Source organism: Pelodiscus sinensis, chromosome 4 (assembly GCF_049634645.1).
Source record: "Pelodiscus sinensis isolate JC-2024 chromosome 4, ASM4963464v1, whole genome shotgun sequence".
NCBI lineage: Eukaryota > Metazoa > Chordata > Testudines > Trionychidae > Pelodiscus > Pelodiscus sinensis.
Window position 1 is genome coordinate 29,166,285 of NC_134714.1, and position 210,420 is coordinate 29,376,704.

Genomic DNA, 210,420 nt, shown 5'->3' on the forward strand with positions numbered 1-210,420 from the left:
TGGAGGGCTTTTTATGTATATTATATGTATACCCACACACACAGTAGGTTTTGAAAAGCCTGTGCGGGGGAGGGGAGGAAGCAGTAAACTAATTTATTTTGGATTACAATTCTGCATTAGAGCTGCTTATTTAGACAGCTCCATAGGTGCTCACAGGCTTGTGAAAGATGATTGTACCTTGTCAGAAAAAGGTGTCTTTTTCTTGCCTCTAGTTTAGCTTTATTATTAAAAATAAGCCAGTCTGAATTGCAAGATGATTCATTTGTTTAAATGGCATATTTCCTTTCTGATCTCATTTAAGTTGATACTGAACAGAAGCTATTACTTGCCAACGTGAAGTAATTTGGTGGACTCAATTCAGTGAGCAGGTGCCCCATCACAAAATCCATCATCACAACTAAAATTAACCAGCAAGCTAGTTATTAATCTCAGGGGAAAAGCTAAAGGATTGAATAGGCATAGAGTCTGAAGTGTTCTTTTGTACTAAATTATGTGAGAAAATCCATACTGTTGTTTCACTGGCCAATTCTATCAGACCGATAACTTCAGTAAAGACAATGGCTTGTATCCTTCAGGTTATTTTAGGCAGTTACATTGCACCTACAACTGCAGCATCGAAGCCTTTGATTCAGGAAAACATTTAAGAACATGCTTAAAGTTAAGCACATGCCTACATGCTTTCCTGAATTGGGACCTATGATGTGTGCCTATATTACCACATTTCTTCTAATTTCCCATCATTTGCCCTAAATTTGAGGGAGAAAATTAAAACACTGGGGTATCAACTAAAAAAACAACCTACCCTTCTTACAAGTGCCTTACCTTTACATGTGGGCTGTATTTAGACTGGCAAGTTTTTCCACAAAAGCAGCTGCTTTTGTGGAAAAACTTGCCAGCTGTCTACACTGGCCGCTTGAATTTCCGCAACACTGACGATCTTATGTAAGATTGTCAGTTTTCTTGCGGAAATGCTATGCTGCTCCCGTTCAGGCAAAAGCCCTCTTGCGCAAATGCTTTTGCGCAAGAGGGCCAGTGTAAACAACGCGGTATTGTTTTGCGCAAAAAAGCCCCAATCGCGAAAATGGCATCTAGACTGACATCTAGACGCTCTTTTCCACAAATGCTTTTAACAGAAAAACTTTTCCGTTAAAAGCATTTGCGGAAAATCATGCCAGTCTAGACGTAGCTGTGGTGTTATATAAAGAGGTCACTTACAGGTATGCCATACTTAAACGATAACCTGGGTAAAATGTTTCTTTGTTTCTTCCTATGCTCTTTGCCATTTGTCCTGTTGTTACAAAACTGCACAATACTCTCTCCCCTACACCATCTTATTTAGAAATATTTTCAAAAAAGTCAAGTTTAAAAAATTCAAATGCTTTCATATTTTTCTTTTCACACTTGTAGCTAAAAATATATTTAAACTGAAGATTTATTGATTCAATACTTCAGATCTGAAACTTTCCCTTGCACCACCTTGTTTGTTTGTCTTTTTAACGTATGTCCAAAGTTTACAACTGATTTTTTTCTACAAAATATCAGCGGTTTCTGAGTTTTGATGGGGAGTGGGGAAACTTAACCAGCCCCACTAAGTTACTGCCACTTTCCCACCCCTACAAAACCAATAATTCATAAACTTTTAAAGATTGTGTGTAAATAATCCTCATCTACATTTATATCCCATCAAATTAACTAAATTCTAAATGAATGGAAACCTCTTTCCAAGAAGGCAGGCAATATGAGAGCAGTCACATAAGTACCAAGAGATAGGCACACATGTTCTATAATTGTTTATAAATCATATGTTTATTCACTATAAATGGATAGGACTTGTAGACAGTACCTCTGAACCTAAGAAGTTACTGAATCAGAAAGACTTAAGTAGGAAACAGACTTTGCTATCAATATACATTGCCTGTAAACTGACTTGCCCTATAGTCACCTAGGGATGTAAGCAACGAGTCAACTACTGATAAGCCAAAGCTTATTGGATAGTAAACTAGTCCCTTAACTAGTCACCTCTCCCAGCAAGGAGGAAATCAGTGCTGAGAGGAACCAGCTTTTAAGCTGGCTCCTGTCCCCCCGTGCTATCTCCATGGAAGGCAGGGGGGCGAGCCAGACGGGCCTGAGCTAGGAATCAGCTGGCCCCACAGCTGCACTTCGGCCTGGTGCACAGGGGGAGGAAGGGCGGAGGGAGCTGGGAATCAGCTGGCGCGGCTCACGCAAGGTGCCCAAGCGCACTTCAACCTTGTACGTGTATTAAGAGCCCCCAGGGTCTCCTTTCAAGCCCGTGTTCCAGGACGCAACCGAGCCCCCCCCCCCCCCCAAACCTCTTTGGCCCAACCCACCCTTCCCGCCTGCTCCATTCAAGCCGCCTCCAGCCACCCCGTTACGCCCGGAGCTTCTCAGCCGGCAGCACCCCCGGGCCGCTGGCTCCGTCCCCAGCCCGGCCCACGCCGCGGCTCCAATGCCTGCGCCTGCCCGCAATGAAAGCTGACCCCGTAAGAACCCTCCAGGCCGCGCAGCGCAGCGCTGGCAGGCGGCCAGCAAACCCCCCGCCTAGCCCCCCCCTTTGAAGCGGCACGGGCGCGGGACAGTGACGTCACCCTGCCATGGCCGCGCCCGGCCGTGTCCCCACGTGGTAGAGCGCGGCAGGAAGCGGCGGCAGCAGCAGCAGCGGGCGGCGCTGGGGTGAGGTTCAGGCTCGGTCCGGTGGCAGCCGCGCCTGCTCCGACCTGCCTGCCGCGTTCCGGGCGCTGGGGGAAGGGAGACTCAGCCCTGCGGGTGTCCGGCCTAGCGGGGACGGGGGCGCGCGGGGAAGTGCAGCTGGAAAGGGCTGTTCTCCCTGCCCGGCTGGCCCGTGCCAGACCCGCGCCTGCGGGCGCTGTCCGTTCACACGGCTCCCGGTGCGACGTTCGGGGGAGTCGCTCCTCTTCCTTCTGGCCCTGTTCGCCTGGTGCCGGGGTCCCATGGCGTAGGCGCTGACAGGCGGCGCCCCTCAGTGCAGGGTTGCTAACCAACCCTCCCAGTTTCGGCAGGAGTCGGCCTCAGGCTTTATCTTCCGGAGGCTACTCAAGCCAAACCTGGGATGTTAGGATTTTAAAGCCGCAGGCACAGAGAGGCTAAGGTGGGCTCCCTGCCTGCTCTGGCCCTGCACAGTTCCCGGAAGCAGTAAGCGTGTCCCTGCGGCTTGGGAGGAGGGACGGTGGAGGAAGGGTACTTAGTGGCTGCTCATGCCTCTGAGCACCCACTCTGCAACTCTCATTGGCTGGGAATTATGGCAGCAGGGTCATGTCATCAGATTCCCAGAGGCACAGGGCTGAAGGGGCACTGCCCTAGGTAAACATTGCCTCGACAGAGCCCACACCCCAGTCCTGACCCGTCTTGCAGGGCCAATGCCCCACACTCCTTCCTGCGCTGTGGACCACCAGCCCTGAGCCCCCTTCTGCATCCACGCTCCCTCTGAAAGCTTACATCCTGTATCCCTCTTTTTTTAAGAAGGGACTTCTACAGCCAGTTCTTCTACCTGTATATCAGGTTGGCAATGGATTTGGGGCATCAACGTGTCAATTATACAATTAACCAATAAGCTTAATCTTATCTTGTCAACTACTCAAATTCCCCCTCCTTGCTGTCTCTGTAGCAGAGGTAGCGCAAATGGGGGGAGAAGCAGGAGCCAGTACTGGGGGAGCTGGCTTAAAAGTCAGTTCCCACCAGCTCCACAGGGCTGCATAGCTACCTAGCCACACCTCCACCAGCAACAGAAGGGATCGGGGTCTGGAGGGCCATTGAAAGTCAGTACACACCCCCATCAAGTGCCCCTGTCCCAACCCTCCTCTTGGACCCAGACTCTCTCCCGGAATGTGCCCTGCAGCCCCTCCCATGCCCCATCCACTAGTTGCTCCCATACCAACCTCCCTATTAACCAGATTTCCTATGAAGATGAGAAATGCCAATTTATTGAGCTTGCTGGTTGATACAGTGCCAGACTAAAAGGGCTTTTACATACTTACTAAAAATATAATCGTACTCAGAATGCCCCTCACCCAGTCTTAAAGAAAAGGCAGCTCTTCAGGAGGAACCAGTTCAATCACCTGTAGGTGGCACACAGTCCCAGGAGTTCTTTGTACTGTGCCCCTTTTCCACCCAGCTGCCTGCAACCTGCCCATCATCATTCATGCACAATTTTACTTTATTATCTCCTGGAACTGCAGAAGGGAGAAATACAGGATTATCTCTTTAATATAGAGCATAGTGTCCTGTACGTTATGCTGTTTTAGTGAGATAAATCACAAGTGGACATATATTCAAATAGTTAATGAGGTCATATATGAGCCTACCACAAATGAACAGCATTCTGGTAGAAAGGGATGTTATCTATGAAACAGCAGAAGAACCCCAATAGCAGGCTTCTGCTTGTTTTCCCTTTTTTGTGACTCTCAGGAGAGTTTCCAAAACTAAATTCTAAAAAGTCAGATTAATCAAAAGAAGTAAAGTAGAAGCTGGTTTGATTGTCAGGCATCGATACTCTTTAGGGGTCTCACCCATTTTTCAGCAGGAGGCGGACTGTTTTAAACAGACTTGTTGTTTCAAATGCAATTTAAGGTAATTAAAATTCACTTGTCAAATAGCTGCATGAGGTTAGAGTTACAAGTGTTTTTAACGGGGTTCTGTCTAGCTCCATGTAAATCAGTCAAAGCTAATAGGCTAGAATCCAGAGACAACCCACATTTAGATGCAACAACTGTAGCCTATCCAATTTCCCAGAACCATTGGAGTGTATTTGTGTATGTTAACTTGATTGTCACTGTTTTGTCCTGGTGGTTTACAATGGTTTATTTTCCAATCTTTTTAGATAATCATGAAGAGGAAAAAAGGAAATAAGTTTAAGACTTCCTTTAAATTGAAACAAAAGGGTATCAAAGTAGTCGGAAAATGGAAACCCATAGAAATTGACCCAGATCTGTTTGCTGATGAGAAGCTTGGCGATTTAGTGTGTTTTGAGGAGCTTACAGATTATAAATTGGTGAATTCTTCTAAAGTTGGAAAAGAAAAAGTAAAGAGAAAATCTGATAGTGTCTCTGTAGAGGAGGAAGAAGATTCTCCCATCCAGAAAAAAAAGAGAAAGAAGGACAAAGATCAGGGAGTCAGAGCAAGTAAGAATCATAACCTTAAAGTGGAGGAAGATGAAACAGTAATTGATCAAGAGGACAAACCTAAAGACACTATCATATTGTTTGGTTCTGAGGAAGATGAATGTGAATCTGGAAGTACCACAATTACAGAAAAAATACCGAAGAAAAAGAAAAAAAAGAAACTGAAAAAGAAAGTACTTTCACCTGAAAGAGTTCCTCTACCAGCAAAATCCTCTAAAAAGATTAAAAATTGGACTATGGAAGTTCTGTCTGCCTCATCTGCTCAAAAAGCAGATGTGTCTGCGTGGAAAGACCTCTTTGTTCCGAAACCAGTTCTGCAGGCCTTGAGCTGTCTCGGATTTAGTGCTCCTACTCCTATTCAAGCGTTAGCCCTGCCTTCTGCAATCAGAGATAATATGGATGTTCTTGGTGCTGCAGAAACAGGTATAAATCCATGCTGTCAGCACACTGAATCTCCTATTCTCACTTTTAAAAAAATGTAGTGTTATAAATGCTTATAAGCTTCAATACATCCAATGAGTTAGCTTGGGTGTGGGTACTCTGAATAGTTATGATGTGGAAAAGATTAAATGTAGTGGATTTGTGTCACATACTATGTCTGCAAGCACTGCCTGCAAAGTTTTAAATCCTCCACTTCCTTCTTCCCCATTCAGCCTTATCAACAAATCTTACTTTGAATTATTCTTAAAGAGTAAGCCCTAATTACACAGCCATACAATTCATTTGAAAACAATGGGGCTATGTCTACACAGCTTCCCTCTTATGCAAAAGCCTATGCAAATGAAGTGTGGATTAGCATATTGCTGTGCTTCATTTTCATAATTAATTATCTGATTTTGCACAAAAAACCCTTCTTGCGCAAGAGCTGTTCTTCCTGAAAAATGAGTTGCTTACATCCCTAAGTCTGTGCCAGTGATGTCCTTGCTTTTCTGATTCTGGGTTTCTCTGGGGGGAAAAGAAGAGGCTGAAAGTTGTGCTGAAGTGTTCCAAACTGGTGTGTGTTTGTGATATGGGCCAGTGTTGCCCTACAACAATGATTCTCAATTTGTTGGTCATGACTCCAAAATGGGTTGTGAGATCGTTTTAATGGAATAGAAGACTGAGGGCTTCAGCCCTGAGCAGAGATGCTGAAACCAAAGCCTGAACAACTTAGCTTTGGGGGCTCCAAGCGATTGCCTTACTTTTCTAAAGCTGGTCCTGATTCTAGATTTAAAAAACTAGTGTAACAAAGGGAACTGGTGTTCTTTCATAATTTGTTGTTATAAGGGGGTTGCAGTTTTTAAACTACCACTCATCTCCAGTAACCTACTACAGGAAGATAATAGTAATTCACTAGTCCTCAGGATGATACCTTAGGAGAAAAGGGAAATTGACAAGGATCTAACTAAATTTTACTTTGCTGCTAGCAGACAGTATAGAGAGGACCACGTAGGAGAGATGAATCACACAAAAAATGATAGAGACTGTCCACATAAAGCTGGAAAGGGAAGGGGTTAAGTCAGACAGTGACTAGATAAAATACATGAATTGAGTCTAGATGAACAGTTTTGTTTAACCTCTTTTGACCCCTAAAGAGATTGTTTGGCCAAAGCGACCCCTAGATGACCTTTGCATATCAGATACTGTTAAAGTTTGCTGCCCAAGACCTTAAATGAATCTACGGTAGATCCCTGAAATTATGTTTAGTGGAGTACTTTTCCATCCTCCCCCCTTTAGTTCATGCTCTGTGTTAAGTCTAGGGATTGGTCTTTTTCATTACAAAAAGTGAAATAATGGTTACTCTTAGTTTCTCAGTTAATAAGCAAATTCATGTAATGAAAAAAAGAAATGAATCCTTTAAATAGCTTTCAGTTTGTCCTTGGCCTCATTTGCTATTCCTTTATTTGGAGAACATCGATCAGCACTGTCAATTAGGGCATGGGTTTGTCCTTTAGGGTATGCAGTTCTTTAAAAAGACTTTGGCTATTGCAATTTTTAAAAACTACTTTCCTATCAAATATATATTCTACTTGCCCATCTGGGGCTTGGAAAAATACCTGCTTCATCCAGAAAGTATCTGTGAGGTTGCTATTATAGGCATTTAAAGCAAGATGATGTGGGTTGGCTTCTAGTTTCATAGAATCAAGAATGTGTGAAATAAATAAGAGCAATTTTGTGTTTGCTTTAGTAACTGATATTGGCTGCTGCGGCTTCTTTGCAAACAGTTGTAATGCTTGTGTTTGTGTTGTTTGGTGTATCTAGGAAGTGGAAAAACACTCGCATTTGCAATTCCAATGATCCATTCTGTGCTGCGGTGGCAAGAATCAAAAAGCAGAAGTGACCAGGCTACTAAAGAGGCTCACTATGATGACGAAGACAAACCAGGATGGGAAAGTGATAAAGAAACAACCCCTAAGCATTTCAGTAATAATGTAGATGAATCTAGCATAACAGACTGCATGAAGGTGCTGGAAAACGTAGAATTTGATTTTGGTGCCAACAAATGTGCTGCTGACTGGAATGAAAGCAGGCCTCTTTTGGGGCTGGTTCTGACTCCCACAAGGGAACTAGCTGTACAAGTAAAACATCATATTGATGCCGTGGCCAAATTTACAGGTAGGAAAGACAGAGAGAGGCAAGAGAGCTGAGGTCTGTTCCTGCCTTTGCCACTGACCGTGTGCCTCCATTTCCACTTCATAAAAGGAAATACTTCCTTTATCTTGGAAGGGATGTTAGGAAGCTTAATGCATGAATGTTTGACATGTGCTTTGAGATTCTTTGATGGGAAACACTGTGGAAGTACAGAGTAGGAATGTAAAGGATTAACCAGTTACCCGGTAAGTATTTGCCTTACCAGGATAACTGGTTCATTGGCAACTGGGCTGGGCTGGAGAAGCCTGCTGTGCAATGTAGCAGCCCCCTGCCCGCAGTGTTGTGGGCTCAGTCTAGCCCAGCCAGAACAGCCTGCACGGCGGAGGGCCCAAACAGGCTGGAGCAGCCTCCTGCTTGCATCACAGGCAGAGAGCCCTGCCCAGCACGAGCAGCCTGCAGTGCAATGTGTTGGGCTTGGCTTGGCCTGGTCTGGCCAGAGCAGCATGCGGCACAGCACGCCCAGTTGGGCTGGAGCAGCCCCCATCGCGGGATTCCGGTTAACCAGTGAAGTACAGGCAGTCCCCGGGTTACATGGATCCGACTTACATCGGATCCCTACTTACAAATGGGGTGAGGCAACCCCACACTAGCTGCTTCCCCCCAGCAGACCAGGGAGACGTGAAGCTAGCGCCCCCCCCGCCAGCAGACCAGGGAGACATGGAGCGGCTTTTCTCAGCAGACACCTCAGCTTGAGAATAAAGGACTGAGGGAAGTGAGGTGTGGGAGAATAAAACTGAGCTCTGGAGAAATGTTTGACTAGAGTTTCCCCTACAATATGTACCAGTTCCGACTTACATACAAATTCAACTTGAGAACAAACTTACAGTCCCTATCTTGTACGTAACCCGGGGACTGCCTGTATACCGTTTAACTGGTTAACTTTTAAAATGGGATTTTGTATCCTTAATGCAAAGTTACTATTAAAAATGTTGCCTAAAGCTATGCATTGTAACTTCTATCTACAAATGTTTATCACTGTTGACTTACAAATGCAAAATCTGCACTAAAAATCAGAGGTCGTCTGGCTACAGATACTCAAGTACTACTTTCTGACCCGGGTACTACTTTGTGGAAATTACATAGATTTTTAAGGCCCGAAAGAAACATTAGATGATCTAGTTTGACTCCTGTATAACAAATGCCATAGGTTTTTAGCCAGTTACCCCTGGCCAGTTACTCTGATGGTCCGGCATCTGATGGTCCGGCACTCCTGATGGTTCGGCACCATCAGGAACCCGGAAGTGCTCCGGGCAGCTGGACCATTGGAGCTGCTCTGCCCCCAGCTTCCCCGATTCAGCCGCTGCTAAAACTGACCAGCGGCTGAATCGGGGACGCCTAGGGCAGAACAGCTGGAGTGCTGCCGGGTTGGTCCCGTAGCGCTGCCCCTCGGGGCTGCAGGACCCTACCCGGCAGCACCCCAACTGTCCCTGATTCAGCCGCTGCTGAAACTGACCAGCGGCTGACTCCAGGAAGCCCGAGGCAGGGTCAGCGCTACCAGACCAACCCGGCAGTACTCCAGTTGCTCTCCTGCACTCCAGTTGCTCTGCTGCAGGCGTCCCAGATTCAGCTGCTGTTGAAACTGACCAGCAGCAGCTGAATCAGGGACGCCTGGGGCAGAGCCGGACTATCGGAAGTGGGGACTATGAGGGGTCTGGGGTGGCATCCCCCCCACCCCAGACCCCTCATAGCTCCCCCCTTCCGATAGTCCGGCAAATCTGATAATCCAGCACCCCTTGGGTCCTAAAGGTGCTGGATTATCGGAAGTTTACTGTATGTGGTGTGTGGTTTTTTTTGTTGTTAACAAAACCTATTTCTTTGACCTCTATACTACTTGCTGTGTAGCTGATAGTAAGGTTAATTTTAACTCTTACCCTTAACATACCACATTGATTGGCAGAACTACAGTTCTGTTAACTACAGAAGCTTTGCACCCAAGTGAGGGACATATACTAGATATGCAGAGTAGATTGTGGAGAGTTTTCAACAACCCTTGTGCTGCTGCAGCAGTAACATTTGGAGGCAGGCAGGAACATCCCTTCCAGTGGTGACCTACTCTGTCACCCTAAACTGACTTTTAGCATATCTTTGTATGTTAACTTATTCTGGCCATTTTTAATTGTCAGCAACTTCCACTGACTGATTGCTCCTTTAAAATTGGCAGTCCATAATCCCAAGGCAAGGCTTCCTCAGATTCATTTATGTGCAGACCTACTGACTATTTAAGGGACTGCTTACCCTCTGGACATATTAACATTTAATTCTGAGTGAAAGAACATCAAAGCTTAGGTACTGAGGAAGTGTAGTGGATTGCCTTCCTATGTGGGCATTTGGAACCTGAAGGAAACATTCATTAACTATCTTGGATATAAATAATCATTCCTGCTGTTTGAGTGCAATTGCAATGCAAGAGGTATCATTTTATTTTGGCCTCTTTCTATAAGTAGCATTTCACTATAATACTGACCATATGCTTAATGTTGTACAAGGAAGAGGAGGAGACAGTACTTGGTCAAAGAAAATTACAGTCTAGATGAAGACTTATTAAATGATGTCCCAAAGCTGCAGCGTTGTATGGAATAAGTCCATTTTCCTTCCTGTCTTGTGGAGGATATTTTCCAGTAAGAAATAACTAAAGTAAACTAACCCTCCATGGGCCACATCATGCTACCTTTTGTGTTCTAGGAATTAAAACTGCAATTCTAGTCGGTGGTATGGCTGCTCAGAAACAGGAACGAGTATTGAATCAGAAGCCAGAAATTGTAATTGCAACCCCAGGTCGTCTGTGGGAGTTAATTAAGGAGAAGCACCCTCATCTCTCAAATCTCCGCCAGCTCAGGTAAATGTGGCTTTTAGTCTAACTACTCAGAATTAATATCTCCAGGAAAGACTATCTAGTATCTCTGAACATGCTTAATTACTTACTGATTAACTAATGTTGAATGTGCAAGAGCACTTGCGTCTTTGCTAGAAGGTCCTACTAAAGTTCATACTCATTACATTGAGAATGGGGGATGTCAACTCTATTACCAAAAAACCTAAATGTTGCCTGTGAACTTTGATCTTTCAAAGAAGAACAGAGACAGCTGCTGTAATTACCCTGCATGCCTAGACTTCTTTATATTTTCTATGGGGAAAGGCAAGAAAGGTTCTTTTGAAGTGTCATTTCTGTGTCTCTAAAGTAACCACTATGCTTCTATACTGGGCCTGTCTTTTGTCCAACAGGTGCCTCGTGATTGATGAAGCAGACCGAATGGTTGAAAGGGGACATTTCTTAGAACTCTCTCAGTTGCTGGAAATGTTAAATGATTCACAATATAATCCTCAACGTCAGACTTTTGTGTTTTCTGCCACGCTGACTTTGGTCCATCAGGCTCCCACAAGAGTTTTACAAAAGAAATATGCTAAAAAAATAGACCAGAAGACCAAACTGGAAATGCTAATGGACAAAGTGGGGATAAGAGGCAAACCTAAAGTGATAGACTTAACAAGAAAAGAGGCCACTGTAGAGACTCTGACTGAAACCAGGATCCACTGTGACACAGATGATAAAGACTATTACCTCTATTATTTTTTGCTTCAGTACCCAGGAAGAACCATGGTCTTTGCAAACAGCATAGACTGCATAAAGCGCCTTAGCGCACTCCTCACAATCCTGGATTGTAACCCCCTGCCTCTGCATGCAAACATGCACCAGAAGCAAAGGCTAAAAAACTTGGAAAGGTTTGCTGAGCGAGAGAAGTAAGTTGATTTTTCTGTCATGGAAAAATGGTGTGTGTGAAAAGAAAAAAAAAAAAATCCTGACTATGGGGGGAGGAAGGAGATGACAGATGGTTCAGGGCATTGGCTGTAAGACGCAGTTCTAGAAATTGTCACAGTCACCAGTTCAAATCTAATGTAAACTGGTAAAAACTGAAAATTGTTGTAATCTGTTAGCTGTTCAGTGGCCTTTGTGATATGAACTGAGACCACCATCTCAACTCATGACATATAAGGGTCCACAACAACAATGCCTACACAGCTGGAAATGATTTGCACCCTGGTGGAAAGCCGGCTCCCAGTGAGTACTGGCTCTCACCTATCCCCCTGTGTGCAAACATGGAACTGCTGAAAAATTCAGCAGTTCCACGTTTACAAAAATAAATATTTTAACGTCACTACTTCCCATGTTATGGAAAACAATTAAATTCCAGGCACATCCTGTTTTCCTGTCACAACCAAACCCTGACCTTGCTTTAAGTTAGTACAAGAGGAAGCTGCATACCAAGTGTAGTGGCCCTAGTGCTTACCGTTTAGGACAGGCCTGGGCAAAATACTCTCTGTGGGCTGGATGCAGCCTGCCAAGCTACCGGATCTGGCCCGCGAACGCAGTGGGGAATCCCCCGCTTTCCCTGATCTCCCACACCTCTGCTCAAAAAAGTGGCTACTGGGCTGTTTGTTCTGCAAACTGAGAGTCTGGAGGGGAGGAGTGACTGCTGCTGTCCCCAGCACAATCCCATTGGCCGGTTTCTGGCCAGTGGAAGCTGCTTGTTTAAAAAACAGGCAACATGCCAAGTACTATGCACCCCCTTCCCTCAGGCTGTTATTCACAGAGCACGTGGTCCCGGCCAGAGGCTGCCTCTAGCACCCCAGCCCCTCCCAACCCCTCTATCCCACATAAGCCAAACCCTCTGCCCCCTTCCAGACCCTGCACCCCAATCCTCTGCCACAGATCACAATCCCCTCCTGCACTAGGCCACAACCGAAACCTCTGTACCTTTTCCTGCACCCCAGTCCCCTGCCCTAGGTTACAGCCCCAACCCTTGCACCCCAATCCTGTGCATAGGTCACAACCCAAACCCCTGCATCCCCTCCTGCACCAGGTCACAATCCAAACCCCTGCACCCTAATCCTGTGCCCCAGGTCACAAATGCCTCATTCACCCAAACACCCTCCCAAGTCCTCTTGCACCCAAATCCCTTACCCCAAGGGTGGGCAAGGCAGCCTCCGGGGGTCAAATCTGGCCCACCAAGCTGCTTGATCCAGCCCTCAGCCGCCCTACCACTTCCCTGCTCACAGGCCAATCGACACCTGGGGATAGGGGAGCTGGCAGTTCTCTCTTGGTGCTGGGGGCAGGGGCAAGGACTTCACATGCTCGTCACATCACAGGCCAATCAGGGTCTGTGAGCAGGCAAACACGGGAAGCCTCCTGGCCCCACCCCTTCTGCCCAAAGCCCACAACCACTTCAGAAATTTGTGAAGTGGCCCCCCTGGTTTAGGAGGAGTTCTTGAACAAATGGATTTGCAGACAGACTCACAGAAAGGCACCTCTAAAACACAAGAAATGGCTGGCATGAAAATGCATTGGTTCGACTTATTTGCATGAACAAAATCTAGTGGTCAGAATACACTCCCCCCCCCCCCCACCCCCCAAGTTCAGAACTGGCTAAATGCCGTTTCCTCAAGGGCAAGTCAATATAAATATTTTTAGTCCAAAAGGAATTATGTTCAGAAAATTCTAAGTGTTTGAACACAGAGGTCTATAGTGGACAGAGTTTTGCATTGCAGTGTTTATACAAGCGAAAGACGTCATGTGTATATAGTCTACATTTTCAAAAGCATCAGCACTATTGGTACTAAAACAATAGTAAATTCATGAGATATTTAAATCTAAACTGGACAAAGAGCTGCAAAATGTTTTGTAGGGGGAAACAGACTTGCACTGCCAGTAAGTTGAATTAGATGATCAAATAGTTCTTTTCACACTGACTTCTGTGAAATAGAAAGAGGATAAAAGAATAGCCAGGCATGATCTTGCTAGGATTGCAGTTAATGACAGCTTTGCCATTGACCTCATTAGGAATAGTATCTGGTCCACAATCAGCAACAGTTGTATTATTTCTTCTCCAGGATTTCACATTTCAAGATTTCTGTAGATCAATGTTTAAATCTCTGTTCCTTGACTTTCAAACAGATGGCCTATTCCTAATAGGGGTTATTAAATGAGCATGCTCTTTAAATTCTTTTGGCAAAAGTCTGGGTCATTCACACTGTGTGTTCATTGGCATCTCGTTTACATTACAGGTTTACGTTTAATGAATAGCATGTATCCCCACTTTCTGTATTTCAGCTGTGTCCTTTTGACAACAGATGTTGCAGCTCGTGGTCTGGATATTCCGAATGTGCAGCATGTCATCCATTACCAGGTTTTAAAAATCTTCTTAAGCTTCTATTGTCTGCTTTTGAACTAAGGTATCTTTGATCCAAAACCTAGCTACAATGTAACACAGTGGTTCTCAGTCCCTAGTAAAGAAGTATAGAAATTAAAACTCACATATTTAATGCTTCTATAGCCTTTTGCATCTAAAGATCTGAGTGCTTTACAGAGATAAATTATACCCATTTGAAGAGTGACTATCTCTAGTGTCAGGGTACACTCTCCAGACTGCGTACAAGAAGTCACCGTCATGGCTATAGTTCTTCTCACTTTCCCATTTACATTCTGAACTTAGGTATCAGGGTCCCACTACAGAGGAGTCAGATGACCCCACCTCATAATGAGCCTGAGGTTGGGTATAATTTTTCCTTGCTTTATGCATAGGGTAACAGGCTCAGGGAATAGGAGTTATTCACCAATAGTTGAGCAAGCAGTCACTGGCAGAGCTGAGCAAAATGTGGCCTGCCAAGCTTCCAGATCCAGCCCATGGATACAGCAGGGAGCCTCAGGCATGCCACTCAGAAAAGTGAGTGTGAAGTCCTGTTTGTCTTTGAACAGCTGTGAGCCTGGGAGAGGGGTGGGTGGAGAGGCTTTGCACACTGCCGCTGCCCCCCACCCTCCCAGCACAGACCCATTAGCTGCTTTCCAGCCAGCGGGAGCTGCCTCTTTGTTCGTTCCCTCCTCTCAGCTATTCAGACCCACATGGTCACTGCAGTGATGCAGTAGAGGGGCAGGCAGGATGCTGGGCTACTGGCTGGGAGTCACTCAGATAAGTTTCCAGCCAGAGCCTGCCTCTGGCACCCCAGCCCTTCCCTTCCCCCAACCCTCTGCCCTCCTACCCCACGTAACCCAAAACCTCTGCTCCCCCTCCTACATCATACCCCCTCCCAGACTCTCTACCCCAGGTCACAACTGCCTTCTGCCCAAGGTCACAGCCCAAACCTCTGCACCACAACCACCCAGGTCACAACTGCCTCCTTCACCCTCCCATTCTCCCTCCTGCACCCCAATACTGCAAGCTCCCTTCTGCACCCACCCTCCATCCTAGATCCCTCACATCCTCCATTAATATGAAAGAATGTGTCCCTTGACCACTTTCCAAATTCTCGGAGTGATCCCCATAAAAAATTGCCCACCTCTTGTCTAGAACATGTTCCCAGAATCCCACCCTGTACCTTAATCACTTCCTGTCATTGTTATTAACAAAGAAGTTCTTGTTATGGGTACTATTTATCAGATAATTGCTTGCCATCTCTGGGTCTGTGTGTTGCAAGCATTTTCTTATCTGTCATGTACACTGTTTTGATGAATGGGAGCCCTTTAACTGTAGATGTTTTGCAGGTTCCACGCACTTCAGAGATTTATGTGCATAGAAGTGGCAGAACAGCTCGAGCAGCCAACGAAGGCCTTAGCTTACTGTTGATTGGCCCTGATGACGTGTTAAATTTTAAAAAGATTTATAAGACATTAGAGAAGAATGAAGAGCTTCCATTTTTTCCAGTTGAAACAAAATTCATGTTTGCTATCAAGGTAAAAAAACATTTCCAATGCCAGTGATTGCTCGATATATCATTTTTAATGAAATACTCTTCATGTTTTATTAAGGTTTCAGAGTAAGTCTGAGCTTCACAAGGTGACTTGGAAACAAAATTAATCAACTTTCATCTTCAATAGCAATGTGCTGAATGGATGTATTTAACTAAGGCATTCAACACACAAACTGTTTTTTTTTTTAAATGTCCATTGTTTAATAATTCTGCATAATTGTATAAATTTGTGGTATATAGATTCTGAAATGCTTTACAGAGGTGATCATGTTTCACGGGCCATTCTGGTCAATGTCAGTCATAGGAGTTTAAAAATGATAAATTTACCTTTTAAAAAAATCCTAATCGTCATCCCTTTTGTAGGTAAACAGACAACAGTACATTAAGTAGTTTATTCAAAATCCCTCAGTGAGTTAGTAGCAGAATAGGAAATAGGACTTGAGTTTGGTCAGTCTGCTAGACCACCACTACCTCTTTTAGGTCCCCCAACATCCAGGACTTCCACAATTATATCCTCTGCTTTGATATCCCAGTACAGACTGTGCTGGCTAATGTCACATCTACTACTCAACCTTTGCTAAAGCTACATAAATGCCATTTTGAGCTGTTGTTTGGGTTACACAAAATGTCAGTTCAGCATCACAAAGGGTGAAATAATAAATAATGGCAAAGTTTTGCAAAACATACCTTCTGTCCTGAAGCAATGATGGCTTCATAGTCTAGGAGGATTGTCTAATAGTTGTGATGGCACAAAAATAATGCTTGTCTGTCACCTTGGAGTGATAGTTGGCTAGTAGTAGAGGGACTGAACTTCGTACAACCCAAAAGATTAGGGAGGGGGAGAAGAATTTTTTCAATTGCTGTAGGGAATGCTCCTCATATCTGGCCTAGCATATTCACCACTAAGGCTAGGCACATGGCCAGCCCAACAGCCACAGTAGTACTCTGCTCTCATGGGAGACCCAGGAATTTCCACGTGTTACAAGCTACCTGAAAGATGGGTTGCTAGACCGGAACTGACATGAGACGAGGTACATCCTTTTAAAGAGAGAAAACAGAATTGTTTCTGCAAGCTTTCCTTTCAAAGTCTCCAGGAGCCATCAGTTCTCTCAAACTTTACTAGTGAGGCAAAATCATTCCTGTCTTGAGAGTTTTTCTTTCAAGTGTGGCTTCTGAAATGAAATTTGCTTTTACTTTATTTTGTGCTTATATAGCATTTCACAGTCTAACTTACAAACCTCCTAGGTGGTAGATATATTCACCGTCTCTGTCTCCTCCACTTTTCATCTCTCATTATGTGCAATGTTTTTACTCAAATGATGCACACGTGAGTTGGAGCGTGTGCTATATTTGAAGCAATTATGGCCTCATCTATTGTGCCTAACCTACACCACTACTTAGCATGATTGTTCTCATGACCATGTTACAAGGTGAAAACCACTGATGTTAATTACAAAAATGACGGTTTAAAATCTTGGAAGCTGAAGCCTACAGGAAGTCTGTGTAGTTTGGGGGAATTGCTCATCCTATATTAAATGTTACTTTGGCTCTGGTAACAGAGCTGGGACTGCTAGAGTTAGTTTTCCTAATCTCTATCGATATCTTCCATCTCTCACTCGAAATGGCTTCCCTTTAATTTCTTATCTGCAAGGTAGGTACTATGTCATAGAATACTAGGACTGGAAGGGAGGTCATCGAGTCCAGTCCCCTGCCCTCATGGCAGGACCAAATACTGTCCAGACCATCCCTAATATACATTTATCTAACCTACTCTTAAATATCTCCACAGATGGGGATTCCACAACCTCCCTGGGCAATTTATTCCAGTGTTTGACCATCCTGACAGTTAGGAACTTTTTCCTGATGTCCAACCTAAATCTTCCTTGCTGCAGTTTAAGCCCATTGCTTCTTGTTCTATCCTCAGAGGCCAGGAAAGAACAAGGTTTCTCCCTCCTCCTTGTGACACCCTTTTAGATACCTGAACATTGTTATCATGTCCCCTCTGTCTTCTCTTTTCCAGACGAAACAAACCCAGTTCTTTCAGCCTTCCTTCATAGGTCATGTTCTCTAGACTCTTAATCATTCTTGTTGCTCTTCTCTGGACCCTCTCCAATTTCTCCAAATCTTTCTTGAAATGCAGTGCCCAGAACTGGACACAATTCTCCAACTGAGGCCTAACCAGCGCAGAGTAGAGTGGAAGAATGATTTCTCGTGTCTTGCTCACAACACACCTGTTAATGCAATCCAGAATCATGTTTGCTTTTTTTGCAACAGCATCACACTGACTCATTCAGCTAGAGGTCCACTATAACCCCTAGATTCCTTGTCTACCGTACTCCTTTGTTATGGATAAGGTAAAAGCGACAAGGAGTCCTGTGTCACCTTATAGACTAACAGATGCATTGGACTTTGGAGCATAAGTTTCGTGGGCAAAGACCCACTTCGTCAGATGCATCTGACGGAGTGGATCTTTGCCCACAAAAGCTTATGTTCCAAAGCCCAATGCATCTGTTAGTCTATATGGTGCCACAGGACTCCTTGTCGCTTTTGCAGATCCAGACTAACACAGCTACCCCTCTGATACTTGATGGATAAGGCACTGGCTGGGACTCCAGATACAAGGGTTCCATTCTCAGATCTGTTATGGACATGCCCAAGATCACCCAGCATGCCACTTACCTCTCTCTACCTCAGTTTCCTCATCTGTAAAATTGGTATATTGATACTGACCTTTGTTGAAAACAACACTGGGATCTAAAGATTGAAAAAAAAGTGATGAGCTGTCTGAATTTCGTAAGTAATGCTACACCTCTTGGTACAACAGAGACTTGATAGGACCTTAGCAAACCACTAATGGCAGAGGGCCAAGTAGAGGACTCAAGTTATATGGAAATGATAAAAAGCTATTTAAAGGTTCCTGTAATGAGCTGAGAGTCAATGGCTGATTGCCATTAATTATTTCAAGGTTAATTTTACTTCTCTGATTTAATAAGTGTCCTAGCTATGCTGTTTGTTGTGTGTTGCTATTCAGTATAGTTGGAGTAGTTCAGTCAGCATGTCCAGCATACAGTCTTTTTTGCAATCTGGGGAGCTGCAAGCTAGGGAGAGAATCTTATTGTTCAGTTTTATTCAATAATGGTGCCAATTTCCCCTCTATTCCAAGTTAGTTATCTAAATTAGTTGTACTACATTATACCTCGGTTGAGAAGTAATGGCAAGTGGGCTTTTGATTTATTCCTAACTTCTATAGAATGTCCCTATATTTGTGTCCCCACAACTCCTTAAGGTAGACTGCTTACGAGTAAGTGTTCATTTGTGCATTACCTGAGAACTAGAATTATTTCTGTTACCGTAGTGCCTACGAGTCTTAGTCATGTACCAGGGCCCCATTGTTCTAGACGTCATACAAACACCATGCCTATGCGAGACAGTAAATCACGTGTTAGATACAAAGCCTGTTTCATGCATTTCTCTGCTTGTTTTTGTTCCTGCCTTTGCAAGACTTTTACATCACTGTGTTCCAACACATGCTGTCAAGTGCTGATTCTACAGCCATCCCACTCTCCGCGCTTACATACTGCTGTGCTTTTGTTGCAGGAGCGGGTGAATTTAGCAAGGCAGATTGAGAAGGTGGAATATTACAACAGCCGGGCAAAACAGCACAACTCTTGGTTCCAGCAAGCTGCAGAGGCTCTTGAAATTGACCTTGATGACGACGATCTTATAGGCAAGTAGAACTGTGTGCAAGTATGCTCTCCCCTGAGGATTCAACTCTGTCTACTATATAGCTGATCATACTAGGGAAAAAAAAATCTCAACGCTTAGGTAGGAGAAGGAGAGCGCGTTGAGTGAAACAACATAGAACTATAACAACACTAATCCTCCCAATCCCCCTGTAAAGTAGGTAGATTGAGCTAATGACTTTTTCACAGAAGGGAAGCTGCAGTAGAGAGATGCGACACTTCACACATCACTGACAGGATCTGGGCTAAGAAGCCAGGAGCGTTTGCCAGCCAGCTTAGCCTAATTGAACATGCTGTCCCAGCAGGTCCTGCAAGAGTTTAATCTGTTCTAGGACAGTGGGATGGCTTCTGTGATCCTCCCCCCACATAGCTACATAGAATCTGTTTCCTGCTCTTTCCTGTAATCAAGCAGCAGGACCTAACTCTCCCTGTATATTGCATACAAGAGCACATGAGGAGGTGCCTATAGGTGGTGTGAATGGAGTGATGTGGGCCAAAGGCAGAATACCGAGTCAAACAGCGACAAGGGGTAGTTATTCTTCTATAATTAGCCTTAGTAAACATTGTCATTTTTTTCATTTGAAAATTGAGTTTCCACAGAGAGAAATCATGAAAGGTGCCTGCTTTCTGTGGAAAACTTCCACTTCTTTAGACATCCCATATTTTCAGGTTTTTGATGGAATTTCCCACTAAAAAGCCCACTTTCCTACCAGCTGTATTTGCAGAAAACTCTATGCTGCTTTAGTCTCTTTTGGGTGGGGGGGGAGGGGAGTTAAACACCTTAAAATTAAAGCCTTACATGCATGAGTCTTTTTCTAGATTTAAATTTAAAGTCTCCATGTGGTGTTGACTGATTTTGATTGATTGACTTCTCCCTATTTAATATGAGGAATTATCAGAGGATTGCTGGCAAAATATCTAGGGCTTAATCTGACAGTAGTGTGGTTTGTCCCCCAAGGAGGACGATCAAATGAGCAAGAAGAGAGTCAGAAGCAAAAGATGCTGAAGGGAATGAAAAAGCAGCTGAAACATTTGCTATCACAACCAACATTTAAAGTCCTTATGAAGACCAAATATCCAACACAGTCTGGAAAGCTACTCCTCCCTCCTTCACCAGTGAGCAACTCAGAATCTGCTCTGAGCACTGTCTCTAAACAACAAGCAAAGAGGAAGAAGAAGAAAAAGAAATTAATTACAGATGACTTAGATAACTGATTGGTAATACCTTGTGGTGTGGGAGAGGAGCCATTTTTTCCTTAGAAGTGGATTACGTTCCCCAGTGATGCAGAACAAAAACACCTAGTATCATGTGGGAGGACATTCTAGACAAACAGCTCCTACCTATTGTTGGCTGCATTGGCATGCTCTGGAAAGTTAAGCTAAATGGCATTGGTAACATGAGAACTATCGCTAGTTAATTTGTCTTGACTGTCAGGAATTGTTTGCTGTATTCAACCTTTTCCTTCTAGTTTGCTAATGAAAGATCAGCTTTGTAAAAAGTTTGTCAGTGTTTACCTACCTTCATAAACAAAGCTACTGGGCTAAACACATCCCAGGTGTAATAGCATTGACTTCAATGATTTTAAAAGAGCAGGGGGAGACTGGAAGGAGGTTTCTTGCTGTGGATCTCTGCCGTTGCTAAAATAGACCTGCTGTGAAGTTCACCTTTTGCAAGTGCCAGTGCAGTAAGATAGGAAGAAAAATAATATTGCTATGCTGCCCATTACCCAACAGCTCTGGTTAACAGAATGAGTCCCATATTATTGTCTCCTTAGTGTTTCTCTATGGAGATTTAATTTCTCACTTCTCTCTTCTCAGTGTAATTTCACTAGTCTCTGTTGACATGTTATATATAATGTGCTACTGAGTTGGAATGGCAATGTGCTGGAACCTATTTTGTAGGAGTTCTAATCTAGACTTTGGTGTTCAATCGCTTTAAAGGCATGTCAGCACCATGGCCCTTATTTTTGTGAAAATGAGAATGTCATGGAAGAAACTGGCACTGAAGTGCACATATCAATAAAACAATACTGTGCTTTTAACAACATTCAAATCTGACTATTGGAAATAATCTACTATGTATTTTAGAGAGTTTGTGCATCTATCTGTCGGAGTCTGTTTGTTCAAGAACTCCTCCTAAATGGTAAGTGCTAGGACCACCAAATTTGGTTTGCAGCTTCCTCTTATCATAACTGAAAGCAAGTCAGGGTTTGGTTGTGCTAAGATAATAGAATGTGCATAGAATGCAATTGTTTCACATCAAATGGCAATGGAGGGGTGTGATAGTGGGGACAGTGTATTGGGAAATCTGTCCCTTTTACCTCCCTATCAAAACATTTTGAAATTCATTTTTAATCTGCTCATAATTATAGCCCATATACTGTATATTATACTTGCTCTTGAAAGCAAGTATCACTGAAATCCTTTTATAGCTGGGCAAACTGTAGCACAGAATGACCTGCCAAAGTTCACTTACCATATCAATGGCAAAGCCAGAATTAGCCCCCAGGTCTCCTGAGGTCTGGTCTGGTGCCCCATCCATTAGGCGACACTGTCTCGGGTATTTTTTTTTTTTTAAAGTGTGAGCAAACCCTGACAATCTGAACTGGCAGAAGAGTTAATCAAATGCTATTCTCAATGCTGGACATGTTCCTGCCTCAAAATCCTTGACACTATTGAAAGCAGTAAGTAAACCTATGCAGAGCAGTTTGCTTCTGCAACATTAGAAAAAAATGTGGGAAATAAATACTGGTAGGAAGTTCTTTCATGCTTTTTAAGGCAAACAAGGAATCTCTCAGCATTTCAAGTAAATACCTGCATACAGAATCTCAAAATAGCAGGAATATAAAGACTTGTCCCTATTTTTGCCAGAGACTTAGAAACTTTCAACCTTTAATTGAAAATAGGTAAGGATGCTGAATCTTTAACATACTTTTCTCCTGCTTGTCAAGAGTTAGTTAAATGGGTGTGAACAAAAGATCTTTTCCTCACAGTTACTCAGCTTTCAGTCTCTTGGAGTGGGGGAGGGGGTGAATTTTATAACCAGAGCAGGGCAAATTTTCAGACTACTAAACATTTCATATATTTGTGTTGGGTTGGTTAAATTGATAGTATAAAGAATTCTAAAGTACATTTGTAGTTGACATTTTTTAAATGGAAGTTTCCATTTGTTTGAAACAATTTCAAAGTTTCCTTGCATTTTTTATGCTTTCTAATGTTTGTTAAAACATTCTATGTTGGTCAAACAAAGTTAAAGCAGTACAGAGTTTTTCTTCTGTTTCTTTTACAAATGTTCTTGTCATTAACAAGTTTTGGAAAAATTTCACCGTGATTTGATAAAAAAAAAAATTGTTGCTACTTTTGAAGTATTATTTAAAAAAAGGTTATTGGTCAACTCAAACAAAAAAGCCCCAAACAGTCCCATCAGTTCCCCAGCAAAAAGTGGGAATTCAAAACCTGATATTTGTAATGTGAAAACCCATGGGTTTTTTAACAAAGCAGTTTTCATTCTGTACTCTAAAAACATGGTTTATGCAGTACAAGGAACAAACATTTAATAATAGTGGCTATGTTAGTAAAATGGCCTTTCAATTTTCCCAGCAGGCCTGTTGATATTCAGAAGTATGGGTGCTATCCAGTAGCCAGCTGCAGCTCTGCACTCACAATCAAGGAAATGGTTGCATTTTTTATTCTTCTAAAATGATGTGTACGAAGTGACTTGAAAGGGCACATGTGCTCCCAGAATCTTAATTCTTTGCAAGCCCTAAAAACACTGAGCGCTGACTGAGAATGTTATGCACGCTGCTGGTCGGCAAAAGTACTCTTTATTATGCTTGCACTTTTATGGAGCAGTTTTTTATATTAATGTGATCAGTCCAAACCTGAGGTTGTGTCAAGTTAAAACCTCACGTGGCTAGGTCAAGAGGCATAAGAATAAACAGCAATGAGGTACTTGTTCCCTACTGAGAACAACACTGCCATAAATACAGGTTTCTGCTCTCCTTTCATTGATATTTACAACCGTTTTGTAAGCTTTGAAAAGTAAATTGGTCACTTCAATTTATGGCACAGTTTCTCCCCTCAGAAGTCTAGTGCCCAGCCCATAAAGCATTGTGTACATGCTCTTCTGTGCCAAATGACCTCCTAAGAGGAGGAGGTGGCAATTCAGAAAACATTTACTGCATTGTGATATCAGAATAACAGTATTCTTATGCTTTGGTTTTCAGTTAGTAGCAAAATTTTTCAATGTTGTCATAAAACTAAGGGCCTAAATTTTCCAAAGGTGATCAGTCAGGTTAAGATTTTGTCCTGGATATTTTAAGTTTGTCAGGGCTGTTCCCCACTCTGGCATTCCAAGTGCAGAAGGTAGGGGGCCACAAGAGTGCTTCAAAACCTTGCCTCTACATGCACTGGTTACAAAAACACCCCACCCCATCATAACACATTTTAAGGAACTGCTGCCACTATCAAGTGCTTTTTCCCTAAAACGGGGTGAACACTTGAAATCACCTCTAGGGGTACCCTAAGCTCTTTTGCCCCAAAAGAGCTTGACTGACTTAAACAAAACACCAGGGCTGTGTCTAGACTGGCCAATTTTTCCAGAAAATCAGCTGCTTTTCTGGAAAAACTTGCCAGCTGTCTACACTGGCCACTTGAGATCGTCAGTGCTTTTGTAGAAATTCATGTAAGATTGTCAGTGTTCTTGCAGAAATACTATGCTGCTTCCATTCGGGCAAAAGTCCTTTTGCGCAAAACTTTTGTGCAAAAGGGCCAGTGTAGACAGCTCAGCTTTGTTTTCTGCAAAAAAAGCCCCGATCACGAAAATGGCGATCGGGGCTTTTTTGCGGAAAAGCACGTCTAGATTGGCACGGACGCTTTTCTGCAAAAAAGTGCTTTTGTGGAAAAGCGTCCGTGCCAATCTAGACGCTCTGTTCCAAAAATGCTTTTAACATAAAACTTTTCCATTAAAAGCATTTCCGGAAAATCATGCCAGTCTAGACGTAGTCCTGCAGCCTCTGGTACCTGACCCCTCAGTCAGAGGCATGCAGATACACAGACTGACTTTCCAGGACACAAGAATCAAATAATCACCTTAAAAGAAGTGATTACAAAACAAAAGATAACCTTGATAAAACATACTTGGTTGCTAGATGTCTCGATCATCTGAGGAAACCAAATTAAAACAGAAAAAAACTCTGGCACAATGCTTAGATGGTAAAGGGGGAGGAGAGGCATAGACTCTCACAGAGCAGTTCAAACCAAACCACAAAATAAAGAATTATTACTCAATGTGACTGGATTCACATGTCAATATTGGAGTATTGTGTCCAGTTCTGGTCACCACATTTCAAGAAAGATGTTGAGAAATTGGAGAAGGTCCAGAGAAGAGCAACAAAAACGATTTAAAGGTCTAGAAAACATGAGCTATGAGGCAAGGCTTGTTTAGTTTGAAAAAGAGAAGACAGAGGGGACATTATAGCGGTTTTCAGGTATCTAAAAGGGTCTCACAGGGAAGAGGGGGAAAGTTGTTCTCCTTGGCTTCTGATTATAAGACAAGAAACAATGGGCTTAAACTGCAGCAAGGGAGGCTTAGTTTAGACATTAGGAAATCCTTTATCACTGGAGATATTTAAGAGCAGGTTAGACAGACATCTAGCAGGGACGATATAGACCATGCTTGGTCCTGCCATGAGGGCAGGGAACCTGATAGATATCTGTCTAACCTGCTCTTAAATATCTCCAGTGATGGAGATTCCACAGTCTCCCTAGGCAATTTATTCCAGTGTTTTACCACCCTGACAGGAAGTTTTTCCTAATATCCAACCTAAGCTTCCCTTGCTGCAATTTAAGCCCACTGCTTCTTGATGTCTGATGATAGGACAAGGAGAACAATTTTTCTCCCTCTTACTTCTCCCTCCTTTTGGGTACTTGAAAACTGCTATTATAGAATCATAGAGCTGAAAGACCTCAGGAGGTCATCAAGTCCAGCCCCCTGCCCAAAGCAGGACCAACTCCAACTAAATCATCCCTGCCAGGGCTTTGTCAAGCCAAGACTTAAAAACCTCTAGGGATGGAGATTCCACCACCTCCCTAGGTAACCCATTCCAGTACTTCACCACCCTTCTAGTGAAATAGTTTTTCCTAATATCCAACCTAGACCTCCCCCACCGTAACTTGAGGAAGAAAAAGGCTGATATCAAATCCCTCTCACTCTTCTCTTCTGCAAACTAAATGAGCCCAAATCCCTCAGGCTACGTCTACATTGCATCCCTCTTGTGCAAAAGCCTATGCAAATGAAGTGACAATATGCTAATCTTCACTTCATTTGCATAATTAATTAGGGGCCATTTTTGCACAAGAAGCTTTTGTGCAAAAAGGAGCCATCTATGCAGCTCCTTTTTGCGCAAAAACCTCCTCTTGTGCAAGAGCCGTTCTTCCTCATTTTTTAAAAATTGGGAATTATTACATTTGTCTTTTTCCAATCATCTGGGATCTCTCCTGATCTCCATGAGTTTTCAAAGATAATAGCCAAAGGCTCTGCAATGACATTTTCCAACTCCCTCAGTACCCTCGCATGCATTAAATCTGGACCCATGGCTCTGTGTATATCTAGCCTTTCTAAATCATTCTTAACCTGTTCTTTCTCCACCGAGGGCTGCCTACCTCCTTCCCATTCTGTGTTGCCTAGTGCAATAGTCTGGGAGCTGACCTTGTCTGTGAAGACAGAGGCAAAAAAAGCATTGAGTACTTCAGCTTTTCCCACATCATCGGTCACTAGGTTACCTCCTTCATCCAGTAAGGTTCCCACACCCTCTCTTATCACCCTCTTATTGCTAACATGCCTGTAGAAACCTGTTTTGTTACTCTTCACAGCCTTGCTAGCTGCAGTTCCAATTTCGCTTTCACCTTCCTGATTACTTGCCTGCCATCTCGAGCAATATATTTATAGTAAGTTGAAGGTTGGTAACATGGAGTCAGCAGGCCTGAATAAAGGCCTGTAACATAAAAATAGCAACAGGCCTGCAGTCTAGTGAGCAAGACTTTGGTTCATTAACACAGGAGCCAAGAAAGAGGCCCTATTGATAATTGTGTAAGTTAAGTCGACCATGGAAGGACATAGGAAGGCACCAAGTACAGACTGTAAGCCAAAGGGGAGTAGCGGCACATCTTAATAAGAAATGTCTTGGTACATAGACGCCCCCCCCAAAGTTAATGTAATGTACATACCGACTTTGGTTCAGGACCAGGCCGAAATTGACAGCTTGAAGGATAGTAAGTAAGCCCCCCTTCCATAAGGTAAGGGGTGGCAACCTGGTACATAAAGAAGTGATGTAAGTTGTTTGTACCTGTCTATCTGACATCGCAAAGGGTGCGCTCTAAGCACCTGAAACGGCAGGTGTCATTGCCGAGACTTACAGAATGCACAGTGGCGTAACACTGGCTAACCATTGTTAATATCCATCATTTGGCAATAAGCCTGCTATGTGTTGGTACATTGTCAATGCATGCAAAATGCACAGTGGCTTGGAGTTGAGAATTTACGCTGACAACTGTTAATGCATAGCATTTGACAATAAACCTGCAAGATTGATTTTTATCCTTACTTGAATCCGTCATTTCTGGGGGTTCTCAGAGCTCTCCTGTGTTCACCCAAGTGCAAGGGGTCTAAAACTTTAGATAAAGGGAGCACACGCACGCGTGCACGCAGCCGAAAGTTTATCACCAACGGAGTAGAGATCTTGACAGGAGCACACCAGGACAATCCCCAAGAACCCTGACTAATGACACAGACAACACTTTTAGTTTTGACAACAATATACTCCTCCCTAGTTATCTGTCCAAGTTTCCATTTCTTATAAACTTCCTTTTTGTGTTTAAGCTCACCAAGGATTTCCCTAGTAAGCCCATCAGTTGCCTACCATATTTGCTTTTCTTACTGCGCATTGGGATGATTTCTTCCTATGCCTTTAATAAGGCTTCTTTAAAGTACTGCCAGCTCTCCCGGACTCCTTACCCTTTTATGTCCCCTCTTAGTCTTCTCTTTTCTAAACTAAATAAACCCAATTATTTCAGTAGTTCTTAGAAGCCCCAGTCATAAACCGAGATCCCATTGTGCTAGGCCTGGTACGAACAAAAGAAAAAACTGGCCCCTATCCCCAAAGAGCTGTGAAACTGAGGCCCCTTTAAAGGTGTCTCAGCTTGGGCACTTAAATAAATGTGAGCCAAAAATCTAGGGAAAACAAGGCAGATTTAATAGATGTATTCAAATGATGCTATATCATGTGACAGGAGATCATTTCTTCTTGGTTAAAACATAAAAGCGGTGTCTACATTGGCATGATTTTGTGCAAAAACATGCTGCCTGTCTACGCTGGTGGGGAGTTCGTGCGCAAGAACACTGACGTTCTAATGAATGAAATCAGTGCTTCTTGCGCAAGAACTGTGAATAAGCACTCTTGCGTAACTGTTCTTGCGCAAGGGGCCAGTGTAGACAGGCAACATGAATTTCTTGCGCAATAAAGCCCAATGGCTAAAATGGCCATCAGAGCTTTCTTGCGCAAGAGAGTATCTACACTGGCACGGATGCTCTTGCGCAAAAGCACATGCCAGTGTCGATGCTCTCTTGCGCAAATACTTCAACGCAAGAACTCTTGCGTTACAGAGTATTTGTGCAAGATCATGCCAACGTAGACGTAGCCAAATAGATCCCAAGTTGATACTGTGATGGACATGATTTTCAAAGACTTGTGGACTATCAAGAGAGCACACAGGCTCCCTTGATAGTCCACACTTTCCCACGTATGCAGGTAATCCTGTGTTTTAAACAATATGAAAAAAGTCCTCTGGTAACTATGGGTACATCTAGACTACATGCCTCTGTCGCCAGAGGCATGTAGATTAGGCTACCGGACATAGGAAAATGAAGCGGCGATTTAAACAATCGCCGCTTCATTTAAATTTACATGGCTGCCGCGCTGAGCCGACAAACAGCTGATCAGCTGTTTGTCGGCTCAGCGTGATAGTCTGGACGCGCGGATGTCGACATCAAAGGTATTTGTCGACCACCCAGGTAAACCTCATCCCAGGAGGCATACCTACGTGGTCGACAAATACTTTTGATGTCGACACCCGCGCATCCAGACTATCACGCTGAGCCGACAAACAGCTGATCAGCTCAGCGCGGCAGCCATGTAAATTTAAATGAAGCGGCAATTATTTAAATCGCCGCTTCATTTTCCTATGTCTGGTAGCCTAATCTACATGCCTCTGGTGACAGAGGCATGTAGTCTAGACGTACCCTATGTTTCCCTAAACCCTGAGAACAGACTGTGCATATTCTGTTGTCAAATACTGTATTGTAAGTAGTTGCTACAGCTCTGCCAGACCTCTAAAGCACAATAACTGAAGATTAAATGTTGTCTCCATCTCACACGTAATCCTCTGTAAAGAGATATTTAGAACAAGAGAGTGCACAACCTGAATATGATCACATTGCATAATCATTGGTTACTCTCAATACTTCCTTTATTTAAATTTACAGGAAAAGTTAGCATGCATTAGCATAATTAGCACAGAATCAAAACTTTGGGCCCAATTCTTTTCTGGAATATACTTTGTTCCTAGATTCCAAAGCCAGAAGTGACCATTGTTATACAGACAGTCAGAATAGATAGTCACAAAAGCTATAGAACTTCCCCAAAGTACCTAGACCATGTTATGTTTTAAATCAATTTTTTTCTAAATTATCTGTTATGTAGAATCCACCACAACCCTTCCTATATTGTTCTCATGGTTAATTACTCTCAACATTAAACATTTACTTCTCATTCCCACTCTAAATTTGTCCTCACTTCAACTTAACAGTGGATTGTGTTATACCTTTCTTTGCTAGAATGAAGAGGGCATTATTAAATATTTGTTCCCCCATGGAGGTAATTACAGACTATGATCCTGAACCTTCTCTTCATTAAGCTAAATATCAAGGGCACTCCTATAAGGCATGTTTTCTAATTCTTTAATCATACTGGTGCCCAACAAAGACAACAGCTTTGCCTGGTCTCTGGACAAGGTAGGTGGTGGGGGAGGCCCAATTCTGCACCCCTGGAAAGGGTGGAGCTTTAGGCAGAAGGGGCAGGATAGTTTCCTCCTGGCAGCCTCAGCACTGCCCGGAGCATGGCGTGCTTACCCCAGGCACCCCTCAGTGCTGCCCAGAGTGCACCACAAAGCGATCATTTAAAGAGCGCATTCCTGCAGCCACTGACTGCTGCCAAATTGCCAGGCCCTGGGGCTGTTGTCTCTCCCTCCGCTCCTACCTCCCCAGGTAGCTAGGTTGACAGAAGAATACTTCCATAAGAAACTTATTTAGAAAGGAGGCCAACCTGTTAGTTGATTTTAGTCTCTAGAAAACATGTTATGATTTTATTGTCTCTGTAACCATTTCCCCTTATCGTATGAACCTTTGATGTATTTATAACTGAAAACAAGAGCAAGTGATGTGAATTACACAAAATGCTGGACCAGAGTTGACTCATACAAGCTGGTGTGAATACTGTGTCTTTGGGGATGGAAGACCTGGTACTGTAGTTCTGTAAGTAGGCAATGACAGGAGCTGGATGGCACCAGAGGAATGCCCCAAAGGGACTTGGGGACTGGGATGCACTTACTGTTAACCTGCAAGGGAAAGAGGAAGCCAGAGGAGAGGACTTGTGTGGCTGGAAGCTCACACAGCTAAGCACAGGAAAATGACTCTTCTGCTAGGGGGCAGGGGTTACCTACTCAGTGCCCAGGTACCCCAAGAACTGTCACAAGATCACCTAATTCCTAAATTCCCTCTTTTGTTATCTGATAACATTTTCTTCATTTTGTCTCTTCAGTTGTACTTCTATGAGTCACTACCAACTTTCACCCCAGAAATGGTGGCACTTCAGTGACATACACACATCGTTCCCTGCCTCTAGGAAAAGAAGGGATTCTGTAAATGTCATTGATGATAAGCCACAGCACACAACAGCCATCTCAAAGAAACACTGATAGCATGGAAATGTGATGTGAAGACCCATTTTTAAAATTATAAATAATTTGGTCTGTATGTAATGCTTTCCCTAAAGAATTTTGCTTTTGGTTAAGATGGAGTATATACATTTTGAGTTGGCTTGCCATCCCTTATAAATTCCTCTCTTCTTCCCATCTTCTGACCTATGGAAAGAAATTCTTTATTTGGCCCATTTCTAGAGGGAATGGCAGCATATTAAGGAAAGCTGACAGAGGTTTTGCTTCCTAATCAAGTTAACTTTCAGACTACATCCCAACAACTCTCTGCATCAATGCTACTGCTACATCCCATGATTCATCTAAACAACAAAGTCTAACACACCTCTACGATTAGTAGGGAAAGTTGCATTAGGGTCCCTTTAACTCTACACGTGTCTCTATCTACATCTATATTGAGTTTGTGGTACGTGTGTGTATGATTGTCTTCCTTCAATATTTTGTAGCTATAGTCCTCTGCTGGCTAGAATGTCAGACCTGCTCAAGTGTATGGTAGGATTAGAATTGGTTCAAATTTGACTTACCAGGTTGGGGAAAATTTTGCATATATTTTTCCTGAAAATGTTTTTTGACCATTTCCAATAATAATGGTATCCTAAAGAGAGAGGCTGCAGTTGACACAGGATATAAGCTGTAACACAGCTATGCAAACATACAGGTGTCATGGGTTACCGCTAGTTCCCATTCAACATTAGCTTAGCTACTCACAGTCCCTGTCTCTTTCTACAATTAGCTCCTGTGCTTGGATTTGTTTTCTTGTACACACAAATCTGAAGAATGCCAATATTTTTGATTGAGAATTAAGAGCCATCTGAAATAGAACTGCAGCTACCATACCTACCCACAGCAACTTAGCCTGCATAGCCTCACTGAGGCCATATTGGCTAACTTGAACTGCCATACTCCAAGTTACTTGACTAAATATGTTTCCAGCTGAGTTCTCAAACCCAGCAGCCTTGGGATCTTCTCTGAACTCCAAAAACAGTTCTTTAAATCCAAATCAAGTTGTATCTTGTTTGAACTAGTAGATGGCCATCTTCTGTATGTTATCCCAGAGGACAAAGAGTAGGCAATGCCCACGCAGGAAGAGCACCGCCCACACATAAGTGGCTGTGTTCCACAGCAGAACAATCTCCCTCTTCATAATACCCATAAGAATCCTTTTGTTTCAAGAATGGCTCAATGTGTTTGATACACATTAAAGATGGCCACTGAATGAGGTCAGTATTGTTCCCATTGTCAAGCTAGGGAGATCAATTCCACATTTTCTCTGGTGTAACACTAATGAATGTGGCCCTCGGTCTTTAAAACAATATGGGCCTGATCCAAAGCTGGCTGACATCAATGAAAATGCTCCTACTGGTGTCAGTGGTTTTCAGGATTAGGTTCTGAGTAAGTTTTAAGGTATGTATTTCTTCTCAGGCTTTCGACTTCTGAAGGATCCTGGAGCTTGTGAGAAGGGAATGGATAGCTAAGGAAATCCCACTAAGCTAAGAAGCCTTCATTTTCTAGCTCACTAGTCCAATTATAATAATTACTAATTATTATGCTTACTAAAATAAATAGTGCTGTGTTGCCCAGAAGCAGTTGTGCTAGGAGTTGCATAAACACACATATTTGGACCCTGCACCAAAGAGTTTACAGTCAATAATTTTAGGTTACTAATCTGATAGGGCTAATAGGAGGCCTATATGAAAGGAGCTAATGGACTCAGTCCAATTACTGGCAGAAAAGTTTCCACATCAGAAAAGCAACCAGCAAACTTGTTTATCATCTAAGTGGGAGAGCAGGAGAGATTAGTTTCACAGACTCATTAGCTTCACTCAGAGTGTCAAGATACAATGGAGACAGGTGATTTAGAAGAGGGTGTAATCAAGTGGTTAGTGGTTTACTACTTTGTTTGTGTCAACTCACACAAACACACATTCTCCCAGTTTCTCTCCCCATTGTAGAGAGTATATGGGCCTTTTCCCTAGGGACCTCAGAGCACTTCAGAAATTAAACCAAAGCATATTGTAAAACAGTAACATAAAGGAGATTAAAGAGGGTGGCAGGAGGGATCTAGTAATCCAGTTTCTTTGCTTTATGCAAATGATAGCTCTTACTGTAGTCATTCAGTTTGCCTCTTCTTTTGAGAGTTCCTACAGTGCAGTGGAAGAGAGCAAACGTTGAAAACAAAACGGGTCGGGAAGGAATTTTCCTCCAGGGTAGATTGGCAGAGGCCCTGGAGGTTTTTCGCCTTCCTCTGTAGCATGGGGTACAGATCACAGCTGGAGGATTCTCTGCATCTTGGGGTCTTCAAAGTATTTGAAGGCTTCCATATCTGAGATAGAGGTGAGAGGATTATTCTAGGAGGGGTGGGTGAGATTTTGTGGCCTGCACTGTGCAGGGAGTCAGACTAGATGATCATAATGGTCCCTTCTGACCTTAAAGTCTATGAGTCTGAAGAATACTAACAATGGCAGGAGAACTCAAGGACGTGATCCTTACACCTACTCTTTAATGTTTTTCTTTTATAAATAACCTCTGTTTCAAGGTGATGGTGTCCCTTTAAGTGACTGAATCTATGGCTGAGCACAGAATTTACATCCCCAGATGCCCAGTTGGTGATTTAGCCAGCTACCACCTGCTCTCTCAAGTCTCTCTTCTCAGTTATGACCAAGGACAGTTATGACTGGGAAGAGACATTCTGACAGCCACTAGATGGCACAAATGCATCAGCAAATCAATTACTAACACAAGAAATGCTGCTTTCAGTACTACCTGGAGTGGACAGGCTGGTGAAGAAGGAAAGCACACTAGTAGCTATTCTCCCCACTCTGAGCTTGCAAGACACTGGATTAGATCACAGCCTGACAAACTGCCCTACCTACTGCTGGGGGAGAGGAAGGGGGGCAGTGGTAATTAATTCACAGTGTAGTAAATCCTAGCCCTTCTTCCTCCTCAGCGTTAGGGAGCTGCCAAAGGCATGGAACACTTAATCTAGATTTGTTCCTAGTTATTGAAATAAAGGTCACCCTCAAATTCACAGTCCCCCACAGATCTGCTGCTGCTGCCGCCTCACTTTCATTTCCAGTCTGTTATTGGCCTCACAAATGTAAAGTTATGAAATGCAGGAGAAAGCTAGCATTTAAATTGAATGGGAGAACCATTTCTTTAATGGCACTGGAACAGTTTTTGGAGTGGGGGTGCTAAGCTGCACACTCCTTACTCTGGCCCCTCCCTCACCCTTCCATGGAGCTGGGACTGGGAGCAGGGCTGTGGCTCCAGGAGGGGGGCATATGGATAGGAGTAAGACTGCAGAGGTTGAGGCCACAGCTAGGAGCAGGTACAGAAGCCCCAGGCATAGACCCCAGCTCTGGCAACAGAGCCCCCAGGCAGCAGCAGGGCTGGCAGCCAAATGCAATACCTTGGGGTGCTGCAGTATCCCCTGAACCCTATTTCACACACTTATACTCATAGGCTATGTCTACATTGGTGCGATCTTGCACCAAAGCAGCCGCTTTTGCGCAAAAACATGCTGCCTGTCTACACTGGTGGGGAGTTCTTGCGTAAGAACCCTGACGTTCTAATGTATGAAATCAGTGCTTCTTGTGCAAGAACTATGATGCTCCTGCTCAGGAATAAGCCCTCTTGCACAACTGTTCTTGCACAGGAGGCCAGTGTAGACAGGCAACATGAATTTCCTGTGCAAGAAAGCCCAATGGCTAAAATGGCCATCAGAGCTTTCTTGCACAAGAGGGTGTCTACACTGGCACAGATGCTCTTGCGCAAAGGCACATACCAGTGTAGATGCTCTCTTGCGCAAATACTTTAACGCAAGAATTCTTGCGTTACAGAGTATTTGCGCAAGATCATGCCAATGTAGACACAGCCATATTGTTCATAAGCTTTTTGCAGTAACAGTGTCCCTCACTTTGGATCTTCACCTCACCCTGTGTCCCATCTTTTGGAACCATGTAACCTGTTAATGTGGGTACAACTGTGTCTGTACAGCACTGGTTCTGCATCTTCCAAAGCACTGTATGTGTGTGTACAGACACACATTCTGGGCAATTATGCAAAAGCAGAGGGAATATCCCAAGAACTAGCGTATTTTAGCAGCTCACTCCCTTCTTGCTTTCTGTGACTTGACTGCTTCATCCGTCTTGTCTTCTTCCACCAACTCTTCTCCCACTGTGCACAAGATTAGCCTGATCCATCTGATCCTGAGGACTGGGTGCAGCTCCTCAAATTATCTTGCCCATTGCAGGAGCCTTTGTTCAAATCCTCCATCTATTTGTGCTGCCGCTCCATGCAGCATTTCTCTTGCTCAGCTCTTTGTATTGATACAGCTCACCCCTAAGTCACACTTGACAGTGACTTAGAGAAGGCAGTTCAGGAAAACTTTTTTAGAGCCTACAGGTGGAATCAGTGAAGTTCAGTTTGGTTGATTAGCTGTGGAGCCAACCACAAGCTATTAGAGACATGTATTGTTATAAATACATCTGGTAACAGTCCCAAGCAAACAGCAGCATTCCAGGACATTATGTGGACAAGGAATCTACCAGCTGCTGCAATTTAGACCTTAGTCCATGATATAGCAAAGCAAGCTTTTCTATATAGCTAATACCCTGTTTTGTGAATCTCTGCTGATGAATTTAATTAGTACTAGATATCTTTAAAGGTGTCTCATTTATCCTTCGTTTCCATTATTTCCCCAGGCCTCCTTAAATCATAGGTTCTTCCTTTAAGTACCTAAATAGGCAGCTGAAAATTAGAAATCTAGGTAAGATGGATTTAAACAAAATTTAATTTTAATACCAAGACCAGACTAAGAAAGGTAATTAAAGCAGGTGACACTTATTGGACATAATGCAGACAAAGATACTAAGGTTGCATCTACAAGATACCTGCTTAGCTTATTTTGAGTGTATTTTTAAATAGCTTATTTTGAAATAGAGCGCTATTCTGAAACATCCCTTAATCCTCATGAAATAAGATTTACAGAGAATAATGAGCCTGTTATTTCAAAAGCTATTTTGAAACAGCTATTCCACCTCTTTTAAACAAGCCTATTTCAGGATACTGGAAGTATCCCAAAATAGCACCCCTGTTTAGATGTGTCCTTAGGAGACCTTACTGAGGAAGACATATTTAGCTTATTCAGCCATGTAATGGTGTGAAAGTTGTCATGGCTTCATGGAGTAAACATCTTCAGAGGGGGTTGAGGGCATTTAGTGTTTTGCAGGATCCCATGATAGAATTCTAATTCACTCCCTGAGACTGAGTGGATCAGCCAGTGGCCCATCTTGTTCTGCATACTGTCTGACAGCAGTCAGTGTCCAGAGGAACAGGAAAGACATCCCACATCTGTCTGCTGTGGGATAATCTGTCCCTTAAATCATCATCCTAATCACCAATAGTTGGAAATCTCTGAAACCAACAGTTTTAGCTCCCTTCCTATTGAGTGAACATAATTCTGGACAATCTGGTTAGCTATATAAACTCCCAATTCCTCTTTGATTACTACTACTTTCTTGGCCTCAACATCCTGTGGCAGTGCATTTCACATTTTTATTGCATGAAAGAGGCTTTCTTTTTAGCTCTGGACTGGAGCCTGCAGTACTGATGAGACTACCATTCTTCCGTGGGTTGAGCTACAGGGGAGGTTAGCAAATGCTTGAAGAGACTGACCACATTAAGTTCTTAACATTCAGGAAAGCTGTTGGTAAGATGATAATTTAGTTAAGTGTTTAAGAAATGCCAATGTGCTGCATTGTTGGAACCCTATATTCCCCATCCAAGTCAAGCCATGAAAAACATTAGCTTGAAAGGCAGATAGTACTACAACTAGGCTATGTCTACACTGGCGCAATCTTGCGCCAGAGCTATGCAAATGAGGCTAAGCATGGAATATTGCCGAGCCTCATTTGCATATCTAATGAGCCACCATTTTTGTGGAAGAGGCTCTTGCGCAAGAAGGAGCTGTCTACGCTGTCCCTTCTTGCGCAAGAAAAACCCTCTTGTGCAATGCTGTTATGCCTGAAAATAATTCCCCTACGCACAAAACGTGAGCAATTGCAGCAAAAGTCCTCCACCCAAACTCCTGAGTGGGTTCACAGTCATCCTTTGCCTTAGGTGGGGAGGCTTATGAGGATCAAATATAAATACTTGTTAGATTAAATTAAAGGGTGAGTTCACATCCTTCAGCCTGAATGAATTTTTAAGATAATCCCTAACAAGGTTTCCTCCACGCCACTCATTACAATCTTGATAAAACAAACTGAACTCTGAATTAGCCCAAGGACTAAGCAGCTAGTCTTCTTGCTGCCTCTAACATCAATTGTGACATTAATGACTATATTTTAAACCTTTGAGCAAGAGTCTTAATCCCAATGTTTATAGCAAGGAACAGTCATTTCTTGCTACAATTAAATCTTTTCATTGACTCATCCTTGCTCGAATATTGAACGGTAAACCCTGGAGTGAGATGTGGCAATCTCTGGGTAGGCTGCCCTCCTCTCCCTCCCCCCTTGTCCCTTCTCAGGTGCTGAGTGAACCCACACTGACAGGTGTCAAGTCTTTACATCTTCTGGGGTGGAATTCTGCAGTTTGTCCCCTCAAACCAGGGGTGGAGTTACAGCCCTTGGTACCAACCATTACTAATACAGCAGGTCTAACTAGGATCAGGCCTAGCCAGAGTTTCTCTTTCGGAGCTTGGAACAGCATACATTAGCAGAAACAATTGCTTAGAAAAGTGTATTTAAGCACAAAGATCTACATGCAGCTTGTGTCGCTAAGTGTAACTTCTCCCTATTGTCAGGTCTGGTTTATTCTCTGCTGAATTGAGAGAACCAGTTTGCACTGCTTTCAGCCTGGACCTTGGTCATCTTTTCCACATTCAGGCCACTGTCTTAACTCACCCAACATCCGTCTCCCCTTTTTCAAAGGGTTATGCCTTCTTTTGATCCCAAACTTAGTCTGGATGGAGTCAGGTTCATTTTCCTGCCAACTGATGGTCCAGCAATGGTTGTTTTAATCCAACTTAATGTACACAGCTTCAGGGAATTGTCTGCCATTGTTTTACCTTTCTTGCTAGGTTCTGCTACTGCTTTCCAAAATTCTTTTGGATTAGCTGTACACTTCCTGAGTGGACAGAAAAATCCAAATATTACACAAGTGTTCGCCATTCATCAAAGTCTTCTTGACTAGCAGCTTGTGATACTTGGGTTAGTTGGCTTGAAACAGCTCTAAGTCTCAGGCATAGAGTTGAGATTTCTTATTTCAAATCTGTATTAGTTACACAGAGGCCCCACAACCAAGATCAGACTCCCATAGAAAGAAGGGGGGGGCAAGAACTGTCCCTGTCCTGAAGATCTTCCATAGACATGATAGCCCTATCCCTGATCTCCCTGATAGGTCCCTTATTTTTCCAAATAATAGAATACTAGGACTGGAAGGGACCTCGAGAGGTCATCGAGTCCAGTCCCCTGCCCTCATGGCAGGACCCAGTACTGTCTAGACCATCCCTGATAGATATTTATCTAACCTACTCTTAAATATCTCCAGAGAGAGAGAGATTCTACAACCTCCCTGAGCAATTTATTCCAGTGTCTGACTATCCTGACAGGTAAGAACTTTTTCCTAATGTCCAACCTAAACCTCCCTTGCTGCAGTTTAAGCCCATTGCTTCTTGTTCTATCCTCAGAGGCCAAGATGAACAAGTTTTCTCCCTCCTCCTTATGACACCCTTTTAGATATCTGAAAACTGCTATCATTTCCCTCCTCAATCTTCTCTTTTCTAAACTAAACAAACCCAATTCCTTCAGTCTTCCCTCATAGGTCATGTTCGAGACCTTTAATCATTCTCGTTGTTCTCTGGACCCTCTCCAATTTCTCCACATCTTTCTTGAAATGCAGTGCCCAGAACTGGACACAATACTCCAACTGAGGCCTAACCAGCACAGAGTAGAGCAGACTAATATAAATCACTTTGTGTTAGTGCCTTGTCCCAGGTCGCACAAGAAGCCTATTGCAAAGCTCTCTACTGAGACTGAGTTCAGTTCTGTGTCCCTAACAATCCTTCCTCTCCAAGGTCATATAATGCCCTCTCCCTGAGCTCACATACCCAGCCCCCATTCAGTTTGCTGCTAAATTGCCTGTGGCAGCTCACAGATTGCTTCCAGGATGGTCAGAATTTATATTTGTAGAAAGTTATACAGTGATCTTTTATAGGCAATACTCAGCTGATTTGGGGAAAACAAGGCCCTAATAGGTGAGGAAGAGACCTATTTATGAATGTTAGATCAGTATTGCATTGCTGTAGGAACCCTTGGGAGCTCAGTTCTTTACAAGTAAATCCCTCTAGTTTAGATTGGCTAGATTTTAGCCTTCACATGGCACAGATCAGGTGACTATATGACTCAAGCTATGGTTGTGTCATGGAAGTTGTGACAGACTTCAGGTTCCCACTGCCTCCAGTGAGCTATGGTGTCCCCAGCTCCTGCCTGGAGACAACAGACCCCTGAGCTCCCACAGGGACCCTGCAACTCCCCATTGCCCCTGAGCTATCACGGGCAGCAGAGCGACCCCATAGCTGTGGGTGGATGGGTACAATGAAGCTCTGAGCTCACCCTGCAACTGCCCACTTCCATCATGGATATTTTTAATCAAAGCTAGAGACAGATTTTCATGAATTTTGATTGCTTGCCCTTGACGTTTATTAAAAGTTTCCAAGACAGAATCTTATCCTTAAACATGACCAGCACCTACTTCCTCTAGCATTCTAGGGTATAGAGGCAAAAACCCTTCCCTCCAATAAGAGCATAGCTGACCAAGGTAAATTATGGCCAACAAATAGGCAAAGCACTTAACTAGCCAAGTCTGCCATTTAATCCACCTGTCTAGTCCATCCATACAACTCAGGTATTTTTAATACACAACATTCCAGAGCTATGGGGAGGCACTTGCTACAGCAGAACAGGCATTTACAGATCATGTCTTTGAACTGATCCTAGTATAGGGTGACCAAATCAAAATCCAAAAGGCACTTCTACAATGAAAGTTATCCTCTTCAGGGCAAAGTTATAAGTCATGGATCATCACAGCTTAGATTGACCCCAAAATTCCTCCCCTCCGTTTTAGAGTATGGAGTATTTGTTTTAGTCCCATTAGCCATTCCTTCAGAAGTTTCTTGTATAGGTCAATAAAACCTTTCAATGTAGTTAGACTAAGCCTTAACTGTATGTTTAGCATCAGTGATATAAGTACCATCAAAATACCGTAGCCAGATCCAACTCATTCAAGCCCAGGTAAATGACACCTCTCTGCTTAAATGGAAAGGATAAATAACAAGCCTGAACATCATCAGGAGCAGTACAGCACCTTCCTCGGTCTCAAACTATGTTGCCACATGCCTGCATTTAGCTTCATGATGTCGCTGAAGTGGGCATATTCCCATTTAATTAGCTGTGCAGGCTAATTGGGGCCCCAGGTCAATCAAGCATCCCTGTTCAGGACAGCACTTGAGCAGGTGCATGTGTCCCACTGGAGTCCACGGGATTTAAGTGCATTCTTAGAGTAGTGCTTTGATCCTATTCTGAACAGCACGTGAACACATCCTTCCCTAAACGCAGGAAGGAGTGTCTTGTCTAAGCCTCAAAGACCTCTGATGACTAGAGGAGGTAGTTTGGTACCAGTGCTGTGCTTTAGCTACTAAACAGTGCTCCCTCCCATTTAGTAATGGTATTTTCAGAGCTTGTCAGGTTAGCTAGCTATAGCAAATCCTCTCTGGCTTACAGATAATTGGTTTGTTCCAATTAATTTCTGTTCCTGTCATGATATTTCATAGCAAGCAAAGGAGTTGGTATTACCCATCTATAATACCAACAGTTTTTAATCTGTGACATTGAATACCTCACAGATCTGAAGAAAAGTTCTGGGATGCTTGGATCCTGACTCAACAGGTGTGACTGCTACACCAGTGGAAAAGCATTAACTAACATGTGACAAGTTGCTCTGTTCTATGAATGCAGGTGTTACTAGCCCACTTAATCTGGAATGATCTCTTGCAACATACATTAACTCCTCGTGTGTAGCAATCTGTCCACCTTGTATGTATCTGTGACACTGAATATCTTCCCATACCTCAAGAAGAGCTCCAAGTAGCTCAAAAGCTTGTACCTTCCACCAACAGGAGTCATTCCAACAGAAGACAATACTACTCAGAAAGAGAAGGTGGGCGAGATAAGTCAGGTGATGCAAGTGCACCTGGGTAGATTTAGCAACATCCCATTCCTTTACAATGCACAAGCCTTTTAATAGTTGGTTCCCTCTCTCACTTTGGCACAAGACAGTAAATGCAGTAGCAGGGAATAAAAACAGGTTTGCAGCTACTGTGCTTCTGGCAGAGGGAAGCAAAGCCATGCATAAGAAAATGCAAGTGGCAGACCTGTTTCCCCTAGCCCACAAAAGATTAAATACCACACCTAGCATCTGTGCAGGCCACCATTTAGTGGTGACAATAATAACAAACTCTAAAATAAAATAACTTGACATAAAGCCAAGAGTTATCTTTCACCCGACTCAGCAGCTTCATTGACAGCACCTCTCTGCTCCTGATAGGACTTCCCCTTTCCTTCAGCAGAGGACTGGAGAGTCCACCAAGACACCCTCTAATCCAAGTATTAACCTGCTTCTTTTAACTCAGTTACTCACTTTCAAATGCACTGCTTTCTGCCTTTATAGGAATCAGATACTCATCAAGCAGTCACTTGGTCCCTTACCAGGTGGGTCTGATAATCACTACCAGGTCCAAAAACCTGCCCTGAAAGGAGCTCTGCTTTAGAACAGGGCTTTTTGGCTCCAGGCTCTGTAGCCATTAAAGGAGTAGAACACCCTGTAAGGGTACGTCTACACTACCACCCTAGTTTGAACTAGGGTGGCTAATGTAGGCATTCAAACTTGCAAATGAAGCCCGGGATTTAAATATCCTGGGCTTTATTTGCATGTTCCTGGGCACCGTCATTTTGAAATGCCCCATAGTTCGAACTACCTGCCCGCGGCTACACCTCCGTGCTGGAGGAATAACGGTAGTTTGAATTAGGAGCTTTAATTCGAACTACCTAGTCCGTGCCGTGTGTAGCCGCGGGCAGGTAGTTCAAACTACGGGGCATTTAAAAATGGCGGCGCCCGGGAACATACAAATAAAGCCTGGGATATTTAAATCCCGGGCTTCATTTGCAAGTTTGAATGCCTACATTAGCCACCCTAGTTTGAACTAGGGTGGCAGTGTAGACATACCCTTACTGAGTCCTGGCAGAACAGCCTCTGCTTTTTACCTTAGGAATAGCAGGAGTGTCATATTTTTTTCTTCTCCTTAAAGAAATCTGCAGCAAAAACAGGGATTTTGCAGAAGTTTACTGAAGGGGAAAGAGTGTTAAATCTTTACCAAAGAGGCTACATCTACACTGCAGGCTTCTTGCGCAAGAACTGTTTTGCACAAGAGTTTTTGTGCAGAGTTCTTGCACAAGTGAGCGTACACACTGCCATGTGCTTTTGCACAAGAGATGTGCTTTTGCGCAAGAGCGTCCATGGCAATGTGGATGCTCTCTTGCACAAGAAAGCTCTGATGGCCATTTTAGCTATTGGGGTTTCTTTCACAAGAAATCCATGTTGCCTGTCCACACTGCCTTCTTGCACAAGAGCTCTTGTGCAAAAAGGCTTATTCCTCATGGGGAGAGGAATAACTCTTCCGCAAGAAGCCCGCTTTTCCAATGCTGTGCTGTAAATTTACTTGTGCAAGAACGCACATGAAGTGTAGACACTCTGCAAGTTTTTGCGCAAGAACAACTGTTCTTGCGCAAAAAGCCTGTAGTGTAGATGTAGCCAGAGTGTTTTTCTTCCATGTGTCTCAGGAGTGTGAGTTCACTGATTCTTCTCAGCTGTACTGAAGCCCTTTTAAGTTGCTCCATTGGCAAAAAGGAGCTAGAAATTACCTCTGATCGATGTCATCTCCATAAAGGGGTTTTCAGCTGGTGGAGAGCTGCTGAAATAACACCATCAGTCTCCTCTTTCTGCTCCCAACATAAGGATGAGAGGATAGGGTCAGGAAAGAAGTAGGGGCAAAACACACTGCACTGCACTGCAACACCTAAAGAGGCCCTTGCAGCCAGAAGATAAGGCAGGTCCATTCTGATTTCTCCAGAAATCCAAGGAGTAAAAAGGTGGCATAAAGCAGCAGAGAAATAGAATTTTTAAAAGCATTTATCTTTATCTTTTTTCTACAAATGAGTAGAAGGGAACTATTTGGTGGTGGTGATACATTTGTAAGGTTGTAGTCAATGATTTGGTCAAAATAGTAGAATAAAGTAGTAATAAGGCACACAGAAATAATGGAAGCCATGAGAGAGCGAAGGGCAGAGAATGGTTCAACTATAAGTTCTAGGATCTGTTTTTTTAAATTAAGGCTGAGGAGGAAAAAAAGACAATTGGGGTTTTTTTCTATTTATTTTATAACTGCAAAACGATTGGTTTGAAAATATATGCACAATTAATATGACAAACGTGCCAAGAAATCCACTTTAATTTCAACTGACAGTCACACTTTCAAAACAAGGAAACACATCAGCAAATGGTAGACATTTAAGGCCAAATTCTGGGACTTCTTCCACAGGTCTAAATCTGGAATACAACTGCTTATGCAGATGTTAACTGATCAATGCTCGGGATCAGCATCTTCAGCTGGTATAATTCTCTTGAATTCTTCCAAGGCTTAGTCTGCACATAGAAGTGCTACCAATAAACATTACGTGATGCTCCACTTCCATGAATTCATAGTTATTTATAGCTGTGCAGAGTTGAAGTAGAACCCTTTCAAATCAGAATGGTATTATTTTACCTCTCCCCACCACCACCTTTGTGCTCTTTTTTTTATAGCATTTTACACCACTTTGCACAAGTATCAATGACTAAACACATTTAATGCAAAGAGGATCAGGCCTTATGCTGCTGAAGTTTTAAGGGCTAAATTACATTCTAAGTTTCACTGGTGTCAATCTGGGATAACTGTATTACTCCAGCTCTATCTGGGTGTAACTAAAATCAACATAAAATCAGACTTTCAGTTCTGTTCTGGGGTCTCAGCCCATGAGACCCAGAATTCAGCATTAGTGCTCATCTGCACATATATCCCCCCATGAAAAATTCTGACAAGCAAAAACATTTTGTTTTCTTTGAAATGTCATTTTTCCCCTCTGAAAACTCAGGGGCTATGTCTACACTGCAGGCTTCTTGCGCAATACATTTTTGTGCAAGAGTTCTTGCGCAAAAGTTCTTGCGCAAGAGCGCGTCCACACTGCCATGTGCTTTTGTGCAAGAGCATCCATGGCAGCGTGGATGCTCTCTTGCGCAAGAAAGCTCTGATGGCCATTTTAACCATAGGGGTTTCTTGCGCAAGAAACCCCTGTTCCCGTCCACACTAGCCTTGTTGTGCAAGAACTCTTGCACAAAAAGGCTTATTCCTCTTGGGGAGAGGATTAGCTCTTGCGCAAAAAGCCCTCACGTCTGACGATCTACTGTAAACTTTCTTGCGCAAGAATGGGCTTGTAGTGTGGACACTCGCAAATGTAGACATAGCCTAAGAATTTGGCTAAAAACAGGAGTGGTGGCACAAACTGGGAGCTGTTGTTTGCTCCTCTGTGGGCTGGAATCATCAGATGCACTACATCTGTCAGAATTAGGCTTTAAAGGATTAGATCTTTAAGTATCAGTAAATGTCAATTTCACCATACAAACCAATCAAAATGTTGCCCATCAGCAATGACAGAAATTTACAGATAGGCAAAAGAAGAAAAATGCTGCTTCAGAGCTTAGAGTTTGATTTTAGCAAATCTATTTGGCATATTTTGATAGATGTTGACAATTTGTGTTTTAACTGTTCTAAAGCTTTAACATTTTGAATCTTAACATCCTCTGTTGCTAAATGGTTATTGTATGGACACTCTACCCCAGTCCCCCACTTTCTGGCAACTGTGAAAGTTTAAATTGATAAAATATTTTAAAATAGTTTAAAATAAACATCATTGTTGTCCATCAATATTATCATAAAAGTCAAATTCAGACAAATGGACTCATAATGCTTTCTGATTGGCCCTCTTGGTAAGGAGAAGCTTATGGAGTTTCTGAGCAAGGTGCAGTATGGGAGATAAAGTCTAGAAAGGGTACATGAGGAGCAAACTGCAACTCCTCAGAGGTACTACAGCTCCAATTTTCAGCCAAAATATTTTAGCTTGTAGCTGAAATATTTCAAAAAACATTTTTGTGTAGTCAAGAACCCAATTCTCCTTCAAAAACAGTTTTGATGGGAATATTTTGACCAGCCCTAGTTTGTATAAAGTGATGTCCATCGGTTTTCTCCTTTGCAAAACTTCATGCTGGGAGATGTGGAAGGTGCAATACACAAAGGAAATGCATAACATCTGATCATGGCAGAGAAAACAAGAATGGGGAAAGATCTGAATGAGTAATGTAGACAGTCTCCACTCTGGATTTTTTTAACCATATCACCTTCCACCTGGGAATCTCAAAGCATTTTTACAAATATTATTGACTTATACTTAATGGAAAAATTATCCTCATTTTATAGATGGGGAAACTGAGGCACAAATCAGTGCCAATTAGAAGGAAAAAAATCCCTAATCTTGTAAATTGTGTTCTCACACTTCAACATAAGATCAATTTCCCATCTCAAGAATGAACAGTGATTTTTTATTCTTACAAGAGCACCACACAGCCAGCTGTTTTGGATTCTGTTTTGGACAAGGAGTGAGACCAAGTGGAGGATAATTAATCTATGAGATTCTGAAACTGATCCCTTGCTTTAGTTCTCAAGAAGGTGCAGTGGGCAATATTTTTTCTCTGTATGTACAGCACCTAGCACAATTAGGTGCTAGTCCATGACTGGGAGCTTTGTTGTAATAACTGGGCCTAAAAATTTACTTTAATTGTGATCTAAACTGAGAGAAGTGAAGGAATGAATGCTGAACATCACAGTAACCTATAACAATAAACATGGAAGTGCAACACACAATAAAATGTATAAATTAATAATGGTTCCCCTGCACATAAGCTATTATTAGTTGGCTCATTCCTTAGGTGTCATGGGAGACTTGACCATCTGAATCTCTAAACTATTAAACTGATGTTATATTTGAACTGGGTCAAAAGGCCATTAACCCAGCACTGAACTTCTTTGTCTCTGAATCTAAGCTCCTCTAGCTTTTCAAGTCGATAAGTCACTTTGTACATCTTATTTCAATTTCTTCTCTTAGCAATAGGGAATTGAAACCCTTGTTATGACACTGAAAAAGTCTCGGGCCAACTGCTGTAAATCAGTATAGCTTAGAACTTGTCCCCAGATGTCATTTCAAACAAGCACACATAAAAACCACTCAGTGCAACATAATGAAACTTGGCCTCCACATAGCAATTTTCAGATAAGGATCTGTGTGTTTTACAAACAACTAACCGTTCTCACACTGTGATCCAATATGTATTATTGTATTCATTTTTGTCTTACTTTTTGGTCAAAGAATGGAATACCATAAATGAATACCTTACTAATTTCTCTGGCGGGGTCAGGAATAAAACCCACAGTTAGTAATGGACCAATCCTATAATCACTATACCAAAACCAATGTAATTTTCATTTGAATTATTGAGGGGCTTTTTGGCTTCTGAATTACAGTCCAATAATTGGGAGAACCGATTCCAAACTTATGTGTGTACGGTAGACACAAATATTAAATACGAAGTCACTAGAAAGAAGCAGTTTACAATAGGAAAAGTCAGTAAATCGCAGGAAGCAGGTATATTTCCTCTCTTCCATTGCTTTGGAAATGCAATGCATTAATACAAAAGTGTCACAATGATGCTTTTCCCATGTTTTTAAGCAGCTGAATTACACCACCGTCTGCTGGAACTTGGCTTTGGAACTTCTTCTTGATGATTCCCATTTTTCTGCTCTGAGTTTGGTCCCCAAGATTAGATAGCAATGTCCCAGATTCATCAGCATGAGCTGCTAATTGCTGAATATGCTTTTTTTCCAGTATGAATTCCTAGTACAAAAAGAGACATGCAGACATGCTTTTTTCTATGCAGACATTCACTCATGGAAAGACTCCATCCTGCAGCCCTTACTCGCATGCAGTCTCTGATGATACTAAGCAGCAGTTTTAAATACTGTCCATTGTGAGATATTCTGAGTAAGGGATGCAGGATTAAGCTCACTGGCTCCACTGTAGCAAGGTAATTAAACACATGCTTAATTTAAAGCATGTGCATATTCTCACTGAAGTCAATGGGTCTTAACTTATGGCTAACTTTATGTGCTTAAAGTTAGTCATATGCTTCAGGATCTTGCTAAACTGGAGGTTTAATCTGCCATTTATAAAAAATGCAAATCAGTTGTGTCAATTCTTTCTAATGCCTCCAGTCCTCAGGAAGCTCCCTACACAAACTACAATCTTGTCTGAACGGTAAGTGCATGTTTAAAATTGGCATAGTGTGGTGTTTTAGATGCTGCTTGTAATTATTAGAACTGGGAGCACTGGCTGTTGGGAATCTGGAAGCACAGGAAACAGGAAGGAGGGGGGAGGAGATGGGCCAGGCCTGAGTGAGAGCTACAGAGGGGAGCAGCAGCAGCAGCAGCTTTGTAAAGAGGTTTCACCTTTGTTAAATAGAGGCCTGTTGAAGTGTGTTACTACCTTGCTTGCATGATACAATACATAGATGGTCAGCATTACTTTCACCGTACATGTATCTAAAACACTGTTTCTGCTGAAAACCTGTAGGTACCACATGGCCCAAACCCCTGCCTTGCAATGCAGACAGTACTGGTATTTCAATCATGGTTCCTAAGTTGAGCTGTGCATGACACTACTGGTACTGCAGGCTTCTGTGGTTCCCAGGGTTTACCTTAATGATGAGCTGCAGTGCTGATCCCAGAGCACTGCAGCCACCCTGCCCCAATTCAGCAATGTACAGTAACCACCAGTAGGTACAATGGCTCCCAGCCCCAGCCTCATAACCAAGAGCAGGCTGAATGCCATGGTGAATGAGAGAGTGTGCAGTACAGGGCATCCCCGCTACCAGTCACCCTTGTATACATCTGTTCTGCACTAAAGTTGATGCTTGTAGGAACTGACGTGTTATGAGTCCTCCTGTTCCCCGCTCTGAAGTAGCATACAAAAAAAAAAAAAAAAAAAAAAAGCAGCACAAATGGAAGTCAGCTGCAGGAAAAAAAATCCCTGCTTTAAGTTGTTTCGCTATAAGTCCAAGTTTTTTGGAATGTATCTTGGACTTACAGTGAGGACGGCCTGAAGAATGGCTGGTGGCCAGTCCAGAGCTAAGGTCCCAAGGCCTGGCCTTGCACTTTGAGTGCCTAAAGAACAAGGCTATGCAGAACATTCAGACTACTTCCCTTTCTGAGGAAAGGACTGACAACTTGCTCTGAAACCCAGTTCCCTGTGCACCTACTTAGTGCCTTATCCTGCAAGCCTGGCATGCATGACAATCCCAGTGAAGGTAATGGCGCATTCACATGTAGGCTGCTTACTGGACCTTTAACTTGGCTTAACAGCATATCAGAGCATTTACTACAATTAGTACAAAAGACTGGGGCATGCTACTTTTTCTGGGTAAACTTGCCATTGACTTCAATGGGGCAGAACTTCACCCTGTGAGTTTTTGGCAGCTGTAATTAGAAAGCTTTGTTTCTTCCCATCACTATTTCCTTTCAGAGATTTTGCCATCCACTAGAAAATGTACTCGTGGCAAGAGTGGTCCAGTGAAAATAGCATTGGGTCTACAGGTGTGAAATTCTAGCCCCACTGAAATCAATGGCCAAGGCTCCAATTGAGTTTAGTGTGGCCATGATTTCACCCTAAGATCCTAGGCCTGGACCCTCCCCATCCCATATCACAGCCCTCCCACTGGGGAGTTAAATGCTTAAATATCTTTAAGGATTTGGGCCATAGAGACACAGGGCTATATCCTCATCTGAGGTTCACCCTGGGGTTCTATTCTTGCCTCTGTCACTGACTCCTACTTTGACACATGCCCTCTTTGCTTCCATTTTCCCTTCTGTGAACAGGAGGTCCTTCTGTGAACTCACAATGGGGAAGGAATGGGAGGAACACATGAGAAAATTCTAAATGCTAAGTACAATTGGCAAGTTCAGCACAGTTCTCACTCTCTCTCGCCATATCCATAACTAGGGTTCCATAGGGATTCACTTACACCAGCACCCTGCATGCTCAGAGGCTTTCTTCTAGGATATTCTGCTCCACAGTCTTTTGTTCCCAGAGGACTGAGGCCTAGAAAGATCTGCTTTGGAGAACATGTTCTGACATATTTCAGTCAAGAACTACAAGTCTACCTATAATGGCTTTACATACTGTCTGCAGGCAGATGTACTAAGTGGGTTCTAATCTACTGAAATTAATTACATTGTGATAGCAAAAAAGACCAGAACTCCTTTTTATAATGTTGCATGGCTGTAATACTATAATAGTATTTTGTTCTGCTATAGCACCTTGTATCCCTGAACTTCATTGTTTTACATGGTTTGCTTGATTAAGCTTCAGAGGACACTGGAGAGGTTAGGAAATGATACTCCAGTGTTACAGATGGAAACCAAGGCACAGAGCCAGAAGTGACTTGCTGACCATCACATAGTACATAATGGGTATGTCTACACTGCAGCATTTTTCCAGAAAAAACTATACTTACGTCCACACTGTTATTACATTCTTTTGACAGAAAGTTGAAAGAATGGAGGGGATTTTCTGACAGTGGTAAACCTTTTTCTACGAGGAAGAAGCCTTTTTCCAAAAAAGTTTTTTCAGAAAAAGGTGTGTGAGGATGCAGAAAAGGGAGTTCTTTTGAAAGAAGAGGCCCCCGGGAAATAACACTGGTGCCCTGGTGGCTACTCCATCCATACTAATCACAACTGAAATGCGAGATGGCATCAAATCATTACTTTTTTGTTGCGCTTTTGCTGTGTGGATGCTCTCTTTCGAAATAAGCTTTTCTAGAAGATCTCTTCTGGAAAAGTTTCTTCCAAAAGAAGCTTGCAGTCTGGACATAGCTAATGTGTCATTAGGAGAGCTGGGAAATGAACTCAGGTTTTCTGATTCCCAGTTCTGGTTTTTAACTGCTACACAGTGTGCCCTCTCCCACTGCACAGATAGCCAGCCTCTACGCATGCTGCTAGTGCGTGCATTGCTGTGTTTGCTAGAAGGCTCCAAACCACACATCCTTGAATGAACCAGACATCAAAATTTTAGCTGCCTATAAAATCTGTACTCCCTCAGCAGCAGGCAGCACACCGTCCTTAGCAGCTCTTCTATAAATCCTACAGCAGCGTGTTACTTACTTGGATCATGTCCAGTTTCGACAACCATTCCATTTCCTGCAAGGGGCCATAGTGCTGCATGTGGCACTGCTCAGCCAGGTTGGAGATAGCTAGCAACAAGCTGCCTAGTTCTTGACTCTGCAAAGGCAAAAATGACATGGATCAATTTTGTTCCACCAAGCACTTTGTACACATGTACGCAGGATTGCCAGCCTCCAGGAAGAGGAAATACCTCTCAAGTTCACTGCATAGTTTGACTGGGAAACAGTTCTGCTGTGAGATCTAGATTCTTCTCAAAAAGTGGCCCAGCTGTGCTGCTACCTATACCTCTGCCCCCATTTCCTCCTACATCCCCTCTCTTGGCTCCTCTTTTCTATCCAAGCTTCCCTCTTCCCTCCTCACTTTGCGCTCTTCTTTGCACAAGGTATAAATCCTCAGCTTCAGCAACCACCAACACTGACACTGATCCTTCTAGTCTACACCGGGGAATCCCCCTCTTAACTGTGTCGTTTCCCTCCTTCTAGATGTCTTGTCCCCTGTGGGGCTAGTAGGATTGGAATCCCTCCAGACTGTGTGCAAGCCTGGCAATGTTCCCATAAGCCCTTGCTGCCTCTTGCCTGGGCTGTCTATTATGTCCCAGTCCATGGCATGACTCCCACTCGCTGTCATAGCTGTCTCACTTGGTGAGAAGCAGCAGCACTAGTGAGAGCGAGCTGTGCTAAGTGTCTGCTCTGGGTCAGGAGAGGCACAGAACAAGGTCACTGCAGGAAAGTGAAACCTAGGAAAGATGAAGGAATGAGTGGGGAAAAAGAGAAACCAGAGGGAGCTGTGGAAGCGGGGAAACAGAAGGATGCGGAACTGGAGGAAAATTGGATTTGAGAGAGAATTGGGAGAGACCAAAAAGGGAGCTGGGAAACATGGTCAAGAGGGAGATGAAATGTAACAGAGAAAACTGGGTAGCAACTCATATATGGAATGGATGTGTCCACGGATCAGGAGTTAGACTGGAGAAGTTGCTCAAGGTTTCAGCTATAGGAGAAAGAACATGTTCTTGTGTAGAAAAGATTATGCTTCAAAGCCTTGACTATTTAGACCAGGGACTGTCAATCAGTTAGAGACGAAGAGCCAAAATAGCTGTGGATAGATTATGAAGAACCACCTATTATGTATTTATTTTTATATATCTATATATAGATAGATATAGTACACAAAATGTAGTGATAAAAATAACATTACAGGACATTTTGTCAAAAACCAATAAAAATGTCTCTAGTCACTTAAAAAATTCACAGCCACTTCATAGATCTTCAGAGAACTTGACAAGGAACAAACATCACATTTTTAAAAATACCAACCCCTTAAAATACAATAATATTCTCACACTAAAAAAAAAAAAAAAAAAAAAAAAACATCCCTACCACGTATTTTAAATTTAACATTACTGCCCTATTATATGGTGCGAGTTTTTTAAAATTAAACTGAACTGAGAAGTAAAATAGCACAATTTTCAGCTTGTTGATCTCTGGTACGGTTTCCTCTTGTTTTTTTTTTTTTTTTAACTTATGAAGATTATGGCTTTTTTATAGTTCTAAAAATTCAGGTCTGTCCTAGACTGCAAATATGAGAGGTTCAAAAACAATAAGGGAGAGACTCATATCTCAGAATAATTGCTTCCGCCTAGCAAACAATAGCCTTTGAATTTTCTTTGAAGAAACAAAGTGTAAACCAGGTACATGCTGATTTTTTTTTGCCCTGGAATTTAAATATGGCATCTGTGTTGGCTGTCTTATTCTGCATCCATGAAGACTTTGAGTTTAAGGTGCTTCAGTCCCCCGCTGTAACCCAATCCTCCTCTCCCCCAGAGCCAGGCACTCCCAACCCCTCCGCTCTAATCCAAAGAACCCCCCAGAGCCCGGCACCCCCAGCCTCGCCCCTGATCTAACCCAACGCCTGGGTCCCAGAGCTGCCGCCATGTACTTCTCTCTTCAGGTGCTGGGGCGCGTGCGCAGAGCGGCTGGCTGTGAGCAGGTACTGGGGCATATGTGCAGAACTACCAAGTGCCACATTTCTTTAAGCAAAGAGCCGCATTCAGCTCAAGAGCCACAGCTTGGCCACTCCTGATTTACATAGTTCAGACAATCAGGGCATGTCTACACTAGGAAATTATTCTGAAGTAACTTATTTTGGAATAATAACTCCCAAAATAACTATTTTGAAATAGTCCATCCACACTACATGGAAGCCTCAAAATTAGTCCAGGGCAGGTTCTCTTAATGTGGAGGCATTACCTCGACTTACTGACCCAGGAGGCACTGGGGAGTAATTACTTTTAATAACTCTGGGCTATTTTGAAATAACCATTTCAAAGTGTTATAAGTGTTATTCCTCGTGGAAAGCAAGAGTTATTATTTCAAAATAACAGGCTTGGTAGTGTGGATGCTCCGCTTGTTATTTTGAAATAAGGGAAGTTATTTCAGGGCTCAGTGACAAGCTGTTTTCACAAATATACACTCCTAGCAAAATCAAGGAAGTTCAAATCCACTGCTTGAAACTGGGCTAAGCTTTGCTGGCCACAAGGAATGGTCTATAGCCACTTTGTCTGCCAATCTTAGGGGATTGCAGAGCTGTAGCTACATCAAGGGCTAGTCAGTGATGGCTGTAGGGGCAAATCCTGAGCGTAAACAGAGCTTGAATCCATCCCTAGAAATCACTAAAGATGTCGTGTTTGGAGCAAGTTGCTGCAGATTTTAAGGTAGTTTGTGGCTTTAACTTTTTTTTTAGTAAGAACTGAAGTTTAAGAATATAGGGCCAAACTCTGAGCTCCTTACTCACACAACATTCTCTCCTCCTCCCACCCCCAATTTCAATGAGGACAAACCCTGACTTGGAAATTTAGCCCACAGCAAACACCAAACAAACTAAATGAAAGTAAGTGGATAGCAAACTAAGAAGAGGGATGATGTGTCTTAGAACCAAGTTAATGACTTCTGGGAGTGCATGCTGTGAACTCCCCCAGGTGCCTTCAGGGGAGATGGATCAGGCCATGAATGTTTGTGATCTCTTTTGTGTGCCAGTCTTTTCAGGTTGAACCTGGGTCTCCTCTGTTTTATCCATAGCTCATGTTGTGATGGACGGAAGAGAGGACTCTTTTGAACGTACCTGATATCGGAAGTGACCTTTCTCATGGTTAATAATGACATCCAGCTGTTTGTTTTTCTCTTGTATTCTGTTGTACGTCATTTGAAGCTCAGACAGTTCCCTAATCAGCATCTAGGCAAGGTAAATAAGAATGCTCACTTGAGATGTGCACTGCACTGCAGAAGGCATCTAGTCCTAGTGTCTTCCTATTCTCCGGGTGGCTTTCAATTTGAAGGATCCCAAAGCACTTTACAAATTAACTATTCTGCTCACAGCAAGTCACACACAGAGGCTGCTGGATCTGTTCAAAGAGTGTTGCATAGCCTAGGTTACCAGCATGGTCCGTAGCCACAAATCTGGAAGACGGGGCAGTTCCGCTCTCAATTACAATGATGCAAGTCTAAAGCAACTGCAATACAATTAGAGCTTGTTCAAATGGGAAGTTACTCTGGAATCATATAGGGTGCAAATTTAAAGAGCAACAGCAATTCTGAATTATTTCTTCATGTGGACACACTTATTCTTGAAGGCAAGTGTCCACAATAGGAAGCAACTCCAGCATAGTTATTCTAGGTCAACTTCCCCACTCTGGATTTAAACTGACATAACTGGGCACAGAATTTGGCCCCTGATGTCAAGTTCCTGGCCTTTGAAGGAAAAATGCTTCCGGGGGCAACTCAGATGTTACTGTGATGACCACCATCTTGGCCAACACACAAAGCAATGAACAAGGCCATTGAAAGAGCTGGGAACCATACATCTTTATAACTTGAGCTGAAGAGCCAGGCCTTTGCTACATCTCTTCCTCTTCCTATGTAGGAGCCTGGATCTGACCCTCTGAAAAGATTAAGGATTATTCACTGATTAAAAACAAAACACGCTTAGAAATTTCTCTTTAAGGAATCTGCTTCAGTGGCCATGTTTGTATATGTGGGTCAACATTGTGCTACTAGATCCATAATGTGGACCATTACTGCACAGTCTGCCCATGGGCCTGACTTAGTAACCATGGGATATTTCTGATGAGGGAGGGAATGCAGAAGGTGCCATAGAGATTGAGATCACTCATCTGATAGCAGAAATTTGCCCAGGGTAATCACATGATGAGAACTTACTTAGTGTTTGTGATCAAACGACAATATTCAAAAAACCATCCTTTTCAGCAATTACATAGGGATCTAGAATTGCCAATTTTGGCTGGACTAATTTCTGAAAGTTTCATCACTTGGCACAATCTTTAATTGATCTTTAATTCTGGGCAGTTCGGTAGGGCTGGAGGATAGATCCTATCTAAGGGTTGAGTGAAAGTCACTGGTGCTCAGCATTATACTGAATCAGACTGTAAGGATATGGCTTAGCACTCTTGGACTAACTACTATTCTAATGTATAAATAACATGCTTGATAACATTACAAGTTTTGTGGTATCATGTTCCCTTAGCAAGGTTTCAAGGTCACGCTGGCTTTTCTCATAGTCATCTGACAGAGCGATCGAGTTCTTTATCAAGGTCTGGTTTGTAGACAACAGCATGTCATGCCGCCTGATAACAGCTCCAATGACCAAGTCTGCACCACATCCTAGATCGTCTGTAGCAGAGCAGAGGGAAAACACAGCACAAAGGGGAAATGGGTTTAGCTTACAGTGCATTAGAGACAATATTTTTCTTCTTTTCAAGTTATGTACTGGCTCTTTTAAGGAATTGAGGGCATGTCTACATTGCAGTTAAACACCAACAGGTGGCCCATGTGCTGACAAGGGCTTGTGGGACTCAGTCTGGAGCCAGGGCACTGGACCCTCTCCTTTCACCAGATTCCATAGCCTGATTTTCTGCCCAAGCCTAAGTCATCTGACATGGGTCAGCTGCGGGTGTTTTATTGCAATGTAGACATACCCTGAGTGGCTCCTGGGTGGCTCCTGGGAAATATCATGTATTCCCCACTCATGCACTTTCCAGGAGAGGCCAGCACCGTGCACAACCGGGCCCTGTGCATGCTACATAAATCTTTTCCCATGAAAATTGACTCAGTGTTGCCAACAGCAAGCATTCAAAGCCGATGAAGTTTTAACATCATGAGATTTAAAAAATATATATTTAAAAAATATTAAATGTGGAGTTTTATATTTGCATCTCCATTTTTGAAGCATTTAATGTTCATTTTCAACCTTTTCTCCACAGCCACAAGCTGACATTTTTAAAATGAAAGCTGAGATTCTTACACATTCAGGTGACTTCAGGGGCTGGGAGTTTAAGATAAACAAGTATTGCGAGACTCATGATAAAGTTGCAGGAGTTGGAAATGTTGTAATGACTATCTGACATTAACAAAAAAGACCTCTTGTTTCTTTGCCTTTCTCTGCAGCATGTAGGTGTGGGTCAGTTGCCAAGGAAAATCTGGGTCCATGTCACTTAATCAGTTCCCTGCCATTGAAGGGGCCTTAGGCTTTGGTGCATCAGTTCCTCCTATTTTTGCCTGTGGCACACAATAGTCTGGTCTCCTGTGGTCTGTAATACTTTGGTCTAATTTCAGTTAGACCAAAGGTTGGTGCTGGGTGGGGCTGGTGGCCTGTGATATAAAGAAGGTCCCACTATGATCTGGTGATTCTTTCTGGCCTTAAATTTTATGACAATGTCTCTATGACACTATAATGCAGCCCATTTTAAGATGCACTTAAATGTAGCTGCATCTCTCTACCACTGGATGGCATTAGTTCTATTTCAGGGACATTTAACTTGTCGAATGCTTGGCCAGAGACAATAGTTTTTCACAGGGCAGAGTACTGATACAGGTTGGACATCTCTTATCTGGCACCCTCGGGACCTGACCCGTCCTGAACTAGGAAATTTGCTGGACTAGAGATAATTCCCTGCCACAGCTCCCAGCTGCCAACTCTGACAGCTGGGGGAAGCCTGCTCAACTGCCTGCTGGGTTGCTGTTCCCGCTGCAGCTGCTGCCCCAGCCAGACTGCCTGCCGAGCCCCAGCAACCCAAGCTGCTGGGGGCTGCCTCTGGCCCTGGTCGGGCTGCCAGAGGTTCCGGCTCCAGTCCCAACCCTGCAGCAGCTTGCAGGCTCTGGCCTTGCTTCTGTGGGCTGTCCTGGGCTCCAGCCCCACACTGCTGGGGGCTGCCCCCAGCCCTGGCTTTGGTTCCACTTCCACAGGTTGCCCGGGACGGGCTGCCCCGACACAGACCAGTGCTGCAGGCTGCAGGGGCTGCTGCAAGCTTCTACCCCATCCTGCTGCTTCAACTCAGCCCTTCCTGAATTGCCCTCCTGCCACTAGGTTACCGGGGTTCTCTGATCAACAAACATCCGTGGTCCTGCCAGACCAGAGAAATCCGGGTTTGGGAGGTGCAACCTGTACCAAAGAACAGCAAGAGAATCTGTGAGTGCTGAATTGGAACAATTCGATTCAGGTTCTCTAGCAATAGAATGAGACAAGGGAATCAAGATTTTGTACCAAAAGTAAAATCTGGCATAAAAGAGTCTACTCTTCAGTCATGAAGACTGAGTCATTTAAACAGGTGATCCCATCAAGCAAACTTGACTACCCTGTGAAGGAAATCTGGTAACTTTACATAGCTCAGGTTCTGAATGTTGCTAAGAGATGTATAACCTAAATACTTTACACCTAACTAGATGTTAAGTGGCTGTCAGAAGAGATAATAATCTGTAATCTTTCTGATTATCTGAAATAATCTGATTATCTTTCAGTGCACAATTATCACTTCAGGCTAGAATCTAGGCTAGAGATCCACGCTGTGAAATACTTGAAAGACCTCAGACAGAAGTTCTGATGCAATTATTCTATGAGAGATGAGGAATAATCAATTAAGTAGCTGATCCTTTATCTGATATGCAAATGAAAAGCTGCACCATATTTGCTTGATAGGAATACACTGAAAAATAAGACACATCATTTAAAACTAGAAGTGCTTATATCACTCTTCCACTCCTATAAACTAAAATTGGTGACCCCTTAGTCAAAAGCAAAAATATTTATGACCTCATTACATTTTGTATAATAGTAAGAGTAGCAAGGTGTCAATGATAAATTCTATAGGCTTATCATTGTTATTTGTGCATTGAGATATTGTCAGAGAATGCTTACCTTGCAGGGCAAGAGATTAGGGTGTGGGGAATGGAGAAGAAAGAGTTCCTTCGTTTTATAGCGTAATAAAATATTTAATGCCTCCCTCTACTTCCTCTACCCCCGATTGTCTTTCACGATATCACAACACGTGGGCTGCAACTCACAGGCTGAGAGACTGAGTGAGAAGTTAGTTTGGAACACCTTTTAGTGGCTCCCATTCTTTAAAAAATAGGGAAGGAGAAATGGTCTGGGCCCAGGATGTCTAAAAGGCACCTGATGCTCTGGCAGGAAACATCTGTGAACCATCACTCTGCTGCTTGGCATTATGGATCTGCCCACTGCAAGGGTAACGCTTAGCTTTCTTGGGACCTGTTTCATGGTTGTGGAATAAACTGCTAAAGGAGCTAAGAACTGCCTGAACCCTTCTCACATTCTTTTCCAAGGATAAGCTGCATGTCAGACTTTGCCTTCTATATCAAACATGCAGAATGGAGCAGAAATAAAATACCTCCATTTAAAAAAATAATAAATCCCCAGGCCACTCCCTGAATAGATGAGTATATCTTCTAGGAAAGGGAAGATGGGTTAAACTAGCCCTTGAGTACGGGGACAGTGGGGACAATATTCCCACCTACTTTTATCCTGCATAACTATCGGAATTGGCCTATCGGTATGGTCCAGGTAGGCCTGGGCAATTTATCTTGCCCATCAGACAAAACAATACAGGCCACACAAAAATAGATTTGACTCACTGAATTGCCTCAATTATATTGCGATGGTCGAAATTCTGCTTATCAGGCATGTTCGTGACTGAGGAACAAAAGCTGGCAGATACTCTAGAATATGTGGGTTCCCTTTAGTTATAAAGACACTCACTATTGCCAATGATTAGGCTACATAGCCAGGTTACAGGAGCAAAAAGGAAACATTGGACGTTACTAATAGTATGCGTTAAAGAAACTGTAGAGCCAGTGTAAGAGCACTTACTATCAGGCAACAGGTCAATCATTTTCAGTAGGAAATCTTCATACACTTTGTGCTTGGCTGCCTTCTTCTGCAGATTCTGTTGTCTGTAAAAATGCAGCAAGAGATGTGTAAGGTTTAATAAAAATCAATGAAGCCATGGGCGATAATTACATAAATCCCCTGTGTCAAGTATGGCTTCTTGTCATGCTTGCACTATTCCACGAAAAAGGATTTCCCTGATAGTAATGAGAACAATGGTGCAAGTACGCTGAATATAAATGGGTACATCTAGACTGCAGAGATTTTCTGGGATACCTCCGATATCCCGGAAAAGCTCTGCCTCATTCGAGGAACGAGTCTGCTTTTCCGAAAATATTTTTGGAAAAGCAGCGCGATTTTTCAGCATCCCTGTAAACCTCATTCTATGAGGAAGAAGGGATGTTCTGAAAGAGGCTTTTCCCCCCCAACATTTGGCCCAGCATGGATGGGCCAATTGTCAGAAAAGTCTCTTTCGGAAGAAAAGCGGAAAATGATACGTAAATTGTGGTTCGCAATTTCCGTATCTTTTTCCAATGGAACTTTGTAGTATAGACATAGCCATTGACATGGCATCCTTCAGAAGATCCAAATGCGCCCGATCAGTTCAATCTCTCAACACTACATGGAAGCTAGTGTTGTTAGAATGGCATTACTGTACTACTATTATCATAGCATATTTTCATAAACAGGGCTCGACAAATTAGTCAATCTACTCGCCCAGGGCGAGTAGATTTTAAGCCGGCACGGCACTGCAGCACAATCAGTGCATACACAGCATGGTCTGCATATGCGCAGCATGCCAAACCGCGCGGCTGGTGAGCAGTGCTCGCTGCCGCTTGTCAAGCCCTGTTCATAAATGTGTAAAGTGAAGCAATAAGAGGCTCAAACTAAATGTATTCCCAAATTAAAAAAACAACAACAAGAGCAAAAAATACCATGAAGGTTAAATAGATAAAAGAGGCAGAGGCAAAAAAGACAACTTTTAAAACTGGAAGCCAAATCCTACCAACATAAACAGAAAGGAGCATAAACTTTGGCAAGTCAAGTGTAAAAGTATAATTAGGCAGGAAAAAAATGAAGAGCAACTAGCAAAAAAGACACAAAATTACACAGCAATATTTTTTAATTACATTAGAAGTTGAAAGCCTGCCAAACAATCATGAGGCAACCAGATGATCAAGGTGCACTCAAGGAAGGCAAAGCTATTGTGAAGAAGCTAAATTAATTCTTTGTATCAGTTTTCACTGGAGAAAATATGGAGGAGAGTCCCACACCTGGGGCATTCTTTTTAGGTAACAAATCTAAAGAACTATCCCAAATTGAGGTATGAATAGAGGAGTTTGGGGAACAAATTGAAAAATTAAACAGTAATACATCTCCAGGACCAGATGGTATTCACCCAAGGATTCTGAAATTTCAAATATTAAATTGCAGAACTGAATTTCAAATATGAAATTGCAGAACTACTAACTGTAGTACGTTACCTATCATTTAAGTCAGCCTCTGTACCAGATAACTAGAGGACAGCTACTGTAAGGCCAATTATTTAATAAGACTTCAGAGATTATCCTCACAGTGGGGTTTAAAGCTATACAATAGGAAGCACTTCACACAATATGGAGCAGTGTTTCTTAACACTGAACACCAAACAATAATATTTTTTATGTGGAACACCTATAAAAATTTTCTTTCCCCCAAAAATTGTTGTCAGACAAAAATACAAAACAAAACAAAGAAGTAACAAAAACAAAGAAGAGGTTGTGCACACCTGCAAGTTGTTCACGGAACACCAGTATTCCGTGGAACACAATTTAAGAAACACTGATATAAAGTCTACCTGGGGATGTTGCAAAGGTCAAAAATATAACTGGGTTTAAAAAGAAATAAGTTCATGGAGGCAAGGTCCACCAATGGCTAGCTAAGATTATCAAGGATACAACCCCATGATCTGGGTTTTCCAAACCCCCTGACTGTCAGAAGCTTTGGGACTGGATAACGGGATGGATTACACATTCATTCCCTTGTTTTTTTCATTCTCTCTGATGCATCTGGCACTGGCCATTGTCAGAAGACATAATACTAGGTTAGATGAACCATTGGTCTGACCCAGTATGGTTATTCTTATGTTCTTAAAGTCTAAGCATTCTGATCTAAGGTTTCATAAAATGTGCATGCGTTCAACTATAGGGGTTAGCTCTGTTCTACCACTCCATACATTGCATGGGATTGAAGTTATATACCTGAGATGTTTGAAAAACTGAGCTAATTCTGTTAGTACTTACACCTTGAAGGTGTAGCTTACTGCAAAACAAACTTGAAGTTTAGGCTTCTAAGCCACAAACACTCCCAGAAAGACATATGTAAAATAACACAGTAGAACTCAGTAAATGAGTAGTTGAAAAAAAAATTAAACAACACTAGTGGGCCTGCTGCATACCTGACTTTGAGTTTTTCAAGTTCTGCTACCAGCTTATCTATTTCCCTCTGTTTTATTTCATTTATTTTTACTTCTGCTTGGCATTTCTGGAGTGCGCGCCTCCTCTTCACATCATTCTCCTTAAGAAATTTGTCAAATTTAAGAGCTTGATTTCTGCTCTGGCAAAACAAAGAAAAAAAAAGAGAGAGAGTGAGATATGACATATTTAATAAACCAATGCAACACTCCATTCAGGGAAGGGACTTTGTGTAAAATCAATGAACTGTGTGCACGTTCTGCTTGCTTATCCTTATTAACTCAAAGTTTTCAAATCTACAAAGATCTGGGTTTCTTTCCATTTATATTGCTATAGGATTAGGAATCAGATCCCCCCTAGGTATGGCACACCAACATTTACCTTGCTGCTGAACTTAGCCCTATGTGTTTTCCTGAATAAGCAGAGAGGAGGAAAGTCAGTCTATAAAGATCTCCATCCCTAATAGAGCAATATGAAAGTTATTCGTACCACTTTATGAACAAAGAGAATGAAGGAGAGCACATTGCTCTTGCTTGTGAAAAAGTGTACCAGCTTGCAGCTCTGGCCTGCTCGAACATGACTCTGCCAAGTGCTCAAATACACCATTGACTGCACGAAGCCCAGAAATAAGTGTGCAGATGTGGAAACCAACAGAACAGAATTCTGTTCTATGTGAAAAGACCAGGACTAACTCCTCAGGGACCCTGAGTGCTATCTTCTCATAACACAGATGGGAAATTATACTTACATCCTGCTGCTTTTTGGCAAACTGTGCTCTCTGCTTAGCCACTGCTTCCATCCGCTCTTTAAATTCCCGCCTCTTAGCAATCAGCTCTGCTGTGACATGATCAAATTCCACCTCTTTCTTCAGAATCAAGGTTTTTTGCAAAGAGTTTGCATCAGTCTCAAGAATCTTGCTGGGGGCCTGCAAGTGGAATTGGGTTTTCAAGTCAATAGAGGCACATAAATCCCTCCGAATTTCCCCTGGGTCTTGCATGAAAGCAAATTCAGTGCATCGTTACTTTTTGTCTTAATGTATTAACCAAAATAATATTTTCCCCCTTGCCCTCAAGATACAAATTAAAGTACGAAAAAAAGGATTCAAACAAGAACATGAATGCAGCAGTGTTAAGGCCAAGTCCTTATCCTATTAAGGCAAATGACAGAGCTTTCCTTGACTGCACTGAGGGCAGACAGTGGCCTGAGAGCTCCCAACTTGCCAAATCTGACAATAATGCTGGGAAAAAAATTCATATGGAGGGAAATAAGCTGTATCAGTTGAGGGACCTAATATCAGCTGGGCTATATTTGTTTCCTCACAGACAACATTTTCTACAATCCAATCTTGATGGTAATGCAACACATACAAGACCTGATTCTCCATTGATGTAATCCAAGAATAACTCTATCCTGGCTAATGGAATGAGACTGGGATAAATGAGAGGAAAAACCAGAATTTACCATGTTGTATTAGATGCTTCGGCAGATGGATAAAATCCCATAAAGCGCACAATTGTTCAGTGCTGCATGTGAGAGTTATTCGTAGCATTTCTGAGGTAAATTATTTACAATTATCACTGATAGAACCTCAGATTTGTGGGGGGGAGGGGCAAACAAAATTAAATTTGATCTAAAATGTGGAGCTGCCATTATAATGAAGGAGAAGATGATTGTACAGTTCTGTGCAGCCGTTACGATGTGACAGGACATCCCAACTACAGAGATAATTAGCTGCAATAGAATGTCAGGTGTCACTACAACCTCAAGAGGTTTGGCATTGTTCTTAAAGAGACTTTTTCTTAGCCCAGTCCTGAAGCCATTACTAAATGCCTTCTCTACTTCTTATGGCATTCAACAGCCAGGTTCCGATTCAAGTCAATGGGAGTCATTCCTAATGAAAGATGTCAGGATTGGGCCTAAGGATGGTATCATGTAATTGACTTATCGAATAGTCGATGCATTTTGCATCGACTATTCGATTAGTCAATAGAGTTGTTAGAGTGCCTCTGCCTTTCAAAGGTGAAAGAGCCATGTGGAGCCTGGGGTCAGCTGCGGCAGTGTTTCAAAGTGTCAGTGCAGCACAGAGCCTACGGTCCCCCGCTGATCTCAGGCTCTGCATGACGCTGCCACTTTGAAACACTGCATGCAGCCTGGGGACACTCTAGCTGGCCCCAGGCTTCAAGCGGTACTGCCTCTATTTGATAGAGGTAGCCGGGGGGAGGGAAGCAACTAGTCGACTAGTCCTTCACATCCCTGATTGGGCTTGCGGTTATTGGATGCTTGAAGCTGAAATTTGTTTCCTTACCAGAATATATTTTTTTCTGCTTTGCATTCCCACTGGTTTGTTACCGTAGGGTTGCTCATTGGCAACTTACCTTTGATATCTGTGTGTGCATGAAAAAGAACACAGAGGTGCTTTTGCAAAAGAAATTCCCCCACATAATGACGTGGCTTGGCCTGGCCACGGTTGAGAGTCCCACATCTGTACAGACCTCTTGTATCAGGTGTTTGCAGCATTCTTTCAAGGAACTTTCTTCCACAGTGTCATCACATCACCTCTGCAACTGATATGTGTTGCTGAGGTAATTTTCCTGAGGAAAAGAGTTTCTACATCTCACCCGTCCAGCCACCAAACTCAGATCCTACACAATGAGGGCCATACAATGCCCATATAGACAGACACAGGTGATCTGCATCTTGATGACACACACAGGGAAGGCTCTTGAATAATGTTCCCAATGGCCTTCAGCCACAAAAGAAGGAGACATAAAAAACCCATCTAACCTCTCTGATGATGGGAATATGAGTAACATCTTTATCCTCTTCTTCCCTGGGAAAACAAAGAGGAGTTACCTTTATATGGAGAAAATGAAGGACACATTTTTGATACATCAAATCAGACTCACAGGCTGTGTCTAGACTGGCAAGTTTTTCCACAAAATCATCTGCTTTTGCGGAAAAACTTGCCAGCTGTCTACACTGGCCACTTTAATTTCCGCAAGAGCACTGACGATCTCATGTAAGATGGTCAGTGCTTTTGCGGAAATACTATGCTGCTCCCGTTCGGGCAAAAGTCTTTTTCTGAAAAACTTTTGCGCAAAAGGGCCAGCGTAGACAGCAGAGATTTGTTTTTCGCAAAAAAGCCTCAATCGCAAAAATGGTGATCAGGGCTTTTTTGCGGAAAAGCGCGTCTAGATTGGCACGGATGCTTTTCCGCAAAAAGTGCTTTTGCGGAAAAGCATCCTGCCAATCTAGATGCGCTTTTCCGAAAATGCTTTTAACAGAAAACTTTTCCGTTAAAAGCATTTCCGGAAAATCATGCCGGTGTAGATGTAGCCACAGAGTTTAGGTGCGTCCATACAGCAGATATGAGCTAGAAATAAGCTATGCAAATTGAGTTATGTCAATTGTGTAGCTTATTTCGAAATAGCTTATTTCAAAATTGGGAGCATCTACACAGCGCTTATTTCGAAATGGGGCACTCTTCCTCTGACTTCCCTTACCCCTCATACAATGAAGGTTATAGGAGTCAGAGTAAGAAGTCCCCCAGTTTGACAGTATTTCAACATTATTTTAAAATAACTGCCTGCTGTGTAGATGTGGACTAAGTTATTTCAAAATAATGCTATTTATTTCGAAATAACGTTGCTGTGTAGACGTACTCTTTAAAGCCAAAGGGACCAGCTGGGGGAACCTGTTCTTCTGTACAGGCCACCCTGCACTTGCCCACTAACTCCAGCAAAGTATACGAGACTAAGGTAAATAAGACTCACAGGAGACCATTGTGTGCCACAGGCTGAATAGGAGGGACTGAGGCACTAATGCTCAAGGCCCCTGCAATGGCAGGAGCTGATTAAGTGACATGGACCCAGATAAAACACAGCAAGTGACCCATACCCACACGCTGCAGAGGAAGCAAAAACCTCCCAAGCTCACTGCCAATCTGACCTGGGGAAAAATTCCTTCCCAACCTCTCATGTGGGGATCAGTTAGACTCTGAGCACATGAGCAAGAGTCAACCAGCCAAACACCCGAGAGAGAGAATGCTCAGTGGCCTCTAGAACCTCAGTCCGTCCTGCCCAGTGTCCCATCTCCAGTCCTGGCCATCCGTGCTGCTTCAGAGGACAGAGAAAAAATTAGCTTCCCAGAATATATGGGGAGGGAGGAGAGAGGAGAACCTTTGCCAGTGCCTGAAACTATGACACGTGTTTTTAGGACCATAAACTGAGAGTCCCAGGGCTGCTCAGACTTCCCCCCACTATCACAAGCACCCAGTCACACAACTGCTTTCTGATTTGTCCATTTCTCTCTGGAAGAGAAGTTGTTTGCCTCCACAACTCCTTTTGTCAGGTTGCTCCAGAATCTCCCTTGTCTAGGGTTGCCAACTTTCTAATCACACAAAACCGAATACCATTGGCCTGCCAATTGTCCTGAGGCCCCGCCCCTTTTCTGAGGACCCACTCCCATTCACTCCCTCCCCACTACCTCTGTCCCTTGCTCTTTGCCACCCACACGCACTTTCCCAACTGGGGCAGGGAGTTGGGGAGCGGGGGATGGGTAAGGATTCCAGATGGGGCTGAAGGCTCCAGATGGGGCCAGATACGAAAGGTTCAGGGTGTGTGAAAGGGCTCCTAGCTGGTGCAAGGGGTTAAGGTGTGGGAGGGAATGCAGGATCCAGCAGAGGTATGAGCTCTGGGGTAGGGCCAAAGACAAAGGGTTTGGGTTTGGTGTAGGAGGGGGCTCAGGGCTGGGATAAGGGTTGGGGTGAGGAGGGAATTTGGGGTGTAGGGTCCTAGTGGAGCTTACCAGGGTTCCCAGGAAGCAGCCGCCCGGTCTCCACAGTCCTTAGGTGCATGGGGGGCCAAGGAGACTCTCCATACTGCCCTTGTGCCTGCAGGCACTGTCCTTGCCAATGGGAACTGTGGAGCCAGCACATGGATCGGGGGCAGCATGTGGAGCCTCTCTGCACCAGGGTGCTGCAGGGACATGGTGGCTCCTTCTGGAAGGGAAACTATAGCTGGAGGCCCTCTCTATACCACTGATTGGACTTTTAACGGCCCAGTTGCTGGTGCTCATCAGAGTCATCAAGGTCCATTTTTAACCACCCCTCGCCTGCTCAGATGTTTGGAAACCTTTGCATTTCCTGCATGAATTTGTTCTAGGGATGTGAGCGTGTATCCATTTAAACTATTAACTGATGAACCTAGGCGTATCAGTTAATTTTAAGTTACATGTGCCCCTCCACCCATACTGCCTCTGTTTCATAGATGGAGGGGGGCAAACACCAGCGCACATGGGCAGCTGGCTTTTAATCTGGCTCCCCATTGGTGCTGGCTCTCATGGAGCTACATTCCCTCCCTCGCCATGCTTCTGCCTCCCACAGAGGCAGCAGCGTGAGGGGGTGGTGGCAGGTGGGAACTGGTACTAATGGAGGAGCTGCAGGGGGAATGTTGCCCTGTCTACACAGCCCCTATACAGAAATAACTATTTTGGAATAGGCGTTATTCTTCATAGGTTGAGCTTTACAAAAGTCAGAATAAGCTGTCGGTTATTTTGAAATAATGGAATTGCTGTGTCGATGCTCACATAGTTATTTCAAAATAACGGCTGTTATTCCAAAATAACTTTGCCACGTAGACACACCCATTATGACAGCTAACACTCACTTATCACGAGGGCCATACCAAATTCATTGGGTATTTTGGTAAATTTCATGATAGGATTTTTAAAATCTTAAACTTTCACAGTTTCAGATACTTGAATCTAAAATTCCCTGGTGCTGTTACTATGGGAGCCGCAATAGAAGGGAGACTGCAATATTGAAACCCTGACTTCTGTGCTGCTGATGGCTGCAGAGGTGCCTTCAAAGCTGGGCTTCCAGACAGAAACTGCAGAGCTTCCTATAACTGGGAATAGGACTTGGGAATAGGAATTCCCATCTCTGCCCAGCCACAACTAGCAGCTGCCTAGCCAAATCTCCCCCAGCCATGCCCCTCTCTGGCTCTGGACCCAGCACTCGGGGTTAAACGGGCCTTGGGCTGGTTGTGGGGGGGGGGGGGGAAGAGAGTGACCACAGTGCCCTGAGCAGTTGCCCATGGCACTCACCCTATCCTGCCCCCTCAAAAGTAATAACCCCTCATTCCATGCCACCCTCATTTCTGCTCTGCTGCTGGGAGTGGTACTACCTACAAAGCTGCGCACTCATCCACCAGCTGCAGTTCTCTATCCATCTATCTAGCTCTGAAGGCACCACAGAAGTAAGGGTGACTATATCACGGCACCCTTACAGTAGCCATATTTCATTGAAGAGACCACATTAAATCAGGCAGAACAGAGGTCCCAGTCCATGACATTTTTCATGGCCATGAATTTGGTAAGGCCCTATTTATCACACAAGTGGTACAAGATTTTGCTATTTGTGCTTGAGAGTTTAGGTTCAATCCTCATTTTACATACATGATTGCACACAGTTAATACACAAATATAGCTACATGTGTCTTTAAATATACAGACATGGTTCACTGTGTAGCCATCCTGGATTAAAGGTGAAGGAAGATGACTAGGTTTAAAATTACTAGATTTAAAATACCTATTTTTCTGTAAATCCACATGTTCAGACCCCAGCAGGGTAGACACTTCCTTTTTCTATTGCTGATAAATGGAGTTCAATGGTCTTTACAGCATTAGACACTCCTGAAAAAGACCACTTGTGTACACATGAAATGTTTCCTGGTCCTTCTCTTACAACTAGAAGTACAGGCAGTTCCCGGGTTACGTACAAGATAGGGACTGTAGGTTTGTTCTTAAATTGAATCTGTATGTAAGTTGGAACTGGCGTCCAGATTCAGCCGCTGCTGAAACTGACCAGGGGCTGACTACAGGAAGCCCGAGGCAGAGTTGCTCTGCCCCGGGCTTCCTGGAATCAGCCTCTGATCAGTTTCAACAGGCTGAATCTGGACGCCAGTTCCAACTTACATACAGATTCAACTTAAGAACCCCAAGTGTCCCCAAGTCAGATGCTGCTGAAACTGATCAGCGGCTGATTCCAGGAAGCCCAGGGCAGAGCAATTCTGCCTCGGGCTTCCTGTAGTCAGCGCTGGTCAGTTTCAGCAGCGGCTGACTTGGGGACGCCTGGGGCAGAGCAGCTGGGGTGCTGCTGGGTTGCTCCAGTAGCGCTGCTCCTCGGCGCTACTGGACCAATCCACCAGCACCCCAGCTGCTCTGCCCCAGGCGTCCTGATTCAGCCACTGCTGAAAGTGACCAGCAGCGTCTGAATCAGGATGCCTGGGGCAGAGCAGCTGGGGTGCTGCCGGGTTGGTCCAGTAGCGCCCAGAGCGGCGCTGCGGGACCAACCGGCAGCGCCCCAGCTGCTCTACCACAGGCGTCCAGAGAAAAGCCTGGACTGCTGGGGGGGGGGGCGTACTAGCTGCGCCCCCTTCCCCCCCCCAGCAGACATGGGAGACGTCTGGGCTGTCCGCTGCCCCGTGCTCCGCGGCTTTGCTCCGCTTTGCTCCCCGTCTCCCTGGTCTGTTGGTCTCCAGCAGACCAGGGAGACGGGGAGCAAAGCCGCGGAGCACGCGGGCAGCGGACAGCCCAGACGCGCCGCGGCTGTCCCTCTGCCGGCATGTTCCACGGCTTTGCTTCCCGTTTGCCTCTCCAGCAGACCAGGGAGACAGGCAGCAAACCCCGTTTGTAACTGCGGATCCGACATATGTCGGATCCGCGTAACTCAGGGACTGCCTGTATGCCCTGGTTTCCTTAGTGAAACTCTATAAAAGATTAATTTAGTATTCCCACAATACCCATAGGATGTATAGAAGTATTATCAAATGGACGGATAAGTACTTGGACAGATGGATATTATTTTTGTTTTAAAAATAAAAGAAGTGACCCCTGGGTACAGTTAGGTGACCTGCCCACAGGCCAGAGTGAGGTAGAACTGGAACAAGAATTTAGATTTGTATTACAAGATTAATCCCACTGCGAAGCTCTCAAGGTATCATTTTCTGTTTTGGTTTGTTTGAGGTCATGAGGGTTAGAAGTCTGAGCACTGCATTATTAAGGATTGATATCTTTGAGTCCAGGGTGCTATAAAACTCTAGCTATGGCCCTTAAAAGTGCACAATTAGAATTAATGGGCATATCTGGTATGTTACTTATTCCTTTGAAAAGATGTTTTATAAAAAGAGAAATGGCCGCCAAAATACATGAGAACTATGTATCCTTGGCCTCTCATAACTTCTGAAATAGCCATAATGTCAACCAGATATGGTAGATTTATACATATGTCACAATTATAGTATGTTGGCAAGCAGAAACCACAGCAATGGCCACATTAGAAACAACAAACTAGACAGATTAACAAGGCACATATATGCAGCAGCTGCACATATTCAGTTTCCCAGATCTGTCCGGGACTTTAAGGGCTAAATTTGCCAATTGTGCATGTGTGTCACATTATTCATGGTGTTTTTTTTTTTTATAGACACCCTACTATCCTCTATAACTTGTACATTTAAATGACTGCCTTGCTGTCTTCTACTCTATTGTGGGTTTACAAAGTGGATTCAGATACAATAAACGAACATGTTCAAATATTGCAAACAATAATTTTATTGTCAAAAGTGAACAACATGTCCAGCCTGAGAGCATCATCATAGATAGCGCAGCCTCTAGGTCACAAGCTCTACAGTCAGTACAGTTCCTCAGGGTGGGAGCTATTTTTATGTTTACTGTAAAAGTTACTACAGTACTAATCAATCTAGTCATTTTATTTTAAGTATTCTAGAAAGCCAAAGGGCAAAGGTGAAATTAATTTCTGACACTGGAGTCTCACAGACACATTCACTTTAACAATCTTTTAGACTTTAGATTCAAGGAAATAAAATGTGAGTGCAAGTGAGATCACCTACCTGTGTTCCCCTAACTGGGTCACAAAAACATTCCTCCTTCTATTTTCCAGCTGCAGTGAGTACCTAGGGTCATCGTCCCTCAGCACCGCCAGGGACTCCAGGTCACTCATGGTGATTTTGGGAATCTAGCAGGCGTCTTTCCCCTCCCTGCAAAACCTCATGCCCAAGCCATGTGCGTTGCAGTATCGTTTTCCTTCTGCAAAGGGGACAGAGCTTGCAACATACTTCTATCTACAACAAAGCAATTAGAAGTGCATTGTTTTAACTGCACTCAGATGCAGAGCAGTCTATATTAACAGCAACGTCAGAATGTGTTGCAAAGCTCATGCACTGGGGGGTCTTGGAAAGGGGAGGGAGAAGGAGGTGGTGAGTTTGCTGTTGCTACAGTTACCTTTCAGTAGCCAGCCTCTTTCAGCGTTCCCCTAGCAACCCTGGGCCGCGTTCTAAAAGAGAACGCAGGAAGTGGATCAGGGCCTCAATGCTGGGAGAGTGTCTAAAGCGGAGAGTGGCTTGCTGGGCTTTGCTTGCCCAGGAAATAACTTCTCTGCACAGCTATGCACAGCAATCCCATAGCATAGCTATGCACACCCTGTTTTTAATGCAATTGGGAAAGGAAATCAGCCTACGCCCCCATACCTGCCATAAAAGAGACCCTAGTCCAGATGCACTGAACTAAAGGAAAAATAAAAGCAAATCCGGAGTTATTTAAAAGATACACGCATTAAAATACAAGTTTGGGGTGACATTTGGTCTTTTGCAATCCAGTTTGGCTTACCTAATTCTGTTCTTTTCCCCACAGTTCCCAGTCTCTTTGTAGCATAACCTCCTTTAAATTTTGCCAACCCTCTAATAAACTGATACTGGTCTAAGGGACTTGGGAACTTATGTTCTCTTTTCACACATCAGAAAGCTTGGGAGCCACCCTCCTTCCTGCCCCCACACACTGGTACTCCCATGTAGGGATAAGGAGGATCAGTTGTCATGGTTTTCTGGGGGGGGGGGGAGAAGGGGAGTCATCTTTCTGAGATGCTTAATCTGGATAGCAATTTCTTGTCGTGAATACACCTGTCCAATTCATACTAGATTGTGACTCCCCCAACTCATGCCATCAAAACCACACAACAACCCTAAGATTATACCTTTTGCACTGCACACTGTCACTCATTGTTGAAATCAATACATCAACCTCTGTGATTAAAGGTTTCTAGTTAAAAGACAACTTTCATTGTGTTTCTATTGATCCACTATGCCAGTGGTGTTCAATCTTTCTCTTGTGACCCAGTTGAAGAAAATTGTTGATGCTTGGGACCCAGCATAATTTCACTAGAGTGTGGGTTCCAAGTTGGGGCTGAGGATGAGAACTTTGGAGTGTAGAAGGAGGCGCCGGCTTTTAGGGTGTCAGGGCTGTGGCAGGAGGGGCTTACTTAGAGCAGCTCCCAGTCAGCAGTGGTGCTAAAGCTGGCTTCCTGCCTCTCCTGGTACCATAGACTATGCTGTGCAGTAGAAGCAGCCAGAAGCAGGTTCCCAGCTGGGGCTCAGGGCAGGGGCAATGTGTGGAGACGTGGGTGCTCTCCTCCCCCCCCACCCCTGCCCCCCTGCGAGCCAGGCTTGTCGTCAGCTGCTGCTGGGGCACAGCACAGTCTGTGGTGCCAAGAGAGGCAGGTAGCCTGCCTTAGCACCTCCCACCCCCCAGTATCCTCATCACCCTGCAGCAATGAGACCTAGTGCCTGACATTCCAGGACCCAATCCTGGGTCACGACCTGTAGTTTAAAAACCACTGCTCTATGCACTTGGTAGACCAAAATTCAGCTACTGTAGTGCAACCCCACTAACTTCACAGGAGCTGCATTAATGTAACTGAAAGCAAAATTTGGTCCTACTGTTCTGTAACATGGAGTGAAACCCAGCAGTGAAGGCTGATCTTATTACTGACTCCAAGCATGTGGGATGGGGTAAGGTTACAATGCTCCAATCACATGACTCGGTTCAGTGTCCTCCAAAGGAGGAGGTGGTGTCTGTTACATCTTTGTTTGCTTGGTTTCTCTTTTAAATCAAAGCAAACAGACATGATTATGAAATGCTTTAGCCCACCTAAACACTGAGCTAATAACCACAGATATGTTTTTTCCCTGATTTTAAATATATAGGCATTTTCTTTTTATAACATAAGAGTTTAGGTTCTGATTATATTCTGCCAAATTAAAAATGTGAATAAGGAGGTGCTGCTGTAATATTAGTGGGTCACTGTCTAGGCTGCCTCATTGAGATATTGTTAGCGTGTCCATCATAGCCTCTGTCTGCAGGAACTGGAGGTTTTTAGGAAGGTTTCTGATTGTAAAACATAGGCACACATTTACTCTATAGTCTGAAACAAAGTATTCAGTGTTTTACTTCCAAATCATTTTATATTTTATGCAATGTGTGTGAAATGTGTAGGGGTGCATCTATACTGCACCCTTACCTCAAAATAAGCTAGGCAATCTGTACTACACAAATTGCCTATCTTATTTTGAGTTAATTTTAAAATAGCTTATTTCATAATTAATTTTGAAATAAACCGCTATTCTGAAATGTCCCTTAATCCTCATGGAATGAGGTATAGTGGGACGTCAGAATAGCAAGCCCGTTATATTTTGAAATAATGGGCTTGCTTAAAAAAATGCAGAATAGCTATTCCAGGATACTGCAACTATCCCAAAATAGCACCACTGTCCTACCCTAGGTAAACTGGCTTAATACATGTGATCATGTCTCCCTCTACTGGTTGGCTATAGCAATTACAACATTCTGCTGCTTCACAGCTTCAGGATTCAGCAATTCCGGAAGAACTGATTTGTGATTTTTGTTGCTAATCATCCATGGTTCAGTCCCTGTTAGTGATCATGAGATGAATAAATACCATCCTATTGCAGTACAGGCAGTCCCCGAGTTACGCGGATCCGACTTATGTCGGATCCGCAGTTACGAACGGGGCCCTTCCTCTCCCTGGTCTCCAGCAGACCAGGGAGAGGAAGCAAAGCAGCGGAACACGCGGGCAGCGGACAGGGCTGTCCGCTGCCCACGCGCTCCGTGGCTTGGCTCTGCTTTGCCCCCCCCCGTCCCCCTGGTCTGCAGACCAGGGGGACGGGGGGGCAAAGCAGAGCCAAGCCGCGGAGCACGCGGCCAGCTGACAGCCCAGACGCGTCTGGGCTGTCCGCTGCCCACGTGTTCCGCCGCTTTGCTCCCCGTCCCCCTGGTCTGCAGACCAGGGGGACGGGGAGCAAAGCAGAGCAAAGCCACGGAGCCCGAGGGCAGCAGGACAGCCACGGCGCGTCTGGGCTGTCCCGCTGCCCCCGTGCTCCGCGGCTTTGCTCCGGACACCTGTGGTACAGCAGCTGGGGCGCTGCCAGTTGGTCCCGTAGCGCCGCTCTGGGCGCTACTGGACCAACCGGGCAGCACCCCAGCTGCTCTGCCCCAGTCGTCCTGATTCAGCCACTGCTGGTCAGTTTCAGCAGCGGCTGAATCAGGACGCCTGGGGCAGAGCAGCTGGGGTGCTGCCCGGTTGGTCCAGTAGCGCCGAGGAGCTGCAGCGCTACTGGACCAACCCAGAAGCACCCCAGCTGCTCTGCCCCAGGCGTCCCCAAGTCAGCCGCTGCTGAAACTGACCAGCGCTGACGACAGGAAGCCCCTGCCCCGGGCTTCCTGGAATCAGCCGCTGATCAGTTTCAGCAGCAGCTGACTTGGGGATGCCTGGGGTTCTTAAGTTGAATCTGTATGTAAGTCAGAACTGGCGTCCAGATTCAGCCGCTGTTGAAACTGATCAGTTTCAGCAGCGGCTGAATCTGGACGCCAGTTCCGACTTACATACAGATTCAACTTAAGAACAAACCTACAGTCCCTATCTTGTACGTAACCCGGGGACTGCCTGTATACAGGCAAGAATGAAAATCCCAGAAGTTTACTATGGCTTAGTTATTTTTGTACCTGGTGAGAATGCATAATTAGACTATGGAAGTCATTGCTGCAGGACATCATAGAAACCAAGAATTTAGCAAGATTAAAAAAGGGACCGTACATTTAAATGAATGAGTATCCAGAAGTAAATTAAAAAAAGGTTTTAGAAAGTTTATAAACCCTCATGTTTTAGGTCCTAAGCCAATTTCTAAATATTACATTAAGGAGAAGACATTCCTGGGGCAGGCGAGCAAGTATCCCACATCTGCCTAATGGTTAATTTCTTGCACTTTCCTCTGAAGCATCTGATGTTGGCGGGTGTCAGAGGCAGGATACTGGACTATATGCATCTTGGATCAGACCTAATCTGGCAATTCCTATGCAACTGAAAAAAAATAGGTAATTAAACATGGTAAAAGTTTAATCCATGATTTACAAACATAAATCTATATTTATTAATCTAAATAATCTGGAAATTACTAAAATTTAAAAAATTTAATGTCCACAATGGACAGACTTTGTCAAAACATCTAAGAACTCTTTCTGAATGGCATTTTAATAAATTGTCTTCGTAACATCACAAACATGCACTTTGATTAATTTCAGACTAAGCCTCTCAAACTCCCATCACAATGAGATGACACGGGAAAAAAAATGTAACTCAGACAAATGGAACCCACAAATTCAACACAAACATCCTATTAAAAAAAAAACAGCCATTTTTGTAGGATTTAAGTGCTCATGAAAGGTGGAAGTCCTCTAGTATCTACAAAACAGGCACAGCATGGACAATATAAACATCCCTTCAGTGACACGGTAATGTGCTTCAGCTCTGACCTTGAAGGATTCACTCAACATATGAATCAGGCCTTTTTTCCTGAGATTGCCCAAAGGGGTCCAACGCGTGATGTTGTGATAGCAATGGATCATGATCACATCACAAAAACTATTTGGATTGAGACCTCCACATTTCTCTTGAAGGCTACTTTACAACTGTCAGATGGCAGCCACTTCTAATCATTGCTGGGCCGGATTTGGCCTGATAACCTAGAGATCCCTTGTATTCAATTTCTAATCCCTTGGAACAAAAACCTTTCCTTTTTCCACAGCAGCCATGTGGCAGTTACCAAATTCCACACACTCTGTCACTGCATTCTCTGATGTTCTTATCATATCTAATACTCTCTGCTGCTTATACCCTGAATATGTCCCACATATACACAACTGAAACCAAGTTTTCTGCAGCCATTCTTTGCTATCTGTGCTGTAGGACAGAACTGGATTTTAGTTAGTGAAGAAAAATGTATGCATCACACTCTGCAGGTGGAATGTTGGCAAGCAGAATTGATTCACTGACATTGTTTATCCCTAGTCCTGCAAAGCTGCCATGGGCTGCCTAAAAACCACAAGTGGCCAGAGGTGTCAGCTTTCTTTTAAAGAGCCCAGGGCAGATACTTAGCCAGCGTCAATCTCAATGAAACCAAGGCAATTTACACCAGCAGTGTGGTTTCTATGGTTGCCTACCCAGGGCCAGATGAAGAAGTCCTAATCTTGCTTGTTGCATGTGTTCAGTCAAGACAAAGTTCTGTCAGCAGCTCAAATGGAAACCCCCCATAGTTTATAAAATACTGAGGTATGACACAAGACAAGACATTTCAGATGAGGGTTGATAGGTCAGAGCTGGTGTATGTTCTTGTGCCTGTTTTGCTGCTGCCCATAACATAGTTGAAGAGATTTTTCCAGTTTGGTTTGGATTTTTTGCCATTTGTGCACAAATCTTCTCTATATTTGAGTTTTCACTGAAGGGCTAAGAGGACTCAAAATACACCTAAAACAACACTGGCAGCCAGTTATAAATGCATGTGGGGGGCAGATTCTATAACCGTTAGTCATATTGAGTAGTACCTTACTCCCCAGCTGTGTCTCACTGAAATTAAGGGAACCACAGTTGTAGTAAGCTGTTATTCAACATGAGATAGCCACATTCTTCCACCCTATTCATAAAATAGGGATAGAAATTAAACTAAATTAAATCAGGGCTATTTTAATTCTTTATGAATGTGTTCACACACAGATTTAATGCAGTTTAACTAAAGGGGAGAATTTGAAGTGGGTTAGTTAATTTGGATCAATTTTTCTTGATGTTCATTAATCACCAAGATAATTATTTAGAGGTGACTTCGATGGTCCCATTCTCTTTGACAAGTCCATCTCCCCTTAAAAGGGCCAGCCCTCCCATGACAATACAAATATGTTTGAAAGGATCTAACTGCTTCTAAATAAATGCCCATGGAATAATATTTAGTGTTAATGGCAAATAGAGAAAATGAATATAGGAAAGCAAAGCGGGGACACTATGTTTTCTTGATTTATTGATCAGGCCTGTCCCCTTGCGTATTTGTGTCTCATTAATGTACTGTCGGTAGACTATTGCAGTGGATAGAATCCCGGAACCTGCCAAATTACAAGGTAAGCATGCAGTTATTTTAAACCAAGTTAAACTTTACTTGTTTCATGGCACGTTGTGCAACAGACATCCACTGGTGTCAGATGGCATTCTGTCCAGACACTTATGCTAAATTTAACTCCTCTTGAGAGATACAAGGCAAACAATTTGATATGAGCCCTGCAAAACAGACCTGTTGCATTATGATTTGCATTTAGAAGATTCTTTATTAAAATTCTACAGGCTGAATTAAAAAAAAAACACTATTGAAATGATCTTTTTGCCCTGCCCCAAGTAGCCAGGCTAGTCACTTGTGTAGCTTATTTCAAAATAGCTTATTTCGAAATTGGGAGTGTCTACACAGCACTTATTTCGAAATAGAGCACTCTTCCTCCATCTTCCCTTACTCCTTGTACAATGAGGATTACAGGAGTAAGAAGTCCCCCAGCCTGACAGTATTTAAATATTATTTCAAAATAGCTGCCTGCTGTGTAAACACGGACTAAGTTATGTAGATGTACCCTAAGAGATCTCAACAAGTTAAAATTAAACAGACATTCTTTATAATTTAATAGACTGATACCCTTTGTCAGATTTTAAACCAGCCTTTGCAGATTAATAGAGAAGCACATTCCTACTATCATTATCTGTAGGTTGGCTTAAACAATTTTTTTTTTGTATAAATGTTATTACATTGTGTAGGCTATTTTCATTAGGGCTGTGACTCAAACAGTGATTTTGGCCAGTATATTCATTGTCTGTAGTAGAATGACAAAAACATTCATTGTCTGTAGTATATGACAAATATAATGGGTCTGCATCTAACCAGATCTATTTTCTTTTTTCTGAAAGGTCAAGGAAAAGCACAAACCTTTCACTAGAATTCCTGCTAAATCTCATTATAAGATATAAATGATATTTGCCCAACAAAGATTAGCAGAAAGGTGATGTTTACCCACATAATAAGAACATATCTTTGTTTACATAGTCATGGAGGTTATATTCATTGTCCAATATGATTGCATATTCACCTGTATTTTAGTCCCGTTTCATTTTAAGTCTGTGTACTTGACCTTATAGTGATATTTGCAGAGAGAGTCTGAGACTGTATTAACTGCAGATTCTCCCAAGGTTTATTGGCTGCCAGGTCCAGCCTGAGTCAGCAAGCTGCCAAAATGGTGCTGAGGAACTTATTTGTTGTTCCACTGTGTGCTAATAGGCCATTTCCAAAGAAGTTATGACTTCCTGTGGACTGTACATGAGGTGCAGAATGAAGCCCCTTGCAAAGTGGATATAGGACTCTCAACCACTATGCTGACTCACTAAGCCAATACACATTAATATAAATCAGAAGTCATTCCTCTCAAATTATAGTATATACAACGATTTCACATTGAGGTGAGCAGAAACTCAAGTCTTAAACTTTTAGTCTAAAAGTAACTTTTTTTTTAAAGAAAAAAAGCAGATTAACCAACACCAAAGCATTTGCAAATTCAAGGCAGTTTCATCAAACTGTTTCTGTTGCAAACACTTTCTGAAAAGAAATCAAAACATTTGATGTTGACATTTTTTGGAAAGAAAACATTTTTTTCATTCAAAATTACTTATTTTATATTTACAAAATGGAAATGTTTCATCTGATGTCAACCATTTTTGGACGGAAGCGGACAGGGGGCTGCAGACAGGGGAATTTAAGAGCGAGTTTGACAGAGGGCAGCCTACGCTGGTCAGGAAGACTCATAACACCTGTGCCAGCACTGCTTCTGTCTTCTCCACCTGTGCCTATAGCCAGATAGAACCCCTTAGCATGGATGCCTCTACCCAGATCCTGGTGTGGTTTTGCAAGGACTGTGGCTTGCAATTCCCACTTACTGGTATCCAGTCTGGGAGGACCATCCAATGTGAAAGGTGCCTGCTGGTGGAATCTCTCAGGCAGCAGGTGGGAGAGCTACAGGAGGAGGTGGTTAGGTTAAGGAGCATCCGAATCCAGAGCAATTCCTGGACATTGTTCATGTGGAGACAGCAGAGGTAGCTGTCCCAGTACACAGGACTGCTGACATACCACTGGTGGAGGAGGAGATGGCTCAGGGTAGACACTGGTAGCTGGTTACTTCTGGCAGCAGGCAGTACTCCACCCCTGCTCCAAACCCTTCCACCATGGTACTAGGAAACCATTATGCTCTTGATACAGGAGATAAGGAATCAACCCCTACAACAAAGGAGGAGAAGCCTCATACCCCCAAGGCTGGGAGGTCTGCTGCCACCATGGCAAATAAGAAACGTATGGTAGTGGTGGTCAGAGACTCCCTTCTGAGCGGGACGGAGGCGCCCATCTATCGCCCTGACATTTCATCTCGGGAGGTATGCTGCCTGCTGGGGGCCCGTGTCTGAGATGTTATGGAGGCATTGTCGAGGATTATCTGGCCCTCTGACTACTACCCCATGCTACTCATCCATGTGGGTAAAAATGATACTGCGAGGTGTGGCACTGAGTGGATCAAGACTGACTACAGGGCTCTGGGAATACAGATGAAGGAGTTTGGAGTGCAGGTGGTATTCTCTTCGATCCTTCCTATCGAAGGTAGGGGCCCAGGCAGAGACGGGTGCATCCTGGAGGTGAATGCCTGGCTGTGAAGATGGTGTTACCAGGAGGGCTTTGGCTTCCTCGACCATGGGATGCTATTCCAGGAAGGACTGCTAAGCAGGGATGGCATTCACATTGAGGAAGGGAAAGACCGTATTTTGGATACAGACTGGCTAACCTAGTGAGGAGGGCTTTAAACTAGGTTTGACGGGGACAGGTGACCAAAGCCCACGGGTAAGTGAAGAACATGGAGAGCTGGGAGATGGGTTGAAAATGGGAGGGAATATGGGCTATAATAGCAGAGAGAAAGGCGGGACAAGGCAGAACTGGAAGGCAAGATCAAATCAGGTATCTTAGATGCCTATATACAAATGCAAGAAGTATGGGTAATAAGAAGGAAGAACTGGAATTGCTAATAAATAATTACAACTATGACATTGCTGGCACCACAGAAACTTGGTGGGATAATACACACGATTGGAATATTGGTATAGAAGGGTACAGCTTACTCAGGAAGGACAGGCAGGGAAAAAAGGGAGGTGTTGCCTTGTATATTAAAAATGTACACACTTGGACTGAGGTGGAGATGGACATAGGAGACAGAGGTGTTGAGAGTCTTTGGGTTAGGCTAAAAGGGGGTAAAAAAAACCAAGGGTGATGTCATGCTAGAGGTCTACTACAGGCCATCTACCCAGGCAGAAGTGGTGGATGAGGCTTTTTTTAAACAACTAACAAAATCATCCGAAGTTCAGGATTTCGTGGTGATGGGGGAATTCAACTATCCAGATATATGTTGGGAAACTAACACAGTGGGGCACAGACTATCTAGTAAGTTCTTGGACTGCATTGAAGACAACTTTTTATTTCAGAAGGTTGAAAAAAGCTATTGGGGGGAAGCGGTTCTAGATTTGATATTAACAAATAGGGAGGAACTGATTGAGAATTTGAAAGTGGAAGGCAGCTTGGGTGAAGGTGATCATGAAATCACAGAGTTCATGATTCTAAGGTATGGTAGAAGGGAGAACGGCAAATTAGAGACAATGGATTTCAGGAAGGCAGATTTTGGTAAGCTCAGAGAGCTTTCTTCCATGGGAAGCAAGACTGAGGGGAAGTTGGCAGTTTTTCAAAGGGACATTATTAAGGGCTCAAAAGCAAGCTATTCTGCTGCGTAGGAAAGATAGAAAATATGGCAAAAGACCACCTTGGATCAACCAGGAGATCTTGCATAATCTAAAAATAAAAAAAGGAGTAATAAAAAATGGAAACTAGGACAAATTACAAGGCGAACAATACAGGAATGCAGAGGCAAGATGAGAATGGCAAAGGCACAAAACGAGCTCAAACTAGCTACAGGCATTAAGGGAAACAAGCAGACATTCTATAAATATACTAGAAGCAAGAGGAAGACCAAGGACAATGTAGGCCCATTGTTCAATGAGGAGGGAGAAACAATAACAGGAAATTTGGAAGTGGCAGAGATGCTTAATGACTTCTTTGTTTCGGTCTTCACCAAGAAGTCTGATGAAGGAATGACTAACAGTGAATGTTAGTGAGAAGGGGGTAGGTTTAGAAGATAAAATAAAAAAAAGAACAAGTTAAAAATCACTTAGAAAAGTTAGATGACTTCAAGTCACCAGTGCCTGATTAAATGCATCCTAGAATACTCAAGGAGCTGATAGAAGTGGTATCTGAGCCTTTAGCTATCATCTTTGGAAAATCCTGGAAGACAGGAGAGATTCCAGAAGATTGGGAAAGGGCAAATATAGTACCCATCTATAAAAAGGAAAATAAAAACAACCCAGGAAACTATAGACCAGTCAGTTTAACTTCTGAGCCAGGAAAGATAATGGAGCAAGTAATTCAGGAAATCTACAAACACTTGGAAGATACTAAGGTGATAGGGAACAGCCAGCATGGATTTGTAAAGAACAAATCATGTCAAACCAATCTGATAGCTTTCTTTGATAGGATAATGAGCCTTGTAGATAAGGGAGAAGCGGTGGACGTGGTTTACCTAGACTTTAGTAGGGCATTTGATACGGTGTCGCAAGATATTCTTATCAATAAACTAGGCATATACAACTTATTTGGGGCTACTATAAGGTGGGTGCATAACTGGCTGGATAACCATTCCCAGAGAGTAGTTATTAACGGTTCACAATCCTGCTGGAAAGGTATAACAAGTCGGGTTCTGCAGGGGTCTGTTTTGGGACTGGTTCTGTTCAATAGCTTCATCAACGATTTAGATATCAGTATAGAGAGTATGCTTATTAAGTTTGCAGATGATACCAAGCTGGGACAGGTTGCAACTGCTTTGGAGGATAGGGTCATAATTCAAAATGATCTGGACAAATTGGAGAAATGGTCGGAGATAAACAGGATGAAGTTTAATAAGGACAAATGCAAAGTGCTCCACTTAGGAAGGAACAATCAGTTTCACACATACAGAATGGGAAGTGACTGTTTAGGAAAGAGTACGGCAGAAAGGGATCTAGGGGCTATAGTGTACTACACGCTAAATATAAGTCAGTGTGACACTGTTGCAAAAAAAGCAAACATGATTCTAGGATGCATTCATAGGTGTGTTGTGAGCAAGACACAAGAAGTCATTCTTCCACTCTACTCTGTGCTGATTAGGCCTCAGTTGGACTATTCTGTCCAGTTCTGGGCACCGCATTTCAAGAAAGATGTGGAGAAATTGGAGAGGGTCCAGAGAAGAGCAACGAGAATGATTAAACGTCTAGAGTACATGACCTATGAGGGAAGACTGAAGGAATTGGGTTTGTTTAGTTTAGAAAAGAGAAGATTGAGGGGGGACATGATAGCAGTTTTCAGATATCTAAAAGGGTTCATAAGGAGGAGGGAGAAAACATGTTTATCTTGGCCCCTGAGGATAGAACAAGAAGCAATGGGCTTAAACTGCAGCAAGAGAGGTTTAGGTTGGACATTAGGAAAAAGTTCCTAACTGTCAGGGTGGTTAAACACTGGAATAAATTGCCCAGGGAGGTTGTGGAATCTCCATTTGTGGAGATATTTAAGAGTAGGTTAGATAAATTTCTATCAGGGATGGTCTAGAGAGTACTGGGTCCTGCCATGAGGGCAAGGGACTGGACTTGATGACCTCTCAAGGTCCCTTCCAGTTCTAATATTCTATGATTTCTTGCTACATTTAAAACATTTCATTCAACCAGAAATGAATATTTTTTTAAAAAATTGCCACTGAACTGAAAAATCACCAGCTCTAATTCTGAGCTGACTAGAGGAATTGGTGGGGCTGGAAGGATTGAATGACTTTGCAGCACTTGGGTCTTACATAGCAGAGCCACGAAGAAATAATATATGCTTTAGACATCATATCTTAGTGATTACTCATACCTTGGCATATTTAATATCACACATCTTTTTTTATTAGAAGTGTCATAGAGTTTAAGGTCAGAAAGGGAACTCCAGATCAGTTAGTCTGACCTTCTGTATATCTCAGCTAAAATAAGACAACAAGCAGCCTCACACGTAAGGGTATATCTAGACTATATGGCTCTGTCGACAGAGCCATGTAAAGTAGTTTACCCAACATAGTCAATGAAGCAGGGGTTTAAATAATCCCCGCTTCATTAAAATAAAAATGGCCACCATGCAGTGCTGACAATCAGCTGATCCAGCACAGCGTGGGAGTCTAGACACGGATCAGTTGACAAGGGAAGCCTTTGTCGACTGCTCCTGTAAACCTTGTTTCATGAGGCATAAGAGAGCAGGCGAAAAAGGCTTCCCTTGTCGACCGATCCGTGTCTAGACTCCCGCGCTGTGCCAGATCAGCTGATTGTCGGCACAGCGCAGTGGCCATTTTATTTTAACGATGCGGGGATTATTTAAATTCCTGCTTCATTGACTATGTCGGGTAAACTAGTTTACATGGCTCTGTCAACAGACCCATGTAGTCTAGACATACTCTAAGTGCTGCTGTCTCACTGTCACCATCACATAAGCATGGCTAAAGCAATCACTTCTCAGTCCACCCCTGTGATAGGAGAAGGTGGCTTCAATTTCTTTCCTACTGAAATTCTTGTCCCCTTGTTAATTTGATGGAATTTTAATAGCAGCATATGTGTGTAGAAAGAAGAATGGTTTGTTGTACAGCTCCTGAGTTGTGTTCCTAGCTCTAACATGTCTACACTATAGAGTTATTTTGAAATAATTACCCTTATTTTGAAACAAGATGAGCATCCACACAGAATTTCAAAATAATGGATTTGCTTTAGCGAAATAACACCTATATCCAAACTGATATTTTGAAATAGCTGCTGTATTTCAAAATAACTACTCCCTAGAGTCATTCCAAGTAATTATTCCCTAGTGCTTCCGGGGTCTAAGTCAAGGTAGCACTTCCTCATTAAGAGTACATCTACACAGCAATGCTATTTCGGGATACCCTTGGTATCCCAAAATGGCTATTCCACATCTTTTAAACAAGCCCATTATTTTGAAATAATTCTGTCATCCCTGTAAACCTCGTTCCATGAATATTAAAGGATGTTTTGGAATAGTGCTCTATTTCAAAATTTGGTGCTGTATAGACAGCACCAAATTTCAAAATAAGCTATTTTGAAATATGCTTGAAATAAGCTACGCAATTTGCGTAGCTCAAATTGTGTAGCTTATTTGGAGCTACCGGTGCAGTGTAGATGCATCCTAAGGGAGCCTGCCTCAGACTAATTTTGAGGGTTCACTGTAGTGTGGATGCACTATTTTGAAATAGTTATTTTGGGAGTTATTTTGAAATAATCTTGTAGTATAGACATAGCCACAGTGATGCCTTGTATAGCTCCTGCCCTTCACCCTTCTGCCTTCTCTACCCCCAGCTGCCATGATGGGTTAATGGTCTCCTTCCCTGGAGACCATATAAAGTCAGGAGTGGAATGCCACTCCCCACTGACATCTGTGGAAGTTGTGACATTAACATCCAGGTGGGCAGGAATTGCACCAAATTTTGATAAAGATGACTGTGAACTACGACATCCATGATGAATTTTAATTGAAAATTGAGCAAAAGCTTAGAAAAGCTCTGTGTTGCCTGTGAACAGAGTCACATGCTAGGTAACCAGAATATCACTGTGGACTATGGTAGAGATGCTAACATGGCAAATGCTCTGCTTTAATGTGCTGTAAGAAATTCAGGTCAAGCAGAAAACCCAATTAAACAGCTGCCCTGCAAATGCATAATGTAAGAGGTCCAGTTAGCTGAATCTTCTTGCAGCCATATTCCCTATTTCTTTTTAACACCCACTTTCTGCAAATGATAGAGAACTACCAGATCTGAATGGCCAGCTGAAATGAAGTGATTAGGTTACCTATTGGAATCAGTGTCCATTAGGCACAGTTAATCTGTTGCATCTATTCAATACATTTTTGCTTTCTTGATGGTATCTGAACCCATCTGATTCAAGTTCTTGAGAGTAGAAGAATTTAGGCATCATTAATACCAGTGCACTACTGAAAGGGAAGAGTACATGATATGTTTGTATTCATTTGCACATGCTGGTTTCTAATAATGAGAAAGCAAAAATATTTCTATTTGTTGACTTTACAAATAGAATCAGTTGAAAAATATGTTTTCTAGTCTCCTTGGGTTACATGCATGAATTTAGTTTCTGCACTTGTTTTATAGCTTTGTCCACACTAGTGGATATGGGTAACAAAGAAGGCCCAAAGAAACTAAAGAACTGATTCCTTAGAACAAGGGGAAGGTGAGCTTGCAAGCAAATCTAAACTTAAAAGCAAAGGTTGAAGCTGTATTTAGAAGCTATGGGCACATCTACGTGGCAGGGCTAAAGCTAAAATAAGCTATGCAATGTCAGCTACGTCAATTGCATAGCTTAAGTCGAAATAGCTTATTTTAGCTTTTGGCACTGTCTATACAACAGGAAGTTCAAAGAAGAACACTCTTCCTCTGACTTCCCTTACTCCTCATAAAATGAGGGTTACAAGAGTCAGAGTGAGAAGCCCTCCAGGTCAACATTATTTTGACATTATGTAGAAATAACTGCTTGTATTGCAGATGCAGACTGTGTGATTTTGGAATAACATCAGTTATTCCAAAATAACACTGCTGTGCAGATGTACCCTACTGCTGGCTACTTTTGGAGAAGTAAGAAAAGGAAACTGTTTTCATTTAGCACATTTTCCCAGGGTCTTCTCTTTTTTTCCTCAAACTCCGCTTCCCCTCTATGCACTGTATTCATGAGACCTTAATCCACTTCTGTGTTTTTCTATGTATAGTGAAACAAATCAATATTAATGTGCAACACCCTGTCTGAAAGCAGTCCAGAAAAGGATATGGCTTTATGTATTTATTTTTGCTGGTGACATTTTGTAATCTTTTGGAAGGATCTTGAAAATAAGCATTAAAAAGTTGCACAACTGGATGTGTCTTTGGGGAAAAATATTAATGAATCTTCTACAGTTGTGATTATTACTATGCTTTGAATGTGTTGACAGGCCTATAGTTTTTATTGAAAAATATATAAAGTGTATCTATGTACATTAGTACTTCATCCAAGGAAACAAAAATAGTCATATTGGGTTCACATCAATAAGATCTCAGAACTGAGTCCTAGACACTCCTGTGAGATAAGTAGGAGCCACTATTTGCATTTTGCAAATGGGGAAACTGAGGCACAGAGTGCTTGCAGAAGGCTTCAGTGATCTGGGAATAGAACCCAGTTCTCATGATGCCCAGTCCTGATCTTTAATTATAAAATCATTCTTCATTATAGGAAAATACTCAGGAACTATCATCCCAGATAAAACCCTGCCTTCAGCTGTACTGGAGGGATTTAAGGAAAGCAAAAGACCTTCATACAACTGTGAATATCTGCCCAGGCTGCCAGGTTCTTTCATTTATTAATATATACCCAGGATGTGAAAGGAAGACTCCTATTTTGTTTACATCAGGGCTGGGCAAAATACGGCCCAGGGGCTGGATCCAGCCCACTAATCCACTGGATGTGGCCCCACAAGCCACCCTGCTGGAACCCTCAGGCACACAGTTGCTGTAATTTAAAGCACAGTCTGTATGGCTCTCTGTTATGCAGGGAAGGGTAGGCTTCCTGTGATCTCTCAGCCCCCAGCCCAATACTCAGCTCCTATAGGCTGGAAACAGCCGGCCAATAGGAATTGACCCCAGCCAATCTCTCAGCTCCTATTGGCTGGAAACAACCAGCCAATGGGAACTGAAACATTGGCCTGGGGGGTCAGCACAAGCCTCTTTCCCTTCCCAGAGCTGAGAGCCAAGTGGAGGGAACAAACCTTCTGTTCAAAGTGATCTGGGGCTGCAGCAGGAAGGGAGCCCAGTCTGCCTTGGGGGGTGCTGCAAGGCTGCTGGCTTAGGTAAGTGCCTCCCAGCCAGAGCCTACCTCTGGCACCCCAGCCCCTCCTGCCCCCCAACTCCCTCCACCAGGTCACCATCCAAGCCTTCTGCACTTCCCTGCCCCAGGTCAGAACTCCCTCCCAGACTCTGTATCTTTGGGAAAGGTCACTGCTGTCAAAGTGCAGCAAAATTACATTGCTCAAAATATAGAGGTCAAAGGGGCCTAGCAGGAAGGCCCAAATGCTACATTTTAAACCCCCCTCCAGGTGAATACATTTTTACAAACCTTTAGACACATTTTCAAAGCCATTGTTCCTACCACTGTTCTGCAAGGGAGTTCTGAGACAGTTCTAACAGCTGATTTGCCCCCCCCTTAGGCAATGGAGCTTTGAGTCCCATTGTCCTGTCCCTCATGAACTCACCATTTGCCTACAAGTGCCTGAGATTATATGGACCAAAGGTAATGGCAGTCCACAACCAATGGTTGGGAGGCCCTGTACCTCTGCTTCCCTTGTGGGTCATCCTTCTTGCATTCCAGGGCAGCACAACTCTGATGGTGTATGAAACAAGTCCTACCCTGCCTTGCCCCACCCCACTTCCTTCCCTTCCTCCCAGCCTTCTCACTGCATCACCCCTCACAGACCCCAGAAACCACAGTGCAGACTCCACAAGGTGCACGAGGCAAGCCACAGAGGCAATGCTGCCCTGTTTCTGCAGGTAGACAACACTGGCACATAAAAGGTCCTTTCCTCATGTGCATCTTGGAACCACAATCTGGCCTTCATACCATTGTCTAATGAAATGCTCAATCTTGCAAGGTATGGAGCTCTCTGACCCCAACTCAGCCAAGCACTTAGGCATAAGCTTGAATTAGTGCAGGGATGGTTTCATTGAACTCAGTGGGACTCAGCCAAGTGGATCTGATGGCAGTGTTAGAGCCCAAGAAACTAGCAGCAGGGCAGTATTGTGGGGGGGGGGGAGGAGGGAAGGGAAGGAGGAAAAGGCTCGACATGTTAAATGAACAGTGGTTAAAAATAGCTCAGAGACGGTTATGTTTACATGCAGAGAAGGGGTAACTGAGATGATTTTCAAAGGTGTACAAGATTCTCAATCTAGGGGTCACTGCAGCAATTGCTCCTTTGGCTACCACCCAAAGTGGTGGAATACCTTAAATGTGGATTGAAAAAAAGAATGGCAGGGACATTACACTGTCGTGAAGGACAGACATTCACCAGGCAGTTTAGAAGGAGGATGCATGATGTAATGGCCATCTATGTCACACCTGAGCAAATTGGTCATGGAGGAGTGACTCTGATGCAGAAGGGGTCTAAAAGAAGAGCAGAAAGACTGGATGGAGGAAGCAGTATTAATCTGGTGGATCTCTCTCAGGCCACCTTGCTGAGCACTGGTGTGATGGGTAGTTGTGCTCTGGCATCAGACTGAGGTGCGACAAAGTTCTCTCAAATGGAGAAGAGAGGCATCCACCATGAGCTTGCCCTCCATTTAACCAGTGAAACCAACCTGGTAAGTTCAGGGAGAAGGAGTGTTGGTATCAGCTGATTTCATATCACACCTCTTCTCCACTGTTCATTGCAACTGGGCATCTTCTGGACAAATGATTAGTTACCCTCCTTCGCTCAAGCAAGTGGTTGTTTTCTTCTTCCAGCAAACCTACAGATGTTCATTCATTTATACATGTTATTGCATGATCCACTGTGCTAAAGCAGCTCTTTTTAACCCAGGGAGGAATTATGGCACCTTTACCTCAGTTTCCTCTTGGTCTTCTACAATTCCACTCTACCAATGCCTTCTATGCTAATTCAGCAATTTAGCCCTCTGATTAATCACATTTAGTCCCACCTCTTCTGAGGTACCAAGGTCCCCAGGTCTTACCTCAGACCTGTAAACATTACTTCCTCTGTATCACTGTACACCACTTTCCTACTTCTTCTTCTTCACTGCAGAGGTTCTGTACAGCCTTTTCACTAGGGTCTGTGAACAGTCTTTTTCACTACCCCATAGTTCCAGGGATCCACAATAGGCCCAGGCAAACCTGAGGTCTCATTTGTTTCTGGCCCAAGACTCACTTCAGATCCTTCCCTGGGCTTTTACTATATAAGAAATCAAACAGCCACACCTGTTTTCCCAGAGGGCTTCCAATGACAAGACGCCCTGCTCACCTCTGGATCTCTTCCACAGGCAGGCATATTCAATTTATACTCTTCCTCACCTCAATCAGCTCCCACTGGTGGACTTTCTTATAAGTCCCACATCCTGCCCAGCTGTGGCAGAGTGGGGCTAACTGAATGAGACTGACTGGTGTTATGTTTCCTAGCTCTTAAAGGGGCAGGGCACCCTGCCACCCTTACCTGGTAATTTTCAGTCCCCCTGCTCTTCTTTTAGACTCCACCTGGACCAATATTATTTACTCCTTGACCAACTTGCTCTAAAGGCCACCATATGGTACATGGCTACCATGTCACAAACATTGGCCTTAAATTGTCTAGGGAATGGAGCTTTCCTTTCATGTTCTCATACAGCTTAAAGAAGTTCTTTCTTTGTAGTGAATGTTTGTGGAATATTATGTGGGATCATTTCACAAGTGCTTTTGTAATATCTTAGAAGTTCTAAAGACTCAAGCTTCATAAATTCTCGTAGCCTTAAAATACATAAGCACTGTAAAATGTCAGCCAGCACTCACTGTTATGTTTGTCCCATTCTGTTTATGCAGCAGCAGCTGCAGAAAAAGCAGGTACAGTAGAAAATCTGCCTGTAGCTTTTCCCCAAATTAAGTGAAACTTTCCAAGACCACATACTTTATATCAAAAATATATTTCAATTTTTTCCTTTAAGTTTCAGAAACATATCCATATATGGTCTACTTGTCAAGCACAATAAATAATGATGTAATAGAAAGGTCAGCCTTGTGTCACTTAGCTACAGGATGCTTGATGAAGTGAAGTTCTTCAAATTAAAGCAACAAAGTAGAACTTTAGGATGGGTAAAAGTTTCTCCAGTGTATCCTCAAGCAGGAAATCTGAGATTCAGAACAAGTTATATTTTGGCTGGTAATCGTTGATCATGGGGTGATCCAGAAATAAACTACAGCCTTCAAAGAGAGAGCATTTTAAAGCTGCCCTGCAGTACATCAGTGCACCCAGGGAAAGGAGAGACATGAAAACTGAAGGGGATTTTCTGTACTGAGACTTACCCAAGAGGAGAACTCTTTGCAGCATTATTGTTTTGTTTCAGAAACCATCAGGTAATGCAATGGTAATTTACTTATCTTATGCAGAATCTATTAAATACGGTAGCCAGGTGTCCAGTTTTGAAACGGGCAGTCAAGAATTTGAGCTTTCTGTTCAGGAAACAAATTGAGAAAATATAAATGAGAAAATATAAATGTCCGGTATTTTCAAAATAAGATGTAATGTAGATTGTGATGTAATGTCAAGTGTGTCCAGTATTTTTGTTGAAACCATCTGGCAACCCTACTATTAAATGGTTATAATTTGTGCAAATACTTACTCGTATAGCTTTTTGTCAATTAACCTAGTCTTTTTAAAATACTCAGTTAAATTTAATTTGAAAATGGTGGGAAAAGACATAGTTGCATGGTTTATTTACTTTTCCTTTATGTGGAGAATGTGCACTTGGAATATTTGCATGTCATGTTTCTACGGCAGCACATGAAAAATAGTTGCTGATGTTATTACATATTTAGGATACTGTAAAGTGCATGCCATGTACCAGATATAGAGTATTAGCAAAATTATATTAGCAAATGGTTCCGTTCATTTATATATTTGCAATTGTTACTGCAGTTAACTCTGTACTGATGGATCCAATTTGGTAAGAAATAAACCCTTTGCATCAAAAAGTTTGCCATCAAATCATGATTCTGCACAATGTGAGATATGCCAAGCTTACTTCATAAACAGTTAGACATGTTCTGACAGCTGGGGCTGGACTGGATTTGTTTACTTGGAAAGTTCCATCTGGAAGCCTATAGTTGCTTTATTCAGCATCGTGGTATAACTTGACCGGCTTGCATCAACCGTTATTGCAAAAATATATTTGGCTGCTGCTGCTGACCTATATTGTTTGTTGTTCCTCTAAGCATGAGAGTTCTGAATGTTTTCAAATGGAAAATCTTTCCATTGTTTAAAAAACCCATGATATTCTTAACAGAAAACTGCCATATTCACTGGGAAAATTGCAGAGGTTTGACGGCTACCTTCCTCTCCCCAAAAAAGCCAGATCCTTAATTAGTGTAAATCAGTGTAGCTCCATAGACTTCAACCCTGGCCCCAAACATGCTGACCTAAAGACACAAGTTATGGCTTCGACACTGCAAAAACATGTGTAATTTTGCATATAGGGGGTGTCTTGATGACTTTATATGTAAAGTTAAGTATGTATGGAAGTGTTTGCTGAACTGGGGCCTAAAAACCAAGAGAGAAAGAAATAGTAAACGAAGAAAATCATCCTTAAGTCTTTGACATTTAATGAAGCATAAACCACAGAAACTGAAATTCTGTATCTCCCTACAAGTTGAGCACGGTGAAATCAATACCAAGGCAAGATTCCCTGCACAGTTTTTTAATGACCTCTTCATTGTCCATAACCTACTGTCACCTTCTGGAATGGTAAGCCTTAATGCTGCTTCCATGAATCTTTTGAACAGGAACTGGCAGTCTTGATACACTGTTTTATGGGAAGTGCATTGGAGTGGGAAGGGGGGAGGAGGGCTGCTGTTTCATATAAATTGTGATATTTAGTCACTAATTGGACTGAACTCTGGCTCAAGAAGTTAATGACCAACTTTTTACTTCCTGTACTATTATTATTATTATTATTATTATTTTATTATTATTATTTTATTAATAGAGCAGGTGTCCTGACTTTTTCTTAAAAATGGACAAATTGCCCCATTTTTTTCTGTCTCTCCCACGATTAGTACTGGTAGTTCCTGCTGCTGGCCAGATCCCTGCTCACCAGCTGCCTGCTCACCAGGGGTGGAGTGGGGGGGGGGGGCAGTGTCTGACAATAGGTCCTGTGTGTGCAAGACTGGTGGAGGGGCACAGATACAGTGTGCAAGGTCAGCTGCTCCCCCTGCTGGTCAATCAGCATAGCTCTCATTATGTGTAGACTCTTGACCAGCAGCCCCTCCCCTTCCCTTCTCTCTCCCCCCAGCCTCCCCAGTGGCATTTCTGGCTTGTGCTGGCTGTACACTGCAAGCTGCAGTGGCTGGTGAGTGTGGGCAGGTAGCAGGCAGTAGCCGGTTGAGTGTTACCTCTGCTGCCCACTCATTGGCCCTTTACATGCTACCCTTCTTGCTGTTTTCGCCCTGCTTTTCCCTTTCACTCCTTCCCAATGCTAGCACTTCATCCCTTACCATATAGTTTTGTCTGTGTATAAACTTGACATATCTGTGTATGTTATGGGTCTGAACTTCAGTGACTTAGGCAAACTTTAACTGAAGCCAATGCAATAAAAAGAAGAATACTTAGCAAGCTGGAGGTTTGCCTATGCCAAAAGTGCAGGAGGAAACCTATGTGGAGATGGCTGTGAATTTACACCCAGGAGGATATTGTTAGACTTAAAAAAAACAATGAGGAATCCTGTGGCATCTTAAAGACTAACACATTTATTCGGGCATAAGTTTCAGGGATAAAAACCACCTCTCTAGGTTGTAACTTCATGGTTATTACTCATAAAAGCTTATGCCCAAATAAATCTGTTAGTCTTTAAGGTGCCACAGGACTCCTCGTTATTTTTGCAGATACAGGCTAACATGACTACCCCTCTGAGACTTATTAGACTGGGATATTAAATTATAGCACAGTCAGTGAAATGGTATAATGCAAAGAGAGATCAGTAACAAAGCAATTCAGAGAAGAAGCAATGGGTTTTGGTAATGAATAGTGATGAGGAAAACTTCTCAATGTCCAGGTTTTGTTCCTATCAGGCACAATAGGTTCAGCCTAATTGAGTGAGTGCAGGCTCTTGTGTGATTCCTAATGTTGTTGGGAGTTTGGGGGACATTCAAAAGTTCAGATCCCAATACAGTGTAGTCATTGTAAGAGTTAATCCAGTATTTTTAAACCTATAAGCAATATTCATTTTCAGTGTGAGGAGATTGTTTGAGTTGGTTCTTATTTTAACTACCTTGGTTCAAGCATTCTTAGTCACAGAGGGTATGTCTACACAGCAAAGTTATTTCAAAATAACGGCTGTTACTTTACTAGCGTCTACACAGCCAAATCGCTATTTTAAAATTAATTCGAAATAGCGGAGTGCTTATTGGTAAACCTCATTCCACGAGGAATAACGCCAAATTCGAAATAGCTATTTTGAAATAAGTGCCGTGTAGATACTAATATTGAAATAGGGGGCCTCCAGATTTCCCAGGGTGCCCTGGTGGCCACTCCAGCCTCAACCAAGAACACTCCTCTCCCTCCCCCCTCCCCAGAGCCCTTAAAGGGGTTGACTCTGGCCACAGTGCCTGTGCCAGCTCCAAGCCTGCCAGCCCAGAGCCAGCAGTCACTGCCTCTGACCCAGTGGCCCCAAAACAAGAGCCAGCAAGCCACTGGCAGCCAGCCCTCCACCGCTGCGCAGGAGCAGTCTGCCAGCTACCAGGAGCCTGCCAGGGCCCAGAGAAGGTGGGCGCCTTCCTGATCCAGGGTGGAGATCATGGACCTTATTCAGGTTTGGGGGGGATTCCCCCAACGTCCATGATTTCTGCACTACATGGAGGAACGCGGCCGTCTATGGCAGGATAGCTGCCAGCCTGGCCACCAAAGGCCACATGCGAATCCAGGAGCAGGTCTGCATGAAAATCAAGTTAGCCCAGTGAGATCCCCAACCCTGAGCCCTGAGCTTCCCCTCCCACTTCTTCCCCTTGCTTCCCCTTCCAGCTCCTTCTGCCCAGGTTTCCCCTTCCCCTCTCCCACCCTTTCTTCTCCCCTCTCCCACCTCCTTTCCCCAGTCGCACCAGAGTTTCATTCCCCCCCCTCCAGTTTTGTTAAATAAAGAGAGTTTGTGTTCATGAAAATACATGTATTTTATTTGACATCAGGAAGGGGGGTTAGGGAGGGGTAAGTGGAAGGGCATGATGGAGGAATGAGGCACAAGCCCCCAGTGGGAAAGACAAGGGAGGCTCTGAGTGCTCCTCAGGGTGGAAGCTCTCCCGTAGGGCCTCCTGGATACTCACAGCCCCCCGAAGGACCTCCTGCAGAAAGTGCAGCCAGGCTCACAGCAACGCATCCAAGAGAAGCACCAGAGTGCCCAGGGGCAGCTCTGGCTCCATGTTGAAGAGTGATGTGGTGTCCCGAGTGAGGGCAACCAGAGCACGCAGAGACAAAATGCTTTGCTGTCCTTCATCAAGGTAGGCAAACAAGCAGGGAAAACTGTGAACTGGCTGTCCGGAGGGGTCCCTTTAAGCACAGGCCTCAGATAGCCTCAGGCAGCAGCCATACAAAGTAACTCCTGTCTTGATGCCCTGCCGGACCTGGTTCCGGCCAGCCTTTAATGAGATTCAGCATCCACTCAGTGTGGACGCACTATTTTGAAATAGCAAACTCTATTTCGAAATGCATTTTGAGTGTAGACGTGTTATTTCTAAATAACTATTTCGAAATAACGCCATAGTGTAGACATACCCAAAGAGTTTTGATGACACTAATTTCTCTTGCAGTTGGTAGAGAATATTCTGTTTATAGCATATTAATCCAGTGAACATTCATAAAGTCATTATTGATAGCTCACCACTAAATTAAGGCAGCTCAGCTACACAGCAGAAAACCATTGCGAGAGGGAACAATAATTTATCAGCTCTTGTCTGACAGTAGAATGCAGGTTGGCTGGGTGCTCTGGTTCGTAAATGCTTCTTGTCTCAACAGACTTAGTTCAGATACACCTGTTAAGCAGTCTCAAAATGGGGTACATCTCTTGACTATATTCTTTATAAACTAATAGATTCTAGTAGATTTATTGTAGATTCTTTAATAACTAGTTCTAAGGAGAATTGTGTATCTAGGCAGGATTTGGATGAAGGTGGGGCATTGCTGATCCATAGAACAGGGAGACAGTTCTAAGCTTAAGGCACGATATGGAAGCAGACACATGGCACCAAGTTTTTAAAAAATGGAGGTGCCTCAAAGTGAGGAAGAATTGCAATTCCAGGTGCCTACACAAGGACAATAATGGCCTCACTTGAGTCACTGTGCCTGAAACCCTTGGCCACAAACAGGAACTTGAGAAGGATGGAGAAGGGGCAGCAGATGGAAGGGATGGGCCAACTGGAATAATGGGAACCAGAGAGGAAGGAAGAGTTATGCAGAGCCTTCTGGGCCCAAATCCTGCCCTATGTTGTGGGAACAGAGGGCTCCTGACACTGCTGAACTGCATGAAAAGACACTACATGGGGTGATGAGCATGTCTACACAGGAGATTGTGCATACTCCTTTGTGCCAGAGCTAATTTCTGAGGATAGGATGGTGACAGGCAGCATCTGGGACAGGCAGGGGTTGGAAGAGCCAATGCCATGAAGATTCTGACAAAAGAGGTGTTCTTAAAATGGTAGGGAGCCTATTGCAACCCATATGCTGGAGTTGAATGGAAAAAAGGATTCCTCCCACGTACCTCACTCTGAAGGGCCCAACATCAAGTCAAATGACTTACATCTGGGCCATAATGACTTAGGGATTGGTCATTGTTATTTATTTGTTTAGCAAGGACACTGTATCTTGTGTCTAGTGACAGGCTGAATGTTCCTCCTTCTGATGACACCTCTGCATTAGAGTACAGTTGTCTGATGAAAATGTGGCCTTGCTGTCAGAGCTCCAGATGTCCATGAAAATAACAGGGAATGAGTGAGAATTAAATCTGGGCTCTTGCTGATCAGGAACCAGAATGTCCACTGCTTTCTGTTACTTTGGGCCTCTCTGAAAATCCTTAGAAGCCAGGAATTTGGCTTTGGCTCTCTCATCCTTGGTCCTGAAAATTAGATAAGAGAAACATGATTTATTATTTAAAAAACCCTCTCTATTTTGGGCCGCATACCATTTCTTTCTGCAGGATGAGTCAGCGGTGGAGTCACTGCCAACACTGTTGTTTCTGCACTCGATGGGACTCTTGTCATAATATTTAGCTAAGTGGAGAGTACCAATATGGATTTGGGTTTATTGTAAGTGGGTGGAATTGTTTAACCCACAAAGAAGATGCAAGAGACAAAATAAGAATAATCTCAAAATTCATGATCTCATGGGTTCCCTGTTACACACTCTACAGGTGATGTAACAAAAGAAAAAGGAATAGTTAGACACTAAAAAATTACTTTATATCTGGGTTGTATGAGGCTTTCTATCATCCAAAACTCCATCAGTTACTTTGCCATGTGCAGGCAGGCCATGTGATTTCCATACATCCACAGCACACAGCCATCAGCTACCAGGCAAGCACAGTGGATGATGGGGTGTAAATCAGCTGAGCAACATGCCAGGAGTTCTACCAACCCAGTGGCTAAGAAATCCATTGGGAAAATCTCTGTGTCATGGTGCTTGTCTTGTCTGTGGCACTAATATCAAAGCATGGATAGGTAACAGAGCGGCTGAGAAAGGGTCCATTCCTGGAGCTACCAGCTGTTTAGCGACTTGACCCAGATCTCTTAGCTGCACAGGGGCCAGAGCACCGGCCTAAGGCTGTCACTGCCAGCTATTCCTGAAGACAACAATAAAGTACCAAACTTTTACTTAGGCAACTGCTGCAGACTACAGCCTCAAGAGTCAGATTACCACTCCCAGCATCACACCATCAAGGGTTACTACTCTCATGTCTGCCCTCTCCCTCTTTTGCTCCTGTGTTGTTTGGAGTCTGAGATCAGTGCAGGCAGCACGTCTGTGTTATATACCAAGTGGAACTTTGCACAGCAGCATAAGTGAATCCTTAAATCCACATTTCCTTGCTTTGGTAGGATTTACTGAGGCTCTGAAATTTTCCTTAAGAGCTTCAAAGACAGTTTCACTGGGTTTTTTTTTCTTTAGCAGAAATCAGAAGAAAATATCCCACCTCTCAAAGGAAATCTGGAGACTGTCTTTCTAGCCTTGGGTGCATCCCTTGGCCACTATAAAGACAAGCATTGGGGCTAGCTCCTCTGCCCTACAGACAAAGACTGTGAAGGTTGTTTAGCGCACTGGTAGCATTCTATAGCTGGAACATGAAACATTTTAGGCTCCTGGGATCATAGTGATACGTCACTGATTGGGGATGAAAGGTGGTCTAGAGGAACAAAAGGTTATGTGGCTCTCTGCAGTGTTTGTGTGTGAAACAGAGACTCTGGGACAAGAGGGGTAGGCATTGTCCTGTGTGCATAGCACAGTAGAAATGCTACAGGACTGTCAGCACCTGACATCTCTCCCAAGAACCCAGGCTATACTCTTCTATGAGATCTTGCATACAGCTTTAGTTGAAGAACTAGGGGACACTAAATGAAATTATTAGGTAGCAGGTTTAAAACAAACAAAAGGAAGTACTTCATTCAGCACACTGCCAACCTGTGGAACTCCTTACCAGAGGATGTTCTGAAGACCAGGATTTTAATAGGGTTAAAAAAAGAACTAGATAAATTCATGGATGGTAGGTCCATCAATGTCTATTAGCCAGGATGGGTAGGAATGGTGTCCCTAGCCTCTGTTTGTCAGGGGTGGGAATGGGTTAAAAGGGGAGGGGATCATTGATGATTACCTGTTCACTCCCTCTGGGGGCACCTAGTGTTGGCCAGAGCCAGAAGACAGGATAGTGGACTAGATGGACCTTTGGTCTGACCCAATATGGTGGTTCTTATGTTTACAAATGTCTCTCCTCACAGCAATCTTGAGGGCCCCATTATTTTGCTTATGGCAGCATGATCAATACTTGGCAAATGTCAGTTTCAATAGGACAGCAAAGAGAGCACATAAAAAAGGATTCAACCATTGGGCTGAATGGCTGACACATAATAGCCCTCATGAGAGGCTCTTGTGGATCCTGAAGAGCTGATGGAGATCTGTACTGGTTACCTTCAGTACAAGAAATAGGGACTCATCAGCTTTTCAGCAACCCAGAGCACCCTTTTGGCACAATTGCAGCTGGCTCTTGTTTCCCAATTAGAAACCCCATTGCTAGAAAAGTTATTTGCACTGGAGTAGCAGCATTAACGGTCTGTTTGCTTTTTCAGCCTTGTGCATTACTTCCTCTGAGCAGCCAGCTCCTTGGGTTTCTCCCACTTCCTGTAACCTTCTTTTAAGCATGAAACTAACGAGACACTTTTTGCTGTTCCCGCTGACCTCATTAAGAGTGTAAAGAGCGAAGAGGGCATGTCAGGCCAGATCCTCAACTAGTGCAAATGGGACTAACTAATTTGAAATCAACAGTTATCTTGCTTTATACCGTCGGGTGGTGATCTGGCCCATCAACTTTCATTTTCAATAATCAAAGGGTAGTATGAGTAAGACAGATGGGGACGTGTGAATGTTTTCTCTGATTCATTTTTAACCTGACAGTATCCTTTTAATCCCCTGGCGGATTTCCACTATCTCTTATTACCCAGAAGTGCCCTAACCTGAAGGAAGTGGAGAAGAGCCTCTCTTACTCACTAGTCACTTCTCTCATTTAGCAGGAGGTTCAATTATTATAAAAGGGCAAAAACAGAAAAAAAAAGAACTCCGGCCCATTACGTTTAAATGTTGATTCTAGAGGATTTGTTAAAATGTGTTTTCTCCTCATGCACATTTTCAAGATTTTAATTTTTGCAGTTTCTTCTTATTCCTGGTGCTAGGCAAGCAGAGGATGGCTACAAAAATTACTGCCCCAGCCAATGCCCAAAGACAAACAATAGGACAGGAGGAGTACAGTCTGTACAGCAGCATGACTGAAGATGAGCTTATTCAACTGGCCATAGAACAGAGTCTGACAGAGGATCCCTCAGGTCAGTCAGCTGCCCAGAGTCATCAGAAATCTGTCATGACAACCCCTGGAGAGCCACCCACGATGAATCGCCCTTGCTCTCATAATCCGCCATACCAGCTTAGTCCTTGGCACAGGTGAGTGTGTGAGTGAGCTTGGACCTTCATAAAGCCCACACTGAAAAATTGTTTTCTTCCCATCTTTACAGAACAGCACTGAAACTCCTTGAATAGTTAAGCTTGTAATTTGTTTAAAATTCTGATCTCGTTTCCATTGCAGTAGCACTGGGGTAATTCCACTAGCGTCAGTGGCGTTATTCCGGCATTACATCATGGTCCATTACATTAGAACTTGAGCCAGAATGTCCACTAATGTCTGTGCAGTAAACTAGACCAGTCCTGCAACCTTTTCTTACCTAATGAGTTCTCAGTCAGGTGACAGTGGCATTGCTTCACAGAGAATCGTGCGCTGTCCCAAGTTAGTTCTATTCAAGGGAAGCTTGCGGGATTTTTATGAAAAAATGTAGAATGGTTCTGATTCTCCACCCATAGACAAAAGAAATCATAGGGCTAAGGTCACTATGTATATAAAATATTTGAATATAATCAATACTGAGGTGTCAAAAAGTATCAGTTTTGTTTACTTAGGTGCACATTGTGAGTGAGCTCATGTACACCAGAATAACTCCAGACGTACCACACAGTGTCACGCTCAGTGCCACTGCTTAAGCAGCCCACAGTGAGTTACAGGAACCTGCCATTTCAGAATGCAAACATACTTGGCTTTCATTTTTAAAAATGAAACATTCTCAAAAAAAAGAGGAAAAAAGCTCATTAAATAATTCCACAAAAATGATGATAAAAAGGTGCATTTCAAACCCTGCAAAAGAACAACAATTTATAGATAAATATTGTGTGCATTTTTGACAGCTCTAATTGTAATCTTATGATAACACATTTATTGCAGACCCTCAAACAATGTGATGAGTGGAATGAGTCTTTTATAGATACAGAGTGAAATCTTGTCACTGTTAAAGTCAATGGCAAAATGTCCATTGATTTCATTAGAGCCAGGATTTTATCCTGATGACGGTAGTATTGCAAGATGTGGTGGAGGTACTTCACCAAATAGGTACCATACAGAAGTATCTCCACCAGGCATGTTGTTTATCATATGGTATGAGATGGAGATCTGATATGGGACTGGTTACGGGCAGATCTGTCAGATCTGGCCCTGTACTCTAAGGATCCCTTGCCACCTGCTGATTTTAGAACAGGAGAGCCATCTGCTGCCTTGCATATTGTTTGGTGCCCTCCCGTCTCCACCTGAGCACAGCAGCTTAGGGCTCCCCTGCTCTGCAAGGGCACACCTATGATGGCTGGTATGGAAGATTTGTGGCCCCAGGTTTTCAGCCAGCCCAGGACCCTCTGCAGTCCTTGGATAAAGTTCAGCATGAAGCCTGTTCCTGAATGCACAGTGCTCGTGACCCTGTTTCCACCCCTCACCAGGCTTCCTCATCTGACTGTGCTCTCAGACTCTCCTTGAGGTGAAGAATGTCATCTAGCTCTGCATCTTCCTCCAGTGCAGTGTGGGGGGGGGGGAGGGGGGGATTAACCTCACTGTTGTCTTATATGGTCATTCAAATCCCCTGACACTTCCTCAGTGGGCCAAAAATAATCCAGAGCTGAGAGAGCAGCTGAGTTCTGCACAGAGCAAGCCGTGGCCATCTGCTTTCATTCAAAGCCCAAGCAGCAGGCTCCTTCTCTCTCTCTGTCTCTTTCGGCTCCTGCCTTTACCCAGGGGCCCGGATATGACCTGCTTCTCCTACTCAAAGTATTTCTCTTTGTTTCATTCCTGCCATCACTACTCCAGGTTGGCAGCCCAGGCTGGAGGCCAAGCTCCGGGGTCATCTCGGGGGGTCAGACGGAGATACGATGGCAGCCTGTTCATCACCCCCCAGCCTGTGTAAGTGTCTCCGTTTCACTGTGTCTTGCTCCAAGCTAGCCGTGTTGTCTGTCTGCCCTCACTAGCCAGCTGCAGGCTGTTGGGAGGCGGGGGTGGTGGCGTTATGTGTGTCAGGAGGAATGTATAGAACTGCTGGAGGGAATCTTATTGATTTCCTCCCTTTTCCACCCTGCCTGCCTGCTTGCCTGCTCCCTGCCTCTTCCCCCCAAGAAATTCCTGGGCAATTCAGCCCTACATTTTTCTATGTATGTCTGGCCACCTGTGGATCCTTCAGCAGCACTGAGATGGAAGGAAAGAGAGCAGAAAAGGGAGGTGTGTGTTGTGGTTTATTTATACACACTGGCTTCTCTGTCACAATCGTAACAGAGTCAGGCAGGTGTTATTTTTAACCGTATCTGTATGGAGTTAAGAGTTCAAGCCTGGAAAACAGAACATAAACACGTCAAGGGGCAGCAGATCTGAGTGAAGATGCCTGATGCTTATCAGTGCATTTGGCCAATGACACCAGGACCCCGTAAGCCTCAGCTGTACAGTGCAGGGGAACATATCTGTTCCCACACTATCAAGAGGGGCCATGGTGCTCCTCCTCACAGGCTGTGGCTCTTACCCACAGGGGGAAGCTGCCATTGCAGGCTGGGCTTCTTCCTTGTGCAAGAGAGAAACCAGCTTGTCTGAGTACAGCTACTTTTGGGGAAGCTGCTGGATAGTTAGAGAGCTCAGATAGGGAAAGTGAAACTGTGACCATATGCCTGCGTAAGTGCTCAGAAGGGTGGGAACCCCTGTATGCTGTCTGCATTTAGCTCTGCTGCCTACGCACAAGCCTGGGAGGGTGTGTTGGGGTATGTCTACACTACCCTCCTAGTTCGAACTAGCGGGGTAATGTAGGCATACCGCACTTGCAAATGAAGCCCGGGATTTGAATTTCCCGGGCTTCATTTGCATAAGCGGGGAGCCGCCATTTTTAAAACCCCGCTGGTTCGAACCCCGTGCAGCGCGGCTACACGGGGCTCGAACTAGGTAGTTCGGACTAGGCTTCCACGAGGTGTACAGGTAGTTCAGAATAGGAAGCCTAGTCCGAACTACCTAGTTCGAGCCCCGTATAGCCGCGCTGCACGGGGTTCGAACCAGCGGGGTTTTAAAAATGGCGGCTCCCCGCTTATGCAAATGAAGCCCGGGAAATTCAAATCCCGGGCTTCATTTGCAAGTGCGGTATGCCTACATTACCCCGCTAGTTCGAACTAGCGGGGTAGTGTAGACATACCCTTGGGGAGAGTGCTCAGTGCAGAAAGGCGCAACCTATATTACCCTGCCCACCTGCTTCTGGGTGCTAGCAGGAATGTGACTGGGTGGGAGCCTTGGTTATACCCCCAGTTAAGATGGCCACGCCCTTTCAAGCCTCCATTCGCTCGAAGGGAACCAATATCATCATTCTTTCTAGAGGCTGAATGAGTGGCTGGGAAGAAAAGATGCTTCCCGCACCATTTGTGCTCCTGCCAGTCTGCTCAGGATTACCCAGAATTGACCCCATCCCGCACTGGTCTTGCTGTGGGAATTCAGCCACCTGCTCCTTGTCTTTGAGGTGCAGTAACAGTTCTGAGCAGCTTGCAAAAGTCAGATTAAAAAAAAAACCCTGCCTGGGTCCTTCCATGCTCCTGCTGCAGAGTTGTCATGTTTCTGACAGAATCCAAGCAGAGAATTTATTTTTTATACTGGCCAGCTGGGCTGCAGGCCAATCACACAAGGGCTCCAGTGAGACACTTGTTTAACTTTTTGTGCTGCCATAGTGTTTGCTTGTCTAAAGCAATGAGGGCCTGGTCCAGCATTCGCCATACTCACACGAGTAGATTTTACTCAAAGAACTACTCATGGGAATGAAGACTACTCACTCGAATGCAGGGTTTTCAGGGAATGCCGTTAGGGATTTTCTAAAGAGCTAAGGGGCACATTTTCAAGAGATACTATGTAGATACGTAAAAAAGAACCAGTTTTTCACAGCTGTTCAGTGCTCAGAATCTCCTATTGTGACACCTACAGACTAATTTGCAAAGGAACTAAACATCCAACTTGTTAAATTCTTCTCAAGATCAGGCCACTTATTTTTGTGCCTAAGCTGAAGCTGAGCATTCCTCGTCCTTATTGTGTGGCACTCTGAGTTCCATTGGGGCAGACAGCTTTTTTCCCACCCCTTTATTCCAGGGGAGGTGAGTTCAGATAACCACACAAAAAGTTCCAGTGCTGTTCTCAACTACATCACTGACTTCTTAGAAATTGGACCAGCTATCTTCCCAGAACAGGCCCTTTTGTGAGCTTCCCAGCACTTTCTGCTTTTCAGAAACACCACAAGAACCAATCCCTCATTGTACTTCAACATTTCTACTTCTAGGCTCATTTCTTGCACACAGTTAAGCAAACTTGTTCAAACCTCAGAAAAGTTTGGTGCAAGTTAGGTGGGAGTTTGGAGTAAAGCATTGGAAAGAGATTTCTGAACAGGTTTGATCATCCCAAGTCATCTTTTAGAGCAGTGGTTCTTAACCTTACTGCAGCCTGCACCCCTTTGGTTCTCAAAATATGTTCTCGCACCCCTTATTAAAAATCATTGAAGTAGGTCAGTTCTTTAAACCTAAGATATATAATAAAAATCTGGCATGTCTTGCACCCCCAGAAAGGGCATCTCGCACCCCCAGGGGGTGCATGCACCCCAGATTAGGAACCACTGTTTTAGAGGAAATCACAGCTAGTGTCAACTGCAGCCAGTGTACCCCAAAGACACCAAAATCTTACCATTTTCGTTTGCACAAGTGGGCCCTAGGCTTTCTCAGAGCTTCTTGGTTGATGCTGTAAAAGGCTTTACTGTAATGCTGCAATATGTAATTGATTTTCAACACTGTTTTAAAGAGAGCTGGATCCTGTAGTGGCAGCAATCAAGGAAGGAAATGAAAGTGCCCTGCTCAACATGATGAAATCAGGGAAGAACCTTTCCAAGCCGAACAAGGATGGATGGCTACCACTGCATGAAGCTGCCTATTATGGCCAAGAAGGCTGCCTGAAAATGTTGCAAAGAGGTTAGTAAAATAAAAACAACTGATTACAAATGGAAAGGGAAACTAAAAATATCAGCCTGTAGGAAGGAAATATAAATACCCCAAGTTATGTTCATGGCATTCACACTGAGACAGATAAATACTCATGCTGAAAGGTTGCACTGTACCACTACTTTATTTCTTAGATAACACACAAGAACCAAAAATTAGAGGGGGACAAAGCAGGCTGCTCCCAGAAAAAGAGAGCCACAACTGACTCCACCTTAACATAGGCTAGCTGGCTGCAGACTGAGTGCTGCTAGGCCAAGATCTCACACTTCCCTATAGAGTCCCCTAGATTGCAAGCAGGAAGAGGAAAAATCCTGAAATCTCAAAGTTTTAACAGAGATTTCAGTATTTCAGTATATCACACCAGCCTTCATTCAGTTCCAGGCAAAAAGACCCTTTATTCACGTGTATGAATTTCACCCCATTTGAATAAGCAGTTTGCCATCTGTACGCTATAAATAACAGCTAAGATCCTAAGTGCTGAGAGATAGCTGTGCTATTCTGGGTCCATGTTGGCTTGCCAGGTTTCTTACGGTATGAAATAGTGGTCTAGATCCTCAGCTGGTGTAAATAAATGTTACTCCAGAGAATCAATGCTGCAGTAAAATCATGCCAGTGAGTTTGTGACACGCTGAAGTGCTTTTATCTACACCAATGTACTCCTGCTGAAAATCTGGCTTTGCCTCTGTTTGCTAATACTGTAGTTAATAATGGGGCTGTTGGGTTCAAGTTCCCATTGGAGAGCAGATACTCAATTGCTTTTTGAATCACCAGTAGCTGTAGTCAATCTACATTTGGGACATTTTAACCTAAGTTAGTGGCCAACCTATTTTTCTGTAACCTATTTTATAGTCAATCTACAGGAGTTTCTCAACCTACCATGGCTTTCTTTATATGAGGTGAGGGGACACTGAACGATTTAAAAGGGTTAAAGTGATTCAGAAAATAAAATGTAATGCATAGGTTTTTGGTATCAGAACACATGGATCCAAACACCATGCTCCTGGATGTCAAAGCAAAGGGCATGCTGCACACCCATTGTCAGTAGGAACACTGCTTTGGGTGCCTCTCCCTCCCCCATGGCTCTCTGCCCCTACACTCTTACCCCCCTCCTCCACATAACTCAAACCCTCCTGAGCCCATACCCCCTCCCACACACTGCACCCCAACCCTCTGCCTGAGATCACAATCCTCCCCTGCCTTAGGTCACTACCCAAACCCTTGCCGTGGGTCACAAGTGTACCCCAGTCCTGTACCTTGGATCACAATTGCCTCCTTCACCCAAACTCCATGGTCCCTGACCCCAAAAAGGTTCCCCACCCCCACCATAAATAAAGACAATGTTGAAACCTTTTGTGTTGGGCATAATATTTTACTTTCTTTAAAAATTAAGCCTGGCCAACAACCCCCCAATTGGGGCCCAGCCGCCATCTGGCCACAGCATCATAACACTCCTGCACCCTCCACACCCCAACCCTGACCCCATCATACACCTGAACCCCCTGCCATGAGCCCCTCTAACCCCGACATCTTCAGACTCCTGCACTTCCACATCCCCAGCACCCTGCAATAATACTCCTGCATGCCCCACACCCCAACATTGTGCCCTGAGTCCATCACAGACCTCAACCCCCCTCCATGAGCCCCTCATGCACTCCAACCCTGACTCTTGTGCCCCCACATCCCCTGCCATAAGATTGACAGAAGACATCCTGAGTACATGCATGAAGCTGGATTTGACCAGTTATGATGTAAACTTCAAAGAAATGTGTGAAAAGATGCAGCAGCAGAAGTCTCATTAAGTAAAGTCTGTGAGTACATTTCATTTATGCTATTGTTAATCATTATGTCAATTATCAATAATATTAAGTTGTATATTTTCAGTCTTACAAATGGACTTTCTTACATGGCTCTTTGTTGACCACTTGTTCTGAATTTTGAGGTAGTTTGGCTCTGTGGTTTGAAAAGGCTGTGGATGCTTGGTCTAGCCCATAATCTCTGCCCTCTTTAATTGCTGAGGTGGATCAGAGTCATGGCATTGCATCCAGATTTGGCTCCATGGCCAAACCCTCAAAGTTCAGGGGTGTTTGGATTTGGTGTTTCACTTTATCCCATGACACAGGCAGTCCTAAGTCCTGAACTTTGAATCCTCATCTGTACGTGATCTGCACTTCACAGGGCTTGATTGTTGTGTTCTTCTTGAGCTCCATGCTGGCTAATTTCTCCATCAGTGTGATAAAGTGTCTCTTATTGATAACCTGGTAATGCATCACCTCTTAGGCTGAGTGTTAGCCAGCATGTATTGCTACAACTGTCTAGATTTAGGCCAGCAGTGTAGATAAAAGCACTTCAGTGTGTCAGCAAACTCACTGGTGCAATTTTACTGCAGCATTGATTTCTAATGCATTGGTTACAGCAGCGTTACTATCTGGAGCAATATGTATTGTCCTCTTTTTAAAAATGCTTCTTATCAGAGAGTTTTTCAGACAGTCCTTGGGTAATTCTTAGCATTTGGTGTTTCATGTTTGAAATAATCATAGGAATATGGGGCTGGAAGGGACCTCAAGTCATCTAGACTGTCTTCTTCACACTGTAATAGGACCAAGTACACCTAGATCTTCCCTGGCCCAAAATGATTAGCAAGAGTGTTGACAGCCTCAGAGTTAGACAACATATTCTATATGCCTTACTAACAATGGAACAATGACATCTCATTAGCATACCCTGGAACCACTGATCAGCGTACGCTTCAGGAAGAGACAGCACTGTACATAGCCACGAACAGGGGAAACCTGGACTGTCTGCTTCTTTTGCTGCAAGCTGGGGCTGAGCCTGATATTGCAAACAGGTCCAGAGAGACTCCACTCTATAAAGGTAAATGGCCCGACTTTTTGAGGTGCTGAGGCCCCCCAGATTTCAACTGGAGTGGCAGGTGCTCAGCACCACGAAAGGTGAAGCCCATGTTGTTTCTCTGTGAGTTTGTATGTGTCTTTTTAAATAAAATATTCTGAATACCTATTGGATATCAGAGCAAAAATAACTGAGAACATGTCAGTCATTCACTTTTAGTGTGGGCACAGGCACAAATGTACAGGAGTTATCACAACAGGTGTATACTGATATGCAAAAAAGTTATAAGGTATCCCGAATATGCTACATTGTTTCTTTGTGTGGAGAACACTTGATTCAGCAAGACCACACAAAATCCATGGAATCAGAATTTGGAGAAGGAAAAGATCTTTTAGATAATGGCTGGGCAAAATACAGCCCCCCAAGCCACCAGATCTGGCCTCCCAGAGGCAGGCTCCCTTTCTTGTCCCACAGCCCCACATGCTGTGTAGAAACGCAGCTGTAGGGCTCCATTTCTGTTTTAAAACTGGAGGGGAGGGGGAAAGTTTCAGGCACTGCCTCGCCCCCAGCACAATCCCATTGGCTGGTTTCTGTCCAGAAAACTGTCCAGAAACCAGCCAGTGGGAGCTGCTTTTTGGAATAACAGGCAGTCAAGATGCACCTTCCCCCATCTCCTTGGCTCAGTTATTCATGGCTAGGCAAGCAGGCAGGTTGGCTGACTGGGAAATGTTTTAAGCTCTGCAAGCCTTAGCTCTGCAGGTAGGCAGGCTAGGTTGGCAGCTGGCAGGTAAGTCTCTTGGCCACAGCCTGCTTCTGGCACCCCAGCCCCTCCCTGCTCCAACCCCCACTCAATATACACAAAACCCTCTGTCCTGTCCCCCTCTTACACCCATACCCCCTTCCAGATATCTCCTGCCCCAGATCACAATTCCCTTCTACTCTAGGTCACATCCCAAACCCTGCACTCCAGTCCCCTGCCCTAGGTCACAACTGCCTGCTTCATCCCAACTCCCTCCCAGACTCCAGTCTCCCTCCTCAACCCTGTCCCTTACCCTAAGCTCCCTTTTACATCCAACCTCCATCCCAGGCCCTGCATCTCCACCATTAATATCATGGAAGAGTGGTCCCTGACCACTTTCCAAAATACTGGCATGGCCCCCCATAAAAAATTATTGCACACTCCTGTCTTAGATCATCCCTGTCAATGGATGGTTCCCCACAGTACTCTTTCTAGTTCTCTATCTAGGGCCCATGGTACTCTTCCTAGTGCTCTGGCTAGGTTTAAATATATAGGCCCAAATTTTTAAAAGTGGCCATTATCTTTGAATGCCTGGATTTATGAACACCCAACTTGAAACACCTGATTTTGAAAATCTGGTCCAAAATAAGCTACTAGATTTAAAGGAGCTCTTTCGCTTTTCAGTAAATATAAAAGAGGTACAATACTTCACCAGCAGCCACCTTCTCCTTACTCCCGGTGTCTCTGGCTAGCTGGTGGCACCGCTACTCAACTCATCCCCCTTCCTCCCAGCACCGCCATACACCATGGATCAGCTGTTCCAAAGTGTGCCAGAGGCCCTGGGAGGGAGGTGGAAGAGAGGGGATGGGGTGCGATCTGGGGAGAGGATGGAAGTAGGCAGGAAGAACCAAGGCAGGAGAGAGTAGCATAGAAACAGGCAAAGCAGGGTTAGAGGCCTGGGGGAAGGAACAGTGTGGAGGTGAGGATGCGGCAGAGCTGGTCTTGAACATCCTTGGGGCAAGGAAAAAGCCAGTGCCTGCGTTTGCTGCCTGTGATTCTAGATACCTCAGGTTCTGAGTGCAGAACTCAGGCACCCTGAGTTAGAGATCTCTTAAAAAGTTTGGCCTCAATGACCTGCCTTTTGTTGAAACAGCCTGTGAACGCAAAAACGTCGAAGCTGTAAAGATGCTGGTGCAGTACAATGCCGACGCAAACCACCGGTGCAATCGGGGATGGACTGCTCTCCACGAGGCCGTCTCTCGCAATGACATAGAAATAATCGATATTCTGGTGAAAGGGGGAGCCAAGATTGAAAGCAAGAATACATATGGGATCACCTCTTTATTTGTGGCTGCCGAGAGTGGGCAGTTAGATGCTTTGCGGTACCTTGCTAAGTGTGGTGAGTACAGGGGTACCGTACATTTGCATATATGTTATGGCCTAACTATTCAAAAGTATCCACTCATTTTGGATGGCTCAGTTTGTCAGTAGACAAGAGGAAATGAGGCCTCGTTTTCAGAGCTGGTGAACACTTGGTGCTCCCATGGAAGCTTCCAGCAAGAACAGTCCAACATAAGTCAGAAGGGCCTGAAGCAGAGGGTATTGCTGATTAGAATAAAGGTGTAGAATGATTGTGCTCCTTCAGCATCAGTGGACACCCAAGTTAGAAGCAATTTGGTGCCCTTAGTTTGTGTGGTAATGAGCACACAAAGGCTGTGTCTAGACTGGCAAGTTTTTCCGCAAAAGCATGTGCTTTTGCAGAAAAACTTGCCAGCTGTCTACACTGGCCGCTTGAATTTCCGCAAGAACACTGACGATCTCATGTAAGAAATCAGTGCATTTTGCGCAAAAGGGCCTGTGTAGACAGCTCAGATTTGTTTTGTGGAAAAAAGCCCCGATCATGAAAATGGCGATCGGGGCTTTTTTGAGCAAAAGCGCGTCTAGATTGGCACAGACGCTTTTCCGCAAAAAGTGCTTTTGCGGAAAAGCATCCGTGCCAATCTAGATGCTCTGTTCCGAAAATGCTTTTAACGGAAAACTTTTCCATTGAAAGCATTTGCGGAAAATCATGCCAGTCTAGATGTAGCCAAAGGCTTTCATTACTGTCACTGTACATGTGTATCCTAAAAATCTAGTTACAGAAGAAAAGCTCACATACAGGGAAAGATAGGAGTAAGGTTAGGGTACAATGTTAGCCAAACAGAATCTGCTCACGAACATTCAGTAAGCTAGGCCTCGGGCAAATATTGTATCACCGTATCCTGTTTCCCATAGTGTTGAAATTTCACAGTATGCTGTGCTGTTTTCGCTATGTCAGAATATTACAGCGACGAAGTGGGTGAGGTAATATCCTTTATTGGACCAACTTCTGAAAAAAAAAAGATATTGCTTCACTCTCCTTGTCTCTCAGAAGGTCACAAGGAAGATACTCAAGAAGCACTGTATTTCTATGCTTGAGGGGCTCCCTCTTGTAGCATAGGATAGTTCACGGAGGCTCTCTATATAGTAACTTTTAGCTAGAGCCCCGAGTAGAAGTTGTGGAGGACTCCAGTGGGAGAAATGGGGGACACAAAGCCTCCTAGAGCTCTGCATCATGCAGAGAAAGTGCAGTACAGTCTATCTGTAAGGCTACGTCTAGACTGGCCCCTTCTCCGGAAGAGGCATGCAAAGCAGGCAAGTCAGAATAGGGAAATCCGCGGGGGATTTAAATATCCCCCACGGGATTTAAATAAACATGGCCGCTGCTTTTTTTCCGGCTTTTCCCCAAGTAGGAATAAGAGATCCTCCGGAAAAGGGCTTTATTCCGGAGGATCGCGCCAGTCTAGACGCTCTTTTCCGGCTTTTCCCCAAGCCGGAAAAAAAGCAGCGGCCATGTTTATTTAAATCCCCCGCGGATTTCCCTATTCTGACTTGCCTGCTTTGCATGCCTCTTCCGGAGAAGGGGCCAGTCTAGACGTAGCCTAAGAGTATACACTCTTTTGCTCGGACAGCCAGATCTGTTGGCTGAGGAAATGGTAGGAGGGACCGTAGCCTGGTTCCCCCCTTCTGCACCCCTTTTTGAGTGGCTTGTGCAGGATCAGTTCTTGAAATCTATGTGATTTTTGTCCCAACCCTTTAGCAAGTGGTACAGAGGGAAGGAGGCTTCTTGTACCTTCTGCACTTAGGTTCCTGCATTGGGGCTGGTCATCTCATTCTCATTATCCCCATTTTACAGAAGGGGTAAAGTGTGAAGTGACCCCAGTAGTCACTATTCCCATTTCATAAGAGTACCAGGAGGATAAACGAGGAGGTGTTTGTAAATCACTATGCAGCTGAACAGCACTAAATAAGTTTATCGGTGTTGGTGGTAGGGAAGGGTTTCAAAGCATATTTCTACCACTTCATGAAGCATGTAAACCGAACCTTGTGGCTGCCCAGCATATAGATTTATATTGATGAAATAAGAGCGAAACAGCACTGAAGAATAGAAAAACCTCAAAAGAAATACATCTAGTTGTAAAAATATAGATTACAGTTATGACTGTTATGGAGCAAAAAGTATTGCTGGATTTCCAGATCACATTTTTCACAAGCCAGATTTATATGACATTGAAAACCAATCAGTCACTCCATCATGATTTTAAACTCTGATTTGAATATGATTTATGGTTCAATTCAATTACATAGTTAGTATTTCCTTAAAGTTCAATTTTGAGAAAAGTCCAATAAAACAGTCCAATTTTTCCAAGCCACAGAAGACCTGCTGAGAATCTTAGTAATAACATAATTATATTTTTACAATAAGCAATGTTTGCCATAAATAAAATAGAAAGGTTTAATTTATTTCTCATTAAGAAAGTAGCCCTGTGTTGTGTTTTGTCATTCAAATTCTCCTGGTGTTTCTAGCTACAGTATCTTTAAATTGCCAAACAAAACACAGATGTTTCAGCTGAGGGAAAATGTTCTCTTTGCAGGGAGTTTTCATGATCAAACAAAAGACTGATTGGCTGTGCATTTCTTTTCCTTATCAGAATTTGGAAGCAGAAAACTAGTGGGTTGTAATTCTCTTTTAGGACACACATAGCTCATTCAGCCTGAAGTCAGAGTGGCAATGTGTATAATAATGAAAGCCCAGGTTTGGAAGTTGACACAATTTTTCAGATACTCTGTGCCACAGAAATAGCTACATTTCAACACAGCTGTGGCCCAGCAATATTTTAGAACGGTTTATTTTTAGTGGTGCACACACTAAGCCATGTATTGACTAGCATTAGTCAAATAATGCCAAAAAACAGTGTAAAAACCCTACTGTGTTGCAGAATCATCTTTTAGCCTGTGAATGTACAAGGATTAAAACATGGGTCTCCAACATAGTTATATAACATGAGCTTTTTTCTGTCCACAGAGGTAAGAAAAGTATGTGTTCTAACATGATTTCTCCTCAACCACATTTAAATGTGGTAAAGAAAATAGGGACGATAGGGCTAGACTTGTGGCCAGGGTCTAACTGTAGACACCCTTTGTGGGTATTATCCTATAGGTATTGCTGTTTAACTGCTCTTCCTTTGTAGTGTATTACCATTTTTAGACAACACGGTCCTCAGTGGATTGGATGGCCCCAGGATGTTACACTCAGTCCCTCAGCACTGGGGAGAACATTTACCTTATATAGCAAAAACACATTTAAGAAGACACCAGCTGTTCTTTTATCACCCTGTATTCACTCTCACCCCACATCAGGAAATGGTGCTAGGGAAATATGAGCACTGACTTTACCTTACTGGCAGCATTTTAGATGAAACCTTAGAGACTTCTGCTTGTTAATCTAAAATATGTTACGCCCGAATCTAGTCATTTAGATCTTCAATGGTTTTCTTTCTCGTAGGTGCTGATATCAACACCCAAGCTAGCGACAGTGCCTCTGCACTTTATGAAGCCTGTAAAAATGGACATGAAATGGTGGTGGAGTTTCTCTTGTCCCAAGGTGCAGATGCTAACAAAACCAATAAGGATGGGTTATTACCGCTTCATATAGCATCCAAAAAAGGCAATTATGAGTAAGTGTTTGATGTTTTAATGTTTTATTGTATCGTTTCACTCCATAGAAAGGAATTTAGATTTTTTTCTTCAGCTGATATACATTAGGATATCTCCATTAAAGTCAATAGAACAACACTTATTTATACCACTTGGGAATCTCTGGCCCTATATTCATAGAGTTTAGGTTTCAAATACTAAACTCAAGGGTGTTTCTGACAGAACAGAATGAGCCAGTCATAGGGCATTCCCACCAGGGACAGATCCTGATCTCTTATTAGTGATGGGCCTCCAGAAGGAGAACATGCTGCCCAAGTCTTCAGTGTGTTCAGATTTCATCAGCATTTATAAAGAACAGTCATTCAGAGGCTGACAGGCAGGGAGTGGACAAATCAATCTCTACAGCATTAGTGAGACCACGTCTGGAACATTGTTCTGGTGTCCACACTTTGAAAAGGATGTTCAGAAACTTGAAAGAGTTCAGAAAAGAAGAACAAGAATGCTTTGAGTTCTGCAAAACATGCTTTCAGTTATAGTAACAGTCCAAAGCAGGTCAATCTATTTAAAAACAACAAGGAGTCCTGTGGCACCTTAAAGACTAATGAAGTGGGGTTTTGCCCATGAAAGTTTATGCTCAAATAAATCTGTTAGTCTCTGAGGTGCCAGCTTGTTGGTTTTGCAGATACAGAATAACATGGTTACCTCTGATACTTGTCAATCTATTTAGTTTACACAAAAGAAGGTTAAGAACTGACTTGATCATTTTCTATAAGTGGGGAAAAGATTTCTGATAGATGGCTTTTTCCCATGGGTGGCCATTGAAGGCCCAGCTGGGGAACGCAAGCCTCAACCCTGCCCCAGCGCTGCTCCTTCCACCCAAGGCCCTGCCCCTGGAGCCAAGCCCGCCCTCCCCAGCCTGATATTCCTTGGCCACGTGGAGGGCCAGGACTGCCATGCTGTGGACTTGGGCTCAGCCCCAGCCCTCCCTGGTGGCCAGGGAGCAGGGTTGGTGTGCCATGGCCCCGGATGGTTGGGTTATGTAGGCAGTTTTGGGAAGACTGTGCCTTCACTTGCCTATATTACTGACCACCCATGCTTTTTCCCATTTCATAATGAACAGAGTCATACATTTTGACAACACCAGGCTTTTTATCCAAAGATCTCCACCCAATTTTAGACATTAACAAAACATCCCAATATTACTGGGATTTATGTAAGGATTATTATTTTCTGTCACTGTATATTTGTATGTGCTAGGAGTGAATTTATGTAACTGGTATATATATCGCTATAATTTGGATAGGAGTAACTATCATAGCCTTATGCTGGCATGACCGAGAATTCTCTCCAGGGTTTACGTTAAAAAGAGATCTTCTTAAAACTAAATATATTTTAATCTAGAAAAGGGTCAGAGACAAAAATCCAGTTCCAGGCCTCCTCCCTTGAACTCTGTAAAAGTGACTCTGAATCTGAATGCCTCTTCCGAAGCTGAACCCGACTTCTCAATGTGAACATCCCCAAACCTGGACAAGTTTAGTTTTAGCTCCAACTTGAGTCCATCCCCACTTTCAAAATAAGGGGCTTGATCCAAAACTCCCACCAGTCATTGCTGATTCCCATCAGTGCAAATGAGTTCAAAATTAAGTCAGAAGTCTTAGTTCCTTCACACTTAAAAGGTTGAGCACATTTTTTTTGGTTTATAACTGCTGTGAACTGGAGTGAAACAAAAGTATCCTTTCTTTAGCAGCCAAAATCAAATATTTATCCAGATGACAAAGCTTTACCCCAAGTGGCCAGTCGTTCCTAATTCCTTTGGTATTCAGTATAATAACACCCTTCATGGTGATCTCTCTTTGTATTCCTGTGGATTTAATACGTAATTCTGCTGGAATTCCACATTCAGACTTGTTGCCAGAACACGGAGGCTTCATAACGTCAAAAAGCCAAGAATGTGGTCCCAGGGCTCAACATTCAGCTCTTATTGCTTGCTGTTTGTTTATTTGAAATGATGCCCCATCAATATTAATGTGGAATGGATTTTGTTGCCATTGAATTCATAATATTGTCCATATCGTGGTCTTAGCAAGAGGTCACTTAACCCTTTTCTTCCTAGAGCTCAGGATGATGGAGAAGGGCAGAATTTGTGATTGATTTTGATTTATTAAATGTGACAGTCAATCGCTAGCTGCATTTACATGATCATGTAATAGGAGCATCCCTCCTATTGTCTACAGCAGCTGGGAGGTAATGCAGCTAGTAGTGGCATTGGAACAATTGGTATAGTGGGGGGGCTGAAAGCCATTGAACAAAACTGAAACCCTTGTATAATGCGGAAACCACTCCAAGCCTGAGGGCTCTGCTGTGCTCCCTATACCCTTAGTTCCAGCATCCCTGGTAGCAGGTGACAGAAAGGATCAGGTGGAAGAGACATTGGGTATGCAGCATCACTTCTAGTGTGGGGCTGGCACATGGGTGGACCTGTGAAGGAGGGGACCTTGGGTGGCCACATAAAGCAGGGATTGGCTATGCTTGGAGATCTCTCTCTGGGAAGAACCCCCTGTCTTTGAATAGGAAGTAGAGTCTACAGCTGTGGAGGAACAGTCATGCTGAACCTTGGGGGTCAGAAAGAGAGATGGGCTCAAGCTGCAAAATGAGGTTCTTGATACCAATTTCAGTGTTCCTCATTCCCAATCCTAAAATAAATGCACCAGGCTTTGGGTCTGGATTTTTGGTTTGACATGTTAGAAAGAGAGGGGACAGTTGCAAAATTCAGATATAGAGCCAAGCCTGGGTTTCAAATGCCCCCAGAGTTCAGGGTTACTCTCAGTAAAAGTAAATGTTGCTGCATCCTTTGAATCAGATGCAGAAAGCTGGTTTGAAAACATTCCCTTCTGAAGCAAGAGAACAAAAGCAACCCTTACATCTTAATAAGACCCAGTAAATCACGGGATGACTAATGCTGGCACATGGTTGGTGTCGTAGTGCTATGTGTGCTGTTTTTGCTCTTATGGCTATTATCAAGCATTTGTTGGTGATGGACAGTAGCCATCTAAGCAGCACCCAAGCCACCTGGATTTTGGTGAGCATCGTTGTTACATGAGGTCAGCCGTTCTGCTTTGAGAAAGGCTCTGGATGGAAATTTCTTCTGTAGGCTTTGGATCTTTTCCTTAAATAAAGACAAACAATTCTTCAGGAATATAGGTCAGGCTAAAACCTTGCCACAGGAGACATCATAGTCCAACATGTAAATAGGCATATAGGATTCTGCATGTCTTCAACTCTCATTTTAGTCCATCAGAGTAGAGGGGGCTTAGCACCATACAGCAGCTGCTCAGCATATGTCAGCCTCAGATGCTTTAAAAATCATAATAATTACCACTTAACTGGATTTATCTTGTAAATATGCATTTGAGTGCCTGATCCTGGGATGTGCTGAGCAGCTGTCATTACTGTCAGGCCATTACAGTACCTTTGTAGAAGGCACCCAAAGACTTGTGGGATTGGGCCCTAAATGGGTTTAAATGTTTATTATTAATTTGTTAGTTGTGATGGCTTAGTAGGAGCAAGAGCTGAGCAAAGGATTGGGCTAGTTGTTAATTAGCACTTATTATTACCACTTAGCAATTACCTGCTGTATAATTACCAACCAGGGATGGACCCAAACAGCAAGATTTAGTTTTATATTCTCTCACAACACACACAAATTCTGGGGGTTTATACTGACATTTTTCAAATTTTTGTCAAAAGTCCCCAATTTTTTTTAATATTGGCTGTTGAGACCAGAAAATATTTTGGCCAGTCAGAAAAAAAATTTAGTTTTACTGAAAACTTTCACTTGATTTGCTGAATTTTTTTCCAGTTTTGTTGCACAATTTTTCATTTTGCGAATTTTCAGCAGACCCTCATTATCTTTTCTTTTGGTCATCACAGATATTTCCCATGGAGATAACTGTTTTAACAGAAGAAAGCAGTTTTTCAATTTTTTTTCTCAAACAAAACCTTTTGACCAGTTTTTTACAACTGTTTAGAGCTAGATGTGTTTAGACAAGGAATTTTGGCTTGATTTGGTCAGGAAGGAAATTTGAATAAGGTCAAAGTTCTGAACCACACAAAAGCTGATGCATTCTAATGTACATCTTTAGCTTAGGCTCTTCTCTAGTGCTAAATATTATTAATATTCCTACCAGAAGTATGATTATTATTTATTATTACTCATATTATTCAAATCAGTGTTTGCATCCTTCACGTAGTTGTAATAAAAGAGAAATGATTAGATGAACTAAGTTTTAATGCCACCTGATACAGTGTTTTAGTCATCTCTGAACAAGCTTGCACACTTTCAGAAACATTCTGATTGTTGGGAATAATTCTTGGACACACTTGGTGCAGGTGAAAACAAGCAGAGGATTTATTGGTTCACACAGCTGGTGGAGTACTCATCAGGGGTTAACCCGGTGAGCACTAACTTAACCAAAACATACATTAGATTATATAGGTAGCAGATGGACGGAGGAGAAGTGATTTGATAGGTCTAACAGCGGAAGTGAGATATGCACATAAGCCAATGGTCTACAACAGTTACACAGCATCTCCGCCCATTGCCAATTTAACATGTTATCACTAATACAGATAGTTATTCCTAACAAGCTAAATAAGCCAACATAAACAAAGACATGTTGATGGTCATTTTGTCGGCTGGAAATCTAATGCGTCTCCTGTGGGGGTGGTATTGCCTTGGCGCAATCTTTGGGATCCAAGCTTATTTTCTAGAAACAAAGCAGGCCATGAAAAACAATCTCGCGCGGTTGTTTGGTTGTTTGGTACTGGCCTTATCAAAGTGAGGCCCTTTTGGAATGTGGTTGCCAGGGCAACCAGGGTCATAGTAACTGCTGTACTGTATACTTCTCAGGCTTGGCCTGATCCTTTCAGATTTGAGTTTGTCAGTTCTCAGCAAGATACCATGGACTGCCTCAATTTACCCTACACTGATGAACTCATAGCTGATCGGCACAGCGCAGCAGCCATTTTGATGTAAATGAAGTGGCCATTATTTAAATCGCCACTTCATTTTCCTATGTCTAGTAAACTCATCTACATGACTCTGTCGACGGAGCCATGTAGTTTAGACATACCCCTAGTGACAACCATGAGGTCCTAAAGGCAGCTATAATAAGGACAAATGCAAAGTGCTCCACTTAGGAAGGAACAATCAGTTTTTTTACACATACAGAATGGGAAACGACTATCTAGGAAGGAGAACGGCAGAAAGGGATCTAGGGGTTATAGCAGACCACAAGCTAAATATGAGTCAACAGTGTGACGCTATTGCAAAAAAAGCAAACATGATTCTAGGATGCATTAACAGGAGTGTTGTGAACAAGGCACAAGAAGTCATTCTTCTGCTCTACTCTGTGCTGATTAGGCCTCATTTGCAGTATTCTGTCCAGTTCTGGGCACCGCATTTCAAGAAAGATGTGGAAATATTGGAGAAGATCCAGAGAAGAGCAACAAGAATGACTGAAGGTCTAGAGAATATGACCTATGAAGGAAAACTGAAAGAATTGGGCTTATTAGTTTGGAAAAGAGAAGACCGAGAGGGGACATGATAACAATTTTCAGGTATCTAAAAGGGTGTCACAAGGAGGATGGAGAAAACTTGTTCTTCCTGGCCTCTGAGGATAGAACAAGAAGCAATGGGCTTAAACTGCAGCAAGGGAGGTTTAGGTTGGACATTAGGAAAAAGTTCCTAACTGTCAGGGTGGTTAAACACTGGAATAAATTGCCCAGGGAGGTTGTGGAATCTCCATTTGTGGAGATATTTAAGAGTAGGTTAGATAAATATCTATCAGGGATTGTCTAGACAGTACTGGGACCTGCCGTGAGGGCAGGGGATTGGACTCGATGACCTCTCGAGGTCCCTTCCAGTCCTAGTGTTCTATGATTCTATGATATGTTTATTAGCCATCGCACATTTATTGCTAAGGCTGTGGAATGATGGAAGGTCTATCTGAGTTGTTAAGGAAGCACTGTTGTTTCCAGTAGAAATCCCTGTTTACTGAGGTTTATAATGTAGCTGTAAATTTTTTTCCTCTGGGCTAATGGTTGGCAATATGCCTGGAAAACAGCTTTGTGTCTTTATTTTATTTTATTTCCTAATTGTCCTTTTGGCTCATCACAACCTGTCAGGTTTGGGATTCACTACAGTAGCCCCACAGATTTGTCCTTCCCAAACCCCAGACTGTCAGAGGCTTCAGAGGGTGTCCAGTGTTTGGAGCTAGATTTGGTACCAAAACTATAATGCTGGTTTAGATCTTGGAGCCTGAATAGAACCTTCCCCGATGAGCTCACATCTGAGCTTCTGACTTCACCCTTTCTCTCATTTGAAACACTGTGAAAAATCAATGCATCTGTAACCCTTCTGCCAGGTAGCACCAGGAGCAGCCAGGGCCTGGTTCAATATCTAGGGGTTCCTCTCCACCCATCCAACACAGAACTGGCTCGAGCCCCCCACCCAGGTACCTGGGAAATTCACACGACATCCCTGGGCACCTCTGCTTCCCCACTCCACCAGCACAGAGTCTGAAGTGGGTCTGGCCCACGAAAGCTCATCATCTAATAAACCATCTTGTTAGTCTTTAAAGTGCTATATAGTCCTGAGTGTAGAAAGGAAATCTTTCATAAAAGGGGTGGGAGGTAACATGGCGTTAATTTGGGAAAACACCACAGACAGAGTTCATAACCAATCCACGAGTAAATTGTCCCTGCTCAAGTAGGTTGGGCAATGTCCTTTTCCTCTTTGCCTCTCAAGTCCAGCAATGTACATGTCCCCTTCACACACCCAGCCCTTCTCTGCATCCCACTCAGTTGCTGCCCTTGGTCAGGCCAGGCCAGAGTTCAGAGGTGCATGTGCAGAGTTCATCTCCCCTCCTGAGTTTGTGGGCGGGGAAAGTAGAAGGCATCTCACCCACGCCACTGATCACTTGCCATCTGCCTGCTCGCTGCTCTTGGGTGCCACTGCTGCCGCTCTGCTGGCTGCTCCTCACGCTTCTCCATCACTGCCCTGCTGGTTGCTCGTTGCATCTTCTGGTGGATTTGACTCTGGGTGAAACCTAGTGATTTCCCCTCTTATCCCAGAGCACAGTCCAGCCACAAGAGATTCCAGCATCCACGGGAGTACATTTACATACAAAAGAGACTCTTATGGAGCCTTTCTTTAACTCTATCATTGAGACAGTGGGGAGAAACAGGTTGGACCAGTCTTACACCTCACACCTGGAAGACATGCAGCCTGCTGACTCACTCCCCAGTTTAATCTATAGGTACGCTGACCAGACTTCCTGATTTTTCCAGAACAGTCCCAAATTTAAATACTCTGTCCTGGTGCCCCCACCAAGTAGTGAAATGTCCTGGAAAACCCTGCTAGACATTTCACGATGAGGACACTGGCTTATGGGAAGAAGCAAGAAATGGTGCCATGTCATTGCTCCTCGCACGGCACAGCAGCCTCCCCGCCAGCAGTGTGCGTAGGGCAGCTGGGCCAGCTTCCAGTGGTGTGTGACCCCTTCCTTTCCCCCTCCCCTCCCTCTTCCCATGGGACTGCTTCTGCCGTGGGGGGTCCTGGTCCTCCTCCGGGCTGCCTTGGAGCCCCAGCAGGAGCCATGCGAACCCTGGCTGGGGCGTTGCAGAGCAGGGAAGGGCATGCTCAGGTTTTGCAGGTGCCAGAACTGCAGCAGAGACTGCCCACAGTGCTATTTTTAGTATTGGGGTCTGGGTCCTCACAGGCAGCCCCAGCTCCAGCTGGAGTCATGCAGCAGCCACACAAAGCACGTTCCAGCTGGGGCAGCATCACCGGAATGGGCTCATGCAACTGCTCCTTAACTCCAGCTGGAGCCGGGCAGCCTGCGGGGACCGGAACCACAGTACTACACACAGCACTGTGGGCGGCCTCTGCTCCAGTCCCAGCATGCAGCCCTGCCGCGGGAGCAGCTGGGGCTGGGACTGTGGGAGCTTCTGGGGACAGACTGTGGTAATAAAAATAGCATTGCAGCCCAGCTCCAGCCCCGCAAACTGCTTTCCACATCGAAGGCAGAAGGTGAGGAAAGGGGCAGGTGGATAACTAAGGGGAAGATGAGTGAGGAGAGGAAGGGGCTTGTGCTGAGGGAAGAGGAGGGCAAGGAAGGCACCAAGGGGCAGGGTGGAGGAGAGACAAATGCCATGGGGCCAAGAAGAGACAATGAGGAAAAGGGCAGAAGGAGGAGTGGGAGGGATGGTGTCAGTGGAATTGGGAGAAGGGAGGGAACAGGGTGATGCTGGGAGAGGGGAGGGACAATGGGGGCAAGAGGGAGGGAGAGGAGAGGAGTGGGTACCAGGAGAAGAGGGGTTGAGAGGAGAGGTGGGCATGAGGAAAACAGGGGATAGAGCAAGTCATATGTGAGGGCATAGAGTGTCTTGAGGAGATTTGGGGCAAAGGGTGGTGATGGGGTAGGTACCAAGGAGAAAGAGGACAAGGAGGGCAGGGGCACTGAGGGAAGGGGAGGCACCAGGAATGTGCAGGGGTAAGGGAAACGTGCAAGTACCAGGGGAATGTGGGGGTGAAGCAGAAGGGCAGACACATGGAGGGAAAGGACTGGCACCAGAGGAGAGAGGCAGAGCAGGTACATAAAGGGAGGTGTTAGGAGAGGGGATGGGGAGGTGTAGCTACGGATGATCAAAGTGGGGCTAGAGGAGGAGTGTACGCAAGGGAAGGAGAAGGGTGGGTGCAGGGGTCAAGGAGGATGGGGAGGGGACAGATTCCCAAAAGGCTAAGGGGAGTGAGAAGCAAGCAGCAGAGGAGGGTCGGAGTGGGGGGCAGCAGGCACCAGGGGAGCAGATAGGGTGAGGGGAGGGGAGGAGACATGGCAGCAGAGGGGAAAGGGAGAGGTTTATAAGGTATTTATGAATAACTTGGGTGCTACAGTGGCACACATCTGAACAAGCGTACATGACCTCAATACTGATGCACAAGACAAAATTCACTCCACACATGGGAGGAAAATCTTAGAGGGAACACTTCCCCCAGCCTCTCCCCCCGAGTTAATGCAATACAAATTGGGTTAATGCAATTGCAGGATAGTTGCATGGGAGATCTTGTGAAGGCCACGCCCATCCCTATTGGTAGGAGGACAGTGGAAGGAGTTCTTAGAGGAGTCACAATACCCTTTACTTCTGGTCATGTGTCCACCTTGACCCTGGGAGTACTACCTCCAGGGGTGGGACTTCTTGTGGCAGTGGGCATGTCTAATGGGGGCTTAGAGGTGTGGCTAACAAGAGGGCCAGTGGGAGTGGATAACGGGGATCCGGGGGCATGGCCAACGTGTCCCTAATTTTTGTTCAGAAAATACGGTAACCATATTTATAGGGCTCTGAAAAAGCGGCCTTTATCCATCCAAGTGTATTTACGCTAACAGTGTCTCTCCTTTTAAGTGAGCTTCTAAAAACAAGTCTGACTTTTCTGCATTGTGCATTCCCACAATAACTGCAAGCAGTAGTGGTCAGATCTTACAATTCCTGCATGTACTGTTAACATAGTTTGTGACCCCCCTCAACAGCCAAGTTGGTTACAATGGGCAAAACACCTTCTAACAGTTGGTTATCAAACAGGCCTAAGCAAGCTGAATGAAGTGTATTTACATAATCACACCCAGGATTCCTTTCCCATTCCAGCTGGCTGTAATGGAAGCATTGATTCAGAACCTTCTTGAACATATAAATGCTTAGAGGCCCAAGCCAATTCTAATTATTAGAGACAAGGAAGAGACCTAATGTAGAGACAGATTATCCTGCTCCTTCCACTGAAGCGGCTGGTGATGGCCATTGTCAGAACCGCTCGGATGAGATGGGTGGGTGCCTGACCCAGTTGCTTTTGCCCCCATGCTGTCAGGATGAAGATGCATTGACAATGTGCATTGTGGGGGAGCCTGTACTACTCATCTCTGTGTTAGCAGTGCTTCACTTTCTTCAGCAGCAGGCTCACTCCTGGGCCTATCACTGTCTAACAGCTATCCATTGAATCCCCTTCTTGCAGGATAGTCAAAATGCTGCTCCCCGTGACCAGCCGCACTCGGATCAAGCGCAGTGGCATCAGCCCACTCCATCTTGCAGCTGAGCGCAACAACAATGACATCTTGGAAGAGCTCATCGAGGCTGGCTATGATGTGAATGCCACCCTCTCCTTTGAGAGAGCCCGGCTCTATGAGGACAGGCGCAGCACCGTCCTCTACTTCGCTGTCATTAACAATAATATCTATGCTACGGAGCTGCTGTTGCAGGCTGGTGCCAACCCCAATGTTGATCTAATCAACCCCCTGCTAATCTCCATTCGCCATGGCTGCCTGAAAACCATGAAACTGCTTCTAGATCACGGGGCGAATATTGATGCATACATTTCTAGCCATCCTACGACTTTCCCAGCTACCATCATGTTTTCAATGAAGTACCTTGCTCTGCTCAAATTTCTAATGGATCTAGGTTGTGATGCCAAATCCTGTTTTAAGTGCCAGTATGGAAATGGTCCACATCCTGTGCTAGATCATAGAAGGGACAGATATGACGATACCGAGGTGAACAAACAGCCACACGTAGTACAGGTAAGTGCTATCAAATCTAATCAATCTATGATATTTATGTGACCACCATTAACATAGTATCTGAGTGCTTCACAGTTTTTAATGTAATTATCCTCCCAGCATTCCTATGAAGTGGGGCAGGGCTGTTCTCCCCATTTCACAAATGGAAAACTGAGTCACAAAAAGCTACGTGACTTGCAGAAGGTCACCCAGGAAGTCTGTAGCACAGCTGGAAATTGAAAACAGATCCTCAGCTAGTGCTCTAACCATTGGACCAGCTTTCATATGTAGGCATTTATATCACACTGTCTGGTATTTGAGCCATCATGAATTAAATTACCTAAGTAACATCCGTTCTTTCCTCTTGCAGTTCGGCAGAAGAGATCTGCCTTGAAACATTTGTCTATTTTAGACTTTTTAAATTAAAAACTGACCAATAAACTTTGACCATCCATTGGGTGCTCTATTGGACTCATTCCACAGTGGTCCATTGGATGATGTGTGGTCTATCGTTCCAATGTTCCACTGTGTACCAAAAGGAGTGTACTTTTTTAGTGGTCTTTGTCCAGGGTGCTCCAGCCAGTGGCAGCCTATTGCAAGAGGGACCACACTCTTTTCAGGGGATAAGGTGGTGTTTTGTACAAACTCTACCCTATTGATTAAAATAAAATTTGGTTTCTTGCCCTTCTAGTAGGGAGAGTAATCCTAGTGAATATTCAGAACTCCAGTCATTTGGTTTAATGCAAATATAGCTTTAAATATCCCGTGCTTCATTAGCATAAACATGGCCACCGCTTTTTTTCGTAACAGAGATTTTTCGAAAAAACCTGGCAGTCTAGATGCGGATCTATTGAAAATGATACTTGTTTCAGCAGATCCTGTAAACCTCATTTTTTGAGGAATACAGGATCTGTCGAAAAAGGGTTTATTTTTGACAGATATGCGTCTACACTGCCATTTTTTTTGTTTTTTTTTAAAAAAGCTCTGTTTCGAAAAAAGCGGTGGCCATGCTATTGCTAATGAAGTGCAGGATATTTAAATCCCTGCTTCATTAGCAATTTCGACGTGCTTGATTTGCATCCCTCTGTCGACAGAGGGATGCAGTCTAGGCGTAGCCTCTGTGTCCTCACAAGGACCCAAGCTGGTAAATCCTCTAGTTTTAATATATTTTAATAAGTGACATGATCAAAATCTTATGTGCTATATGGAAATCCTTTTTTGGCCATATTTGGAACAAGCAGTGTTAAGTAGTTAGCAATGATATATTTTAGAGTTTAAGGGTTTGTTTGTTTGCTTGCTTCTTTTGGGCAGAAGTGCCACAAAGGACACTGAAATCAGGGATTCTTATTCCTTTCTTTTCTCTCCTCCTTCCACCTATTATTATTATTTTTCCGGAAAAGACTACTGGGCTGTATACACTGGCCCTTTTCCGGAATAGTGTTCCGGAATAAGGACTTATGCCCGAGCGGGAGCAGAATAGTTTTTCCGGAATAGCGGCTGATTTTGTACAGTAGAGCATCGTTGCTTTTCCAGAAATTCAAAGGCCAGTGTAGACAGCTCACAGCTTATTCCGGAAAAGCGGCTGATTTTCTGGAATAAGTGGCCCAGTGTAGACACAGCCATTGGGTATGTCTAGACTGCATCCCTCTCTCCCTTATGCCCCCTTCAAAGAGGTTTACAGGATCTCTCGAAAAAGGCTTTCTTTCTCGACAGATCCCCCTCTAGACTGCCGCTTTTTGCCAACAAAGTGCTGAGTTGGCAAAACATAGCGGCCATTTTTATGCTAATTAGATGCGGGATATTTAAATCCCTGCCTCATTTGCAATGTCGACCTGCCTAATCTGCATCCTTCTGCCAACAGAGGGATGCAGTCTACACATACCCATGATGTCTTATTTGGGAGCAACTTATAGATGTCAGTAGAGATCCATCCAGTTGACTGTGCCCAGAAGTATGTTCACTGGCCATGGGCCTTTCTCAGAGTGAAAACAGTTAAGGAAAGAATGTAGAGAAGGATCAGGAGTCTAAAGGCACTTGAAGGATGCTGCAGCTTCTCTTGAAATTATATTTTCTTTAAGACAAATCTAGAAAGAAAAGCCTTGCTGGAGAATGTAGGAAAGCTTCACCCATAAGGACAATACACTGATCCCAAACTAAGTGTGTACCTGTCACAAGGCAAATATCACTTGGGTGCCATGATTTTCTCCATGAAAATAAGAAAACAGGCTCCATCAGGTATACAAGACATAGATGAAACTCAACATGATTAGAATGATTAGAATTCTAAGGACATAAGGTTTTCATTTATAGCCATCTATGATTTCAAGCAACTCAAAACCAGTTCATATTTTACTCATGTAAATAACTCATTTCTGGATCTCAGCTAACATTATTAGTATTATTCGATGCCTAAAAATGTACCAGATGCCTCACAAAACTAAGTTGCTGTCCTGAAGATTGTTCAGTTTAAAATTGACATGACACAACTAATTAAAGTCTTATAAAGTCCCATTTGTGCCTAAAGTAAAACAGAAATCATTGCAGCTCTGATTCATACAGAGCATAGAAGGTCCCTTCCCATTCTAGTGTTTTAAGGCATTTTCCTCCTCCTGTAACAGAATTGTTACCAGATTTGCTTCTTGACACTAGGGGATTGGTTAATAAAAGATGGATGTACATGGTTTAGTTTATTAATACTTTTGTATAGCTTTATACTATGAAATAAAGATCAGGAGATCATTTGGGACCTTTATCATTAAATTTGTCCTCATAAAAAACATACATATTAGATTGAAATTACATATGTCCCAAACTTTTCTCCAGTAAATGTTTACAGACCAGCAGCTGATAATAGATCAGAATTATTAATCTTTACACAGAAAAGATATTGGAGATGAACTGAAAAATACACCACTACATATTACTATTGTTGCTAAAGTTTATTGTTCCAAGCTATAGTATTTATGACTTCTATGAACATTAGAATAAACAGAGGAGATCAGGCTACAAATATATTAGTTTTTGATTCTATAAAATGTTCCACTTACCCATGTAAAAAGGGAAACAGTTGATTTCTTCTCAGTTCATGTACTGAGAATTAGAATGCTGGAAATGTGAAGATGAAGAGTAATTTATTGTAATGCCACTAGAGGGCATGTACCTTTTGTGGGTCTGGCTTCACATGAGTAATTGGACACAGGGAGACCAGATTAGGCAGATTGGAAACAGAATATCTACTCTAGATAAGTTAAGGAGAATCACTCAGGGAACCATTTTTAGTAGAAAAAATAAAATGGATGAGCTAAATCATGAGTGTAACGATGAGGTAAATAATCAATTGTGCATGGACGCTGCATGTGTAAATCATGTCTGCTTGGAGTGGTGCACCTAGACCATCTACCGATTGATGAATCTGTTGTGGCTTTGGCTAAGAACCATTTGGCTTTTGGTTCACACAGAAGAGGCTCATACACTAAGCTTCAGAAATCCCATGTTTGACTAGGGTCATAGGCATCACACAAGCCTTATGGAAATTGGTCTACTACAGAATATCCAAGTCAGTCCCAAAACATATGATGCAATGTATAGTCCATGGAGCATAATATGAAAATGTATGTAAAGGATGAGGTTTGTTGTGTAACTCTGGATGTGTGGTAGGCCCATTCTCACCCACTCTGCATGAGTGTAATCAACTCAGAGTAACTTTGCTGTCTGTCAGATAAAGGAATGTGTGTGATAAGACTGGAGTTGAACTGAATTCTTGGTGGAACCAAGAGGAAGAGGTCTTGGGGGAATGTCAACACCTTTGTGCAGAGAGTGGAGTCCGGAGACATACCAGTCCCAGTAATTTTGTCTCTGTGACACACACATTTCCTAGAGTTGCACTTTCTGGTTTTCTCCCTCAGAACATTTTCTGTTCGTTTGTCTGATGAGAGTTTGAAAGTGCATGTGCAGAGAACATGACTGCCAGAGGAAAGAAGAATAAAAAGATTAGACAGAGGATCTGCTTCTGCGTTGTCTTGTATCATGTGTCATCAGTTAAGCCTGGACAAAATGGGTAAAAAGTGCTGCCATTTGGATGTGGTAGCACTTTACACTCACTTTGTGCTTCCTTTAGGGACGTGCGAATGTCAATACCAGGTGCAAGGTATGGAGAAATCAGGCCTGTGTAGCCCAAATAGAACTTCTTATCACCAGGGCTGTGTCTACATTGGCACCCCTTTCCGGAAAAGGGATGCTAATGAGACACTTCGGAATTGCAAATGCCGCGAGGGATTTAAATATCCCCTGCGGCATTTGCATGAACATGGCTGCCGCTTTTTTCCGGCTCGGGGTTTTGCCGGAGAAAAGCGCCAGTCTAGATGGGATCTTGCGGAAAATAAGCCCTTTTCCTCAAGATCCCTTATTCCTACTTGAAAGTTGAACGTAGGAACTTGAAAGTAGGAATAAGGGATCTTGCGGAAAAGGGCTTATTTTCCGCAAGATCCCGTCTAGACTGGCGCTTTTCTCCGGCAAAACCCCGAGCTGGAAAAAAGCGGCAGCCATGTTCATGCAAATGCTGCGGGGGATATTTAAATCCCTTGCGGCATGTGCAATTCCGAAGTGTCTCATTAGCGTCCCTTTTCCGGAAAGGGGTGCCAATGTAGACACAGCTCAGAAGAAGAGCAGTAGTTTCACTGAAGTCCACAGGGGACCTTGTAACACAGATCTAATTTACTTGGAAAATTTCCAGATACTTCGGTATGGTCATGACACAGCCCCTAAAATAAATTGTTGGACTGAATTAGGTTTATGTAGAAAGATTGGCCACATTTATTTGGGTGCTGAAAGTCAGACTCCTAAATTGTATTGAGGCACCTAAATGAGTGGCCTCTTGCTCAAAGGCGCTGGGTGTCCTCTAGCTTGCACTGACAATACATTTTTCCTGCTTCAGGAGAAAGTAAGGGGGACTGCAGGCTTTGGCCCCATATTAGGCCCAGATTGTTTTCCAGCACAGAATAACCTACGGAGTGAAGCAGAAGCTTCACATGGTTTAACTTGTAGTTTCTCCACAAGACTGTTCTGTGGTCAGGAGTTCAGATCCTCTGCCGATCTCAGGCAATCTACTAGAGGCCTCGGCCTTCCATGCTAAAGTCCTGTGCCTGACACTACCTCCTAGCCCCTGTCAGCTGACAGTGCCTGCCCTGCTAACCACTACCCCCTACTTTCCCAAACTAGGATTCCAAAGAAGAGAAAAGGAGCATGCTAAGAGTAATAGAGCCTACAGTTGTTTTGACTCTAAAGCAGATTCTCTGCTGGTGTGTACGTGAAACTGTGGACTCTCATCCAAGCACCCAGCCACTCATGGATCCTTGGCTTCATTGAGGACCCTTTTTGGATGGCAGAGAATACTCTGCCCTGTAGGCAGTTAACATCCCTTCCAAGGCCAGGACTCCCCTGGGATTTTGTTTCTCTCAACCACAGTAGGAGAAGGGGTGATTTTGCCCTCAACAGCAATGAAGTTTTCACAGGGAAAATAAAGAACTGTCCTTATCCGTGGTAGGAAGGTGTAACCAATTTGATGTCCTGACAGGTTTTTTTTCTCCTGAGGAAGGTATCACTCTCACACTGACTGCAGGAGCTGTGGCTTTTGTTTCAGTTTTGTGACTTGGTGTCTGCTCCAGAGATGGATCGCTGGGCCGGGCCTATTATTGATGTCCTCCTGGATTATGTGGGCAATGTGCAGCTCTGTGCCCGACTCAAAGAGCACATAGACAGCTACGAGGACTGGGCAGTCGTTAAAGAGAAAGCAGGTATGATTCTGAGTGAATTGCATTACACAGGCCAGAATTGGGACCGGGGAATCACATTGTAGGAAGACTGACCGATTGTCATAAAATGCCAGTTAGAAACCACCTCCTTTCACAGGTAGGATGCTGTATTATTGGATCCCTCTTGGAAAGATAGGGTAGCTTTTCAGTGCAATGTATACTGAACTGTACTTTGGTTCATCCTTACTAAGTCTGTAATTTTTTTGGAAGAGTTGAATGCCACAGCACCCCGGGGAGCTGGGTAAGTAATAGTGGGAAAATGAGTATAGTTAAGTAAATTGCCAAAAACTGATCAGTGAAACAGTAGATGCATCTTAAATGGACTGCACATGTCTTGATAGCTAGGCCTCTCTTTCTGCTCTAGACCATGCCCCATAAATGCATGGGCAGCCATAGGTCCCAGTGAGACTTCACTGTTCAAGAAAGAAAGAGACTCTTTTGTGTTAATCCATCTAGCTTTCATCTAGTTTATATTTGCAGCTCCACCTTTTTTGTAAGGTGTCAGCTTGCATTTGGGTCAACTCTAATGACAGCTGAGCTGGCAGATCCTCATGGCTGGCATTTTGTAATGCAGGGGATGGCCTGGTGACTTGGTTCATTGGCACAAGGGTTCCCCTAATTCCCCCTTCATATTTACAAATCTCCTTCTTTCATGGGGATTCTTTCAGTCCTCTGCAGAACTCTGGGGATACCTCTTCCATTCCACCCCCCTCCCCCACTTTGAGGCCTCATATTGTGCCTACCCATTGTTCTGGTCTAGGAGGGCTGGACGTGATTTCTGGTGGAGCCAGAGGTGTTGCCACAGAGCTATTTGAAGTATTTCCTCTCTTCCTTCTCACATTGTGTCTCTGCTTCTGCCAGCCTGAGAACAAGGGGCGTAGTAGCTCTGAGCCCCATGTGGCAGTGTGCTGTGCAAGCACATGGAGCCAGCTGTTCTCTCCTGACAAGTCTGAAGCTAGAACTCCGCAGGGCTGCGATGTCTGACTGACTGGAAGCAGGCTGTGGTTAGTGCGGGATATGAATTAAGGTGCTGATTCTCAGCTGCCTGTAGCATACCTAAGTAGCTGCCTCAGGTTCTGAAGAGTTGAGATGGGATGAGGGAAAAGAGAAGGAAGGAATCCCACCTCTAGCCCAGGAATCCCACCTCTACCCCACTGCTGCTCCCCTATGGTCCCACTATCTTATCTGCCCCACCCCTGCTTGCAGCACACACGGAGCTGCCATGGAATTGAGCTGCATATTGTGCAGAGGATGTAGAGTACACGCCATACATGGCTCAACCCATAGCTCATCCCCTTTCGCTGCATGGACTCTGCTTCTGGGGGGGCCATTCTTCATAGCCCCTAACAAATGTAATGGCTCAGTATGCAAGGCTCTGATCTAGCTTAATAACCTGACTGATCTGAAAGTGCCTGGCTAACATTTAGGTCCCCTCTCTTTTTCCAGAGCCCCCGAGGCCTCTCGCTCACCTTTGCCGGATCAAGGTACGAAATGTGATTGGGAGAAACCGCATTAAACTGATTGACACTTTGCCTCTGCCGGGCAGACTGATCCGATACCTACAGTATGATTATTCACAGTGACCTCATGCAAATCTGGTGATCAGCAGCTTCCTGGTGCAAGAACCCACTTCATTAGAGAGGAGAGTATTCACATGATCATGAAGAATGGACTGCATGATGGGAAAAAACCTATGTCACCTATCAGACAGTATCACCCCATAGTTAACCTATGTGCATTACATTTCTGGAAAGAGAGAGTAAAGGACACAGAGAGACACAAATGGGACAGGCTACCCTTTGATTTTTTTTTCAAAGGAAAACAAAAAGTGCTTTGTAATGTTACACATATCAGAGCTCCATTGTATGGAATCAGACAGGAAAGCCAGCACTGAAAAACTAACAGAGAATCAAAACCAAGTGACACTGAAAGATTCAAAAAGGACTGGAAGCTCTTACAGAGGTTAGAGTTCTTCAGTTCTCAAGAGTCTAATTATTTCCCCAGATATTCAGATTTTTGACAATCGCATTTGAATTCCCTGAGTGTTATTTTGATTTCTGTTGTGTTAGACGGAGCAGTTGGCAGGTTGCTAATTCTCTGGTCCCTTGACACTGTCTCTCTTACATATTTATTTGTTGCTTCTTTTGGCCTTTCTTGTGAACAGTTCACTTGATTTGCAAGCATTCGAAGCTCAAAACTTCTGAGAAGATTTTTTTCCCCTCAACAAAGACATTTTATAAATATTAGTGAAAACCTAGAAGACTTGACTCACCCTGAATTCCTGATAAAGTCAGTGGACACTTTGAGTACAATCTAAGGACTGAAGGATTTAGCTCATGATAAATACTGTTTGAAGTATATTAAATGTGCAAAAGAAGAAGACAAGGCTCTGGGGTAAGTGAATTTCTGCAATGAAGATCCAAAAGCAATTCTGAGGTCCTTTTAACAGATGTAAATCAGATCTAGCACCAGAGACATCAGTGCACAAAATTGCCACAAGAGTAGAATCAGGCCTTGAATTTTAGGTGACAGATTTAAGTGGAGCCAAGGTACTGAATGCCTGTTGCTTGCAGAAGAGTGAGATTTTTTTCAAAATGATAAAGCCTGGCTCTAAAATTTTCCAGAAAGGGTACTCAAAATTAGGCTCCTATATCCTTATTTAAGCATTTAATAAATGCCAGGTTACAGTACACTTACACTGAACATTTACTTATGCTACAAGTAATTCCACTGAGATCACTGAAGACACTTGTGGAATAAGATGCTACGTAAGGAGAATTAGAGCATCATAATTGGCCCAATGTTGCCTCAATTTCAAAACTGCTGAGCACCCAGAACCTCACCCTGACATCAGTGGAAGCTGCTAGATTACAGGCTCTTTGAAAATCAAGTCATTTATTGGAGCCCCTGTATAATGTTTAAAAAAAAGGTACTTTTTTAGACACCTGTCTTTGCAAATCTTGACCTAGAAATACACTGGCTATTCATCCTGATATTCTGAACACAATGGAGTTTTGGGCTCCAGTCTGCTTTGGATTCATACCAGAGATTATTGGCAAGTACAAGCATACATGTATTAGGTATGATTTTGTTTGTTGAGCTATGGATTCAGATAAAAATCTACGTAGGGAAAATGCTGTTACTCCCGTCAAACAGAGCTGCACTGCACAAAAGTTTCTTTTTGTAGCCTTATACACTTCAACCCAACACTATATGTGTATTGCACATGTGCGTGTCTGGTTTTGCATAGAGTTTGGAGTGAGACAGCTTCTTGCGCTTGTGGAATGAGATGTAACCAACAGTAGCAACAGCTGCTGCTAACTACACCTCTGTGTGTTTACTGTCCCCTTTCAAAATGCAATGGCAGCTGATAAACCAATACCTTTTCTATTCAGACTGAGCTGTGATCCTCTAGCAGAGCTTTGAAGAAAGTGGTTAGTGCGTGGCAAGCTCCTCAGCTAGTGAAAATAGGGACAGTTCCACCCATTGACTTTATTTACTCCTGCTGTCACTGAAGTCCCAGCCCCTCATTCTCCTCTGTAACAAAAACGAGGAGTCCCATGGCACTGTAGAGACTAACAGAGTTACTAGGGCATACGTTTTTGTGGATAACACTCCCTTCATCAGATGAATTGGAGTGGAAATTATAGAGGCAGGAGTATACATTTATAAAAGTACAGCAAAAGAAAGAAGTTACTTATCAAGTGTAGGACTTGTGTTAATGAGACTAATCAAGTCAGAGTGGATGTGTCTCATTAACGCTGATCCTATACTTGATAAGTAGCTTCTTTCTTTTGTTGTGTGTGTGTGTGTATATATATATATATATATATATATATATATATATACACACACGACCCTACCTCTATAATTTCCACTTCAATTCACCTGATGAAGTGGGTTTAACCCATGAAAGCTTATGCCCTAATAACTCTGTCAGTTTCTAAGGGTGCGTCTATACAGTACCTGAAACTCGAAATAAGATATTTTGAGCCATCCCTTACTCCCTGTACAGGGAGGTTTACAGGGATGGTGAAATAGCGCTTCCACTATATTTTGAAATAGCGGACACATTCAAAAGATGCGGGGCAGCTATTTTGAGTTACCTCTGGTTTCCCGAAATAACTTTGCTGTGTAGACATGCCATAAGAGCATGTCTGCACTAGGACATTATTTCGAAATAACTAAATAATAACTCCTAAAATAACTAATTTGAAATAAGCTTATTCCCCGAGGAAAGCAGGAGTACAGATTTCGAAATAACCAGCCTGTTATTTCAAAATAATGGGCTTGGTATGTGGATTATTTCAAAAGATATAAGATACCCCAGGACTCCTTATTTTTGCAGCTATAGACTAACATGGCTATCCCTGTGAGACTCATCTTTAAAGGTATGTCTACACTGCATTCCTCTTTCGGGAGAGGAATGCAAATGCAGAGGAACAAAATTGCAAATGAAGCGCGGATTTGTATTTCCCGTGCTTCATTTGCATAATTGCGTCCGGACGTTTTTTCAAAATACCCTATTTCGAAAAAAGAAACACTCTCTAAATGCGGTTATTTAGAAAGAAAACCCTTCTTTCAAAATTACCCTTAAACCTCATTTTATAAGAAGTAAGGGTAATTTCGAATGAAGGGTTTTCTTTCAAAATAACCGTGTCTAGACAGCATTTCTTTTTTCGAAATAGGGTATTTCGAAAAAGTGGCCGGAAGCGATTATGCAAATGAAGTGTGGGAAATTCAAATCCGCGCTTCAATTGCAATTTTGCTAACTGCATTTGCATTCCTCTCTCGAAAGAAGAATGCAGTGTAGACATACCCTAACAGTCATGCTGACCGCCTCTTCCTCACCTGATTTGGCGAATGACACGCCGCTGTCGTGATTAGAATGGAGGAAAAGGACAAAAGAGATGCCAAACAGCAGGCTGTTTTCCATTCCAAAACTAACAATGGGCCAGGTGCTGCTGGATGCTGAGCAGTTGATAAAGCAACCTCAGATTGAAAATAATTCTGAATAGGTGACAGCTCCACAGCTAGTGTAGCTGGGCACAGCACCTGTTTCTCCAGTGGAGAAATACCCAACTACACTAGCGAGCATCCAGCCTCTGGTGTTTGCCAACAGTTCTCCAGAGAGAGCTCTGGAAAGCACCCCTGTTGTCTGGTGACTAAGCTCAGCAGCATGCCACTTCTGCAAAGTGTTATGTAATTCTAAGAATACAATTTTGACACCTCTTAAAGCCCCCCACGTTATCAATAAGGAGCCACAATTTGGCAAGAAACAAGCATGCAATAAAGAATCAGAAAAAGACTCAAACTGGGAGCCTTCCTTGTGATCCCAGGCACGTTAGTGGTGGCCTAAAAGGAAGCTCTAGAGCTAGCTGCTCAGATACAGCCTGTCGTTTGAGTATTTAACATTAACACTCTACGTGAATAGATGTACAGCTTGTCCACACAGCCCATACTTATGCTATTGAGCACTCACTTCACTGAAAAGACTGATGTCTATAAGTGCACACCCACATGTGAAAAGCTTCCATGGTCCAGGTCAGATAGTCCTAGCAGCACTGTGTGAACTATGTAATTTTTAATATATTTTAAAAAACTACCTGTTTAGCTTGCATAGCTCACACTCATGTGGGTCAAACATTTAGGGCCTGGTTCTTGCTTATTTCCATTAGTATAACTCAGGAACAAGTCCCCTGAAATTAAACTAGTGTCACAGGCAAGATTCGGACTGAGCTGCAAATAGGTATTGACACTGGAACACAGTGCGGTGGAGCTTATTTGCCTAACTATCTATTTTATGTATAATCTGATTATCCAAGTCCACCTTGCTGGTGGAATTAATTGAAAGAATAAACTGTGTACATACAGAAGTGGTCAGATTTCATAAGCAAGCCAAAGCTGAGGAAAATCATGCAGAGGAAAACTTTACATGCGCAAAATGATCACGAGTTGCAGGGTTGTTTTATTTTGTTGAGCCTGGAAGAACTGACACGGGGTACATGTTGAGAAAAAAAAAAAAACCTCTCTCAGCCAAGATGTGTTAGTCCTTGCTTGGCTACATTCAGGCCTGATTGCTCTGTCCTATTTATATCAGTAGGATGTCCTGCCACTGAAATCAACAGACCTACCCTAGTGTAAAATTAGTGCAAGCAAGAGCAGAATCAGGTCCATACTATGCACATAAACTGAGGAGAGATTACTCCATTGAAGAATTGACCTAGCAATTGCAGTATCACTTTATCCTTCCTGCTTGAGCCTCATTGACAATCTTTACACAGTTAACTTTACATTTATTTGCACTAAAACAGGGCAGGCTACCTCTCTCACACCCAATGTCCTGTATTTGTACAAGTTCTCCTTTCATTTTTAACAGTGAATACAAATTAAATTCATTGTGAAATGAAAAAAAAAATAACTTTGGATCCAGGGCTTTGGAACCAGTTCAGTAGTCCCAATGTGTAGTAAAACAGCATAGTTTTATGCATCAGGACAGACATCTTCAGTGCTGAGGATGGTTGTCAGGTGTTCCAGGAAAACTAAATAGATTACTATACCTCTTTATGGAAACGTGCAATTCACTTTATGTTCTTGTGCACTTTTTTGTACAAAAGCTTTTTCAACTATATTAATTTTTTTGCCATTATTTATAAAATCTAGTGTGGGTTTTGACATTTTAGATTTGTATTATGTTTTAACAAATGATGGCTTTCAGGTATTATGGTTTTCAGCTTCTAACCAAAGTGCAAGTGAACTAACATTCTAAAATGTTACCTGCTGATCTGAAGACCTAGATAGAGAGGTGTCTGGGGAAAGTTGGAACCAATCCAAACAAATAATACTATAAAGGCAACTAGGATTGCTAAGGGAGAGGTTGTATAATTGCTAGGTTCCTGGATGGCTTGAGAAGAAGTTACTTCATCTACATGTAATGATGCCATTTGCATTCGGGAGGCACAATGATTGCACTTCTTAGAATACACCAGAACTCCATGAAGGGTCCCAGCTGTGGAACTAGAAGTGCTCAGTGCATGGCTTAGGGTGGGTGTCAGACCATGGGATTGGGAGGTGTGTGGGAGCTGGGATGTGGGAGGGAGAACTCAGGGCAGAAGATGGGGGTGCAGGAGGCTGGCTGTTCACACCACACACACTCACACAGTTTCCAGGTGACAGAAATGTTTCATTTCGACATTTTGTTCAATTCTGACTTTATCAAAGTTATCATATTATAGTGTTACACCTGATCCTACAAAATAAAAAATTCTAAATGAAAAGTCACTTCAAAATAAAACAGAAGTGGTTGGACATTGTCAGAACTCTCCCTTCCCCTCCGCACTGTCCTCTGAAATGACATTTTGATAGAACTGTACATTCTGAACTGGTTCCAGAGAGATGGGTGCTGATCCCAGTCACCCTGCCTGGTGGCAGCCTGGCCCACCTCCAGTGAAGCTACTGTGTGTTCACACCACGCCATGAAGGGTGGCTACATTCAGCTTCTGGCCCATTGGTCTCAGTTTGATTACAAGCATGAGTTAGCATCCCTCATGTGAGAAAGAGCTGCAGGAACTCCTTGTCTATGGCAGTGCAGCTTGCCTCTCTTGAGTTAATTTCTCCTCCTACAAGTGAGTTTTGCATAACACTTCAATGGATGCAGGATCAGGGATACTGCCTCACCATAGCATCTTTTCAGAAGTCAAGGAGGAGGTATTGAAGTACAGTAGAGGAGCCACACCCACGCTTCCATGCTTGTCCCGAAGGCCCTGTAGAGCTGATTCTTTTGGATCATGTGCTGTCATTTACATCTATGAAAAAATGCTACCAAATAAGACAATTGTGAAACGAGGTGTACCGGTAGTTCGGAATAGGCACCCTAGTCCGAACTACCTAGTTCGAGCCCCGTGTAGCCGCACTGCACGGGGTTCGAAGCAGCGGGGATTTAAAAATGGCGGCTCCCCGCTTATGCTAATGAAGCCCGGGAAATTCAAATCCCGGGCTTCATTAGCAAGTGTGGTATGCATACATTACCCTCCTAGTTCGAACTAGGAGGGTAGTGTAGACATACCCCCAGAGTGTTCCAACCCTGAGGCAGAGTAAAGAATTGTCCCTGGAAATCTCATTGCCTTGATCAACTGAGGCTTGGTCTACATCTACAACATAGGTTGACCTACCTATGTCACTAAGGGGTGTGAAAAGTTACAGCCCCCTGCCGTGATGCATAGCTCAGTCCACCTAAGCCCTGGTGTGATAGGTCAATGGAAGACTTCTTCTGTCAGTCTGGCGGCTGCTGCCTGTTGGGAGGGGATTTATGACAGCCATGGGAGAAGCCCTTCCCTCACTGTAATAAAGTGTCTGCACTATAATGCAGATGGGTCACTGTAGCATTTCTGCTGCACACATGCCCGGAGGCTTTAGTGCCAATTTGTTCTCTGTTCAATCCTTGCTCTTATATCGTGGATTTTGCACTTTCCATGTTCAAACCCTAAACCATTCCCAGTCTATCCTCTCAGCTGTCACAGGGAAGGTCTGCTCTCTTTCAGTTTTAAACTGGCTAATATCATAACCTTTAGTGGAGCTACTTCTGATTGACACCACTGTGAATGACTGGCACATCAAGCCTTACATTCTGAGTGACAACCCCTTACAAAATGAACCTGAGGCTACTCCGTGGGAGGAAAACAAGCTTGCAATCTGAACATATTGGAGATGTGGAAACAAATAAAATTACCTGTTTATTTTCTTTAACTCTCTTGATATTTACATGAGAGAAGAGCTGAAATCAATTTACAAACTTATCTTCTGCATTAAATACTCTTCTATCAGTATCTTGCATGCAAAAGGAAGTGACCTGAAAATCGTAAGTGATTTCTTTAGCATGACTTTAAAGTACAAGAGATGTTACCACTTTAATCATGTCATTGCTGTGCTGGGGCAGCACATTCCCATAAAGACATTCCTTTAGGGAAGAGGTCCCAGGTGTTTCCAGTGCAGATTCCAAATGGTTTTTAGCATCACACATCCTGGGACAAACAATCATATTAAATACAGAAGGCCCATTTCTGCTGTTACTTAACTGCACTGGCTTCAATAAGGCTGATTCCTGATTTACACCAGTGCAGTGAGACTGACACACAAATGTACTCATAGTCATTATTTAAGTCAGCCAGCCTGTGCCGTTCCAATCAAAAGAGCAGCATGTAAGAGCTGCCCATCTACATACAGACGGAAATGAGAGCACATTCTTTCCATAAGAATTGCTCCACCATGTGACAGTGGGCCACTATCTGCAGTTTCAAATGAGAGTGAAATGTAAGCGCTACCGTATACAGCACAAAATTCCCTCCCTTCCCCTCCTTCAAGTTAAATGTAGCCAAAGACATTGAAAATAGGAGGTGGTACTGCTGGTTTAGTGGGGATGGGTTTCAAAACCACTGGTCTGTATAGTTTCTGCCCCATGCTGCCTGCCTCCTTGCAGAAGTGTTGGATCTCCCCTGCTGGTGCTGTGCTTTTCCTCCACAGCCCCAGGCCTGGGAAGGGCGACTGAGGTAGGGCTCCATGGGTTTGGTAAACAGGTTGTCCATGGTACTGAAATGGACAGCAGCTCCAGGCGTTCATCCGGCCAGATAAGGAGGTCCCAGGCACTTTGATAGGCTCCTTCTCCCCTCTGGGTTGGGCAGGCAGCGGGGGGGTCCCTGGTTCTGTGGTATCAGGACCTTTTTTGCTTTTCTTGCCCTTGTAAGGAGGAAGGTCCCTAGAATTTGGGAGCCCATCCAATCCAGCAGGAAAGCTCCCAACAAGCAGACTCTGAGTTGGTCTAGGCTCTTCCCAGAAGGAAGCAGGCAGCTGTCTTTTCCTCATGGGCACCTGGTCTGGCCTTATAGATTCTGGGCTTTGCTCCTGCAAAACCTGTTCCCCACTGAAGTTCTCCTCCACCTCTGATAGCCCCAGGGCCTTTTCACTGGAAACTCTGCAGTGATTTGGATCCAAGCCGTCTGGGTTTGAGCTGCGATTTCTATCATCTGTCCCCCTTTTCGAGCTGGATTCTATGGATTTGCTAGTGGGGCATCTTGGGATCCTGGAATATTTTTGAGAAAAACGCTTGAGCTGCTTCTGCAAGTATTTCCTGTGATCAACTGAGCGGCGGCAGGGAGCAGACTTGTCCAGAGCGGCTTTGATGTCACTAGAGGCCAGGTTCACAAAATTCAGTAACGTTTTCACTTCGCTGTCTGATGCCATTTCAAAGAGTGATGTCCCTGGAGATTTCCATTAAAAATATATAATCCCACTCCTCAAACTTGGGCAAACCTGTAAAAGCAGGAGGGATATAATCAGGACTTCAAGCCCCTGCAGCAGGGGAGAAAAATCGAAAGCATCGTGGAGATGGGAAAAACACAACCAAATCAAACTTCTCAGCTGATTGAGCCAGGTGTCAGCTTGTCATGCCAGAGAAATTTGAAACATCTGCAGCACATCCACATCCCTGCAATCACAGCACTGCCGCACACACATGTACACACACACACATCAGCTTGTTACTGCTGAGAACCAAATGGCTAATCTTGATAGACAAGTAATGTTCAAAGTGTGAGCAGAACGCTCAGCAGCACCATAACCAACACACACACACACACATACACACACACACAGCAGATTGTCTCTCTAATATTGACTGTTACTGTATTACTGCTGAGAAGAACCCAGTTCCCTGGCTAATCTTGTTATACAGGTTAGACACTACCAACCTTCAGAGAAGCAACCGGAGCCTCTGAGTGTTTAGAAGCAGTTTAGCAGCACTTGAGCAAGCTGAATGAATATCAACTCCTTCTAGTTAGGGGGCTTTCTCAGACCAATCAGAAGCCACTTTGCCAAATACAAAGCATCCCAATCAGGCATTAGGCTCCCCGTTCTCACATTCTTTGCCATCACAAATTGTCGCCATGGGGACAGCCACAGAAAGACAGCTCATAAATACCATCATTTCCCTGTGATTTCTGCCATTCTCCACTCTTTCTTCCACCCTGTCTTTCCTCCGCCACCCCTGTAAGGACCTTCCCTTTGCTCACCTCCCCCCTCCCACACCGCGACAACACAATCTGACATGTTATGCCGATGATGAGTATAGAAAGTTTAGACACTCTTTTTCTATAAACTACCCCAAAGCTGTCTGGAGGTTGGCAGTAACCATGCTTCAATGACACAGGACAATACTAGTTTGGGAGACCAGGCTAGCCTGCTTTTAACTGTTCTCGATCAGGGCTTTTTTTTTTTTTTTTTTTTTTAAGGGAGGATGATGTCAGAAAAAAAGGTAGGAAAGGAACAAATCTCTAAAGAGATGTGCAGATATCCATGGAAAGGGAGCTTGAGCGCTCAAGAATCTTGTCTTTATGTTTGCCCCCTCAATTGAGCCACACAAAAGCTGAATTACCCATTCAAACTGCCCGGACAAAAGGATGGAGTTGGATAGTACTCTTGCATCTGTAGTCAAACAGTTAGAGACTTAAATCGAGTCGTCATGATGGAGAAAGAGTTAGACAAAGCCCATAGAATTGCCATCAGCAAACATTTTCCTGTGTCATATTAGTGGGTCTCCATGACTCCCCCTGTCCCGGAGACAATAGCACAAGTTTGCACACTCGACTACTGTCACCCTGCCAACGCTGGCAAGGAGCAGAAACAGGACAATCCTTTAAGGGGAAAGCATGCCCACTGCAGGGAAGGGAAGAAGAGAGGGAAGAAAAGCGTGTGAAATGCTAATTGAGCTGCTTCCTTTACTGATCCAGAGTTATGCGAGTCCTTCTCCCCTTGCAGGGCTGTCCCAAGGGGTGGCAATAACTTAATAGCACAGTAAACCCCGGAGTCCCATGATGCACGTTATCCCCTTGGAGATCTGTGAGAATAGAAGAGCAGAAAAGCCTGCCCCTGATGAATTTCAGAAATGCCAGCCATTCAGAACTCAAGGCAGCTCGCACTCCAGTCCAAACTGCCATTGCCTCAAACTTGAGCAGACATTAGCTGAATGGCAGTGCTCAGTTGGAAGACTAGTAAAGATTGCAATGCCTTTTGGATGGAAATGCAACAGGAGGGCTCAACATTATGAGGAGGAGGAGGAGGAGGTGGAGGAAGAGGAGGAGGAGAAAGGCACATATATAATCTCTAGATCCAAACACATGCACGTTTTGGAAGTGGGTGTCTGAAATCCAAACCCTCACCCAATTTTGGCAAATAAAAAACATTTTTAGGGGCCATTTGCAAAGGCCTAAACTTTAAAATCCAGCCAACATCCATATTTTACAGCCTGTGCCCATTTCTATTAATTTTGTGTTCTTTCCAGGAAAGAAGAATGCTTGCTTGAGTGTTTCACTCGGCATCAGATCTTGAAGACCTTATTCCCTTTCCTTTCCCCTCATCCTTTCCCCAGCCACTTATGGTGTCCACAGGAGTTCTGCACATGTAAGAATGATGTACAAATTCAGGGCCAGATCCTCAGCTGGTGTAAATCAGCATGACTCCAATGACTGCACTAAATACATTGTTTTCCTCCTGGTTTAACACAGTGTGAGATCAAAATCAGGCCTTTAGGCTCTTTCCTAAAGACTGGGTTTACTGGCTGGGCCAGATCTCTGGTGTGTGACAGCCCCTTTGTAATGGTCTCATTGGCACAAAGTCTCTCTGAACCTGGTAGCTCCAGCCAGTAGAGAATTCCCCCATGGAGGCAGGAATTCTAGGCACCCCTGCTTCTGATGGAGGAGGTGAGGCCAGTAATAAGAGGCATGGCTGGAATACTCCTGTTCTCTGGTAACCATGAATTGCCAAAATGGCTCCTGGCAGCTGTTGGTTACATCACTGCAGTGGCTACTCCAAACTATACTAAGTCTGGGCTGGAACAGATCCAGCCCCAGCATTGGTGACCTGCAATGGGTTCCATTGCACTAGCCTCCCAAAGGCACCCAAGCATCTGTCCCTCTGTGTCCCGCTAACTGGGGCAGAAGAGAGATAACATTCTTGAAGAAACAATACCAAATTTCAGCAGACAAGAAGCTGACATCTGCTGATGCACAGGACTATTTAAGCACAGCAGCATCCAGATGGGGCTGTAACTGCACTAAGATTCTTTGCATGCCCTTCCTTACCATTCCAGCTACAGGTGCAGTTCCACCAATGGGCGCTCTGGTGTGGACAACGGTGCTTCTGGAGCATTTCCAAGCAACTCTCCTGAGACCCTAGACCTGTGTTATTCCATGCTTGCAATCTCTCTGCACTCTTGTTTCAATTCTTCTCCCCACAAACACACACAGACCTGCTTAGGGATGACAAGCAGTCGGCTCTTGATATATTAATCAGAGACGAGTCTTTCAGTCAGGTCACAGTGATCATTTTGTTTGCCCTGTCCAGGACTAATTTTTTTTATGTTGCACAGTCAAGATGAATGGTGGTTTTGTTCAACGAGTGTAAACCGGTGTCTTTCCAAGGGCTCATCTCTTTGCTAATTTCCAGGTAACAAAATTACATCTTGTGTATATTTAACATATGAACCAGGCTGAATAAACTGTGTAAACCTTTGAGTAATGTAATCCCCTCCTAAAGAGCTTAATGGCTGCCCCCGATTTCGGGAAGAGAGTGTAACAAACAGATGGGAGAAGGATTTGGACTGCTCTGGGCTGTCACAGAATGTTAATGAGCTCTATCTGCACAGACTTAGGAAACTCATGTAACATACCGTTACTTTACAAAAAAGCCTCCTGCAGTGTGCATAACAGAGCCATGCCACCCTCACCTGAGCAGAGTGTGAGCCCCCTCAAGTCTCCTCTGCAAAATGATTGCTGGGGTTAAGTGCATCAGGTTCAGCCTGACGTCATTCAATGGATGTGAAGGCAGTTACATCAGGGTGGAGTTGGCTTATTCATTGTTTGAGCTAGACAGTGAGTGCTCTGACAAGGAGAGGTGGAAACCTGGGAGGTGCAAACCTGGGAGATTTATGGCTCAGAGACATTCCTATAATTATCAGTTCCTTCCTCACTTCCTCCTAAGTTACTGCTTCCCTCAACTTTCCCTCAACCTCTGGCCAGCAAGTGGGGTAAGTGGGTGGAGCTAAGGTTATGCATTCCCTGCCTGTTTCCCACCTATTGGCTCCAGTGAGGTGCCTAGCCCTACTTATTCCCACAGGTCTGGACTCAAGGGCCAGTTACTCTCTGTTAACCCCTTCCTAGGCTTTTACACCTGGTAAGGGTGATTCTTATTGGGTAACTGGTTAACCCTTTACAACCTAGCCCAGATACTGTGCTGTCCCAGGTCCTGTCCCAGGTAGCGTGGCTGGAAGAGGCTCTGTCTTGCTTGGCCCCTTCACTTCTGGCTCTGGCCCTGCCCCTTTCTCCTCCCACCTGGGCCAGCTGCAGGAGGGGGCAGTTGACCCCTTGTGATCCTCCAACAGGGCATCTCTGGACCCTCTCAAGAAACAATCTGCAGAGCACTCTCCAGGCAAATTTTCATGGAGATTGCTAGGGAGGATACCCGGGACATCCCAATCCCCTCTGCCTAGTTACACAGAGTAATGAGCAGCAGATACAAATGGTGTCAGTGTTGGTTAGTACAATCCTCTGCTACCCTGATTAAAAAAGCAGAGCTCTACTGCATGTCTCCCTGCAGTATCAAAGCACAATGAGTACTTACCAGAGCTCCCGTCTCCTGCATCAGACACCTGAGCCAGAGTGCTAGGACTGGCTACACCCCTTGGTTGTTAAGAAAAGGTTCTTCATGCCACTGGATGGCCCTGTTGCCTTTCTCTCATCATCCTCCAACTCCTTCCTTATCTACCACAACATCCTCGGACTTCAGCTGCTCCCCCATATTCCTCACATATTCCCGGGCTTTCCCAATATCCCATGCACTCCACCAGGAGGAACATGTATCACAATGATAGCTGGACATATGCCAACTGTGAGAGCCTCATTTGAAAATGTGTCCTTCATTTTCATGTCCCTGGCAGAACACAGTAATGTTGTATTGCTGTTGAATAAAAATGCACTTGAGAAATATTTGTTTGTGCCCTTTATTCATTGGTTGCTGCTGGTGAATTTCATACGTAGTGACAATCAATGCACTTGGATTATAAAATTAATGCACATATAGGAATCATTACAAGGTTCATACTACGGTGCAAGATAATAGCACCTGACTGAATGCATTACAGACAGATATATTACGGGCATTCATTGTCAAAAAGCTCCTTCAGAGCCTCCCTGATTCAAACAGTCCCCCACCCCACACACACTTTATTGAGGATCTCTAATGGCCCTGGCATCTAGCTGCTCAAATTTGAAGCCATCCAATTCACCTCATTGCTCCATCTCATGGAAGCTTTTCCCCTTTAGCTTCACAAAAGTTATGCAGTACACAACAGCCTGCTATGACCATGGGATTATGTTCTTCACTGAGGTCTAACCTGCCAAAGAGGCAGGACCATTGGCCCTTTTATTGTCCGAAGGCGCATACAGTGGTCATTTTGTACCTGCTGAGCCTGTTGTTGAAGCGCCCCAATTTCAAATTGACTCATGACTGATCAGTAGCCATCTGGAGTTGCTAGTGTCCACACTGCAATCTCCATTCCTCCACTAGCAGAGCAGATTACATTCTGGTGTTTCTGCACTGGAGGGCTGGTGTGGGTGCAGCACACAGCTGCAAGAAGATGGCCTTGCACAGCCAAAAGTTCTGCAGCCACTGCCTATCATCCCAGCTCTGAATTACGATGTAATCCAGCCACTCAGGACTTGTTTCTGATGCCCAGAACCAATGGTCTGCAGTGTGTAGCTTCTCCAGGAATGCCTGCAACAATCTTGAATTGTTTCTTTCCATGGCACACAGCAGGACAGATACCATGGAATTATTATCAGAATTGCAGCTCATGAGATACTGCAGATCAGCCACATTGTATTCATAATGCTCGTCGCTATCCTGGAGAACAGTGTAGGATCCAAGCTTTGAGACAGAGATGGTGGGCTCACAGTTCACAGGGTGAACTGGTGAAAAGAGGCACAAAATACAGTGAGAAGCCCATGGAATGCTGGGATGGCGAGCCCTCCCTTATGGGAACCTAAAGACCGGGGCTCAGATGTGGCTTCTGACTTGCCCGGATCCAGCCCCTGAGGCTCAGGGTCGCCCCCCAGCACTGGGGAGCCAGTGCTCCAGCTCCCCCCAACTCCTGCGGGGCTAGTGTGTGAAGGGAATGTGGGGAATGTTTTTCTCCTTCTCAGTTGCAGGCCACAGCAGTGAGAGTGTGTTTGTTTTGTTTTCTTTTGGGGTTTTTTGTTTGTTTGCTTCTTTGTTTGTTTTTTGCTACTCACTTGTGTGCAGCCCCCAACCAATTTTTCTGTAGGTCAGCAGCCCCTGATCCAAAAAAAGTTCCCCACCCCTGATCCAGCAACAGAAGGTGGTGAGTTGCACATTAGAATAGCTACCCACAATGCACTGCTCTCTCTCTCTCTGGATGCAAGAGCAACCACTATGGATGTGATCCACAGTCACAAGAAGCATTGGGAGGACGTGCAAAAGCAGCTTAATTACAGCAGTGGATGATCATTGACAAAACTTCATTTGACTTAACTTTGTAGTGTCGACATGGCTCATGGCCCACAGTAGCCTTTTATTTGCTTCATGGTATACGACCCTTCCTAAGATACCTAGGTTTTGAATCAAAGAACTCTTTCCACTAACACTATCTCCTGTGCAGCTACTATGCTACTGCAGAGAGTGGTTCATGGTAACAAGGCTTTGTCTGCTGCTCTGGTACCCCTGTTGCCCTGCAGCTGGACAACAATAGGTATCCTAAGGGGAATAGACTGGGGAGCAGGATTTTTATTTTTAAACCCCTTTCAAGGTCAGACTCAGGTTGAGCTGCATAGGGTTTTCTCTAAGAGGCCACCGGAGCCCTTTTGTTCCTCTCTGCTCTAGCCATGTTCATCCCAATGTACATGTGAAAGGAACAATTAACAATAGGGCACTTCTCTCTGAGTTTCCAACGCACTTTGAAGTGTCCACCCAGCAACGGCTTAAGAATGATACATCATTTTCCACTGTGAACGTGTCACACTAGTACAGCAACTGAAAAAATGTCTCCACATGCCTTCCCAGCATGCAGACAGGGACCAGCTGGAGAGCCACTTCATATCTGACATGTCACCCTCGACAGCTCTCTTCCTGGGAACTTTCGGTAGGCAAGGTTAAGTTATTCATGAGAATATGTACATGAGAGTTAACCTCACAGCCAGGCTCTCCACCATGCAGTCTGCATGCAGTCAGAACTGAAGCAATGAGAGAAGGGAAGAGAAGGTTTTCTTACATGGAAATACAGGAGAAGTGTTTCTAAAATTTATTTTAGACCAAGTCAGGCTTTAGCAGTCTCCATAGCAAATGCTCCCACTACTCCTATACATACGGAGGCCTCTATTCATCAGAGTACGTCAACACCAGCCTAAGCTTAACCGTGTGATTATCCCATTGAAATCAATGTATCAGATTGCTTACTGATAGGGACCTTTTGAGTCATTTAAAAGGCACAGTACCAATGAAAGCAGTTTCCTTTGATGTTCAAGTCACTCTATTCAGATGTCCCTTACCCTCACCACTCCATGGCGTGGAGGGTGAGGTGTGGCATGGTGAGTAGGAAGAAGAACTAAACCTGCTATTTCCCCTCCAAGAACCTATTGACTGAATGGAAGCCACTGTTGTGAAGCCCAGAGGTGTCTTTAACTAACATTAATTTTCTTCCTATAAAACAAGACCCTGCTTTGGACTGCAGCACTCTGGATTTATACGGAGGTGTTAAGATTTGAAAAATGACTATTGCTATTGTTCTTGCCATGTGGACAGTACCAGGTTTAGTTATTTAATATTTATAAAGAGCATACAGATGTTTACCTGAAAGATAAAGCAACATCTTCTTAGCTGTTGTGATGCAAGAAAATTAAAATGCTTCCTTAAGACATTATCCATGCCTACAGCTAATTAAATACACTTGAACAAAAAACAGACTTTATTTTCTAAAAATCCCCTGGACATTTTTTCCTGTTTTTCAAACAAAAATTTTAGGTGACATTCACATTTGCAACTTTTTGACCATTTCTATAACTCACTGAATCACCAGAGGATATTTTCATAGAAAATCTCAACCATTTATTTCCTCTTCTGTTTCAAAATTCCATTCTGTATCACACAGTTCATTGACCATGTTCATTTCACTGCACTGAAGGTCTGTTTGTTTGCAGTCAGGATAACAAGATCATAATAAACAGAAAAGGTCCCATATATGCTAAGAACATAAGAACATAAGAACAGCCGTACTGAGTCAGACCAAAGGTCCTTCTAGCCCAGTATCCTGTCTGCCAACAGTGGCCAGCACCAGGTGCCCCAGAGAGGGTGGACTGAAGACACGATCAAGCGATTTGTCTTCTGCCATCTCTCTCCAGCCTCTGACAAACTGAGGCCAATGACACCATTTTATTCCCTGGCTAATAGCCTTTTATGGACCTAACCTCCATGAAATTATCTAGCTTCTCCTTAAACTCTGTTATAGTCCTAGCCTTCACAGCCTCCTCTGGCAAGGAGTTCCACAGGTTGACTACACGCTGTGTGAAGAAGAACTTTCTTTTATTAGTTTTAAACCTGCTACCCATTAATTTCATTTGGTGTCCTCTAGTTCTTCTATTTAGGGAACTAATAAATAACTTTTCTTTATTGGCCCTCTCCACACCACTCATGATTTTATAGACCTCTATCATATCCCCCCTCAGTCTCCTCTTTTCTAAACTGAAAATCCCAGTTGTTTTAACCTCTCCTCATATGGGACCCGTTCCAAACCCCTAATCATTTTAGTTGCCCTTTTCTGAACCCTTTCTAAGGCCAAAATATCTTTTTTGAGGTGAGGAGACCACATCTGTACACAGTATTCAAGATGTGGGCGTACCATTGTTTTATACAGGGGCAGTAAAATATTCTGGGTCTTATTTTCTATCCTTTTCCTAATAATTCCTAACATCATATTTGCCTTTTTGACCACTGCTGCACACTGCGTGGAAGTTTTCAGAGAACTGTCCACGATAACTCCAAGATCTCTTTCCTGATTTGTCGTAGCCAAAATAGCCCCCGTCATACTGTACGTATAGTTGGGGTTATTTTTCCCGATGTGCATTACTTTACACTTATCCACATTAAATTTCATTTGCCATTTTGTTGCCCAATCGCTCAGTTTGGTGAGATCTTCTTGGAGTCCCTCACAGTCTGCTTCTGTCTTGACTATCCTAAACAGTTTTGTATCATCCGCAAACATTACCACCTCACTGCTTACCCCTTTCTCCAGATCATTTATGAATAAGTTGAAAAGGATTGGTCCCAGGACTGACCCTTGGGGGACACCACTAGTTACCCCTCTCCAATCTGAAAATTTACCATTTATTCCTACCCTTTGTTTCCTGTCTTTTAACCAGTTCTCAATCCAAGAAAGGACCTTCCCTCTTATCCCATGGCCATGTAATTTACACAAGAGCCTTTGGTGAGGGACCTTGTCAAAGGCTTTCTGAAAATCTAAGTATACTATATCTACTGGATCCCCCTTATCTGCATGTTTGTTAACCCCTTCAAAGAACTCTAAGGGTATGTCTACACTACAGCGCTAATTCAAACTAACTTAGTTCGAATTAGTTAATTCGAACTAAGCTAATTCAAACTAACGGATCCAGACTAAAAAACTAGTTCGAATTAGCATTTTGCTAATTCGAACTAGCATGTCCACATTAAGTGGACCCTGAACCGGGATTAAGGATGGCCGGAAGCAGTGCCGGCAGGGCATCAGATGAGGACTTAAGAGCGTGGAGCTGCTGCCTCAGGCTAGCCGAGGGCTGTGCTTAAAGGGTCCCAACCCCCACCTCGGACAGACAGTTCTCAGGGGTTCCCCGCTTGCAAAGCAGTCCTGGCTTGGAGTGCCCTGAGTGCCCACACTGGGCACATCACAGCACTCGGCCATCAGACCGGCTGCACTTGCCGCAGGCTGCCATCTAGGGAGAGGGGGCAATTGGGGGGGGCTGCAGGAGAGCTTCCACCCCCAGAAGCCCGCAGAGCCAGCCCAGTCCTCCCCATCGGGGGCTCGTACCCCATTCCTCCCTCACTTCCTTCCACTTACCCTTCCCTAGCCCCCCTTCCTGAAGTACAAAATAAAGAAAACGTGTGGTCAAAAATAGAATCTCTCTTTATTGAAAAAAACTCGGGGAGACTGGGAAAAGGAGGTGGGAGAAGGGAAGAGAGAGGGTGGGAGGGGGAGGGCAACTAAAATGATCAGAGGTTTGGAACAGGTCCCATATGAAGAGAGGCTAAAGAGACTGGGACTTTTCAGTTTCGAAAAGAGGAGACTGAGGGGGGATAGGATAGAGGTCTATAAAAGCATGAGTGGGGTGGAGAGGGTGCATCAAGAAAAGTTCTTCATTAGTTCCCATAATAGAAGGACTAGAGGACACCAAAGGAAAGGAATGGGTAGCAGGCTTCAAACTAGTAACAGAAAGTTGTTCTTCACAAAGCAAAGAGTCAACCTGTGGACCTCCTTGCTGCAGGAGGCTGTGAAGGCTAGAACTAGAACAGAGTTTAAAGAGAAGTGAGATGAAGTGACGGAGGTTGGGTCCATTGAGTGGTATTAGCCAGGGAGTAGGAGTGGTGTCCCTGCCCAAAGTTTGTGGAAGGCTGGAGAGGGATGGCATGAGACAAATGGCTTGGTCACTGTCTTCGGTCCATCCCCTCCAGGGTCCCTAGGGTTGGCCGCTGTCGGCAGACAGGCTACTGGGCTAGATGGACCTTTGGTCTGACCTAGTACGGCCATTGTAAGCTCAGGACTCAGGGTTGGGAGTCTCAGTGGACCACCTTGATTTTCATGCACACCTGTTCCTGGGTGGCCAGGCTGGCAGCTCACCTGCCCTAGACGGCCACTTTCCTGTGCCTAGTGCGGAGGTCGTGGACAAGTTCCATGATGTCCGCACTAGACCAGGCGGGTGCCCACCTCTTGCGGTCCCGGGCAAGCTCCCGGGAGCCGCCAGCCCGGCCCCAGGAAGAGGGGGAGGGCTTGGGGGCATCGGGTGGCTGGCTCAAGCTATGCCAGGTGCAGGGTCTGCTAGCTGGGTGCTGGCAGGCTTGCACCTGGCACGGGCACCATAGCCAGCCCGTGCCCCTTTAAGGGGTCCGGGGCCGGGAGGGGGCATACGAGTTTCCCTGGTGTTGGCCAGAGTGGCCACCAGGGAAAGCTGGGGAGGGCTAGCCTCCCACTAGTTCGAATTAAGGGGCTACACACCCCTTAATTCGAACTAGTAAGTTCGAACTAGGCTTAGTCCTTGTAGAATGAGGTTTACCTAGTTCGAACTAAGCGCTCCGCTAGTTCGAATTAAGTTCGAACTAGCGGAGCGCTAGTGTAGCACCTATCAAAGTTAATTTGAACTAACGGACAGTAGTTCGAATTAACTTTGTAGTGTAGAAATACCCTAATAGATTAGTAAGACAGTATGTTAGCTGTAGTGAGTTTGTCAGTCCTGAGAGGAGTTGCTCACAGAACAGTGAGCCCTTTGCCTGTTGGTATTGGGGGCTGGGGCTAGGTCACACCCACACAATGGATTTTTATATGTGAATCAGTGTGACTGACCTTTTCCAACTACATCCTTACTTTCCCCTTTGCAGCATCCATGGAACTCCTCAGTCCTTATATATATGATTGTACAGCAGGTGAGTAATGCTGAGGAATACTGAACTCATGTAAATTACTTGGGAGAACCACATTTCAGCACTTACAGATACATGAGGAGATACAGAAAAATTTGCCACAGGTGGGAAAGTAAAATCCTGGTGAGCATGGATCTTGGTCTATAGGGTTTGTCCACTCTGAGTCCTGGCAGGTTTTCAGTGTATTTGTTTTACTGACTGAAACTCTAGACACGGGAACAGACACTGCCATCCATGTGTCCAGCTGAAGCGTTCAGAACCAAATCTGCAGTTTATAAAGCACTGAGACATTACTTTGCTTTCTTCCCCTCTCCCCAAATCTTAATAATAGGGCAGTTTGAGTCTGCCCTGGCATTTAAATCTGCCTCCCCAGTAGCCCCGGCCCCTCTCCATTTCAATATTGGTGACAACAACTCAGTTCTGCTCTCAGAAGCTGGAAATTGCTGACTTTATAAATATTCCCTAGGTGAACTTCACAGCTGTGCATGTGTGTCTGAACTTTCACGGGGCCAAAGCTAACAGGGGCCAGCTCACAGCCTGAGCAAAGTGCAGTGACACTCAGCTTCTGACTCTCTGGGCCACTGAGTCTCTCCCTGGCCCTGATGGCAGTCTGGGGTGGAACTAGCCTCTGGAGATGAGAAGGATCCAGTTTTAGATTCATTGGCTCTGTGGTGGGATTCTGTGGTTTAGCTCACCCACACAAATGCCCTCCTGCTGATGGGGGTGGGGATGGACACAAAGGAAGAAGTTGACCTGGTGCCCAGCACTTTAAAAGGGGCCAGGCTCCTGGCCGCTACTGATACTGCAGCAGCTGCCAGAGCCCAAGCCCTTCAAATTGCCACCGGAGTGCTGAGAGGTGCACTCTGGGCAGCTCGGAGGGCTGGCTGCTCCCAGGCTTGCCCCTTCTGCTTGAGGCGAGGCCCTTTCCAGAACTACAGAGACACCTTCCTCTTGCCTTGGGGCCCAGCAAGTCTGTCAGTCCCCTTTCTTCCCCCATCCTTGCCATCCATAATGCAGAACTGTGCTGTTTCTGCTGTTTTAAGGCCTTTTGCATTTCCCTCCATGACCTAAAGGGTCTGATCCTGTGTTCTTTGCACACTCCAAGTTCCCGGAACTAGAGATGTGCAAAGAACTTACAAATGAGCCCCCAATATTGGACCCGAGATTGGTGGAGAAGGGCAAAGGCACTGAGCTAGGGAGAGCCCAAGCCAGGTGTGGCTTAGAGTCCCACTTCTCTGAATCCCCAACACTCAGGACTGTGAGCCCAGTGGGAGAGAGGCTTTGGTCAATTTTCAGTGCCTCATATTCTCAGGCTTTCAGAGTGGTCACCTCTCCACAGAGCATGGAACAGCTTTTACACATATCTTCTTTGATTTCATCATCGGCGTTGCTCACACCGGCATCAGCTCTTTTGCGCTCAGCTGCCCGGTTTGCTGCTCTTAGGGGCAGACTGAGCATCTAGCAAATGCTGTTAGGAGAGAGAGCGAAAGGGGAGGGGGGCGGTTGCTACCCAGAAGCCTGCCATTCAGGCAGATGGTGGAATGATTTGTTATGAATAGCTGCTGTCACTCTCATAGAGTGAACTTTACAATTGTGCTACGTGTTGGACTGCACATGACTAATGCCATTCTTCTGCTGGCTAGAGGCAGGACACAGCTGTTTCTTTACCGACAATTTTGTTTTTATGGACAGAAAAATCTATACCAAAGACCTGTTAGGAAATGAGCCACATCCTGCGTTGCACTCTATAGACAGCGGGCATCAAATCCCTTCAAGGCTTTTGCCACCTCTGCTAAATCAAGTGCATGTTTAAAGACAAGCCTGAATTTGGTTTCATTCTGCTTTTGGTGCCTGTGAGGGCTTAAATCCTCCACGCAAAGAGGGCAGCAGCCACAAATTTGGGTTGCTTTGCATAATTACAGTTTATTTCAATAGTGCAAGATCAGGGAGCCAATTAAGTGACAGATGCTGCAGGTGGTTTCTGCTGAAGAGACAATACTGCCGCAGGGATGAAAATTAAAGCGAGAGCAGAGGCAAAGGATCTGACATGAACTGGAGAGTTTACATTTTAGGAACTAAGGGCCCCAGTTCAACAGTCAGAAAAGCAAGGCACAGCGGGCAGGACACCAGCAGTGAGGCAGAGAGGGGAAGAGGAAGGGGTTTCAGCCAAGAGAGAACTGTGCAGCATTATCAGTCTGCATCCCACATGACTTTCTGCAGGGCAGGTAGTTCTGTTCCCAGTCCTGTTCATCTCAGGCAGTGTTTTCCCTTGTGCGCCCCCTAGTGGGCCAGAGTAACTCTTTCTTTAAGCAAACAGCTGCTGAGTGCCTGAAATCGGGTTCCAGGATTTGGCTCTTCCTCCATGCCATCTGTACCACACCTCTTTTCTCCCCTTACCCACCCTGTTTGCTCTGGGCTGTGCCACGGGGAGGAGGAGGAGGAGGAGGCATGGCATGGATAGCAATTGTGCTTGGCCGTAGATGTGGGAGAAGTAACTAGAGTAGTGCTGCTGGAAGCATGATCAGGATCAGAAGGAGTCTTTCATTCCTAGATTCCAAGGCCAGAAGGGAGCCATGTGATCATCTATTCCCACCACCAGCATAACACAAGCTGAGGCTGTCTCTTGCTCCTTTCAGAAGATAGGATGTGAAGAGATCTGTTTCCTTTAAAAAAACAACAACTATGCAGGATCTGGCCCAAAATGCCTTAAAAATAATAGTCCTTCAAACACCAAAGTGATTAATACCAGGGAAGGTGTTCGAATCCCCTCCACTCCCCCTCATTTTGACCAGAGAAGTAAATGTCAAATAGAGAGCTTGACTGTAATGATGAGGTCATCTCTCCTTTTAAAGTATGTTTCTCTGCTCTCGCACTCTACCTTCATCTAGTTCTTAATCAGAGCAGGGATAGCAGAGCTCAGCCAGAAACACAATTACCAGCATCATTCTTGCAGCCTAATCACTGGGGCTATTGTCTCAATTATGCTGTATCAGGTAAAAGAAGCTCTTTTAAGAAGGTAAAAGAAATTCTCGGGTTTGGCACCAGTCAGGTCTGAAGGATGCTGGGCAAGAGAGGTTCTACCTGTTTAATGAAAACAACAGCTGCCAGCCCTTTATTACCACTTAGACTTGTCCTAGTCTCCCTAGTAAAATGTGGCTGATCAATCCAATGCCTCCTCCAAACTTGATAAATGTTTTCCTCGATGTGAGTGTCAAACCCTTACTCACCAGGCATCCCATTGACCTCCAGGGACTGTAGGATTTGCCCAAGATAGCTACCAGAAGAGTTGCAATATTTCAGTGTCAGTAAAATGGTCGGTCTATCCTGGGGAAAGTACTGCCCTGGCTTATGGCAGGTGCACAGACACTTGAGAGGGGGGATGTGACATGCTGGTAGACTGGCACAGCCAGAAGTAGGGCCATACACATTGCCAACAAGTGATGTTGTTTAAGAATAAAGGAGCCTAAAGCCACAGGACACACAAAACGGGATATGCTGCCACAATCCAATACATGATAAAGCTCCTGAAGAATGATAAACTGCGCAGATTCCTCATTTGGCTGGGTGATTGCCATCTTCTCTCCAGAAAGGCTGGTAAACACACCCTGGCCCAGCCTTCAACTGTAAGGCTGGAGTTACAAGTTCTGCAGATGTTTACTGTGGTATGTTTGTCTACCTGGTAGCTTGCGCTTGTCACAGACCTAATGAGAATAAAGACTTCAAGCTGCTGTGACTGACTGCTGCAGGGTGTCCGGCTGTGCACCAGATTTCACGTAGGGAAGGACTAGACAATATTGACCTCCCGTGGTTCAGCAAATTCTCTGGTTCAGCACCAGTCAGGTCCCAACAGTGCTGGGCAAGAGAGGTTCAACCTGTATAAATGAAAACAGCTGCCAGCCCTTTACTACCACTGAGTTTTGTCCTAGTCTACCTGGTAAGAAGAATATTAAAAGTAAAATGTGTCAGATCAATCCAATGCCTCCTCCAAGCTCCAACACTGGTCAGAACTAAAAACATTTCCAGTACCGCTACTTCTTATTGGCTTTGCCCTTTGGGTCTCCAGGTTCAGGTTTGTCCTCACACTGGGCCAGTGGCACAAGCATCAGATCTGCTAAGCTGCACTGGTCCTGAGACTGTGAGGTAGTCTCATTTGAAACAAGCAGATGGCTTATCACTAGATGGAGCTGCATCTGGGTCTTGAAAACCTATTGTCAACAGGTGCTGGACCAACCTTGTCCAGCAAGGGAAGCATATCATAGACTGACCTTGTGTGTTCATGGCCATGCCTCACTCTCCTAGCAGAGCCCAGCAACCATAAGTCTGCTATTGTCACACCACTAAAGGACTCAAGTTGCACAGCTGGGTGCTCTTGGTGAGGAAGGTCCTAGGTTTGGTTTTGACAGATGGCAGCTGTCTGTGCAGGTGTGGTGTAAGTCATTGAATCAGCATATGAGAGTGCTTCCATTCCATGGGAATTGTTCTGTGCTCATAAGAATCCCTTGAGACTCAGGGACAACTCTGTTTCCATGGGAGTTCTCTGCGTTTGTGCCATAGGAACAGCTCCAATGCAACATGTGTGATGGATATGTGGCAAATGAGTGACCCTCATGCCTGTAAAAACAAGGAGAAGTCCTATAGCACCATACAGACAAACAGATTTATCTGGACAGAAGCTTTTGTGGGCAAACACCCACTTCGCCACATACATCTTTTACTCGTTGTTTTTGAGGCTATCAACCAACACGGCTACCCCTCTGAGATTTGTCTCACGCCCGTGTGCGTCACTGACATGTAGCACATTGGTGTAGCTCTGACTGACATTAGTGAGCAACATAGACCATAGCAGCTGCAAAAGGAGGCATAAGGTCATAAATACATGTGATGTTCATTGACTCAGTGTGTTCGATTGATCCCTTCCACTTCACTGCAATATTTGGCCAAATATCTCAGGGTATGTCTACACTACCCCGCTAGTTCGAACTAGCGGGGTAATGTAGGCATACCGCACTTGCAAATGAAGCCCGGGATTTGAATTTCCCGGGCTTCATTTGCATAAGCGGGGAGCCGCCATTTTTAAAACCCCGCTGGTTCGAACCCCGTGCAGCGTGGCTACACGGGGCACGAACTAGGTAGTTCAAACTAGGCTTCTTAGTTTGAACTACCGTTACTCCTCGTGAAATGAGGAGTAACGGTAGTTCGAACTAGGAAGCCTAGTTCGAACTACCTAGTTCGTGCCCCGTGTAGCCACGCTGCACGGGGTTCGAACCAGCGGGGATTTAAAAATGGCGGCTCCCAGCTTATGCAAATGAAGCCCGGGAAATTCAAATCCCGGGCTTCATTTGCAAGTGCGGTATGCCTACATTACCCCGCTAGTTCGAACTAGGAGGGTAGTGTAGACATACCCTCATTGTGGTTCTGTTGTACTCTATCAGTTTATACTACAGAACAAATGCAGGATAGGTCTGGCCATAGGTCCAGATTCCTTAATTATCACAGATCTCACTGGCCTTGAATGTACACCTTGCTCATGTCAAGTAGTGTCTTACCCTTTGTGTAGTCTCACTGATTTCAGTGTGACAACTGGGAATGTCCAAGGCAGCATTCAGTTGCTGGCAAGCCCTTCCCTACAACCATTGAGCAGGTATTAGGGCATGTCTGCCTCAGTTTCCCCTTTGTTCAGCCAGTCACAATTTAGCCCTCTGTCTGGTAGCTCCTCACTAAGGCTTGAGCCAGATTATTAATAATCTCTTTCCTCTCTGCTCAGTGAAGAGACTACTGAGTCAGGAGGCCAGCAACCCTAGCAAAGGGTTGACAGTCTCCTGCCTTTCGGGGTTCACATCCCTTTGCTCTACAGCAGGGGTTGGCACTAATTTTTGCCCAGGGTACATTTTACAAATTTTTGAAGTAGCCCCAGGCCACTCTGGAAAGGGCAGGGCCTAAACAAGAAGGGGAAGGACTATCCCTCTCCAAAACCATGATTGGTCTGGGGGTGGGAGAGCCCCTTTGCCCCCTCTTCCCACTAGGAACCCATGCCCTGGAAGAGGCTTGACATGCTTCCCCACCCTCAGGCCAATCAGAGCCTGAGGGTGGGGGAGTGCGGGAAGCCTCCTCCCTGCTGCGGGCTCCTCACAGGGCTGGGGCAGGGTGAAGGAAGCTTCATGCAGCTCCTCCGTCCTCAGGCCCCGATTGGCCTGGGGGCGGGAGAATGCACGAAGCCTGCTCCGCTCTCCCCCTGCCCTGCAAGTAGTGAGTGTACTTCAAAGCGCTATGTGCTTCTAGCGAGAAGAGGCTTTGAGAGCTCCCCTGCCCCCAGAACTTAATTGGCCTGGGGGAAGTGGAGCAGCAGGGCCTCCCCAGGCCGGATCCACTTGGTTGGTGGGCCGGATCCAGCCCATCGAGGCCCTTTTGTCTACCCCTGCTCTACAGGCATCACAAACCCCTCAGCGCGGTTGACAGGGAACCCAGGGCCTCCCATTCCTCTAGGTTCCAATCCAGAAACCTGGTGCAAAACCATTGGAACCAGCATCTCCCAACACCTGACTGCTCCTCTGGATGGCTTCTTCCTACCCCCTTCTAGTAAAGTGAGCTTCAAGATTCATGTTCTGTCACCTCTCCTTCTGGAGGTACCTGAGCCGGAGTGGTGGAGGCAACTAGTACCCCTGCAAAGGAAACATTTAGGGAGGCTTATATATGTTTCCACTCCCCTGAGTTTTCCATCCCCACAATGTCTCGTGAGAGTGGGAAGTGGAGGGGAGGCTGAAGTGGCTTCCATGACGTGGAATTGAGCTAGGTGCAGGGCAACAGCTCTCCTCTGCCAGTGATAGTATATAGCCCTATGTCACCGAGGTGTGGGGAGTCCCTGTGCCCTGCACCTCCATCCGCAGTCAGAGTAGACTCTCAGCCAGCAGACAGAACAGAAGATGTATTAGTTGATGGGGACACAGCATAGAACAGACTTGTCAGCACAGTAAAGAGAAGCAGTTGGTACAATCCATCTTAGGGAGAGGGGGGCCCAGAGCTAAGCCCCTAATCCCCTCCCAGTCACCAAGCCACCCAATATTAGCCCACACGCCTAGTAGCCGGGTCCCAGCTCAGCTAGGTCTCTCCTCCGGTCTTTGTCCTACTTTCCCAGGGCAAAAGGTGTCACCTGGCCGCACCCCCATCCTGCTTAGGTTACAAAGGGTATTGGCCATTGTGTACGTGCAGGCAGCTGGGGTACCATCCCTCAGTGAGAGTCACACTCAAAATTTCCATCACCATCTAGGTACTGATGCAATTCCCCCAGAAACTGAGGCACACACATAGTGTTACTACAGGACAGAAGACCTCACATGTTCTATAACAAGGTGAATAAAACTCCCAGTTCATCACACCCTGATCAGCTGAGGCTGGTGCGTGGGAACCACCCAGCAGTGACACACTGGGTGTGTCTAGACTACATGGCTCTGACGACGGAGTCATGTAGATGAGTGTACTCGGCAAAGGGAAATGAAGCGGCGATTTAAATAATCACCTCTTCATTTACATCAAAATGGCCACCACGCTGGGCTGGTCAGCTGATTGTCGGCACAGCACGGTAGTCTAGACGGGGATCAGCTGACCCCAGAAACCTTTGTCCTCAGATCCTGTAAGCCATAAAGGCTCAGTGTCTTAGTGTGCTGCTTCAGTAACATTAAACAAATGTTACCCAGAGAGTCAATGGTAGCATGCTGCAGCCTACTTTAGATATCTGGGTTCAGCCAGCAGTCCAGTTCTCTCACTTTCTAGGGCAGGCTGAAAAAGTACAGAACCATCCATCTGATCTTCCTGGGGCAGGAGGAACGACCTTCCGTGCCTCAATGGTACAAGTAAAGAGAGGCACCGAAGGAGTCCAGTCTTCTCCATTCTTCTGGAGAGTTGTTGCTATCTGAGGCCTGGGGTTTGAGTGTGAGGGAAGACGGTTAAGAGCAGGGGACGAAGGAGATGCCTTACCACCTGCAGAGAATCCTTCACACTACACCTGCTGGAAAAGGGAAATTGTTTTTGCTGTTCTGTTGTAAACAGCTATCAATAAATAGCACTTTGCGCAATAAGAATTACTTTTGCTGGTGGCACACACATTACATTTCAGCTCCAAGTTAGCAGCGGTGCTGAAGTTAGGAAGCCAGAGGTAGCGGGAGGGAGTGAGAAACTGCTGACAAACCTTGACCAGCACTGCATAAATGTCAATAGCACAAAGAAAAGGGGGAAAGAAAAGGAAACTGTCACTCTGACCATTTGAATGTCAGTGCTCTTCTGCCCAGCAGTGACGTGCTGTCGGGCTTCTTAGCGCCTGCTGCTTATAAAAATTACATTGATTCAGTCCAGCTGCTTCCCTATGTCGGTACCATCTATTTAATAGGTAGAGCAGCTGCCACTTCTTTAGGGCTTGAGGGACCAGGGAAGCCTTCCATTCCTGCTGTGTCATTGGTTCTCCACCTTTTTTTAAAATGACGCTTCCATTTTTTAATTCTCTGTCATCAGTACTTTGTCACCAACCTCCACGGAAAGGGCAGAAACCTTGACCTCAATAGCTCCCTCTTCATTAAAACCTGGCTTGCTTCCCCTCCTCAAGGACATGTGCTAGATGCCTGAAGGTCCCTGCTGAGTGATGAGGATTCTGTTTGGGTACTGGAATTTAGTGTTCACCAAGGGTGCTGCTCTGACCTGTTCAGAGATAGAAGTCTTATCTGTACCCACAGAATAGTCATGGCAATGCATGTTCCCCCATCCTGTCCCCAGCATTCTTCAAGCCCGCCGTGGAGAGAGAAGACATCTCTATGGAAGGAGTCGCCATGGGCCATTCAGTCCTTGGCGTCAGTGCTGAGACAGCCAACAAGTTATCAATCAATGCCTGTTGTGGGGGTGGTTTGCCAAAAAGGATGCCTGCCAACTGAGAATATAAACTCATACCAGAACAATGTTCCCTCTAATCTTTTCCATCCATGTGTGGATTTTTTCCACCCATGTTCAGAATATTTTTATGTGCACTGAGGCATGTGTGAATGTGCACCTGCAGTAAGTGGGGAAAAGCCCACCTGTGGGTGCTGTGCAAATCAGCTGGGCAGCATTTGAATCTCCCTTGAGTGGCCGCACAAACATACAGCTTACAGGGAACACTGTACCACACCAGCTACCACACTGATCGCAGCTCTTAGTCATCAGGTCTGATTGCAACTGGAGACCCCACTGAAGGGTGATAGACCCAGAACTCATTCTCCTGCACCAGCCAGTTGCCCATGTTCCGAGTTTTGCCTTCATCTCAGTTAGTAGGAAATGTCAACAATTTTGATCCACAGCCCAGCAAAGCATGTCTCTGTGTTTCTCTGCCCTATTTCACCTAACAACCTTCCATTTCCGGTGCCCCGTGAGCTCTTTATAAGCTTGTTATCTGCAGAGATGAAAGTAAGTGGGTGCGCCCTGGTGCGCAGCTCAGGCATGAACTGGATGAGCTCCAGCAAAAGCCAGCAGGGAGCTATTTAAAGTGCCAGCAGGGACCCGGGTGGCAATAGGACAGTACCTGTAAGACATTTTAAGTTACTTTCACTGCTGCTTATCGGAGACAAAACTCTCTTGGTAGGGGATTGGAGCATAGCATAATAAAGGCCTAGATGCTTCAGGGGCCAATCAGTGCTCAGAAGGGCTAAAAACAAATTGAAAATCTTCTTGCCTATTAGACACAATTTAAAAAAAATGATTTGTTTCATTTATATTGACAAACACAAAATCTGACACTGTGCCTTTGCTGCATAGCCTGAGATGCTGTCATCTGTGATGGTCAGAGGCATGAGTGTGTCATTCTACTGCACACGTTTGGTACAGGCTAATGTTGCCTCTAGTAAAACAGACCTAAGTGGAACAGAGTAAGTGCAACAAGCACCTGCTCCAGATCATTTTCGTTTCAGGGCTGAATGAGTAGGAGGAATCCAAAAATAATAACCAGCCACATCAAAAATAGCATCATCATGTAAAGTGTAGATAGAAATCATAGTCCAGCTAGTTGGTTGGGGTGAAAGGAAGAATACACTTTAAATCATATTCTTGGCCACCATTCCCCTGCAGAAACTGCCAATTATCCATCTCTGTGGGGCCTGATTCTGATTTCACCCGGCATAAACTGTGATTCCATTGATGTCAGTGGACTCACTCCTGATTTAATAACTTCACTGTAATTGTGATCAGAGACGGGTACTTTTGGCCTGATTTTCAGAGATGTTGCTGAATACTCATTGTTCTCACTGACTGGAAGCAGTGGGTGCTCAGACTGCCAGGGTACAATTTGAATTGCTCCTGATCTAAGCTTCTATCTGACAAGACCTTAATAATATGTTGCCACTAGAGTTCACTGGAGGGACCAGCCTGGGAGTTGGGACTCTCATTGATGTTGATAAAGTTTGCACTGTCTATTTTCATCTGTTACCATAGTCCCAGGGCTGCTCTCAGAGCATGCAACCAGCAATTTGAAACACCACTGTTCCTTCCAGGAAAGCAAATAGGTTTTTTTAATCCTTATAACCAATGAATCCAATGAAAAATCCCTCCCCTTGTTCCAATCCTGGCACTTCATGTTAGGTGGGATATTCGCCAGCTGCATTTCTGCTTCTTTAAGGATACTTAAGACCGGAAACCACTGAAGGTAAAGCAAAATAATGTGTAAGAGCATAAGACCATAAGAACGGCCATATTGGGCAAGACCAAAAGTCCATCTAGCCCAGTATACTGTCTGCCAACAGCGGCCAATACCTAATGCTCCAGAGAGTGGGAACAACAAGTAATTTCATGTGATCCCTCTCCTGTCATCCATTTCCAGACAAACAGAGGCTAGGGACGCCATTGCTATCCATCCTGGCTAATAGCAATTGATGGACCTAACCTCCATGAATCTATCTAGCTCTTTTTAAAATTCTGTTAAAGTCCTAATCTTCACCACATCCTCTGGCAAGGAGTTCCAGAGGTTGACTGTGTGTTGAATGAAGAAAAACTTCCTTTTATTTGTTTTAAACCAAATACAAAGTGTTAGGGCCCAATCCTACAACATTGTAAGTGTTCTCAAGCCCTACTGAGTTTAATGGGAGCTCAGTGCTTTGCAGAAGATATTTAGGCCTTCCCAGGGTGGGGCCCAATTCCACAATTCTACTGCAATGAATGGATTTGGTTTATACTTGGAAAGTGGGTTCAGGCCCAAGAGATTCAGTATAAATGTCAAAAAAAGTTTGCAGAACACCAGGCGTACCTTAGGCCCTTTTGTGAGAATACAGTAAATATGACGATTAGATTGTATACTTGAGTTCAGTGCTTGGGATATAGCAATTCTGAACTCATTCCCGCTGCCATGGAAATCAAATTTGAGTTTTGTCCACTTCAACTGGAGCAACATTTAAGCTTTTAATTGTAGGCACAAACCCCTCTGCCTGGCATAAGTGTTTCAGATACTGTGAAGCACGTGATGCATTGGTGGTGAATTCCATCAAGCAGCTTCACATTAAATGGAAATGAGCAGCAGCAGCATTCGACAAAAGTGTGCCTGTGGAATATGAAGTGTTTAGAGGGGGAGTTTAATAAGCTGAAATAAAACTGCCCATAAATAGTTATCTATGTACAAAGCCTGCACATCCCTCCTTTCTAGCAATGATGATGATGATGATGATGATGATGATGATGAAGAAAAAGATGAATATTTTATTTGTCTATCATAAAACTGGGACTTGTCCAAGGTGAACAGACAAATAAGATTTCGTAAGTCTGACACTGAGTGCTGGCTTTTTTGGTTTCTTTTGGTACAGATTGCAGGCTCTTATTGTTGAGATAGTTAGTGGGGTCCTGATCTTGCAATCAAATTTACTGAGCACAGACAGAATGCCACTGGAGTCAATAGGGATGACTGAAGACAAGTGGATGTGATTGTAGAACTAGGGCCTTATTTCAAAATGCTTTCAAAGAGCCATCTCAAGACCCTCTCAAAAGGTCACCTTCACCTGTTAATCTGGAGAAGACAGTGCTCCCAGCCATTCCTCATTTTAACTTAATATGTCTGTTGATTTGAATCCTTGCAAAGGAAACCTATTGTAATCCGCTGCCTTTATGGATGTGGCATTTATTCAGCGGTGGTGTGTTTTTCTCCAGGAGATGTGTTGTCTCATCAGGGCTGTGCGGTGTGAGATGCAGTGAGTATATGGCAGGGTCAGTCTGCACACTGAGGATATATCTGCACTGCAGTGTTTTTCCAGAAATACAGCCGTTTTCCAGAAAAACAATACTTTTGTTTTGGGGTTGTTCTGATGGCGGTAAACCTCTTTCTATGAGGAAGAAGCCTTTTTCCAAAAAAGCTTTTTCAGAAAAAGGCATGTGTGGATGCGGAAGAGGGTGTTTTTTCAAAAGAGGAGGCCCCCAGGAAATAACACAGGTGCCATGGTGGCAACTCCTTCCAAAGTAATCAGAACTCCGTAGTTACTGTCTCCTGGCAGCTCTTAAAGCTGCAGGCACCCAGGACAAGCCTTGTGGCAGGAAGCTGGGCCTGGTTGCTGCACCTCAGTGCGTGGCTCTGACTGCAACCCATATTTTGACCCATGGCTCAGCCACAAGCCCCCCGAGACCTCTTTAGCCCTCACAGGGAGCACTGCTCCGAGGACCCAGCTGGGGGCAGCAAATGCCGTGTGCCATCGTGGTCTGGAGCAGAGAACCTGTCCCTCCTCAAGCTGTGGGGGGAGGAGGACACCCTGCTGGATCGCCGCTCCCGGCACCGAATGTGGACGTATATGGCCGGATGGCCAAGGCTCTGGCTGAGAAGGGACACCCACCCCCTTAGATTAGAACAGATCCGGAGTAAGTATAAGGAGTTCCGCCAGGGCTACGCCAGGGCCAGGGAGCGCAGCTCTCGCTGCGGGGCAGGACCACGCTACTGCCCCTGCTACCAGGAGCTCCATCAAATCCTGGAGCATGGTGAAGCCCTTTCCTCACTCGTGGTGGTGGACTCGGGGCTACAGATGCCTGTCGCCACCTGCCCAGAGCTCTCTGCCAAGGAGGAGGAAGAGGAGGAAGAGCAGCTGCATGAGGAGGACACGGCCAGCACGGGCACCCTCATCCTGGAGCTGATACCTCAGGCCCTGGAAATCTCCCAGGCATCCTTGGAGGGATCATCAGGTGAGTGTGCTCAGTTTTTCATGCACACAGGGTGGGGGAGGCGGGGCAGAGGGAATCGGGTGTGATCGTTGCTCGGCCTGGATATTGTGCTGCAGTCCATGTACCTGGAACCACGCGTAACGCCAGTCTGTGTCACACGGCCTCAGGAGGCAGCCCTGGAGCACCCCCGGGCTCCTGCTCACAAGATCAGGGGAGGTTCCACACTTGTCTGACCCCTGGGGGAGACGCCTTCCCACCACCCGCCTGTGCAGGAAGCAGGCTGGCACAAGGGTGCAGGCACAACCCCACACACACTGAGGAGTGCTGCACACAGCACACAGGCATGCCTGCCTACGCGAGGCACCACCTGCTCCTGCACACAGCTCTGCCAGGTGCAGGTGTGTGTGCAGGCCCCATGGAAGGCTGCGCTGCTCCAGGCCCCTCTCCCACCCATGAGATCCCAGTGTGGCTGGACATTTCCCTTGCCTGCTTGTCCATGGGACAGAGGAGAGGGAAAGAGGGAAGCGTGGTCCTGGGCACCTCGGGGCCCCTGTGAGGTAGGGCCCACAGTGCAGGCCACACATGGGCTTACTCGTGGGACATCCCCATCCTCTGGCCCGAGGACTGTTGGTTGCAGCTCACAGAGGAGGGCACAGCCTCACAGACAGTATCTGCATGGATGACTGACCATCTCTCCCTTTTTATTCTCCACAGCTGGACCAGGCAATCACCACCAACCAAGGCAGCCGCCTAACCCTGGGGGAGCCACAAGTGCATGAGAGTCCAGGAGGACATCATGGGGCAGCATGTGGGCATCCTGTGTGACATACAGCAAACCCTGACCAGAAGGTCCTGGGTGATGCCGAGTGGTAGAACTGCATGTGGGACCAGCAGGGTGAAAACATGTGTGCCACCATCTGGGAAATGATGGCATACCCCGCTTCTGTCCCTGCTCCTGCCCCCCACACTCCTGCCCACCCTGCTATACCCATGCCTCCTCCCCCAACCTCTCTGCTATGCCCATTCCCCTCCCCCTGTCCCCCAAGCTATGTCTATGCCCCTCGCCCTGCCCCCCGCCATACCTGACCCCATTCCAGCTCCCCCTCCTGTCCAAACCCTGTTGTCCCAGGCTCCACCCAACTCCAAGTTCGTGGAGGTCTCCGGACCTGAGGTGGCACTTCCAGCCGCATCACGTGCCACTCCCAGCCCTGAATCCCTGTCCTCCCTCCCCCATACAGGTTCTCAGCCCCCCTCCTCTCCCTCATACAGGTTCTCAGCCTCCCTCTTCCCTCCCCCATACAGGTTCTCAGCCCCCCTCCTCTCCCTCATACAGGTTCTCAGCCTCCCTCTTCCTTCCCCCATACAGGTTCTCAGTCTCCCTCCTCCCTCCCCCATACAAGTTCTCAGCCTCCCTCCTACCTCCCACATACAGGTTCTCAGCCCCCCTCCCCCATACAGGTGCTCAGTCCCCCTTCTCCCCAGTTTCTTTTATTATAAAAAAATACAAAGTTTGTTTTATTCAACTCAAAACAGGTGTGTTTATTCAGAATACAGGGAAAGGGGGAAGGCAAGGGTTGTGGTGGGAAAGGTATAGTGAAGCAAGGCACAGGCCCCTATTGGGGAAGCCCTGGGGAGAATTACTGGGGTCCTTGAGAGAAACTCTCCCTCAGGGCCTCCCAGATGCACATCCCCAACTGATGGGCCTGGCGGATGGCAGCTGGGCACAGCTGCTCAAAGGCTTTCCCTTTCCAGCCGGCCTCTGCCCCCCGCCCTGGTAGAAAGGCTTCACTCTTTCTCTCCACAATATTGTGGAGGACACAGCATGCAGAGACCACCTCGGGGATGTTGTGCTCCCCCATATCGAGGCAGGTCAGGAGGCACCTGAACCTCGCCTTCAGGTGTCTGATTGTGCATTTGACCTGGTTGTGGGCCCGGCGAAGGGATCCAGGTGGCTAGTGTACAGCTTCATAAGTCACAGCATGAGGGGGTAGGACAGGTCCCCCATGATGCACAGTGGCATCTGCGTATCCCCAACCTCAAAGTCACGCTGGGGGAAGAATGTGCCAGCCGCCAGCTTCTGGTAGAGGCTGGAGTTTCTGAAAATGCGGGCGTTGTGTGCCCTGCCCAACCACCAAACAAAAATATCAGTAAACTGTCCATAGGGGTTGTCCAGGGCCTGCAGCACCATCGAGAAATAGCCCATCCAGTTGATGTATTGGGTGGCTCGATGATGTGGTGCATGGATTAGGATGCGGGTCCCATCAATAGCTCCCCCGTAAGTGGGGAACCTCAGGGCAACTATCGGATCCAGGTCTCCCAGGCAGACGAAGTTGATGGCCCTCACAACCTGCAGAAGGAGACAAAGAAACACACAAAACAGAGAATGAGAGGGAATGCCTGAGCCCTGGGGAAGTGCCCACCCCTCTTCCCCCCCAAACACTTCAGGAGCCACCCCCATGAGGTGTCCCCCCAGCAGCAGGGCTGTGTGAGGGCAGGATGGCACAACCCCCTGGGAGACGGGGCTTCCCCCCGACCCCTGCACCCTCCCCACCTCCCTTTCCCTAGCGTCTCCCTTTCCAGGACTCCCCTCTCCCCCCGCTTGCAGGGACTGCAGCCCCAGAGTGCCTTACCTCCATGAGGAGGGCCTGATGGTGGACTTTCACACGTCAAAATGGCTGCCCACAGACTGGTAGCTGTCTGGGGTGGCGAGCTTCCAGATGACGATAGTGACCCACTTCTCCAGAGGGATGGGGGGCCGCAGATGGGTGTCCCATCGTTGGAGGGCAGGGGCGAGCCAGGCACACACAGCTCCATAAAGGTGGCCTTCTGCATGTGGAAGTTTTGGTCACTTCTGGTCATACCACTGGTACTCGTACCACTGGTTGAGAAACCCTGATCTATACTATCAAATCTTCAGGGCAGGGGCTCTCTCTTACTTTGCTATGTGTTTGTACAGTGGCTAGCACAATGATCTCAGCTGAGGCCTCCAAGTGCTACTTTAATATTCAGTAAATTTAGGGTACCTGCATCTGAACATTTTAGCTAGGCCTTATTACCTTACTCTTGTCATAATCCACAGTCTGAGCACCTGTGATGTGAAGGGGTCACTATGGTGAGATCTGTACGTTGCAGCTTAATGCTGCATCTACCATGTCTTTTCCTAATACATATTTAAAACATGGTGGGTGCATCTAGACTGACAAGATTTTGTGCAAAAGCGGCTGCTTTTGTGCAAAATCCTGCCACCTGTCTAAACTGGCCTCGAGTATTTGCGCAAGAACACTGACTCTGTACTGTACAAAATCAGTGGTTCTTGCGCAAATAATCCCACGCTCCCGCTCAGGGATAAGCCCTCTTGCGCAAGTATTCTTCCACAAGAGGGCCAGAGTAGACAGCCAAGTTAATTTCTCGCGCAAGAAAGCCCGATGGCTAAAATGGCCATCGGAGCTTTCTTGCGCAAGAGAACGTCTACACTGGCATGGATGCTTTTGCTTAAAAGCAAATCTTTTGCGCAAAGGCACATGCCAGTATAGATGCTCTCTTGCACAAATACTTTTAACGGAAAAACTTTTCCGTTAAAAGTATTTGTGCAAAATCATGCCAGTCTAGACACAGCTGGTATGTTCAGCAAGCAGTTATGAAATACATTGTGGTTTATATTAATAACCAATAGAGGGCGTCTCATGCCTTTACTTGTTAATGCATTTTAACAGACAGGCTATGAAATGACTGCAGTTTTTGTTATTCTTGAAATCTAAATTACATTTGGAGGACAATCTGAAAATCTATGGTAACAGTTCACATTTGCTGTTTACACGCCCCACTGAAAGGTTTTTAAATAATTTATGCCCATTACTCTTAACAGAAACAAAAAGTTGCCATCCTTAAAAAGATCAATGATCCATCTAGCCTGCCATCCTAGCTTGAGATGTGGCGTCCACCCGATGAGACAGAAGAAATTCTGTAATTCATGAAGAGTATGTTTACATTACATTGCATAGCATAACTACTACAGTCACAAAAGAGGTTTTTCCGTCTCTTTAGTAAATCCAATCCCTTCAGAGGGAGTAGCTAGGCTGACAACCTAGTGGTGTCTATACCCGCGCTTAAACTGGCTTAATTACAGCTCCCAGGAGAATGTCTATTTTGTTTTGCATACCAGTGTGACAGAACTTAACCTAAGTTTCAAATATAAACCAGGCCTCAGCCACTTGGGCTGTGCTGCACCTGAAGGGGGAGCTGAAGACTAATGGTTTCCCTCCCATCAAGGAGAAAATACACAGAAAGTTGTATTTATATTATTTGTACACACTTATTTTGTTTTAACCCTATACAGCCCTGATTCAAAAAAGCCCTTGACTATGTGTAGGCCTGGTCAGGTCAGCACTGAAGCATGTGCTTATCTTTAAGCGCTATTGGAGAGGAAGGATGATTGGTTAAGGTATTAGCCTGGGATGTTTCAGATTCAAATCCTTGCTGTGCCATGGATTTTACATGACCATAGGCAAGTTACTTAATACTTATGGGCCTCAGGTTCCCTCCTTTAAAATGAGAGTAATCCCTTCCTCACAGGTTCATTGAGAAGATAAATACATTAAAAGATTATGATGGCCTTGCAGATGTATTGGAATTGGCATGATCATTATATCAAAAAGACTTTTGGCATGTGTGTTAATCCTATCAACGTCAATGCTAAAATTAAGCATAGGTTTTAGTGCTGTCATACATTGGTGCCATCCAGTGCAAACTGATCCGCACATTAGCTTATACATTTGGATGATGTTTTGGTTCTGATAAAGCATTATCACACCACTGTGACACTTACTAAACACTAGGGCTACGTCTACACTGGCCACAATTTCCGGAAAAGCCATGCAAATCAGGTAAGTCAGGATAGGGAAATCCGCGGGGGATTTAAATATCCCCCGCGGATTTAAATAAACATGTCCGCCGCTTTTTTCCCGGCTTGGGGAAAAGCCGGAAAGAAAGCGTCTAGACTGGCGCGATCCTCCGGAATAAAGCCCTTTTCCGGAGGATCTCTTATTCCTACTTCAAAGTAGGAATAAGAGATCCTCCGGAAAAGGGCTTTATTCCGGAGGATCGCGCCAGTCTAGACGCTTTCTTTCCGGCTTTTCCCCAAGCCGGGAAAAAAGCGGCGGACATGTTTATTTAAATCCGCGGGGGATATTTAAATCCCCCGCGGATTTCCCTATCCTGACTTACCTGATTTGCATGGCTTTTCCGGAAATTGTGGCCAGTGTAGACGTAGCCAATGTGAATCTCAGCTACCCTGGCCTGGAATACCGTAGATTTTGGCACAAATGCCATTTAATCCTTTAATATTCAAGACTATCTGCAGAGAACCTACTACTTTTAATTGGACATTCATTCCAGTGAAGGGGGCTTGGCCAATACCCTTAACCCAGGATTTACTGGGGCAGTGTCACTCAGTACTAGGATGGCTGACTTTCTTTTTTGTGAAAACTGGACATTGGCAGAACCTCCCCTCTGAGTGCACGGGGTTCGCACTAGCTGGCTTTTAAAAATGGCGGCGCCGGCTTTATGCTAATGAAGCCCGGGAAATTCAAATCCCGGGCTTCATTAGCAAGTTCGGTATGCATACATTACCCCGCTAGTTCGAACTAGCGGGGTAGTGTAGACATACCCTCACTGACTTTGGAGCAGGAATTGCCTCACATTAGCCATCAGTAATTTATTTGGCCAGCGAAGAGGAGGCACTGATGAGCACTGGAAGGCATCCCATCCTGCCCCTCTGGAAACAGAATGGCTGTGTCTAGACTGGCAAGTTTTTCCACAAAATCATCTGCTTTTGCGGAAAAACTTGCCAGCTGTCTACACTGGCCGCTTGAATTTCCGGAAAAGCACTGACGATCTCATGTAAGATCGGCAGTGCTTTTCTGGAAATACTATGCTGCTCCCGTTCGGGCAAAAGTCTTTTTCTGAAAGACTTTTGCACAAAAGGGCCAGTGTAGACAGCACAGTACTGTTATCCACAAAAAAGACCCGATCGTGAAAATGGCGATCGGGGCTTTTTTTGCAGAAAACCGCGTCTAGATTGGCCATGGATGCTTTTCTGCAAAAAGTGCTTTTGCAGAAAAGCATCCTGCCAATCTAGACGTGCTTTTCCGAAAATGCTTTTAACAGAAAACTTTCCTGTTGAAAGCATTTTCGGAAAATCATGCCAGTGTAGACATAGCCGATGTGATCACTATTGTGTGGGAGGCCTGGGAGCTGTGGGCTGGACAGAGTTGTGTGGTGGAAAAGTGCTCCGTGATTCTTTGCACAAAACCATTCACAATTCTGAAATTCGAGCAAGTCTGCATGCGAGGTATTCTACTTCTATGGAAAGTGTCATGAAAGAGGGGGTTCAATTTAAAACTAACTTTCCACATGCTTTTTTGAGCAAAGATGGGACTTCATTTCCCTCAAAACATTGTCCATTCTTGAACAACAACAAAAATTATGGCTCGGAATGGAAATTTAGTACTTCTCCATCAGCCATAGTAGATTCTGGTGCCACCTGTTAAAACATTGCTCTTACACAGATACAGCAGCAAAGTGTTTGGTAGAAAAATCTTGTTTACTCACTGATCCAAATGGATCTGCTTTGATAAGTGCAGCAGGATCGATCCGTGCTGTGTATCCTTTAACTGAGTTATGATGTCTAATCCTATGAAGTGGAACAGAACATTTACATTCAACTGACCTAGTTGAAAACATGCATTAATTTTAATTTATGTAAAATTCTCCCAATAGAAGGGCGAGAAGAGAGAGGCGATGCCTATTTGCAGTCCCTGCCTGCTTGGAGCCAAAGTGAAGTCCAACTTTTTAATAAGGATTTTTGAAATGGAAAAGCATTTTATGGATAGTTTGTTCATGTAAATCCACATGCACATTTCCCTGCTCTTCTTTAGCTGATTGTGGTCATGAATAAAATATGCTCCTCCAACTTGTCTCCTTTCCACTTATGGACACCCACTCCGCCCCTTCAGGTTCTTAGGGCAGATTGATGCCTGTGGATAGGTGAAGCCACTCAGGAGCTTACCTGAAGAAAGAATCCCATTTCAACTAGAGTTGCTTTTTATCACTGCCATATTTTGCAGCTCTGGTGAAAGTTAATCCCATAAATTGAACTAGATGCATTTGCAGAAGGGTCCACATGAGTGGGTTGAGATGAATAGGTTAATAGCATAAGAAAATGTACATCTTCATAGGGCCTTTGATCCAGAGAAATCCCAACGCACATGACAATTGGCTATGCAAGCTGTACACAGCCTTGGCCCAGCACTGTCGCAGTTGCTGCATATGAGCCACTCCTACAGGAATCAGTGGAAGTTGTGCAAATAGGGAAAGTCACACGCTGGGACCACTTTGCAGTCTCACAGAGCTCTGTCCTTCTTCCAGTTGCTCACTAAATGCAAAAGCAGCATTGTGGGCTCTTTGGCAAAGCTGCCAGTATGGACAAACGCACAGCAGCACTTCATGCTCTCAGCTCCCCATCCATGTGCAAAGAAGTGCCTACATTGCCCCACCTGGTATGGTTGTCAATGACCTACCCTATATTAGAACCAGGGATTTCATTCTACAATACCTTCATCCGTGGTCATGCTGGCTGGCACAACAGTCCTCAACACACTGCACATTTGATGAGGAGGATCACTTTTGAAATTTGGGCACCCCAGCAGGCCATCTTAAGACAGAAGGAGGCGAATACCATTTCTAGGTGAAGCTACAGAGGGAATCTGGGAAAGCAGAATTGACAAGTGGTTAGAGCATCAGAAATAGTTCTCCTTTCAGGGGAGAGGGTTTTTCACCACAAGAGAAGCCAGATATTATAAATAAGAGATTGACCCAAACCAGAATCCCAGCGTGAACCCTTAGCTCCTGATCCAAACTTCTGGCGTTCAGTCTTTGGCCTCAGATCTGGCTGTTTTGTGTGGGCTCAGCAATGCAAAGCAGCCAGCAAGATGCTCCAAAAGACCATCTGAGGATTTCTGTTGACAGAACAAAATCCTGGAGTGGCACAGAGTCAGAATCCTGGAGTGGAACAGACCTCTCTATGATGTCCAACTGAGCCTGTCTCCACTAAGGGGGCTGGCACCATAGGGGACATGCTAAGCAAGGACAGTATGGGGGAAGCTCCACTAGTATGCTCCGTGTGCTCTTTGGCCGATACAGCAAGTGGCCCCAATGAAATTGCTGCTGGCCCTTTATCTCTGTAATTGGCCAAATCAAGGCACTCCCACCCCAAGGTCAAATTGTGCTCTCCCTACTTGTGCAGAGAGCCCCACTGTAATCACTAAAATTATTCATCTGGCACTGTCAGCTGGATTTGGCTCCTTTCACCTATACACCCCTAAAATGGAGAGACTGAGCTCCAGTTCACTGTCTGTACCATCCTTTATTTCAGAGAGTTTTGATTCACACATTCAGAAAGTCATTTGGATCTAAATTCTCTTGTGAGCCTGTCTACTGCAAAGGCACCAAAACAGATTCTGTTGTTGAAACAATGTTCTGCTTGATAGCTCATAATGTTTTCCCCCACTAACCCTGCACCTTGTGTTACTTTCCTATTCAACGAAGTGACTAGAATTAGAGAGAAGTGTCTATGCAGTACCTGTATTATTGTCACACCTCTTTTTTATATGTGCTGCACCTTTATGTTTCTAAGACTTTGCTCAGGATCAAAATATCTCTGCTCTAGCCCCAGGATCAAGACAGATCCTTATTTGCAGCTGAAACAGAAGTGTATAAACAGTGCAAATCCAGCAGAGATTAACTTAGTCCTTATGATGGGGTGTCTTTTCCCCTTCAAGGCCTGACTAGGTAAAAAAAGTCCATTTGCCCTGAGCCAAGAGACCGGAATGATAAGGCCTAAAGCGTGATGAAGCCCCACTAAGGAGGAGCTGGGATAGATGTAAAGCCTGATCTACACTAAAGGGGAAAGTCGCCTTAAGATACACAACTCCACCTACATAGCTGGAGTTGAAGTAACTTAAATCATGTTTTGGAGCCATCTACTCAGCAGATAGTACTCCTGGGGAGGAGCAGGACTACCGGTGCTGATGGGAGTGCCCACTCAGTTCAAATTAGCCTGTTTTTACTAGACCCGCTAATTTGAACCCCAGAAGATCGACTGCTGCAACTTTGATCTTCTCTGTAGTGTAGACAAGCCCTTTAAAGAAAGGAATTTGGTGGTATGTAAGGAACTCAATAGCTGCTCTCAAGAGAGATGAGGAATTGTCAACAAACCCGGAGGTGTAAGCCCTAAAGTCCTGCCATAGAATATAGATTCTGGCAAGAACCTGACAAGGGGTGAAATAGCCACAGAGAGCAACAGTAACCCAGAGGGATGCCAAAAGATAGAAAGGAGCCCAGTGGAACAGCAACAAGATCAGAGCTTGAGCTGACTGTAGTTGCTGGGCATAGGCTAGAACCTGGAGTAGTGGGTGGGCAAGTGGGTGGGCACAGGTTCCCCAACCAGCCAGTGGGGAACTGGCACCGCAAAAGTGGAGCATAACACTATCTGCAACTAGTAGTCTGGTAGGACTTCGATAGAGACTGGTCTGGAGGGGCAGGCCATAAAAAGGCAGCAAAAGAAGTGAGCAAGACATCACAGTGGTGAGTAATGAATCCCATAACACTCCCCAATAGGCACAAACATCAGCCATTTTCTTCTCAGGGTTGCTGCAACTGGTTAGAGAGGAGATGCCAGGCCTATAACACACACAGGCTATGTCTACATTGCCTCCATTTTGCACAAAAAATATGCAAATGAGGCAAAGTGTGGAATATTGCCATGCCTCATTTGCATAATTAATGAGCGCCCGTTTTTGCACAAGAGGCTTTTGCACAAAAAGGAGTTGTCTACACAGCTCCTTTTTGCACAAAACCCCCTTCTTCCTCAAGAGCCATTCTTCCTGAAAAAAATGCAGAAAGAATGCCTCCTTCTCCATGTAGACGGCTCCTTTTTGCGCAAAAACCTCTTGCGCAAAACCGGAGCCTCATTAATTATGCAAATGAGGTGCAGCGATATACCACGCTTCGCCTCATTTGCATGTCTTTTGCACAAAACAGGGACAGTGTAGAAATAGCCACACTGTGTTCTCTCTTAGAGATAGTGTTTGTTCTTGTTGTTTTCCTTAATCTAAAATGAAGCTAATTCCCAATAAAAGTAGGTGTTTTGTGTGTTGATAATAAAGGCAAGGGAAAGATTCTAAATTTATGTATCAATGGCTATTTAATCATTGTCAGCGCTGGTCACATAGCTGAAAATAGACAATACATACACTGTGCTTCAGCTTTAGAGGCTATATACTGCTACAGAATGCAGAAAGTGATTTGTGACAGAAGAGAATTTTTTTTTGTCTCCTGCCAAAGAGCTGTCATTTCTGACTGCATAATATAAATGGCTCACACACAACATGAAAAAGCTATTATAGAAAGTAACCTTTCTGTTTTCTAATAAATGCATCCCAGCAACAGAAAACTTACAATATGAGGCAGGTATAAATAATGCAAAGGCAGGAAAGTGGGAGGAATACTGTCCACAAAAGGAAGTTTCCCTTCAGTTCCCAGGAACATTTCCTAGGATTTACCTGGTGACAAAATTGTGGCCTTATTCATTTCAAATATTAAAAAATAATTGTGAGCTTTTCATAGCTCACTGATTCATGAGCTGTCAGATCTCCTTTCTCACGCACACACCTGTATGGTACTCAGAAACTTGATTAATTACGTAGATGGAGTTGACGTGTCTTAAAGTGAATTTCTGCACCATCCACACAGCAGTTGGCCAATAGGAGCAAACGCGTCCGTCAGTTTCCCTTATTCCTCATGAGGAGCAGGAGCACTGGCGCTGATGGGGCGTCTGCTGAGTTCCATTTAGTGGGTCTTCACTATACCCACTAAATCGAACTCCGGAAGATCAACCGCCACCCTAACTGAGATGAGAAGATTGTTTTCAGGCAGCCTCTTCATTTTCAGTGGAAATTCCTGCAATGCTCAGGGGGTTAATTTACTTGTAGGGAATTCTCATGGTTTGAAGGGATTTTTTTTAAATTCTTCTAAAAACAGCTTTGGGTGTTCATATTTTAGAGAAGTGTTAAAGGCTTTGGTCTTGCAAGGAGCTTCTGAAGGGTTAAACCCAGTTTCAAGACTGAGGCCAAAATATTTGGGGTGAGCTTGAGTCAAGAGTCTCTTTTTCCAATATTTGTTCAGACCAATCAATTTGTGCAATCTAGTCTCCTATTAGAGCCAAGATGGGAGAAGCAGAATGCATTATGCTGTGCCTCTTTCAAATATCAAACTGAAAAAAAGTAACTAAGGGCTCCCAAAATAGTAGCCTTATTGGTTTGCAAATGTATAAATAATCATCCTTCTTCTCATGTACATACCCTTAATTTTACAATAATGGAAATACATGCTGTAGGCTAGTTCCATGCTCAGTTCTGCTTGAGCCCTTTCCTCAGAGCTCCATTTATTCTCCAAACACATAAACAAAAGGAAGGGTGGAATATGCAATAATTTTGTTCTGGACTAAGAATATGGTACCCTCTGGCATCCAATAGCTAAAGGATTTGCCGTTCCCTCAACCCTGGGGTTCACAGAACTTGCTTGCCCTCTTACAGCCTGCTGCTACAGCCACAGGAGAAGAAATTCTCAGCTCTCTCATTGTCCCAGGCTCCTTCCCAGAGCTGGCAATCTTATTTATATCCTCTAGCTGAGACTCAGACCTCATCATTAGATGCCGTTCAGTTGGGTCAGCTGATTCCCAGCACCTGCCTGCCCGGCTTCCCTTCAGAATCAGAATGACAGCTTGCTGCTTCCCCCCCCCCCACCCTCGCTCCCTTTGCAGGCCATTAAAGGGGTAGATTGTCCTAGTGTACATCTCCAACACAGTTGGTCAAATATTAGTTGAAAATGATACTCATTGTGAATTTAGCTTTTTTCAATTTCTGGCTGAGAATTGTGCAGCCAGTGAAAATACAGCGTTAGTGGAGTCTGCATGATACATAGTAGAGCTGGTAGCAGTGTTTTCAATACAAAAAAATTCATTGAAAGCTAGCCTTTTGGGAAAAAAATTCATGAAAAATTGTTCACGTCAATTTTTTTTAAAAGCTGGCATTTTAAAATCAGCCTTTCAGTCATATTAAAAATAAAAAAAAACTTGTAAAGTATTAGAAATGGAGTTCAATAAATACATTAAGTTAAAAAATAAAACATTTTTGATCACGATTAAAAAAGCTGATCAAATTTGTTTGCAAATTTATTTGCTAGCACTGGTTTTTAATAACTTTAAAATGTATATCAATTTGTTAACTAGTTTAATCATTGGCTTTTTGCTGGCCCTCTGCACAGGGGTGAATTTCATGCACAAAAAGCCATTTTTCAAACAGACATTAGGGGGAAAAAAGGTTCATTCAAATGTCTAACGTAGTGACTTGGAAGAGGTCATGACCAGGGCTAAGTTGAGCAATGAGTGGGAATTTGCACAAATATTCACAAATGCTATTTGCAGAGTTCAGCTGGATCTAATAACTAGTATAAAAGCTATTGGTTGGTATTTAGAAATCATAGCAATTATTAAGAATCTGAATGCTTGTTGGCTTAGGAAGCATCACTTTTCAGCTAAAATATTGATTTGTATGCATAAAATTCTATTTCTTGAGGTATTGGTTGGGAAAATACCTGCTGTATGTTTTACATAAAAGAATGTTGTGCTTTGTTTTGCTGCATATATATTTTACATGGCAAAATGAATAGTGTTCTCTTGATACAAATCACAGCTTTACATACTAGGTAGATGCATTAATTGTATGTTGTCTGTTCTGAAAGAGGAGATGCACCACACCCTTAGCTGATGTACAGCAGCATAGCTTTGCTGAAGCCAAGTATAGCCCATCTTTATGATTTTAGTCTATTCAAATAAAGGAATCTCATTCTCACATCTTTACTCAAAGGTTTACAAGGAATGCCTCCTATAGTATCTGCAAAGTTTCTTCGTTATCCATCTTTAAATTCCTCCATAAAATACTGCTTTGCTAGCTCTTCACCAATATTGACTAATTGTTTTCTTGTTCTGCCCTACATATCCATATCCATTTATCATCTCTCGTCTTAGTCTGAGATCGTAAGCTCCTTAAGGCAGGAACAGTCTTCTTGTTCTGTGTTTGTACAGCACCTAGTACAATACGGTCCTGGTGCATAACAAAGGTTCTTAGATGCTGTAGTAATATAAACAATAAAAACAGGATGAGAAGTGTGCAAATATTGATACTGTAAGGACCTGCCTAGGGTATATATACTGCAGTCCTCTAGTGGCTAAAATCAGAATTGCTTTTCTTTATCATGGACGTCATATGATTGACAGCTACTGGAGATTCACCCTTAGTCCAGTGATAGGAGCATGTGTTTTGGGCACAGGAGGACAGTCTGCTGTTTCTAGACATTCTGAATGGTCATAGCAACAACCATGAAGTGTTAGGAGACCATGGATTTCTTTCAATAGCATTTTTTATCCAACTTGCTCAAAACATTTTGCGTACCTTGGTGACAGGCCTCCCAATCCCTGAGGTAAGCAATGGCTACTATGCTCATATTACAGTGAAGCAAAGTGGCTGTAGCTCAGTTTCCTACTAAGAAGGTATTTGTGCCTTGAGCCTTGGCAGACTGTTAATTTCCACCGTGTGTGCAGGTGTTAGCCAGCTACTCCATGAACATGACAGCAGAAACTGTTCATTCTGAACAAGTCCTTCATGATAATGTGTAGCAGGGCCTTTAAACAGTTCTTGTTTTATTATAGAGTCACATTAGCTAAGATTATGTAGCATTCAAAGCTCAATCTGCTTCTTTTTCTGTGGGTCCTTGGTGTTTCTGTATTTGCCTCCATTGCAAATGCTAATGTTATTTCCATCATTATCCTGCTAGCAGCTCTTCCCTAGAGTGAGAGAAAAGCAAGATCTTTCACCCATATGTTTATATCACTACTGGGAATTAGCTGAATGGAAGATGAGCACAAACAGCCTTCATTTACCATGAAAAAGCAGGCTGGAAAGTGTCAGGAGATGCAATGAATGAACTTCTCTTGCTAATGGCCGACTGGTCTTGTTATTAATACAGATATAATGATGTTAAAGTTTCTCTATTAAGTCAGCAGGCCTGGGCTATTGGTTACACTTCATTTCTTAGAAATAGGCTCATTTTTCAATTACATCTTAATTTGCAGTGTCTTTAAATGCCTGGAGAATACAAGAAGTTCAAGAGCCCATTACTGGGGATGCTGCTGCACTTCATCCAGACAAAAATGTCAGTGAGATGAAGGCTCTTGTTTGGAACTCACTTGCTCTTTACATGCAGACACCAGTGCATTGGCTTGTCTCCCTTCTCTGACAGAAAATCATTTGATCCATGTAGCTCAGGAACCAACACTTAGAACAATGAACACAATTAAAATTAAGCCAAGCTCACATTGTGGATCCAGCTTAAAATCTCCCACACAACTCCAGGCTGTTCAGACTTATGGATGGAGTAGTCTTCTACCAGAGACCTCAGAACAGTAACCCAAGCTAATGAATTAAGCAGTGGTTAACAATCTAGGCCCAGACGGTGGTTGGCCAGAGAGTGGGTGCTGAGGGAGGCCAGAGGAGAAGAATGCCAGGAGCCTTCTTTTTTTTTTTTTTTCTGTGTCTGTTACCAGCTCCTACTTCAGGGTTCAAATATTAGTTCCTGCAGATGCCTAGAGCCTCTGAGCTTAAGTCATCCAATGTCCCCTTGGGAGAGAGAATTCCCCACTGCCCCCTGTGCAGGGCTGTGGCAAAAAGGAATCTGGCCCAGTGACTTTTGTTATCAGAAGGGGGTTACAATGCAATGAAGTTTGAGAACTATTGAGATGTCACATTAGGAAATCTAGTATAGTGTAGTCTGTTAATAGTTGCCAAGCACAGAGGGAAATCAAAGAGAGAGAGAGGATCTGGTTCTGACTGAATCCTGGGAAGAAAAATGTAATGGTGGTTGGTGGTGGGAAACCACCTACCTTGTCAGCAGCCTAATCTCCCCATTGACTGGGTGAACAGACCACATACACTCAGCCTTGGTGATTCCTCGCTACTTTTGGACATATATATTACTAGAGAGTCAAGGAATGTGGGGTCTCTGCCCTTTCCTCTCAGACAAGGAAAAAGCCACAGTGGTCTACTCGCTTGTCACCTTCACTGGACTGCTGCCACACATTCTAACTGGAGCTGAGTCTGATCATCACACAAACTGGAGCTGAGGTAGCAGCCAGTGTCTTACTATCTCAGCAAAGACAGGAGGTCCATAAACTCCGTGCTCTCTCCCTTTGTTTCCTGACTCAATTTAAGGCCAGATGCCTAATGTGTAAGAGCTTTAGCAATCTGGGACTTAGCTTTTTCAGAGCTGACTTATCCATGAAGATGGCCGCCCTCCATAAGATGATGCAGTTGGAAAAACTGAAGATACAAGTTTCAGGCACTGGAGGCAAAGTGCTTTTTAGTAACAGGCCATCAGGAAATGGATCACAAAAAATAGGTGTGCTGGAAGGAATGAGACTGCTAATGACTTGTACAGAGGGAGAAACTGTGTAAGATCAGGTCACCCATGTAAACTTCCCTCCTTGGTAATGCTGCCATGGTCAAAGAGACAGACATTGCTCTATTGTGTTCAGTAAGTGATGGCTGGACAAGTGAAAGCTTCCCTAAGGCATGCCTACCTTCTACACCCAGGCTACGTCTACACTGGCCCCTTTTCCGGAAGGGGCATGTAAATTTCACGAGTCGTCGTAGGGAAATCCGCGGGGGATTTAAATATCCCCCGCGGCATTTAAATAAAAATGTCCGCCGCTTTTTTCCGGCTTTTAAAAAAGCCGGAAAAGAGCGTCTAGACTGGCCCCGATCCTCCGGAAAAAGTGCCCTTTTCCGGAGGCTCTTATTCTTACTTCAAAGTAAGACCACCAGGGAAACTCGTCTGCCCCCCTCCCGGCCCCGGAGCCCTTAAAGGGGCACGGGCTGGTTACGGTGCCCGTGCCAGGTGCAAGCCTGCCAGCACCCAGCCAGCAGACCCTGCACCTGGCACGGCTCGAGGCAGCCACCCGCTGCCACCCAGCCCTCCGCCTCTTCCCGGGACCAGGCTGGCGGCTCCCGGGAGCCTGCCCGGGTCCGTAAGAGGCGGGCGCCCGCCTGGTCTAGTGCGGAGATCGTGGACCTCATCCACGACCTCCGCACTAGGCAGAGGAAAGTGGCCGTCTAGGGCAGGATAGCTGCCAGCCTGGCCACCCGGGAGCAGGTTTGCATGAAAATCAAGGTAGTCCACTGAGACCCCCGACCCTGAGCCCTGAGCTTAGAATGTCCATACTGGGTCAGACCAAAGGTCCATCTAGCCCAGTAGCCTGTCTGCCGACAGTGGCCAACACTAGGGACCCTGGAGGGGATGGACCGAAACAATGACCAAGCCATTTGTCTCCTGCCATCCATCTCCAGCCTTCCACAAACAGAGGCCAGGGACACCATTTCTACCCCCTGGATAATAGCACTCCATGACTTTATCTAACTTCTCTTTAAACTCTGTTCTATTTCTAGCCTTCACAGCCTCCTGCAGCAAGGAGTTCCACAGGTTGACAACTTTCTGTTGTTAGTTTGAAGCCTGCTACCCATTCATTTCATTTGGTGTCCTCTAGTCCTTCTATTATGGGAACTAATGAAGAACTTTTCTTTATGCACCCTCTCCACACCACTCATGCTTTTATAGACCTCTATCATATCCCCCCTCAGTCTCCTCTTTTCTAAGCTGAGAAGTCCCAGTCTCTTTAGCCTCTCTTCATATGGGACCTGTTCCAAACCCCTCATCATTTTAGTTGCCCTCCCTTCTCCCATCCTCTCTCTTCCCCTCTCCCACCTCCTTTTCCCAGTTTCCCCGAGTTTTGTTCAATAAAGAGAGTTTCTATTTTTGAACACATGTGTCCTTTATTTTGTACATCAGGAAGGGGGGCTAGGGATGGGTAAGTGGAAGGAGGTGAGGGAGGAATGGGGTACGAGCCCCCGATGGGGAGGACTGGGGTGGCTCTGTGGGCTTCTCGGGGTGGAAGCTCTCCTGAAGCCCCTTGATTGACCCCCCCTCCGGATGGCAGCCTGCGGCAAGTGCAGCCAGGATGATGGCCGAGTGCTGTGATGTGCCGAGTGTGGGCACTCAGGGCACTCCAAGACAGGACTGCTTTGCAAGCGGGGAACCCCTGAGAACTGTCTGTCCGGGGTGGGGGTCGGGTCCCTTTAAGCACAGCCCTCGGCTAGCCTGAGACAGCAGCTCCATGCTCTAAGTCCTAATCTGATGCCCTGCCGGCACTGCTTCCGGCCATCCTTAACCTCAGTTCAGGGTCCACTCAGTGTGTACATGTTAGTTCGAATTAGCAAAACGCTAATTCGAACTAGTTTTTAAGTCTAGATGCACTAATTCGAATTTGCTTAGTTCGAATTAACTAATTCGAACTAAGTTAGTTCGAATTAGTGCTGTAGTGTAGACATACCCCCAGAGAGTGAGGCTCCATAGCACAATAGACGTATGCACCCACTTCCCAAATTTCACCCCCTCCCACACACACACACGCACACACACACACACACACACACACACAGGCTCTCTAACTGCCCTCATTCTATTGCCTCTGAATACCTCAGTGCTCACAGGGGAAGAAGCAGGAATTACCCCCGGCTCTGTATGTATCAATGTGGCCTAGTTATGGGTTAGAAAGGAGATAAGTAAAAGGAGTACGGGAGAGTGAGCAAGACAGGGTTGACACACAAGGCAGAATAAGAGACTTGCCCAAGAGAACACACAGAATCTATAAGGGAAAAAAATCCAGTCTCTGAGTCCTGACCCATGACTTAACTTTTAAACCAGCCTTTCCCCCACAATCTACACTTACCCTGAACTCTGTATTTCCCTAGTACAGTGTTTCTTAAACTTTTTAAGACCAAGGAACACCAAACAATAATTTTTTTTATGAGGAACACCAAAGACTTTTTGTTGAGAAAAAAAAGGTCGCCTGCTTCTTTAAGGGTGGCCATTTTGAACTCTGTTGTTCTCCGCGGCACACCTCCAATAGTCTCGTGGCACACCGGTGTACCACAGAACACAGTTTAAGAAACACTGGCCTAGTACTTTTCATCCAGGGGTCTCCCTGCACTGTACAGAGAGGTAATTACTCTGGCTTTGCCATACCTCTTTCCATTTAAGAGAAAACATGGAGGTCCCTACTTTGCGACTTGACCAATTTACACATACCAAGCCAGTGATTTGACAGATGGTCATTTTTGTACATACTGATTGAAAATGGAAAATTTATCCTAAAAATATAGGGGAACAGAAGAAAGGGGGTTGTTAGATCTATACCACTGATCAAGCCCATGCAGTTCTGATTATCTGGAAACTAGTTCACTCTCTCTCCCTCTCTCTCTCTCTCTCTCTTTCGTTCTTGCTGCATAAAGATGACTCAGCAATGCCCAGCATGGCAGCATATGATTTAGTGCCCTTGTCATGCTGGGAGATTGATCCTTGAAAGTGTGCCTATCTTTTCTAATGCCTTCATCTTGATATATTTGACTTGACTCTTACCAGGGGGAAGAATGACCCTTTGCCTGGTATGCAGCTCCATGGAATTTCTTCTGGAAGCAAACCTGCTCAAAGTACGTAGGCCATATAGATCAGCAAACTAATCTTTCAGTCCATTAGTGGCAGGGGAGCGGGGGAATGACAGCTCCACACGGCTATGTCACTGCAAAGCTAATAAGCTGCTGGGAGCAGTCAGCGAGATTTAACCTCCCCGATTAAAAGGACTAAGCCTCCTGAATGTGAAAGCTACTGATATTCATAATCATAACCTTTCCCTCTTAGAACCAAAAGATGGCGCTTAAAATGCACTATTTACATCTGGGAATATCCAGCAGGCTGAACAGTTCTTGCAAATAGGATTTGAAAGGGTTTAACTTTCAACTAACATGATCTGAGACCAAGGCAAGAACTTGCCTTGAAAAAACTGGAAGTTGGGAAATTTATTTGATGTAAGAATAAGTGACCCATCCTTGAAATATTAGCATTTTCATTTGCTTGTTTAATTATAAAGCTATTAAAACTAGAAATGGACTCATAAGCTTTCGGTACAATTCACCTCTGTGCAAAAGCCCAGCCCGAAAAGCCTAGGTTGGAAAGGATGGGAAGGACTGTCTAGTTCAGGGGTGGTCAAACTCACTGACACTCTGAGTTGCATATGATAATCTTCAAAAGTTTGAGAGCTGAGAGCACCTGTCAGGCCCCAACCATGCTTGGAGAAGGATCTTGGGGCTTCAGCCCCACACGAGGCATCTGCCAGGGCTGAAGCCCCAAGTATTGGCAGGTGTGCTCTTTTGGGATGAAGCCCCACTACCCCACTGCAGGGCAGAAACCCTAAGCTCTTCCCCTCACCATCACCCCGAGTCTGGTACATGGAGACCAGGGAGAGGGGCATGGAGGGCTCCACCAGCTGCACTTTAACTGTAAAAAAGCCACATGCGGCTTGCATGCCGTGGTTTGACCACCCCTGGTCCAGTCGCTAACCATTGGATTGTTCCTTGGGAGTAGAATCATAGAATCATAGGGTAGGAACAGACCCAAGGAGTTCACCGAGTCCAACACTCTGCCCAAAGCAGGACCAACCCCAACTAAATCATCCCAGCCAGGGCTTTGTCAAGTCAGGACTTAAAAACCTCTAGGGATGGAGATTCCATCACCTCCCTAAGTAACCCATTCCAGGACTTCACCACCCTCCTAGTAAAGTAGTTTTTCCTAATTATTTTACTGGAGCTTGGAAAATGTTTTTGGGTGAAGTTTTCCAGTGAAAAATACAGATTTGGCAACCCCAAAACATTTTGTTGGATAGACCTCGGAAAACAATGCTTCAGTATCTTTCATTGCTACTGGTTCCCTTCTTGGCTGGGTCATTAAAGTAGCAGCAAGGATGAAATTTTCTGTTTAAAATCTACAGGATCATTTGAGAACAAATCAAACAAACCAAGTGAGATCAGATAAGGTGATCGCATTGTATCACCACCATAGTTGCTCTTTTTAGCCTTAAAATCCGATCCCGAAGAGAAGTTATTTTCCACTCAGCATAATAGGAACTCTTAGGTTGTATGGTCCTACAGTTGTATTGCTAATAAATAATAGAGTAGGTAGGACTGGGCCCTAAGCCAGGACAGAGTTGCTTTTAATAGACGTGGTAGCTTGGAAATCCTGAGGAAAATGATGGACCTGCAACTGAGATTTAAATTAGGCTGAAGATATTTGTATTGCATTCTGCTCTCCTTTTGTACCTTCTTTTGCGTGGGAATACTGTACAAATTAGGGCTTTGCAGCTGTAAATTGTGCACTGTGAAAAATCCAGCATAAGAGAGTTTCTTTATTCAGACCATTAAATAGCAATAGAAGAACCAGTCTAATATGAGCTAGTGCGCTAGTTTCATAGCTAGTGTTTGAAGTCTATTGAGAGCAAGATGTGTTCCAAGCTACTATGCTACACCATTGAAATACATTCATATTCTATTCTTCTATCTACAGTCTTGAGTTAGCACTGTCATCCATTTCACTGTGTCAAGTAAGCAGTAACTGATTTAGGGACAATCTGATTGACACTCCTGTAAAGTAAGAGTATTTCCCATGGCTTTAATAAAGGTACTACAGATTCACCCCATAATGAAACCAGGACATGGCCCTTTATAAATTGCACAACCTACATGCAAATAACCAAAGCACACTCTGGGGAAATAGAGTGCCCATGCAGAGGGAGCAGTTTCTTAATGAACCACACCATGAAGTCTTCATCCAGATAACATGTCAAAGTCAGTGGGGACTTTTGCCAGAGTAAGACTTGGTCTGTTTATAGAAGGGGTCCCAAACTCCCCACCTGTGGGTCAATCCCAGATGAAGAGGTTGCGTAATCCAACCCGGGGAGGCCTGATGCCACATGGCAGCAGTGGCTGCATGCTCCCTTTCCCCCACATTCCCTGCGGTGGCAGGATCCCTGAAGCCACATGCTGGGAAGCTGGGGCACCATGGGGAGGAGACAGTGGGGTGATGCCAGGAAGGCTTGGGGTCTGGTAATGGACAGGCACTCCTCCAGCCTCCCAGGAGCCTCAGACCAGATTGCACAATTGCTTCAGCTAGGACTGGCCTATGGGCTGGGACTTTGAGATCCCTGTTTTATAGGGACACCACGGTGTGACTATGGGGTTGTCAATATTCACTTTGATCCCTACCTTCTCTGGGGGAAGTAATCTACTATAGCAAATGTTTCAAAGATGCCTAAGGGACATGGGAGCCTAAGGCTCATTTTTCAAAAGTGATCAGGTAAAGGTTTTTAAGTCTTAGTAAAATCCACTTTTGAAAATGATGCAAGATCCTAAATGCCTAATTATTGTACTTCTGAAAAGGGTACTTAAGCGCTTACGCTGAAAAAAAATTACTAGAAGGTGGGCACACAGGTGGTTGAAAGACCATACTCAAAGGGATAGACATAAGAGAAAGTTTGCTGTCATCCTGGGAGGATGTATTTAGTGGGGTCTAACTGGGTCAGTTCTAAGTCTGGTACTAGTCAATATTTTAATGAAAGACTAGGATAATGGGGAGCATGCTCATTAAATGTGCCGAGGACACCAAGGTGTGAGGGGCTGCAAAGACTTTGGAGGACAGGATTAGAATTCAAAGGAACCTTGACAAATTGGAGAATTGTTGTGAATTCAACAAGAGGAAATTCAATAGAGATAGTTGCAAAGTACTTCATTGGGGGGAAGGTGTGGAATCAAATGAACAGCTGCAAACAGGAATAACTGGCTCAGCAGCAGTATGGTCGAAATGGATCTGAGAATTACAGTGGATCACAAGTTGAATGAGTCAACAATGCTGTGCAATCTTGCCCACATGCTCAGGGTCTAACCACAGGTGTCAACTCCATGGGTACTCCAAATTAACAGATGCTCAGCACCTACCAGTAGTCAAGCCCCCTCTCCTTTCCCCATCTCCCCCCAGAGCCTCTTGCTGATGGAGGCCCTGCTGATCAACTCTTGGGGTGCTGGGAGGGAAAGGGAGGCACAGAGATGGGGTACACTCAGAGAAGGGGTCAGGAAGAGGTGGTGAGGAGGTGGGTTGGAGGCGAGAAGAGGCAGGGCAGGAGCTCAGGGGAATGGGTGGAGTAAGGGCTGGGAAGGGGCAGAACAGGAGTGGGAAGAGGCAGAGTAGGAGCATGGAGGAAGGGATGGAATGGGAGTGGAGCCTGGTGTGTGTGGCAGTGGGGAGGGTTTCACACACCCCTCCCCCCAGCTAGAAAGGAATTCAGTCCCTATGGTCTAACTGACCATTATATTTGGAGTAGTTTCCCCCTAGGTAAGATTGGCAGAGATCCTAGAGATTTTTGCCTTCCTGCAGCAAGGGGCACAGGTCACTTGCAAGTGCAAACTAATGTGAATGGTGACTTCTCTGTAACTCCATCTTTAAATCATTATTTGAGAACTTCATTAACTCAGCCAGAGGCTATGGGTCTATTTTAGGATGGGTGTGTGAGGTCCTGTGGCCTGCAATGTGCAGGAAGTCAGACGAGATCACGATGGTCCCAATGGGCCTTAAAATGAGTGGTGGGAAAGGCTAATGTCATTCTGGGGTGCGCTACTTGGAGTGTTTTAAGACCAACAAGGGAAATAGCTATCCTGCTCTGCTAAGCACTGGTGAAGCCTCATCTCAAGTAGTGTGTCCATTTCCATATGCCACACTTTCCAATTTGTCCCACTCTTTAGTACAATCCAGAAGAGAGCAACAAAAGTAATAAAAGGGTTAGAAAATCTGACCTTGGAGTAAAGCTTATAAAAACAAACCAGAAAACCACCTGGGCCTGGTAGACTTAAGAAGATGGGGGGAGAGGAGAGGAAGAAGCTCAGATCTTCTAATCTGAAGATGGTGATCTATGGTTCTCCATGATCTCTGAAAGTAGGACAATAAGTAGGGGGCTTCATCCCTGGCAAAGGGGAGGTGGCTTAAATGTTAGGGCAAAGTTTTCTAACTGTGAGAGTAGCTAAGCTCTGAAATAAGCTTTGAAGGGAAGTGATAGAATCCCCATCCCAGAATCATGGTAATGTAGGACTAGCAGGAACCTTTTATGCCATCGAGTCCAAGCTTTTTCACTGAGGCAGGGTTAAATATGATCTATCCTCCCTGACAAGCATTTGTCTAATTTGTTTTTAAACTCCACCCCCCAACAATAGAAATTCGACAACCTTCTTAGGTAATTGTTCCACTGCTTGAGGCTTTTCCATTCAGATAGTCTACAGTATGTTCTAAAACAGGGGAGGAAAAAGCCGCCTTAGCCCCACATCTCAATCCATTTACTCATCCCATCTATCGATCCCTATAGAAGTTGAGAACAGAACAACCTATGGTTCACTTTCTAATTTTGCTGGAAAGTGCTCAACCTCTACCTTGCCCCAGATCCTGTGCCCAGTCCACTGCTTTTCCCCAGACCTCACCCTCTCCCTTACCACCTCATTCTGCCCCCTCCCCCAACCGTGCCCCCTCCTCACAACACCTCTTCCTGCTCCTCAGCACCTCCTGCATGCTGCTGAACAGCTGAGCACTGGTAGGCAGGAGGTGTGGGGAGGGAGGAGCTGTTCAACAGTGCCACCAGTGGGTGATCCAGACCTAGAGGGTCTACACTGGAGTCAGTGTAACCACCACCAGGCAGATTTGAGCCTGGGACCTCTGGAGCTTAGTGTAGGAGCCTCTACAGCTTGAGCTATAAAAGACCGCTGGCTCTCAGCTTACGCTGTAGGGCAAACTCATTCTCAGTCTAAGTGCCACTAAATGAGACAGTGAACCACATGCACTAGGCATGTAGGTTACATCAGCAACTATGGATGGAAGGGTTTTTTTTACACAGTTATGAGAAATGTAAAAACAAACAATCAAGCAGCCAGCAGTGAGAGTCATAGATAATGGACGTGATTTTCAATGATGCTGCAACCTGGCCTTTCCACGTTCATGCACAAAGAGATGTGTGTACATCACCTGCATACATAGGCAATAGAATTTTACTTGCATGTTTCTGAGATGATTGTGTACACACACATACACTATCACTAATATGTGTGAAAAGTATGTGTTCTCTACTGTAGCAAGCGTTATTGCAGGAACCTCTGGAGAATCAGGCTGTATATGCAGGCTGTTTCCATACATTATTACTTACTCTTTTTTTTATTTTTAAGTATCCCATCTCTGGATGCCATGGCAATTAGCAAAAGTACTGTACATCCCAAAACAGATCAACTTCCAATCCTACCATGTAGGGAAAAAATAACCAGTCGTAAACAAAGTATCCCCACCTCTTAGCTTTCATTTTCTGAACATGTTTCAACTTAAGAGCTTAATAAAATATTGCTTGAAACAGGCACACATTTGTAAGTACAGTATGATCTGTGCTCCCTGCTGCACAGTCTTCGGCAACAGACTTGTTACCTTTGCTGCTACTCTAGATTGATGTGTCCGTTTAATACTCTCCAGAGCACCAGAGGACATAGGGATCTCTATGCTCTAATAACCTTTTGTTCTAATTGCCAATGAAAAGGTAATAGGACCAAGAGGCACAGAGGTGTTTACTAAGATCTCCATTAAGTGCATAATCAAAACCAACAAAAATATCTGTGGCTTTGTACTAACGTACTAAATTAGCAGCCTGCGAAGGAAAGAGTGGTTCTAGGATAACAGGGTTAATGACCAATGCTCTGGTCATTAACAGTGTCCTGTGACCATAGTTGTTCTGTCTTAAATAAAGATAGTTCATTAAAGAAAAAAGAAGTAAACAGACTCTGCCACACACAAAATGTTTTCTTTTACCCAAGAACAAGGCCCAGCCCTTAGACTCAAGTCAGGGGCAATCTCAGTGGACAAGCCCTTCTGTAAAGAATTGTGATATGCAGAACATGAACACCATTATTATTTAAATGGAACACAGCCTTTCATTTGCCACTGGAGAACTGGGGCTACTACCCTGACCCTTCAGCTACAAAACCCATGAGCCTCTGCCAACTAAACTAAGGCACCTAAAGCTGTGGTGAGAGGTGAATCAGCTCTGCTTCTGTCTCTCCTTTGCAAATGGAAACCAGACACAGAGAGGTTGATTTACTGATGTGGCCACAGCAGGCCCAGCACATGTTACACCCACAGCAGTGAATCACAACATGAACTCTCAAACACCTTCTGTTACAAAAACACATGTGAAAGGAGATGTTTGCATTCCAGAAAAGCTCAGTCAGGTGGGGATAGCTCCTGACACAATGAATTCTCTTCATCAGCACAACCCTAATCATTTAAAACTATCTGCCTGCTGATTATGCAAATGCAATGCAATTCAGGCATGGACAGTCAAAAATGTATATCCGTCCATGCCAGTTTATAGCACAGTTAATAGCCCAGGATCATCAAAACTAACTGATTAGCTCCCAAGATCAATGTGTAAACATAATAGTACTGATTCTGAACTTCACTGATCTCCCTGGAGTTACTTTTGATTTACAGCAGGGTGAACAATAGGGAATCAGACCAAGTGTTTTTTAGAACTAAATTCCCATGTAACTAGAAAAGCTCTCAGGAATACAGATTCCTTAGTGAGATCACAATATAGCAAATCCAATAGTAGTTATTCCCCTGCTGCTCCGGGCAAAATACAGGATGAAAAGGATCATTGGCCCCCCATGGCAACTCTTAGGGTATGTCTACACTAGCCCCCTAGTTCGAACTAGGGAGGCTAATGTAGGCATTCCAAGTTGCAAATGAAGCTCAGGATTTAAATATCCCAGGCTTTATTTGCATGTTCCCGTCCAGTCGCCATTTTTAAATTCCACTAGTCCGAAGTAACTACACACGGCAGTGAAACGGTAATTCGAACTAAGTCCTTAGTTTGAATTAACTGTTACACCCCATTCCATGAGGAGACAAAGGTCCATGCTGAAGTGGGAGGGGCCTGTGTTGGGGAGCAAGCAGCTCTAGCTCCGAGCTCCACAGCCTTCATAAAGTTCTTAATGCCCTTGGTGCAGAGCAGCAGGAGAACTGGAGTTCAAGGGAGCTGTCAAATGGTTCCATAATGTTGTAGCCGACCCCATTACAGGGAGTGGCTGAATGGGCTGTGGCTCATCTCTCTATAGCCATCCGGTAGCACACTGGGTGTGCCACACACAGAGGCAAGTGTACTTGCACCTCCAGAGTGATTGAGGTTTCTGTGAATTGGACTGCCAGACACTGAAGGTGCAAACACTCCAGCCCCATTTGCTTCAGGTCCCAATCCAGCCACTAGGGACCATTCAGTCCAGGGGTATGAAAGCACCAGAATCCCTGAGCCATCCCTTTGCACTGTCCTCCTGCCTGCAGGCTGCAGCCTTGTGTCCTCCTGCTGTCGCTACTGCTCTCTCTTGCCTGCAACAGGGTGTGTTTCAGCTCAACTCCCAGGTATCCAGTTGCTTCTAGTGCAGCTGCCAAGTTTCTAATCAAACAAAACCATACACCTTTGCCCCATCCCCTGCCCCGAGGCTCCATCCCCATCCCTCCATCACTTGCTTTCCCCCACCCTCACTCACTTTCACTGGGTTAGCACAAGAGCTTGTGGTTCAGGAGGAGGTGAGGGCTCTGGCAGGGGTGCAGGCTCTGGAGTGAGTTCAGAAATGAGGGGTCCAGGCAGTGGGAGGGGGCTCTGGGCTGTGAAAGGGGATTGTTGTGCGGCAGAGGTTCAGGCTCCAGCAGGGAGTTTGGGCTCGGGAGGGAGCTCAGGACGGGGCTCTGGAGCTCAGGAGGGAGTTCTGAACTTCCCTTCCCTATGCTGATGCAATTTTTGATGTCTTTTATTGGACTGATGTCCTATTGAGCAGTAACAGAACGTGCAGGAATGAGCTAGCAGGTTCACTACAATATATTCTATTACCAATAGTGATAGAGATGCAGCCATATTAGTCTGGTCTAGCTGAAACAAAAGACAGTCCTGTCTTTTGTTTCTTCTATTACCAAGACTGTCTTTCCAGAGGCATTTCTGGTTGTGTTAATCCCTCCTGTATTTTATAAGAATGAAGCAGAAATTTGTAGTGACCCCTAATTATAGTTACAGGAAGTGGCATAAAATATGATTCGGAGCAGCCATAAATCATGAGTACTAGAATTAGAAACGAGATCATTAGATCTAAAATTCCCCAAACTCAGAATCCAGTCCCACACCCAACTTGTGGCTATCTCTTTGCATCAGATCCCAATGCCACTCAGCTTTGGTTGGGCCTCTGCTCCATCTGTCACGCAGTGCTCAAAGCTGGAGAGAGACAAGTGCCGTAGGAAGAATGGGGAGAAGGGAAAGTCAAGATGGGACATCTGAGGTCTGTCCTGTATTTTCAAAATACAATGCTGGCAACCCTACCGACTAGGCATGGGAATGGGTGGGTGTTCTGCATTGCCAGCAGGCTACATACACACTGCTTCAAAATAGATCATCACCATGTGTGCCTGCTCTGTATCCCAGGGTCCCCCTGTGTTGTGATGTGTGATTCCCACTGACTCGCCCACATGTTGTGATATAGTGTCAGTACCTTGCTGGTTGCTATGCTTACGCAGTGGGCTGTGGAGGACCCCCATTGAATCATAGAATACTAGGACTGGAAGGGACCTCGAAAGGTCATCGAGTACAGTTCCCTGCCCTCATGGCAGGACCTAGTACTGTCTAGACCATCCTGATAGACATTTATCTAACCTACTCTTAAATATCTCCCGAGATGGAGATTCCACAACCTCCCTGGGCAATTTATTCCAGTGTCTGACTACCCTGACAGTTAGGAACATTTTCCTAATGTCCAACCTAAACCTCCTTTGCTGCAGTTTAAGACCATTGCTTCTTGTTCTAGCACCAGGGGCCAAGATGAACAAGTTTTCTCCCTCCTCCTTATGACACCCTTTTAGATATCTGAAAACTGCTATCATGTCCCCCCTCAATATTCTCTTTTCTAAACTAAACAAACCCAATTCCTTCAGTCTTCCCTCATAGGTCATGTTCTCTAGATCTTTAATCATTCTCGTTGCTCTTCTCTGGACCCTCTCCAATTTCTCCATGTCTTTCTTGAAATGCAGTGCCCAGAACTGGACACAATACTCCAACTGAGGCCTAACCAGCGCAGAGTAGAGCAGATGAATGACTTGTGTCTTGCTCACAACACACCTGTTAATGCATCCCAGAATCATGTTTGCTTTTTTTTGCAACAGCATCACACTGCTGACTCATATTCAGCTTGTGGTCCACTATAACCCCTAGATCCCTTTCTGTGGTACTCTTTCCCAGACTGTCGCTTCCCATTCTGTGTGTATGAAACTGATTGTTCCTTCCTAAGTGAAGCACTTTGCATTTATCTTTATTAAACTTCATCCTATTTACCTCAGACTATTTCTCCAATTTGTCCAGGTCATTTTGAATTATGACCCTAACCTCCAGATTTGTCACAACCCCTCCCAGCTTGGTATCATCTGCAAACTTAATAAGCATACTTTCTATGCCAATATCTAAATCGTTGATGAAGATATTGAACAGAGCCAGTCCCAGAACAGACCCCTGTGGAACCCCACTTGTTATGGATTTCCAGCAGGATTGTGAACCATTGGTGGTTGCCTGTAAGCACGGCCCAGCAGGAGGGGCCTCAGGACAGTGACCAAACCAGTTCTACTTGTTAAGGGAAGAGACGGGACAAAGGAAGTGTGTGCTGGGGGAACGGAGTTTTGGGCTGGAACCATGAGGGAGAGAGACTAAGGTTGCTGAGGCTGAGGGTTAGGGGTGATAGACTCCTAACCCAAGGGGTCTGAAACATCCTGGCCTCGATTCCTGTAATCACACCATGTCTATGCTGTGCTATATCCTGGAAATGCAATAAAACCCCTCTATTCTACTGCTGGCAGAATCTTTTCTTGCTGCTCCAGGGGTGCAGGACTGGAGGAGCCCCAACTGCGTCGTCACACCATGATCACAAATGCAGGGACTGGAACCCAACACGTGACAGCCCATCTCAGAGAACACTCCAGTCATGACAAAGCATCTACTGTGTGGAACAGGGGTCTGCAGCTTGCGGCACGCATGCCACTTATGGCAAACGAGCCGATTTTCAGCGGCACATGGGAGGAAGCTCAGCCCTGCCCTTCTTCCCCCACACAGCTGCTGAAGAGTGCTCCCTCTTCCCTGCAGCAGGTTCAGCTGCGGTGGGAGGAGGCAATGCTGGGACTAAGGTTCCTCAGTGGCACCACGGTCAGGACCAGAGGTGTCACAACTGCAGCCACACGGTCCAAGACTGGCCTGGGACCACGTGGCAGCAGCAGTGGCACCTCTGGCCTCCAGGGCTTGCCCATATCACGTGCCCACAGCAGCAGGGCCTCTGGGGTTGCTCCAGACCACGTGGTTGCAGCAGTTGCTGCAAGGGGATGCGAAGCCAGGTAAACGTCCCCACTCATGCCCACACCCCCACACTCTAACGCCCCTCATTCATCTCCCCCTGCTAACACCCTGCATCCCCAGCTTGCTCTGATACCCTCTCTTGTTCTTACCCCCATCCTGCTCCTGCATCCACATTGCTCCTGCACCCTCTCTCCTGGCCACAACTGCACTTTCCCTTGCTCCTGCTCCCTCACCTGGCCTGCTTCTGCACCCCGTCTCCCTCCCAGATCATCTCTCCCCCGCATCCCTATCCTACTCGCACACTGAACCCCTCATTTTGTCCTTACCCCAGAGCCTAAGAGGGTCCATACAATTCACTGACTCCAGAACCCCAGAAAAGTAAATCTGGCCAATGGGAAACCTCGAACCTCAGTCCTCCCTGTCTCTTCCCCTCACCCCATGAGGCTGGACCACCAGAGGAGTGAGGTGTCTCAGTTGGGGCCACATCAAGTCAGTGTTGGAGGTTTTTGGAGGAGTGTTTTTGCTTCACATTTGTGTGGTTCCCAACTGTTTTTTCTGTGGGTCAGTGACCTTGACCCAAAAAAAGGTTGCCCACCCCTGCCATAAATAAATAAAACATTTAAACCTTTTGTGTTGGACATAAATTTATATTTTACTTTATTTAAAATGAAGTTTGATAAACTCACATAAGAAAGTTAAAGCGCTTAATCTGTTTCATAATTTAAATTAAACTGTTCTCCCTGTCTTCAGCTGGTTCAGAAAATATGGTCACTGTACCCAGCCTGACCCTGCTCCTCCCCTCCACCCACACACAGATCCACGAATAAGTTAAATCTTGACATGCCCCTTCTGAAAGGCTGCTGACCTCGGTGTAGAACATGGCTGCAGGCAGCACTGTAACATCCAAAGTGGTCTAACAATGGCTCTTGGGCTAGCTCTGGCTCCATTCTAAGGATTTCAAAGTCCTTCTTTCAGTTCCTCCCCTCCCTCACAAAAAACCCAACCTATAATTAAATGCCCTTTTACATCAGCCCACGCTAATGGAACATGGCTTGATGGGAACCTCTGAAATGCTGGCTCTCTGTGTACCATTCATTTCAAGTGGTACAGGGAATCAACTGGTGGTCTCCAGCCATTCTGGTAATTTATTTTTCTAAGTAAGACATTTCACTGTAACTCTGAGATGTCGGTTGGAGAGTGGCTGTTACTGGATAACACCACTCCAGGAGTCTGAGAGATTCATCCGCACCTTGTACTTCATATCTCCACAGGAGGGTGATTATCTCTTGATCACACTCTTTGCCATGATTTTTAAGCAGTACAGCTTGAAGAAAAAAATAAAAGCCTGCATGGGAGAATTTCAGTGCCAGAATGAACTACACGAGAAACAACCACTTCAAAAATACTAGACAGTGGAAAGTAAAGTGACTAAGAACTGGAAAAAACTGCATTAAAAGCTTTCAAATGCAGAGATATTTGGGGTCTGGCCAATATTTAGGGGCAATCTATTTATCAGGCATTAGTTTTTCTGGACCATTAAGGCATTTGGAAACAGAAGCAGCAAGGACTGAACATGTACACAAATATATCTTGCTTCATAATGTAGTGAAGAACCATTTTGCAACAAGCATAACCAATTCAAAGGCTTTCAGATACCTATAAAAAGGGTCTGGTTTATCAGTTCTCAGTAAAATTTTGTCAGTTTTAAACCAGACCACAGTGAATAAAAGGCTTGGAATCTTGCTCGCCCTTTTATTAGGCTTAGAGATTTTTTTCCAGTAGGGAACTATGGATTCAAACCCTGTGCTATAGAGGAGTTCTGATAGAGATGCATCCAACATTGAATTCAAACCCCCTTGAACTTTGGGGAAATTGGTATCTAAGCTTGGATACAAAATTTGAGAAGGACACCCCTTTCTAGTTCTGCCTCTTTGCTATGAAAACCCTTTTGAAAGGCCAGAAAGTCTAAGAACATATGTAAAACAAAGGGGCACTGTTGCAAATATTTGAATCAGAACGCAGGATGTGGTTGTAACCCCTGGGAGGGGTGAACTGCTGAACAGTTGAGGAGGCAGCCCTGCTTATGAGATGGGACGTAGAGGACCTACACTATCATCTAATAGACAGCTCCTTCTTACTCATCACAGACCATGCTCCCCTACATTGGCTAAACTCCATGAAGGACCCCAGTCCCTGGATCATGAGATGGTACCTCTCCCTGCAGCCTTTTGACTACCAGGTACCCCCAGGAAGGGCACACATATGGTTTTCCCCTCAGGATGGAGGAGAGCAGGAGGAAGATGCATCACCAGGTCCTAGCTTGAGGGGAGGGCATGACGGGGTGCATGAGCCCTGCTCTAGTGAACAAAGGGTCAGTGAGCAGCTCTGGACCCAGAAGGCCCTGCACAGACACCCCTGCTTGGCATGCCCACATTAGAGGCTGAGCTCAAAAGAGAGCAGCTCAGCTCAGTCTAAGCCACTGAAGTTTTATGTGTTCCCCCTCCCATGTGACCACAAGTCCTTCCTGTAGGGGGCCAGGATCAATGAGTCATGACACAAACTAAAACCCTAAAACCCTCTGGAGCACTCTCCAGAGGCAGACCAATGGTGCCAATAGTGGAACTGAAGCAGGAGTAAAAAGTGACTCAAGCAGCAGGCACAGGGACACTTGAATTATTACTCCCAGGGGTTTGGGATGGAATTTGGTGGAGCACAGAGGGCTTGTGTTCCCCTACTCACAGCCATTGACCCTTATCACTGGGTGATATGGCTGTTGACTCATCACTGGGCCCCAAATTGGATCAGCGAGGCTCCATCTGGGTACAAATAAAGCTGGCTGGAGAACAACAATTCCATTTCTTGACTGCTTTTGAGGTTTGAAATGTTTTTGTTCCACATCAGAATATTTTCATGAAACAGAATTGGGCCAAACATTGACTTTTGGATCAGGAAGATCAGATTTTTGAGCTCTAACAGTCCACCTCTAGACCTGAAAATCCTTCCTTGTTCACTGTTTTGTCCAAATCAATGTTTTCACAAAAGGTTTTGGCTTCTACAAAATTGCATTTTGCAGTGAAAAAGAATTCTGGGGCTCAGTTTTCCACCAGTTCTAGGTACAAAAATCAATCTGTAAGGATCCAGTCACAGGAAGTATTGTCTTATACGGTAAGCTATTAGAACAGACCTCACCTGTAAAGAGCCTTGTGTACATTTGATAATATAACAATAAATAAATTGGTGAGGGCAAAGAAAGCTTGTTCAAGCTATTTTCAGCACAGTTGTTTAGAGAATTCTTAAGAGTTGCACTAATTAATATGGAGTGTGCCTTATTTAACTTTGTATAGACATTTCATTAATAGGGTTTTATTTCTAACCAAAGAACAATGCAATCTACAGCCATCACGAAATGGCTAGATTCATAGCGCCAGTTTCTGCCAATGGGGTTGCACAGGTGCAACTGGGCATATTTGGCCAAGTGCATTGGGTGAGAATTAGCAATCAGCAGACCATGTTGTTGTGCCATGTCACAATGGGGTGATGAGTGAGGGGGGCATGCAGGGTCAAGTGCCCTCCCCAGCAGCTAGGGATCAGAAAGGGTATGGCCAGGGCTAGAGCAGAAGAGCCTCTTCTGGCTGCTGGGATGCTGCCCAATGCAGAGCAGAAACTGCCTGGGAAAGAGCTTGGTGGCAGTGGTGGTGGGTTGCCTCCTGCCAGGCTTGGCTTCTGGGGATATTGGACAATCAAGCTACAACCCTCCCCTGCTACATCCTCTGCTGCCCCTCCCCAGCCAGCTCTCTTCCATGCAATTAGCTACACTGCACAGAGCAGCAACTGGGATTGGCTGCTGCCAGCTCTCTGCCTGGGCCTGTCCAGGGAGGGCAGTCAAAGGGGCCACTCGAAACAATGCAGTGGGAAGACAGATTCCCTGCCTCAGATAACGTGGGGGGATCACATCAAATGTCCTCCCCTTTAGGTTGTGGTCCCCCAGTATGGGGATTAGGGATGTTAGTGAATAGTCATGTAAACAATAAACCAATAAACCTGGGCTTATCAGTTATCTCAGGCATTGGCACTCTTACAACAGGATTGTCTGGCTATGCAGATTCTTTCCTTAAGCACATCTGGTGGCTGAATTCTATGATTTTGTCCTTACCCACAGCCATTTCAGATTTGGGGATGATTTATATATTCAAGTGAACGGCACAGTTCTGAGTATTCACATGATCCCACAGGACACCAACAGTTTTATGGCTGACTTAGAACAATGTTTCCTCAGATTTCATCCTCAAGTGTCCCTCTTTTCTATTTGTGCTACACGGATGACATCTTCATCATCTGGATTTACGGGAAGATTTTTAAAGAATTCCACCAGGATTTCAACAATGTGCACTCTACTATCAAACTCAGTCTGAAATAGTCTACATGAGAGATCCATTTCCTGACACTAAGGTACAAATTAGTGATAGTCATACAGGGTACATCTACACTGTACACTTATTTCAAAATAAGCTATTCCAGAAGAAATACTCCCAAATAGCTTATTTCAAAATAGCACATCTGTACTACAGGGAAACCTGAAAATTAGTCTGAGGCAGGCTCCCCTAATGTGGACGTGCTACTTCGATTTAGAGCCCCAGGAGACTCTAGGGAGTAATTAGTTTGAATGGCCCAGGAGAGGAACTATTTCGAAATAGCAGCAGTGAAGCATCCAGACTACAGCTATTTTGAAATAGCTATTTCAGAATTGACATTATTCCTCATGGAATGAGATTTACCAAAGTCAGAATAGAGATTGGGGAATAGCTAGCTCACTGCAAAAAGAAACTTTCCCTCTTTTGCTATTCTCATCTTCTCATCAACTGTTGGGAGTGAGTCACGTCCACCCTGATTGAATTGACCTTGTTAGCATTGGTCCTCCCACAGTAATGTAACTCTCCTGTCTTTGCATGTATGTACAGTAAACTTCTGATAATCCGGCACCTTTAGGACCCAGAGGGTGCCGGATTATCAGATATGCCGGACTATCAGAAGGGGGGGTTATGAGGGGTCTCGGGTGGGGTGGGAGGGATGGGGGGGCAGCGCTGCAGGACCAACCCAGCAGCACCCCAGCTGCTCTGCCCAGGCTTCCTAGAGTCAGCCGCTGGTCAGTTTCAGCAGCAGCTGACTTGGGGGCGGCGCTGCGGGACCAACCCAGCACCCTAGCTGCTCTGCCCCGGGTGCCCCAAGTCAGCCGCTGCTGAAACTGACCAGCGACTGAGTCGGGGAAGCCCGGGGAAGAGCAGCTCCAATTGTCCGACTGCCTGGAGAACTTCCGGGTTCCAGGTGGTGCCGGACTAGCAGGAGTGTCGGACCACTGCATGCCAGACAACTGGAGTTTTACTGTATATACCTGGCAAAGTGAAGTTCCCACTTCATACATCTGGCAAAGTGGGCTCCAGCCCACAAAAGCTTATGCTCAAAGAAATTGGTTAGTCTTTGAGGTGCCACAGGACTCCTCGTTGTTGTTGCCAAAACAGATTAACATGGCTACTCATCTGAACATTTAAAACATGGCTGCTGCTAAATTGTCACAGGGGCATTTAACTGAGCCTCATCGTAAGAAGCACCAAGGACCCAGAGCTGCTAGTGAGTGCAATGGAAATGCCTAGTGCTCACTGCCTACTAGCATCATGCTTGCTGGTTGTAAGAAATGCATCTATTAGAAACTAAGAAAGTTTGCTAAGAGAAGGTCTGGATAATTCATTCCTTTTCTATTACCTGTTCGAAAATAAATTCACCAAAGAATTCCCGTTATCCTTTGTAGTCCGAGGAAGCGTGTTTGGTTTTTGTAATTATTTGGACTCCCACCTCATTTCTCAGGCAGCTGTTCTCCTGGCAGCTAGATTCCATAACATGCCACATACCACTTCACTAGGATTTCTTGGTGTTCGTTACAGGTGTCTCTTCAGAGGGCCAAGAATGATGATGGCAACAGGTATCTGAGGGATGATACTAACAAACTTTACCAAAGCTTGTCCATAATGCTGAATTCATGTCTTCATTTTCATTTGTCACCCTGAAGTAGTTGGAAATTTTAGATGTCAAAGGGCTAAAATGTGCTACCTCAGAAATGTTAGAGGCTTTATGGATTGCCTCTCTGGTGCTATTTATACCTCCTTTTCACTGTCCAATAATTATTTGGGTTTGAAAAGTACAGTAGGTCTTGTGACAAAACTGTCTATAAATTCTCCCCTCCTTCCCAAAAATAGAATCATAGTAGCTAGAGATAAAATAGACCTTTAAGCAAATCAAATCCACCTTCATTTAAGAATATTGGCTTGATCTAAAGCAGAAGTTGATGGGGAGCTTTCCACTGACTTCAAAGGGCATTTGAGTAGTCCATAGATTGACAATGAATTATTGATAACAGTCTAGGTGTGTAACACTGCTCCTCATCTTTTTTAAGCATACAATAATGAATGTACACAATCTGTATGAGGCCTAAATCTGCAGTTGGCTCCCTGTCCCCCATCCCAAGCACCTTGAAGGGTCAGGAGCAGTGTGCAATGTCTTTGGTATTTACACATGATGTGTTTCTTTTTTCAGCATGCAAAGTGTTCTTTCCTTGCCAAATAAGATTTGGAATAGCAGGTCATTGCATTTAACAGGTGATGAGAAGGTGCACTAGAAGACTACCCAGTGTGAAATGTACCCTTATCTTTCATTTCAGAACACTGAGTTGCATGAATCTGATTGTGGCAACATGCTGACAGTGCTGCAGTTAATGAATTAAGGATTTATAATATAAGATGCTTAATGAAGTCAAATTAAAGGGCTGTTGTTTTACAATGTGACATTTAATCATCATCATCATTAAAAAGTAACACCCCATCACCACTGGCCAGCACTTGTGGTGCTGCACAGCAATTCAGAAAACATTTCAGTTAAAAAACAAAATAAATCAAAACACGTAGGAAAAGGTGGCCAGGGATAGTAAAATAGAGGGTTCGTCTGACTAACACAGAAAGCAGACCCTATGCGTGGGACTTGGCTAAGTAAATGGGCAGCAGTGGACATTTTACCCCATATGGAGGTTTTCTGGAAGGTAAACAAAAGTAGCCCCAAGTAGAGTGCACTGCTGTAATCTAATATCAAGGTGAGACAGGCTAGATCTGCCTTGTACAAAATAGCTGCAACTTCCTAGCCAGGTGAAGAGGGCAAAAATCATTCTTGGCTATTGATGCTTTTGGGAAGCAAAGTGATAGAAATGTAGCCGTGTTAGTCTGGGGTAGCTGAAGCAAAATGCAGGACAATGTAGCACTTTAAAGACTAACAAGATGGTTTATTCATCTAATAAACCACTTTGGTCTTTAAAGTGCTACATTGTCCTGCATTTTGCTTTGGGAAGCAAGAAAGTGTCATGGATCTAAACCAGGGGTGAGCAAGACAGCCTCCACAGGCCGGTTCCGGCCCACTAAACCAGTTGATCTGGTCCGCTGCTGCTCTGCCATACCCCTGCCTCCAGGCTGATCGAGACCTGGGGATGGGAAAGTGCACGAATTCTCCTTACTGTGTGGCACCTAGAGGGAACTGCCAGCTGTTCAGAACAGCTGATGGCTCTCTCTAGGTGCCAGGGGAGGGGGGCAAAGACTTCACATGCTCCCCCACCCTCTGGCCAATCATGGCCCATGGGCAGGGGAGTACAGGAAGTATTCTGTCCCCGCCTCTTCCACCTGAGGCCCCGCCCCTTCTGGGGAGGCCTGGGGCCACTTCAAACATTTGGGGAAGAAGGGGGAGGAGAAGATCAGGGCTGGGGGTCTCGCCAGACCAACTTGATTTCCATGCAAACCTGCTCCTGGGTTCGCATGTGGCCTTTGGTTGCCAGGCTGGCAGCTATCCTGCCACAGATGGCCACGTTCCTCCATCTAGTGCAGAGATCATGGACATTGGGGGCATCCCCCCTAAACCTGAATAAGGTCCATGATCTCCACCCTGGCAGGCTCCTGAGAGCTGGCACGGTGCTCTTGGGGAGCGGTGGAGGGCTGGCTGCCAGTAGCTTTCTGGCTCATGTTTTGGGGCCACTGGGTATGGGGCAGTGACAGAGTCAACCCCTTTAAGGGCTCCGGAGAGCAGAGAGGGAGAGGAGTGTTCTTGGTTGAGGCTGGAGTGGCCACCAGGGCACCCTGGGAAGTCTGGAGGCCCCCTATTTTGATATGTGTCTACACAACACTTACTTGGAAATAGCTATTTTGAATTTGACGTTATTCCTTGTGAAATGAGGTTTACCAAATTTGAAATAAGCGCTCCAAAAATTAATTAATTCGAAAATTAATTTCAAAATAGCTGTTTGGCTGTGTAGACGCTAATAAAGTTATTTTGAAATAACTTTGATGTATAGACATACCCTAAGGGTATATCTATACTACAGTGTTATTTCAAAATATCTTATTTCGAAATAGATAATTCGAAATAAGTTATTTCTAAATAACGCGTCTACATACAAAATGCATTTTGAAATAGCGTTTTGCTTTGGTGCTCATTTTGGACATGTTGCTGCAAGCCTGGCTGCGCTTTCTGCAGGCTGCCTCACAGCATCTGCTGCAGCCCGACCCCCACGCCATCCTCCTGACCCTCCTGGGGATGGAGAGGAGCAGCTGAAGCTCCCGGATGCCAGTGTGCCCCACTGCATCTGGCATCTGGACACCAGCAGCGACTCATAGGACCCAGAACTTCAGGATGAAGAAGGACACCTTCTTCGAGCTCTGAGAGTGGCTCACCCCTGCTCTGCAGCAACGGGACACGCACATGAGGCCCGCCATTCCCCTCCACAAGCGTGTGGCCATCGCCCTATGGAAGCTCTCCACGCCGGATAGCTACCGATCCGTGGTGAACCAGTTCGGTAGCACCTTTGCCCCTATGCTGTATCTAGTATGGGGAGGAGGGGAGATGTGCCCTGCCTCTGCGTAGAGGGGGCTTGTGGAGGGAGGTCATCGTGCAGTGTCCCTCCCGGGGTCAGAAGCACATCATGTGCCTTCATACATACATGCGTGTGGGTAACAGGCCAGGCCCCTGTGTGGCAGCCAGACGGGGCCACATGTCCAGGGTGGCACGGCACATGCACAGGTTGCTGCGTGCTCCGTGGTCAGCAAGGCCCACATGCACAGTTCCTGGTCTCCCTCTCTCCCCTCCCCCTCCTCACCCCGCATAAGGGGACAGTGCTGGCACTCACATGTCGAGGTCTCCCCGGCCTCGGATGACACCAGCAACAGGCTCACTGGGGTGGCATGGGGGTCCAGGGTGCAGCACACACTCCCTGTGGCTCTTGACCATCCTCCTCCTCCTCTCCTCTGTGTCATGGGCAGGGCCCTCTGCCCCAGGTTCAATGACTACCTGGGGGGCATGGACCATCTGACCCCCCAGGCTGCAGTCCAGGGCCTCATAATAGGGGCAGGGGTCCAGGTCAGCCCCTGGTTGGTAGCTGCCCCGAGGCCCTGGCATATGCCTGCCACAGCTCCTTTATTTCCATGCACACCTGCTCCTGGGTGCGCATGTGGCCTTTGGTGGCCAGGCTGATAGCCATCCGCCTGTAGATGGCCGTGTTCCTCTGTGTAGTGCAGAGATAGTGGACATTGGAGGCCTCCCCCCAAGCCTCGATGAGGTCCACGATATCTGCACTAGACCAGGAAGGCGCCTGCCTTTTGCGGCCCCTGGCAGGCTCCTAGGAACTGCCAGCCTGCTCCTGGGGGGTGGTAGAGGGCTGGGTGCCACTGGGTTGCTGGCTCATGCTGAGCCAGGTGCATGGACTGCTGGCTCTGTGCTGGCAGGCTTGCAGCTGGCACAGGCACTGTAACCAGAGTCTACCCCTCTAAGGGCTCCAGGGCTGACAGAGGGCGGGGAAGCAGAAGAGTTTTCCTGGTTGTGCTCAGAGTGGCCACCAGGGCACCCTGGGCCTATTTCAAAATAAGCTTCTACACAGTGCTTATTTCAATTTAGCTATTTCAAATTTGGCGTTATTCCTCATGGAATGAGGTTTACCAAATTCAAAATAAGCGCTCTGCTATTTTGATTTAATTTTGAAATAGCAGTTTGGCTGTGTAGATGCTAGGAAAGTTATTTTGAAATAACTTTACTGTGTAGACATACCCTAAGATATCAGAGGACTTCTCATTGTTTTATCAGCATAGAGGTAGCTCTGTATGCCCAAGACATCTCACTATCTCCTTTAGCCATGTCACAGAGACATTGAGGAATAACAGAAGAACAATGCACTATTGAGGATGTTACTGCCATCTTAATAATAATGACAAATGACAGCGCATTCTGGACAGACAAGCAATCATCCTTTTTCTGCCAATCTGAGTGTTTACAGAGATAAATCAGTGAAGTCATTTCAAATATTTGCATCTCTGCAAGAGTCCAGAGGGTAAAGCACCAAAGGCAGCTGATACATCTAGAAGAATCAATAGGCACACTTGATCTTTGTCCATTTTCAGAGGGATCATTGATCCGGATACACCCAGGTCTAAAGCCAGGCTGAAGGGATTGTAGGACACAGAGAACTGATGCTGCCTCATCTTATTCTACTGCTCAAGAAAGGGTGATTATAGATGTGACAGTCTGTATCTCTGTGTTTGCCCCTTTTACAGGCCTATGATAAATGTCATATAAAATATACCTTGTGGGGAATCATTTGAAAACTCATAATTTGCTGAGCATTATTTTTCTGGTGAAAAGGGCAGCACCAATGTATGTAAAGTTATAAGATTCTACTGTATATTCCAAATCTGGGGAGTAGCCACAAATCAATTCCCCAAGGCCAAAAGGCTAATCAACACCTCTGCCAGGGGTTAGCAAAATCAAAGGGACCATTACCTGGTTACCTGGCCATTCTTTGGCAGGAAGGAGGGTGTGAGTGAAATATGTACATCTTGACAAAGAAACAGCTGGGGGGTTCAGTCCACATAATATTTTTCTCCTGAACATCAGCTGGAGATGCTTTCTCTTCTTTGAGAACAATAACTATAAGGAGGGAAAGCAGACCTCCAAATTAGCTCCCTCTATCTCAGCATCATCAAGCATTTTTGGACTGGAGGAGGGATCCTGACTGAATGAAATTCAGGTTGCTATAAAATGTGGTGAGAGAGATCTTGGCTTTGCGTTCACTTAGGTTGTTGAGTTGTGCATTCGTTGCATTTTATTTTTATTTTCTTGTAACCAGTTTGGATTCTTATGTTTCATCGCTTGTAATCACTTAAAAAATCTATCCTGTGGTTAATACACTTATTTATTGTTTTATCTCAAACAGTGTATTTGGATTAAAGTGTTTGGGAAACTCCATTTGCAACAACAGGATTTGTGCATATCATTTTCTATTAATAAAATGACAGACTTTGGGTGAGCTTGTATGATCCAGGAGAGAGCTGCAGTACAAGACATACATTTCTGGGGGTGGGGCTGGGAATTTGCTGGGAATTACACTCTGCAGTGTAATTCATGGCTGGCTGGCTGCAGCACTCATACACTATAACAGGGAGTAACTTACTTGCTGGAGGCTGTGTGCAAGCAGAGCAGGAGTGGTAGCTCTCACAGCAAAGCAGTGTAAAAGGCACAACAAGGTAGAGAACTGAGAAGACACAGCAGTTCAGATTGCCCCATGGGTAATATCACAACAAGGAAAATGATAAATGAAGAAAACAGCCTATTGATTTATTTAAGCATAGGCCTCAAGATCTTTTGGTAAGAACAATTGTATTCAGGTTCTCTCACTTCTTTTGCAGATGCTTTATAAGCACCCAGTAACTCTTCTGTGAGTTCAGTTGAGGGAAAGGGAGAGGGTGCATTAAGGCTGCTGAAGTAAGCTAATTTGTATGAGTTTCCTACTAGCTGAGCAGCTCCAGAAAGGTCTGGGCCTCAGCTTCATCTTTCATATTTAGGAGCCAATCCAAAGCCAGTTAAGTCAACAGAAAAATGCCCATTGACTTCAAGGTGCTTTGAATCATGGTGTCAGCCTAGCCATCCTTGGATCAGTGTGCAGCTGATTTACACAGCCACATAGGAATTTCTTGCCTGTTGCAGTCAGGATTTAGTGCTTCATTTGCTCTCATTCGCCATGCTGTCGATCATCTGAGGGAAGGTGAGTCTCATTTTACGGCTAATGCTGCATATATTTAAAATTATAACCTGCGTGACCTTTGTTTCATTAAATTGTCTCTGACATGGGCCCAGATTTCTGTTACACTCCAGTGAAACCTGGCATGGCATAGAGGAGAGGACAGAACCTGAGATGAAAAGGCCAATTAGAATACTTAATAACTTGTGTGTGGCTCTTGCAGAGATCAGGGAAGGAAAAGGGATGAAGACGCAGAAGGAAAAGGCAAACAGAACAATACAAAACTAGTACATTTAAAGCAACCTGGGATCACCCCATATACTTTTAAGAGCAGGCCCTTATATTTCTACACTGCCTTTCCAGAGCACTTTGGTTACAGTGATACAGGGCTGTTGGAAAGCAGCACCAGCATCTGAACCTCATATCAGGTGTGTGGGAGGGGGACAGGGCTCTGGCATGCAGGGACACCAGCCCTGCACAGGGAGAAGTGGGAGGCTCTGGCTAATGTAATGCCAACAGGTAAAACAGAACCAGGGACCTTTAGCACTTAGTGCCAGTACCTCAACTGCATGAGCTATAAGCCAGAGGTCTCCCAGCTAAGGCTGTAGAACACACTCATTCTCTCTCTCTGTAAGTGGTCTTGGGGCCACTACATGGGACAGTGCTCTATAAGCAGTTGGCGTGTGGGTTTCAGTAGCCCCTTGCAGTATCCCATTTTCCCTTTGGGAAATATGGTTCACCTATCTGTGTGTGGACTTCAATGTTTCAGCCAATAATTCCACATATTAACCTGCACATTAAATGTTTCATAATCACAGCAGTCCAACAAGAAATAAAGCCTTATTCTAATTATAAATAATGAAAACAAAACCCCTATGTGCAGCATAAAGAAGTAAAGATGAACACAAGCAGCCCCGTAACAACAAGGAGTCCTGTGGCAACAGAGTCCATGCATCTGACAAAGTGGTTTTAACGCACGACAGCTTATGCCCAAATAAATCTGTTCATCTTCAAGGTTCCACAGGACTTCAAGTTGTTTCTGCAGATCCAGACTAACACGGCTACCCCTCTGAGACAAGCCTAATGTTTTTTATTCCCTCCGCAGGTCACCTTTTACTAAGAGCATCTGAAACTTATGATGAACGCCTTGTTCACTTTGATTTTTTTTTAAATCTTAGATATTCAATGGGCAAAATTTGTTCATGTCTTCAGTAGTGCTTTGAGGAATTCAAAGAATTTGAAGCCTTTCCCTCCACTCCTTTCAGACATGTTTTTAACCAGGGCCTATAAAACCACCATCTTGAATTCAGACACAACATTTTGATCAGAGAATGTATTTATATCTCTAAAAGTCGGACAGTGCAGTGAATTGAGAAGGACCTTGGAGCTCAGAAGTGACAAAGCATGACTGGTTTCATTGCAAGAGTAATGAAGGCCCCTTGGCATATATTGTATTTTGGTAAGAGAATTCCATTGCAGATTTTTTCATGCAGGATTATGCTGAAATAGATCCACAGAACGTGCTGACAGCATGTCTCAAACAAGACTGGAAGAAGGAGCATTCCTTTCTGTAAGAAGAGACCTAATTTTAGTTGCTCTCCTATATACACAATACAAACCTTAGATCTAGATCCTGAGCTCCATTCGTACTGCAGCTCTGCAAAAAGTGCTTAGAATGGGCACTAAGTCATGTTTACACAGCATTTCTCATTCCAGAACCTTGGCTCAATGAATCCAAGACAAGATTTTGCCAGTCACTTTGCTGAATCCCAGAATCACATTAAACGAGGCATATTTCTGCATTCAGCCATAAGAAGCCTGTGGTAGCAACTAATAAATACACCAGTTAGGAATTAGATGTAGTGGTCCCATAAGGATCTGTGCTCTTTGAAGTTCTGACTGCCACTGGAAAGATAAATAAATGCAAAGCATGTCATTGCAGTTAATAACTCCCTGAGATAGAGGTTACCATTATGTAATAGGAGTTAGCCTACATTTCAGCGATGATTTGCTGTTAATTTTTCCTTTTCAAAAGGTCTTTTATGATTGGAAAAAAAAAGAGGTGACAGAATAAAAATGTATGACCTGCCAAATTGCTTCATTAAGGTCAGCACTGACCAAGCACTGCAGGATTTATTTATAATGTGCTGCTAATTCTTTTGGAAAAATGATAAAAGCATAGGCTATAGATAGCACAAAAAGTTTCCTGAAAACTAGCAGAGTTCAAAGGACTAGTGTAACTTGGACCACACAGTTATGCAAGGGCTTAAGGACTGGGAACTCCCCTTTCATGAGGACCAGACAGACCTTGTGTCTGGAAGCCAGAGGTGAGTAACGGATGTATGAATACTTATGTTCCCTGCACCCACCTCTGGAGCAGGTGGGCAGGGAGGGAAAGGGAATGGATGGACCCTTCCCTTTATCTCCCTGTTTACTGGCCAGCACAAACAAGTTGATTTGAGAGGGAGTTGTAAGATTTTCACTGTTATAGAACAGCAGAAAATTCTTAATTCTTCCCTTCTCTGGGCCATTGTTGCCTTTGCCTCGTATCTGAAACAAGGAGGAAGCAGGGCAAAGATTCTGATTCTGTCATAATCCCCACAATACAACTGGACCACCCCTTGCTCCTGGGATGTGCCCGAAATCACAATCTACCACTGAATCAAGCTTCTCCAGATGGATTTGACCTCTGCCTCTCTTGTCAACATAAAAATAGGAGTCTAGATTCCCATTACAGAGGTTCAAGTTCTCAGAGGCCTAGGAAAGAGATAGATTGCTTCCGATAGAGCTGAACCTTCTTCAGAACATTACTGAATATAGAAATGGGGCTGCAGGTAAGAATGGGTCAGCTGTCATACATACATGTGGAAATGCCATTGTGATTGTAATAGTCCATGATCCTGAAATACTTGCAAAGACCAACCCAGGGATCTAAAAACCAAACCCACGGTGAAACCTGCATTAGCAGGCTGTGCTAATATTTATCGAGACTCTTTACTGAAGAATACAGGCTTTGTCTGGGTTGCATGAGAGAGGCACTCCTGAGACCCAACTGACCTGTCACACACTTGTATGAGTTTTATCCTGCATTTACCACAGTAGAGCCACTCTGGATTTATACCAGAGTACATGTGTGAGAACAGGATCAAGTACCTGTTATTTAAAATCACAAACTTGCCTTTACTACTGGACCCATCCCTCTTTAAAAACACATTTCTCTCGAATGAACTCAAAGGCTTACAAATTAAGGACGTAAGCCACTACTCTTCCTACCTCGAGGAATCCATTGACATCGATAGACCTGGCCCATCACTGTTTTACTCCAATTTTATGCCAGTATAACTATACTGAAACCTGTGGTGAAACTATAGCATACAAATGGGCTAATGAAGTGGTTAATCCAGTTCTTTGAGCTGTGCAAAGATGTATTGACAGGCACAGAAATTACTGCTGTGAGTAAACCCAGTATAGTCAATGAAACTATTTTGGTTACCAGGTATCGTGTCTGGCAGCAAGTGTTTGCAGGCTGGTACTCTGAGCCTCATATTTAGAGACATGCAAAGATAACCCAATGCTATGTTTTTAAGTGACGCTAAATATTACACAAGGCTTTTCACTGCCAGCAGATGACATAGACAGCAATTTGGCTTCAGAGAAACTACATTTAAGGTGGAAATTCTGCTGAGCACAGTCAGGAAAGGAAATTACAGCTGGTGCCTGAAAGGCTGGGAAAGGAGAACATGTTAAAATGTTTAAATGCTTTTTCAGGGTTGTCAGCATAAGCATGAAATCAAAGCCAACTAAGGAGACAGCCAGTGGCAGAATCTTTAAGACCAGTCACTAGTTCAAAGATTTAAGAAAGCACAGAGTAAATTAACAAGTTGGTGCTTTCATAATACAAATAGGAGTGAGCCAAATTACTGCCAAAGTGCTGGTTAAAACAATAAGATGATAATGTGATGGAATACATGGGGTTGATTTATACCCTGGAAGGTGAGACTGTAGTTACTCTACCGCGGTTTCATTCTTAACTCCCTCTGTTACATCTCTTCTTTTGAAATTTTAAGGGGAAAAAGTGAGTTGAGTATGTGTGTGTGGACCTGACTGAAGCAAGAACAAACAGCTGAAACTGACAGATTGACACCACACAAGAATTCTGCTCAGCTGGCCTATGCAGGCAGATTTATAGGATGTTTGCACCATAGAAACAGCAACAATGGACAGTGTCTGGGCTGAGGCTCTGGCCCCTTATTTTAAAGAGAACTGCAAAGAAAAAGAACGTATGTAAAGTAATAGCACTTCACACTTCTCTGGCACCTTTTCATCTGAGGCTGGCAAAGTTCGTCGCCAGCTTTAATAAATTCAAGCCCCATGGGAGAGAGTGACCAAATATTATTAACCCCATTTTAAAAGGGAAGAAATAAACCACAGGGAAATGATCTGCTCAGTGTCCAGCCATCCAGGCTTCAGAATGAGTGGTTATTCCTAGATTCTATAATCTGCTTTAACCATTACACCACACTAACATGTAATAATGATATTTCCCTGTGTAAAAGCACCCCTTGGTAATACAATGTAACTTGTAAAATATATAGCCCATATGCACCTGACTGCTCTTGAAACAGATCATTTTAAAATACATGTTTTCAGTAAGAAATGAGTTCATCATTTATAATGTTACGTCATTGCAAGATTTTTTTTAAAAGTTCAAATCTAATTGAATGACGGTCAATATCAAACAAAAGGTTTACCCTATGATTCATCTCAGGGTTTTTCAGGCAGATTTGCAGTTACACATATTAAAAAATTGATCCACTTACATACATTTTGCTGTCATTGGAATGAAGCAGGTTATAAATTGTGAACATATTGCTAGACCTTCAGCATAGCCAGACCAATTTCACAATGTCAGTACATACGATGAGCCTTTTTTTCTTTTTACTGGTAATGAATTTATCTGCTCCCAGGGTCTTGCCGCTTTAATCTGGGAGATTCACCCTTCATGGCACACAAACTGTCCTATTTTATTGTTCCTGAAGAGATTGTGTAACAGGTATATTCATTTTCTTTAAAAAATTATTTTGAAATCACTTTAACTGTACAATATGAAAAACCCCTCAGTACCAGGGGAGTTTTCTTCTGTAATCCTGCTTCTGGAAAGAGCATGAATTCTATAGTCAGGATTTTCAAAAGTGATCAGTAATTCTGGATGTCTCACTGTTTAGTGCCTGAGGGTGTGTCTAGACTACAGGTTTTTTTCAAAAAAACTTCCCCTGCATCTAGACTGCTGCCGCGTTCTTTCGAAAGTAAATCGAAAGAATGTGGCAGTTTTTTCGACCGCTGAAAACCTCATTTTACGAGGAAAAATGCCTTTTTTCGAAAGTGCTCTTTCAAAAAAAGACGCTATATAATGCAAACTGTGTTTTTTTCGAATAGAGCATGCAGACTGCCTGGGTGCTCTCTTTTGAAAAAGCGGCTTGCTTTTTTGAAAGTACTGATTGTAGTCTAGATGCTCTTTTTCGAAAGAGGCTTTCAGTCTAGACATAGCCTGACTGAGTACCCTGGCACATGTCTATTCTATACAGCGTTTAGCAGCAATGCTGTGTCAACACAACCTTGTTACTAAAAGTCAGCTTGTGTGAACACTGTTTGTTAGAACTTTTGCAGACAAAATACTTCCACCCTTAAGAGTGCATTTTACTTTGTCGGCAGGAGAGACTTCTATGGCCCACGAAAGTAAACCATCTTGTTAGTCTTTAAAGTGCTACATAGTCCTGTTTTTTGTTTCAGCTAGACCAGACTAACATGGCTACATATCTATTACTATTCTGTGGACAAAGCAGTGTTCACACTTTCACTGACCAAGGCAAAATGTTGTCATTCATGGGGAAGGGGCAGGTTTAAGCACCTGTGAACAACAAAAGTTTTGTCAAACAAATGTGAATGTTGTAGACATACCCTTCGCAGGGTCTGATTTTCAGAGGATGGGTGCTCAACAATTGGGCTGTCCACTAATAACATCTGAAGTTATAAAAATACACTAAAGGTGTATCTACCCCGCACCCGTAGCTCGAAATAAGCTACATGATTTGAACTACACAAATTGTGTTGCTTATTTTGAGTCAATTTTGAAATAGCTTATTTTGAAATTTGGTGCTGTCTACACAGCACTTTTTTGAAATAAATTGCTATTCTAAAACAATTTCTTCCTCCTCGTGGAGTGAAGTTTATAGGGATGTCAGAAAAGCTGAGGCCATTATATTTCAAAATAATGCATGTGCTCAAAAGTT

General features: G+C 44.5%; 5 protein-coding genes across 10 annotated transcripts; 3 read left to right on the forward strand and 2 right to left on the reverse strand.

Moving 5' to 3' along the window:
- The first annotated feature begins 2,545 nt into the window (after positions 1-2,545).
- On the forward strand, positions 2,546-22,627 carry DDX24 (DEAD-box helicase 24). Of its 2 annotated transcripts, none has more exons than XM_075926661.1 (9): positions 2,546-2,691; positions 4,856-5,579; positions 7,398-7,751; positions 10,470-10,623; positions 11,010-11,525; positions 13,894-13,969; positions 15,322-15,510; positions 19,125-19,254; positions 20,229-22,627. In XM_075926661.1, the coding sequence occupies exons 2-9, from the start codon at positions 4,862-4,864 to the stop codon at positions 20,483-20,485; spliced, it is 2,394 nt and encodes a 797-aa protein (XP_075782776.1). In that variant the 5' UTR covers positions 2,546-2,691; positions 4,856-4,861; the 3' UTR covers positions 20,486-22,627. The 2 variants fall into 2 exon arrangements, with proteins under 2 accessions (XP_075782776.1, XP_006133739.2); XM_006133677.3 differs by lacking the exon at positions 2,546-2,691 and adding an exon at positions 4,579-4,605.
- A 20,170-nt stretch (positions 22,628-42,797) lies between these two features.
- Positions 42,798-69,653, reverse strand: CCDC197 (coiled-coil domain containing 197). The gene is made up of 9 exons (XM_006133676.4): positions 69,313-69,653; positions 63,185-63,230; positions 61,149-61,325; positions 60,385-60,542; positions 57,930-58,012; positions 54,267-54,439; positions 52,875-52,985; positions 49,737-49,853; positions 42,798-46,416 (listed from the first exon to the last, which is right to left on the reverse strand). The coding sequence occupies exons 1-9, from the start codon at positions 69,420-69,422 to the stop codon at positions 46,222-46,224; spliced, it is 1,170 nt and encodes a 389-aa protein (XP_006133738.1). The 5' UTR covers positions 69,423-69,653; the 3' UTR covers positions 42,798-46,221.
- An 18,923-nt stretch (positions 69,654-88,576) lies between these two features.
- Positions 88,577-131,369, forward strand: ASB2 (ankyrin repeat and SOCS box containing 2). 5 transcript variants are annotated; one of them, XM_075926664.1, is made up of 11 exons: positions 88,578-88,901; positions 89,464-89,491; positions 97,458-97,722; positions 99,458-99,550; positions 102,446-102,612; positions 105,358-105,513; positions 107,382-107,627; positions 111,093-111,264; positions 121,308-121,869; positions 127,487-127,640; positions 129,105-131,368. In XM_075926664.1, exons 3-11 carry the CDS (start codon positions 97,469-97,471, stop codon positions 129,239-129,241), a joined length of 1,941 nt encoding a protein of 646 aa, XP_075782779.1. In that variant the 5' UTR covers positions 88,578-88,901; positions 89,464-89,491; positions 97,458-97,468; the 3' UTR covers positions 129,242-131,368. The 5 variants fall into 5 exon arrangements, with proteins under 5 accessions (XP_075782780.1, XP_075782779.1, XP_075782778.1 ...); XM_075926665.1 differs by lacking the exons at positions 127,487-127,640; positions 129,105-131,368 and adding an exon at positions 127,066-127,373 and having other exon boundaries at positions 88,577-88,901; positions 97,435-97,722; XM_075926663.1 differs by lacking the exon at positions 89,464-89,491 and having other exon boundaries at positions 88,579-88,901.
- A 5,649-nt stretch (positions 131,370-137,018) lies between these two features.
- FAM181A (family with sequence similarity 181 member A) lies at positions 137,019-138,172 on the reverse strand. Its single transcript, XM_075926668.1, has one exon. It carries the CDS (start codon positions 137,892-137,894, stop codon positions 137,019-137,021), a length of 876 nt encoding a protein of 291 aa, XP_075782783.1. The 5' UTR covers positions 137,895-138,172.
- Positions 138,173-161,936: 23,764 nt separating this feature from the next.
- LOC142828960 (uncharacterized) lies at positions 161,937-163,969 on the forward strand. Its single transcript, XM_075926039.1, has 2 exons — positions 161,937-162,557; positions 163,251-163,969. The coding sequence occupies exons 1-2, from the start codon at positions 161,984-161,986 to the stop codon at positions 163,313-163,315; spliced, it is 639 nt and encodes a 212-aa protein (XP_075782154.1). The 5' UTR covers positions 161,937-161,983; the 3' UTR covers positions 163,316-163,969.
- The last annotated feature ends 46,451 nt before the right edge of the window (positions 163,970-210,420 follow it).

Bases quoted from the DNA above. Each gene is read 5' to 3' on its own strand.
- CCDC197 (XM_006133676.4), bottom strand. From the start codon at position 69,422: ATGAGTGACCTGGAGTCCCTGGCGGTGCTGAGGGACGATGACCCTAGG. The intron at 63,231-69,312 runs GTAGGTGATCTC...TTGTTTTCCCAG, and splicing joins ACCCAGTTAGGGGAACACAG to GGAAGAAGAGGATAAAGATG. The intron at 58,013-60,384 runs GTATGCAGCAGG...GCATTTTTACAG, and splicing joins CTTGAAAAACTCAAAGTCAG to ACAACAGAATCTGCAGAAGA.
- LOC142828960 (XM_075926039.1), top strand. From the start codon at position 161,984: ATGGCTCAGCCACAAGCCCCCCGAGACCTCTTTAGCCCTCACAGGGAG. The intron at 162,558-163,250 runs GTGAGTGTGCTC...TATTCTCCACAG, and splicing joins ATCCTTGGAGGGATCATCAG to CTGGACCAGGCAATCACCAC.
- FAM181A (XM_075926668.1), bottom strand. From the start codon at position 137,894: ATGGCATCAGACAGCGAAGTGAAAACGTTACTGAATTTTGTGAACCTG.
- DDX24 (XM_006133677.3), top strand. The intron at 7,752-10,469 runs GTAGGAAAGACA...TTTGTGTTCTAG, and splicing joins TGCCGTGGCCAAATTTACAG to GAATTAAAACTGCAATTCTA. The intron at 15,511-19,124 runs GTAAAAAAACAT...CTTTTGTTGCAG, and splicing joins AATTCATGTTTGCTATCAAG to GAGCGGGTGAATTTAGCAAG.
- ASB2 (XM_075926664.1), top strand. From the start codon at position 97,469: ATGGCTACAAAAATTACTGCCCCAGCCAATGCCCAAAGACAAACAATA. The intron at 99,551-102,445 runs GTAAGTGTCTCC...ACTGTTTTAAAG, and splicing joins TTCATCACCCCCCAGCCTGT to AGAGCTGGATCCTGTAGTGG. The intron at 105,514-107,381 runs GTAAATGGCCCG...TTGTTGAAACAG, and splicing joins AGAGACTCCACTCTATAAAG to CCTGTGAACGCAAAAACGTC.